Raw genomic sequence first — 288,358 nt, 5'->3', positions numbered from 1 at the left:
AAACAAAATATCACTAGAGATGAGTTTATTCATAATAATGACATTATTACATCATACTTGTCAAATGTTTTGTATGAATTTTATGTATGTTTAAAATTTTACATAACTTATTAAACAAAAATAATAAACATAAAAATTAATTTCTAAAAACTGAATGAAAGGTGTTCTTACCTAGTAAAATATCTTCTAGTGTTAATCACCATGCCCAAGTGGTGCTAATAATTCTGCCATGTTTGTTTGGCTCCATAAGATTGAAAAGATTAAGAGTACAATAAAATTGAGTGAAAAAATTATTAATGTAGCTGTATTAAATTGAAGAGGTAAGATAAAGAGAGTTTGTCACCATCGGATTAAAATATATTATAAATAGTATTAATATATAAAATTAATATTTTTTAACTTTTAGTATTTTTTTAATATTATAATTTTTTTAAATATAAATTTTACTTAAAAATTATTTAAAAATTCACTAATTCTCTCAATTTCTAATCCCAAACCTACTATGAAATTGATAGCCCTACCAAACACTCTATAAGTAAACTCTATAGACTATTAGGTCTTGCTTGAGGTACTCTAAAAAAATCAAAAAGTTAAAAAGTCACTATCCTATTTAAGTTGAGCATTGATAGAGATCCCCTCCAATCACCACCCCCACAACTCTCACACACACGTGGTGGGTGGTGATTGGAGGAGAAAGAAAAAAAAAAACAAAAGAAAAAGTAATCAATCAAAAAAGAGAGAGGGTCAAAGGGGGTGAGGCGAAAGGGGATCTGAAACATTTTTGTATTTAAATTACATCATCTTATTTAAGTTACATCATCTCTTTACCACATCACTTCACATCCAACTCATATTTCATAAAAAATTAAAAAATACACTTATTTAAATCATCCCAAACCACCCCTTAATCTAATCTCCCTCCTCAAATAGCCAAACAAACGTGTCCTCATGCATCAATTTAATTTTAGTAGTTTAAAAAAAAGAGCCATCACTACTTTTTAGAAGACAACCCGCCAAATAACCTCTCCCTTTAAACAATAAGATTTTACAGAATCTCCTTCATAATGGATTTGGCAAGGATGAAGGAATCGTATTCCTAAGTTGAAAAAACCAGTTAGGACCCTGAAATAAAGAGAAATATCCTATTACCATATCCGCATGTCTCACTCTGATTACAAACATTGTACTATTTGTTGCGGTTTTTCAGGTCCTACATATAATATAGACTTGATTAATGCCCTAAAAAAAGATAAATTACACTTACAATTGGTATAAAAACATGCACATGTATAGTCTGGCAAAAATAAATTTTCTTCCAACTGGAGCCTCTGTGTGTGTGTAAAAGATTAACGCATTGTTTAGTTGAAAGATTTTGAAATTTTGAAAAAAAATAAAAATAAATGAAATATAAATAGAAAAATGATTTTCCTCCCCATTTTTACCCCACGAACAGCCCAAAACAGATAGAAGAGAAAGAAGAAAAAATAGAGAGAGGGAATGGAGAGAGAGAGGGCCTACGTAGCACAACTCATATAAATATATTTTATTCATATTTCACTTATATTTTCTTTTTTCCTTTCAAAATCTCATCTCAAATTCTCAAACCAAACAAAACTAAACACAACGTTAGGAAGAAAGGTATAAATACTGACAAAACAGTACAATCTGTACAAATATTGAGAAGGATATAAAAATTAAGAAAACCCCATATAGAAACCTGGAGAAAGAAGATAGCGGTACCAATTAGAATTTGCAAATTTATATACTGGAAACCAACCTAAAAACTAGCAGAAACTAGTGGCATATCTTCATCAACATACAGAGCAAAATACAATCACACTTAATCAGCACATCCTAAATGCGCAATACACAAGTTTGGAACCCAAAAAAGCCTTGCATCATCTGTACTCACATCATCTAAGTTTACGTTTGCCCTTCCGAATCGCAGCCGCTCTTGCTCCGGAGTCATCGCTTTCAGGGGACTCTTCCACAACTGACTGCTCCTGCAGAACCAGGCCACGGTTCCGAGACAATTTTTTAATTGGAGTTGTCGGTCCTGTTGTTTGAGTTCTTTCAAGTATTGGATCTCTTCGAGAATCATATATCGTGTTCTCCGGATTTCTGTGTGGCATCAGCTCTTCCCCAACCCCAATGGAATCCATCATCAACTGTGACATCAATAAGTAACAAATTTTTTAATAAATTATCTAAAACTTTGACAAAACCCAACAATCAAGAATCGACTAATTTCTCTTGAATACATCATGTACAAATACACGTAAACACAAAACAGTAGGTCTGTTTGTACCCGTGCCTTGCAGTTGAGAAGATCATGTGCCAGAAAATTGCTAGGGAAATTGGAAAATCTACAATCACTTAACAGGAATTGTAAAATATATTACATTATTTACTTTCGTTTGTATGTCATTCAAATTTACCCAGCGACTACTGATGATCACAAATTACTGGGTGAAATTGTTGAAGAGCTGAAACCCAGACATGGTTTTGCAGCACCATGCATGTATCATAAGGAACCCAAGTTCTGGGTCCACTCAAATGAAGAATGCTCAAAATAATAACGTATTTTTATTGAGAAATTACACCAGAGAAGAACTTGCAAAAAGTAAGTTGTAATGGACTTTAACTAATTACATTAACGTTCAGATACCTTCCAATCTCTGAAGTCAAATCTGAAAACAAAGTGGCCGTAAGAAACCTTCCCCGAGACAACTTCATTAGCAGCAGGAGCATTCCTTGGTGCTGCCATAAAAAAAAAAGTAACATATTTAGTCCAAATAGATACAGAAGCAGCAAGCACAAATGAAAGCTAGATGAAGATGGATTGCAAGAAAACTTACAAACTATATGCCAGCCTTTACCATTCACAGTTATTTCAGCCCGCCCATCTTTGACTAGAAAGGATAGAGCAAATACATTTTCGACTGTTTGTGCAAAGGAGTTTCTGTTCAACACTAAACTTTCAAGCCTGACCCTTCTATTTTTCCCTAAAATTTTAAACATAGTTGCCATATTCTTATCGGTGTCTGTTTTCTCTTCGGTACCAGTATCCTCAAGCTGCAAAAAGATAGAAGCTTTCATAAATGGTCAAAATTACAGAAATAAATAAACAAGAATGAACGTGATCAGGATCACAGAAACAAGACAAGAAAATAAAATAGGACAGAGTTACAGTTCACCAAATATATTCCAATTCTAATATAGATGATCATGGAGCAACCTCAATTAAAAAATTTAACAAGACATAGCATGACTTCATTTAAATACAAGCAATGGGACCCTTCTCCTTGGGTGAGGAATCCTAGAAAAGGATTGTTAAACCTAATCTCATAGCAAACTGTGGAGACAAACAGACTCTGTAATAACTCTAATTAAAACCAAATAAGACAGAATTATTCAAAGCTAATTTGCACAGGCAGTATATTTCCACAAAATACAAACTTTGGAATTCCCCTCGTCTTTGGAAGCAAAATCAGTGTAAACCACAACTTACTAATGAAGTAAAAAAATGAAAATACAATGTCCCAAAAGATAAAAACCACAGAAATAGGTCCTACTAAGTGCGCATTGATTATTCATCACCCTTTCATATGATTCCTTTTAATTGCATGCCTTTAAAATGAAAAAGAAAAAAAATGTGGCAATCCATTGTCTTGTTCTTTTCCAGTGAGCCAGAAATTGCAAACTTCGGAGCACCACAAGTCCTCTGCCCCATTCATTTTCTACCAAAGTAACAAGGCCTTATGTTTAATCCACTTTCTTACCTATTTGAATAATGCTGAGCATGTTATTTTTAGCAGCATGTTTGTACTAAATATTTCTTCTCATCAAAAAGAAAAGAAAAAAAATGTAGGAACTTTGGTTAAAGCTTGCTTACCTCTTCAGGCCGGGAACTTTCTGTTGGCCTCACACGTTTTTTATGAACAACAACCTTCCGTTGCTTTAGTTCGTTATTCATAGGTCCAAGCCTGTAGAGAATATGCAGAGGAACACATGAAAATCCAAATCTAAAATTGAACATTACAATCACAGAAAATCGAGGATACCACTACACACATACATGGTGCAACATCCAGGAGCCTTCATGAAAACATGAGAAACTGCTAGACCAACATCCTTCCAAGCTATAGAGTTCCTACCATCCTCTGTGCTGGTACTTGCCCCACCTTGTCGTCCAAAATCTCTGAGCAGACAGTTTACAAAGTCTGAAGGGGTAATTCCCTCTTTACTGTGTGCTTTAACAGATGTAACCAACGTGTTCGTGATGTTCAACAGAGCTTCAGCATCTGCAACTTGTTCTCTAGGTTTCTGTACTGAAAACCAAATTCAAGAAAACAATATTGTTTGTAGATTTCAGCCCACCAATAACCAGACTAACACATACACATAATAAATTCAGATGATTAAGCTAGAATCAACTTGCTTGAAGAACAACACCATTTAAGAAATTTAAAAAACCCATAAAGAATATAGGGCAAATTACACCGATGATCCCTATATTTTACCCCTTGTATCATTTTGGTCCCCACACTTCCAATTAACTCAATTTTGACCATTAATTTTAAATTTTGTGTCAATTTAGTCCAATTGATAATATTGGTAGTGCTTTTTAAGAAAAATTATCACTAAATTAATTGAAGTTAACACACTGAGTTTGATAAGTTTATAATATTACCTTTAAAAATATGGCATATGACACTTATGTATATATTTTTTATTAAAAAAAAATACTAAGAGTTGTAACCAATTGGACCAAACTGAGACAAAATCATAAATTCAAGATCAAAATTGATTCAATTAAAATTACATGGACTAAAATGACACAAGGACCATGACACTTATGTGAATATTTTTTTATTAAAAAAATGCTAAGATTTGTAATCAATTAGATCAAACTGAGACAAAATCACAAATTCAAAATCAAAATCAAAATCAAATCAATTAAAATTACAAGGACTAAAATGACACAAGTACCAAAGTACAAGGACTACCATCGTAATTTGCCCAAGAATATAATACCTTTTACCCACATACCAATAATCTACTGTTTAGTTTGATGGCTTTACAAAATGCAGGAAGCAAACACAGCAACATGTTCAATAGAAATCAACTATTTAGTTAAGCAACCCAACTTACCCAACTAACCTAATGCATATAAATAAACACATACAAAACTTCTAAGCACATATTATCTATACTGATTTTAAAATATTAATGTGACTAATTTTGTAAATACCTAATTGATGCAAGCTTTCCACTTCATTGATGATCGAATTGAACTTGTCCGAATCAAACCTTGATATATCATCTCTCTCATCTACAACAAACAACAATCAGAAACACGAAACACAAAACAATAATAATAACCAAATAAAATTAAGAATTTGTTAAGAGGAAAGTTAATTACCAGAAATTAGGGTCTGAACAGCGAGATATCGAGATCGAAGAACTCTGCGTTCGGCGACAAGTTCAGGTTCAGAATCGTTCGAACTTGCTTCAACATCATTCTCTGCTATGTTCCTTCTTTTGCTAGTACTTGGTTCGCCTTTCACTTGGGTTCTCACCATCGTTGGTTTTCGAAAAAAATCTCACAAAACAATCACGAATTCGAATTCATCAATTGAAAACCCTAAAATTCGAATCTAAGATTGAATTGGTAAAAAAACCTCAGAGAGAGAGAGAGAGAGGGAGATTGGAAAATTGTGATTGACAGAAAAATTGGAATTCGAGGGAACAAATACTAAACCTTAGAACCGAAAAAAAATTGGAGCCAAAACCCTAAAAAATTCAAAAAGACCTGAAAATCCAATTTCGAGCGCGCGCGCTTGCGTAGCCCTCTCTCTCTCTCTCCCCAAATTGGGATTCTCACTCTATATATACGTAGCGTTTAGAAAAATTACTTATGGGCCGTTTGTTTGGATTATAGAATTGATATGGCCCGTTTGGGGATTTACCTTTTTAGTTAAAAAGTTAAAAAATTATTTTTTTAGTTAAAAAATTAATAATTTATACTAAAAATTTAAAAATTTTCTTCTCTCTCTATTTTTTGCACATATTTTCGTAATTAGCTAAAAAATTATCCCAAACCTATAAGTTTTTTTTACCTACTTTTTTAGTCAAATAACCAAAAAGTTACTAAATTAGCATGTTCCCAAACGAGGCTTAAGTGTAATTTATTATAGGTGTGTTTGATTGGACGAACTGGATAAGGGGATATAGAATTTATTGGATTTGAATTTTAGGATTGTGAATTTTCTGGACTATTTGGTTGGATTTGATGTGTATCCCGTATTTATTTTTTCATGAGATTAAATTTCTGAAAATGATTATTTTTAGTGAATCCAATGTTCAGTTAGACGGACTGGATAGAATATATGAATAAAAGACTATTTTACCATTTTTCAATTGTTAGCTAATAATAGTAATATTAAACATATCTTTAATATTTTAATTATTTTTAGTCAGATTAAATAATATTTTATTTTATTTTATTTTTTACACAATTAAATAAATTTATTTTTTAAAAATTAAATAAATAAAATATCAATAAAAATATATATTATTTTTTAATTAAAATTTTAAATAAATGTATTTTTAAAAATAATAATAATTAAACAATGAAATTAAATAAAACACCTATTAAAATTTAAATAATGAAATTAAATAAAATATAAACAAAATTTTAAAATAAAAAATCAATAAAATATTTATAAAAAATTATTTAAAAATAAATAAATAAAACATCAATAAAAAAGTTAAACAAAATTATTTAATTTTTACATTGAGACATTTAAATTTTATTAAATTTTACTAAATATAATACATAATTAAGTAGTAGATGGTCAAAATGATCATTTCACATTCTAATCCCAACAGTAAATAGTCCAATAAAAATTGTCTCATTCCTCCCTTAGGATAGTATAATCCTCCATATGAGGGATAAGGAGTCCGGCCGAACTCCATGTCCGACGGACTAAAAAAAAAATTATGTATTATTCCTCTATTTGTGGGACTATGCTATCCCATGGGGGATGAGATAGAAACCATGAGATAACTCATTTCATGGGATTAGCTATTAAAATTATATTTTTTCCCTCTGCCATTTAATTATGTATTATATTTAATAAAATTCAATCAAATTTAAATGTTTCAATTTTAAAATAAAAAAAATTTATTTAATTTTTATTTTTGTTTTATTTATTTAATTTTTTAAAATAATTTTTTATAGATATTTTATTAATGTTTTATTTTAAAATTTTGTTTATATTTTATTTAATTTCATTATTTAAATTTTAATAGATGTTTTATTTTATTTCATTACTTAATTATTATTATTATTTAAAATAAATTTATTTAAAATTTTAATTAAAAAAATAACATATATTTTTATTGATATTTAATTTATTTAATTTTTTTAAAATAAATTTATTTAATTGTGCAAAAATAAATAAATAAATAAATTTTTATTTAATCTAGCTAAAAATAATTAAAATATTAAAGCTATGTTTAATATTGCTATTACTTAGTAAATAATTGAAAATGATAAAATAGTCATTTGAGCATTTATCCTTATCCATAATATCCCAAACAAACATTGGATAATTAAAAATAGTCCAATCCAGACATCTAATCTCATGACTAAACAAACATAGGATACAAATTCAGTCCAACCAAATAATCTGGTGGCAATGTATCACAGGACTAATAGTCCGATAAATTACAATCCCCTTTTATCCAGTCTGTCCAAATAAACGCACCCTATGGGTGTGTTTGATTGGACGGACTGGATAAGGGGGATTAGAATCCATCGGACTTGAGTCCTACGACTGTGAATCCCTCGGACTATTTGGTTGGATTGGATATGTATCCTGTGTTTGTTTTTTCATGGGATTAGATGTCTGGAAAGGACTATTTTTAGTGAATCCAACGTGTGGTTGGACGGACTGGATAGGATAAATGAACAAAAGACTATTTTACCATTTTTTAATTGTTTACTAAGTAATAGCAATATTAAACAAATCTTTAATATTTTAATTATTTTTAGCTAGATTAAACAAAAATTTATTTTATTTTATTTTTTACACAGTTAAATAAATTTATTTTTTAAAAATAAATAAATAAATAAATAAATAAAATATCAATAAAAATTTATATTATTTTTTAATTAAAATTTTAAATAAATTTGTTTTTAAAAATAATAATAATAATAATTAAACAATGAAATTAAATAAAACATCTATTAACATTTAAATAATGAAATAAAATAAAATATAAGCAAAATTTTAAAATAAAACATCAATAAAATATCTATAAAAAATTATTTTTAAAAAAATAAATAAAACATCAATAAAAAGTTAAATAAAATTATTTTATTTTTAAATTGAGACATTTAAATTTTATTGAATTTTGCTAAATATAATACATAATTAAATAGTAGAGAGTCAAAATGGTCATTTCACCACCTAATCCCAACAGTAAATAATCTCCCCAAAATTGTCTCACACCCCCCCTTAGGATAGTACAATCTCCCATATGGGGGATAAGGAGCCCGGCCGGACTCCATGTCCGGCGAACTAAAAAAAAAAGCAAACATCGAATTGGATTTACTGTGTGGATTGTAATCCGCATAGTAAATAATCCCCCCCTTATCCCCCCAATCAAACACACCCTATATGTCATGTTGGTTTTGAGAGATGGGAAAGAGACTCCTAATCCCTTGGTATTATGATAGACCTTGGAAGGGGGGATTGTGATGGAGGAGGTGAGGGTGGTATTAGAATTTTAGTCTGCTAGACCTTTTTTCTTTTTTTTATATTTATTTATTTTGTACATGTTGGGCATTTTTTTTAAATATTAATATATAGTTTTTTGTATTTTTTGTTAAGTAAAAATTATTATTTTATTTGATTTATTGTTTTTGGAAATTTTTTATTATTTATTTATTTTTTACATATTGGGCATTTTTTTAAAACATTAATGTTTAATGTTTTTGTATTTTTTATTTATTTTAACAATTCCTATATCAACAACTTATCAAAACAAACACAATTTTATTTAATTCTCTCACTAACAATCCATTCACTATTAATTTCCTTACTATGAGTCCCCTCTATTCTATCTCTAATAACAAACGAGGCCACGGGGCCATTTGAAAATATGGATTAAAAGTCAAAAGTAAGTTTTTTAACTCATTTTTGGTCATATCACATCTTACATAAAATAATAAAAAAAATTAAAATGTCAAAAAATTAACTTTTAACTATCTTCCCAAAACACCTCATATATAGGCCTAATTTGAAAACTTTTAACCTATTTTGAATCACATCTCTTTATTTTTTTATACATTTTTTTTGAAAAGCAAAAAAAAATTAATTTTTAACCAACTTCTCAAAGCAATCCATAATCGTAGCTTTGATTCCCGTGACTAGAGGAGTAAATTTGCCCGACCCACCATAGCCCGGGCTCGGTGCAACACATGTCGGATCACACAGGTTCCAGTCAAAATTCAGGCCGAGTCGGTTGATGGGTCAGAAAATTAGGTCTAGACCTAGGGGATATTCGGGCCTTGTGCGGACCGGGCCTGTAAGCCTAGGCCTGGGTTCGGGCTTAGGCCAAGTCTAGGCAGGCTTGAATTTTTTTTTATTATTATTATTTTCATTAAAAATTTATTATTTTTCACTAAAAATGATATTGGGTCTCGGGTGGCTTAGGCGAACTAGGCCTCGGGTCAGGCTTTGATTGGGCCTTGAGCGGACTGATGGACCGAGCCATAGGGCGGGTCAAATTTCAAAATGACAGCCCAGACCCAAGTTTAAGGTCCCGGACTGAACTCTAATTCGGACCTAACTAGGTCGAGCCCACCTTGAACTGCGAGCTATTTTTACACCCATACCTGTGACTGAGGTGTAAGAACATTGACGTTGGACTGACTTTTTTAATTTTATTTTGGGAATATAGGCTTGAAATAACTTAGGTAGAAAATATTTTCAAAGGAAAAATATTTTTTAATTAACAAATTTTTTAGAATTCTTTTTTTAATATTTGGTGGTGGTGGTGGTGGTGAAACAAAAGTGGAGTTGGAAGTAGAGGTGGTGGGCGGTGGGGTTGATAGCGATGATAATGGTGATAGTGGTTGTGGCGTGGTGGTGAAGGTGAGAGTAGTAGTGATAGTGTGGTAATATTGGTAAGATTTTAATCCAAAAAATATTTTTTACATTTTAAAAATAAAAAATATTTTCTGTCCAATAGACTTATTTTCTGTTAACCTTGAAAAATGAGCACATAAACCATATATGTTGTCTTTTTATAGGTAAAATTATAAATATATTCAACTTAGTAAGTTAATTTCAACAAAATCAATAATTATTTTTCTTTAAAAATTTTAATCGGCGTTTTTAATCAAATTAAATTGAAAAAATTAAAATTAATAATTAAAATTGAGTTAACTAAAATTAAAATAACTAAAATGACACAAAACAAAATGTATAAATTATCGATGTAATTAAAATAAAATAAAATCACACATACAAACTCTTACTCAAACACAATAACGTGTTGACGTTTTTTGCCCCAATAAAATCCAAACAATATTTCGATTGGTGGCCTTACTTATGTATTGATTAATTTATTATTATTATTATTATTATTATTAGTATTTGTCCTCGTTCAATTTACGACTTTATTTACTTCTATGTCGTATTAAATTTTTATTTTTTTATTTTTGAAACTTTATTAGGCCCCGTTTGTTTGGACGCCATCACAGTCCGGAGTGGATTGTGATGGATGAACAATGCAGGTAGCTCATGTTTATTTTATCTGTGGCCTCTGGATTGGTAGTCTATTTGGATTACGATGGGCTTTGGGTGAGCGGATTGATAGCCCGGGTAAAGAGGTGGTATTACAAAAATAATCCGTCGGCTTAGTGAGTTGTCGGATGTCCGACCGGTCAACCAGTCAACTGATTTTTATTTTTATTTTTTAATTGTTGGGCATTTTTTTAAAACATTAATGTTTAATGTTTTTGTATTTTTTCTTAAGTAAAAATCATAATTTTATTTTTTTTATTATTTTATATAAAAATAATTTAACAATCTCTTCACTATCAATCCCTTTACTAACAAAACAAACACAATTTTATTAATCCCCTCACTATGAAAACAAACACAATTTTATTAATCCTTTCACTATCAATCCCCTCACTAATAATTCTCTTACTATTAATCCATTCACTATTAATCCCCTTCATTCTACCTCTGAAAACAAACGAGGTCTTAAGCTTATCCACAAATAGCATGATTTTGTGTTTGATCAAAAATGGAAATACAAATGTGACGTGACAACTTTACATATTTATCATATTAAAATTGCGAGCTTTTAAATATTTATCCTTTTAAATATGTTTAAAAACAATTGACCCCATCTGAAAAAAAAAAAACAATTGACCCCTTAAAAGATTAAATGAAACAAATTATTTTTAAAAATTATTCTAAAGTGCAATTAAACCTTAAAATTTGAACGAACAATATTATATATTCATAAAGGTACATTTAAGGATCATATTTATTCTGATTATAGCTCACATCACATTAATTTTAAATTTATACTATATATCTCACTTTTAGAATAACTTTTTGAAAAACAAATTATGGTTACATTGATTTTCCAAATTGCATTAAAGTGTTCAATTGCACATTTAAACATTTTTCCAAAATAATAATAAAATAAAATAAAAAAATTAGGGCCTATTGTACTTTTAAACATCTTTATGGGGCAATTGGGAACATATGCACTTTGCAATTTTGTTTGTTAAAAGTATTCCAAATATGCTTTTTAGATTAAACTTTCTCTCTCTAGTTTGAGAGCTTCTCACTCTACACTTTCTTCTCCTAGGGTTTCTGAGGGCTGCGGCAGTCGGGGTGGAGGAAGAGATTTCGGTGGCCTCCGACCTCCTCTTTCCTCCTCCTATCCCCATTTTCTCTTTCCTTTTCTTGTTTAGCTGCCAATAACCTGGGAGCTTTGTACTTCCATCATTTCCTTCCTTTGTGGGGCGTTTTTTCCCTCCACTTCAACTCCAATCGTGGCCTTACCAGATCTGCCGCCATCATCCTCGCCGGATCTGCTGCAGCCGCTGTTGTTGGAAGTTAGTCAGTGTGTGGGTTTAGATTTTTTTTTTGTATTGTGTTTTTGATTTCCTTTGTGCTTTGCTCTGTTTGTTTGTTTAGTTTATTGGGAGTCCATCGGTGAGTGCTTATTAAGCTTACCCACTCTGTGGTTGAGATCTATGATATATCCCAGACATGCTCTATTATCAACTTTTACGATCGATTTTGCTTCGTAGTACGAGCACGTGCATGAGAGGTGCGTTTGAATATTTTCTCAGTTTCTCTCCTTTGTATTTTTTGCAAAATTTTTACTTTATTTGGTGTAAGTTTTGGTTTGGATGGATTCCTGTAAAATGCCACTTTGGCTTTGATTAATGAAATCTTCTACTGATAAAAAAAAAAAAAAAGAAATGAAATACAAATTGCAATTGAACTGCATCATGATATGGAAATAGTGTTCCACTCTTTACAAATTGAATGTGTTTTCCAATTCAAAACCTCACACAAAGATACGTTAATTATAGACGGTTTACCTTAAAAGCAAAAACTTTTACATTTGTCTATGAAAGGAGATGGGTTCAACAAGTAGCAAAGATGCACGCTCTTTGTTCTTGCCTTCCACATCATGGCCATGGCCATCTCCATGCAGGTACATGAATTTTGCAACCCTAGAATGGCTAGTCGCGATCTCCACAAAAATTGGGTAAAAGGGAGAACCCACATGTTTTGCATCATTCAACTTTTCCAAGCCTCACTAATCAAATGTTTGACATGGTCAGGACCATCTTCAGTAGAAGCACTAGTTTCATGCATGTAAATTTGGATCGATTTAGAATTGTCGCCTCTTTTTACCTTATCTTTATCAAGAAATTATTAAAAAAGAAAGAAGAAAATATGGATCATTAGATCTTGTAGTTAAACAAAAGAAATTAACTGCAACTAGTAGACTATAGATAATTCTATACATTGAAACTGTTAGGGAAAATCGATGTGATTCCCCACAAGTAAATCAATCAATGGGAATAAAAACTAATGCGGAAAAAATTAAATCAAAGGCAACACAAGAATTTTTACGTGGTTCCCTCAATGTGAGGTACGTCCACGGGATCGAAATCCGATTCCACTATCAACCAAATAAGTTCCAAACGATTACAAACGAGACACTAATGGTCTCACAAAATCACCCTTAGGTGAATTCCAAATAATCACAAATAAACAAAGAGGAAAGACCTCACCAAATGGATGAACCAAAATCTTCTGAACCAGAGTTGAAGAAGACCCAAAATAACAAACCAAATCAAAACCTCCAATGTAGACCTTCAAAGCAGAACCGAACAGAGTTGCAAAGCAAAGCATAAATTCTTGAATTTGATGGCACCAATTCTTGGTCAAGAATTGACCAAGTCAAACAGGGCAACAATCAATATCAATTAAAGCCCAACAAATTACCAAGCACACTTACCAATCAATGTGTATTCTGGTATTCTAGTGTCGCCGCTTTGATGCCTTGAATGAACATAATATAATGAATCTAGGGTTTTTAATCAAACCTTAGTTGTATCCAAATTGAATTGGATCTCCACAAATATAATATATAAAAATATATTATACCTAAATCAAGTCAAATTGAAACTCTTTTAATAAATCAATTTGGTCCCACACTCCAATAAGGAGGTATACCCAACAATTCTCCCCCTACCGACTTAGGTGGAGATATCAACCATACCCGCCAAAGTTCGACACTTCAAATGTTTGTCCCTCGACAAAGTCTTTGTCAACATATCTGAAATATTATCATCTGTGTGAACCTTTTCGAGTTGCAACAATTTCGAATCTAACACATCACGAATCCAATGGTATCTCACATCAATGTGTTTCGATCTCGAATGAAAAGTAGAATTTTTACTCAAGTGAATAGCACTTTGACTATCACAATAAAGCACATACTTTTCTTGCTTCAAACCCAACTCTTGCAAAAATTTCTTTAACCATAACTCTTCTTTGCAAGCTTCCGTAATGGCAATAAATTCAGCTTCGGTAGTTGAGAGAGCAACACATTTTTGTAATTTAGATTGCCATGCCACAGCTCCCCCTGCAAAAGTCATCAAATACCCCGAAGTAGATTTCCTAGAATCAACATCACCGGCCATGTCAGAATCCGTGTACCCATCAAGCATCGGCTTACCATCCCCAAAACACAAACACACCTTCGAAGTCCCTCGAAGATACCTTAGAATCCATTTTACCGCTGCCCAATGTTCTTTACCCGGATTAGAGAGAAAACGACTCACCACACCAACGGCGTGAGCAATATCCGGCCTTGTACAAACCATGGCATACATCAAAGAACCAACTGCTGAAGCATAAGGAACTTTCAACATCTCTTCTTTGTCTTTCTCACTTGTAGGACATTGATTCAAACTAAGCTTGAAGTGACCCGCAAGTGGACAACCAACCGGCTTCGCTTTATCCATATTGAACCTCTCAAGAACTTTCTCAATGTAGCTTTCTTGAGACAACCAAATCAGCCCCTCTTTGCGATCACGAACAATTTTCATACCAAGAATTTGCTTTGCCGGTCCCAAATCTTTCATAGCAAAAGACTTGCTCAACTCCAATTTCAACCTGTTTATCATGGTAGAATCTTGACCCACAATTAACATGTCATCAACATAAAGTAAAAGAATAATAAATTTACCATCTGGAAAATTTTTCACAAACACACAATGATCCGAAGTGGTTTTAGAAAAACCATTATTCATCATGAAAGAGTCAAATTTTGTGTACCATTGCCGCGGGGCTTGCTTGAGACCATACAAACTTTTCTTCAATTTGCAAACAAATTTCTCTTTCCCTTTTTCCACAAAGCCTTCCGGTTGCTCCATGTAAATTTCTTCTTCAAGATCACCATGCAGAAATGCGGTCTTCACATCAAGTTGCTCAACTTCAAGGTTCATACTTGCAGCCATGCCAAGTACAACTCGAATAAAAGACATCTTCACAACCGGCGAGAAAATCTCGTCAAAGTCAATACCTTTCTTTTGCCCAAAGCCTTTCTCAACAAGACGTGCCTTGTACCTCAGATTCTTGCCATCATTCTTCAATTTGAAGACCCACTTATTTTTCAGAATTTTCCTCCCTTTAGGCAACTTCACTAAATCATAAGTGTGATTTTCAACTAAGGAATTCATCTCCTCTTCCATGGCCTTTTTCCAATCACCTTTCTTTGCATGCTCAATTGCTTCTTGGTAGCTCTCAGGCTCCCCTTGATCAGAAATCAACACAAATTCATTGGGAGGATACTTTCTTGAAGGTTGTCGGTCCCTTGTAGATTTCCTCAACTCAAGTTGTGGTGACGGTACTTGAGTTGGATGCTCTTCCTCAATTTCTGGCTCATCTTCATTAGGATTAGCATCATCCTCCACATCTTCAATGGGTGGCTGCACATCTCCCCCGTTTTCATCATCAACTGAAGATGAAGGAGATAAATCCATGTCAATGAGATCACTAGCTTTTGGCTCCGGTTGATCACCTTTGCCAAAGTCTTCAATTGTTTGGTCTTCAAGAAACACAACATCACGGCTTCGAATGACTTTCTTGTCGACCGGATCCCACAATCTATAACCAAATTCATCACGCCCATAGCCAAGAAAAATGCATTGTCTTGACTTACTATCAAGCTTAGACCTCTCATCCTTTGGAATGTGAACAAAAGCTCGGCAACCAAACACTCTCAAGTGCTCATAAGACACATCTTTACTGGTCCAAACTCTTTCTGGAACATCACCATTCAAAGGATAGGAAGGAGACAAATTGATCACGTCAACCGCTGTCTTCAATGCCTCACCCCAAAAGGATCTTGGCAATTTAGCTTGTGAAAGCAAACACCTTGTTCTTTCCACAATGGTGCGGTTCATCCTCTCGGCAACCCCATTTTGTTGAGGAGTCTTCTTAACTGTCTTTTGGTGCCGAATACCTTGGCTGCGACAATACTCATCAAATGGCCCAATGTATTCACCACCATTGTCTGATCGGATGCACTTCAATTTCTGCCCTGTTTCTCTTTCAACCATAGCCTGAAAATGCTTAAATACTTCTAGAACTTGATCTTTAGTTTTTAGTAAAAAAGCCCAAACTTTCCTTGAATAATCATCAATGAAAGTAACAAAATAAAGTGCACCACCATGTGTTCTAACTTTTAAAGGACCACAAATATCCGAATGAATCAACTCCAAAATATTTTCTTTTCTAGAAGCAACATTTTTATGAAAAGAAACTCTATGTTGTTTACCCGCCAAACAATGAACACAAGTTTTAAGATGTGTACCTTTCAAACCGGGTATAAGCTCTTTCTTGAACAATACTTGCAGCCCCTTTTCACTCATATGGCCAAGCCGCTTGTGCCATAATTCAGTAGAAGTATCATCTTGAAGTGCATTGACAATACCTTTACAAATTTTTCCTTGCATCGAATAAAGTGTATGAGTCTTCTTACACTTAGCCACCACCAAGGAACCCTTTGTGAGCTTCCATATTCCATCACCAAATTTGTTGTTGAAGCCTTCATCATCTAGCTTCCCAGTAGAGATCAAATTGAGGCGAATGTCGGGAACATGCCTCACGTCTTTAAGCAATAACTTGCAGCCCAAATTTGTTTCCAAGCAAATATCACCCATACCTATAATCTTGGACAAACCTTCATTACCCATTCGAACAAAACCATAATCTCCTTCGGTGTAAGTAGTGAAGAAATCAACTCGAGAAGTCACATGAAAAGAAGCACCGGAATCAATCACCCAATTGCTCTCTTGGCCCACAAAATTGATACAATCATCTTCACAAACGACCATGAGATCACCATTGGTAGTAACTGCCGTTGTGTCTTCTTGCTTCTTGTCCACACTTTTGTCACGCCTTTTCTCCTTATTCTTGAGCTTTCGGCATTCTCGCTTCATGTGCCCTTTCTCATGGCAATAATAACACTCAACGTCTTTCTTTGAAAAAGAGCCATCTCTTGACTTGTCACGGCTTTGATCACGACCATGAGGAGTCTTACTCCTCCCCCTTGTTTTGCTTCGGCCTCTCACAACAAATGCTTCCGAATGAGAAGAACCGGCTGATTTTCTTCTAGTTTCTTCATTCAACAGGCTACTAGTGACTTGGCCCATTGTGACAACTCCATCGGGCGCCGAATTACTGACGGTCACAACCAAAGTCTCCCAACTTTCGGGCAAAGAACTAAGTAGCATCAAAGCCTGCAACTCATCATCAAAAACAATTTTCATAGAAGCAAGTTGGTTAACAATACTCTTTATTTCATTCAAATGTTCAGGAATAGGACTGCCCTCTTTATATTTTAAATTAACCAACTTACGAAACAGAAAAGCTTTATTTGTGGCTGATTTCCTATCATAAAGGCCCTCTAATTTTTTCCATAAATCATGTGCTGAAGTTTCAGTAGCAACATGATGAAACACACTGTCATCAATCCATTGACGGATAACACCAACAGCTTTTCGATTAAGCCTATTCCATTCATCATCTTTGATACCCTCGGGTTTGCCAGAATCACCCTCAATGGGTCCATATAAATCTTTACAAAATAATAGGTCCTCCATTTTAGTTTTCCAAGTTACCCAATTACTTCCATTGAAGCTAGACATGCGACCCACATTCCCCTCCATTGATTTACACAAATAAATAAATCCAAATAAACCGTAAGCTCTGATACCAGTTGTTAGGGAAAATCGATGTGATTCCCCACAAGTAAATCAATCAATGGGAATAAAAACTAATGCGGAAAAAATTAAATCAAAGGCAACACAAGAATTTTTACGTGGTTCCCTCAATGTGAGGTACGTCCACGGGATCGAAATCCGATTCCACTATCAACCAAATAAGTTCCAAACGATTACAAACGAGACACTAATGGTCTCACAAAATCACCCTTAGGTGAATTCCAAATAATCACAAATAAACAAAGAGGAAAGACCTCACCAAATGGATGAACCAAAATCTTCTGAACCAGAGTTGAAGAAGACCAAAAATAACAAACCAAATCAAAACCTCCAATGTAGACCTTCAAAGCAGAACCGAACAGAGTTGCAAAGCAAAGCATAAATTCTTGAATTTGATGGCACCAATTCTTGGTCAAGAATTGACCAAGTCAAACAGGGCAACAATCAATATCAATTGAAGCCCAACAAATTACCAAGCACACTTACCAATCAATGTGTATTCTGGTATTCTAGTGCCGCCGCTTTGATGCCTTGAATGAACATAATATAATGAATCTAGGGTTTTTAATCAAACCTTAGTTGTATCCAAATTGAATTGGATCTCCACAAATATAATATATAAAAATATATTATACCTAAATCAAGTCAAATTGAAACTCTTTTAATAAATCAATTTGGTCCCACACTCCAATAAGGAGGTATACCCAACAGAAACCAGCCACATAATTTATAAGAAAAAATATTAGTGTAACAACATGAGCGGAACAATTTCTTCCATTGTTGCGCAATAATGTCTCATGTGTTGGTTTTGTGTCAACATAGTGTTCACTCATGCAATGCAAGTAATTGTTGTATTTTATTTATTTATTTATACATGTGTATGTTTAGAAGGAAAAAAAAATTCAGATTAATGGTAGATTTTACAATTTTTAATTATTAAGGGTATAAATTTGCTATGAGTATGCAACTATTTCAAAAAGGTACAATTGATTTCTAATTTTCTCTATTTATTTTGAGAACAGTTCACCGACTTTCAGGTAATTTTTTTAAAAAAATTACAACTGAAATTGGAAAGAGAAAATTAATTTCAAATTAATGGAAATCACTTATTCAATTTTCAAAGATGTTATCATCATCTTTTTCTTCCTCTTTATTTGTTATTTTCTCATTTATTTATTTATTTTTTAACTACAGACACCTGTTTAGGCGGTCAACAATCACTCCCAGCCTATCTTCAGCCACTAAAAACCCCTCCTCTTCAAATCAATTACAACTATTTATATTTCAATAATTGTTCACATTCAATTTTCTTTTTAACTTGACACTTATTATATTTATTGAGGCAGAAGAATAATAATACATTTGACTGATTAATTTGATTTATTTTAATCTTTACTATCACGTTCAGAATCCCTTTTTAATCATTCAAAAGAAGAAATAAGCTAACTTATTGTTTGGCATGTCCAATGGAACCACATATGAGTGTCAAATATGGTGAGAATGAAAAAAAACTTTAGAACATGATTTAGACCGAAAACGAGAGGTTAGGGATTTTAATTAGGCCCAAAACACTACAACAATTTACACTTTTGGCGACCAAATTTGGCTATTAAAAAGAATTTAGCCACCAAAAGTTCAATTTTTGGGGACTAAAAATTATTTTGGTCGCCGTTGGTTTAGGTTTTTGCTACTATATTATTTTAGTCGGCGTACATTATTTATTGGCGACTAAAAAAAAATTAGTCAGTAAATTTTCCACAATAGGCGACTAAAAAAATTATTAGTCACCGTTATTCTAGTTTTTTAGCTACTAAATTTTATTTTAGTTGTAGTATACAAAATTTTTCTGACTAAAATAAATTTTGTCACCAAATAATAGCCATATTTGCACTGTTACTCTTTGTCGACTAAAAATTTTGTAGTAACCCTCACTTTATCCTAGTCATGCTTACGTACATTTTTGCATGATCCCTGTATTGATTAAGCTTGCATCTTTGCAGATTTTGATTAGTTTCGTTTAAATGTTGCTTGCATGCCTTGTTCCTTGCTTGGGGTGAGTTTGGCTGAGGTCATCTTAAGCCTAGGTTACACCTTTGAACTTCTTACACCTAGGACCATCTTGAAACCACTTTGGTTGACCTCTACCCTCACCCTGACCTGTTGGCCGAGATGTCATTATCTAGGCCGAGGTGTTCATCACCAAGGCCGAGATGTGTATTATTTAGGCCAAGATGTCATACCAAAGTGATCTTGTCCCTAGACTGGTACGACCTAGACCGAGGTGTGGCACATCTAGGCCAAGGTGTGGCACAGCTAGGCCAAGTGTTGTCATTCCTAGCCGAGATCATTGAGACCTTACTTGCCGACGCTTTGTCCTAGCCGAGATCATTACCCGCCGAAGTGCCCATGTCACCTTACTTGTTGTTTACACTTTTGTCATGCTCTTGTCTTATCAATCTATCACCTTTTTTAGGAGATCCAACCAGTCGTTGCCATGTGTCCCAGCAGAGGGTTAAGTCAGCCGGCAGAGTTAGAAATATATCATTTTGTGTCATATCTCTTGCATGGTAGAGAGAGAAGCTCTAGGAAGAGGAGAGGAAGTTAGAGTGAGAGAGCTAGATCCCAAGCTTGATCTTTAGAGTTTGAGCCGTTTAATCCGTGATTTGAGGTTAGAATCTTGATTTACTCTTGTTATTCTTTATGTTGATCCGATTGCATTGCATGATCTAGCATGATTCATGAACTATGCATTGATTTAAAGCTTGCCTTAGAAAGAGAAAATGATGTTCTTATGTTCTTGAGATAAAACCATGTTTTGATCCGAAAGTTTGTAACAAGTTCCATGTTTTTGTGTTTGTTTCCATGAAATCTTCAAGTATGGGTACCCAGGTCCATGTTTTCAAACTCATCTCATGAAAACTCAGATTTCGAATAAAGAAGTTATGAATTTAGCATTCATGCTCTTCATGTTCTTCAAGAAGGAAACCCAGATTTTCCCAGACTTCATTTCCTTGAATGTGGTCGTCGGGAACACACCTCAGCCAAGGGGTGTGGGACCTCGGCCTCGACCTAGTTAGTACCCAGCTTGTTTTCCAAGATGAAAAGGCAGTGTTGTAACTCCCAGCATGTTTTGCTTTGTTTTGACGTGATTTTTGAAAGAAATGCCGAGATCCTTTCCTGTCATGTAAAGCTTTTTTTAAAGATGCATTTCATATCCATCTTTGAGCATCTCACCTTGTCTTATTGAAACGCATTCAATGGGATTTATTATGTACTTGTAGGCCTTGGATCCTTGCTTGTAATTCCTACACCCGAAGAACTACGTGAGTGGTATTTTTAATAAAGCTATGTTATAATGTTTTGATGAAAGTTTTGCTTTGCTTTGTTTTGGAAAAGTATTTGATCAAGGATGAATGATTATTTCTAGTTTTGGTATCAAGTATTATATTTGTTTTGATGACATTTTGGAAAGTCCTTAGTACCAGGGGACTATAATGCAACTGCACCCTTGTTTTGAAAGTCCTTAGTACCAGGGGACTATAATGCAACTGCACCCTTGTTTTGCCACTGACGGTTTTTCGCGTGGGTTTGTTTGTCCGGAATGTCATCCCTTGTATTGTATTGATGCTAGTAAGCATCCCTTGAAGATTTGAAAGACTTGATTGATGGACTTGGTTCATCCCTTGGTTTTGTATAAGTTATGCTATGTATTGTTTAGAAAAGAGATCTTGAATATCATTCATGCAAAACCTTTATTACTGATATCATTCACTAAGTATCCAAGTTCACCCTCTTATATATATATATATATATGTAGGTGATGAGCAAGAAGGTGGCGGCGCCTAGATGATTATTTGCAACTTATTTTGGATTCGCATTTTGTAGCATCTTGAAGATCATGCTTCTTGGCTTGTAGTTTACTCCCTTTTTGTTTATGTCGGCTTGAGAAGCCTTTTGATCAAGATGTATTTTGTACTTTATTTTATTGTGTCCAAGTTGTAAACTATATTAAGATGTATGTCAATTCATTTAATCTATGCACAGCTCTTATGAACTAATTAGATTTAAATTTATTGCTTCCGCACATGTAAGCCCCATATGTATACTCTGATTGTGTGCGAATCTTTATAAGTTGGCCTTTGGTAATCTCGGATTACTGGCCATCACGACACCATTCTACTAGGGGTGGAATGGGGTCGTGACAGATTGGTATCAGAGCACGAGTTCCTTGTAGTACGTTATTCACATACTTTGAGTCCTAAAGAGCATAGGATGTCCCTTAGAATGATGTTAGGATTGCATCATATTGTTTGCTACTTGACAAGGTGTGCATCATCTCGGCATAATCATTTGTTACTTGCATACATGTTTATTTGCTCATTTTGTTTTAAAGTCATATTTTGCATACTCCTAGCATCATGAGAAGGGGTAGACCTCCGGTTGGCCGAGATCATTCTAAGGATAGCTTAGATAGATTAGAAAGGTTGGTCGAAGGTTTGGTCCGTGAGTTGCGATAACCTAGGCCACAGGACACTGGTACTACTTCTACTTAGGCCGAGCAGACAAACGGCCGACATACAGCTCCACCTCCACCTCCTCCAGTGCTGCAAGGGCCTCTACAGCAAGCTTTATATAGGGACGACACGATAACCTTGATCAAAGAGTTCAAGAAGATGAACCCGCCGAGATTCCAAGGGGGTATAGAGCCGATGAAAGCTGAAGTGTGGGTCTTGGAAATGGAGAAGTTGTTCGAGATTTTTCCCAGCACCGACGCTCAGAAGGTGTCATTAGCAGCATTCACGTTGGACGACGACGCACGAAGATGGTGGATGATGGTCCGAGAAGGTAATCTGGGTTTGACTTGGGCCAAATTTTTGGAGTTGTTTTACAACAAGCATTTTCCCCTTAGTGTCCGAGACCGCAAGACCACAGAGTTCCAGACTCTGACACAAGGCAACAAGACAGTGGCGGAATATGACTGTGCTTTTACCGAGTTGGCAAGATATGCGCCTCACATGGTTGACGACGAATACCGAAAGGCTAGGAAGTTCGAAAGTGGGTTGCATGGACCGATACAGGATCGAGTTAACATGCTCAACATGCCGACTTACGCCGGAGTGCTAGACAAGGCCATTCTAGCAGAAGCTAACTTGAACCGATACCAGAGTTCAGCAGAGAGCCAGAGGAAAAGACAGAACTATGAGAATCGCCGAGTTTCGTTTAACGCCAAGAAGAAGACGAATGTGGGCAGCTCCAGCAACTCGAACCAAGAGGGCGATACTAAGCCGATGTGTGCAAATTATGGGAAGCCACATTCCGGGGTCTGTCATTGGGCGTCAGGGGCTTGTTTCGAATGTGGCGAGATGGGTCACCGAGTGAAAGACTATCCGAAGGCAAAGGCTGATGATGGTAAGAAGAATGGGAGTACTTTGGGCTCTGCACAGAGAAGCAACGTCGAAAAGGCACAGATGAGGCAGGGCAGGGTTTTTGCTCTAGTGCCAGGAGACACCCAGAGCGCCGAGACAGTAGTGTCAGGTACCCTCCCAATTTGTTCTCAAGATGCATACATATTAATTGATTCGGGTTCTACGCATTCATTTGTATCTACTAAGTTTGCCGAGAAGTTGAATAAGAAACTAGAACTCCTTGGTTATGTGTTATCTGTATCTGCTCCATCAGGGAGAACTATGATTGTTGTATCCATTTATAGGGCGTGTGATGTTGTGACAGAGGATGTAGAATTGTTAGTTGATTTGATGCCGTTGAGCCTGACTCATTTTGATGTTACATTGGGGATGGATTGGTTAGTAGCAAATCATGCATCCATAAATTGTGTTTCCAAAAGTGTCACATTGAAACTCCCGAACCAAGCCGAGGTTACATTTCAGGGAAAAGGGGTAGTATCTCCACCTTACTTGATCTCATCCATGAGAGCTTACAAGTTGATCAAAAAGGGGTGTCAAGGTTATCTGTGTAGTATACTAAGTGATTCGAATGGAAACGTTGAGTTAGCCGACATCCCAATTGTTAGAGAATTCCCCGACGTCTTTCCAAATGATTTGCCTGGTTACTTGGTCGATAGGGAAATAGAATTTACTATTGACGTTATGTCGGGAACCCAGCCTATCTCTAAAACACCCTATAGAATGGCCCCAGCCGAACTTAGGGAGTTGAAGGTGCAATTACAAGAGTTGTTAGACAAGGGTTTTATTAGGCCGAGCACTTCACCCTGGGGAGCCCCAGTTCTATTTGTTAAGAAAAAGGATGGTGCACTTCGCCTTTGTGTTGACTACCGAGAATTGAACAAGGTAACCATTAAGAACAAGTACCCATTGCCGAGGATCGATGATTTACTTGATCAACCACAAGGAGCACGAGTCTTTTCTAAGATCGATCTCAGGTCGAGCTACCACCAGCTCAAGGTTAAAGCCGAGGATGTTGAGAAGATTGCTTTTCGGACAAGGTATGGCCACTACGAATTTTTGGTTATGCCCTTCGGAGTAACTAATGCTCCTGTAGCATTCATGGACTTGATGAACAGAGTCTTCAAGCCGTACCTAGATGAGTTCATGGTTGTTTTCATCGACGATATATTGATCTATTCCAAGAGTGAAGTTGAGCATGAGAAGCATCTGAGACTTGCCTTACAGATTTTGAGGGACAGGAAATTGTATGCCAAGCTTAGAAAGTGTGAGTTTTGGTTTTCCAGCATTTCATTTTTGGGACACGTGATTAATGAAGAAGGTATTTCAGTTGATCCTAGTAAGATTGAAGCCGTTGTGAATTGGCCGACACCGACAAATGTGTCCAAGGTTCGTAGTTTTCTGGGTTTGGCCGGTTATTACAGAAAGTTTGTGAAGGACTTTTCAAAGATTACAATACCTTTAACACAACTAACTCAGAAAGGAGTGGCGTATGAATGGACCGAGGATAGGGAATCAGCCTTCCAGGAGCTAAAGACGAGGTCAGTCACAACACCAGTTCTTGTACTGCCGACAGGTAATGAGGAATTCCAGATTTATAGTGATGCTTCTTATAAGGGTTTGGGATGTGTGTTAATGCAAGGGGGTAAAGTCATAGCACATGCATCGCGTCAATTGAAACCCCACGAAAAGAATTATCCCACCCATGATCTAGAGTTAGCAACCGTAGTATTTGCTTTAAAGATTTGGCGTCATTACTTGTATGGAGCTTCTTGCCAAGTTTTCACAGATCACAAGAGTTTGAAGTACTTGTTCACCCAGAAGGAATTAAATATGAGGCAGAGAAGATGACTTGAGTTATTGAAAGACTACGATATGCAGATTCAGTACCATCCGGGTAAAGCAAACTCCGTGGCCGATGCTTTGAGCAGGAAGTTAGTTGGGAGTTTGGCATGTTTGGCAACGATTTTTGTAGAGCCAACGATTATTGAGGAAGTAAAGACCAGACAGAGGGAAGATGAATTCTTCAAGAAAGTAATTGATGAGTTTGTTACCAAGCCGAGGTCAGGGTACACCATTGAGAATCAGGTACTTAAGTTTGAAGGAAGGTTGTGCGTGGCCGACGTCCCAGAGTTGAAGAGGAAGATCTTGCAGGAATCCCATGGTTCCAGAATTGCCTTTCATCTAGGAAATACCAAGATGTACCAAGATGTGAAGCAAACTTTTTGGTGGCCGAATATGAAAAGAGAAATAACCGAGTTCGTATCCCAGTGCCTATATTGTCACCAAGTGAAAGCAGAGCATCAATGACCAGTAGGACTACTTCAACCTTTGTCAGTTCCTAAATGGAAATGGGAACATATCTCCATGGATTTTGTGGTTAGTTTGCCGAAGACGCAGAAAGGTATGGACTCGATTTGGGTTATCATTGACAGATTAACTAAGTCAGCACACTTCTTGCCTGTTCAGACTACTTTCAGTGCTGACCGACTTGCTGTACTATATATGAATGAAATTGTTAGACTTCATGGAGTGCCGATGTCCATTGTATCAGACCAAGATCCGAAGTTTGTTTCTAGATTTTGGTAGAGTTTACAAAGGGCCTTGGGAACCGAGTTGAAGTTTAGCACAACTTTCCACCCCCAGATCGATGGACAAACAGAAAGAACGATTCAGACACTCGAAGATATGCTCAGACTATGTGTGTTGAATTTCAAGGGGAGTTGGGAAGTGCATCTACCATTAGTAGAATTCGTTTATAACAACAACTATCAAGCTAGCATTGGCATGGAGCCGTACGAAGCTTTGTATGGGAGGAAGTGCAGATCGCTAATATATTGGACTGAAGTATGAGATAGAGCTTTGATTGGTCCCGAGCTAGTTCAAGTTACAATCGAGAAGATTAAGCTCATTCGACAAAGGATCAAAACTGCTCAGAGTCGACAGAAAAGCTATGCCGACCAGAGAAGAAGAGAGTTGGAATTTGAAGTGGGGGATCATGTATTCTTGAAGGTTTCACCGATGAAAGGAGTTTCAAGATTTGGGAAGAAAGGTAAATTAGCATCTCGTTACATTGGGCCGTTTGAAATTCTTAAAAGAGTTAACCCAGCTGCCCATAGACTTGCTTTGCCACCAGAACTAAGTCAAGTTCACAATGTGTTCCATATTTCGATGTTGAGGAAGTATATTCGGGATCCCTTGCATATGATTGATCATTCTGGGATCGTGGTTAATGAAGATTTAGGCTACGAGGAGAAGCCGACGAGAATTATCGATGGACAAGTGAAACAGTTGAGAAACAAGTCAATACCGATGGTGAAGGTTGAATGGAAGGAGCATTATAGGAAATGGAAGAAGAAATGAAAATCTGACATCCGGAGTTGTTTGTGGGGCAAGGTAACTCAAGTTTGGAGACCAAACTTCTTTAAGGGGGGAAGGATGTAGCAGCCCTCACTTTATCCTAGTCATGCTTACGTACATTTTTGCATGATCCCTGTATTGATTATGTTTGAATCTTTGCAGATTTTGATTAGTTTCGTTTAAATGTTGCTTGTATGCCTTGTTCCTTGCTTGGTGTGAGTTTGGCCGAGGTCATCTTAAGCCTAGGTTACACCTTTGAACTTCTTACACCTAGGAACATCTTGGAACCACTTTGGTTGACATCCACCCTCACCCTAACATGTTGGCCGAGATGTCATTATCTAGGCCGAGGTGTTCATCACCAAGGGCGAGATGTGTATTATCTAGGCCAAGATGTCATACCAAAGTGATCTTGTCCCTGGACTGGTACGACCTAGACCGAGGTGTGGCACATCTAGGCCAGGGTGTGGCACAACTAGGTCAAGTGTTATCCTTCCTAACCGAGATCATTGAGACCTTACTTGCCGAAGCTTTGTCCTAGCTGAGATCATTACCCGCCAAACTGCCCATGTCACCTTACTTGTTACTTACACTTTTGTCATGCTCTTGTCTTATCAATCTATCACCTTTTTGAGGAGATCCAACCAGCCGTTGCCACGTGTCCCAGCAGAGGGTTAAGTCAGCCGACAGAGTTAGAAATATATCATTTTGTGTCATATCTCTTGCATGGTAGAGAGAGAAGCTCTAGGAAGAGGAGAGGAAGTTGGAGCGAGAGAGCTAGATCCCAAGCTTGATCTTTAGAGTTTGAGCCGTTTAATTCGCGCTTTGAGGTTAGAATCTTGATTTACTCTTATTATTCTTTATGTTGATCCGATTGCATTGCATGATCTAGTATGATTCATGAACCATGCATTAATTTAAAGCTTGCGTTAGAAAGAGAAAATGATGTTCTTATGTTCTTGAGATCAAACCATGTTTTGATCCGAAAGTTTGTAACAAGTTCCATGTTTTTGTGTTTGTTTCCATGAAATCTTCAAGTATGGGTACCCAGGTCCATGTTTTCAAACTCATCTCATGAAAACTCAGATTTCGAATAAAGAAGTTATGAATTTAGCATTCATGCTCTTCATGTTCTTCAAGAAAGAAACCTAAATTTTCCCAGACTTCATTTCCTTGAATGTGGTCATTGGGAACACACCTCGGCCAAGGGGTGTGGGACCTCGGCCTCGACCTGGTGTAGACACCCCATTTTTGACCGCCCTTAAGACTTGGACGCGACTTATGGTTTACATGGTGGAGAAAGGTGTGCAGGGGAAAGGTTCAGTTTCTTCGGCAAGGAGAGAGTGAAATCTCAACTTCATACCCCTTTTTGGACCAAAGCAATCTTGATCAAAATATTTTAGACCTTAAAACACTCTCTTTCAAAACGTTTTTGAAATAAATTTTTTACAATGTTCCGAGGCTCGCATTTTGTCAAATGTTACGCTTTTCAGTAAACCGAGCAAGGACAAAGTGGAAATGAATGAAAGAAAGATGAAATCTTTGAAAAATCTTTCAAAACACCTTGTCTAGAGGTTTGGAGTTGAAGAAAAGAGGAGAAGAGGGAGGAAAACTAGTTTGGGAGAAGTTCGGCATGAATCCAGGTAGGACTAAAACTGCGCGGCTTCATTGAAACAGGCATAACTCTTTGCACAGGAGGAATTTTGATGCAAGGTTGGCGCCATTGGAAAGATAACTTCTGGGGCTTCAATGTGGCCACATGGAATACCAGAAAATCAGATGGCCGTCCACTTAGGTGGTCAAAAGTGGTTCGGCATGAATCCGGGAAGGAGAGAAAAAGTCGAGCGGTTCTTGCTAAATCGGGCTTATTCATTTGCATACTTGGAGTTAAGCTATGAGGCCACCATCGTTGGAAAGAAGACTTTTGGGGGTTCATTTTGCACTCAAGAATCTCCTAAGGCTGAGTCCGGATGGGGGAGATATGGTTAGTTGAAGTAGGGTATCAATCCGGTTGGACCGAATCTGCGCAGCTTTACCAAAACTGGCATAACTTTTTGCACAGGAGGAATTTTAATGCAAGGTTTGCGGCATTGGAAAGATAAATTCAAGGGCTTCATGGACGACCAACTTTGGAGCTTGAACCCTCTAACCCCTGGTCAGCCGACCAGGTCAAGTGGTCGGCCAGCTACCCTTTGTTTTGTCTCAATAAGTGTGAGCCAGCTATGCCAGCTGGAAGCCTCAGAATGCATCCTCCATACACGTGTATGGAGGATGTTTAAGCTTGGTTTTAAGCTTCTTGAAGAAGCTTTAGGCCCTCTCTTCTATAAAGGAAAAGTGTCTCTTTCATTGCAAGGGTTCCAAGATTGGTGAAGGCTCATACATACACCTCTCCCTATATCTCTCTATTCCAAGCTTCAAAACACCCTTGTTCTTGCGCTATTGCCCTACACCTCCTAGCACAACACCTCCACCATCACTCTAAGTAACTTGGGGCTAGTTTTCAGAGATTGAAGGTGTGTTATTTTGGTCCAGAAGCTGCTGGTCCCTTTGGCTACAAGGGTAAGTCTCTATTTTTCCCATTTTGACATTGTTTTACTCCATAGTTTAGCCCTATTTGCAAGCATTTTTGGACTTCAACATAAACTAAAAAAAGTCTTTTTTTGAGCTCCTCTTCAAGTTTGTTCAAGGTCATTTTTCTGTTCGGGGTCACCTTCCCCCTTGCATGCTTCATTTCCTCATGTTTTGAGCCAAGTACTAGAACATTTTTGATGGCCTTGGTTTGGCCTTTTAGCCACTGAAATCCAGTGGATTTTCAGTGGCTAAAATGTGTTTTTGAGCCCCAAAATCAGAGAGGGGTGACCCTCTCACCCCTTGTTCTCTTTACTAGCTTTGTTGGCCTTCCAAAGGGGCCCCCATTTGCATGTTTCAAAGTCACATTTCAGGCCCTATTTGGTGAGTTTTAAGGTCTACCTTAGCTCTATCCGGAGCCCTTTTGGCCATATTTTGTGTTCCTTATGCATGTGTAAAGCAATCCTCCATTGCATGCTTCATTGACCCATTTCAGGCCCTTTTCAGTGAGTTTTAGGGCTGTCATAACCTTTTTCCAGAGGTAGTTTTGCCACTTTGTATGTCCATCATGTATGTGTAGAGTAATCCACCTCATGGCCTTCCAAATGAACACTTCATTTTTGCATGCATTGACTGAGTTTCAGTGGTTATTTGGGCATATTTTGGCATGACATACTTTTTTTTTTGGCTGGTTCGGTGAGCCCTCATGTGCTTCACATACTTGTAGTGTAAATCATGGTTCACTAGCTTATTTCGCATGCTTTGTTGACCCTTGATTTTAGCTCTTTTTGGCCATGATTTTGTGCATATTTTGGACTGACCTAGCTCTGTTTTTGGGTCTTGTGGTCGAATGATGTTTGTTTTGCATGCTTGTAGTTCAATACCCATGCTTAATTTTGAGTTTTGAGGCTCATTACATGCATATACTGAGGTGTGTTCATGTTTTGGGTCCATTATATATCATATTTTAGAGCTTGTTTGAATGCCATATTGTCATGTTTTGTACTCTTTAAATGTGTTTGAGAGTCGGACTTGTATGCCTTGTTTTCGGACCATTGAGTGAGGTCCATTTCGTTGCATTCCGAGCCAGCATTTTAGGCCATTTCCCCACTATTTTAGACCTACCTAGGGTCTATTTGGGGTTAGTTTTGCCTTTGGTGCATTGCTTTAGGTACCTCTAGTGTAACGCACTTCACTAGTTTCGGTACCCGGGCCCCTTAGCTTGCATTGTGTGCCATATTTGCATGTTTCGGGACCATATTTTATGCCATTTCAGAGCTGTATCATGTGTCATTTTATGCCATGTTTCATCCTTGACCATGCTTTGGTAGAGTGGTATTTGATGCCTTAGGATCGGTCCCTTGCATCGTGCATATTTGCATGTGTTTCGGTTGTCTCATTTCCATCATATGGCCACTGATGTGGGTGTGGCTGAGGTCCACTCATATTGGTGTAAGTTCATCTTGCATCGAGTATGCCATTTAGTTCATGTTGTTGCATGTTTGGCTTTTGCATTGCGTATGCTAGGTTGTTAGGTGCATTGTGCATGCCATGTTATGTCACGTGCATTGAGTATGCCATGTCATTCCTCGCATTGTGTATGCTAGGTTGTTAGTCGCATTGAGTATGCCATAGTTCATGAGCATTATGCATGCCATGTAGTGTTGTGAGTGTTAGCATTGTATAGGCTAGGTGCATGTTTGCATTTTCATCCCTTGCATGTTTGTGTCATTTAGTAGCATTGTATGTTAGAATTGCATTCATGCATATCATTCATATTGCATTGTGTTTGGAGTAGGGTTTAGTCCAAACACGGAAAACGAGGGACATTTCGTACTCCAAGTGACGAAACGTGCCTCAATTCCCGGTCGCCGACACTCCGGATCACCCATGATGGAGTTGTTGGCTTTACGTGTTCATTTGTGCATTCATTTCATATCGAGTCGTGCAATTCGATTCCTCGGCCATCATGCATCGAGATGGGTGATTGGTGGCACAAGGATCGAGGTCTACACTCCCTAGAGCTTGAGCAATGACAGGGAAAGTAGTCATGCACACATGTTTAGAAAATACATTCCCTTTCCTCTCTCTTGCCTTTGTTGTAGAAAAAACCAGAATCCAGGGGTAGAAAGTGGTCGGCCGACCAGCTTTTCTGGCAGGCCGACCACCCTTTTGGGTTTCTCCCACAAAAGGTGGTCGGTGGGTGGTCTCCCATGCTGATAACTGGTCGGTGGCCTTCCCAAGGTGGAGTTTCAGCCTTCTGGAGCTTTGTGCAAAGTTCTGAGATCAATTGCAAACAAGGGCGAGGCGAGGCGTCGCGATGGAATTTCCCGACAAGGCAACTTGAGCATGCATACATCCTCCATCATTCCAAATAGAGCCAAGGCAGTCCATTGCATGTAGCATAGCATGCTAGCTTACTTTGCTTACGTAGTTCATTTGTTAAGTAATTAGTGTTGTGTAATGATTCGTTATCCATTTTGGTTGTGTATTATTTATTCGAACCCTCTGAGCGATGGCACAACTGTAATAAGTGTGCGTGTGTGTGATGTATGTCTTCCAACCCCACGTCTTTCCCCTTTTTATTTATCAACTTATGATGGTTAGATTAGGGCATGTTTCAATTAGCATACTTATGCTCACATGTTTGCATTCATTCATCTGTCCTACATACACCGGGCTCGGCGCATCATACTAACTGCATTGTATTACAATTCCGAGTTGAATACTTGTTAGTTATAGCATTTTACATGCCATCTTTAGAATAGCCGAGCCTATTGTAGTTGCATTCCTGCATGTGTTGCATTAGGCATTTCAGCATAGTTAGGATCATGCATGGATTTCTAACATAGCTTTTGTTTTGGCGTGGAGTACTCGGTAAGTTTTATGCTTTAGCATCCTTGCATGCGTGTGAGTGACTGCCATGATAGCATGCTTACCATGAGGCTAACTGCTTATGTGATATAATTGCCTGAATGCTTGTGGGTGAAGGTTGGGTTATCTGAATTGGAATAATGCATTAACTGTGAGTTTTAAGCCCACTAGCTAGTGGCAAAACCATCTTTTCTAAGCCACCCGAGGGTGGCAAAATTTGCATTTTAAGCCTACTTGCGAGTAGCAAACCGCTTTAAAAAATAAACATGAAATGTTTTGTTCCAATTCGAGCGATCCAGTCTATACTTGTATGCTGTGCGCATCACATAGTAAATCTAGGCTAATAACCGGAATAAGAATGCATAATGTTTTCAAAACTCGATATCATGGTTAGTATCTTTGATCGGGCGAGCGGGGGTGCTCACTAAGTGACCTTCCCCAATCGTACCCAAGTTCCCGAGCCGAGGCAACTTTGGTGATGACGAACACGTGGCCTTAGGCAAAAGAGTCAGGGTTTCCTCAATTCCCCAAAATAAAATATTTAGGTGGCGACTCTGTATCTGGCAAAGCAGTCCATGTTTGGCACTTCTTTCAAAAAAAAAAATCTGTTTTGAAAAACGATTTGCCGGATTTGGACTCTTTGGTGATTTATCGGTCTTGCATTGCACTCTGCGAGATTAGATATAGGACCGTGACTTTTGAGTCCGAATTGTAGTGAGCCCAAAGGAACATAACGGGATTTCCCCCCCGGGCCGTTCGGGGATGTCTACACTTGGTTAATACCCAGCTTGTTTTCCGAGATGAAAAGGCAGTGTTGTAACTCCCAGCATGTTTTGCTTTGTTTTGACATGATTTTTGAAAGAAATGCCGAGATCCTTTCCTGTCATGTAAAGCTTGTTTTAAGGATGCATTTCATATCCATCTTTGAGCATCTCACCTTGTCTTATTGAAACGCATTCAATGGGATTTATTATGTACTTGTAGGCCTTGGATCCTTGCTTGTAATTCCTACACCCGAAGAACTATGTGAGTGGTATTTTTAATAAAGCTATGTTATAATGTTTTGATGAAAGTTTTGCTTTGCTTTGTTTTGGAAAAATATTTGATCAAGCATGAATGATTATTCCTAGTTTTGGTATCAAGTATTATATTTGTTTTGATGACATTTTGGAAAGTCCTTAGCGCCAGGGGACTATAATGCAACTGCACCCTTGTTTTGAAAGTCTTTAGTGCTAGGGGACTATAATGTAACTGCACCCTTGTTTTGCCACTGACGGTTTTCCGCACGGGTTTGTTTGTCCGGAATGTCATCTCTTGTATTATATTGATGCTAGTAAGCATCCCTTGAAGATTTGAAAGACTTGATTGATGGACTTGGTTCATCCCTTGGTTTTGTATAAGTTATGCTATGTATTGTTTAGAAAAGAGATCTTGAATATCATTCATGCAAAACCTTTATTACTGATATCATTCACTGAGTATCCAAGCTCACCCTCTCTTATATATATATGTAGGTGATGAGCAAGAAGGTGGCGATGCCTACATGATTATTTACAACTTGTTTTGGATTCGCATTTTGTAGCATCTTGAAGATCATGCTTCTTGGCTTGTAGTTTACTCCTTTTTTGTTTATGTCAGCTTGAGAAGCCTTTTGATCAAGATGTATTTTGTACTTTATTTTATTGTATCCAAGTTGTAAACTATATTAAGATGTATGTCAATTCATTTAATCTATGCACAGCTCTTATGGACTAATTAGATTTAAATTTATTGCTTCCGCACATGTAAGCCCTATATGTATACTCTGATTGTGTGCGAATCTTTGCAAGTTGGCCTTTGGTAATCTCGGATTACTGGCCATCACGACACCATTCTACTAGGGGCAGTATGGGGTCGTGACAAATTTAGTCTGCAAATATGCAGTTTTGGCAACTAAAAAATATTTAGTCACGGTATACGCAATATTTTTCGACAAAAGAATAATTAGTCGCCAAATAGTGAACTTACGACGACTAAAAAACATTGTAGTCGCTAAAATGTGGGAAAATATTTTACGCGCCCAGAATTTTTTTTTTTTGAACAGATACACGCCCAAATTTAGGCGCCTATGTATTCACACCCTTTCCTCTGTATCTCTTTCACATAGAGAACCTCAACTCTTCTCCTTTCAAGGAAGTCCTTCACCACTGTTGTTGACGTCCATCGTACATCACCACCGCCGCAAATCACCACCACCACTGCCACCGCCACCATGCAGGCACCCCATTTTTGACTGGCTTTATGAGTGTAAGTGCTCGAAGTCCTCATTGGAATACCACAGCTTTAAGCCTTTCGAACCCTATACCCCTGTTGCCTTTGTTTTGGACCCAAAACCTTGGATTTTCAAGCTTGTAACCTCTGGTGGCCTGCCGGCCACTACTATGGGTTGCCAGCCCTTGCTCTTGGTTGCCGGCCACTGATGTGGCCTGCTGGCCACCAATGTGTTTTGCAGATATTTTGTGATAGTTGTGCTAGTTGTTTGCACAGATGTTTGTATCTACTTCTACGTGTATGGTTAGATGTTTTTGAGGGAGGTTCATGTTTTTCTATATATAGAGGACCTCCTCTCTTGCCATGGGGTTAGAAAAATTTTGGAGCAAATTTTTTCCTCTCTTTCTACAATTCTTTTTCTCTCTTACAAATTTCTTAACCTTTGCTTATACACCCTTCACCTTTGCCTATACACTCTTAACCAAACCTCTTCATCTTTGAGTTGAGGTATCTTTGAGCCTTGTTTGAGCTCTTGAGGGTGTGTTTGCCTTGTTTTGTTGCCTAGAATTGGTTCTTCTCTTCGAGAGGTATAAAAGCTTTGTCTCTCTTCTTGCTTTATTTACTCTTTTTCCTACTATTTTCCAACTATTTTTGGGCTGTAAAAACTCTGTATTTTTGGGCTGAAACTTGGGTTTTAAGGCCAATAAAGGTTAAGGGGTGGTTCGCCATTCTTTACACCTTGCTTTCAAGGCCTTTACCCATGTGTTTCCCACATTTACACTATTTTTTTTGAGCTTTTAAACACTAATTGTCAGAGTTATTTTAGTGGCTAAAATCATGGTTTGAAATCCAAGATTGGAGGGGTTATCCTCCCTTCCTTGTGTTTTGCTTACTAGCTTAACATGATCCATGTTTTAGCTTATTATTCTAGCTCTTTTTGTCTTAATTCCAGCATGCTTTAGAACTTATTTAGGACTGTTTTAAGTGTTCATTGCATTTGAGCCTTGTGATGCATGCTTGTAGTGTAATTGTCCTCATGAGTTTGGTGTTTTAGGCATTAAACACCACCTTATTTGAGTTGATTGCATTTATTTATAACTTTTCTTACTTGTGATCACTCTTAATCATCTCTGCAACCTTCCTCCTTTCTTCGTTTTTCTTTTGCTTTGAAAGTGGTTTTAAACTACTTGTTTGTTTAAACATGGGATTGAGATGTCATGCTTAATGGTTTAATCCCTTTGGGGGTTCATTACCAATGGTATGATGTCTCTTTCATGCCAAAAACAACACTTGGTTTGAGCCCTCTTTCCATTAGAGGACTTAAATTCACCTTTTGGACTCAATTGATTAAAGAACGAATGGTAAATAAAATGGAATAATAAAATTGAGGCTAAAAATATACAAGATAATAATTTGGTTTTGGGTTCAATTAGACGTTAATTGAACCCTTGAGCCTTGAGTCTTGAGACATTTCATACTCATTAGTGATGAAAACAGTTCAAGATTCATTGTCAACTACTTTCCTTGATCTTTTATGATAGGGAGGTGGTTTTGAGAGTCTTGTTTTGTTGCATTCATTGAAATTGCACACTTGGTTCATAAGCCATCATACAATGAAATTGCATCCATTAGTGGTTTGTGAATCAAAACTTACTACTCCTTTGAGCTGTTCAAATGATAATGAGGGGTAAATTGTGCCAACAAACCCTTAAGAATACACTGTCTCTGCTCTATTTGCTCTCTGTTGCAGCAAGGAAGTTCAGTCATCAATGTTTGGCAGGCCATCATTAGTGGACGACTGTAACAGCGCCCGCGTGGGCCTCATGCTACAGTTCGGACTCTTGATTTGTGTCACGGTTCTTAATCTGAACCAAAGAGTCCAAATCTGGCAAATCGTTTTGAGAAACAGATTTTGAAAAAGTAGTGCCAAACATGGACTGCTTTGCCAGATACAGAGTCGCCACCTAAATATTTTTTTAAAATGGGGAAATTTAGGAAACCCTGACTCGGTGCCGAAGGCCACATGTCCGTCATCACCGGAGTTGTCTCGGCTCGGGAGCTTGGGTACGATCGGGGAAGGTCAGCTATGAGCACCCCCTTTCGCCCGGTCCGAAGACCGACCTCTACTAACCTGACATCCAATTTTGAAAGCGTTTTGTGTTCTTATTCCATTTATTAGCCTAGAATTACTATGTTATGCGCGCAGCAAACAAGTATAGACTAGATTGCCTAATTTGGAAAGAAACATTGCATATCCGTTTGTTTTAAAAATGTTTTGAAATTTGCTACTCGCAAGTAGGCTAAAAAATACGGATTTCAACGAGTTTTTCCAACTCAAACAATCCAACCTCCACCCACAGGCATTCAAATAGTTTAACACATAAGCAACTAGCCACATGGTAAACATACTGTTATGGTAGCATTCACACGCATGCGATATGCTAAAACTGGAAAATACTCACATAGTACTCCGTGCCAAAACAAAGAACTCGTTAGCAAACATGCATGATCCAAGTCCATGTTAAGTGCCTAATGCATCGCATACAAAGTGTTGCTAGAATAGGCTCGGCTATCCTAACATGGCATGTGAGAATGCACAACTATCACATATTCAGTTTAGAATTTGAAGTACAAATGCAGTTAGCGTGATGTACCGAGCCTAATGTATGCAATACAAATGCATGAATGCACACATGCATAGCATAAGGTATGCTAAATTAAACGTGCCCTAATCTACCATCATAAGCAGGTAAATAAAAGGGAAGAAAGACGTGAGGTTGGAAGAAATACTGTGGACGTCCCCCGAACGCCCCGGGAGGGTTAGTCCCGTTCTGTTCATTTGGGGTTACCACAGTTCGGACTCGACTTGTGTCACGGTTCTTAATCAGAACCAAAGAGTCCAAATCTGGCAAATCGTTTTGAGAAACAGATTTTTGAAAAAGTAGTGCCAAACATGGACTGCTTTGCCAGATACAGAGTCGCCACCTAAATATTTTAAAATGAGGGAATTTAGGAAACCCTGACTCGGTGCTGAAGGCCACATGTCCGTCATCACCGGAGTTGTCTCGGCTCGGGAGCTTGGGTACGATCGGGGAAGGTCAGCTATGAGCACCCCCTTTCGCCCGGTCCGAAGACCGGCCTCTACTAACCGTGATATCCGTTTTTGAAAACTTTATGCCTTCTTAAACCAATTATTAGCCTAGAATTACTATGTTATGCGCGCAGCAAACAAGTATAGACTAGATTGCCTAATTTGGAAATAAACATTGCATATCTGTTTGTTTTGGAAAATGCTTTGGAATTTGCTACTCGCAAGTAGGCTAAAACACGGATTTTAATGAGTTTTTCCAACTCAAACAATCCAACCTTCACCCACAGGCATTTCAAACAGTTTAACACATAAGCATCTAGCCACATGTTAAGCATGCTGTCATGGCAATATTCACACTCATGTGATATGCTAAAGCGGAAATACTTACATAGTACTCCATGCCAAAACAAAGAACTTGTTAGCAAACATGCATGATCCAAGTCCATGTTAAGTGCCTAATGCATCGCATACAAAATGTTGCTAGAATAGGCTCGGCTATCCTAAACATGTCATGTGAAAATGCACAATTATCACGTATTCAGTTTGGGAATTGAAGTATTGATGCAGTTAGCGTGATGTACCGAGCCTAATGCATGCAATACAAATGCATGGATGCACACATGCATAGCATAGGGTATGCTAAATTAAACGTGCCCTAATACTAACCATTAAAGCGGGTAAGTAAAAGGGAAGAAAGAAGTGAGGTTGGAAGACATACACACCACCCACGCACACTTATTACAGATTTGCCCTTGCTCGGAGGGACCGAATAAATATTACAAATTAATTAACTACACCAGCTAATTAATATTACAAATTGCCTAATTTAATTAACAAATTAAATAGACTAATTAAAACAGGAAAACGCCTCGGGAAGCACGCCGCCATGCGTAAGCTGCCTCTGTTTTCCTTCTTTCACTCCTCTGGAGGCTGTCAAAACCTCAGGGTTGCATCCCTAGGCACTGGGGAGTACCACCGGCTGAGTGGAATCACCACCGGCACTGGTATATGTCCATCGGCACAAAATTGAATCTGTCGGCAGAGAAAAGGTTGCCGGCCGGCACCTTACACTGCCGGTCGGCAAAGAAAGTCTGCTGGACCTGCAACTCACAGCAACAGAGGGCAAAACAAGGCATGGCAGCACAATTCAAGGCATGTATGCATCAACCATATCCCTTATCATTGTAATGACTCAAAGGGGCATGTGCCTCGATTCTCGGACCACCAATCACGCATTTCCATGCATGATGGCCCAAAGAACCAAGTATGCAACTTTGATTTCAAATGTATGCAAACCAAATAAACACACAAGGAGGCCTAACCTCTATCATACTCATCTCAAGAGGCAAGGTGATGCATGCAAGATGCAATGCAACCTAGGCATACAAGCTAAGGATGCAACATGGCATGGCAAGGCACTTATGCAAGCATACAAGCATACATATGGCAATGCAAATGGATGGCAAGATGGACTTATACATGAATTAGGCAACTCTAATAAGGCCTAAAACAGTGGCCATAATGACCAAAACAAGAAGCCAAAACACATGGGCACATACACATGATGGAAGGCCTACACTTAGGCACAATTTAAACAACCCTCAAGCACACTTGAAAGGGATAAACAAGAGCAATTAGTATGCAACATAAGCATTGAAATCATGTCATAAAATGATGCCAAATCATATCAAACAAGACAAGCAAATGCATGCAAGCATGGTCTAAGTACTTGAGGCAAGTCATGAAGCTTTGAAGCATGTTTTATCACAACAAACATGGCATGCATTAGGCAACCTAAAATAGGTTTTTAGCACATAACATAAGGCCCAAAAGACCACTTAGATGGCATCTAGATGGCTCAAAAAACAAAGGCATGCTAAGGCACCAAAACATGAAGCATTGCTACACAAGCTTATGAGGCATTAAAGAGGCATTCAAGGTAATCAAATAAGCATGGAAATGGGACTGAAATGGCATATAGAATGATCCCAAATCACCAAAACAATGCAAAGATGCCATGCTACACATGCACATACTCAAGGCCAACAAGCCCAAATACAAAGGAGCTATATCAAGCATGCCAAGATCAACCCAAACGACTATGGATAGAGCTAAAACATGGCAAGATATGCGCAAAATCTTCACAAGACTAAGCCTAAAACATGCTCCAACAAAGGCTAACAACCTAAAGCACATTAAGGCATAAACAAGGCATTACATGGCAACTATGCTAAGCATGCATGGAGTTCCAAAACCAACTTGAAATCATGTTATATTATGGATATATAAGCATGAAAAACAAACCAAACATGCTCAACACACACTCAAGCATAGGCTTCCTTAAGAGGCCAAAATATGTCCTTTTCAAGGACAACAAGGAGAGGGGGTGGCCCTCTCATTCTTGGGACTTCAAAGCATCATCTTCACCACTAAAATCCCTCAAGATTTCAGTGGTGAAGAGACCTCAACACCAAAATCCCGGAGCTAACACAAAATGGCTCAAAATGAGGCCTTTTGAGGCCTAAGGGTGGTCAACAACCCTCAAACAACAAAACACTCTTAATAAACAATAAAGAGGGCCTAAAAACAGAACTTTTTTATGTTATACAATAATCACAAAAACAGCTCTAAGATAGGTATAAAATCAATGCAAAAATGGGGGAAAAAGGGACTAGAATCTCACCCTTGAAGACCCCTTCACAAATGGTGCTCCAATGGCCTCCTTGAGCTTGAATCCAACACCAAAACTTCAAAACAAACTCTTTAGAACCTCAACTCCAAGAGAAAGGTGAAACACTAGGTGTTTGTGTGCAATAGTAAGACACAAAGCACCTAGTGAACAAAAGAGAGGGAAAGAGAGATAGAGTGTGTATCTAACTCTAACCCTAGAACTCAAACCCTAACAATGGCTGTTCTTGCTCTCAAAATATCCTAAGTCTCTAACCAAGCCTCTCCTTTTTGCCTTAGAGAGATCTTCTCTCTATATTGTCTTGTAAAGCTTACAAGACAAGCTTTGCAAGAGGGAGATCCCTCCATACACGTGTATGGAGGGGAGCAAAAGCAAGACAGCTGTCTAAAAATATCTGCAAAAGCAGATGAACAGCAATCGGCCGGCCAAAAATGCTATCTTGGCCAAAAAGAGTGCCGACCGGCACAAAAAAGTGCTGACCGGCAACAAATAGTGCCGGCCGGCAAACTACATTGCCGGTGGCAGCAAAAACCAGCCGGTGGCATCTAGCCACTGCCGGTGATGGGTGGGGATGGTCTACAAGCCCCACCTTGCCTCTCAAGGGCAAGATGCAAGTGTTTGGTGCAAAACCAGACACTAAACGATCGAGTTCGGGGATCCTGAGGCAAGGCGCGCGAGCCGAGGCCTCCGGGAACTCCAAACGAACACAAACATGGAAGATCACCGTGTGTTCAAACAGTGACGTCCAAGTCTTGAGGACGGTCAAAAATGGGGTGTCTACAGTTGCCCCTCTTTGACAGAACTCGAAAGTCATAACAATGACGGAAGTGAAAGTCAAAGCCCAAAGACGACCCATTTTTGACAAGGCCGAAGACTCAGACAAACATACAAGACAAATAAGATATGCGCCCGAAGGCAGGGGCAAAATGCAAGACAATGCACGGAGCCGAGCATAACTTATGATCATGCAAAGAAAGCTGTAATGAAGCAAACATGCGACAATTTTAAGCTAGCATACCAAACTACACTACAATGCAGAAAGGATGTAAGAGAATTATGGAATTCTCAATACGTCTCACTCGGAGATACAATACCTGTGCGGCCCGTTTGGTTACACCAGCTTCAAATGAACCGTACATACAATATCGTGCCTGCAAAGAAAACAAACTTAACAGGTACAATATTGTTAGCAACATGCATGACAATGCAAATGTGGATGCAAAACGAAATGCAATATATACAAAACAATGTATAAACAATGCAAATGAAGATGCAATGTAATTGAAACAATACAAGCTACATGCAAAGCATTTGAATCGTGATCCAATCACGAGTGGTTCGAAACCACACCTATGTCAAATAGATTGATGGAGGCAACAAGTCTGTCTACCACAGAACGGTCAACTGAACTGTGAGCATTGTAGACAGACACAAGAACAAGTATTGGGTGGAATTGACACAAATGGGGAAACGACCCGCTGGAGAAGGGACAATGATCCTAATGCCGGATGCAAAAATTACACTACAATGTATGGAAATGAGTGCCGCAACCCTCAACCAACATACCAGCGTGGAATCGGCGCGATACACATGCAGAACTGTGTTTTACGTGAAAAGTAAGGGCACATACCAGACCAAGCTCAACATGGAAAGGCGCAAGCCATAGGTGGAAGGCGATGCAATGAATGCATGCAATCTACAATGCAATATCTACAAATATGCAATGGAATGGATATGGATACAATGGATATGGCACGCAAGCCAAACCAAATCTTGCCTAGGAAAGGCATGGACACATACGAGCCATGTGTAACACAGAAAAGGTGCCGCAACCCTCAACCAACATATCAGCGTGGAATCGGCGTGATACACATGCATAACTGTGTTTTAACATGAAAAGTAAGGGCACATACCAGACCAAGCTCAACCTGGAAAGGCGCAAGCCATGGATGGAAGGTGATGCAATGAATGCATGCAATCTACAATGCAATATCTACAAATATGCAATGGAGTGGATATTTACAAAATGCATGACAATGCAATGCAATGCGACCTACTGGGGAAAATGCAATGGATGCATGCGAGCTACAATGGAAATGCATGACAATGAACTATGATGCAATGACTATGATTGCAACTTCCCCTATCTTACCAACAGGGTGACATACTAGGTTGGTTCAGTATCCAGAACTGAGGCGTAGACATGCCGCCTCAACCTATGGGGCTTCCATACAGATTTCAAGCCGAGGGTAAACCTCTGGGTATTTAAACCAGACTTTAGTCTCGGAACTCCCGAACCTTTGCGTTCTAGGCATAAGCTGTTCGAACTCTAGTTTCCACCGTCCCAGTTGGTCTTCTAGGAACTCATCGCAAGCATAGGCAGGTAGCCTTACCAGACCACCGAAAGTCGTTCGGGCACGACGAACACCAAAGGAATTGCACCTTCAGAGGATTTAAGGTCTCCTAGACCGGGATGCAAAATGTATGCATGACTATGCATGTTTTGTTTGTTTTTTGAAATGTAAATGATGCAAGTGATGCACGTTGCATGGAATGCGCGACAACGCGCGGCTTAAGACATGTACAAAGCAATAGTGTGCACACCAATGCATTAAAGGTCTTGCACCTTCCAAGGATTTAAGGTCTCCTAGACCGTGCGTGTTTAAGGTCTCGCCAGACCATGCGCAAAATGTAAGTGTGACACACATGCCACACGGAATGCAAAATGAAACAAATGAGATACGCGTGTCTCATAAGATGCAAAAATGATACAAGTGGACTTACACGCTACGCGAAGCCGGTTTTGAAAGTTGGACTTATACGCTACGCGAAGCCGGTTTTGAAAGTTGGACTTATACGCTACGCGAAGCCGGTTTTGAAAGTTGGACTTATACGCTACGCGAAGCCGGTTTTGAAAGTTGGACTTATACGCTACGCGAAGCCGGTTTTGAAAGTTGGACTTATACGCTACGCGAAGCCGGTTTTGGAAGGTTGGACTTATACGCTACGCGAAGCCGGTTTTGAAAGTTGGACTTATACGCTACGCGAAGCCGGTTTTGAAAGTTGGACTTATACGCTACGCGAAGCCGGTTTTGAAAGTTGGACTTATACGCTACGCGAAGCCGGTTTTGGAAGGTTGGACTTATACGCTACGCGAAGCCGGTTTTGAAAGTTGGACTTATACGCTACGCGAAGCCGGTTTTGAAAGTTGGACTTATACGCTACGCGAAGCCGGTTTTGAAAGTTGGACTTATACGCTACGCGAAGCCAGTTTGCACTCAAAACAATGCAATGTACTAACAAGTACAAGTGAGGTGCGCAAAATAGCGCGAATGTAAACTGCACAAAACAGTGCGATGCGTAAAATAGCGCGAATGTAGCTGTGATGAAGCAATTATGCAAAATAAATGCAACATTTTAAGCGAATGCTATGCCAGCAAGTAGACATGAACCAAACTACATCTCATGCAGAAAGGATGTAAGAGAATTATGCAATTCTCACGAACATGTGCGTTAGATACACAAAAGTGAACGAAGTGTGATAGATACACTAAGTGGACAAGCATGTGTGATAGATACACAAAAGTGAAGAGAGTGTGATGGACATGCTTACACGAATAAAGTGTGATTGATACACTAAGCAAAGCAAAGTGTGATAGATACACAAAGCGAAACAAGTGTGATGGATACACTGAGCAAATATGTGATAGATACACTAAGCAACCGTGTGTGGTGGATGCACAAAGGGAGCGTGTGATGGATACACAAAGTGAACGTGTGATAGATACACAAAGTGAGCATAGTGTGATAGATACATAAAAGGTGAAGCGAGTGTGATGGATACACTATATGAAGCAAAGTGTGAGCGTGTGATAGATACACAAAAGGTGTGCACAAAGTGTGATAGATGCACTAAGTGAACAAGTGTGATGGATACACAAAAGGTGAACACAAAGTGTGATAGACGCACCTAGTGAACAAGTATGATAGATATACTGAAAGCGAACACGAAGTGTGATAGATGCACTTAGTGAGCAAGTATGATAGATATATTGAAAGCGAACACGAAGTGTGATAGATGCACTTAGTGAGCAAGTATGATAGATATACTAAACGGGAACACAAAGTGTGATAGATGCACTATGTGAACAGAGTGTGATTGATACACTAAAAGCGAACACAAAGTGTGATAGATGCACAGTGTGAACAAAGTATGATTGATATACTGAAAATGAACACAAAGTGTGATAGATGCACTTAGTGAACAGAGTGTGATTGATACACTAAAGGTGAACACGAAGTGTGATAGATGCACTTAGTGAACAAGTATGATTGATATACTAAATCAATGAAGTGTGATTGATACACTGAAAGTGTGATACAGAAAAAGAGAATGTGTGTGATAGATACACAAAATGAAAGAAGTGTGATTGATACACTAAGTGAGAGTGCAATAGACACAAAAGCGAATATGTGCGTGATAGATACTCAAAGCGAGAATGTGTGATAGATACACAAAATGAAAGAAATGTGATTGATACACTTAGTTAAGAGAGTGTGATTGATACACTAAATGAGAATGAAGTGTGATTGATACACTAAAGTGAGTGTGTGTGATTGATACACAAAAGTGAATGACCTTAAAACGGAACTTCTTTGAATGAACCGTGCATACAATATCGTGCATGACTGAGGAAGAAACTTGATAGGTATAATGCATTACAATGCAAGTGAAGTGGGTGCATAACAATGTAAGTGGAAGAGTGTATAACCTTGAAGCAGGATTGATCTTGCGCTTGAGGTAGAGGTACAATCATATTTCGGAGCATTGACAAGGCCCTGAAGAGGTACGTCCGGAGTACAATCACGGAATTTTCTGAAGTTGACACAAACTCAGATACTTCGATTTTCGCTCTTTTGTTTTTGCTTTGCAGTTTGGAACCATCATAGCTTCAGATAGGTCCTGGTTTCACCGTTCACACTTATCGGGGGTGGACCCTGCAGTTTTATGGAAAAAAGAATCGTGTTTTGCACAAACGTGAAGGATGGCACAGCACTCTGAGCACAAAACGATTTATTTTTGAAATTGAGAGATGAGTTTTCGACCAGGTATTGAGCCTACGACTGAACACAGCGAGAAAGACTCAACAACGGAAAACAAAAAGTAAACAACCTAAACACGTCGAGACACGCTCGGAACGACTCAAAGCAAGAATCGAGACAAACAAAACAAAAGACACGACACACAGACGTGTACAGGGAGCCTGTTTCACCGGGTATTATTCCCACCCTTTCTTATTTGTGATCCTCACGTCACTCGGCTCTCAAGCTCGGTTTTTCTCAAAAACCCTTTTCCTCACTTTTCTCTCAACTTACACCTCTCTATTCTTCATTCTCTCATTTTTCATCCCTCCCCTGGGTGGTTGATGGATAAGCTGGAAATTGTGGGCTCTTGCCCCTGGTATTTTACCAGACTCTTGTTCACAACAGTGAGTTTCTCCCATAGAGGGGTTGTGCTACAACTGGGTGTGTAGCAAATCTGCAGCTAACATCGGTTGATGATGCCCTGCTGGGGAGTTTGGACGTGGTTAGATCTGTCCAGATGAGGAAGTGGAATATCATGATCCATTCCAGTTCGTGCTTCGTACTTGACTTGATTCCTCGTTGCTTGGAGGATGAGAGAGCTTTTAGCCCTTTGTTGTTGACTTCAGTTGTGCCCTTTTTTGGCAGGTAGAGTGCCCTTCTTGGCAAGTATGTTGAAAACGGGGAAAAGACAGGAAGCCTGACTCAACTGTGCCCCTAGTTCATCATTTTGACCATTTTTTATTTTGGTTTTCCACTAAAACAATTTTGACCAATACGAGAGTTAGATTAACATACTTGTTCGATTTTTGATTTGAAAATCATGCAAGTCAGGCTATGAGCACTGAAAATTTTCCTTTTTTGGGTCCAAGAAATGGTCCAGTTTTTGGAAAAGATGGAACAATTTTCGAGAAAAGTAGTCAGCTTCAGTAAAAATTCTCAAAAACTATTTTTGCACACGACCAATGCTTAACAAGCACGGAACCCACTCTTGAGACGCACAACCTCGGATTTGGAGGAAAATTGCCCCTTGCTTGAAGAGAGCTGCATGGCAACGGAAAGTTGCCCCTTGTTTGCACGGCACCGCAGCGCATTGAATGGCAACGGAAAGTTGCCCCTTGTCTGAATGGCCCCGTAGTGTTTTGTAATCAGTCCTCAGAGCGATGATTGCAACCGAACTCCGGATACAGAAAAGACAAAGATGACTAGAACCATCACATGGACACAGTTAGATTTGGAGTGTTTTATGGCTGGACTTCAGAATGAAGTTGCCTACGTATCCCAAAGATGGGAATCAAGCCTTACGTAGTTCGGGGTTAAGGTACACTCGGGTATTTAACCTCTCCTTTTTAGGCTCTAACTTTTGCCAAGGCGCCCGATGCGGGTTTTCGACCTTGCGAGCTTTGTTTTTCTTTTCTTTTCAATTCTTTTCATTTCATTTCTTTTCATTTCTTTTCATTTCATTTCTTTTTTTTTTGATTTTCTTTTTTGTTCTTTTCTTTGCATTTTTTTTTTCTTTTTTTGTATTTTTCTCTTGCTCTAACTTTTGCCTGGGTCGCCCTTCTGGGTTTTCGGCCCAGCGAGCCTCTCAAAGGGTAAAAGTGTAACAAATCCATACCAAATGGTTTTAGGGTTTTGAAGCCATCCGTATCCAGGAGAGTGGCTGTTGTATTGATTTACTGAAGGATCCATCTTCGGCTCTTCGAGCATATCTGACATTTTTGCCCCTAGTTTGAGGGGGGGCTTCTGATCTAGCTTTACAAGCTTCCTTTGATCTGATCTTCTTGATCTGACTTTGGTGCCTCTTGCTCGAGGGCTGCTTCAAAATGGCCACATAGGCCTCACGTTGTGGTTGACCGTTGAACGTTCTGAACTCAGGTTCAAGGTTTGAAAGTGAGGGGTCGAATCTCGAGGCTGAGAGCGATCCTCGGCTGCACAATCTCAAGGGCGATTCCACACAAGTCTTCACAGGACTGCGCAAAACATTTTTCGAAAGTTTTTTAAGAAAGCGACAAATCGCTCACGCTGAAGACAGTGTGGGACCAATCTGGATCAGGCCAGGATCCTTCTCAGTACTCACATTAACAAACATGATCTCATTCATTAAGGGCTTAGCATGCCTCTCTTTCTCTCAAATGATCAAAGTTTTGCAAATCCCGAGGAATTCCTTCCTCTTCGTTTTCACCGCAGTGTTCAAAAAAAGTTTTGAAAAACTTAGGTCGATACAATGATTTCAAGGCACAGAAAAGGCAGGCGAAGAGCACTGTCATTCCATTCAATACTTCTGGCACAACTGGCACACGGCAGAAGCAAACACAAGAGTGTGAAAATCACTGCTGTTCATTCAAATCTGTTGGCACAACTGGCTCCCTGGCAGAAACAGACTCAAAAGGACAAACACAAAGCAAAATAGTGATATCCGAAGTAACACCCCCGGAATCACCCGACTTTAACAAAACAGGACTGACTCGACACAATAAGACAGACCCGACTGACTCAGTATGAAAAGACTGACTCAATACAAATTGAGAAGACTGACCCAATACCCAAGTCAGAAAACACAAAAACTAGCATTCGTAAAATGCTCGAAACAGTGCGTGCCAAACGCCACATCTGGAGTAAACTGAGTGTCGCCCACAGGTGGTTCATCCCCAGATCACATCACATTATCCCCCACAAGTTCACTGATCCAATGACGATAGACTTTTCTGAGTTGGTGCGACGATGACCTCATTGTCAATCAGATCTTGTATTTCGTGGCGAAGACGGAAACACCTATCAGTGACATGGCCAACTTGCTGATGAAAGGCACAGTACTTGGCCGGATCATGGGAGGAATGAAGTCCATCTGGCAGTGATCGCGGCTCCAGGGGTTTCAGATCTCCCTCTTTAATTAGGACCCTCAAGGCCGCTGATAGAGACATGTATAGTGGTGCAAACACCCTCTGGCCTCGAGGTGGGTGTTTTGAGGTTTGTGGAGTTTTGCTGGATGCACCAGCAAAGGGATTGGCAGACGTTGACTGGGTTTGCTGATCGTTTCCGAGCACGGGATTAGGGCTGAAGGGAACATTCCTGGTACAAAGGCCCTTCTCCCGGCTTGCCCCTTGATTCATAGTGCTCTCATTCTGAATGGCGAAAGTGTCATCCACAGTTTTTGTGACAACCGCGAGGACTTGCTCTTTGTTCAGTCCCTCAGCTTTCAAAGGCTCAATGTCCCACTGAATTTGTTCATGGGGACCAATGCCTGCTCCTGCCTTGTTCTTACCAGTCGCTTCCACTTTGTCAAAAGATTGGCCTTCTTCCAATGCAACCCGTCCCAAAGTTGGGGAGCCTTTAGACATGAACTCCCTGGTACGTGATGTGGTTGATGATGGGGCCAAAACCCCAAAGGCCAGATCTGCCATAGTTCTCTGAAGATCTTCGATCATCCTCATTAGTTCAAATGTAGTAGGCTCGCGAGCCTGGTATAGCTGGGAGGCCCAGACTGGGTGCGCAACAGGCGACCTGGGCGAATGTGGTGCACCACCATCGATCTCGCCCTGCAAACTGATTCCTTGACCTAATGTAGCTGTCATAACCACAGTCTCTTCTGAATTCTGCGCCATCATAAGTCCTGCCTCAGCAAAGGGGAGACACTGGCTATTCTGTATCAACTTCGCGACTCTCTGAACCTTGAAAGGAAAAACAGGCAGCATTTCAGCCCAAAACGGATCAAACACGGGTGTAGCCGAACAACTATACCCTACTGCTGATCACTGTTCCCAAAATACTGAATCTGATACCCGCAGATAACTGATTCTCAATTACTGATCCCCAACAATACCGATTCTGGTGCCCTCGGGCCTGATACTCAAATGTGCAAACTGGTATATGCATTCCTGTAGAGATACACTCTAAAAGCACATAGCAAGTAAAGAGAGCCAAAACACCCCTATGTTGGGGTAGGGTTTCCCTGTCCTATTTTGTCAGGAACTGGGATTTCACTACGCACGCAGCGGTTTCAAACAACCTAACATCGGGTGAGCAACCTGTCCTAGTTTGGAATGGTCACTATGGATTCCGAATATGCACTAGGCCGAATGGTCAAAAGGGTACCCCGGTAAACCGGGGTTTGTGTTCCCATACTGTCAGAGCCCATAGCCGGTCAGCCTTATGGACATGCCTTGACAAGGCAAGCCTCCGGCAAACCGTTCAGGAATGGCAGATGGCAAACACGGTGTCCTAGGCGCACCAATGCACATGCAATGCAAAGAAATACATAAGTGAAATCAAAACAGGATATCACGAGTTCGAGTCAAGCTCTCTAAATTTCCCCAGCAGAGTCGCCAGAAACTGTGGACGTCCCCCGAACGCCCCGGGAGGGTTAGTCCCATTCTGTTCATTTGGGGTTACCACAGTTCGGACTCGACTTGTGTCACGGTTCTTAATCTGAACCAAAGAGTCCAAATCTGGCAAATCGTTTTGAGAAACAGATTTTTGAAAAAGTAGTGCCAAACATGGACTGCTTTGCCAGATACAGAGTCGCCACCTAAATATTTTAAAATGAGGGAATTTAGGAAACCCTGACTCGGTGCCGAAGGCCACATGTCCGTCATCACCGGAGTTGTCTCGGCTCGGGAGCTTGGGTACGATCGGGGAAGGTCAGCTATGAGCACCCCCTTTCGCCCGGTCCGAAGACCGGCCTCTACTAACCGTGATATCCGTTTTTGAAAACTTTATGCCTTCTTAAACCAATTATTAGCCTAGAATTACTATGTTATGCGCGCAGCAAACAAGTATAGACTAGATTGCCTAATTTGGAAATAAACATTGCATATCTGTTTGTTTTGGAAAATGCTTTGGAATTTGCTACTCGCAAGTAGGCTAAAACACGGATTTTAATGAGTTTTTCCAACTCAAACAATCCAACCTTCACCCACAGGCATTTCAAACAGTTTAACACATAAGCATCTAGCCACATGTTAAGCATGCTGTCATGGCAATATTCACACTCATGCGATATGCTAAAGCGGAAATACTTACATAGTACTCCATGCCAAAACAAAGAACTTGTTAGCAAACATGCATGATCCAAGTCCATGTTAAGTGCCTAATGCATCGCATACAAAATGTTGTTAGAATAGGCTCGGCTATCCTAAACATGTCATGTGAAAATGCACAATTATCACGTATTCAGTTTGGGAATTGAAGTATTGATGCAGTTAGCGTGATGTACCGAGCCTAATGCATGCAATACAAATGCATGGATGCACACATGCATAGCATAGGGTATGCTAAATTAAACGTGCCCTAATACTAACCATTAAAGCGGGTAAGTAAAAGGGAAGAAAGAAGTGAGGTTGGAAGACATACACACCACCCATGCACACTTATTACAGATTTGCCCTTGCTCGGAGGGACCGAATAAATATTACAAATTAATTAACTACACCAGCTAATTAATATTACAAATTGCCTAATTTAATTAACAAATTAAATAGACTAATTAAAACAGGAAAACGCCTCGGGAAGCGCGCCGCCATGCGCAAGCTGCCTCTGTTTTCCTTCTTTCACTCCTCTGGAGGCTGTCAAAACCTCAGGGTTGCATCCCTAGGCACTGGGGAGTACCACCGGCTGAGTGGAATCACCACCGGCACTGGTATATGTCCATCGGCACAAAATTGAATCTGTCGGCAGAGAAAAGGTTGCCGGCCGGCACCTTACACTGCCGGTCGGCAAAGAAAGTCTGCTGGACCTGCAACTCACAGCAACAGAGGGCAAAACAAGGCATGGCAGCACAATTCAAGGCATGTATGCATCAACCATATCCCTTATCATTGTAATGACTCAAAGGGGCATGTGCCTCGATTCTCGGACCACCAATCACGCATTTCCATGCATGATGGCCCAAAGAACCAAGTATGCAACTTTGATTTCAAATGTATGCAAACCAAATAAACACACAAGGAGGCCTAACCTCTATCATACTCATCTCAAGAGGCAAGGTGATGCATGCAAGATGCAATGCAACCTAGGCATACAAGCTAAGGATGCAACATGGCATGGCAAGGCACTTATGCAAGCATACAAGCATACATATGGCAATGCAAATGGATGGCAAGATGGACTTATACATGAATTAGGCAACTCTAATAAGGCCTAAAACAGTGGCCATAATGACCAAAACAAGAAGCCAAAACACATGGGCACATACACATGATGGAAGGCCTACACTTAGGCACAATTTAAACAACCCTCAAGCACACTTGAAAGGGATAAACAAGAGCAATTAGTATGCAACATAAGCATTGAAATCATGTCATAAAATGATGCCAAATCATATCAAACAAGACAAGCAAATGCATGCAAGCATGGTCTAAGTACTTGAGGCAAGTCATGAAGCTTTGAAGCATGTTTTATCACAACAAACATGGCATGCATTAGGCAACCTAAAACAGGTTTTTAGCACATAACATAAGGCCCAAAAGACCACTTAGATGGCATCTAGATGGCTCAAAAAACAAAGGCATGCTAAGGCACCAAAACATGAAGCATTGCTACACAAGCTTATGAGGCATTAAAGAGGCATGCAAGGTAATCAAATAAGCATGGAAATGGGACTGAAATGGCATATAGAATGATCCCAAATCACCAAAACAATGCAAAGATGCCATGCTACACATGCACATACTCAAGGCCAACAAGCCCAAATACAAAGGAGCTATATCAAGCATGCCAAGATCAACCCAAACGACTATGGACAGAGCTAAAACATGGCAAGATATGCGCAAAATCTTCACAAGACTAAGCCTAAAACATGCTCCAACAAAGGCTAACAACCTAAAGCACATTAAGGCATAAACAAGGCATTACATGGCAACTATGCTAAGCATGCATGGAGTTCCAAAACCAACTTGAAATCATGTTATATTATGGATATATAAGCATGAAAAACAAACCAAACATGCTCAACACACACTCAAGCATAGGCTTCCTTAAGAGGCCAAAATATGTCCTTTTCAAGGACAACAAGGAGAGGGGGTGGCCCTCTCATTCTTGGGACTTCAAAGCATCATCTTCACCACTAAAATCCCTCAAGATTTCAGTGGTGAAGAGACCTCAACACCAAAATCCCGGAGCTAACACAAAATGGCTCAAAATGAGGCCTTTTGAGGCCTAAGGGTGGTCAACAACCCTCAAACAACAAAACACTCTTAATAAACAATAAAGAGGGCCTAAAAACAGAACTTTTTTATGTTATACAATAATCACAAAAACAGCTCTAAGATAGGTATAAAATCAATGCAAAAATGGGGGAAAAAGGGACTAGAATCTCACCCTTGAAGACCCCTTCACAAATGGTGCTCCAATGGCCTCCTTGAGCTTGAATCCAACACCAAAACTTCAAAACAAACTCTTTAGAACCTCAACTCCAAGAGGAAGGTGAAACACTAGGTGTTTGTGTGAAATAGTAAGACACAAAGCACCTAGTGAACAAAAGAGAGGGAAAGAGAGATAGAGTGTGTATCTAACTCTAACCCTAGAACTCAAACCCTAACAATGGCTGTTCTTGCTCTCAAAATATCCTAAGTCTCTAACCAAGCCTCTCCTTTTTGCCTTAGAGAGATCTTCTCTCTATATTGTCTTGTAAAGCTTACAAGACAAGCTTTGCAAGAGGGAGATCCCTCCATACACGTGTATGGAGGGGAGCAAAAGCAAGACAGCTGTCTAAAAATATCTGCAAAAGCAGATGAACAGCAATCGGCCGGCCAAAAATGCTATCTTGGCCAAAAAGAGTGCCGACCGGCACAAAAAAGTGCTGACCGGCAACAAATAGTGCCGGCCGGCAAACTACATTGCCGGTGGCAGCAAAAACTAGCCGGTGGCATCTAGCCACTGCCGGTGATGGGTGGGGATGGTCTACAAGCCCCACCTTGCCTCTCAAGGGCAAGATGCAAGTGTTTGGTGCAAAACCAGACACTAAACGGTCGAGTTCGGGGATCCTGAGGCAAGGCGCGCGAGCCGAGGCCTCCGGGAACTCCAAACGAACACAAACATGGAAGATCACCGTGTGTTCAAATAGTGACGTCCAAGTCTTGAGGACGGTCAAAAATGGGGTGTCTACACATACACACACTCACGCACACTTATTACATCTTTACCCTCACTCGGAGGGGTCGAATAAATATTACAGATTAATTAACTACGCAAGCTAATTAATATAACAAATTAATTTAATTAACGAATTAAATAAATTAATTAAAACAGAAAAATCGCCTCGAGAAACGCGCCGCCTTGCATAGGCTGCCTCTGTTTTCCTTCATTCACTCCTCTGGAGGCTGTCAAAACCTCAGGATCGCATCCCTGGACACTGGGGAGTACCACCGGCTGAGTGGAATTACCACCGGCAGTGGTATGTGGCCATCGGCACAAAATGAAGCTGTCGGCAGAGAAGTTGTTGCCGGCCGGCACCTTACACTGCCGGTCGGCAGAATGTTCCTGCAGAATCTGCAAATGACAGCAACAGAGGGCAAGGCAAAGCATGACAGCACAATTCAAGGCATATATGCACCAACCATGCCCCTTATCATTGTAATGACTCAAAGGGGCATGTGCCTCGATTCTCGGACCACCAATCACGCATTTCCATGCATGATGGCCCAAAGAACCAAGTATGCAACTTTGATTTCAAATGCAATGCAAACCAATCAAACCAAACAAGGCCCAATTCCTATCATCAAGTCAAGGAACAAGGCATGCATGCAAGATGCAATGCAACCTAAGCATACAAACTAAGGATGCAACATGGCATGGTGACAAGCTTATGCAAGCATACAAGCATACATATGGTAATGCAAACTAATGCTAAGGTGGTCTTATACATGAATTAGGCAGCTCTAATAAGGCCTAAAACAGTGGCCATAATGCTATAATGAAGGACCAAATATACATGCATACATGCACCTAATTGAAGGCCAACACTTAAGCACAAATTGAACAACCCTCAAACACATTTGAAAGGGGGAATCATGGACTAATTAGCATGCAACATAAGCTCTAAAAATGCATGTTAGGATGGTGCCAAACCAAGCAACAAAATCAAGCCAAACATGCAACAAATAGTCCAAATGTTCAAAGCAAATCAAAGGAGCATTGAACTACACTTGACAAGACCAAACATGGCATGAACTCATTGATCAAAAACAGAGTTTTGGGGCATTAATACAAGGCCTAAGGACCACTTAGATGGCATCCAAATGACCCAAAAACCAAGGCATGCACAAATGGTCAAAACATGGAGCATGCAACACATGCTTTCAAAGCATCAACGAGGCATGCAAGGCAATCAAGCAAGCATGAAAATGGGACTGAAATAGCATGTAGGGTGGTCCCAAATCACCAAAACAATGCAAAGGTGCCATGCTATACATGCACATACCTAAGGCCAACAAGCCAAAATACAAAGAGGCTATATGATGCATGCCAAATTCGACCCAAGAAACCTAGGAAAGACCTAGAACATGGCAAAACATGCACAAAATCTTCACAAGACTAAGCCTAAAACATGCTCCAACAAAGGCTAACAACCTAAGACATGTTAAGGCGTAACAAGGCATTACAAGGCAACTATGCTAAGCATGCATGGAGTACCAACACCAACTTAAAATCATGTTATATTATGGATATATAAGCATGAAAAACAGCCTAAACATGCTCAACACACACTCAAGCATAATGCTCTCTCAAGAGGCCAAAACATGCCCTTTTCAAGGACAACAAGGAGAGGGGGTGGCCCTCTCCTTCTTGGGACTTCAAGGCATCATCTTCACCACTGAAATCCCTCAAGATTTCAGTGGTGAAGAGACCCCAACACCAAAATCCCGGAGCTAGCACAAAATGGCCCAAAATGAGGCCTTTCAAGGCCTAAAGGGGGTCAACCACCCTCAAACAACAAAACACTCTTAATAAACAATAAAAAGGGCCTAAAAACAGAACTTTTTTATGTTATACAATAAGCAAAAAAATAGCTCTAAGATAGATAGAAAATCAATGCAAAAATGGGGAAAAAGGAGACTAGGTTCTCACCCTTGAAGACCCCTTCACAAATGGTGCTCCAATGGCCTCCTTTAGCTTGAATCCAATGCCAAAACTTCAAAACCAGTCCTTTAGAACCTCAAGAGCCAAAGGAAGGTGAAACACTAGGTGTTTGTGTGCAATAGTAAGACACAAAACACCTAGTGCACAAAATGAGAGGGAAAGAGAGATAGAAAATGTATCTAACTCAAACCCTAGAACCAGAGCTCAACAATGGCTGTTTTTGCTCTCAAAATATCTAAACTCTCTAACCTAAGTCCTCTCTTCTTGCCTCAAGAGAGAGCCTCCCTCTATATGTCTTGTAAAGCTTACAAGACAAGCTTTACAAGAGGAAGATCCCTCCATACACGTGTATGGAGGGATGCAAAAGCAAGACAGCTGTCTAAAAATATCTGCAAAAGCAGATGAACAGCAATCGGTCGGCCAAGAATGCCATCTTGGCCAAAAAGAGTGCCGGCCGGCACTAAATAGTGCTGACCGGCAACAAATAGTGCCGGCCGGCAATAAACATTGCCGGTGGCAGCAAACACCAGCCGGTGGCCTCTAGCCACTGCCGGTGGTGGGTGGGGATGGTCTACAAGCCCTACCCTGCCCTTCTAAGGCAAAACACAAGTGTTTGGTGCAAAACCAGACACTAAATGGTCGAGTTCGGAGATCCTGAGGCAAGGCACGCGAGCCGAGGCCTCCGGGAACTCCAAACGAACACAAACATGGATGATCACCGAGTGTTCAAACGGTGACGTCCAAGTCTTGAGGACGGTCAAAAATGAGGTGTCTACAACGACAGGCCCTTTACCGGCCACCAGTGCAAAATCAGGCAGTGTCCTTTTGAAGCAAAGCAGAGTTGGTCTGGAGGTGGAAATCAGTGCAAATGTTCTACTATGCAACAGAGGCATTTAGCAATAGAAACAGTGGCTTTTTTAGGTGGAAATCGCATTCATGCATGGGCCTTCCATCGATCCTCGGGATCCGTGTTGTAAATATATTAGTGTTGTGCTTAACATAGTGGCTTTGTAATTAATCAGTTAGAATAGCTAATTCGTCTCATGTTGTAATTATTTTAATTAGCTAGATTAGTTAATTAATTAGTTCATTCGTTAATTCATTCGGTTTGTAATAATTAGTTAGCTAGAATAGTTAATTAATTTGTTGTAATAATTAGTTAAGTAGTTTAACTAATTCATTTGGGTTTGTAAGAGTTACTTAATTAGTTTAGCTTTAATTAGTTAGCTAGTTAGTTCATTTGGACTCTCATTCGTGAGAGCGCAATGTTCTAGCTAGAATAGTTAATTAATTTGTTGTAATAATTAGTTAAGTAGTTTAAGTAATTCATTTGGGTTTGTAATAGTTACTTAATTAGTTTAGCTTTAATTAGTTAGCTAGTTAGTTCATTTGGACTCTCCTTCGTGAGAGCGCAATGTTATCATAATGTGTATGCCTTCTAACCTCACGTCTTTCTCCCTTTTATTTACTAGCTTATGATGGTTAGTTTAGGGCATCATGCTTTGATTAGAATATTTCATGTTTGCATCCACTTGTATTGCATGCACCAAGGCTTGGTCCATCATTCTAACTTGCATTGTTACTTAAACATTCTTTGAGTACGTGCTTAAACCGCATGCTATCAAATTGCTTCATATACTATACTAATAGCCAAGTCTATTTAGACTGCATATCGCCTGCGTTGCATTAGTCATATTGCATAGTTAGGATCGTGGATTTTTCTAACTCATTTCTCTTTTGGCTTGGAGTACTAGGTGAGCCTTTACTCGATTTAGCATATCGCATGTGTGTGATTGTTGCGATGTTTAGCATGCCTGCCATGAGACTAAATGCTTAAGTGATAAATTGCTTGAATGCTTGTGGATGAAGGCTAGTTGCTTGAATTGGAATAATTTGAGTAATGTTCATATGCGATCACTTTTTCAAGTGGTACATATTCAAAACAATTTTCAAAATAAACTTGAATCAAAATGTTCCAATTCTTGCAAGTTAGTCTATACTTATGCGTGTATGCATCACATAGTAATGTTAGCCTAATAAACTGGAACAAGAGCATATAATGTACATAAGATTCATATCATGATTAGTAGAGGCTGATCTTTGATCGGGCGAATGAGGGTGCTCAATTCATGACTTTTCCTTATCGTACCTAATTTCCCGAGCCGAGACAATCTTGGTGATGACGGACACGTGGCCTTTGGCACGAGTCATGGGTTTCCTAGATTTCTCAAAAATATTTAGGTGGCGACTCTGTATCTGGCAAAGTAATCCATTTTTGGCAATTTGATTCAAAATCGATTTTTCAAAAGATTTGCCGAATTGGGACTCTTTGGTGTTTATCTATTTCACATTGCATTTGTAAGATTAGATTCAGAATCACGAGAGTCCGATACTGTAGGGCTTATTCATCTTCCGAAAAGGGGCACGAAAAAGTCGAGCTACACACCACCGCAATACGAACAGGTTCTTTATCCTTCTCCCTTCTCTCTCTCTCATTCTTGCTTGCTCTCTGTCTTTGTCGCTCGCTCTCTGTCTCTCTGTCTTTGTCTCTCTCTCTCTCTCTCTCTCTCTCCCCCCTTCCTTTATTTCCCCTCTTTCTCACTCTTGCTCTAGGGTTTTACATGATTTACCAAGTCTAACTTCATGTTGATTTCTAAAATGGGTTTGGTTTAAGTGGTTTAATTTCTAGGGTTTTATGGGTTTGATGTAGTAAATATGTTTGATTTAAGTGGTTTGATACCTTTTCCCCTATTTTCCTTTCTCTCTCATTAGTCTCAAAGCCTTAATCCGACTCATTGTGTATGTATTTCCATGTATGGTTGTTCATTAGTTTGAAATTGTGTATGTATTTGCATGTATGGTTACTCGTTGATTGTGTATGTATTCTTATGTAATTCTGAGAAGTTCCTCATGCTTTGCATTTCATTGTCCCACTACCACATATTTCCAAAAGATGGAAATTTTTGTTTTCCTTTACCGCTTGTAATTCTTATAATCATAAATGACCTTTTTTGATAGATTTATTATGGAAAGAAAAGAAAGGAATCCTAAAGTGGAGGTTGATGTTGCAACCAAATTTGCAACATTACAATTATTGTTATCATAACAATTATTAATTAATGTGTTTGTTAATTTTTGTTCTGTAGTTGTTCTGTGAATTTTTGTTATCATAACAATTATTAATTAATGTGTTTTTAGTGATAAGAAAAATTGTTATGATATAGATTAGCAATGGTTTGATGTAGTAACTCGAATTGGATATAGATCAACTATGCTAAGGTTTAGAGGAGGCTTAATTTATTGAAAAATCATCTTGCAGGATATATTGATGGTCTTGAAGATGCTGTGGAGTAGGGTCTTGTGAAGGCTATTGGGGTTTCTAACTATAATGGTACATTGTAACATTGCCATTTTTAGTTGCTCCTCGTTATCTAGGTTACACTTACTAAAATATGCTATGGTACCCTAATAATCAATTAGGGATTGCCCTATACATATTGAAAGCCCTTTATGTTGTTTTTGGAGCCTCTAGAGGCCTCTGAATTGAGGGATTCATAATTCTTGTGAAATTTGTTACGCTTTTGACCTTTAGACTTGCAAGAGTAATGGTTTTGCTATTGTTGCAGGTTTGACTGGCAGCAATATTAGTCTGTGGACTATAGGTTTTTAGTTTTATTTTTTTTATATTGTTCATGTATTACAACTTAATTGCTGCATTTTCCTTTACACCTTTTCTAAATAATTTTTGCTAGCATAGCATGGAATGTCTGAATTATTTGAGGTTTGCTGCATCATAGTGATACCAAATGTTACTCTCATTTCGCTGCTCTGCTTTGCTATTCAATCAATCAATTTATGTCTCAAATTTTTATTCACTACTACTATTAATTAATTTTTTTCATTGGTTGACCTCTATATCTATCTCGATTTTCTATTTCTCCTTTTTTTTTTTTTTTTTTTTTTTTTTTTTTTTCTACCAGGGACCAAAGAGTTGAATTGGGTTTGAGAAAAAATGAGTGGTGTTTGATTGACAAAAGGATATTGTTGAAGTTCTTTTGACCTGGTTTGGTTTTAAAAGCCCTCATTTTCTTTCTTTAATAATTATTTGTGTCTTATTCCATAACATTTCAGTTTGATTTGTTTGGTTGCTGGAAGTAATGAGGAACGAATACAAATTGAAATTTGGGTAAAAAATGAGCAAAAAGCATATGCGAACAAACTAATGAGCTCCAAAATATATTGGAACTTGGGTTCTTTATGCCATTATTGTAATGTTGAGGCAACATGTCACCGGCATACTATAAATCTTAAACTACAAACAATTCTACTTTTGGGAGTGGCCTTGTTCAGTGTAGGAAAGTGAACTTGTTAGCTTGTTGCTCAATTTCCGTATCCTGGAATCTATTAAATACTTGTTGTAATATGTATATTTGTAATAGAACACATAACAAACAACTTGTATTGAGCCATATACATATAAGAAGTTTTCTATGATCACATCTATCTACCTTATGATCTATTGGGCTTACAGGGTTGCCATTGGTTCTACTGTTACTCCCTAGGGCCATTGATTATGGTAGCTGACTTACCTACCCAAAATAATGAACTAAAAAGAATATTTTCCTTTTCTGTCTTTTTGTAATAGCAAAATATGAGGAGTAATGTGCAAAATGGAGCACATGTTGTAAAGAGAAAATGAGAATTAAAAAAACTACAGGGAAAGATGATTTTAGCTTATTTTTAAGAGTAATGTACTTCTCTTTGCCGGATCATCCACTTTTTAATTTCTCAACACTTGAGTTGAGCCCAAACAAATATAAATTGAAGATGAGAAGGCCATCCACTCTACTGTACTGTAAGTAGTTGTTTGGAAGGTCATGCACTCTACATGTGCATTTTTTACAAAATAATGAATATTATTCTTAAAGGTACATTAGGTCGATTTTTTATTAGAAGCATTATTCTTCTTAAAACTACTCTTGATGCATTGCCATTACTCTTAATGGTATATTAGGTTGAATTTTAATTTTGTTTCTACTTTTCAGTTTAGTATTTTGGTTCCTAAAACCCAGTTTGATAATATGTTATGGCATGGCCAGTGTATGCTATGAAGTATTTCAGTTATTCTAGTTGATTTTGCTTGGCTACTAAAAACTTAAAAATGCTTATTCAGTTCTATGAATCAAGGATATCTAGGCATGTGTTAATGGATTTCAGGTCAAGTTGTTTTGCAATGTGGGCACTAGGAATCTAACATTTAGTAACTTTAAGACTTGTGTTTTTCAAAAAAATAATAAACTCTCTTCAGTGTTGATAAGGCTTGTAAAGTGGTATTAACAAAATTTCTTGTATGATTAATTTTGTACTAATTTGTCATTTGCTGCAGTAACCAAATGTGTGAAAGAATAAAACTGAATAATTTCCTTCTTTTTGTTTGTTTTTGTTGTTGTGTGTGGTTTATTAAAATGTTTTGTTTGTTGTTTATTTTTTCCTCCATGCATCTAAGTGTCACGACCCAAACCTGTCCCTATAGGTTTAGCATCGTAACCGGTCGGGTAATCCTTGAATTACCAAAGGCCTCTGAATAAAATAACTTATAATTAGGGGCTGTAGAAGCAAATATAGAAACATACATAGTCCATAGAGCTGTGGAGACATATATGGGACATAAATTTTAAACCTTTATACACATATACATGACATCATAATACAATAGTCATGTGTCATATTCATTACAAATATAGCCAAAAGGGACTTAGCCCTAATATACAAATAACAGAAAACTTGTTTATAATTCAAAGAAAGACGAAGCCTTTTATGTTCACAAAACATGACCATAAGACATGCGGAACCTCTTCGGAAGGCACAAAGGCTGGCTGACAAAAACCCTCCAGGCGATCATCACTGAGCTTGGCCACGCGCCTGATCACCTACATATATAATTAAATGATGAGTGAAGCCCAGTGAATAATAACAAGGTAAAGAATTTAATGATTGATGTCCCATATTAGATTTCGAATCAGAAACAGATCCATATTCACATACTTTCCAGAAATCATTAGCAAGTATTTGTGGTACATCCATTTAGCTATCATGACATATCAAATTTCCATAGTCGGTACCGACAACCATTAAGATCCATGTCTTGCGTGCAAGTAGCCATGGTATTGTTACCTCCAGGTAAGGACTACGTGAATATAGGCCTCGGTATTGTTATCCCCGAGGCGAGGGCCACGTGCATATTGACTACGGTATTGTTACCCCCGGGCAAGGGCTACATGCATATTGGCTACGGTATTGTTACCCCCAGCGAGGGCCATGTGAACTTAAGGATGCCACAATACATTTAAAAAAAAATGGACATTCATTCATGATTCATAATATAGCATTTCAGAAAACAGATCGTATCATATCAGTCAGAAAATTACTTATAATTAAACATAGCTTTATAGAGTTATTACTTACAAATGGCTCCAAGCAAACAGATAGAGTAGACAGATTAGGTAACTTGTGGCGCGTGACCTACGCAGATGCAGAACAAATACGTACAAAATTACATAACCGGAATCATTAACTTAGTTTTTCTTATATTGGTGTGTTCTACCTCATTTCCTCATTATTCCATCTTAATTAGGGCTTAAGAATGCCTAGGATGCAATGAGGATGCAAAAATGTATTTGAAAACACTTGGTCAAAAATGCTAGAAACAGGGGTCCCCCTTGAGCGCAACTTCCTTCACTCAAGCTTACATGAAAAACGTGAGTGGTCGCTTGATTTTTTCGCTCGACGCTCGCTCAAGTGCGAGACTCAAGTCCTTGCTCGAGCGCAACTTTTGTTTCTCGAGTAGTTTGCAAAAACATGAAACTTCTGGGAGTTTGCATTTCACACTTGAGTGAACTTCTGGTCGCTCGAGTAGAGATGCAAAAACAAAGGTGGCCGCTCGAGTGCAGGATCTATCGCTCGAATGGAGATGTCGAATTCTGGAATTTCTAGATTCACCTCTAAGCTCCCAAATTCAACTTCAAAGCTACAAAACTCATCTATTTCGGCCAAACAATTGAGAAAATACATTTGAACTTGGAAAACATCAAAAAATTAAGGATCATTTCACAAAATCAAGGCCCAAGAGTAGGGCAATTGGTCAAAATTCAACTTGAAAATTCAAGAACATGACTTGCAAGAAATAATATGAGCTTCAACTTTCCAAAACATGGTTAATAGAGATATTGGCACAAAAACAAGTTGAATTCTTAAACTAAAACCAAAATATGAACATGCATGGGACAAATTCTTAGACATCATGCTCTAATTGCAATGTAATGCATATGCATGTATGTATACTCTTCTTATCTACTCCAATAAGCTTAATTCTTGCCTCAATTCACTTAATTCTTTTGAATATATGTGTTAAGTACCTCAATAACACAACTAAAGGATTGATTTCTTACTCTAGGTGCTCAATTATGGCCTAGATGTGTAGATGTTTTGAGTTCCCAAGTCAAATGCTCTTAGTTCTTCCCAATCCAAACTCCATTTCTCTTGAGCTCAAGCTTTTTACACTTAAGTCTTTCTCTCTCTCCTACAATTTTGATAGCAAAAGGTGATGAAGTGTGTGTATATTGGTGGTATGAGGCAACATATGGCTTATATAGGTACCATTAGTGAGATTAATTGGTTTTTGATTAAATTAAACAATTACACTTGTTTTATTCTAATTATTTGGTTCTGAATCGAATTTCAATTGAACCTACCATAATGTTTTAAAAATTCTAACTAACACATATACCAAGTCAATTTCGCATTCGGTTGCCAATAAGGCCTTCAATTCATAGATCAAAACAGAAACACAAACAGATATTTCTACATTAGACAGATATAAACATAAATTATGCAATGCACAATTAATTAACTCAGGATTTCATCTTAATTAGGTATAAGACTTATTTAATCAGAGGTTGGGGCTGTTAGACTAAGTTTTTCCAAATTGGAAAAAAAAAAAAAGGAAAACAATTAGAGCAGGAGTGATGGTACCAATACTAATATAAGGTAGAAAAGTCGTTACTAGGGGCATTGGTTGTGCTGTTCACTCTCTGTGTATCTACTTCTATTATGATCAAATAAGATTTGGCTTCAAATTAACTTGTTGGATAAAGTTATCTTATGAATATGATAATTGCCAAAACTAGCATTACATCCCAGAAAGTGCTCTCTCTTTGTCTTGTTGTACTTCTCATTCTTCTTTTAGTACTACAACACCTTAAGCTAGTCTTAAATTTTGGAATTTGAAGCACAATATTCTTGATTTCTAACTTTCTAATTTATTTAATGGCAATTTACCAATAGGTCCTACTTTTAGGACTAATTACCAATAGGTTCTACTTTTTGGGACTAATACGATTGATTGGTAAGTGTCCCTTTATTTAATTTCCACTATTTTTCTTCATTCTGCATTTGGTCAAGGTTTTACATGCATAATTCTAACGTCAAAAGATGAATTATCTGTTTTATATCATGCTTTTGGGAGACATGAACATTATTTAAGCACTGCAAATGATTTTCTGCAGCCAACTTTGGTTTTTATAGTTCACTTGTTATAAGGGATTCAGTTACTTCTCAACATGTAGGATAAGGTTTCCATATCCATGGCAATGGGGGACTCCTACTATAAATACTACGGATGCTTTTATAATGTTGGCTGCAGCTATGATTGCTCTTGTTGAGGTTGATTTATTCTAGTGAAATTTTCAAGTCTTTTGATTTTATATATAGCTGGTGTATGGATGTCACCGGCAGCTCGTATCATTATTGGTTTTGTATGAAATTATTATGTTAAGTTGGAATATACTTGGTTTTTATGCAATGTTGACATTAAAAGTTATTCTTTTGTTTTGATGGTTGTAAGTGAAATAGATGCATATTGTGGAATGGGTGATAATATATATGCATTGTTTTGTTTGTATACCTGTTACAGGTTGCATGGGATACATATAGGTTGTGGACAAATTAATTTTTTTTTTAAAAAAAAACATAAAATGATGTTTTTGGCTACTAAACAATTGGTAGCCAAAAATGGAGTAAATATTTTTAGCGACTAAATAGTTAGTAGCTAAAAAAAGATTTAAATGGAAACAAATCTTTTGGTAACTAAATATGTAGTAGCCATAAACAAAAGACTTTAGGCGACTAATGATTTAGTAGCCAAAAAAATAAAAGAAAGAAAAAACATTTTTGGAGACTAAAACTTTAGTATCTAAATAAAAAACTAGACTTTAGGCGACTAAACCATTTAGTAGCTAAATGAAATAAGATGAATGAAAAAAGAAAATTAGTGACTAAAAGTTTGGTCGCCCTAAATGGTTAAGTTTTTGGTGACAAAAAATTTTAGTCGCTTAAAATATAATGTTAAATTTATTATGAAGTTTTGGCGACTTAAAAATTAGTTGCCAATTGAATACTTTCAGTGAATAAATATTTTTTAGTCGCCAATTGAAAACTTTTGGCGATTAAAAAATTAGTAGTCAATTGAAGACTTTCAGTGACTAAATAATTTTAGTCGCCAATACCTTTCCCGACAATCATCTAGTGACCAAAAAATTTAGTCGGGAAAACTTTTTGGTGACTAAAATATGACTTTTGGAGACTAAAAATTAAGTCGCCAAAAGTATAATTTGTTGTAGTGAAACCAAGAAATCCAAAGTGTGAATGGCCAAGATCCAAGACATAACCAGAATAATAAGGATTGAAACAATTGTTGGTGTCCAATTTAAATTGAGGCATTTATTAATAAATCATATTTTCATGATTTATGGACATTATAATATTTTAAATGAAGCATACGCACACATTAGAAAGATGTCTCATTGTCATATTTTAAGAATAACATATTTAACAAAATTTTAATATGACAATAGTATACAAATATCTCGTTATCACATTTTAAGAAAATGACACATTTAGCAAAAGTTTAATTAGAAAATAGTGCAAACATTAAAATGAAGCCACGTTGTCACATTTTAAGAATGACTGATTTGACTAAAGTTTAATAGGACAATAGTGTACAAATAAAGCATATCCACATTTGTGGTCTTCAAAAAATATAGTGAAAGCATCTCATGGTACATATTTTCAAATCAATGAGACTTATTAATCTATAAAAAAATTCATAAGACTTTTCAAAATATATACTTTTTTTGGAATGAGACTTTTGGGTAAATTTCTCAACTTAAATTCACTAGTAAAGGTTGGACACATAGCAATACAAATATCCTTAGAATAGATGTAATTGCAATTGTACCCAAATACTAGAAAGACAACTCAATACAAGAGACATACTAAAAGAGAAGAGTAGGTAAAGATAGTTATTGAACTGCACCAATCCAAATGTTGTCATTCTAGGAGCTGAAAGTTTTTACAATTTATAACCTCACACAAAGATACATTACTAACTTTAAAATTGAAACATTGTTAGATTTGTCTATGGAGGGGAATGGGCTTGATGAGTAGCAAAGATGCATGCTTTTTGTTCTTGCCTGCAACATCATGGCCATGGCCATCTCCATGTTGGTACATGAATTGAGAAACCCTAGCAAGATTAGTTGCAATCTCCACAAAAATCCGATTGAAGTGAGAATCCACAAATCGAGCTTCATTCAACTTCTTCCAGGCCTCACTAATCAAATGTTTAACGTGGTCACGAGCATCTTTTGCAGAGGCACCAGTTTCATGCATGTAAATTTGGATTGATTTTGGATTGTCACCTCGTTCTACCTCATCCTAAGCAAATGATTTTTAAAAAGAAGAAAATGTAGATCATTACACGAACCTAATTTCCTAAAATCAATCTAGAGACATGGAATCAATCATATAATCAATCACAAAAAATAAAAATATAATAATGTGAGTGTAACATTTATTCAAGGTTGCTTAGTACTATCTCGTGTTGATTTTTTTGTCAACATTACGTTTTCATTTTTTCCATTTCTCTTTTTGTGTTTTCTAAAACAAAAATAAGAAACAATTTGAAAATACCCAACATTTTCATTTATGTATATACATTTAAATTTGAAAATAACTTTTAATGCTTCTAAAAAATAGAAAACAAAAAAACACAAGCAAGAGTAAGAAGACAGGCTACCCACCCATGATGTGCCTAAATCATTAGCAAGTCGAACAATCAGTGAAGGCCACTTGATTAAATCATGGTAGTTCTCTAAGGAGTCCAACTTTTCTTGGGTAATGGGATTTACTGAGGGATTTGTGCTTAGAAGATAAGCATGTGTTAGCATCATAGGAGCAACAATAGATGTCCATGCATGGTTCATATACTCCTCCATTGTTGGTATTTCTCCACTGTGGGCCCAATTTACCTCCTTTACATAACAATGAATTAAGTCTTGACACTGCGACATTTACAAATACAATATTAAAACACTACAGGAAATATGGGGTTAGGCGGCGTTTTTTTAACGGCGTTTTTCAAAACGCCATTGTTTCCAATATTTAACGGCGTTTTAGAAACGTCTTGTTTTTCTGTAATTGAAACGACGCCGTTTCAAGAATCAAAGACGTTTTTTAAACGCCTTGGAATGGTTTTTTGTTCGACCCCCTCCTTCTCTCCTGTTTCACCTTTATTTTGAATATGATAAGCAGTATAAGCGAAAATCTCAATCTCACTCTCGCGCTCTCACTCACTCTCACTTTCGCGGTCTCTCTCTCTCCGTCTCTCTCGCCCTCTCTGCACTGTTCGAAGTTCTCGCTCAAAATCGATTCAGATCGGTGATTCATCCGAGCCATTTCGAAGTTCTCTCTCAAAATCGATTCAGATCGGTGATTCATCCGAGCCATTTCGAAGTTCTCTCTCAAAATCGATTCAGATCGGTGAGCTACTCTCTCTCTCTCCCCCTTTCTCTCTCTCGCTCTCTGTGCTGTCTAAACCCTAGTTATCTCTGTCAGTTCAGCTCTGTGATTTAGAGATTCAGCTTTGTAATTTTACTCACAATTCACTTTAATTTGTTGTTGCTTTGATTTTACAAGCTGATTTGTTGTACATTTTGCATGTATAATTTAAATGTTAATGGTTTTGTACAGCCGATCTGGCCTTTTTATCAAATTAGATATGCTTGGTCTAATCAAGTATGTTTTCTACTTTGAAAAATTAGCAGATTGATAATTTAAATGTTAATGGTTTTGTTTATCATACATTCTCAAACGGTGGAGGCTGGCCATCACTTGCTTGTGCTTTGTGTTTTTAATTAGGATTAAGATGTTATTATGTTGGTTTTTGTGAGATACAGAGGCTCTGGCCACTAGGCTAATCACATGCTGCTCAAGAATCCCTGTATTTACTCCAAATTTGAAGGTTGTTTCATTCTTGACTAACCATGCAATTATGTGAAGGTTATTGTAGTTTAGAAGCCTGTAGAAATTAGAGTTTCCATGGCTTGGTTTGATTTACACTATATTTGGTGGCTCTGTATTGCTTGGAGACTAGTCCTTCTTGACCTCGATCATGGATTTATTTGCTGGCCTTTTTCTAGACAATTTGTATCCGTGTACGTGCGCACATGTGGATTTATTTGCTGGCCTCTGTCTCTGTCTCTCTCTGTCTCTCTTTCTCTAGGATGTAGTCATTTTAAAGAGCCTTTTGTTCTTTCTACTTTTGGTTAAGATAACAACAGTAATGTTTTGTCTTTTAAATGCAAACAATGTATTGGGATCTCTTACTTTTAATGTTTTGCGAGTTTTAGTTGCTTCCCTTAATCTCAGAGGTTCTCAAAAGGAAAATGGTAGGTCTATTATTTAATTTTTCAGTTTTTATTAAACAAGGGATTCTTAATAAACACATGTATACATACACATATATATTTTGTTATAATGTGGATATTGTTTTTTGCAGTTATTTTCTTGAGCTTTTGGGCAGAAGTGCACTACAACTCAATATATCCGGAAGGAGGTAAACATCCAAATCTTTCATATTCTAACATTGTTCATTCCATATGCTTATGCTTGTATAGAAGGGGACAAAATTGACTGTAATTTAACTTCCTGCTACATGGTGTTTGTTTCCAAATAACTAACATGATATCATGTTAGGAACAAACTCAAGTGTATCTTTTGGATTATTTAGGATAATATGTTTGCAATGAAGAGTGAAGAAAAGGGTAAAAGAATGTAGATGGAAACCTAGATGAAGAAGAGATGAATGGTATTAGAGAAGGCATGAGATGATTAATTGTTTTTCTGAAACTCCTATTGTAAGAAACCCACTAGATTTAGTAAGAAGTCATTTGGCTTTATAAGAGGAATGAATGTGCAGCTGTTACAAATATGCGAACACTTAAGAAAGCACAGTGAATTTCATTACTACTAGTGAAGTACACTAAATTTTATATTCTTATTTAAATACTGTGTTCCTTATAATAGAAAGAAGTTGATGTACTTTGCCGCCCCTTCTTGGGCTTGGATAGAGTAACTCAGCAAATAAGAAAAGTAGCAAGGGGTGGAAATCTTGTAAAAGTAAAAATCGAAAACAATGTTTGAACGGTATAAATTTTGGATAACCATTGAACATCTAAATTGGAATTTGTCTGCTAATTAATATAATAGTAAAAGATGCTAAAATTGTGCATCATGCCTCAAGAGGACATGCTAACACTAGGCCCACATCTTTCAATCTCCTCACAATGGCAACAGGATTACACCTAAATTCCCCATAGATCCTTGGCACCAATTATTCAAAAAAGTACTTGGGGACCCCTCAAAAGTGCATCTTCATTTTACCTATATACTATATGCTTCTTCAACAGTTTAATAAAGGAGAAATGCTTTGGGTTTTCCAATCTACATGCTGTAAGGAAATGTAATAATGAAACACACAGCTAATTGCTGCTACTAAATATATAAATTCAACATTATTTCATTCTATATTTTATGACACAGATGTGGGAGCAGGTTTCTAAGGATCATAGAATAGAATGGTTCACAGGCATTCCATGTTGGACATAACACATGACCATATAGGTTTCTAAGGATCATAGAATAGAATGAACAGTAAAACATATCCTTATCAGAAAAAATAAAAAAGAAAAATTAATCTTGGATAACACATGACCATATAGGAATAATTAACCCTTTAATTAATTTCTAATTTTATAATGTCATGATAGATTAATTTGAGAGAGTGTATGATACAATTAACTTCATTTGGAGGGTTATTTGACCCAAAATAAATAAATAAATAATCATCTAGCTAGCATGTGAAAGAATTGTCTTGCATGTAACTTTGTCTTGATTTGTAGTATTATATGGTGAAGTTTGGTCTTCAATTCAAACAAGTTTTCTTCGTAGTTATTAACGTGGATGACTATGATTGTGATTGTGATTGTGATTGTGATTCCTCAACTAATATGATTGTGATTGTAATTGTGATTGTGAATGTGATTCCTCATTTGGTGGTTGCTCTTTGATGTTTCTGAATCATCATCATCATCATCATCATTAGAAGTATTCGATCTTTGGTACACTTATTGGTTTGGGTAGTGGGTTTGAACTTCCCACATCCATGAGTTCCTGCCAAAATTATTCCATTATTGATTGATTTGAGAGAGCAATATATTTCTTGAATCTATCATAATCTATCAAGAGCATTGTAGAAACTTTTGGTTTCTTCATTAATATGCTTTATACTAGATATGCTTCTAGTATGTTTGATAGTACTAATTTAGATTGCACCACCGGGATGCAATCATTAATGGTGCATGCATGCATAAATAGCCTTAGACCCGTCCAAGAATCTTCATTAGAGATACCTAGTCATCTTTAATGAAGCTCTTCTTGGATTGTCCAGTTGGACAGTTCAGGAGCACAAGTCTGTATTGTAATTAGTAGTTCTACTGCTTATAGTCCATCTCGTAGAGATTTCGTGTAGCAACTCCTTGTGTTCTCCGAGTGCATACTAGACAAGGTATAACAGTACACCTAGTCTATGTCGTGTATTTGGAGAACCATGGGGAGATGCTGCCGAAATTTAGTTAGAGATGAGCAGAGCGGTATGAGCTGCTTTTTACAATATAGACTGTGCATTCCTGAATGGGAAAGTAGGATGAACCAACATATTAGAGACCAGTTAGAGGTGAATGATGTCATATTGCATGCATTATAAGGTACTTAATTGAGGTTAAGATTAATTAAAACGGAACGGTAATTTTGAACTTTGTTGATTTGGCAGTGGCATTTGTAGTGTAAGAGAGAATCAGATGGATAAAAGTTGGATAAATCAACATAGGTTGCACCCGGAATACATACAAGGGGTTAAGGAATTTATTAAATTTGCATGCGAAAATAAGCCGTTGTTGAATGAAGTCACATGCCCATGTAAACGGTGTCGTAATGTCAAATTGGTGGAGAAAGGCCTGTTAGGGGAACATTTAATGATCAACGGGTTTTTTCCAAGTTACACCAGTTGGATTTTTCATGGGGAGAATTTGTCATCACCTGTGCCACACAATGTGAATGTCGGGCAAACTGATTCGAATGATGGTGATGAAACTTATGAAATGCTATACGAAGGATTTGGACTTCCTCCACCAAGCTTTATTCACGAGGCAGCAAGTTATGGTATTAAACAAGGTCCAGATGAGAAAACCGAAAAATTCTTCAATTTATTGAAAGAGGCCGAAAGAGAGTTGTATCCGGAGTGTCAGAAGTTTCCAACGCTCTCATTTATTGTTCGGTTATTGCACATCAAGTGCCTTAGTGGATGGAGTGACAAGTCTTTCACGATGTTGCTTGAGCTTTTGAAGGATTCGTTCCCAAAGGGTGAAACTTTGCCAAAGTCATTTTATGCAACTAGGAAACTTCTTAGGGACTTGGGCCTCGATTATCATAAGGTACATGCATGCCCAAGGGATTGTTCATTATATTGGAAGGAAACAGCTGGTATGGATGATTGCATAGTTTGTCATATGCCTAGATACAAACAGTTTGAGGGGGAGGAGAATGATGTTAAGAAGAAGCAACAAAGAATTCCACATAAGATTGTTAGATACTTTCCATTGATTCCAAGGCTTCAAAGATTGTTTATGTCATCCAAAACATCTTCTTTAATGAGATGGCATGCAGAGGGCCGAATTGATGACGACAAAATGAGACATCCCGCTGACTCTCCAGTGTGGAAAAATTTTGATAATTTGTATCCCAAGTTTGCGAGTGAGCCGCGCAATGTCAGACTGGGTTTAGCAGCGGATGGATTCAATCCATTCAAGGCAATGAATGTCTCTCATAGCAGTTGGCCAGTTATTATAATGCCATACAATTTGCCACCATGGTTATGCATGAAGCAGCCTCATATGATGATGACATTGCTCATTGATGGTCCTTCTTCACCTGGAAATAATATTGACGTCTACTTACGCCTTGTAGTGGATGAATTGAAAGAACTGTGGGAAAACGGTGTTGACACGTATGACGCGGAAACTAATCAGATGTTCCGAATGCATGCTGTGTTATTGTGGACTATAAATGATTTTCCTGCCTATGCAATTTTGTCTGGATGGAGCACGAAAGGTGCTTTAGCTTGTCCTTGTTGTAACACACATACTCGTTCTCGATATTTGAAGAACGGAAGGAAATTATGTTACATGGGGCATCGTCGCTGGTTGAATGAGGGTCACAAATTTCGGAAAGCTAGTGCGTCTTTTGATGGCACTCATGAATTCGAACCATGTCCAACTCGGTTATCAGGGGCTAATGTGCTACAACAACTAGGCCCTAAGTTCAAATTGAATTCTAAGCGTCAACAATCTAGCAAACGGAATAGAAAGGGGAAAGAAAAAGAGGAAAATGAGGACTCGGGTCATAATTGGAAGAAGAAGAGTATTTTCTTTGAGCTATCATATTGGGAGCATAATTTGATTCGCCACAATCTTGATGTGATGCACATTGAAAAGAACGTGTGTGATAATGTATTGTGGACGATATTAAATGTTGATGGGAAAGGGAAGGACAATTTAAATACTCGTCGAGATTTGCAAGATATGGGAATTCGGAAGGCACTACATCCTCAGAAAAGGGTTGGAAACAAGTATTATTTGCCTCCTGCATGTTTTGCCATGAACAATAGAGAGAAAAGTCTATTCTGCACACTTCTAAAGAATATCAAAGTTCCAGATGGTTACGCATCCAATATTTCTCGTCGGGTTAACCTCAAACAGCGTAGCATATCTGGACTGAAAAGTCATGATAACCATATACTCATGCAACAAATACTTCCAATAGCAGTGAGAAATTTGTTACCGAAGAAAGTGGTTGAACCATTAATTGAGTTAAGCAATTTCTTTAGGCAGTTGTGTTTCAAAACCCTAGAGGTGGATGGTCTAAATCGTCTTCAGTCCCAAATCGCTCTTACACTTTGCCATCTTGAGAGAATTTTTCCTCCATCATTTTTCGATATAATGGAGCACTTACCCATTCACCTAGCAGAGGAAGCGAAGATTGCCGGTCCAGTGCAATATCGATGGATGTACTTTATAGAAAGGTGTGTAATTCTACTCCAATATCCATTTTGTATATATTTGATTGTTTATACTTGGAAGTCATGTATGTATCTTTTGTTTATAGGTACCTTATGACGCTTAAATCATACATGCGTAATCGAAGTCATCCTGAAGGTTCAATTGCACAGGGATACTTGGTCGAAGAATGTATGACATTTTGCTCAAGGTACTTGCATGATGTTGAGTCGAAATTGCATCGACCGTTAAGGAATTGCGATGTTAATGACAATCCTGAGATATTAATGGGGCGGGCTTTAGGAAAAGGAAAAGGTTTTGTTCTTGATAACACAACATGGGTACAGGCTCATCGGTATATGTTATTTAACATTGCTGCGGTTGTCCCATATCGAGAGTAAGATAGATGCAACCTTTGTCTCATTGTGAATGTATTTATACCAACTATAATTATCGTGCATTTTACAAGTAGTTTAATTGTGTAGGGAACATCGTGAATTTATTAAGCGGTCACATCGTCGTCTCAGAGATTATGATGTGGATCGTCGTCACAATGATGAGTTTCCCAAATGGTTCAATTCTCATGTAAGTGCATGTTAAGCACAAGTCTTCTATATTTTTTCAATCCATGTGCTTCTATATTTTTGAAGTTGTTAATTGATGTTTAATATTGATAACTTTCTTTGAAAAATAGGTTGCTGAGCTATTAGCTACTGAAAATGTAGCGTTGTCAGAAGAGATTAAAATTTTGGCTTTGGGACCCAGCCGAAAGGCCACCAGATTTAATGGGTATATAATTAATGGTACTAGGTATCATACTAAGAGTTGTGAGTTGAGAAGAAAAACTCAGAATAGTGGGGTTATGGTGAAGGCAAAGACTTCTAGCTATGCAAGTGCCAAAGACATTAATCCAGTGGAAGGTGATGTAGCGTACTATGGATATGTGACAGATATTATTGAATTGTATTACTCACACGACCATAGATACATGTTATTCATGTGCAACTGGATTGATAACAATAAGGGACTCAAGCAGGATGATTTTGGTTTTACACTTGTTAATTTTAATCACTTGTTATATGCGAAGAAACAAGACAGTGATGAGCCATTCATCCTAGCATCTCAAGCACAACAAGTCTTTTATGTTAATGATTCTGGTGATGACGATTGGAATGTTGTACTCAAGATGAAACCTAGAGACTTGTATGAGGTGTGTGGAGAACAACCAACTATTGATGAAGGACTACATCACAACGAAGTGGAAGGATTTGGTGATCAAGAGTTAGATGTAGCTTCCTTCACTTGTGAGGAGGATATGGATTGGGTTAGGCAGGGTATTGATGGAACAACTGTTGATGAAACTATTGGACCTCTTGAAGCATCGACAGAGGCACAATTTGAAGATGACGAAGAACTGATATGATATTGTAATTGGCAGCATATTCACTTTTACATTTGTGTTTTCTGTATGGATATTCATATTAATAAAATCTTTGCTTTTGTACCTTTGTACCTTTCTTTAAATGGCCATTTTTACCTTTCATGTACTCTTATTTTGTTTTGAATGCAGTAGATATTTATAGATTATCATGTCCTTACTCTTATGTTTGTAGTTTTTTTATAGATATTATCTATGAGTTCTAGCTTCGACCATTCTTCTAGTGAAAGTGAGCAATCAAGCTCTAGTAGTTCTAGTTCAGATGAGACTCAGAACACACTCAAGATGAAAGTCATACCCGATCCACCGGCATCATGGCATCCACCAGGCAGTCTTCCTACCACATCACGTAGCGGTAGTACATCACATGGCTCTGTTTCAGCTGGTATGTATCAACTTTGCTTGATATTTTCTTATGGTGTTTTTGAGTTAGATTTGTAGTCCTATCTATCATACATCATGCATGGTTATCATACATCAACACGGCATTTTTTATGTTGTCCAGTTAAATCATAAATTTTCTCCTTAGCTATTCAGTTATTATGATGCATACTTTTTATGTTGTCCAGTTAAATCATAAATTGTTCTTGAACCAAAAATAACCATGAAACTGTTTTTGTTCTGGTGGTTCATGAAGAAGTTGAACTCTTAATGTAAACAGTTGATTATATCTTGAAGATAACAGTCAGTTTACCGTATAGAATTCCATTGTGGGCGCTCTTTTTAGTGACATGCTTGTAGTTGTGTATGTAGTTGACTATTTGTTTATGGTGCTTCAAGAAAATGATTGACTTCATTGTTTTTATGCAATATTCTGAGTTAAGGCTGAAAGATTTCCTAAATCTTTGTAATACATATTTTCTGCCCTTTCCTTAAAATGCTTCACTTTGGTGTGTGCTTCAGCACCCTAGCATCCACAGTTGTATTGTCATATACGTAGAATGAAATCTTTGCCAAACTAGAATGAAATCTTTGCCAAACTAGCATCCACAGTTGTGGGAATGAAATCTTTGTTTGTTCATCACTGTGTATAAATTGGGAATGAAATCTTTGCCAAACTAGCACCCTAGCATCCACAGTTGTATTATCTCTTTCCCTGTAGGAGATGTGAATCTTTGCCAAACTAGAATGAAATCTTTGTTTGTTCATCACTGTGTATAAATTGTGGGAATAGTGTTAAGTTAATGAGTGTTCTATTTATTATTTTTTACTGGCTTGACATGGCATGTTTTAGTTGTATATATATATATGTATATATATGCTTGTCTGTGGGTATTTGTTGAAGGAGAATTATACCCGTATAGATCTAGGCAGTTTTCATTAGCTACTGCATCACTTGTTCATCCCCCTTTACCATGAAACCTGCTATAGGTGAATTAGCAGTAGCTCAACTTTTGAAGACTATTGATCAAGTTAGCTACCTCCTTAGCAGTCAAAACTATTATTTTTTTTTTAATAATTTAATTTAAAACTATAATTGATTTGTATTACTATTTCCTCGAATACATCAAGCCAACTTGATTTGTATTAGTTATGCAAATGTTCATAAAGCTCCTCCAAGCTTTCCAAGCCATTCTCATATTAACATTACAGTCGAAATATCTTCTTGACTCAACAGAAGATATTAAATAACATAAAAAATTTATCTTAATCTGAATGGGAGGGAATATGTACAGCCATTAATATAGAACAGTTAGAATTGTGATAGCTAAAGCATAAACTGTACATCTATTTGAATTTTGTCTGTCTCTCTAGGAATGAGCGAGGTACATCATGGTGCCGCTGAAAAAATACAAGAGTCTTTTGTGAAGAAGAACCTGAAAGTTCAGCCCCAATTCGCAAAATATAAAACAGTGAAAAGGCCTTATCAAATCTATGCATGAACAGACTACTTTAAATCTAGTGTAACGATGAGTAGTGCAAAAAATATATATTAATATTTGAAAGAGAGATTTAGAATTCATGTTGAACGCTATTATAGAACGAATCTTCAGTGACCAATTGACTGCATCATAAAGAAACTAATATGAAGCTTATTACTATTGTTTTGTAGGTCCTAGCTCAAGTCAAGCCACACAAAAGCAGACAAGGGGTCCCACATATGTGCATGGTCAATGGGGTACTAGTGAAGATGGCATTTTAAAAGTTGTTCCAAACGAGTTGAATCAAGTAGTTGAAGGACACACATCCCTTGCTTCACATTTGGGCGTTTTGGCACGAGATGGGAGTCTTGCACCACTCACTTTTACGACTTGGCATTATGTTCCAAAACAAAACAAAGATAACATATGGAGGGAGATAAAGGTATATATGGATATTTAATATGAAATAAGTTATAATTGTATTCCATATGAAATGCATATTACAAGTGTAGTTGACATTGCATATTACAAGTGTCTATAATTGTAATGCAGGCTCATACGGATGCAGATGAATCCATGAAGAGAACAATAATGGCTTCATTTGGAAAGAAATGGAGAGATTGGAAAAGTCGAGTGAAAACAATGGGATACAAACCCTTCAAGAATGATGCAGAAAGGTTGGCTCATCGACCAGATAGAGTACATGAGGATCAGTGGCGGGCTTTGGTCTACTATTGGGGCACTCAGAGTGCATCGGTAAAATTTTATTTATGTGAAACAATGTTTATATATGATAATTTTTTATAACATCTTAAATAAATTTCATATTGGACAGAAATCAAGCAAGAAGAATAGAAAAATCCGGAAGAAGAAGACATTACATCATAGGACAGGCCGAAAGCCTTTCTCAGTAGTTCGACTGGAGGTATAATTATTCTCTCCATTCATCCTTTTCATTCTTTGTCATCTATAGCTGTCTATATGTGCTAAAAATGTGTCAACAATTTGCACCATAATGAATTTATACCAGTTCTACAAAAACAGATGTTATTTGCTTAGTTGTTTATTTTATTTACACTTGTTCACATATTTAATTGCTTAATTATTTAATTTTCTTATTTATCTTAAGATTTTGGTTGTCTTTCATTTATAGGAGACCAAAAAGAACAATGGGGTTCCTGCTAGTAGGTCACAGGTGTGGATGGCCGCATACATGAAAGATGGGACGTCAAATAGTGATTCAGTTAATGAGGTTATGGTATGTAATACTACTTTATCTTTGGACTTTTAATATGATTTATATTTATATTGGAGGCTAATTATTGAATTCAAACTTGCAGACTCAAATGAATGAGTTAGCAGAGCACATGGAGGGATCTTCTACTGACCCTGCAGCATTACAGGAGCAAATCTTCACACAAATTATGGGCCCAGAGCGACCTGGTCGTGTTCGGACGTTTGGATTGGGACCGTCACCCACTGATGTTTTTGGAGGTGGATATAGGCGGTCACAAGAGCAGAATCGTCTCTTCCAAACTCAAGTTCAAGAACAAGTTCAAGAGCAACTTCAACGGTATCAAATGCAGTTTGAGTCGAAGATGAATGAAGTAATGGAGAAACAAATTCAGGCTATACGCACAGATTTTCAGTCACGAATTCAATTTTTGGCATCTCAATTGCAAGCTGCAGGCGTGCCCGTTGATCCAGTTGTTGCACCATCAAACCCATTACATAGGCAGCAGGTATTTTAATTATTTTTACTAGTTATTACTTTAAATTGCCTAGAGCTAATATACAATTTAAGTCTCTTATTGAATGATAGGTTGTGGATTCACTTAGTAGTCATCCCACTGTTCGGCCAATGTCACATCAACAACAATCTCATGCATTTTCATCCCAAGAGGTGAGCAATCATTTAATCAAAGCTTTTTTGACAAATAACATATCTTATTAATTACAATACTTGCTCTTATTAAATATAGGTTCACCTTTCAAAGAAAGAGAAGAAGAATAAGAAGAAGAAGAAGAACTAACAAGGTAAAAGTACTAATATCACTAGTTCGTGGTTTATGTTCATTTGATTTGTAAGGCATTGTTGGTTCTGAAATTAGGGTTTTGGTTGTTACTGTTGTGACTAGTGACTAAATTTGGGTATGAAAATTTTGGAAACATTCATGACAAGCCTCTTTGGCATGAATTTGGATAGCTAGACATCTCTTTACATGGAAAACAATTTTAATGATCAGATACGCAAGCAGAGAAAATTACAAAAGATATATTAGACTATAAGTACAACAATATGATTAAAGTTCTTGTCTGCTTACCTCGTCATGCCACATTTCAAATGCTTCATCATCATCTTCATAAACACTTACCCATACTCTTTCAGCTGGCAATCCAAACCTGAGCAATTAAAAAATAACTTTCATTCTTCTTGCTCAGGGAAACAATCACAAATTCATAGCTACGACGAGGAAAAAATTTATTCAAAAAAAATTATGAAAAACCCATCCTTTTAGTAAGATCCTCTGTATTGACCAACATCTGGTACTAACATATTGGAACCTACGCCCCCCAAAAAAGGCATTTATGCTTGACTTTAGGGTCTGTTTGGCTGATGTGCACATGGACTTCACACTCTTCACTACTAGTATGGATCCCAAAATATTTACAGTTTTGACTGCTGCTTTTTTCCCATTGCTAACAACAGTGTCATCCCACAACAAACACTGTCCAAGGATGTGCCTTTGAAACTACAACTACTTGCAGCCACTAGAATGGTTACATCTTATATAGTGAATTGATGCTCATAATATTTTACGGTCATAAATAATTCCAGGCATTGATTGTACACATAAAATTGTGGAAATATTATTCAAAAAATACTGCTTGTATGACTTAAAAACCAGTTTTTATCAGAAATTTTATAGGCCTGGTACCTATTGAGAAACATAAAACTTCATAAGAGGTGCCAACTTGAAATAAGGATGTTGAGATTTATGGCATGCCAATGAAGGGAAAAAACAAATTAAAAATAGACATATTCAATCAACAAAAGGAGTGTGAAGACAAGAGAATTATCAGTCTAGACTTTAGTGTCACAATAAAATTACTCATACATACTCCAAGGTAGTAAGCTCCCATGCCCATTTAATTGCTTCCTTCTTGAAGGAATCTCCAAAATTGAAGTTTGTCACTGTGGGTGTTTGTCATTTGGGTTGGAGGCGACCTTGGCTGAGAGGTTGCTGTGGGTGTTTGTCACTGGCTATAGGCTGCTGTACTCCTGCATCACTGTAACTTTGCCATGGGGCTTGGCCGTGTGCATCATCTTCTCTTTCTTGTTTCTGAAATTATTAGTTATTTCAGTCAAACTAAAACATATTATGTCTTGATATTTGCTTGAATTGGCTGCCCTAAAACATCATAAAATTTTCTTCATGCTTTAAGTAATATAGAATCTAATTCATGAATGCAAAAGCTTTACATCTCATCCCTTAATTTTCAGGGATTTGCTTATGGTTCTTGTTTAGATGGGCAAGCCTTGCTTTTGATGGAGGCAGACAAGAGGAGAATTGAAAGAAGGTTAAAATAGTTGGTTCGTTCATATCATATTCTGAGGTAGTGGCAGCTCAAACGTTAGTCTGTACATCAGTTTTTTGACAGTGGTTTCTCAAGTAGTCAAGTTGTTTTCTGATAACATGTGCTGAATTAGTGATTTTGGGGAGAAAATTCTGAAGCGCTAACCTGGTAACCTTCTATAGTTTGGAATGATGGCACTTTTTTCATGTTTTGCTGATTTTGCATGATTTGGAATTTGTACATGTGAATTTTGTGGAAGAGTTATGACGTAAGTGACTTTTTTTTGTAGTGTTTCTACATTGCAACATCATGTTTCTCATATTTGTTTAATGTGATGGTTACTTAGGAGTGACAAATTGCTTGCAATATCAATACCCTTTTTAAGATTGAGCTAACCATTAACACTGTCAGTTTTATTTTTTGTTCTGTTCTGTGTGTTTTCTTTGTTGTTGATACGGGAGACACTTTGCCTTCGTGTAACTGATAGTACACATATTTTACACAGTGAATGCACATATGAAACTGAATTAAAGCTTCATCTGTTACTTGAATGGGAGTTATTATTTTATCTGTTAGTTTTATTACAGGTATTTGAATGGGAGTTAATATTTTGTATATTAGTTTTATTACAGGTGTTTTTTTATTAATTGAATGAGAAACCAAATTTAATATTTTCTTACAGGTATTCTTTTTAATTTAATCAAATAAAACTAGTACAATCTCAAAAAAAAAAAAAAAAAAGGTATAACGGCGTTTCCAGAAACGCCTCCTAAACCTTCAACAGTAACGGTCATATTATTTAAACAGATACGACGGCGTTTCAAAACGTCGCTAAATATCGTTGGTGACGTCAGCTGGTTCATACTGGGACATTTGGCGGCGTTTTTTAAAACGCCTCCTATACTAATATCACGACGTTTTTTAAACGTCGCAAAGATACAGCGACGGCCGCAGCTTCGACGTTTGGTACTGAACGCCACAAAATGAATTAGCGGCGTTTTTGATAGATATAGCGGCGTTTTTAAAACGCCACTAAAAGCCCGATTTCTAGCAGTGAAAGCATGATGATGATGATGATGATGATGATGATGATGAAATACAATCAATGTCCTGCAATTCAAATAAGCTCATGATATGAGCAATTTTTCTGAAAACATAATCTCTGTACATAATTTTTTATTAAAATGATATGAAAGTGATTTAGTATAAGTTTTATATTTGTATATGATTACTCTTTGATTAAATAAGATAAAAATGATAGGTATATATACACACATAAAATTTACAATGCAACTGGAATTCATTTTAAATGTATGAAAAATATACTTTAAATGAATCTAAGTCACGTATTAATTTTTACAAGAAAGTTACAAACTTATAAGAAAGTTACAAACTCAGAATTTATTCCATGAATTTGATTTAGAATCAAAAAGAGTGGTTGTGATTCAACTGATATATTATGGAATCTATGCATAAGATGAATCAAGATCACACATTGAAGATTTTGAATAATTTTTTGGAATTTACAATAATATTGGAATAGGGTCTGTTGGTGGGAGTGGGGTGCAAACCACTGTTGGCGATTCACAATGAGAGGTTTAAAACTCAACCAAACTGAAATTTAAATTCACTCAAAATAATTCTGAGGAAAAAACATACAAACAGAGCACTTTTCCTTTCTTTCTCCCACACTCTGAATTCTTCAACACACATAGCTATATATATAGATAAACTAGCAGTGTGAACATATTTATTGCAAATACAACTATCAGTATGAAAACATTTAATGCGTATACAGCTAGCAACCAACGCATGAATTTCAGCCTCCATTTTTGACAAACAATCAAGATTACTTCACAATATCCCCCCTTAATCTTGATTCTCCATGCGGCTTCATCTCGAGCATTATCTTTATTCTGTTGAACAGATCATTTTTCAATGGCTTCGTGAAAATATCTGCAAGCTGATCTTGAGATTTGCAAGGAAATAATTCCACCTCTTTATTTTTCACATGCTCTCGGATGAAATGATAACGGGTGTCAATATGTTTACTTCTTTCATGATAAACTGGGATTTTTGCTAATGCAATTGCTGAACGATTATCAATATAGATCTCAGTGGGTTTTTCTTGTGGAAATCCCAAATGCTTCAGCATATCTTGTAACCATATTGCATGGCACACAGCTGAGTTGGCTGCAACATACTCAGCTTCGCAAGTCGATAATGTCACAATGACTTGCTTCTTGGACGACCATGTGAAGGCTGTATCTCCTATGAAGAAAGTAAATCCCGTAGTACTTTTCCATTCATCCAAGTCATGTCCCCAGTCGCTATCTGAGTAGCCAACAAAACTGAAATTATCAGTTGGTTTATAGAATAAACTATCATCGACTATACCTTTGATGTAGCGAAGGATTCTCTTTGCTGCATAAAGGTGTGACTGATCCGGTGTTTCCATATATCTGCTAATCAGTCTTACTCCATAGAGTATATCTGGCATAGTGCAAGTAAGATAGCAAAGACTTCCAACTAGGCTCTTGAAATAAGTTGGATCCACATCACCTGCCTTCGTACCTTTTCCAAGCTCCACTCCACTGTCTACAGGAGTGTTCACTGGATTGCAATTCTCCATTCCATATCTCTTGAGAATTTCCTTGGCATAACCACTTTGGGAAATAAAAATTCTATCTTTTCTTTGTGCCACTTCAATGCCGAGAAAATGAGTCATCAATTCAATATCTGTCATTTCAAATTCTTGGACCATGCTTTTTTTAAAGTCTTTGAACACGACTGGATTGTTTCCGGTGAAAATTAGATCATCAACATAAAGACAAGCAAGCAACATGCTTCCATCAGCTTCCTTCTTCAAATATAGTGCGTGCTCATATGGACATTTTTCAAAACCATTGTCATGAAAATACTGATCAATTCTAGTATTCCATGCACGCGGAGCTTACTTCAATCCATAAAGTGCTTTCTTCAATTTGTACACTTTGTCTTCATGTCCATTCTGAACATACCCCGAAGGTTGTTCAATATAGAATTCTTCTTCAAGGAAACCATTAAGAAATGCAGATTTCACATCAAGTTGATAAATCTGCCATTTATGCTGGGTAGCCAAAGAAATCATTAGCCTGATAGTCTCCAACCGGGCAATTGGAGCAAACACCTCTCCATAGTCAATTCCAGCTCTCTACTTGTAACATTTTGCCACTAATCTTGCCCTGTAGCGTTGCACTTTGCCTTGTGCATTCCTCTTTGTCTTGTATATCCATTTCACTCCAATGGGTTTGTGCCCCTCCGGTAGACTAGTAAGCTTCCATGTGTCATTTTTCTCAATGGCATGAATTTCTTTATCCATTACTTTTTTCCATTTATTTTCTTGGATGGCTTTTGAGAAGGTAAGTGGATCATTATCTGCGAGTAGGTAGAACAAATTCAGATCCGCTTCTTCTGTAGCTTCATATATCTCCTGTAAATTTCTCATTGGTCTTGGTTGTTTGAAAAAACTATCATCTGATGATGCTGTTGCTGATGATGATGATGATGATGCAGCACTTCTGTGAGAAACTGGCGATCTAGGTGCAGGTATTCTATGTGGAGGAGTTTGTGGCTCATCTTGAACTTCTCTTGTAATTTCAACTGGAGCTTTTGATGTTTCATTTTCAAGAATGAGTTCTGTATCTTTAACAATTTCATATTGATTCCAGTTCCAAGCTTCTTCTTCTTCTTCTTCTTCAAATATCACATCTCTACTCATGATCACCTTTCTGGTAATGAGATTATACAACTTGTATCCCATTGTTCTATCTCCATATCCGACAAGGATACATTTTTCTCTCTTATTATCGAGCTTGGTTCTTCTTGCTTCTGGAATCGTGGTGTACGCAACACACCCAAATATTCTGAGATGGTTGACACTTGGCTTATGTGAACTCCAAGCTTATTCTGGAGTCATAGAATGAAGGCTCCTGGTTGGGCATCTATTTAGGAGATACACAACACATGATACGGCTTCAGCCCAAAATTGATTGGGCAATCCTTTTCGTTTCAACATGCTTCTTGCCATATCTAAGATTGTGCGATTCTTCCTTTCAGCAACACCATTCAGCTGTGGCGTATAGGATGGTGTTGTTTGATGCTTGATTCCATGCTCTTTACAATAATTCTCGAAAGCATCTGATGTATATTCTCCATCTTGATCTGATCACAAAAGCTTTGAATTCTTTGAAGATACTGAACACCTCCGACTTTCTTTTAAGAAAATACACCCATGTCTTCCGGTTATAATCATCAATGAAGGTGAGAAAATATCTATTCTGTCCATTTGACATTGGCTTCAATGGACCACACTCATCAGTGTGCACTAGCTCTAGTGGCTTTGTTGCTCTCTACTTCACTTCTTTGGCAAAGCTAGTTCTGTGATGCTTGCCAAGAATGCAACTTTCACAAACTTCATTAGTATGAGTAATATGAGGGAGCCCTTTCACTATATTCTTGCTTGACAACAACTTCAAGCTTCCAAAGTTGAGATGTCCAAACCTCAAATGCCATAGCCAGTCTTTGTCTTTGATGATGACTCTTAAACACTTTGCAGCATCATGTTGGATGTTCAACGCAAACATCCGATTCTTGGACATACTCACCCGAGTGATCAAATTACCATGATTGTCTTTGATGGTAAGATAACAATCTTTCATGCTGATGTCGTATCCTTTCTCTTGGAGTTGTCCCATACTCAAAATGTTGTTCTTTATGGCAGGAACATAATAAACATTGGAGATGTAATCATGATCTCTATTCATGAGCTTGATTAGAATATTACCTCTTCATTTCACTGGAGTCTTTGAAGAATCACCAAATGAGACTTGTGCTTGTACAGTCTCGTCAAGCTCAACGAACAACTCTCTTTTACCACACATGTGATTACTGGCTCCCGAATCTAGATACCAAACGTTATTTTGGTTTTCAGTGTGTCCATGGTGGACAAACAGGACTGTAGGTCTAACTTTGTTTGTTTCCTCCTCGGCAAAATTTGCTTGCTAGCCGGCTTCTGTTGTTGCTCTACTTCGGCATTTATTGCTATAATGCCCGAACTTGTGGCACTGGTAGCACTGAACATTACTTTTGTCAAATCTTGGTCGGTTGTTGTAACCACCTCCTCTACCTCTTGCTTTTCTTTTTGGAGCAAAGTGTGGTTGACTTCTTCCTCCTTTGGCTGGACCTTTTCCACCTTTTCCTCGAAAACCAAAACCTCGATTATTGTAACCACGACCTCTTCCTCGGCTTCTTTGTGATGTCCTCCCTTGCTCATTTCTGTCATCTCTGAAAGACAACTTTGATTGAAGAGCTTGCTCTAGAGAACTTGAGAGAGTCTTCTTGTTGATCCTTTGTTCATGAATTTCAAGTGTGCCCATCAACTCATCGGTGGTCACGACATTGAGATCCTTGGACTCTTCTATTGCTACAACCACGTGCTCAAACTTGGGACTGAGTGATCGGAGAATCTTCTCTATCACTTGAAGAGATTCCATCTTCTTTCCATATCTTCTCATCTGATTAACAATGGTCAATGTTTTATTGAAGTACTCAGAAATTGACTCATTCTCATTCATGTGCAACATCTCGAATTCGCCACGTAACACCTGGAGTCGAACTCTGATCGTCTTCTCAATTCCACGGTGTGAATTGCAAAGAATACTCCATGCCTCTTTAGAGGTTGTTGCTGTTGAAATCTTTTCAAAACTTGACTCATCAATGCCTTGATAGAGTAGATACAAGGCATTCTTATCTCTCTTCCTTGAATCTTTTAACGCCGTCTTCTGAGAGTCATTTAAATTTCCTTCATCTTCGAGAGTAGCTGGCTCGTCATATCCTCGATCCACTAACTCCCACAAATCTTGTGAGGCTAGTAGAACTTGCATTTGAATACTCCAATTTTCATAGTTCAGTTTGGTTGAGTTTTAAACCTCTCATTGTGAATCACCAATAGTGGTTTGCACCCCACTCCTACCAACAGTGGTATCAGAGCCGAAGGTAGCTTGAATTTGCAGACATTCTACAAAATTTTTCAAGAATAGAGTGTGTTTTCAAAAATTGCCCAGCAATCAAAGTGGTCGAAATCCATTTTTGATCACATCAGCTTGAAGCTCCCGATGAGACGAGAACAACTGTGAAAACCGCGTCAACAATAGATCTTGGACGACTCCACTGATACTATTCTCACGTGTGCCCACGCGCTCACGCACCGCACGTGCTGCCAGAGGAAGAAGACGCATAATCCCATGCGCAAGCACGCACCACACATGCGCGCACCAGAGACCTGACGTCATCCACTGATGTCATCTGAGCCGCTGACCAGCTTTGACTGAGTCGAGCCTGAGTTGCGCCGCTAACCAAATCGCGTTGACTGCGCCATTGACCGAGCCACTGACATCAGCACGTCGAGGATTAATCCAGTGTGATGCGACTAAGGTGCAGCCGCAGATCTGAATCGTTCAACTTGTTTTGGCTTGATCTGAGCCATTCAGAGTCTATTTCTGGTGATCTAATATTGCTTTCCAACTATTTGGAGTATTCTGGACACATCTATATGGTCAGAATGTGCAAATTCCATCCTAAAAATTTATAGCTTTTTAAAGACAACCAATGGCCAACAGGGTCTAGATCCTATGTAGAGGTTACAAAGAACACTAACACCATGGGAGGGGAAACTATTACAATGAAGGCAGAGGAGATAGGAAACGGCTGGTTATATGATAGTGTGGTGGTGCGCCTTAAACCAACATTTGTCACCATTAACCTTAAAGAAAAAATTCAAGAGAGGGTCATGAAACAGGTATTGGTAAGGAATGGTGGGGGTAGGGATATGTTGATAACTTTTAAGTCCAAGGAGGAAAGGAAAGCCAATTTGGAGACCATAAAGAAGTGGGTTCAGGAGTGGAGTGAGGAAATAGTAGAGTGGGAACCTGAGCTAGTAAGAGTGAAAGAATGTAAGGTATGGTTATGTTGCTATGGTCTACCATGGAATCTATGGAATAGGGCCACACTAAATGGAATTGGTAAACTTTGGAAGGAAGTGATCTGTATTGAAGGAGATTTGTGCAATCCAATATCGTTCAAATGTGTAAAAGTTCAAATAGTAACCAGATGTATGGAGCCAATCAATCAAGCCATTAATCTAGGATGTAAGGGTACTCTTCATTTTATGAGAGTGTGGGAACAACACTCAGGGGTATCAAAAACATTGGTAGGGAGTTGCAAGTGTTCAAAGAGGTATGGTAGATAAGAGAATTATAGTTCAAACATAGGTGCGCAGATTGCAGATAGGAAAAATATTAGTGAGGAGGATGAATATGATGATAATTGGGATGATGAGTCAACCCGGAAAATGGGCCAGCCTCAGGAGGTGTCAAGAAGGGAAGTCACACATGGAAAAAGAAATAGAGATAAGGTGGGTAAGGAGTTATGTGGAAGAATTGAAATAGCGATGGCTGAGTCTGCTAGTAATGAGCTCGAGGGGAGGATAGAAGGTATTATGAAGATAGTTGGGAATATACACAACGACTATGTCTTGGACTGTCAGAAGAGTGATGATCAGGTTGTCACGCTAGGTTTTGTAAGAAGCCTGAGTGGCTCAAGTTTACTAAAACCTGGGGTGGAATTAGAAGTGGAGTTGGGCCCTAGTAAGGAGGTGGGCCTAACAAGTGGGTTGGACCACAGGATGACAGGGGTGGTGGTGTAAGACCAGGGTTTGAAGGATGACTTACAAGGTAGGCCTCAAAGTGTATTAGGGCCTATGTCACTTATTTCATATATGTCGCAGATCCATGAAGGTGGAGTTTGTTCTAGATTAGAGGAACAACAAAGAAAAGGGAAGAAGAAAATAGTAAGAAAATCAAATGGGAAGAAGGTAAAAAAGATGAAGTCGGGTTACCTGGTAAAAAGATATGGCTACAACGGGGCCACATCAAGTAAACTAGGTCCCGAATGGGTACTATGGAGAGCAGCAGCTGCGACTTTTTCAACATCATCTGAAAGTGGAAGGGATAGAGGTAACAATGCACTTAAAGAGGCTTGTGCAGCTTTACAAATGGGGAAACTATTGAGAGTAAAATGCAAAGGTAATGAAGATGAGGTGTTATAAAAAATCCTGGACCTAGAGGCAAAGGATAGAGAAAGAGTGAGAGGGGTACTGATGCTGCAAGTTGAAATACAGATAAAGGAAAGTTGGGTTCAGTGATACTGTTTAATGATGAAGCTACTATCATGGAATGTGAGGGTTTGGGTAGGAAGGAAAAAAAGAGTAAAATTAAAAGCATAATGAAAGCCAGAGGAGTTGACATTGCATTGTTTCAGGAGACAAAGAAAGCTTTTATGTCAAAAAAGGAGGTGATGGAATTATGGGGTAGAGAGAGGATGGATTTCATGACCGTGGATGCTGAAGGAACTGTTAGTGGTCTATTATGTATACGGGATCCAGGAGTGCTCCAAGTCACAGGATATTGCTGCAATAAAAGATTCATTCTGTTATCGGGTACTTTATTCTTTTGTTTTGAATGTGTTATAGTAAATTTATATGCTCTAAATAAAGTGGGACAAAGAGGAAAATTATGGGAGAGTCTGTTCAAGTTAAAGGAGGAGTTCCCTAATCCTTGGTGCTTAGGGGTGATTTCAATTAAATTAGAAGCATTGGTGAGAGAAGAGGGTGCTCTAAAAGGGATAAGGGTATGAATGAGCTGAATGAATTCATTAAAAAAAGTGAAGTGAATGATCTACCCATGCTAGGTAGAAGATATACATGGTGCAACTCCAGGGAAGGGGAAAAATAGAGCATAATTGATAGGGTTTTAGTGGAACCAAAATGGTTGAAATCTTTTAATCTAAAGTTGTAGGGGTTACCTAGAGCATTGTCAGATCATAGCCCTTTACTCTTGATGGAGGATGAGAGAGATTGGGGCCCCAGGCTGTCTAGGTTTTTGAATGCTTGGACTCTTCATCCAAATTTCTTACCTTTTGTGGAAAAGTGGTGGAAGGAGCATGAAGTTCAAGGCTGGACTGGATTCAGATTATTTAAGAAGATGAAGGAGCTCAAGCTAGCTCTGAAACAGTGGAATAGTGAAGTATTTGGCAATATAAATACTAAATTAAAACAAGTAGAAGATGAGTTGCATCAGATTGATCTGGTAGTAGAGGAAAGAGAGCTTAAAGAGAGCTTGAAGAGGCAGAAAAAGCTTGAAGAAGAGAGGTCAATGATAAAGCTAGCAGGTTGTATAGAATGGTGGAGTGGATGTGGCTCAAAAATCAAGACTAAATTGGGACTTGAAGGGAGACAAAAATACAAGATATTTTCATGTGGTAGTCAAAAGTAAGCAGGGGAGAAATGAGATTAACTCATTATCTATTGGAGATGAGGTTTTTGAAGATCCTAATAAAGTAAAGCAGGAGGTTCAAGCATGTTTTCAAAGACAATTTAAAGAGGAGTGGAGTTCAAGACCTATGTTGGAGGGATCATTCAAGTCAGTTAGGAACAACCCATTTTTTGATCAGTTGGAATCAGAATTTTCTGATGTAGAGATAAGGTGTGCTGTCAAGGATTGTGATGGCAATAAGGCTCCAGGCCCAAGTGGGTTCAATTTGGCATGTGTCCAAAAGATGTGGAAGTTTATGAAGAGTGATGTGATCAACTTTATGAGTGAATTCCATAAAAACAACAAGTTGGTTAAAGGGATCAATAGTTCTTTTATCACTTTGGTGCCTAAGAAGGAGAATCCTGTGGGTTTAGCTGATTATCGACCAATCAGTTTGGTTGGCTCATTGTATAAAATTCTATCAAAGGTACTATCCTCTAGGTTGAAGGCAGTGCTCCCTTAAATTATAAGTGAAAATCAGTTAGCATTCCTAGGAGGTAGGAACATATTAGATGGTGTTTTGGTGGCAAATGAAGTGGTGGATGGATGGAAAAAGTCTAGGAAAAGAGGTCTGATCATAAAGCTAGATTTTGAGAAAGCCATATTTTGAGAAAGCCTATGACTCATTAAATTGGGACCTTTTGTTTTCAATGATGATAAATTTTGGATTTTGAGGGAAGTGGATGGAATGGATTAAGGAGTGTATTACCTCTTCTAGACTATATGTGCTTGTTAATGGAGCACCTACTGGTGAATTTAGTCCACAAATAGAGCTCAGACAAGGGGACTCCTTGTCCCCTTTTCTATTCAACATAGTAGCAGAGGGTTTAAGCATATTACTGTCAAGAGCTTTGGATATGGATTTGATAAAATGGGTGAAGATTGGAGCAAGTGAGGTAGTTTTGACCCATTTACAGTTTGCAGATGATTCCATCTTATTATGTGAAGCTGAAGTGTTGGAAGTCAGAAATTTGAAGAGAATATTGAGGTGCTTTGAACTATTGTCAGGTCTGAGGATAAACTATCACAAAAGTGTTGTGAGTGGTGTAGGAGTTCCAGTTGAATCTATGAATGAGTTTGCATCTGTGCTAAATTGCAAAGTGAAAAGATTACCAATTAAGTACCTTGGATTACCATTAGGGGCTAACCCAAGCAGAAAAGCAGCTTGGAGGCCTATTTTGGAGAAAGTTAGAACTAAACTAGCAGGGTGGAAAATGAGATTACTCTCATTTGTAGGGAGATTGACACTGATAAAGTCTGTACTTTCTTCTCTGCCCATGTATTATCTGTCATTGTATAAAATGCCATAAGGGGTTGCAAGTGAGCTAGATAAGCTTTAGGCCTCATTTCTGTGGGGTGGGTCTGAATTAAGAAAGAAGGTTCATCTAGTAAAATGGAAGGAAGTCTCCAAACCTGTTGACCAAGGAGGATTGGGGGTTAAGAGAGTTAATGAGGTCAATGCTTGCCTTTTATTGAAATGGTGGTGGAGGTTTGGAGTTGAGAGCAAAGCACTTTGGAGAAGAGTCATATGCAACAAATACAGGGTAGATGAGGGGAATTGGTGGCCTTCGTCACCTCTAACAGCAGGTGTTCAAAAATTTGGAAGGATATTGTGAAAGGTATTGAACAAAATAGCAGCCTTATGGTGTTTTTTCTAGAAAATTGTCAGCTAAAAGTGGGTAATGGCCATAGGGTGAAGTTTTGGGTGGATAAATGGTGTGAAAATGTAAGTCTTAAAGATGAGTTCCCACACTTATATAAACTGGTTGTAAACAAGGGAGAGTCTTTCTCTGCAATGATGGAAAGGAAGGTGGATACAGGTGAGTGGTTGTTCCAATTCAGAAGGGAGCTATATGATTGGGAAAGTGTGAAGGTTACCAGATTGATAGGATTTTAGAGGTTCGTACTGTCCTTAAGTCATCCTTAGAAGATACACTAGTGTGAGAGGCTTAAAAAACAGGTAGGTTTACAGTTGAATTAGTCTACAAATTTCAGGTAGGTGGTTTTGGCAGCTATAATAGAACAAGAAAAAGGGTATGGGTCAAGTATATTCCTCATAGAGTCCAATTCTTTGGGTGGCTTGCTTGGAAAGGTAAAATTAAAACAATAGACTTTCCTCTTCGGATTGGTGTTCTCAATGCAAATGCATCAACCCTCTGCATTCTATGCAAATCTGTGGATGAGTCACTCAATTATGTCCTATTGTCTTGCCCAATGACTTGGAGAGTGTGGTCAGAAATACTAAATTGGTGGGGAGTACAAGGTGCACTGCTAGATACAGTGGAAGCTATTCTTCACTGGTGGGTAGGGTTTAGGCTCAGCAAAAAAGAGAGAATGATGCGGGAAGCTCTTCCTATTACAGTGTTGTGGCCCGTGTGGAAACATCGTAATGAATTCTTGTTTAGGGATGCTATCCCAAATGTTGAAGGTGTGTGTGATAGGATAAAGTTTAGAATGGCTGTGTGGTTCAAGGAAGTGTTTAACGATCATAAATTCACAGTGCATGATTTTCTCTTTAACTTGAAGCATATTAGATTCTGTTTGGATGGTGGTGCGAGGACAGTGCTATAAGGATGCTTAGTTCTGGGGTGTTTTGCTGCTGGGATATCCCATTTTGTTCAGTGGGGGGCCACACAGTGTGATCTTCAATAGCTGGATGGATTGATGAAATTGGAATCTTGGTGGAGGTTAATTGTTAGTTTTGTTGCTGCTGGTATTGCTATGGTTTTCTAGTCTAGATGTTCTTGGTGAAATTGGGTGAGGCTCTGGAACTCAAAGACTCGTTTTGGGGTGTTTTTGTTGTAGGGCCACGCAGTGTGATCTTCATTGGCTGGGTGGAATGATGAAGTTGGAATTTTGGTGGAGGTTATCATTGTTAGCTCTGTTGTTACTGGTACTGCTATGTTTTTAATTAGGATGTCTTTGGTTATTATAGTAGTGCTTTGGGTGGTTTATTTTGCCTAGGTGTTCTTTGTAAAATTTGGTGATGTGGTTGCATGAGTGGGCGTTTATTTTGGTGGGTTTTTTGTTGGCATCTCTCCAACTTTGACGGCTTGAGCTTGCATATGATTGGGTGGTCTTCTTAGTGCCAATCTAGTTGGGATTTGGAGGTTCACTATGATGCTTGTGCTCTTGCCTTGCTTTATTGATGTATTCATGTGTTTTGCCCTTTGTTTTCATCAATAAAGTTTATTTTTGCCGATCAAAAAAAAGAAAATTGTAATTTTTATATATATATATTTGTGTGATTTTTTTTTATTTTTTTTTCCAAGTATAAGGAAAGTGTGCAACACCTTTCTTTTAAGGAATGAGAGGATGTGAACTCCATGCTCCTTAAGAGTGTCATAAGCCATTTCATTGATCCAATTGTAGTAACCAAGGAAACATATCTTCATATAATTCGGTAAATGTTCTACTGCATTCACATCCCATCTGAGAAACAAAAAATTGTGTCAAATTTTATGTTAAAAATGATAGTTGTGCTTAACTAGGAATGAAATGCTTTAAACCCCTGTATGTAAATTATTAACACTTAGTTTGCCAGAAACTGCACCAACCTGTCCAGGGCATCTGTGAAGAGCTCGAGTTCATTCAAGGTACCGTCAGCATCACAAACATCATCCAAACATGTTGTTAGTATATTGATCCTTGTTTCCATTCTCCTATAGTATTGGAATTGAGGCTCATAAGCCTCTCCCAGAGACCATAAGTAATTCTCCATAACTCTATCCCTCATAAATGGCAACCTTTTCCCCCAACGTGTACTTTCCCACCACCTATATTCAATGAAATCGATGAAGAATGATAAAATTAAGAGAAATTCTAGAGAGAGAAAGCAAAAATAAAAAAATACAACTATATACATAAATTAACTATGATTTTGTAGAGTATGGTTTAATTATTGATGATAGAGTATGTCCCAGTGAATGGATTGGACTGGTCCAAGCTCCTCAAGCCCAGGTCCAAATGATTAAGCCCACCGGATAACTTGCAAACAAGTTCAACGGGGAACGGGGTAGTCCCCTAGTGAACCCTCCGACGAGCAAGTTAAGAAGAGAAGTAGAGTGTAGAGAGAGAGATTAGAGATAGAAAAGCTTAGCCTTCTTCTTGTCTTCAACGTTTGCTTATATCCTTTGGTAATCATTTCGCTGTCTCTTCCGACCTGCCCTCCTCGTCGAAAGTCTATGCTGTAGCTTACCTTGTTCAGGGTAAGGGGGTCCTGTTCCGACGGAGAGGTGTTGTCGTAATAAATGCTGTGATGGGCTGCATTAATGGTGATGTGCAGTGGCAATAACTTTGCAGATCTTTGTCTGCTGATGTGGCTCGTCCTTCACCTGCCGTGTGTCTGAATGTCATTGGTTCTTTATGCCATGTTGGACTCCAGCTATCCTGGACCTCACCAGCTGGGTTATGCATTGGGCTCCAAGTGATGGGCTTGGATTGTTCATAGTGATTCGTGGCCTTTATGGGCTTATACACGTCAGTAGTCCCCCATTCCCGAGTGCAGCTTTAGTCCAACGAAGGGAATATTAATGAAGTAGATGAGGGTGTTAGGGATTGGCAGGATGGAGGTTGACCGGCAGGGGTGATCGAGGGGGTGAACCGACCGGGAGGTGGTCCGACCGTGCAGGGCGACCGAGTGGAAGGGCCGATCACGGGGAGGACTGACCGCAAAGGTTGGCCGAGTGGGAGGGTCGAATACGAGGAGGGCCGACCGCGAGGCGGGCCGACCGCGGAGGTTGGCCGAGTGGGAGGGTCAACCGTGAGGAGGGTCGACCGCGAAGGTTGGCCGAGTGGAAGTGTTGACCACAAGGAGGGCCGACTGCGAGGGAGGCCGACCGCGGAGGTTGGTCGAGTGGGAGGGTCGACCGCGAGGTCGGCCGATCGCGAAGGGTGAGGTGGAGGGGTGTGGGGCTCGAGAGGCGGCGTGTCACGTGGTGATTTGAAGTGGAAAAGACAGGGTGAGGGGAGGAGACAGTGGATCGTGGTCGTACACGTGGCAACATCCCGCCGGGGGGGGGGGGAGATTAGGCGCTAGATTAGAAATGAAACGATAGGTCATTATGGGTGTTGAAAAGGCAGTTTTGGCGGATGATTTGAAAAGTTTTCAAACTGGCAAAAATTAATTGGGATCCTTAGAATACGGGCAAACCGTGGGCTTTTGGCATCATTCGATTCACCTACTTGTTTACAAAAAATCAAAACATTCCAAGTGTTAATTCCTTTGTTGCTCACGATTCACCTCTGCAACACTTTTTCAATTTCTTTGCACCTGCATCCGAAGTGATTCGCAGACATACCATAGAGATAGCCCAACAAGAAACTGCGAATGTCAGGGTGGATCCACTTGGTGATGATGATGCAGTGGAGTTGGCGCAGCAATATAGGATGGAGATGGGAGGGGATTCGGTGCTACGATCCCATGGTTCAACCATGATAGCAGCGCCGAAGCCAATCAACCAGGCAAAGCCAGATCACTGGCATACAAAGGCAGATAGATCAACGGTTAGTGCAATGGATTTGGAGGCTATGCGAGAAAAATACCAAGTGCCTGGTGAAATAGAGTTATTGTTGCCGACGTTGACGGAGAGGCCATCTGACGCCAGGCCAGGGGAGTTTGCCCTTTATGAGGAAGCATTGAAGGGAGGACTGAGGCTGCCCCTGCCGCAAGTGGTGGTAGATGTCCTGAATCGTTTGGAGGTAGCGCCGGGCCAACTAATGCCCAATGCGTGGAAGATCTTACTGGCCTGTGCAAGCGCGTGGCCGAAGGCGAACGAAGGGGCAGCCATGACAGTAGACGAATTCTTCGCATGTTACAAGGCGTCAGGGCAGCAAGAGACTTGGGTCACTCTGCAGGCAGCAGTAGGGAAAGGGCTGGTGGCGGGGCTGCCGTCGTCGATCAAGGGGTGGAGACCACGATGGTTCTATGTGTCTGCCAGCGGAGGGGTTGGCGTGTGCACCATTTGGAAAGTGCCCACGAAGTCTGTGGAGCCAAAGCTAGGAGCAGTAGCAGAGGAGAGGGTGAAGAGGGTAAAGGAATGGAGGGAGAAGGAAGGGGTCAGATGGGACGAGCTCGTTCAGCCGTCGGCTTTGTTTGAGGCAGGGTTGGGTCCACAGCTGAGCGGTGGGGACCTCGACCGAGCGGAGTTGGAGGCTAGGAGGAAGGCTCAAGAGACGGAGGATCAGACCATCCTTGCCAAAGCTAAAAAATTCAAAGAATCTCAGGAAGACCGACCGCCAAGGCCAGTTACAAGGGAGCGGATCCGTCCTCGCCCCAAACCCTTGGGGAAAAAAACTTAGGTGAATTTGTACCACGACCGCCCCCAACAGATCCTTTGAAGGAGAGGTCTTTGAAGGAGATGGAGGTGTTGGGCGTAGTGAAGAAAAACAGGAGAGTAAGGAGGAGTGAAGAAGAAGAGCCTGCCAGAAGAGGAAGAGGGAAGTGAGGGCAGAAGAGGCCAGTATGGTGAAGGGGGCAGAGGGGGGGGGGGAAGTGAAAAAGACCCCAGGAAGAGTAATTGCCCCAGAAGTGGTGGACATTGCCTCAGAGGGTATGGAAGTCGTTCCAGTAGTGGCGGCGATTGCCGCGGGGGTTGCGAGGGTCACCCCTAAAGTGCAAGTAGAAGGTGGGGCGACTGGCCCTGAGCCAAGGGGGGAAGAACAGCCCCAGGGGGCTCCTGCACCCCAAGGAGAGGGAGTCAGTTTGACTACTGCGCTCTACCATGCTCGTGCGGTGGCTGGGCGGCTGGAGGGAGAAGAAGGCCCAGCCAGGGCAGGGGCAGACCGCCTTGTGAGGATCGTAGAAGAGGCAGCCTTGCGCTCAACAGCCAGATTCAACGAGGCTGAACTGCTGAGGGGGTTATGCTCCGTTCAAATGGAGGTAACCACCTTAGCAGAGGCTCTGCTGAGGAAGGCTGGGGCTGCAAAGCTCCAGGCAGATGGGGCCAAGGCTCAACTTGCAAGGTTGAAGAAAGAGAGCGCAAACTGGGAGAGTGCCCACGCTGAGCTGCAAATGGTCAAGGTGGAGCTGAAGAACACACTCCGCCAGGTTGTGTCGCTCGAGTTTCAACCGGCTAGCTAGTAGAAGAGGCTGGATGAGGTTCAAAAAGCCTGCGTGGTCGCAGTCGAACGACATGAAGAGGCGATGAGCAGTAATGAAGAGCTGGTCAGGCAGAAGGATGAGGCAGACGTGAAGATTAGCGATCTGCAGAAGGAGCTAGAGGGCGAGCGTGCAAAGGCACTGGAAGAGAGGGAGAGCCTTCAGAAGGAGTTGGAGGCAGAGAGAGTCAAGGCGACTGCTGAGAGGGAGACCTTGAAGAAGGAGTTGGAGGTAGAGAAGGCCAAGGCAACTGCTGAAAGGGCGTCCCTAAAGAAGGAGTGAGAGGAAGAGAGGGCTAAGGCAGCCTCTGAAATGGCGACCCTACAGAAGGAGCTGGACAAAGAGAGGGTGAAGGCAGCCTCTGAAAGGGCGGCTTACCCCGATCTGTATGTGGCAGTAGTGGATCAATTCAAGAGGTCTGCTGAGTTTCAGATGGCAGTGGATGCCGTAGTCGCCAGCAGCTTGGCGAAGGAGGAGTCTGGGGGGGCTGGCCCATCGAAGACGACCGCTGGGGGCAGAACTGAAGCGAAAGTGATTGAGAGCTTCCAGCAGTCAGACTTCTATAAACACGAAATGGCTGAGTTCTGGGACAGTGGCTGGAAAATGTTCAAACGTAGGGCTGAAGAACTGTTCCCAGACTTAGACCTCAGTAGTGTAACAATTGGTGAAGATGATGTGGCCCAGACCCCCCTGGATGAGGGTATTGAAGAAGAAGACCTTGTCTCCAGTGAGGAGGAATGTGTGAAGTGAAGAAAGTTTGTACTTAAGAGTTTTGTTTTGTTTTTTTTTTTTTTTTTGTGTGTTTGTTTTTGTTTTGAATGGCTGTAATGAACTCGTGTACAAATTTCTGAATAAATAAAATTGCAATTATGTTTTCGTTTGATTGTCTGTGCTTGTGCAGTTGAAATGAATGAGGCGTGGGCGAAGTGGGTGTATAACTCATTGTGAACTGCAAAGTGAAGTTAAACTTGTAATAAGAACTAAATTTAAGAACTCCTCAGTGTAAAGTGAAATTGAACTTGTAATAAAGACTCAATGCAGAGTGAAATTGAACTTGTAATAAAGACTCAATGCAGAGTAAAGTTAAGAACTCCTCAATGCAGAGTGAAATTGAACTTGTAATAAAGACTCAATACAGAGTAAAGTTAAGAACTCCTCAAGGCAGAGTGAAATTGAACTTGTAATAAAAACTCAATGTAGAGTAAAGTTAAGAACTCCTCAAGGCAGAGTGAAATTGAACTTGTAATAAAGACTCAATGTAGAGTAAAGTTAAGAACTCCTCAATGCAGAGCGAAATTTAAAATGTAATAAAATTATAAGTTTGTGTTTGTCACACTGCTGAAGTAGATTAGTGGTTTATTGGAGTGAGGCTTGGCTTGTAAGGAAACATGCTGACTTGTAAGAGTTTGATTGAGAAGAAAATAACCTGACTTGTAAAGAAAGCGTGTAAGAATGTCTTTGGAATTTGACTAAGCAGAGAGTGGTGTAAAGACTTGGACCTGGAATTGTGACTAAGTGTGTCTACTAATTCCACAAGCATGAAGTTTGCATAGATGGCGTTGCCCAAGCCTTGCATGCGTGCTCTGTTGGGGCTAAGCTATGATTCACTGACGTCGTAAGGAACTCAGTCTGAACCTGAAATTGTGGCGCTCGGTCGGGCTGAGACTTGTTATGCTTAGGCTGGCTGAGGCTTGGTCTAGCCGAGCGCTTCATGCTCAGTCTGGCTGAGGCTTTATGATGCTCAGTCTGGCTGAGGCTTTTTGATGCTCAGTCTGGCTGAGGCTTTATGATGCTCATTGTGGCTGAGGCTTTTTGATGCTCAGTCTGGCTGAGACTTTATGATGCTCAGTCTGGCTGAGGCTTTTTAGTGCTCGGTCTGGACGAAGCTTTTTAATGCTCATTCTGGCTGAGGCTTTATGATGCTCAGTCTGGCCGAGGCTTTTCATGAGTGCTGTAATTAAAACGTCATTGAGACACCATATAGATAACTGAGATATATAATTGATGGCAGGGGAAGCGTAACCCAGTTAATTAAAAAGTTACATTGCGTAAGGAGATATCAAGAATGTGTAAATTTGCTGAAACGAAAATACAATAACTGAGAAATACAAAAGTAGGGGCTTATTGAAAGTAACGTTTTAGGTGTTCGGCGTTCCATGGGTGGGGGAGGTCTCGACCGTCCATGTCCTAAAGTCGGTAGGTGCCCGGACGTGGTCTGGCTTTCACAACGTAAGGTCCCTCCCATTTTGCTGCCAGTTTACCCTCAGTCGGATTTTTGGTGGCAAGAGTTGCTTCTCTCAAGACAAGGTCCCCTACAGCGAACTCCCTTGGTCGGACTTTGCGGTTGTAGTGTGTTCTCATTTTCTGTTGGTATGAGGCCAGTCTGACAGCGGTGGTCTCTTTGAGTTCTTCAATTAGGTCCAGGTCTGCCTAACGGAGCTCTTCGGTGAGTGCTAGATCTGGATGTAAAACCCTGGGAGTAGGCAGACCGACTTCTACTGGAATAACCGCCTCATCACCGTATGTTAAGCGGAAAGGGGTTTCCCCAGTGGGAGTCCGAGCTGTAGTTCGGTAAGCCCAGAGTACATTCGGTAATTCCTCAGCCCAAAGTCCCTTAGCAGCTTCTAGCTTAGTTTTGATAATCTTCAGGAGAGAACGGTTGGTGACCTCAACTTGGCCATTGGCTTGGGGATGACCGGGAGAAGAGAAACATGGTTGAATCTGGAGGTCAGCACAGAACTTCCTGTACTTGGCGTTGTCAAATTGTTTGCCATTGTCGGAGACGATGGCCTGAGGAATGCCAAACCTGCAAACAATCGACTGCCAGATGAACTTGGTTGTGTTCCGCTCGGTAATGGTGGCAAGGGGTTCTGTCTCTACCCATTTGGTGAAGTAATCAATGGCGACGATCGCGAACTTGGTCTGACCTCGGCCGGTGGGAAGTGGACCGACTAAGTCGATCCCCCATTTGGTGAACGGATAAGGGCTGCAAAGTGTGATCAACTCTGTAGGAGGAGCATGGGGGATGTTGGCAAAACGTTAACACTTATCACATTTGAGCACGAAATCAGTCGCATCTTGATTGAGAGTTGGCCAGAAATAACCAGTACGGAGTATTTTGTGGGCTGGAGACCTGCCGCCCGAATGATTACCACAAATTCCCTCATGGATTTCACGCATTACATAGGTTGCTTGAGCCGAATTGAGGCATCGCAGGTATGGACGTGAAAAACCACGTTTGTACAAGACGCCACTAACCAGGATGCAATTGGACGACCGGGCCCTGACTTTGGCAACCTGCTATTGGTCATCTAGGAGTTTCCCCGTTGTCAAAAATAGGAAGATGTCAGACGCCCAAGGGATAGGTTCGTTTTGGAGGAACTGCACTTCTTGTAAGTCGGGTGAGATGGCCGGGTGGACTAGGTATTCTAGGCGGATATCGTGGCTGAGGTCGAGCTGGTCTGCAGAGGCCAACTGAGCCATCTCATCTACCTTGGAGTTTTCCGCCCGAGGTATGTGCTTGATGTAAGAGGTATTGAAGAGGCGAACAAGGGGGAGGGCCATATCCCTGTAAGCCTGCATTGTGTCCTCCTTGGCATCGAATTCCCCCGTAATCTGGCCGACGATGAGCTGGGAGTCACTGAACACCCGGATGTGGCTAACTCCAATGTCCTTGGCAAGGCAGAGTCCTGCTATCAGTGCCTCATATTCGGCCTCATTGTTACTGACATTAAACAAGAAACAGAGAGCACATTTGAAATAGCCGCCCTCAGGGGCGGTGAGAATGAGGCCAGCCCCACTACTTTCCCTGCGAGATGATCTATCCACGTTGAGAGTCCATGAATGCGGGTCTTCTGGCTCGGTAGGGGTTGGTGGGGGTGGGGGCGCAGCGGTTGTGGTAGGATTAGTGAATTCCAGGATGAAATTCGCGACAGCCTGTCCCTTGATTGCTGTTCGAGGCCGGTAGGAGATGTCAAACTGACTGAGTTCCACTGACCACTGCATGAGTCTGCCGGAAAGTTCTAGTTGCTGCATGACCTTCTTCAAGGGTTGGTCGGTGAAAACCACTATGGAATGGGCCTGGAAGTATGGACGGAGCCGTCTGGAGGCGGTGACCAAGGCCAAGGACAATTTTTCTAACAGTGGGTAATTCTGCTCTACTCCCCTGAGAGCCCGGCTGATGTAGTAGACCAGCCGTTGGACAGAGTCGTCTTCCCTGATAAGAGCTACACTAACTGCGGTGCTTGAGACAGCTAAATAGAGGAAGAGGGGCTCGTCCGTAATTGCTTGTGAGAGGAGGGGGGATTTGCCATGAACAGCTTTAACTGCTGAAAAGTTTCTTCAGATTCAGTTGTCCATTCAAAAGTTTGCCGAAGAACTTTGAAGAATGGTAGGCATTTATCTGTTGCGCGGGAAATGAAGCGGTTGAGGGCCGCAACTCGGCCAGTGAGCCTTTGAACCTCCTTAACCATTCTAGGTGACTGCATCTCAATCAAGGCCTTGATCTTTTCAAGGTTAGCTTCAATGCCCCGCTAACTAACCATAAAACCCAGAAACTTCCCAGATCCTACTCCGAAGGCGCACTTCTCTAGGTTGAGCTTTATTTGGTACTTGCGTAGGGTGGCGAAGGTCTCTCGCAGGTCAGACAGATGATCAATAGAGAGTTTGCTCTTGACTAGCATGTCGTCGACATAGACTTCCATATTCCGACCTATCTGATGATAGAAAACGGCATTGACCAACCGTTGGTAGGTAGCTCCAGCATTCTTCAGTCTGAATAGCATTACGCGGTAGTGGTAGGTATCTCGGTCAGTAATGATGGATGTATGTTCCCGATCGGACGGGTGCATCAGGATTTGGTTGTACCCAGAGAAAGCATCCATGAAGCTGAGCATTTGATGACTGGCCGTGGCGTCGACCAGCAAATCTATGCGGGGGAGAGGATAGCTGTCTTTGGGACAGGCTCACTTTAGGTCAGAGTAATCGACACAGAGTCACCATTTGCCATTGTTCTTGCGGACTAGGACCACGTTTGACAATCATTTAGGGTAATCCACGTTTTTGATGAATTGGGCCTCAAGGAGCTTGTCAACCTCTGCGGCTATAAGTGTATTGAGCTCTGGATGGAAGATGCGCTGCTTCTGGCTGTAAGGTCGGAAATGGGGTTCGATGCTGAGGCGGTGAGTTATGAAAGAGGGGTCAATGCCCGGTATGTCTGAATGGCTCCAGGCAAATACATCATTGTGCTCGATCAGAAGGGCGGTAAGGTCGGCCTTAGCTTGGAGGGATAGTTGGCTGCCGATCTTGACAGTCTTCATAGGGTTTGTGGAATTGATGGGAACCTCAACGAGCTCCTCAACCGGCTCTCCTCTAACCAGCTCGTCCTTATCTCGGACGCCAAGTCCTTCAATGATCATGGCCTCCTTCAGCTTGACTTCCTTGAGTAAGGCGACATAACATTCCCTGGCTACAGTCTGCTCTCCCCTTACTGTCCCGACGCCCAGGTCGGTAGGGAACTTTATGGCAAGGTGGTAGGTTGAAGTGATAGTTTGAAAAGCGTTGAGGGCGGTGTGGCCAAGGATGATGTTGTAGGCAGAGGGACAGTCGACCACAAGGAAAGTGACCAACTTGGTAGTCTGCCGCGGGTATTCGCCGATGGTGAAGGGGAGATCGATGGAGCCGATGGAGGTCACCCGGTCGCCAGTGAAATCGACCAAAGGGGTTTAGAGGGGAGATAGGCTTTCCTCCCCGATCTTGAGCTGGCGGAAGCAGTTGAGGAATATGATGTTTGAAGAACTACCGTTGTCGATGAGAACCCGTCTGACCTTATAGTTGGAGAAGAGGGCAGAAATGACAAGAGGGTATTCATGAGGATAACGGATGCCTGTATAGTCGGCGTCCGTGAAGGTGATGGGCTCTGTCCACTGCTTGGGCTGTTTGGAGGGTCGGTCTACCGTGGCAACTGCTCTGTCCGAGCCTTGCATTATCTTCCTGAGTTCTGTCCTTTGAGCGGAGCGGGATGACCCGTCACAAGCAAGGCCACCTGAAACGACTCGGATTTCACCAACTAGCGGAGGGGGATTACCTGGCGGCCGAGGCTGTTGTGGGGGGAGATCATGGCCTTGGTTAGGTTCGGCTGGCTGCTGGGGTGGGGTACGCCGGCGGTTGTTTCTGAGGGGCTCGGTTCTTTACCTCTACTGTGGGCGGGTGTCCGTGAACCGGCTGAGACACCCTTGATGAATGAGGGTCTCGACCTGATTCTTGAGGTTGATGCAGTCATCAGTGTTATGGCCATGGTCCTGGTGGAAACGATAATATTTGGACTGGTCTTTCCGGTTGGAAGGGGTCTGTGAGGGTAGGGGCCATTTGAGGGGGTAGTCTCGTTGGATCTAGTGGAGGACTTGTTCCATGGGAGAATTAAGGGGCATGTACCGCTCGAACCGGCCGGACGGTCGGGCTGGTGCCGACCGGTCAGCGCGAGGAGGTTGGACGGTATAGTGGGGTGTTTGGCTGTTATACTGGGTGTTTCTGGGTTCTGAGTCTTTTCTCTTTTCTCTGGGGGTCGGGTTTTTAGATATTGGATCCTGCCGAGCGGCTAGTGAATCTTTGGCATTCATGTATTTCTGGGCTTTGGAGAGTAGGGCGGCCATGGAGGTCGGGGGGTTTTTGGAGAGGGAGAAGAGGAAATCGGACGATTGTAGCCCGGCCATGAAAGCCGTGAGGATGACCTTGTCATCGTTTTCTGCTACTTGCAGGGCTTTGGTATTGAAGCGGGTAACGAAACTGCGCAGCGACTCCCTCTCGGTCTGACAGATGTTGAGGAGTTGGGTAGTAGGGCGGTGTTGGCGCTGGGCTCCAATGAAATGGCTAAGGAAGGAGTCGCTGAGATGTTGGAAAGTGGAGACAAAGTCAGCTGGTAACTGGTTGAACCACAGTCGAGCTGACCCCTTCAGTGTCACAGGGAAAGCCCGACATATGATCTCGTCAGGGAAGGCATGGAGGATCATGAGGGTACGGTAGGTCTCCAGATGGTCGACTAGGTCCGTCGTACCGTCAAAAGAGTCAATGGTGGGCATCTTGAACTTGGCGGGCAGAGGTTTGTCCCAGATGGAGGCAACAAATGGTGAGCTTGCCGTGGTAGAGGGTTTATGCTGAATGTTCTGCATGACCCCTTGGAGCTGGAGCTTCATTGCTCGAAGTTCAGCATCCCAGAGGGGAATGTGGTCACCATGGTCAGTCAATGGGGGTTGGACGCTGCTGGCTTCCCCTTCAGGGGCTGGTGCTACGACCGAAGGGTGTAGGGGTGGAGGTGGTAGATTTATATGCCGGGGGGGGGGGGGGGGGAGGTTGCAAACCTTCCAAGTTGGGTGGATAGGGTTGTAGAACAGTATGGCTCGGGGCTCTTTCTTGGTTGGGTGGGATATCTAGAGGTGGTGGAGGAGGCATCGGAAGGTTTCTTTGGAGTAAAGCATTTATCAGGGCCTAGTTTTGTTCGGCCATGCGATTAATGTTGTTGGTAAGCTCAATGATATACTGTGGTGGGTTGTTTGGATTGGGAGGGTCGGTTTGATGGTCGGCAGCATTATGCTGAGAAGCCATGGATCTAGTCGTGACCATACACTTGGATGGGTAGGAGGAAAAGGTTGTTAGGACAGGGTCTCCGGCGACAATGAGCACAACTGGCGTCCGGATAAGAACTTTCCCACAGACGGCGCCAACTGATGATACAGTTTGTCCCAGTGAATGTATCAAACTGGTCCAAGCTCCTCAAGCCCAGGTCCAAATAATCAAGCCCACCGGATAACCTGCAAACAAGTTCAACGGGGAACGGGGTAGTCCCCCAGTGAACCCTCTGACGAGCAAGTTAGGAAGAGAAGTAGAGTGTAGAGGGAGAGATTAGAGATAGAAAAGCTTAATCTTCTTCTTGTCTTCAATGTTTGCTTATATCCTTTGGTAATCATTTCGCTGTCCCTTCCGACCTGCCCTCCTCGCCGAAAGTCTATGCTGTAACTTACCTTGTTCAGGGTAAGGGGGTCCTGTTCCGACGGAGAGGTGTTGTCGTAATAAATGCTGTGATGGGTTGCATTAATGGTGATGTGCAGTGGCAATAACTTTGCAGATCTTTGTCTGCTGATGTGGCTCGTCCTTCATCTGTCGTATGTCTGAATGTCATTGGTTCTTTATGCCATGTTGGACTCCAGCTGTCCTGGACCTCACCAACTGGGTTATGCATTGGGCTCCAAGTGATGGGCTTAGATTGTTCATAGTGATTCGTGGCCTTTATGGGTTTATACACGTCAATTATGATTCCTTAGGAAAAAATTTCACTAGATGAATTTTATTGATTTGTTTTACCTCCTACGTGGACTACCATTTTCAAACTATGGTGCCTCTATAACAACTCTTTTATTTGAAATGTGAACCATATAAGTTATCTTACCTTGAAACGTGTTTTAGATCTTCTTGACGAATTGCTTGTGCCATGTTGAAATTCAATTTGGCAAACTCAAGCAATGTAGGGTTCATGTCCAATCTCCTCTCATATGCATCAATGAACCACCTAGCTTCCATTCTTGGCATGGTCCAATGTAGTGGAAGCTCCAAAGCATGACTCACTAGCATGGCTAGATTTGGATCTGTGCTCGTCTTGAGGTTTTCTTTGAGATGTTTGGTTGCAAAATCTCTAGCTACTTCCAATATGCTTTCACCCTCCATTAAAAGGTATGATGATTCATATGAGGATAGCAGCCCCTTAATGTCCTCACTCAAGGACTCCTTGAATTGCCCAAACTTGTCCTTAAAATTATTGAAAACTACTGCAAGCAACAAAGTATACCTTTAATTGCTAATTACAAGGGATATGCTCTCATCAATACTTGTATTTCTTTATATTCATTCATGCTTTTCTTATGGGCTCAAATTTGGACTTATATCGATGATTTAAATCGTTTACTTTATAAGTTTCGTAATAAAGGTCATCTATACAAAAAATTAATTCTATCGGACATTTATAAATACAAGAACAATTCACATTTTGTTTTATAAAATGAATAGCAAATATGATTGTAAATTTAAATCATTCATTTTATAAATAAAATATAATTTATTTCTATATTTATAATTGTCTGATAAATTTAATTTTTTGTATGAATAACTTTTATTGTAAAATTTATGAAACAGACGATTTAAATTATCAAAATAAATTCAAATTAAGACCCATAAAAAATATAAATAAATATAGAGAGATGAATTACAATGACTAAGACAAAAAGATATTTATATTCTATAAATAGTGGTAGAGCCACTCTAAGTGCAAGAGAGGTACGGCCTCTCTACTTTATTGTAATGATATTAATGAAGGAAAATGTTTGAGGGCCCGAAATGCCTGGCTCGAATGCCCCGAATGCCCAAAACGACGTCGTTTTGGGCATTCCGTGTTTTTTTTTTCTTTTTTTCTTTTTTTCCGCCATTTTCGACCTCTGCAATGCAGAGGAAGAGGGAGAGAAAGAGAGGGAGAGGGAGAGAAAGAGAGAGAGAGGTCGCGTCGCCTACGCCTCCCGCCGCCGATCGCGTCGCCTCCGCCGATCGCGTCGCCTCCGCCGATCGCGTCGGCCACTGCCGATCGCGTCTGCCTCGCCTCAGCCCCTCCTCCTCCATTTTTTAGGCCCCCTCCAGTCCTTCCTCCCCCTCCCCTCCCCTCCCCTCCCCCTCCTTCCCTTCTTCTTCTTCCTCATTCTTCTCAAATTCGAGCCAAATTTGGCTCGAAACCCTTTCGGGCTCTGTAGTAGAGCTCATTAATGAAATGGGATATCCCGTCTCTTTCCTTGAGATTTCTGAACCTCCCTGGGCTATAATGGATTTTCATTTTTTTTAAAAGGAGATTTGCGTTTTTGAGATATTTCTTCTATGTTATAGAGTCTCATATATCTAGGGTTATTCTTTCTCTTGTTTCAAGATTTGCTTCTACATAGTGGATTGGGTGTTTTTTGGCATTCTCCATTTTTTGTGTGCGAGTTTTTCATAGTGAGAACTACAAATCTACATCGGCTATCCAACTTTGCTATGAAATTTTTCCTTCCCTTTCTAGATTTTTATTTGTGTATGCAAGATCTTGTGGTGGTTCTTATTGATGGGTAAATTTCTGTGTGTTTTTTGGAAATCTTTGATTTGCCATTAAGAGCCTTGAGTGTATGGGCTCCCATGAGACGTTTATATATGTTGGAGATGATATTTTTGTTCCAGCACAGTTGGAATTTTGGCTGACCGATCTTTATGTGTGTCTACCGTTGCTACTGCTGAATTGCTAAGGAGCTACAACAGTGTTGCTGCTAGTTTGTTCAAATCCATGCTGGTTTCGTAATGGGTGGTTCTGTTTAAAACCATGTACTGGTTTGAAAGCCTTAGCTGGTTTTATTATCTTAATAGTATTTTATTTAGAATTTTTTTATTCAACGGTTGTTTGAGATGACTTAAATAAGTGTATTTTTTGTCTTTTTATAAAAAGATGTGCAGAAAAATAGAGAGGTGATGTGATGAAAAAAGATAAAAAGATGAATTATTTTGTGTATGCCAAACTTGGCCTCAATATATTGTACTGTTTTAGTCTAACTCTGGACTTATCTAAATTTATATCATTTGAAAACATATTATTTTAGTAACTTTTTAATTTCTTATAAAAATATTTACAGAAAAATAAAAAGAGTGATATGATAATTTATAATGACTTTTTAACTTTTTGACTAAAATTAAAAGTTGCCAAACGAGACAAGTTGTGAGTTAGTAGCTATGAGTGTTTCCTTTTTTGAAGAGTGTTTTGCCTTTTATACATGTAATGAACTTTATTGTAATATTTAATTTTTTAGTATAAAATATATGACTTACCTACCAAAAAAAAGAAAAAGGGATAGTTTTAAAATTTTAATAATCGATATTCTTAGGCTATGTTTGGTATAGGTTACTTTGGCTATTTTAGTCAGAAAAAAATAAAATAGACAAAAAAGTTAATAAGACAAAATGTCACATCTAAACTATAATTATTTCATTTTTTTTTATAAAAGTCAAAAAGTCTATACCAAACGAGGTTTTTGTAGCCTCAGGCTAAACTAGTCAAAAAGTCAACCCATATTTCAAACGAAGACTTACTAGGTTATCTTGGGAATATGGTTAAAAGCTATTCTTTTGATTTTTTTATTTTTATTTTGATTTTTTTATTTTTTAAGTACATGTAAAAAATGTGAGAGATGATATGATTCAAAATGAATTAAAAGTTAAGAAGTGACTTTTTAACCAATCATTGCATTCCAAATTGATTGAATAAAGCTATATATATATATATATATATCAATTGATATACTAATTGGTGTACTAATAGATAAGTAGAATAATTTTAGAGATTTTGAGTCTTTAATTTGTATAATTGATGAGTCTATAATTTTAAAGTGATAATATCATGAGTAATGCGAGGGACACCAAATTTTCTACCAAACAAATGACCAAATGTCTCACGTGGGTGTGGGGTTCGCAATTTTGTGGGCCCACACCCATGTGAGACATTTGGTCATTTATTTGATAAAAAATTTGAGATCTCTAGTATTTTTCTAATATCATAGTATATATTAATATATTAATTAATATACCAATTAATAGAGATGGCAATACTGCATAAAAGACAAACTTACCCCACATAGCATTATTTATTAGGAAATGACTAGTCACCTTTAGGGACATCATACCGATGTTGCCTCAAACGTCTAAATTCGAGAGCTATAGCATACAAATCTCCTTCGTTGCGCGAATTCATTTTATGATCTGTGCGGGGAGCAAATATTCCGGCGAGCCCGTACTCCTTTCTTCCAAGCTCCATTTATGTCCGATCACCTGCGAGCCAATAAGGGTGAGCTACCCGGCGGTGTGTGGCCGGAAAAACCCTCCGACGATCAAGTTAGCACACACCTTAAGATAGAGAGAGAGAGAGAGAGAGAGGGAGGAGTGTTTGAATGTAAGAATTTCCTTACAATGTGTTCATCTGTCGCGTATGGGGGGCGCAGACATGCTTTTATACCCTCTGTGCCCCATATCTACTCCCAGTCATCTCCTGACACGTGGCTCCGCTTATCCCATCTGTCAGCATAGACCTTGCTGAACATCACCTAATCTCAACTGCCCGCCATCACAGCTGGAGCTCGGCAGCCGAGCTGCTCTATGCGTTGCTGCGCCGTGCCGTGCTTCATACCCAAGCACTTCACTGGCAAAGAGTAAGGAGGACCGGGCTAGGCGGCATCTCGGCAAAGCCTAGCCCGAAGCACCCCCTGTGGTCGGCTTTCCTGCCGGTCAAACGGTAACCTCGGCTGACCGCGCCTTTCCGGGCGCCGGTCACTCGGCTTGTCTGGCTTCGGCTATCCTCGGACAGAGCATCCCGGTCCGACCGAGCACTGCCTTGCCGAGCCGCTTCTTTACGGTCTGGGGCGGGACGTACTCGACCCAAGTTCTGGAAGCCCATCTATGGGCGAATAGTCGATCATCTCGGCCCCATGCGCTGCTGGGCTCTCAACCTGCTCGGTCGCTACCTCAGCCCAACTCCAGATCATAAATTGCCCTCTCAATTGCCCCTTAATTCCGTCCGCGAAAGCGTGACTGGGATTACTCACTTCGACCGAGATAACATTTCTCCGGTCTTCAAGATGCCAAACCTCGACCGGGCTAGTTAACATAACTGTCTGCAAACTTGCCCGGTTATATTCCTCGGCTGACATCCTCTTTGTCGAAAGTAGCTCGGTTGGCTCTTCGTCTTTTCAACCCGTCGCTTCAGTCCTGACGTAGCCATAAATGGGGACACGTGGCGGGCTGCCATTGGTCATCGGGCAGCCAACCCGCCGTTTTTGCCAGAATTTGAATTTGGGCTGACTCCCTCCTGCCTATACATACAAGACCTCCATTATACCATTTCTGCCTATTGCTTCTTCTATTCCTGACGATTCAGAGCTCAAGCTATCTCCTCTCGGATTCGACTGCCATTCTTCGTGCCAGGAAGAACACCTCCAACCCTTCACAGGTAAGATACTCAATCCCTCTCGAGTTGCTATTTTCTTTCAAATTACACACATTAGGGCACAAAAACGTAGCTCTTAGGGCATAGGCCATAGAATCCGTCCCAAACCTTCCATTGTTCTTGGTGTTCTTCTTCTTCCTGAAGAACAGTGAAGTACTGGAGCGAACCGGGCTCCTTGTCTTCTTTTGATCCAAAAAACCAATCTGACCGAGCAAATAACATGTTTGTCTCAACCCCAGCAAAAACCGAGATACTCAAAAGGACTTGGTCGCTCAACCGGGCTAACATCTGGTCTGCTTGGGCGACCGGGCTCCTTAGATAGAATAGACAACCGAGGTGGTTTGGCACTCTTAAGGACCGAGCTAAAATCCAGCTCCTTTTGCGCGACCGCGCTCACACTTAACACTTGCCATCCTTTTCCTGCAGAGTCCAAGGGGACCGCTGTCATTCCTGAGGCTCTCAGGACCGAGCAGCATCCAATAACCAGTGCCAAACCCCTCAGCCGGGATACACTAAGCCGGCCACAAATGGGGAAATTCCGCTTCCTAGTGGATACTCCGGCCGCACTAGCTGCTTTCAGAGAGGATTACGGCATCCCGGCCGATGTTCATCTCGAACTGGCTAAAGAGGAGACCACACCTTGGGGCAGACTTGACCAATGCCCCTTCACCGTGCTCTCCATTGTTGAAGGGGGCCTCCGTTTCCCGCTCAACCCTCTTATCACCGAGTTCCTTCGCCGCACCGGGCTGGCTCCCACACAAGTGTCCACCAACACCTATAGAATTATCAACGGTGTTCACGAATTGAACAATCGGCTAGGCACCAACTTAGGTCTAGCCGAGATATTAAGGCAATACACAATGGGCCACACCGGCGACGGCCTAGCATATTACTTAAAGATAAGACCGGGCAAGAAAAAAATTGTAACCGGCACCCCGGATAAAGATCTGCACGACGACGATTTTTTCTGGGTGTCGGGCAATTACGAAATAGCCGAGGTGCCGGGCTGGTTTATAAACAAGGGCTTCGATTCTTTATGTAAGCCACTCAATTTTGCTCGGTTAGCTTAACTCTTTAATTTGTAACTAACCGGTTTTCCTATTCCTTTTGCAGCAATCCAAGCCTTGCAAGCCAACTATCAATTTCCCAACGTCGAAGCAATTCGGACCGTGCTTCGGTATCCTCACCGAGATTGCAACGAATTACTTGGCTACACACCGACCTACAGGTATTCTGCTCCCCGCCGGAGTAGAGTAACTGACTTCCTCCGCGCTCCTTTGCCTCCTCCAGATCCTTCCCTTCCTGACGTTCCCCTCATTCGCCTGACCGAGGAACAAGAAATGGCCAAGCGCAGCAGAATCAAGAACCTGCTCACCGCCACATCCGCCGAGATGCCGAGCGTAGTAACTCGCTCGACAGCCGCCGGTCAATCCAGTGGCGCTGTGGTCGCCCTTGCCTCTCAATCCGCCGGGCAATCCAGCCGAGAACCCTCCGCCCGACGTGCCGGTAAAAGAGCTCGGGCAGACCCGTCCGCCGAGCTAGTCGCCGAGCTTACCACCGAGCATCCAACTGGCGCCCCCGCCCCAGTGCCGGCCTGGCGCCCACATTTGAAGCACCGGGGTCAAGACATCCCGGCAACGGCTTCGATCAAGGCTGACAAAGAGCATCTGCTCGCCTTCGATCTGTCCAAAGCCCTGCTACTACCGAGCGACATGGTCGGCAGCGACCACGTCCCCGACACCTGGTTGGTCAAATCGTCGGTGAAGTCTATGGCCAGGGTAAGTCTATGTTCCTTTGAAAATTTCACAAGTGTTTGCTCGGTTCCCTTTCTGCTCGGTCCCCTTTCTAATCAACTTTGTTTTTTTTTTTTTTTGCAGGCCATTCAAAAACAACATCTCGTCTTGGAGCGCATCCACAGGCTTCGGCAAAAGGCCAACGACACAGCCAGCCAGGTCGAGAGCCTTCAAGCCGAGCCCGGCTGGGCTAAGGCTTCCCTCGAGATGGCCAATGCTGATAATAACAGACTGCTCGGTCAGCTGAATGCGGCCGAGAAAAAACAAAATGAGCTCCAGACCGAGGTGGACACCCTGAAGAAGTCGGAGAAGAAAGCTTGCCGGGCTGCCAACAACGCCGGTTTTAACGAGGCCGAGCAGAGCTACAAAAAGCAAGTCTTTGTAACACAAGACATCTACTTCAAGGCCAGCTGGAAGTCCGCCTGCGAACACCTCGGCCAGGGATCTGACACCGACGTATTTGCCAACCCTCCTCCAGCTTCGCTACCGGTCTACCTCGTGCCTTATGCAAACGACGTTTTCAGCGCCTTGCAAGCTGAGGCCGAGGAAGGACTTGAAGATGGAGACGGTGAGACAGATTCCGAGGCAAAGGAGGCCGAGGTGCAAGAGCAGCCCGGCAATGCTGAGCCCGGTGCCCAAAACGCAAGTCCAACCATCAACCTCGACGCTGGCGAGGACGAGTTCACCAATCTCTCCCCCCTAGTTTAGTTTTCTTTTTTCTCTTTTTTTTTTTTTTTTTTTTTTTTGTATCTTTGCTTTCAACACTTCTGATGTAACCGGGCTCTGTCCCCATCTTTTGTAATGATTTTCTTGTCAATGAAAAATTCAAATTTTGCCAAGTGCTTGTACGGTAGTCATCAATTCCATCTTCAGCAAAATATCTCGGTATAACTCATTGTCTGAACAGAACACCTCGTCAACCGGAATTCATAACTCGGTTGAAGTGCTTAAGCAGAACAAAACAAATTTATAAAATGAAATAACCAGCCCGGTTTGAACAAACCATCAACACTTCCAACCGGATTAGATCATCTCGGTTGGGAATCCAAAGTTGGACAAAACACCAACACTTCCAACCGGATTAGATCATCTCGGTTGGGAATCCAAAGTTGGACAAAATACCAACTCTTCCAACCGGAGTACATCATCTCGGTTGGGAATCCGAAGTTGGACAAAACACCAACTCTTCCAACCGGAGTACATCATCTCGGTTGGGAATCCGAAGTTGGATAAAACACCAACTCTTCCAACCGGAGTACATCATCTCGGTTGGGAATCCGAAGTTGGATAAAACACCAACTCTTCCAACCGGAGTACATCATCTCGATTGGGAATCCAAAGTTGGACAAAACACCAACACTTCCAACCGGATTAGATCATCTCGGTCTTTTACATTAAAACAACAGTCCAAGTGCTAAGGCAAAATTACTTCTATATATTTGACAAAAAGTATTACATTCTGCAGTGCAAGCCAAAAAAAAAATTTCTTTGCACAAGAAAAGGAAAAAAAAGCTTAAAAATAATACAGTTTCAAGTTGGCCGCATTCCATGGCCGGGGTATTGCTCTTCCCTCTAGATCCTCCAAGTGGTAAGCCCCCTTGCCCGCCAGACCGGTGATCTTGTAGGGTCCTTCCCAATTTGCCCCTAGTTTTCCTTCTCTTAGCACCAGGGTGTTGCCCATAATCTTCCTCAAAACCCAATCACCAACTTTGAACGGTCTGGGGTGCACCGTCTTGTTATACTTCTTTGAGAGCTCTTGTTGGTAGGCGGCCACATGGATGAGGGCCTTCTCCCGACGCTCTTCCACTAGGTCCAGCTCCAAGGCAATAGCCTCGGCGTTCAGCTCAGGCTGAAAACTCTCGCTTCTAAGGGTGGGCATTCCAACTTCCAAAGGTATGACCGCCTCCATGCCGTAAGCCAAAGCAAATGGAGTTTCCCCGGTGATGCTGGGCAATTCCTCAGCCCATTTTCCCTTTGCCTTCTCCAGCCGTTTCTTCAACCCATCCAGTATAGTCTTGTTCGATGCTTCGGCTTGACCATTGGACTGCGGGTAAGCCGGGGTGGAGTTGTAGAATTCTATCTTCAAACTTCACAAAATCCTATAAATAGGCGACCGTCAAACTGGGTGCCGTTGTCAGAGATCAAAATCTTGGGGACGCCAAACCGCGTGACCACGTTCTGCCAGACAAACCGCTGCACGTCTTTCTCTTTGATGGTTGCCAAGGGCTCAGCTTTAACCCATTTCGTGAAGTAATCTGTGGCCGCAATAAAGAATTTCCGGTTGCCCGGTGCTGTTGGCAGTGGCCCCACTATATCTAGCCCCCACATGGCGAAGGGCCAAGGACTGGTGAGGGGAAGAAGTTCCCTAGCAGGCTGATGGATCTGATGGGCGAATTTCTGGCATTTTTCGCACTTGCGGACGTACTTTTGTGCGTCGGCCTGCATGCACGGCCACCAGTATCCCTGCGAAATAGCTCGGTAGGCCAAAGACCTCCCCCCTATGTGGCTGCCACAAATGCCTTCGTGAATTTCGTACAAGAAGGCCTCCACACTATTCGGGTGCACACACTTTAGGTAAGGACTAGTGAAGGACTTCTTATACAACGCGCCAGATGGAGAGAGCCAAAACCGCTCTGACTTCACCCGGATTTTGTGTGCTTCTTTCTTGTCCGTTGGAAGAGTTCGGTCTGTGAGGAACAAGATCAAGGGGTCCATCCAGGAAGGACCTAGCGCGGCGCAGAGTACATCCGTCTGTCCGGCGTTTTCAATGCTCGGCCGCGGAAGAAAGTCAATCAACAGGGGGTTTGGAGACGTACTATCTACCATGGAAGCGAGGCCGGCCAGTTCATCAGCTCGGCTGTTTTCTTCCCGGCTAATCTGTTGGACTCTGATTGCCTCAAACTGCTTGATATGCTCCCTGACCAGAGCTTGGTACTTCGCCATCCTATCGTCCTTTGCTTCATAAATCCCAGACACTTGGTTAACCACAAGCTGGGAATCACTGTACACCAAGAGCTCGGTAGCCTTCATTTGAATTGCGCTCTTGAGCCCGGCGAGAAGTGCCTCGTACTCAGCCTCGTTGTTAGATGCTGGGAAGCCGAGCGTGATAGAATGTTCAATGGTCAGGCCATCCGGCGAGATAAGAACGATACCTAGGCCGGCACCATGGCGGTTGGACGCTCCATCAACGAAAAGCTTCCACATTTCCCTCACAAAAAGCTTCCAGCAATCAGATGGGTCCTGAGAGTTGCGAAGGGCAGTGGGATCACCACTGCTCGGCCGTGCGGTTTCGAGTTCCGTGTTGACCGGTTCCAATTCAGTGCCCCTTGGTGATTCGGCACCGGACTCAGCAAGTCGATCTGTAATGCTCAATTCCGTAGGCGAATCATCAGGTTCGGAGCGGTGTGGTACAATTGCTTCCCCCCTTGGTGATGCGGGACCGGACAGAGTGGATGGGTTGGTGATACACAACTCCGTCATCGCATCACCGGGTGGTATAACCGTGCAAACTGAGGGTGCTTCACAGGTGCGCGCAAACTCCGCGTCGCTACTTCCACCAACTGGTTGTATCTTGGTTGGCCTTGCGTGCATCTCATCATTTGCCTCGGTAATATCGACCGGGCATACCGGATGAATGCCAGGTGAGAACTCGGCGACAAAATCTGCCAAGGTCTGGGCTTTTATAGCAGTGCGCGGCTGGAACTTGACATCAAACTGTCCCAACTCGACCGCCCACTGAAGAATTCGGCCTGAAAAGTCCGCCCGTTCAAACAAGGCCTTGAGGGGAAACTCAGTCAGTACGACAATGGTATGGGCGTGGAAATAGTGCGCCAATTTTCTTGAAGCCATCATCAAGGCTAAAGTAAGCTTCTCCAACGGTAAGTATCTCGACTCTGCCGGTAACAAAGTTTTGCTGATATAAAAAATTGGGAGGTGCTTGATTCCTTCAGCCCGGACCAGCACCGCACTGACTGCGTGCTGGGAGACGGCAAGGTAAAGGTAGAGTTCCTCACCCGGCTCTGGTGTAACCAACAGTGGCGGAGAAGACAGATATTCCTTGAGCTCGGCCAAAGCTCGGTCACATTCGTCGTCCCATGAGAACTTTGATTTCAATGTTTGAAAGAAAGGGCGGCAGCGATCTGAAGACTGACTTATAAATCGATTAAGCGCGGCGGCCATCCCGGCCAGACGCTGCACGTCCTTAGACGAGCTGGGCTGCTTCAACTCTTGCACGGCCCTGATCTGAGTAGGGTCTGCTTCGATACCTCGGTTCGTGACTAAGAATCCCAAAAATTTTCCGGATCCCACGCCAAAGGCACACTTTGAGGCGTTCAAGCGCAGCTTGTGCTTCTTTAGAATGGCAAACATCTCGGCTAAGTCGGACAAATGGTTTGCCTCATGTCGGCTCTTGACCACCATATCATTGATGTAAGCTTCCATTGTCCGGCCAAGCAAAGGAGCAAACATTTTGGTCACCATTCTCTGAAAGGTTGCCCCGGCGTTCTTCAAACCAAAAGGCATGACTCGATAGCAGAAGAGTCCCCTTGGAGTCGTGAAAGATGTGATCTCTCGGTCAGGTCCATGCATGGCAATCTGGTGATAGCCGCGGTACGCATCCAAGAAACTGAGCCGATTGTGTCCAGCCGTCAAATCCACTAGCTGGTCAATGCGCGGCAAAGGAAAGCTGTCTTTGGGACAAGCTCGGTTGACTGTCTTATAGTCGACACAGACTCGCCACTTTCCGTTCTTCTTAGGCACCACTACTGTGTTGGAAATTCACCGAGGATAGTGCACTTCCTGAATTGCTCGTGCCTCAAGCAGGTTCTTTACCTCCTCTACAACTACCTCGGCGTGATGCAGCGCCGATCTCCTTGTTCGCTGGATGACCGACTTTGCTCCAGGGAAGACATTGAGGTGATGGCAGATAAAACTTGGGTCGAGGCCAGGCATATCGTAAGGCGACCATGCAAAGACTTCGATATTCGCCATTAGAAACTCAATCATCTCGATCCTCTCTATGGCCGTGAGACTTGAACCGAGCAAGAAGAACTTGTCCGGCTGCTCTGTATCAATCCGCACCTCAACCAATTCTTCAACAGCCTTATCTTTGGCCTTGGTGCCCACATCATCCAAGACACCCTGGTCCTCCGGTCCCTCAATCATTTGAACGAATCCTTTGGCAGCCCGGCTTCCGTTGACCGCCACGAAGCACTGCTTGGACATGACCTGATCGCCCCAAATCTCCTTGATTGCCCCCATAGCCGAGGGAAATCTCATCACCTGGTGATAAGTCGATGCTACAGCTTGCATGGCGTGTAACCATCCCCTTCCAAGGATAAGGTTGTACGTCGAAGGCACCTGTAGCACCCAAAACTCAACTTGTTTGACAACGGATCTCGCTTTGACCGGCAGGATAATCTTTCCCAAAGGCCACTCTGGTTGCGAGTTGAATCCAACCAGTGGCGAAGTTGTCGGAGCTAAGTCGGTCTCCCGGAGTTTAAGCTGCTTGAATGCATCATAGTACATGATCTCGACCGAGCTTCCCTGATCGATCAAGATCCACTTAACATCAAAGTCCTTGACGCGTAGTGTTACTACTAGGGCATCGTTGTGCGGCGTCTGGATACGCTCTAGATCCCTTGAGGTAAAACTAATCACGTCTTTTTCTTCAGTCTTCCCCCTTTTGATGGCAGGCTGTACCGACAAAACTTCCCTCATATGCTCTGCCTTTTTTATCATGCCCCGGAGTTCGCAAACTCGCTCCGGTTCCACGATACCGTGGATGACATTAACAACTCCTTGTGGTGGTGCGTCTCGGTCATCCTGTCCCCTGGGATCGACCGGAGCCTGATTCGGCTTCACGCCGCCATCAATGTAAAGGTCTAGATGCCCGGCCGCAACCAGCTCTTCCAAGTGTTGCCGCAAAGGCAAACAATCCTCAGTCCGGTGGCCTCTCTCACGGTGGAACGTGCAACGGTACCGCGGATTATAGCCCTTTTGTCCATCGCCCAACTTAGCAGGAAACCGGACATACTCCTCGTCTCGGATTTCACTAAGTATGCGATAGATTGGAATCTTGAAGACCGTGGTTATGCCTGTCCTTGCCTTCATCCTTCTGTTTGCGTCCGCTACATCGTCTCGGGGGTAGTCATCCCGGTCATTCCGACGTCCTCTTCCCCGGTTTTTACGGTTCATGCCACGGTCCGATTCCTCTGCTCGGTCACTTGAGCGGCTGGACTCTCTCCCAACTGCGTGCACTTTGCCCGCCGTCTTCTTGACTGTTGCTACCGGAGTGGCCTTCACGGTAGAAGCTAACGCGTCATCCTCTACTCGAATGTGCTCATTGATGCGCTGCATGAGCTGGCCCATGGAGGTCGGCTGGTGCATGGTAAGCGAGTCCCGCAGTCTATGTCTGACCGGGAGACCACGCTTGTATTGTGTGATTGCAAGGTTGACCGGGCAGTCCAAGATCTCGTTAAAGGTTTCCCAGTACCTTGAGTTGTATACCTTCAGTGTGTCGCTCGGTTCCATCTTGACACTTAGCAGATGATCAACTTCCTTTGGCGTCTTTGTGTTCGTTTTGAAGCGTGTAACGAACGCCTCGGCCAGCTGGTGCCACCTTTGTATGCTCCATTCCGGCAACCTCTCGAACCATTTCAAGCCCAGCTCGCCCAAACTTGACGGGAAGATTAAGCACATAAGTCCGTCATTGCGCCTATGTTCGGCCATAACCTGTCGGAAGTGGCTTACATGCATATATGGATCAGTTTTTCCGTCGTAAAGTGTGAACTTAGGCTGGTGGAAGCCTGCCGGAAGCGGTGTTGTTTCTATATCCAGGGAAAAAGGGGTGGCGTTCAGCCTGGCCAAGTCCGTATCCTCAAAAAGCGGCACTGCTTGGCGGGGTGGAGGCATTCCGACCTCCTCACTGGCGTGAACCCCATAGGATAACCGCTGGAGCGCCGGTATCCTCTGTGCTTCGCGCCGGCGGGCCCGCTCCTTTCAAACTGCTCGCAAATCCTCTGACTGAGCAGAGTAAGAATACCTCGACGTCGTATCCGGACGTGAGGGTTTGTAGGTGCTGTTTTGCGCGCTAGACTTCTCTGCACCCGCGTCGGAATCACCAACCTGGTAACTTCTGGTAATGGATATGGACTGAGTACGTCGCTGACTCTGACCGCCTGAACGGCGGGATGTGGTGCGCTCACTGTGGTCTCCCACTCCAACTACACCCTTCTCTTTGACATGCCTCTTGAGATCCTCCATCTCCGCCGCCATTCGCCGGATGACAACATCTTGATCTCTTAACTTACTTTCCAGTCGCCTGGCGTGTGAGTCTCTCCTCCGCCGGTGACCGTCTGGACTCCGCGAATGACCATGACTTCTTCCGCGCTTATCCCGCGCGTCTACTGACTGTCCTCCAGTGGGCGTCCCTAAGTCCGCCATTGGATGGATGGCGGGAGGACCTTCTCTCCTTCGGGTGAACTCCGGGGTAGCTCCGTCTATGGCAGACAACGGAAACTCGTCGTTGTTCGCCATGGACGGCGATCAGATGAACCTAGAAGACAAGGTTTTGTCTGTCAAGATTCCCACAGACGGCGCCAATTGTGCGGGGAGCAAATATTCCGGCAAGCCCGTACTCCTTTCTTCCAAGCTCCGTTTATGTCCGATCACCTGCGAGCCAATAAGGGTGAGCTACCCGGCGGTGTGTGGCCGGAAAAACCCTCCGACGATCAAGTTAGCACACACCTTAAGATAGAGAGAGAGAGAGGGAGGAGTGTTTGAATGTAAGAATTTCCTTACAATGTGTTCATCTGTCGCGTATGGGGGGCGCAGACATGCTTTTATACCCTCTGTGCCCCATATCTACTCCCAGTCATCTCCTGACACGTGGCTCCGCTTATCCCATCTGTCAGCATAGACTTTGCTGAACATCACCTAATCTCAACTGCCCGCCATCACAGCTAGAGCTCGGCAGCCGAGCTGCTCTATGCGTTGCTGCGCCGTGCCGTGCTTCATACCCAAGCACTTCACTAGAAAAGCGCAAGGAGGACCGGGCTAGGCGGCATCTCGGCAAAGCCTAGCCCGAAGCACCCCCTGTGGTCGGCTTTCTTGCCGGTCAAACGGTAACCTCGGCTGACCGCGCCTTTCCGGGCGCCGATCACTCGGCTTGTCTGGCTTCGGCTATCCTTGGACCGAGCATCCCGGTCCAACCGAGCACTGCCTTGCCGAGCCGCTTCTTTACGGTCTGGGGCGGGACGTACTCGGCCCAAGTTCTGGCAGCCCATCTATGGGCGAATAGTCGATCATCTCGGCCCCATGCGCTGCTGGGCTCTCAACCTGCTCGGTCGCTACCTCGGCCCAACTCCAGATCATAAATCGCCCTCTCATGATCAATATCAGTGTGTATGCTCTCTAAAATTCTCCTTATTTCAGCCTCAAAGTGATAAGATACTCCAAGTCTTTGCAATGAATCTACCAACTCAAGCTTCTCCAATGGCTCCTCCAGCTTCTCTATCATCATTTTCACATCTTTCTTCAACTTAGCTGCCCATTTTTCATATGACTCTCCCTGCACATATATATATATATATATATGTACAATATGTAATATACTATTTTAAATCATCAACATTACGGCCATGTTTGTTTGGGTGGACTAGATTAGCATTCCCATGACTAATAGTCCTAAGATTACGAATTCGTTGGATTATGTATCCTATCTTAACTAATAGTCAAGTTTAAAATAATTAATCTGTACTTCAATTGTTTAACCAAATATCGGATTAATAATTTTATTGGACTATTAGTCTAATCCCAAGCTCATGTCCACCCAAACAAACATGGTGTAACGATGGTATATGTGTGAGAGAGGAATGAGGAAGAAATAAATATGTACACTAATCTTTCATTGTTAAATTAAATTAGATGAGATTATAAGTATGGTAAGATTAACAGATGTAATTATTGTAGATGTAAAATAATTTATATTTATTTGTATACCATGCATGATGAAATTAATTGGTTGTGATTAAATTTATAAAATTACGTAACAACTTTCATTATATAAAAGATGACATTTATTTTTAGAGTAAATTATGCTCGTGGTCTCTCTATGTTGTCCCCTATGCCATCTTGGTCCTTACACTTTTAATTGATTCAATTTTGACCTTAATTTTAAATTTTGTTTTAATTTTTTTTAAGAAAAATTATCACTAAATCAATTAAATGAATTGAGTAAATTTATAATTTTGCCCTTAAAAATATGTTACGTGATACTTATTTGCTTATTTTTCATAAAAAAAATGCTAAGAATAATAAATTGAATCAAATTAAGGCAAAATCATAATTTCTAGACAAAATCAAGTCGATTGAAAGTATATAGACTAAAATGACACAATGAGTAAAATATAGGAACTACCATCATAATTTGCCTTTAAATTAAGAATAATATTATATGTACCAATTGGTATATCAATTAATATACTAATAGATAATGTGGCATAATTTTAGAAGTTTTAGATATATATAATTTGTATAATAGATGGAGTCAATAATAATGTCATAATATACGTTGACACACTAATTGGTATACAAATTAGTGCATGTAATACTACCGCTAAATTTATAAAGTGGAAACAAAACATTTTTTTCACATTAGCAATCAGAAATCTATCCACTTAACACAATACATATGGAAAAATTATTAGATTTGAAGGACAACGTGAAAACTATTAGCCATATTCTCTCACCAATCATCATTTATTATGTCTTTTTATATCACTCAATCACTCAATATAAATAATTAATATTCTTCTCTACTAGTTATAATACCATAGAGCACTACGTGACTGTACTTCCAGACTACCGAATAATCACCTATAGATATGATCCAATAATTTTATTTTATTTTATTTTATTTCAAAAAATTATCCCATCTGACAGTTGTTCTTAAAAAGTTGTCAAGAAAAAATAAAAGATAAAAAAAAAACTTTCAACGACAAAATTTTAAAAATATTACTAATATTGTACTTTTAAGAACAAAATAATTTGGTGTCAAAAAATTTACTTTTTGAGGCAAAAAATCTGGTCCCAAAAAGATAATAATTCATTATAAATATCCAATTCCAACTCTAAAATATAATAATAATACTTTTGACAATTAAAATATTTCTTACTTAAAAGTAATTTTGCTCTTAAATTTTTGTTTCTAAAACCTGAATTTGTTATAACAACTTGTTGATATCAGTTTTTGTTCCCCAAAAATTGTATAATAGTTTTAAAAAAATTATAAAATTTACAAACATAAAAAATAAAATTAATTTCATCTATTTTAAACAAATTTTCCTTCCTTCCTCCCTTCTTCGCCCTTCCTGCCACCACTACTCACTATCTATCAATCGCTATCATTGTAGGTAATCCCACTGCTACCACTGGCCACCACCTCTGGCTTGTCCTCCTCCACCTTCCACCACCCACCGAGGCCACAAGCCATCAATTTTGGCTAATTCTTCTCACCTCCAACCCTCCCCCAACCCAGGTACAAAACCAAGATTTTATCATCGGAGAGGCTAGAAAACGAATAATATTTTTTCACCACATATACAAATAGATATGTATGTATAATACAATATATAAATTATATATGTACACATAAAAAGAAGTTCAAATATCATTAAAACAATCTCTAATAGGATGAAAAAAAAATTTTGATAGAAAATAAAAGAAAATGCAAGATGGAAGAATAATTTTATTTATCAAATACGATATATATTTTAAAAAGTGCTATATATGGCAAACATAATTTTTCACATAGACATGGGAACCATGACTCTCATAATTTTCTCCTAATTCCATTCCTGCCCCAACCCTTCACTTATTTTAAAAAATAAATTTTTAAAACACATCTGTGTACCATATATATGTTATCAAAAACAAATAAATTGTACGTACCACGTAAGTGCTAGTAAGTGACTGTAGATAATCATATTTCCAAACAGGAGGCCTGTAGCTTGCTAATCGCCTAACAATAGTTTGATCACCAGGTTGAGTCTTCTTCTTGGTAACACTGCTACTACTAGTATTACTAGTCATGCAATTGCAGTAGAACCAGAGAGTTTTTGAAACTTGGGTTTTACAGATTGATGGAGATTCCAATGAGAGTTGGCTTCTTTTATGCAATGGAAATCGGGAACTAGTCAAACTACAAACTGGGTTTGGAACAACAAGGTTCAAAGCCATGATTGTTTGATCTTTTTTCTTACTACACCTTGTGTTTGTTTTATCTAAACTGTCTAGTGGCTACTTCATTTATAAGGAATTTGAATTTAATTTTTGGAAAATTGAGTTTTTTATTTTTTGTATTTTTAGTGAACTCTTTTATTATTTTAAATTTTTTTTAAAACTTTTTAGATATACTTAAGCCTCCGTTTGGGAAGTGGGTTGGCTTTTTGGCTTTTTGGCTTTTTTGGCTATTTTAGCCTGGGCTTAAAAGCTTGGTTTGGGAAGGGCTTTTTGGCTTTTTGGCTTTTTTGAGTTTTTTTGTGAGAGAAGAATGTAATGATTATGGGTTGGATGTGATGTTTTGTTTGTTATGGCTAAAATAGCCTATTTTGTTTTTTGTGGCTAAAATAGCCAAAAAAGCCTGCAAACCCACTTGCCAAACACAGGCTTAATATAAATGTAATTAAAAAGTATAATATTTACAAAAAATAGAAATAAAAAATTAACTAAATACTAAAAATATAAAAGTATATGTATACAAATTCAATACATTTTGGTATTCTTTTGTATTTATTAATTTATTAATTTTTTTTTATAAATATTTTACTTTTTCAGTATATCTAGGCTAGGTGCATTAAAAATGTAAAAAAAATTTTTTTTTTAAATATTAAGAAAATCACTAAAAATAAAAAAATAAAAACTCAATTTTTTAGAAAATTGAAATCAAATAAGGTGATTTCTACAAAATATTTATAAATTTATAAAAAAAATTGTAACTTTACTAATTAAAATTAATAAATTTTTCCACTAAAAATGCATAAGTATTATAAATATAGCATTTTATAAGGCCTATTTTGGGAAGTGGGCTACAAGTCACTTCCCACCTTTTAACTCACTTTCCTCTCTCACAAAAAAACTTAAAAAAAATAAAAAAATAACTTTTAACCATCTTTCCTAAACACCCCTAAGTCTCTAAATAACAAAACCCTTAGGGCATGTTTGATTGGAGGGATTAAAGCATGAGATTGGGATTATTAATCCGTGGGGCCAATTATCCTATGTTTGTTTTGACACTTTGGTTTAGGATTATTAATCCAATGGATAATTAATCCAACAAATTTGTAGGATTATTAGTAATGGGGTAGGGGTGGGATAGTTAACACCACACTAATTTGATAGGATTATTAATGCTTCACTAATAGTGAAGTGAATCAAACATGACCTTACATTATTAATTTGAAGAATAGTATTTATTTATTTATTTTGTCCTCCTTTTAATACTCATTCTTTAAGAAGTTATTTGGTGACTCAAGACCCCGCTTGACAATATTTTTTATCAATCACCAAAAACCATATTGCTTGTTGTTTGCTAATGATCCAACATAAAAGTATCAATCTATCTCATCCACCAAGGCATTACGTAACTTATTCTGTGGCATCCCATCATTAATAAAGTCAATTGCAAGACCCACAAAAAAATTATTAATGTACTATATGGACCCAAAAAAAATTATTAATGTATTATTAGAGTAGCAAAGATTGAAATAAGAATAGCTAATATGACGAAAATTGCCAAACAAAAGTGACTTTGCAACGCCATGAGGACATGTTATCAAATGATGTTTTTGCCCCTATAATTGAATAGTTGTTGCTTGCATTTCCATAAAAGAGTATTATCACATCACTTCCTACTATGCTTGGGAATACATTATCATTGTAGGGGCATTTTAGTCATTTATTATTCCAATATCATTTCAAATACATTTTTCAATACAAAAATTATATATAAAAAAAAGCCAACACATTTTTTCAAATACAAAAACTAAAATAACTTATTAAAATTTCATATAGCCAAAAAATCAAAAAAATAGCTATTCCCAAACGGAGCCCATATAAAGTAGTGCTAGAGACTCACAATTTGTATCCCTACTTTGACTCATAATAATGTGGCAAGAGAGATAAGCCCTATACAATTGAGTAATAACAAATTAAAAGTTGACATATATCCTATTATATCACTGTGGGTCTCATTATGAGTTTTTTTTTTTTGTTTTTTTTTATATCAATCTTAAACATTTTTCATGTACTATATGTCCGTTAATTTTCCTTATGCTAATCTATCACTTCCCTCTAAACTTTTATATAAAACTAGAAAAAAATACCCGTGGAAAGCACGGACACTATTGTGTTAAATTTATCTTTCACAAATATAACAATTTTTGTAGTAAATTTAAGGATTGGTTTGGAAAGTGGGTTGGCTTTTTAACTTTTTTTGGCTATTTTAGTCTGCGTTAAAAAGTTTGGTTTGGGAAGAAGGGCTTTTGACTTTTTGGTTTTTTTGACTTTTTTTGTGAGAGAAGAGTGTAATGATTTTGAATTGGATGTGATATTTTATTTTTTGTGGCTAAAATAACCTATTTTTTCTTTTGTAGCTAAAATAGCCAAAAAAGCCCCATATTCTTCTTCCCAAATGGTGCCTAAATTTCACAACTACAATACTTTTAATCTTACACTTAAGATAGTATTTACTTTATTACAAGATTGATAACATCATTTTATAAAATATAAATTTTTAATTTTGTCAATGTAATCTCTATTTTTTTTTCCAATATAAACCATCTGTCTATTTTTGTTAAATAAAATGGAAGGAAAAAATAATATTTTAATTATTAAACTCAATGTACGTGTATAAAAAATATGTAAAATACTATTTTTTATTAGGTTTAATGATTAAAATATTTTTCTTTTTGTCAATTTAGTTAATGAAAATAGATGGATGATTTAGATTAAAAATAAATAAAAAGATTAAGATTTAAGCTGACAAAATTAAAAATCTAAAGTTTATTTTATTATAGGGTTCAAACCCTTTGATTTTTTTGTTTTCATAATTTCCGCTAACAATTATTATATTACATTCCATTTTTATTCTAATAAACTAAACATTACTCAATATTATTTTTTAAAAAATCATATAAATGAAAAAAAATTTATAGACAAAAGATTTATATAGGAAAAAAATGTTTATAATAAAGTGTCAATGACATTTTTTAAATTATGAAGACAATAATAGATTGTATTTTGATTGAAAATGAATTAACCAAAAGAAGTTATATTATTCTATATATAAATTTGTATAAAATTCTTTTGGGAAAATTAGAAAAAATAAAAAAATAAAAAAATTAGGGTTTGAATCATGTAACAAAATAAATTTTTAATTTTTAATTTTATCAATTTAAATTCTAAACTTTTGATTTGTTTTTAATCTAAACCATTTGTCTATTTTTGTTAAATAAAATAGATGAAAAAATTTATATTTAGTCATTAAACTCAATGTAAGTGTGTAGATTGTGATTTTTTTTTCTTTTTTTGTTAGTGTTATAATTGAAGATGTCTTGTTTGGTTATAATTTATATAGTGGTCATTTTAGTTATGAATAGAAATAATTTGATTATGAAAATTTATAATATCAATACCATAAAGTCATAACTTGTATATAATACACCCTTTTTAGAGGTGTACAATAGAATGACCAATTTTAGTAGGTTCCTTGTAATTACAAGAAAAATTTATAACATAGAGATTATTACAATTTTAAGAAGGAATATTATTATAATTTATAGAGAATATATATGATATAATCTATATATAGAGGAGTACTAATATAATTATCAAAATTTTAGAGACATGTGCCCTTAGTCCTACACTGGCTCCGTCTAAGTTCCATTTGGGAAGAGCTAAACCAAACTTTTTTAGCTATTTTAATCACAAAAGACAAAATAGGTTATTTTAGCCACAAAAGAATAAAATAGGTTATTTTAACCACAAAAAACAAAACATCACATCCAACCTATAATCATTGCACATTTCTTTCACAAAAAAAGTCAAAAAATCTTTCTCAAACCAAACCTTTTAACTCATGTTAAAATAGTGAAAAAGCCAAAAAGTCAACCCCTTTCCAAACGACACTTACGTGTGATATGGGTGTTGGTGGGTATAGGGCTCAGAATTTGATTTGTAAGTTTAATACTTACTTTTTTTTTTAATTTTTTTTATTGTTTTTATTTTAAAAAACATAAATTCGTGAAGCAGGATTAGTTATAAGGATGCAAATTACAGTAATAGGAGGATTTATATTTTTTGAATCTCTCTCAATACATCTTTTCTCCTTATACCTTTAATTGAAATTTCTTTGCGGATGATTTAAAAAAAAAAAAAAAGCAGCAACAGATGTCCATCCATGGTTTATGTACTCCTCCATTGTTGTTGCAACACTCACAATACAATTGCATCATGCAAATATATATGTATAGCATTTTTTTTAACCATAAATATATAGTTATACATGCAAAAAAAAGTTATTGCGACCTATATTTACTTATTTAGTGAAAATTACACCAGCAGATCTTATAATTTGTCTCTAATGTTAATTTAATATTTATTCTAATTATATTAAGTTTATTTGTGAATATTTCATACTACGTCAATTTAATATAATTGATAATGTTTTTTTATTTTTATTTTTAAATTTTATAAATTGGGTTTATCCACTTCTCAAAATGATTGAGGGGGATTGGCATTCAATTTGAAATGGTCCATCCATTTTTTAATAGATTATTTTGTCCCTAATTTTTATCCAATTACTTAAATAAACTAAATCCCACATTAAGTTTTCATGCATTTTTTTCTTTTTTTTTTTTTTGCATTTTACCATTCTTTTAAGGTAAGGAAGGATGTGAACCTATGTTCCTTAAGAATGTCATAAGCCATTTCATTAATCCAGTTGTAGTAACCAACATATCTTCGTGTAGTCTGGTAAATATGTTCCACTGCATTCACATCCCATCTGATAAACAAACCCCCCCCCCCCCCCCAACACACACAAAAAAAAAATACTCATGTTTAAAAGAAAAATCACAAAAAAAAAATCTTTAATGTATGGATATATACGCCTTTTTATTTCTTGACTAAAATGCGACTTTTTTTTTATTAAAAATAAAATAAATCGATAGATAGCCTCTAATAATTCGACACAAGTTGTGTGTAACACTGCTAGTTTGACCTAATTGTAACTCTTAAATATTAGTGAACTATATGTTAGACATATTATATTTTTGAGAGTGTAAAAATGAAGTGGTAAAGAAAAATAATAATATTATATGAACAATATTACATTTACTTAAAATCTTACTAAAAACGTCAATGTCCAACTATCATTAGAGGTTTAAATTTTTTTTTTAGCAATCACATTTGACCATTTATATTTTTAATAAAATTTTTAATATGTGTAGAATTATTCATGTCATATTTATTGTCTTTTCATATTACATTTTAAATATTATTTTATGTAGTACAATCACCGACATTAGATATTAATGATGTTCATGTGGGATCCTATATATTAGTGATCAACAATAATAGAGACCACTAATTAGTGCTACCACTAATGATGTGGCAGTGGGTCCCACCATGAATGATTTGATGTTTTGGCCTTGATGTTGTATTTTTTTTTCTTTTTTTATTGAGTGCCATGTCATTAGTGATAATTTTAGAGCTCCAAAATTAGTGGTCTCTATCATTGTTGATTAATGATTATGATGATATTTAAAATATTATATAAAAATATTATAAATATGAGATTATTTAATCTTAATCAGCCATTGTAGGGAATCAATGAAACATTTTTGGATGGAATTGATTCTTTCAACTTTATTTTATTTTTTTTTTTTAATTTTTAGATGGGGTGATTTTTAAACTTTAAAATATGATTTCCTGTGGTCTTTTCAAATCCATATAAAATCTTATTAGATGATAAGTAATAATGAAAAAATTGTCTTACAGAAATAACAACCAATCTCGAGTTCAATTGTATTTACATATTATTAAAAAATCCAAATAAAACATAAATTTTAATTAGTTTAAAATGTTTGAACTCATAATTTTAAGTGAGATTAATATATTTTTCAAATATAAAACTTGTAATTTTAAATCAATCAAATTTTAGATTTGTATTTTGTTTTGGAGTAATACTCATTATAATTCATGTTTCCATATTTGCTCGGTTATCACTTAAAAATTAACATAAAAATAATAAATTTCACTATTCAAATCAATAAAAATTCTCGAGACCACATGGATCATGATTTTTTATTTTTTTTTTTTTTTTTAGGGCAAATTACATATACACCCCTCCAGGTTTGACAAAATTACAGATACCCCCTGAGGTTTGAGAAATTACGAATTCCCCCCTGAATGCTATATTTGCATAAGAAATTAAGGGGTAATTTGTTATAAAATATAAACCTCAGGGGGTAAATTGTTATGAAAATACAAACCTCAGGGGGCGGGATGTAATTTCCGAAACCTCAGGGGGGTATCTGTAATTTTGTCAAACCTGAAGGGGTGTATATGTAATTTGCCCTTTTTTTTTTTTTTACATTGTTCAATCAAATCATCATTAGACAATTTTTGTGGGTCTATATTTTAGAATAAGAGACCATGCTTCTCATATGATTAATTTTATTGTTCACCTTTTTATATTTTTAATGTTATGATAATGAAAGCATATCGATTTCACTAATTATTTAGTCGTTGTTGCCTCTTGTAACCACTTGTCAATGAAAACTTTAACAATGAGATTATTATAGTCTGGTTTGGTAATGTTTATAAATTAATTTATTTGTCTACAATAAATTGTTTAGTAATGATATTTGATTGTAATTGTAAATTATAATGCTTTATTTTTTATTTTTTATTTTATTTTTTTACCTTTTCAGTTTGTGACCAAAAAAAAAAAAAAAACAGATTTTTTGACATTACAATTTATAATTTTTTTTTATAAATTGTCTTAATTATAACTTTTGAGAGCATTCTAAACATTTTTGTGATAAAAAAAAATTTATATGACAACTTATTTAACTGAACATATTCAAATTTTTTCACAGGTAGTGAGAAGTTGCACCTAATTTTTTTTTTTTTTGTCACAACTAAAGAGTAAAAAAATGAACTAAAATATGAAAAATTCCTATTAATAAAAATATAATCAAAACCAGTTTCTATGTTATATACCAAACAAGGTGCTGAATTGTTTTGTAGGGAAAATGGATCTGCTTACCACTCAAATAGAGGTTAAATCGAATCCAAGGTTTTTGTAAGTCCTTTTTCTTTATTTTTTTATTTTATTTTAGTGTTTAGTCGATAGTTTACCCTCCTTCTTCTTCTTCTTCTTCTTCTTCTTCTTCTTCTTAGGTTTTTCATGTATTTCAATGTATGAACTTATAATTTTATAATTACTACAATGTTATATAAATTTATATAGGAATCTTTTGAGTAAAATTGAATTGGCTAGTTGAATTAGTATACTACCTGTTTAATTTTTAATAGTTTGATAGAATCTAGAGTCAAGCCTATTCAACCTCTCTTTTACTAGAGTTTTTTAACCAAGTTATTTTTAACTTATTATTTCCTAAATCTAAAGAACAATGCTTCCATGACCATCCTTTTTTTTTTGGTCTTTAGTGAATTTCTTTTATAATTTTATTTTTAAAATTTTAAATTGTATTCTAATTTTTTTGAAAACTACTTCTGCACAAAAATAAAAACAACAATACTCAAAACATCAAAAATGAAAACAATACCAATCAGGCCTCCCACCATCACAAATGACAAACCACTACATTGATGCTACCGAAACAAGCATTCAAAATCAACATTAAACATTATTTCTACAAAGAAAAAAAAAAAAGGATCAAACTATCCTCAAGGACTACCCATCTTTCACAATCCGTCATAATAACGCTAGCGAAATAGCAACTACAAAAAAGAAGCGAATTATCCTTGTAAATGGGATGCGAACTGAGCTATTCTAGGATGATACAACCAAACAAAAGAGAAAGGGAAACGGGAACACGCAAGATTTATTTCTGCTAATAAAAAATTTCAATAAATGCCACTCGATATTTGTCATCACTACCTCTAGTTGCCTTTAGGAATGTTGAGATCTGCAAATACCGGGCTGTCAACTCCTGCCCGGTATGCACACACACACGTATAGATATGGATATCATGAAAGGTAACTCAATTACACCAAAACACACTATGGGACACCAAATGAAGAACAGTAAAGGGACTTGCCTGCAGAAAGTTCTTTCTGCAATGGGGCATTAGCCATTGAGTAGTCGATCATCATATCAATAAAGCCAATAGCTTTTTGCAGCACGACTTCTTAGTGGACCTATATATAGTTCCAATATGTCTGCACAATGATGCAAGAAGAGAGGATAAAGCCAGTAAGATGTTAAACATGTAGTCCAGCAGATATATAATTGTCTCATTCAATTTTCCGAAGATTGAGAACCCATCAGGCATCTAGAAGACATGATTTGTCCCAAAAAAATAAAAAAACCAAATACAACAAGTGATGATAAAAAAATGTTTCAAACTATTGAACTACTTGAATTCATGGAATCCCAATCAATGGTGAAGTATGAGTGACAGCTAGGTGTCATCCTCGGGGCTTCAATTCCTTTACTGAAATGACAAAATTTACAGATACAAACGATTTGCTTAAACAGAGTATTCGATGGGGCTTTGGATGACAGAAAATTGACTTAAAGCAATAATCAAATTGATCAGCAAAAATGAAAATAATGGATGTTTTCGAAATTTTTTAAATAATTTATTTGCATAACTAATTTATTTGTATACTTGCAGAGATTGTGTTGACTCTGATTTTGTGCTTTCTTCCAGCTTCAAAAGCAAGCACCTTCATCAAGCACAGAAATGAGACAAGCCATCAGAAAACATGAGAAATAAAGGATGCTAAATTTGGTGAGTATGAAAAACTAGAGGGGGGAAAAAAAGGAGAGAGGAGTCCAAAAATACTTTTGTATCACTCTCGAGAGCAACATTTGTTGAGCTCATGCCTCTACCATATCTGCATGTAGAAACGTTTCAATTGACAGCATTCGCTCCTTATGTAATTGGTCAGATGTACTAACGACAGAATTGAGTAAACAAGACAAAATGGAAATGTACCCTGGAATGATCCTTTCAGAAGCAATGTAAGTTAGTGAAATTGATGCACCTCTCATAATCACAAGCCAAACTCAATAGTGCCATGATTTTAAAACAATGAAGAAAAAAGGAAGGCGGGGAAATGGAAGAGAATTGTACCTGGATTCATTATGGGAAGGAAATGCCTGAGTAAAGATATAAATGAATAACTTGAAGTAGAAATTGTTGCAAGATATCCATTTGTTGATGTCTCCGAGAGAGGTTTGCTTACCTGCCCATGGTTTTGAAAGGCAGCAGTCACAGAGCTGCAGCAGAGCAGCAGTAGCGACAGCAGCCGTGCAGCCTCAACAGCAGTCACAGCATGGAAAAGTTAGAGCAGCAGCTTCAGCAGTCACGTGCGAATTAGCAAGGCTAGGTAGTTAGTTTGTTAGAGATTAACTATAGTTTAGTTAGACGATTATGGTTAGGTTAAGTGTATCAATCTTGTATATATACTATCTCGTCAGTGTAATAGATTCATTCAATAAAATCAATAAAGTTGATATCTTCTTGTTTTCTCTTTATGGTATCAAAGCACTAGGCTCTTGCGAGCTTCGATACTTTAGAGAAGTTCATCAATGGCTTCTCCAAACACCATAGCTGCAGCACCATCATTCTTTTCTCCTTCTGCACCATCTTCTTCTTCTTCTATGTCTTCATCTATCACACTGCCATCAAATCTCACATTATTAATCTCAAATCTTAGTGCCTTTGTCACTACAAAGCTTGACTCATCAAATTACATAGTCTGGAAAAGTCAGTTGCAGAATATCTTGCGAGCAACAAAGCTTCTTGGTTATGTGGATGGATCTGAGGTATGTCCTCCATCAGTTATGTTAGATTCAAACAATCTTGAATTCTTGAATGCAAATTACACCTTATTGAGCACCATTGATGCTCACCTCTTGAGCTACATAATTGCAACTCTTTCTCCTTCTATCTACACAACTGTGATTCATTGTCAAACTAGTCAAGAAGTCTGGAGTGTTCTTGCCAAGAGATTTACCTCTCTTTCAACGTCTCACATCTATCAATTGAAGAATAAACTAAATCGAATTGTAAAGAAATGATCCACAATGAAAGAGTATTTGAATCAGTTCAAATTAATCTCAGATCAGCTTGCCTTGGCTTCATCACCTGTTGATGATGAAGATTTAGTCCTCTTAATCTTGAATGGACTACTTGAAGAATACAATGCTTTAAAAACCACCATACGAGCTAGGCCAGAACCTATCTCCATGGATCAACTTAGTTCTTTACTTTGTTCATAATCTATCCATGTTGAATCTACTCTCAAGCATACTCAGAAATTCTAGGTTCCTTTGCCTACACTACTAAAAGGAGTAGTTATTCTCATAGAGAAGGTCCTAGAGGCTCTTATAGGGGAGGTCCTAGAGGCTTCTATAGGGGCAGAGGTGCTTTCAGAGGTAGAGAAGGGGTAGATTTCGCAGTCAGCATAGTCAGTTTCAGAATCAGAATTAGAGAGGTGGAAACACTCAATTTCAGAGAGGCAGAGCTACAACAGGCTATAATACACATACAAACAGTCATAGCTACAATACAAACAGTCCTACTATGATCTGTTAAATTTGAGAAAAAGGAAATCACACTGCTCTAGACTGTTGGTACAGACTAGATGCAACTTTCCAGGCTTCATCTCAAAACCATTACTCTAGTCCTTCATCCTCTACCAGTCATCATAAGGCCTATGTTGTAGCCAACACAGTTCCACAATCTGAAGCTAGCTGGTTTCTTGATTCTGGAGCTACAACTCACATGACACATGATCTGAATAACCTCTCTCTATATCAACCTTTTCATGGCTCAAATCAGGTAATAGTAGGTGATGGAAACACACTTCCTAGTGCTTATACTGGTAAAGGACTCCTTCTATCTCCCCCTTTTTCATTCCAACTTAATAAACTACTTCATGTTCCTACTCTTTCTTCAAATTTACTTTCAGTTCATCAATTGGCCGTGGACAACCATTTTATTGTTACTTTTGATGAAAATTCTTTTATTATCCAGGACAAGAGTACTCAGAGAGTCCTGTATAGAGGCTGCTACTCAAATGGACTATATCCATTCAGTTCATTCTCTGATTCTGCTGCATTCTCTTTTCAAGCTTGCCTCTCCTGCTCCATTACTCCAGCTCCTCCAAGTTGGCATTTTCGTCTTGGTCATCCTTCACACAAGAAGTTTCATCACATCAATTCTCATCATCACTTAGGTTTTACATCTTTATTTTTATCTAATAAAGGCTCTAGTTTGTGTGAACATTGTTGTGTGTCCAAGAGCCATAGGTTACCTTTTTGTATGTCAAATTCTACTGTAAACAAGCCTTTAGTTCTCATCCACACTGATGTTTGGGGCCTCTCGTCTTCCTCTATTTCAGGCTTTAAATACTATGTGTTGTTCATTGATGATTTTAGAAAATTTACTTGCCTCTTTCTTCTTCATTATAAGAGTGAAGTTTTTTTTCCAAATTTCTAGAGTCCAAAGCTTTTGTTGAGACACAATTCTCTACTAAACTTCAAGTTTTAAGGAGTGACAATGGGGGTGAATATCTAAGCACTCAATTTTAGGTTTTTCTTAAACAAAAAAGGATTGAACATCAGGTGACCTGTCCTCACACACCCTCTCAAAATGGTGTGGTTGAGAGGAAACATAGGCATTTCATTAAAACCACAATTACTCTCATGCATCATTCTTCCCTTCTTTTACTCTACTAGTTTGATGTTCTTACTACTGCAGTATTTTTGATTAATGGACATCCTACTCTCAAACTCAACAATCTTACCCCTTATGAGGTTCTGTTCAAGCAAAAACCTGAGTACCAGTTCTTAAGATCTTTTGGATGTAAGTGTTATCCTTGGCTCAAGTCCTATACTACTCATAAACTCCAACCAAGATTCATTCCTTGTGTTTTCATTAGCTATCAACCTTCTATTAAAGGGTATAGATGTCTTGATTCTCAATCAGGCAAAGTTTACATCTCTAGACATGTAGTCTTTGATGAGTTTTGTTTTCCCTTTAAGGCTTCTTCTTCTTCTTCTTCTTCTCCTTCATCTACAGTTTCAATTGGTTAAGTTTTTTTGGCTAGCTTCCCCTACTGCTACATCTCAGTCTCACTCTTCTTATCCATCTTCTCTCTTCCAGCATCCACAACATCTCTCAAATCCTATCATCTCTTCTTCACTAGCTTCCTTACATCAACAAGTTCCATCTTCAGTTGTTGTTCCTTATCTTTCTCCTCTTGTTCCTCATCTTTTTACTGATCATTCTACTCAAATTCCTATCTCTTCAATTTCTATCAATCTTCCTTGTGTTTTATCTACTGCTCATCCCATGATTACCAGGTCTAAATCTAGACAGCTTCCTTCTTCTTCCACTTTTGTCTCTCTTCTTGCTTCTACTGCTCACTTTGAACCTTAAACCTATTCTGAGGCTGCCCCATCTTCTGTTTGGCAGGCTGCTATGCTTGGTGAATATGCAGCTCTTCAAAAGAAAGGTACTTGGACCTTAGTCTCTTTACCACCTGGTAAATAGGCCATTGGCTGCAAATGGGTTTATAAGTTGAAAAAGAATTCAGATGGCACAATAGCTAGACATAAAGCTAGATTAGTTGCCAAGGGCTTTCTCCAAATCGAGGGAGTGGGTTATCATGAGACTTTTAGTCTTGTGGCTAAACAACCAAATATCAGAATTCTTTTGTGCCTTACTCGTCATTTTGATTGGCTAATCAAACAACTTGACATTTCCAATGTTTTCCTTCATGGGGTTCTTGAAGAAGAAGTGTACATGGTCCAACCTTAGAGTTTTGGTCATGCTACTCAACCTCATCTTGTTTGCAAATTAAACAAAGCTCTTTATGGCTTAAAACAAGCCCCTAGAGATTGGTTCTCTACTTTCTCAACTTTTCACCTCTCTCAGAATTTTGTTCCTAGTCAATATGATTCCTCTTTGTTTGTTCAAAAGACTCCTAATTCTATTACCATTCTACTCTTATATGTGGATGATATACTTCTCACTGGCAGTGACCCTCTTTATATTACTTCTTTGATTCAACAAATGCATGCCACCTTTTCTATGAAAGAACTTGGCTTTATTAACTACTTTCTTGGTATTTCTGTCACCAAGTCCTCTGCTAGATATATTCTTTCTCAATAGAAGTATGCTTAAGAGATTCTAGCCAAAGTAGGCATGAGTGATTGCAAGTCTTACTCCTCTCCCATGGCTACTAAAACTTCTGCTCTTTCTTCTGATGCTGACTTACCTTTTATTCAACCCTCTCTTTACAAAAGTTTAGTAGGTACTCTTCAATATCTAAGTATCACTCGACCAGATCTTGCCTTTGTGGTTAATCATGCCTGCCAATTTATGCAAACACCCTTGAATAGTAATTTTACCTTTGTCAAAAGGTTGCTCAGATATCTTAAAGGCACATTGGGCCATGGTCTTCATTTCTCTAGTGGTCCTTTTATTCTTAATGCCTACTCTGACTCAGACTGGACAGGAAATGTGCTTGATAAAAGGTCCACTATTAGGTATTATGTTTACTTTGGTCCCAACTTAATTTGTTGGTCAGCCAAGAAGTAGTCAACTGTGTTTAGGTCTTCCTCAGAGGCTGAGTATAGAGCCTTAGCTCTGACCTTAGCTGAACTTAGTTGGATTGGTATGTTATTGGTAGAGATTCACATTCCTGTGTTTGTTCCCACTCTTTGGTGTGAGAACTTATCTGCTATTGTTATGTCTCATAATCCTGTGTTTCCTGCTTGAACTAAACATATTGAAGTGGATTATCATTTTGTTCGAGAGAAAGTTGCAGCCAAGAAACTTCACATTTGTCACATTCCTACCACTGATCAAATAGCAGACATTTTCACCAAACCTTTGTTTGTGGCTAGTGTGGACTCGTCTTTTTCCGCGCCCCGCCTTTCGGAAAGGGTTTGAAAAGAAAGCCTCACAGTTCGGACTCCCGCGGTTCTGAATCTAATTTTACAAAGTGCAATGTGAAACTGATAATCACTAAAGAGTCCAAATCCAACAAACCTTTTTGGAAAATCGATTTTAAGTCAAATAATGCCAAAATTGGACTGCTTTGCCAGATACAGAGTCGCCACCTAAATATTTTATTTTTGAAAAATCTAGAAAACCCTGACTTGTGCCGAAGGCCACGTGTCCATCATCACCAAAGTTGCCTCAGCTCGGGAACTTGGGTACGAGAGGGGAAGATCCTGAAATGAGCACCCCCGTTCGTTCGATCAAAGGATCGGCCTCTACTAATCATGATATGTTCTTTTATAAACATTATATGTTCTTGTTCCGGTTATTAACCTAACCTTACTATGTGACACATACAAGCAAGTATAGACTAGTTGCAAGGCTTGGAACAATTCAACTTCATGTTTGTTTGTGAAAATAGTTTGAATTTGCCACCCTCAAGTGGGCTTAAAAAAATGCGGATTTGCCACCAAACATAGTGGGCTTAAAACATGATTTGCCACAACAAAGTGGGCTTAAAACGCACATTCGTTGAATCGTTCCAATTCAAACAACAAGCCTTCATCCACAGGAATTCAGACAGTTTAGCATTTAAGCATATAGCCTCATGGCAAGCATGCGAAACATGGCGATATGGAAATCACACTCATGCAAGTCTGCTAAAGAATAATAACTTACCGAGTACTACGAGCCAAAATAGAAACTAGTTAGAAAGATGCATGATCCTAACTATACAAGATGCCTCTTGTAACACATGCAATGATGTAACTAAATAGGCTCGGCTACTTAATCATGGTATTTGCAACACCTTGATAGCATGCTTTGAAACACGTGTTCAAAGAAGTATTGAAATAACAATGCAGCTTGAATGATGCGCAGAGCCCCAGTGCATGCAAGACAAATGAATGGATGCAAACATGCAAGCATAAGGCATGCTAATTGAAATTGTCCCTAATCTAACCATCAAAAGCGATTAAATAAAAGGGAGAAAGACGTGGGGTTGTAAAACATACACACACGCACGCACACTTATTATAACATTATGCCCTTGCGAAGGAGGGTTCAAATGAATAATTTAGCTAATCTAAGCTAAGCTAATTAATGCAAAACAAAATAAAGAAATAGCTAAGCTAAGCTACTTAATTATTACAAAAATCAATTAACTAATCTAAGCTAATCAGCTACATATTGCGCTAATTAATTAAAACTAAATTAATTAGGTACAAAACCAGCTCAAAAATAACAATAAGCACACTGTTCTGATTAATTAAACTTGAGACGCATCAAATGCACATGCGCGCGCTTGTTTTCCACCCGGAATGTCATTGCTTTGCTGCTGGCTGCCTCTGTTTGCACAGTTGAATTTTGGTATGCTGGAAGGGCATTGTTCTGAGAGTACATCAGTGGCTGGCCGGCCACTAATGGAGGTTGCCGGCCATGTGCCTACTGCAAAAGGGCATTGCCGGCCATCTGTGAAAGGTTGCCGGCCATCAGTGTATGGCCTGCCGGCGACTGATGAACAACCTTATTCTGCTGCAACAAAGAACAACATAGAGCAGGAAAGAAGTAGTTTCACAGGTTGTATGTATTGTGTTCCATTCCTTATTATCAAAACATCTCCAATGAGTGGTACTCTTGGCTCCAAAACCACCAACCAAACATTTTCAATGCATGATGGCCAAAGAACCAAGGAATATAACTTCATTAGATGCAAAAAAACAAGACTCAAGACCATCACCCTATCATGTGTGATCAAGGGCAATGGAGGCCAAAGAGATTGGCTCATTTCATCACTTTGAGTATGAAATGCTCCAATCTTCCTTGTGTTCAATATAACGTCTGATTGAACACATGCAATGCAACACAAAATGCTTATCTTGCTCAAGTTTTACTTATCACCTTTGTTTACTCATTTTAAATTACCAACTCATTCTTTAATTGGTTTAGTCCATTGGTGAGAGTCCTCTAAAGAGAAAAAAGTGTCAACCAAGGGATGATGTAAGGCAAAAGAGAGTTCATGCCGTTGATAATGAACCCTCAAAGAGGATTAAACCATTAAGCATAAACTCTATCTCAAGCTTAAAGAACCCCAAACTTGAAACAATCTTCAAAAGCAATTGAAAGAGTGAAACAAATGAGGATATGACAGAGCTATATATGCTGAAATCATATACATGCAAAATGACACCATAACATGCAACCAACTCATGACCAAAGGTTCAAAACACTAAGTTAGTGAAGGAAATTGTACCACAACTATGCCAAACAAAGCTCAAATGACCCAAATAGCTTAAGATAGAGCTAAAGTAGGTCAAAATAGAGCCCAAAATAAGCTGGACTTAAGCTACAAATTGCTAGAAAAACATGTTAACATATGAAGCTATCTAGACATGCAAACAAGACACAAGGCGGGGAGGCTAACCCCTCCAATTTTAGACTTCAAAACATGGTTTTTACCATTGAAAAACTTCTGAAATGCAGTGGTTAAAAGGCCAAAAAAAGTTGATCTAAAAGCTTTGAAAAAAAGGCACAAAAGCTTAAGAAAATCAAGTAACAAAAGGGTGAACCACCCATAACTCAAAAAAGGCCTTAAACCACCATTTTTAAACCATAAAAATAGAGATTTTTAGAGGTCAAAACCAGCTCAAAAATAGTATGTAAAGATGGCATAATAAGTATTTAGAACAAGAGTAAAATACAAGTGTTGTACCTCTTGAAGACAAGATACAATTTAAGCAACAAAACAAGCCAAATCAAGCCAAAATCCTCTTCTAGAACTCAAACAAAACCCCAAGATACCTCAGCTCCAAGGTGGTCAAATTTGATCAAGGATTCATTTGCAAAAGTGTAGAGAAACTAGACTTTAAGGTACAAAATAACAAGAGAGAGAGAGAGAGAGAGAGAGAGAGAGAAAGAGAGAGAGAGAGAGAGAGAGAATTTTTGTATTCAAATTTTTCTAAACCACCCCACATGCAAGAGAGGGGTAATATATATAGAAGATGCAAATTCCCTTTACAAAGATCCAGCCACACACGTGTTAGAAGATGCATGAACCTGTGTATACAGCTGGCACAAAATATCACAAAATATTTGCTGGAAACACTAATGGCCGGCCGGCGATTAGTGATGGCCGACAAGGCTTCATTGATGGCCGGCAAGCCAAAAGCCACGGCCGACAGTATAGCGATCCCGGTTGTCCCTTTACTGTTCTGTTGTATTCCGGACTCAGTTCCGTGAAATTGGTAGTTGTATCTATCTTGTTGTCATCCTTTAATTCCGTTTGTTTGAGTTATAGGATGTGTTGGGCTTGTTTCGAACAGGTGGGTTAAACCTTGGTTTGAAATCTTGTTGCCAGGTTTTTGGTCGTTCCGCTCGAGCGGGTCTTTTTGCACTCGAGCGGATATTGCACACTCCCAGTTTTTTTGTGTCCCTGCAAAACTTCTGCAGGTGTGATTTTTACGCTCGAGCGGGTTTCTTTACGCTCGAGCGGGTACTCTGGCGCTCGAGCGGGTAGTACCTTCTTGGTGTAAGTTCTGGGAGGGGGAAATCTACGCTCGAACGGATGTGCTTTATTCTTGTGTCTTGGCGCTCAAGCGGGTTTTCTTGCGCTCGAGCGTACCTAGTTTTTTGTTCTTGACGCTCGAGCGTTGTGTTCTCCGCTCGAGCGGGAATGTCGTATATCAGTTGGCAGCTGGGCGTTTTAAATTCACTTTTTACATTCTCTCTCTCTCTCTCTCTTACTTTCTAAAAAGCCATTTGAGAGCTTCTCTCTTTAGAACCTTGCTTTCTCTCTAGGTATTGATCTAGTAAGAGTTGTTTCCTCACCTTTGGCCTTCACAAAAAAGTTATTGATTGTCGAGGGCTATCTTTTGATCCGAGAAACTCGTGGTTTGGAGCAACTTCGTTTTCGCCATCTTCTTCGTTGGGTGTCATCTTTTGAGGTAGGGATTCCTACTCACACTATGGACATTGACCTAGATATTTGGGTATTTGTATAAACGGTTGATTTTGGGAAGTTAGGGTTTGAAAATATTGAAAGGGACTTTTTTTATTTTGATTCAAAAATATGTATTTTGGGTTTCAAAATAATGATATTGTTGTTGGTTATTGATATATAGGCCATTGGGTCAATATTGGGAAATGGGGTAGAAAACCCTAATTTGTTGTATAAATTAATTGGTATAATTAATTTGGAAAAATTATAAACTTATGGAATTGGGTTGGAAATAATAAAATTGGCTCATTATGTTGTGAAATGGTGGAGTTGGATTTATAAATCGCTCACTTTTGAAAACATTGATATTTTATCTGTTGGAGCTTTTATTATCTGCTTAGAAATAATTGCTTGGACTACCGGTGGAGGGTAGTTTTGATTGTTGTAGACAATGCATGATGATTAGGCAAACTAAAACTAATCAGTTGGATATGTCATAGAGTATGATAGTTGATAGAATACATTAACGTTATGTATTGTTTGATTGTGTATATGACCTTTGTGTATATACGTTGTGTGTGGGGGGGAGGAGATAGAGGATGTACTCCACAGTTTAGGGGAAGATAGGGGATGAACCTCTAAACCGGATGTTGTTTGGGAGGAGATAGGGGATGGACTCCACTGATACAGCTCATATGCTTGTCAGATAATGTGTTGATATAGCTCATATGCTTATCTTTGGAAGTGTTGATACAACTCATATGCTTATCATTGGAAGTGTTGATATAGCTAATATGCATATCTGTTGAAATGTGGATACAACTTGTATGCTTATCTGTTGAGATGTTGATACAACTTGTATGTTTATCTATGGTAAAATGGGAAATGTTTAATATGAGTCACTGTCTCATATAAGTGGTTGGCCAGGTTCTGAGCCGTTGATGTAAATTGTGAAATTGATAAGAATGGAAATTGAAATGAAACATGAATATAATGGTCATGAAATGGAAACGAGTTATGAATTGGTTTATGAAAATTGAACATTTATCAATTGCTAATGTCTTAGTTATTGCTCATATTGTGTTTAGCATATCTCTACTGGGCGTTGGCTCACCCTTTATGGGACATTATTTTCAGGTACAGGTAGTATGCCACCTCCAAGGACATAGCTTGGGTGAGGGTGGGAGTTGAAGACTCTTTTTTTTTTTGTTTATTTTGATGTATTACTTGTAAATTCAAGCCAAGGGCTTAATATGTATTGAGTTAGCACTCTTCTTTTTGTAACCAAGTGTTAACTTGGAAAGTTGTAAGCCCATAGGGCATTTGCTTTTGTTGTTAACATGTAATACAGTTGTAAGAATTACTCTGATGAATAGCAATGGTTGGTTTCTTTTATATCAATGCATGTTTAAGGTAATGGGTTTTAAGTATTTTTGGAGGGTGTTACAACTTGGTATCAGAGCCTACCGGGTTCGAATACTTTGGGTACGTGGGAAGTGATTAGGATCACAATGGGTTTGTCTCGCTTGATAGAGACTTAGGTGTAGTGTCATATGCTATGTGCTTAATTGATAACATGCTTATGTGACTATGTGGGTGTGGGATTTAATTTCTAGGATGTTGATTGGATCCTTGGGTTTCTGTGAGTCTTGTTGGAAAAGCACTTGATCAATGCTGTTTCTAACCGGAGCTCTAGTAACGCCTCCGGACTATCATTATTCGAAAATGAAATTCGTAAGTGCTTATGTGTTTATGTGCTTACGTGGAGTGAATTACTGTTATCCATGTATTAGGACGCGAGTGTTTAGTTCTGGCACATTTATGAATGTGCTGACATTCTTCGTTACCTTTATTAGGATGTCAGGACGAGGACGTGGTAGACGAGGCAGACGTGGTAGGCAGGAGATGCCTTTATCGGATGATATTCCGGCACAGCAAGAGGGGGTTGGCCAGGCCAATGTGGCCAAGTCAGTAGGTCAGGAGGCTATGGGCGCTTTAGCCCGAGGGATAGCCGATGCTTTGAGGGAGTCTGTGGGTATTTTTCGAGCTGAGAATCCAGTTCAGGCTCCAGTTCAGGCCCAGGTTGTTGAGGCAGGGCCTTCCTTCTTGAAGAGGGAATTCTTCCGGTCCAATCCGGACGAGTTTGTTGGGGATCCGAAGGAGCCACTTAAGGCTGACGAGTGGTTAAAACAGATGGAAAAGACGTTCGAGATGCTTGGCATCGAGGACGGGGCTTTGAAGGTGACCTTGGCATCCTTCCAGCTGAAGGGAGATGCGGGTCAATGGCGGAAGTATGAGAAGGGTAGTGTTGGTGGTTCATGGGAGGCATTTGTGAATACGTTCCAGGAGAAGTTTTTGTCTTCAGCTGCTAGGGAGAAGCTGAGGGAGCAGTTTTGCCAGCTTAAACAGTAGGGCTTGTCAGTGGCCGAGTTTGAGGCTACTTTTACTAGTCTGTCCAGGTTTGCACCTGAACTGGTGGCGTCCGAGGAACGCCGTTGTCTTGAGTTTGAGTGGAAGTTAAAGCGTGGACTCAAGTTGAGAGTTGGAGGGTCCTTTATCCGAGAGTACAGACGTTTGGTTGATGCTGCTGCTCATATGGAGATTATGATGCAGGAGGAAGATGAGGGGCAGAGAGGCTCCAAGAGGAGCCAAGATGGTCAGGGTGATGGCAGGAGACAGAGGGGCTCTAACCCTCAGCATTCTCAGGGCGGTTTGGCTAGATCGACCTTTCCAGTGTCGAGTGTGGGCTCTGGGAGAGGTAGTCAGGGAGGCTTGACTTGTTTTGCGTGTGGCCAGCTGGGTCACAAGTCTTCGGTTTACCCGCAGAAGGGAGGGGGTCAGCGAGCTGTTTCTTCTTCAGCTAGACCTCAGGGCCAGAGTCAGGGTAGGGGCCAGCCTTTGTCTTGCTATCAGTGTGGTCAGCCTGGGCACCTGAAGAGGTATTGCCCACAGTTGAGTGCTACTTCAGGAGCGTCTGGTTCTAGGCAGACGCAGAGTTATCAGCCAGCTCAGTCTGTGCAGGCCTCGAGGGCCAATCCGGGAGCTTCGTCATCCCAGTCAGTGCAGCAGTCTTTTGCTCCTAGAGGTGAGCAGGTGGATCAGGGGCCTACAGGGCGCGTGTATGCTGTTACCGTGCAGGATCTAGTACCGGCTCCATCAGTTGTGAGAGGTACCTTCTTGTTTTGCAACTCGGTTGCTAGTGTTTTGATTGATACGGGTGCATCTCATTCTTTTGTGTCTGCTACATTTGCATCTGTTTTGGAATTGGAGTTGGCACAGTTAGCATCTCCTATATGTGTAGTATCGCCTGTTGGTGGTGAGTTGATCTTAAAACAAGGTGTTAGAGGTTGTGATATAGAGGTCGCCGACCATAGGCTTTCTTTTCCTTTTGTTGTCATGCCCATGAAGGATTTTGATGTTATTTTGGGTATGGACTGGCTATCGTCATATCGGGCTGTTATTGATTGCTACCGCCAGAGGGTCACGGTTTGTATCTTGAGCGGGGAGTGTTTCCATTTCTTGGGGGATCGGGTTGGTAGTGTGTTGCCACCGATGTATGATCCGCGAGGATGGAATAAGCTTAGTGGTCTACTTGCTAGCTTTATGAGTAGTGAGTGTGATGAGACTCAGATTATATTGCCAAGGGTGGTTTGTGAGTATTCGGATGTTTTTCCTGAGGATCTCGTTAGTTTACCACCTCACCGAGAGATAGAGTTCTCTATTGATCTAGTGCCCGGCACAGCGCCGATTTCTATGGCACCTTATCGTTTTGCCCCAGCCGAGTTGAGTGAGTTGAAGATTCAGCTCCAGGAATTGCTAGATAAGGGTTTTGTCCGCCCTAGTGTTTCGCCGTGGGGAGCACCGGCCCTCTTTGCTAAAAAGAAAGATGGTGCCTTGAGATTGTGTATAGACTACCGGAAGTTAAATCGGGCTACGGTCAAGAATAAGTACCCTATGCCCCGTATAGATGATCTGTTTGACTAGTTGAAGGGTTCCCGTTGTTTCTCTAAGATAGACTTGAGATCGGGTTACCACCAGCTGAGGGTCAGGGAGGAGGATATTCCGAAGACGGCATTTCGTACGCGGTATGGCCATTATGAGTTTCTGGTGATGCCATTTGGGCTTACCAATGCACTGGCAGTCTTTATGGACTTGATAAACCGGATCTTTCGGGAATTCTTGGATTGATTTGTAGTCGTTTTCGTGGACGACGTCCTTATCTATTCGCCTTCTGAGGAGGAGCACGAGGAACACTTGAGAATGGTGCTTGAGTTGCTTAAAGCCCATAGGCTGTATGCCAAATTTGGGAAGTGTGAGTTCTGGCTAGGAGAGGTCAAATTTTTAGGCCATGTGGTATCCGGGGAAGGGGTGTCTGTTGATACATCCAAGGTAGAGGCAGTGCAAGATTGGGCACAGCCTAAGAGTGTGTTTGAGATCTGTAGTTTTCTGGGATTAGCTGGGTATTACCGTCGGTTTGTGAAAGATTTCTCCAGGCTAGCTTCGCCGTTGACTAGATTGACGCGGAAAGGGGTCAAGTTTGTGTGGAGTGAGACTTGCGAAAATTCGTTCCAAGAGTTGAAGGTTAGATTGACCACTGCTCCGGTCTTGATTATTCCAGAGAGAGGGTTGGGTTATGCAGTCAATTGTGATGCCTCACGAGAGGGTTTGGGTTGTGTGTTGATGCAAGAGGGGAAAGTGGTAGCTTATGGCTCACGTCAGTTGAAAATACATGAGAAGAATTACCCTACACACGACCTAAAGTTAGCAGCAGTGATCTTTGCCTTGAAGATTTGGAGGCACTACCTTTATGGTGAGAGGTTCGAGGTGTTCTCGGACCACAAGAGTTTGAAATATCTGTTACACAGAGGGACTTGAATTTGAGGCAGAGGAGATGGATGGAGTTCATTGAGGACTATGATTTTGAGTTGCACTATCACCCGGGAAAGGCCAATGTTGTGGCCGATGCCCTTAGTAGGAAATCCATTAGTGATGTAGCTTGTATAGCCATCCGAGAATGGGAAATGTTGGGCACACTTGGTGAGTTTGATTTGTTTTTGGGCGAATCTGTTGAGGCTGCGGCCTTGTTTTCTGTTGTTGCGCAGCCTACACTTGTGACTCGAGTGTTAGAGGCACAGAGAGGTGACCTTGAGGTAGAGTCCTTCCGGGAGAAGATCTCCAGTGGGAAAGTTGAGAAGGGTTTGACGGTGTATCCCGACCTGAGTGTGAGATATCGAGATCGTTTGTTTGTGCCGGAGTCTTACCGAGAGGAAGTACTCCGAGAGTTCCATCATTCACATCTTGCGGTGCATCCGGGAGGCACTAAGATGTATCGGGATTTGGGTCGCCAGTTTTGGTGGCAGGGTATGAAGAGATATGTGGCTGTTTTCGTGTCTAAGTGCCTTACTTGCCAGTAAGTGAAGGCCGAGCATTAGAGGCCAGCGGGTTTGTTGCAACCCTTGCCTATTGCCGAGTGAAAGTGGGAGCACGTCACTATGGACTTCGTTGTAGGTCTTCCGAGGACTCAGCGGGGTAGTGATGCCATTTGGGTGGTTGTAGACCGGTTGACTAAGTCGGCGCACTTCATTCCTATGCGCGTGAGAGATTCGGTAGATCATCTCGTCGACTTGTATATTCGGGACATAGTGAGATTGCACGGGGTCCCAGTGACGATCCTCTCAGATAGAGATCCTCGTTTTACTGCTAGGTTATGGCAGAGTTTGCAGAGTGCCTTGGGCACTAGGTTGACCTTTAGTACGGCTTATCACCCTCAGACTGACGGGCAGTCCGAGCGTACTATTCAGATCCTTGAGGATATGCTTCGAGGTTCTGTCCTTGACTTTAGTGGGGCGTGGGAGAGGCACTTTCCCTTGGTGGAGTTTGCCTACAACAACAGTTTTCAGTCTAGCATCGGTATGGCACCGTTTGAGGCCTTGTATGGCCCACCGTGTAGGTCTCCAGTGTGTTGGGCGGAGGTGGGTGATGCACCTTTGTTGGGTCCGGAGTTGGTTAGGGAGACGACGGAGAAAGTTGAGCTTATCCGTAGGAGGCTTGTTACAGCCCAGAGTCGCCAAAAGAGTTATGCCGACCGTAGGAGGAGGCCTTTGGCGTTTGAGGTAGGTGATCATGTCTTCTTGAAAATATCACCTAGGCGAGGTTTGATGAGGTTCGGGAAGAGTGGGAAGCTATCCCCTCGGTTTATTGGTCCCTTCGAGATCCTTGAGAGGGTAGGCGAGTGTAGACACCCCATTTTTGACCGACCTTAAGACTCAGACGTCACCGATTGAGCACTCGGTGATATTGCATATTGTGCTCATTCAGAAGTTTCAGAGTCTCGGCTACGAGCCTTGCCTCCGGACTTCCGGGCTCTTTCGTGTCTTGCCTCGGTTTGCAAACCAGGCTCCCTTTTCTCTGTTTTCTCTTCCCGAAGGGAGGGAGAGGTCTCGTAGATCATCTCTCAGTGGCCGTAGGCTACATTTCGTGGTCGTAGGCCGTTTTTCCCGTTTCGGAGCCCGGTTCCCGGTTTTCGGAACCGTCGGCCGTGTGCCTCGGTTCGGGACCGCTTAACCACCTCCGTTTGCTCCGGTTTTTGGTATACACCCCACCACCATCCATTCCAATGACTTGGAGCTATTTTTCAGAGCTTAGGAGCACCATTTCTCAGACCAAGAGCTGCTGGTCCATCGGTTTTCAAGGGTAAGCTTCTTTTCCTCTTTTTTGTTCCTATCTTGCTCTATATCTAAGCCTTGCTTGCAAGAATTTTTGGGCTCCGACCCAAATTGTAAATAGTCATATTTTGAGCTCTTTTTCATGTTTGATTAAGGACCTTTTGCTGTTTGAGGTCTCCTACTATCACTTGCCTCTTTAACTCTCTTTTAGGCCTATTTTTGCATGGTATTTTAGGCTTATTTGTGAGCTGTTTCGTGGCTTGATGTAAACTGTAAAGTGTCTTTTTTTGAGCCCCTCTTCAACTTTGTTGAAGGGCTCTCTTCAATTTGAGGCCAGCAGCTATCACTTGCCTCTTTATCTCTCTTTTAGGTCTATTTTTGGGGGGAAATTTGAATTGATTTTCCCCCCCATTTCCCCCCCCATTTTCCCCCCCTTTTCCTCCATTCCTCCCTCTATAAAACCAGCAGCTCCAGTTGCATTTGGGTTAGAAAAATATTTTGTTTAAGCCTCCTACATTTAATTTCTCTCTCTCTATATTCCAAGCATCAAAACCCTTTTGTTTTTTTTGGCCCCTTTCTACACCACCACATAGCACCACCTCCCCACCATCCTTTCCAACACTTGGAGCTGGTTTTCCAGAGGCAAGGAGCACCTTTTCTCAAGCCAAGAGTTGTTGAAGCATTGGTCTTCAAGGATAAGTCCTCTATCCCTCTCTTTGGCCCTATTTTTGCTCAATATATTAGCTCCTCTTGCTTGCATATTTGGGCTCCGACCCTAACTGAAAATAGCATTATTTTGAGCTTCTTTTCATGTTTGTTTAAGGGCCTCTCCCTATTTGAGGCTTCCTTTTTACACTTGCTTCTTTACCTCTCTTGTATGCCTCTTTCTTGCATAGTATTTTAGGCTCATTTTCAAATTGTTTCGAGCTTGGTTATAAACTTCAAAGTGGCTCATTTTGAGCCCTTATTCGACATTGTTGAAGGGATCTTCACTGTTTGAGGCTTCCTTTTGTCACTTGCCTCTTTATCCCTCTTTTGGCCTTATTTTTGCATTGTTTGTTAGCCCCTTGTGCTTGTATTTTTGGGCTCCGATCCGAACTGAAAATAGTCATATTTTAACCCCCTCTTCATGTTTGATCAAGGGTATTTTGCTTTTTGAGGCTCCATTTTTACACTTTGTGTTTAAACCATCTTTTAGGCCTATTTCTTGCATAGTATTTTAAGCTTACTTGTGCACTGTTTTGGGCTTGTCCATAAACTGAAAAATACCTTGTTTTGAGCCACTCTTCAACTTTGTTGAAGGGCTCTTCATTTTTTGGGGCCATCACCTTCTACTTGCTTCTTTATCTCTCTTTTGGGGCCATTTTTGCATGTTAACTTAGCCCTATTTGTGTTCACTTTTTGGCCTTTCTTAAAACTTGAAATATGCATTTTTTGGGACTTCCTTGATTCTGTCTTTATGCTTCATATTCAAATAATGCATGCTTTGTATAGCTATAAGTCATTCCATGCGCCTAGTTTCGAGTTTCGGGTCTCATTTCATGCATCGGGTGCCATGTTTCCATGTTTCGGGGCTGTTTTGCATCATATTTTGGTACTGAAATTTGTATGTTTGCATATCATGTTTCATACCTTGCCATGCTTTGTTAGAGTGGCATTTGTGCCTCAGGATCAGTCCTCGGTTTGCGTGCATGCGTGCACGCATCTCGAGTGTCTCATTTTCATCTAATGGCTACTAATGTGAGTGTGGCTGAGGTCCACTCATGTTGGTGTAAGTCCATTGTGCATTGAGTATGCCATTTCATTTTATAGCATTGCGTATGCATTGTTATATCGTGCATTGTGTATGCCATCTCATAGCATTGTGCATGCTAGGTTGTATATTAGTTGCATTCATGCATGTCATGCATATTGCATTGTGCTTGGGATAGGAGTTAGCCCGAGCATGGAAAACGAGGGACGTTTCGTACTTCGAGTGACGGAACGTGTCTCAATTCCCAGTCACCGACACTCCGGATTATCCATGATGGAGTTTAGGTTTTGTTGTGTCCATATGTGCATTCATTTCATATTGAGTCATGCAAATCGACTCCTCGGCCATCATGCATCGAGATGCGTGATTGGTGACACGAGGATCGAGGACTACACTTCCTGAAGAGTAGTCATGCATACATATGTGAAAATACTTTGCCATGCCCCTTTGTTGCTCTCTGTTGCAGCAAATCAGAAATCAGCAGCCTTCCGAAGCCTGGCACGCATCCCGAGAACAATTGCAAACAGAGGCAAACTGGAGCATTGCGAGGGATTCTCCGCACAAGGCAACCCGAGCATGCATCATTCATCATCCGGAGCAGATTTGAGGCAGTCCCTGGCTTGCATGCCAATTTATTGCTTTCCTAATTCAATTCGTTAATTAATTAGGATTTTGTACATATTCGGACTGTAATTATTTGGGACTGTATATTATTTATTCGGACCCTCTGCGCGAGGGCACAACTGTAATAAGTGTGCGTGTGTGTGATGTATGTCTTCCAACCCCACGTCTTTCTCCCTTTTATTTACCCACTTATGATGGTTAGATTAGGGCATGTTTCAATTAGTATACAGTATGATAGCATGTTTGCATTCATTCATCTGTTTTGCATGCACCAGGCTCGGCACATCATACTAACTGCATTGTATTTTCAATTCCAAGTTGAATACATATTAGCTGTAGCATTTCATATGCCATGTTTAGAATAGCCGAGCCTGCTATAGTTACATTTTTGCATGTGTTGCATTAGGCATTTCTGTATAGTTAGGATCATGCATGGATTTCTAACCTAGCTTCTGTTTTGGCTTAGAGTACTCGGTAAGTTTTTATGCTTTAGCATCCTTGTATGCGTGTGAGTGATTGCCATGATAGCATGCTTACCATGAGGCTAATTGCTTATGTGATATATCTGCCTGAATGCCTGTAGGTGAAGGTTGGGTTATTTGGATCGGAACAAATCATCAAATGTGTGTTTTGAGCCTACTAGATAGTGGCAAAATCATGTTTTCTAAGCCCACCCGAGGGTGGCAAATCCACATCTTAGCCTACTTACGGGTAGCACCATCAAACCATTTTCAAACAAACAAACATGAAATGTTTTGTTTCAATTCAGGCGATCCAGTCTATATTTGTATGCTGTGCATATCACATAGTAAATCTAGGCTAATAACCGGAATAAGAACACACAATGTTTTTCAAAAATAGATATCATGGTTAGTAGAGGCCGATCTTTGATCAGGCGAACGGGGGTGCTCACAAAGTGACCTTCCCTAATCGTACCCAAGTTCCCGAGCCGAGGCAACTTTGGTGATGACGGACACGTGGCCTTAGGCAATGAGTCAGGGTTTCCTAAATTCTCCCCAAAATAAAATATTTAGGTGGCGACTCTGTATCTGGCAAAGCAGTCCATGTTTGGAACTTCTTTCAAAATCTGTTTTCTCAAAACGATTTGCCGGATTTGGACTCTTTGGTTCAGATTTAGAACCGTGACAATTTGAGTCCGAACTGTAGTGAGCCCAAATGCACAGAACGGGGGGGGGGACTCGTTTCTCCCGGGGCGTTCGGGGACGTCTACAGTTTCTGGCGACTCTGCTGGAGATTTAGAGAACTTGACTCGAACTCATGATATCTTGTTTTGATTACACTTATGTGTTTCTTTGCATTGCATTTGCATTGGTGCGCCTAGGACACCGTGTTTGCCATCTGTTATTCTTGAACGGTTTGCCGGAGGCTTGTCTTGTCAAGGCATGACCATAAGGCTGACCGGTTGTGGGCTCTGCCAGTATGGGAACATAAACCCCGGTTTTACGGGGGCACCCTTTTGACCATTCGACCTAGTGCATATTCAGAATCCGTAGTGACCATTCCAAGCTAGGACATGTTGTTTACCCGATCGTAGGTTGTTTGAAACCGCTGCGTGCGTAGTGAAACCCTAGCTCCTGACAAAATAGGACAGGGAAACCCTATCCCAACATAGGGGTGTTTTGGCTCTCACTTGTCTACTATGTGCTTTTAGAGTGCGTCTCTATAGGAATGCATGTATCAGTCTACAAGTTTGGGCATCAGGCCTGCGGGCACCAGTTCAGTACTTTGGGATTCAGTTCACCTGAGGGTATCAGTTTACGGGCAGAATTTTGGGCAGAATTCTGTAGGAGGCACAATCATTCAACTCTGCTCATATGGGTTATCGTGAGATCAGGCTGAGATGCTCTTTGTTTTTCCTTTTTGCTAGGGTAGTCCTAGAACCATAGCTTCAGAAGGCTCCGATATCCCCCGGGTACATTGGATCTGTGTTGATAGACTTTGTCAGGTCAGAAATTCAGTTCAAGGGAAAATCAGTGTTCCTTCGCTGAGGTAAGGCAAAGGAGGGCTAGACAGGGTTCATTTGTTCATCTGATCTGACAGTCACCAGTCACATCATCAGCAGACCGGTGATGGCACAGGGTTCGGAAGAATTTGTGGCCATGATAGCAGTGTTAAATCAGGGAACTGCAATGCAGGATAAGACCAGTGCTGAAACGCCACGCCCATCTAGGGCATCTGTTTCGTATCTAGCTTCGGGACCCCAGCCAAACTTTGACCCACTTCTACCAGCTGAAGATTTGCAGGGTCCAAATCCCCGAGAAAGGTTGACTCAAGCTCGAGTTTCCACAACCCTGGTGCAGCCTATTGAGAGGCTTCGTCTCTCTGATGTTAATGAATTCAATCCGACTGCAGTGAAAATTGTGAACCTTGAGAAGCAATTCAAAAGGGCACAGGGCCTTAACTCCATTCACGATGTTGAGGATGGGTCCACCGAGGTTGCCGTAAGGCTCCTAGTCGAAAGTACCAATGCTGGCGGTAGCACTATTTCCAAACCTGCTAAAGTCAACACAGTCGCCATAGCCGACCCTTTTGCCAAGTCCAGCCTACAAATAGCCAGCCCAGCCCGAGCTCAGGGTAGATTTTTCACCCCCCTCCATATGAGCCTAACCAGCGCATTCAAAGTTCTGATGGAAAGAGGGCATCCCAAACCCCTTAATCCTCAACCTTTGCCAAATCCATTCCCTGCCAGACATAACCCTAGCAAATACTGTGTATATCATCAACAGCGCGGCCATGGCACCGATGGTTGCTACCGCCTTCGTCATGAGATCCAGAATCTCATTGACAACCGGACAATAGTTCTACCTCAAAACCCCAAGGACCAAGTACCTTATCCACATCTCAACCTCAGCCATACACTGCCACCCACCTACAACCCCAGTATATACACCCCGACCCATATACTCAAACCCGAGATGTTTATCCCGGAAAGCATGGGCTTAAGCACGATGGATGCACTTGAACCCCAATCATCTCAAACCCGTGAACCCACTACTTCTGAGCTGGGGAGCGTCATTGAAAATCTTCAGAGAATAGTGGCAAATTCAACCTTTGGAATTTTGGCGCCATCATCAACCACATCGCCTACCAGGGAGTTCATGTCAAAAGGCTCCCCAATCTTGGGACGGGCTGCATTTGAGGAAGGCCAATCCCTTGGCAAAGTGGAGTCGAGTGGAAAGAACAAGGTAGGGGAGGGCATGGATCCCCATGAACATCTCCTGTTCGCTGTTAAGGCTTTGAAAGTCGAGGGACTGAACAAAGAGCAAGTCCTCGCAGTTGTTGCAAAAGCTGTGGATGACACTTTCGCTACTCAAGTTGGAGGCAGTCTGAATCAAAGAGAACATCGGGAGAAGGGCTGTCATACCAGAGACGATCTTGTTATCTCTAATCCTCCACTCGGAAGGGATCGGCAAACCAGGCCAGCACCTGCCAATCCCTTTGCTGGTGTGCCTAGTAAAAATCCACAAGCCTTGAAGTACCAACCCCGAGGTCGGAGGGTCTTCCATGCCCTCTATATGCCTTTGTCCAAAGCTCTCCAAATCCTTGTTGGACAAGGCCATCTCAAACCCCTTGAGCCTCGGCCTCTCCCGAACCCTCTTCCGGCTACACATGATGATACCCAGTACTACGCGTACCATCAACAAACTGGCCATACTACTGACGACTGCTTCCGTCTTCGCCATGAAGTACAGGATCTATTTGACAATAGGGTCATCCTCCCGCCGAGCTCAGCAAAGTCTATCGGCACTGGATCGGTGAATTTGGGGGGATAATGTTGTGTGATCGGGGGATGAACCACCTGCAGACAGCGCTTGATTAACTCCAGACGTGGGAATGGCATGCACTGTTCTGAGCAATATGCAAATACCATTTTTTGTGCTTTCTGACTTGGGTATTGGGTCAGTCTTGTTGTGTCGTACAAAGTCAGTCTTTTCTTACTGAGTCAGTTGGGTCTGTCTTGTTGTACCGAGTCAGTCTTGTTTTGTTAGAGTCAGGTGATTCTGGGGGTGTTACCTCGGGCATCACTGTTTTGTTTTGTGTTTGTCGTTTTGCTTTCTTTTGAGTCTGTTTCTGTCTTGGAGCCAGTAATGCCAACAGATTTGAATGAACAGCAGTGATTTTCACATTCTTGTGTTCGCTTCTGCCTTGTGCCAGTTGTGGCAGAAGTTCTGAATGAAACGACAGTGCTTTTCACCTTCTTTTCTGTGCTTTGAAGATCATTGCATTGACCTAAGTTTTTCAAAACCTTTTGAACATTGTGATGAAAACAAAGAGGAAGGAATTCCTCGGGATTTGCAAAACTTTGATCAAATTGAGAGAAAGAGAGGCATGCTAAGCCCTTAATGATTGAGATTATGCTTGTTAGTGTGAGTATTGGGAAGGATCCTAGCTTGATCCAGATTGGTTCTACACTGTCTTCAGTGCGAGCGACTGGTCGCTTTCTTAAAAGATTTCAAAAAATGTTTTGCGCGATCCTGCGAAGACCTGTGTGGAATCGCTCTTGAGATTGTGCAGCTTAGGATCGCTCTCAGCCTCGAGACTCGACCCCTCTGCTTTCAAAACCTTGAACTTGAATTCAGAACGTTCAACGGTCAACTACAATGTGAGGCCTGAGTGGCCAGAGTCGAAGCAGCCCATGAATTAGCGGCAGGGAAGTCAGATCAAGAAGATCAGATGTCGTCAAAAGAAGCTTGCAAAGCTAGATCAGAAGCACCACTCGAACTAGGGGCGAAAAATGCCAGATTGTGCTTGAAGAGCCGAAGACGGATCGTTCCACAAATCAACGAAGATCGACAAGAATGCCAAACCCCAGAAGGGAGGAAAGAAGAAGACATTGCTGAAGGACAACCAAGTTCCTATCCACAACACTAGGGGCAAATTCAGCCCCCGTTGGATGGACTCCTACATCGTCAGCAAACAGTAGCCACTCTCTTGGATTCAGACGGATTCGAGATCTCAGAACCATTTGACATGGACCAAGTTACACTTTTACCCTTGAGAGGCTCGCTGGGCCGAAAACCCGGAAGGGCGACCCAGGCAAAAGTTAGAGCAAGAAAAAGAAGAAAAAGAACAAAAAAAAAGAAAAATGCAAAGAACAAAAAAAAAGTGAAAAAAAAAATGAAAAGAAATGAAAAGAAAAACAAAGCTCGCAAGGTTGAAAACCCGGAAGGACGGCCTTGGCAAAAGTTAGAGCGCAAAAGGAGAGGTTAATACCCGAGTGTACCTTAACCCCCGAACTACGTAAGGCTTGATTCCCATCTTTGGGATACGTAGGCAACTTCATTCTGAAGTCCAGCCGTAAAACAATCCAAATCGACTGTGTCCATGTAATGGTTTTGATCATCTTTGCCTTCTCTATATCCGAGGGTTCAGTTATGATCGTCACTCTGAGGACTGATTACAATGCGCTGCGGCATCATCCAAACAGGGGGTAACTTTCTGTTGCCATTCAGTATGCTGCGGCGTCATTCAAACAAGGGGCAACTTTCCGTTGCCATGTAGTGTCCTTCAGGCAAGGGGCAATTTTCCTTCGGATATGAGGTTGTGCATCTCAAGAGTAGGTTCCGTGCTCGTTGAGCAGTGGCCGTTTGCAAAAATAGTTTTTGAAAATTTTTACTGAGGTTAACTAATTTCTTGAAAATTATTTCATTTTCCCAAACTAGACCATTTCTTGGACCCAAAAAAGGAAAATTTTCAGTGCTCATAACCTGACTTGCATGATTTCAAATCAAAAATCGAACAAGTGTGTTAATCTAACTCTCATGTTGGTCAAAATTGTTTTAGCAGAACGTCAAAAACAAAAAATGGTCAAAATAATGAACTAGGGGCACAGTTGAGTCAGGCTTCTTGTCTTTCCCCCCCGTTGTCAGTGCATTTGCCAGAAAGGGCACCATACTGGCCAAGAAGGGCACTCTCCCTGCCAGAAAAGGGCACAGCTGAAACTGTCAACAAAGGAACTGAAAGCTCTCTCATCCTCCAAGCAACGAGGTATCAAGCCGAGTGCGAAGCATGAACTGGAATGGATCAAGATATCCCACTCCCTCATTTGGGCAAATCTAACCACATCCAAACTCCCCGGCAGAGCATCGACAGCCGATGTTAGCTGCAGATTTGCTACACACCCAGTTGTAGCGCAATTCCTCTATGGGAGGAATTCACTAGCTGTGCGCAGAAGAAAGAGAATCTAGCAGAATGCTAGGGGCAAGAGCCCGCAACTTCTTGTTTATCCATCAACCACCCAGGGGAGGGATAAAAAATGAGATATTAAAGAATAGAGAGATGTGCGATGAGAGAAAAAGTGAGGAAAAGGGTTTTGTGAGAAAAGCCGAGCCTGAGGGCCGAGTGATGTGAGAATCACAAATAAGAAAGGGTGGGAAACAATACCCGGAGAAACTGGCTCCTCGCGAACTGAGAGGTCTCTCGTCTTGGTAACACGTCTGTGTGTCGTGTCTTTTGTTTTGTTTGTCTCAATTCTTGCTTTGAGTCGTTCCGAGTGTGTCTCGATGTGATTAGGTTGTTTACCTTTTGTTTTTCGTTGTTCAGTCTTTTTGGCTGTGGTCAGTTGTAGGCTCAATACTCGGTTAAGAATTCATTTCTCAATTTCAAAATGAATCGTTTTGTGCTTAGGAGTGCCGTGTCGTTCTCTACATTTGTGCAAAACAAGATTTTGTTCTTTCAAAAAAAAAAAAAAAAAAAAAAAAAAAAAAAAAAAAAACGCAGGGTTCTACCCAGGTCATGTGAGAACAGTAAAACCAGGACCTATCTGAAGCTATATGGGTTCCAGACTGCAAAGCAAAAGAAAAGAGGGAAAATTTAGAGCATCCAAGTTTGTTTCAACTTCTACAGGTTCTGTTTTTACATCCCGTCTTTTCAGATCGGACTGTCTATTCAGACTGAGCTGTGTGCCGAGTAAACCGAATACTGTGTTATGAGCTGAGTGTTCAGAATGAGCAGTATGCCGATACGAGCTGTGTGTTCAAATTGAACAGAATACTGTGTTGATTGTTTCACTGTTTCAAGCCAGAATGGCGATCAAAAGTGCTCTCCCTGAGTACCGTTCCCCGTCAGAGTAAAGCGGTTTACTGCCACTCACTCCATAAGGTGCTTTCTAGAGTGCCGCTTTGACTATTCATTGCATTCCCTAAACATCATGCTCTACATTGCTTGTAACATGTATTGTATCATCGCACTTGTTGCGTTTATTTGCATCTTGTGTTATCTTATATCCTTTTGCGCCGTGCTGCGTTTAGAATTGTTGTCCTCCGGGACTTTCTCAGGTTGCGTTGTGTGCGCACCTGGGCGGTTGTTGTTTGGACCTCCTCTCACGATTTCAGCGTGGTTTGAGTGTTCCATTCCTTATGCGTTTTCAACGTGTTTGGAATTCATCTCAGGTTGCGTTGTGTATGCACCTGGGCGGTTGTTTCGGACCTCTTCTCACGATTTTAGCGTGGTTTGAGTGTCCCCTTCCTCACACGATTTCAGCGTGTTTGGATTTTATCTCAGGATGCGTTGTGCGCGCACCTGGGCGGTTGTTGTTTGGGCCTCTTCTCACGGTTTCAGCGTGGTTTGAGTGTCCCCTTCCTCACACGATTTCAGCATGTTTGGATTTTATCTCAGGTTGCGTTGTGCGCGCACCTGGGTGGTTGTTGTTTGGGCCTCCTCTCACGATTTCAGCGTGGTTTGAGTGTCCCGTTCCTTACGCGATTTCAGCGTGTTTGGAATTTATCTCAGGTTGCGTTGTGTGCGCACCTGGGCGGTTGTTGTTTGGACCTCCTCTCACGATTTCAGCGTGGTTTGAGTGTTCCATTCTTTACGCGTTTTCAGCGTGTTTGGAATTTATCTCAGGTTGCGTTGTGTGCGCACCTGGGCGGTTGTTGTTTGGACCTCCTCTCACGATTTCAGCGTGGTTTGAGTGTTCCATTCCTTACGCGTTTTCAGCGTGTTTGGAATTCATCTCAGGTTACGTTGTGTATGCACCTGGGCGGTTTTTTTCGGACCTCTTCTCACGATTTTAGCGTGGTTTGAGTGTCCCATTCCTCACACGATTTCCGCGTGTTTGGATTTTATCTCAGGTTGCGTTGTGCGCGCACCTGGGCGGTTGTTGTTTGGGCCTCTTCTCACGGTTTTAGCGTGGTTTGAGTGTCCCCTTCCTCACACGATTTCAGTGTGTTTGGATTTTATCTCAGGTTGCGTTGTGCGCGCACCTGGGCGGTTGTTGTTTGGGCCTCCTCTCATGATTTCAGCGTGGTTTGAGTGTCCCGTTCCTTACGCGATTTCAGCGTGTTTGAAATTTATCTCTGGTTGCGTTGTGTGCGCACCTGGGCGGTTGTTGTTTGGACCTTCTCTCACGATTTCAGCGTGGTTTGAGTGTTCCATTCCTTACGCGTTTTCAGCGTGTTTGGAATTCATCTCAGGTTGCGTTGTGTATGCACCTGGGCGGTTGTTTTCGGACCTCTTCTCACGATTTCAGCGTGGTTTGAGTGTCCCCTTCCTCACACGATTTCAGCGTGTTTAGATTTTATCTCAGGTTGCGCTGTGTGAGCAGTTGAGCGGTTTTTCGGACCTCTTCTCACGATTTCAGCGTGGTTTGAGTGTCCCCTTCCTTACACGATTTCAGCGTGTTTAGAATTTATCCCAGGTTGCGTTGTAGACGCGCTGGGCTGTTTGTGTTTGGACCTCCTCTCACGATTTCAGCATGGTTTCAGTGTCCCGTTCCTCACACGATTTCAGCGTGTTTGGATTTTATCTCTGGTTGCGTTGTGTGCACACTTGAGCAATTGTTTTCGGACCTCTTCTCACTATTTCAGCGTGGTTAGAGTGTTCTTTTCTCTCACACGATTTCAGCGTGTTTGGAATTTATCTTAGGGTGCATGGAACGCGCTCCTGATTTGATTTTCTTTGTTCTTCCTCCACTCACGAGTCCAGCGTGGTTGGCGTGTGTTCACCCTTTGCATATATTGCACCACATCTATTACATCGTATCTATTTTACTGTCTGGCCTAGGAGACCTTAAATCCTCCGGTCTAAGGAGACCTTAAATCTTGCATCTTTATTCGCACTGTCTTGTGCACTCCCCGGTCTAGGAGACCTTAAATCCTCTAAAGGTGTAATTCCTTTGGTGTTTGTCGTGCCCGAACGACTTTCGATGGTCTGGTATAGCCACATGCCTGTGTTAGTAGTGAGTTCCTAGGAGACCAACTGAGACGGTGGAAACTAGAGTTCGAATGGCTCATGCCTAGAACACAAAGGTTCGGGATTTCCGAGACTAAAGTCTGGTTTAAATACCCAGGGGCATATCCTTGGCTTGAAATCTGTATGGCAGCCCCATAGATTGAGATAGCATGTGTATGCGCCTCAATTCTGGATACTGAACCAACCTAGTCTGTCACCCTGTTGGAGAATAGGGAAAACTGCGACCATAGTCAGGGAGAAAAGTAGTACCTGCGGTTCAACCAAGGAGAAGCGAAAGATTCCCAGCAGCATGAGTTAAGTCATTGCCAATTGCCCCTGTAAGGTACCTTTACCTCTTAGCTATTACATTGCATTTTAGCCACTACATTACAGTGCATTGCATGAATCCTCAATTTTCAAACCGGCTTCGCGTAGCGTATAAGTCCAATTATCAAACCGGCTTCGCGTAGCGTATAAGTCCAATTTTCAAACCGGCTTCGCGTAGCGTATAAGTCCAATTATCAAAATCTTCCTGCATATCATTTTGCATCTTGCCCCCTGCCTGCGGGCATACCTGCGGGCACATCTTTGTTATCTTGCCTGTTTGTCTAAGTCTTTGGCCTTGTCAAAAATGAGTCGTCTCTGGGCTTTAACATTCACTCCCGTCACGTGTGACTTTCGAGTTCTGTCAAAGAGGGGCAACTGTAGACACACCATTTTTGACCGACCTTAAGACTCAGACGTCACCGATTGAGCGCTCGGTGATATTGCATATTGTGCTCATTCAGAAGTTTCAGAGTCTCGGCTGCAAGTCTTGCCTTCGGACTTCCGGGCTCTTTCGTGTCTTGCCTCGGTTTGCGAACCAGGCTCCCTTTTCTCTATTTTCTCTTCCCGAAGGGAGGGAGAGGTCTCGTAGATCATCTCTCAGTGGCCGTAGGCTACGTTTCGTGGTCGTAGGCCGTTTTTCCCGTTTCAGAGCCCGGTTCTCGGTTTTCGGAACCGTCGACCGTGTGCCTCGGTTCGGGACCGCTTAACCACAGCCGTTTGCTCCGGTTTTTGGTATACACCCCACCACCATCCATTCCAATGACTTGGAGCTGTTTTTCAGAGCTTAGGAGCACCATTTCTCAGACCAAGAGCTGCTGGTCCATTGGTCTTCAAGGGTAAGCTTCTTTTCCTCTTTTTTGTTCCTATCTTGCTCTATATCTAAGCCTTGCTTGGAAGAATTTTTAGGCTCCGACCCAAACTGTAAATAGTCATATTTTGAGCTCCTTTTCATGTTTGATTAAGGATCTTTTGCTGTTTGAGATCTCCTACTATCACTTGCCTCTTTAACTCTCTTTTAGGCCTATTTTTGCATGGTATTTTAGGCTTATTTGTGAGCTGTTTCGTGGCTTGATGTAAATTGTAAAGTGTCTTTTTTTGAGCCCCTCTTCAACTTTGTTGAAGGGCTCTCTTCGGTTTGAGGCCAGCAGCTACCACTTGCCTCTTTATCTCTCTTTTAGGCCTATTTTTGGGGGGAAATTTGAATTAATTTTCCCCCCCTTTTCCTCCATTCCTCCCTCTATAAAACCAGCAGCTCCAGCTGCATTTGGGTTAGAAAAATATTTTGTTTAAGCCTCCTACATTTAATTTCTCTATCTCTATATTCCAAGTATCAAAACCCTTTTGGTTTTTTTGGCTCCTTTCTACACCACCACATAGCACCACCTCCCCACCATCCTTTCCAACACTTGGAGCTGGTTTTCCAGAGGCAAAGAGCACCTTTTCTCAAGCCAAGAGTTGTTGAAGCATTGGTCTTCAAGGGTAAGTCCTCTATCCCTCTCTTTGGCCCTATTTTTGCTCAATATATTAGCTCCTCTTGCTTGCATATTTGGGCTCCGACCCTAACTGAAAATAGCATTATTTTGAGCTTCTTTTCATGTTTGTTTAAGGGCCTCTCCCTGTTTGAGGCTTCCTTTTTACACTTTCTTCTTTACCTCTCTTGTATGCCTCTTTCTTGCATAGTATTTTAGGCTCATTTTTAAATTGTTTCGAGCTTGGTTATAAACTTCAAAGTGGCTTATTTTTAGCCCTTCTTCAACACTTTTGATGGGATCTTCACTGTTTGAAGCTTCCTTTTGTCACTTGCCTCTTTATCCCTCTTTTGGCCTTATTTTTGCATGTTTTGTTAGCCCCTTGTGCTTGTATTTTTGGGCTCCGACACGAACTTAAAATAATCATATTTTGACCCCCTATTCATGTTTGATCAAGCGTCTTTTGCTGTTTGAGGCTACCTTTTTACACTTTGTGTTTAAACCGTCTTTTAGGCCTATTTCTTGCATAGTATTTTAAGCTTACTTGTGCACTGTTTTGGGCTCGGCCATAAACTGTAAAATACATTTTTTTTGAGCCTATCTTAAACTTTGTTGAAGGGCTCCTCATTGTTTGGGGCCAGAAGCTTCTACTTGCTTCTTTATCTTTCTTTTGGGGCCATTTTTGCATGTTAACTTAGCCCTATTTGTGTTCACTTTTTGGCCTTGCTTAAAACTGGAAATATGCATTTTTTGGGACTGCCTTGATTCTGTCTTTATGCTTCATATTCAAATAATGCATGCTTTGTATAGCTATCAGTCATTCTATGCGCCTAGTTTCGAGTTTCGGGTCTCATTTCATGCATCGGGTGCCATGTTTTCATGTTTCGGGGCTGTTTTGCATCATATTTTGGTACTGAAATTTGTATGTTTGCATATCATGTTTCATACCTTGCCATGCTTTGTTAGAGTGGCATTTGTGCCTTAGGATCGGTCCTCGGTTTGCGTGCATGCGTGCACGCATCTCGAGTGTCTCATTTTCATTTAATGGCTACTAATGTGAGTGTGGCTGAGGTCCACTCATGTTGGTGTAAGTCCATTGTGCATTGAGTATGCCATTTCATTTTATAGCATTGCGTATGCTAGGTTGTATGTTAGAGCATTGCGTATGCATTGTTACATCGTGCATTGTGTATGCCATCTCATAGCATTGTGCATGCTAGGTTGTATATTAGTTGCATTCATGCATGCCATGCATATTGCATTGTGCTTGGGATAGGAGTTAGCCCGAGCACGAAAAACGAGGGACGTTTCGTACTTCGAGTGACGGAACGGGTCTCAATTCCCAGTCACCGACACTCCGGATTATCCATGATGGAGTTTAGGTTTTGTTGTGTCCATATGTGCATTCATTTCATATTGAGTCATGCAAATCGACTCCTCGGCCATCATGCATCGAGATGCGTGATTGGTGGCCCGAGAATCGAGGACTACACTCCCTGAAGAGTAGTCATGCATATATATGTGAAAATACTTTGCCATGCCCCTTTGTTGCTCTCTGTTGCAGCAAATCAGAAATCAGCAGCCTTCCGAAGCCTGGCACGCATCCCGAGAACAATTACAAATAGAGGCAAACCGGGGCTTCGCGAGGGATTCTCCGCACAAGGCAACCCGAGCATGCATCATTCATCATCCGGAGCAGATTTGAGGCAGTCCCTGGCTTGCATGCCAATTTATTGCTTTCCTACTTCAATTCGTTAATTAATTAGGGTTTTGTACATATTCGGACTGTAATTATTTGGGACTGTATATTATTTATTCGGACCCTCTGCGCGAGGGCACAACTGTAATAAGTGTGCGTGTTTGTAATGTATGTCTTCCAACCCCACGTCTTTCTCCCTTTTATTTACCCACTTATGATGGTTAGATTAGGGCATGTTTCAATTAGTATACAGTATGATAGCATGTTTGCAATCATTCATCTGTTTTGCATGCACCGGGCTCGGCACATCATACTAACTGCATTGTATTTTCAATTCCAAGTTGAATACATATTAGCTGTAGCATTTCATATGCCATGTTTAGAATAGCCGAGCCTGCTATAGTTGCATTTTTGCATGTGTTGCATTAGGCATTTCTGTATAGTTAGGATCATGCATGGATTTCTAACCTAGCTTCTGTTTTGACTTGGAGTACTCGGTAAGTTTTTATGCTTTAGCATCCTTGCATGCGTGTGAGTGACTGTCATGATAGCATGCTTACCATGAGGATAATTGCTTATGTGATATATCTGCCTGAATGCCTGTGGGTGAAGGTTGGGTTATTTGGATCGGAACAAATCATCAAATGTGTGTTTTAAGCCCACTAGATAGTGGCAAAATCATGTTTTCTAAGCCCACCCGAGGGTGGCAAATCCACATCTTAGCCTACTTACGAGTAGCACCATCAAACCATTTTCAAACAAACAAACATGAAATGTTTTGTTCCAATTCAGGTGATCTAGTCTATACTTGTATGTTGTGCGCATCACATAGTAAATCTAGGCTAATAACCGGAATAAGAACACACAATGTTTTTCAAAAATAGATATCATGGTTAGTAGAGGCCGATCTTTGATCGGGCGAGCGGGGGTGCTCACAAAGTGACCTTCCCCAATCGTACCCAAGTTCCCGAGCCGAGGCAGCTTTGGTGATGACGGACACGTGGCCTTAGGCAACGAGTCAGGGTTTCCTAAATTCCCCCCAAAATAAAATATTTAGGTGGCGACTCTGTATCTGGCAAAGCAGTCCATGTTTAGCACTTTTTTCAAAATCTGTTTTCTCAAAACAATTTGTCGGATTTGGACTCTTTGGTTCAGATTTAGAACCGTGACAATTTGAGTCCGAACTGTAGTGAGCCCAAATAAACAGAACGGGGGGGACTCGTTCCTCCCGGGGCGTTCGGGGACGTCTACAGCGAGGTTGCTTATCGTTTAGCTTTACCGCCGCAGTTGTCCGGAGTGCATGACATGCTTCATGTGAGTATGCTTCGGAAGTATGAGCCGGATTCATCCCACGTGTTAGATTGGACCGACTTGGAGGTAAATGAGGATGCCTATTATGAGGAGAGACCGGTTCGGGTCTTGGATAGGCGGGATCAAGTCCTGCGTGGCAAGACCATTCCTTTGGTGAAGGTTTTGTGGAAACATCACGGAGTGGAGGAAGCCACTTGGGAACGTGAGTTGGAAGTCCGCGAGAAATATCCGAACTTGTTTGTTGATGTGTAACCATATATTGGTAATTTTGTAATATCGTTGAACTTTAAGAACATCATATGTGTCTTAAGTTGTAAAACATTGTGAATGTTTTGGTTAATGGAAATTTGTTATAACATTGCATATGTTCAATGTCTTGGGGAAATGCAGGCATGTTGTTAATGTTGCATGTATTATGGAATTGTGGAAAATGAGTTGAAATTGGTAAATTTCAAAAGAATGCATGTTGATAATGCAGGTTGTTTTGAATAATGTGTTATGCCTCTTGAAAAGAGATGGGATTGACCGGTAATGGGTCGGGCTGTTTAATATTATGTTGTAATATTGTTGAAAATGGAGAAAACCTGTTTTTGAAAAACTTGTGTTTAATTTCGGGGACGAAATTCTTTAAGGGGGGAGGTTATAGAGATCCCGGTTGTCTATTTACTGTTCTGTTGTATTCCAGACTCGGTTCCGTGAAATTGGTAGTCGTATCTATCTTGTTGTCATCCTTTAATTCCGTTTGTTTGAGTTATAGGATATGTTGGGCTTGTTTCGAACAGGTGGGTTGAACCTTCGTCTGAAATCTTGTTGCCAAGTTTTTGGTCGTTCCGCTTGAGCGGGTCTTTTTGCGCTCGAGCGGATATTACACACTCCCAGTTTTTTTTGTGTCCCTGCAAAACTTCTGCAAGTGTGATTTTTACGCTCGAGCGGGTTTCTTTACGCTCGAGCGGGTACTCTGGCGCTCGAGCGGGTAGTACCTTTTGGTATAAGTTCTGGGAGGGGGAAATCTACGCTCAAGCGGACTGGTTTTCGCGCTCAAGCGGATGTGCTTTATTCTTGTGTCTTGGCGCTCGAGTGGGTCTTCTTGCGCTCGAGCGTACCTAGTTTTTTGTTCTTGACGCTCGAGCGTTGTGTTCTCCGCTTGAGCGGGAATGTCGTATATCAGTTGGCAGCTGGGCGTTTTAAATTCACTTTTTACATTCTCTCTCTCTCTCTCTTACTTTCTAAAAAGCCATTTGAGAGCTTCTCTCTTTAGAACCTTGCCTTCTCTCTAGGTATTGATCTAGTAAGAGTTGTTTCCTCACCTTTGGCCTTCACAAAAAAGTTGTTGATTGTCAAGGGCTATCTTTTGATCCGAGAAACTCGTGGTTTGGAGCAACTTCGTTTTCGCCATCTTCTTCGTTGGGTGTCATCTTTTGAGGTAGGGATTCCTACTCACTACTATGGGCATTGACCTAGATATTTGGGTATTTGTATAAATGGTTGATTTTGGGAAGTTAGGGTTTGAAAATATTGAAAGGGAGTTTTTTTATTTTGATTCAAAAATATGTATTTTGGGTTTCAAAATAATGATATTGTTGTTGGTTATTGATATATAGGCCATTGGGTCAATATTGGAAAATGGGGTAGAAAACCCTAATTTGTTGTATAAATTAATTGGTATAATTAATTTGGAAAAATTATAGAGTTATGAAATTGGGTTGGAAATAATAAAATTGGCTCATTATGTTGTGAAATGGTGGAGTTGGATTTATAAATCGCTCACTTTTGAAAACATTGATATTTTATCTGTTGGAGCTTTTATTATCTGTTTAGAAATAATTGCTTGGACTACCGGTGGAGGGTAGTTTTGATTGTTGTAGACAATGCATGATGATTAGGCAAACTAAAACTAATCAGTTGGATATGTCATAGAGTATGACGGTTGATAGAATACATTAACGTTATGTATTGTTTGATTGTGTATATGACCTTTGTGTATATACGTTGTGTGTGTGGGGGAGGAGATAGAGGATGTACTCCACGGTTTAGGGAAAGATAGGGGATGGACCTCTAAACCGGATGTTGTTTGGGAGGAGATAGGGGATGGACGCCACTGATACAGCTCATATGCTTGTCAGATAATGTGTTGATATAGCTCATATGCTTATCTTTGGAAGTGTTGATACAGCTCATATGCTTATCATTGGAAGTGTTGATATAGCTAATATGCACATCTGTTGAAATGTGGATACAACTTGTATGCTTATCTGTTGAGATGTTGATACAACTTGTATGTTTATCTATGGTAAAATGGGAAATGTTTAATATGAGTCACTGTCTCATATAAGTGGTTGGCCAGGTTCTGAGCCGTTGATGTAAATTGTGAAATTGATAAGAAATGGAAATTGAAATGAAACATGAACATAGTGGTCATGAAATGGAAACGGGTTATGAATTGGTTTATGGAAATTGAACATTTAGGTGCTGTTTGGTAACACTTACGTTTTCAGTTTTCTGTTTATATTTACAAAAATTTTGAAAACTCAAATAAAAACTTGTTTGGTAAAATTTTTGATTTATAAATCAGTGGTCTCAATTTATAAATTTGGCCAAAAAATGAAAACACAAAAAATGTGTTTCCGTTTTGAGTTTTCAGTTTTTTTTTTTTTTTTTACCACTCAACACTAGCCACCACCCGCTACCATTTTCCACCATCGTCTTTCGCCACCACCACCCACCACCCACCTCTCACCACCACCTGCCACCACCACTCGCCACCCACCTGCCACCACTACCCACCAGCCACCACTACCCACCAGCCACCTGCCACCCACTCGCCACCCACCCCTTGCCACCACCACCACCACCACCACTACCACCACCCACCAGCCATCCACCCGCTACTACCATCCACCGTCCGCCACCACCACCTGCCACCTACTTGCCACCATCACTCACCACCCACCTGCCACCACCATCAACCACCTGTCACCACCAGCCACCTACCACCACCACCCACCTGCAACCCACCCGCAACCCACCCGCCACCACCACCACCCACCTGCCCTCACCACCCACCACCACCACCACCACCCACTCGCTACCACCCGCCACCGTCACCCACCCACCCACCATCACCACCGCCGGCCAGCTACCCGCCACCACGCACCACCACCCGCCATCCGCCTGCCACCACCACCCACTCGCTACCACCCACCACCGTCACCCACCCGCCACCACCTACCATCCGTCATCCGTCACCCACCTGCCACCACCACCCACCACCACCCGCCACCACTATCCACTCGCTACCACCCACCACCCGCCACCGTCACCCACCTACCCACTATCACCACCCGCTACCTACCTGCCACCACCAGCCACCCGCCACCACCCACCACTACCCGCCATCCGCCACCCACCTACCACCGCCACCCGCCGCCGCCGCCACCACCACTCGCTACCACCCACCACCCGTCACCGTCACCCACCCACCCACCCGCCACAACCACCCACCCACCACCCACCGTCACCACTTTCCAACATTGTCTTCCGCCGCCACTTGCCACCACTTGTCATTTCTTACTCTTTTTTATATTTTTAAATTTTTTAAAACATTTTGTCAATTACCAAACGCGTTTGTAATTTATGTTTTTTTAAAAATAAACAAAAATCAGTTTATAAAATTTTTGTAAATATAAACTGAAAACGTAAACGTTACCAAACACGCCCTTATCAATTGCTAATGTCTTAGTTATTGCTCATATTGTGTTTAGCATATCTCTACTGGGCGTTGGCTCACTCTTTATGGGACATTATTTTCAGGTACAGGTAGTATGCCACCTCCAAGGACATAGCTTGGGTGAGGGTGGGAGTTGAAGACTCTTTTTTTTGTTTATTTTGATGTATTACTTGTAAATTCAAGCCAAGGGCTTAATATGTATTGAGTTAGCACTCTTCTTTTTGTAACCAAGTGTTAACTTGGAAAGTTGTAAGCCCATAGGGCATTTTCTTTTATTGTTAACATGTAATACAATTGTAAGAATTACTCTGATGAATAGCAATGGTTGGTTTCTTTTATATCAATGCATGTTTAAGGTAATGGATTTTAAGTATTTTTGGAGGGCGTTACAGGCAACCTTCAAGGATGGCTGACAGGCCATCAACGTCCTCATGTTAAAAAGACCTAAGCATGGTCCAAAAATGAAGCAAGAAGGATGAAGGGTTTGAAAAACTCAAACCTGTGGCGTCTTCCCGCAGACTTCGAGCGTTCGGTGAGCAATCAGACTCGCCATTGGGTGTACCTGCAAGAACATCCAAGTCTTAAAGGGCCGTCAAAAATAGGGTGTCTACAGTTGCCCCTTTTTGACAGAACTCGGAGTTATGAAATGACGTGAGTGAATGTCAAAGACCAAAGATGACCCATTTTGACAAGGCCTTTAGACTTGGATAGACGATCAAGATAGCAATAAAATGTTGTGCCCGCAGGCTGCCGGGGTAAGATGCAAATAATATGCATGATGCAAGAACATAACTTATGATCATGCAATGAGGCTGTAATGAAACATCTAAATGCAAATTCTATGCAAAGAAATGCTACAACAATCTCATACACAAAAGAATTAAATAAACATGAACCAAACCACATTTCATGTAGAAAGGATGTAAGAAAATTATGCAAACTTAACTATGTATCATGCAGAAAAGGCAAAGAACAACACAACCATCGAGTGCACCCGAGGTGTCAAACAAAATCCTAACGCGTTGCATACGCGAGGAGAAAGATGGTGTGAACACAGGGACACACCCGAATGTTTTTTAAACTGGAGCGTCCTAATGTGCCGCATGCGAGAGGAGAAAAAGAAATGAACACCGGGATGCACTCGCATATTCGAAACCAAAGTGTCCCAACGCATCGCACGTGAGAGGAGAAAAAGATAATGAGAACACTGGGATGCACCCAAATGTCTCTAAACAAAGCGTCCTAATGCGTCGCATGCGAGAGGAGAAAATGGTGGTGTAAACACCAGGCGTACCCAAATGTTTCTAACTGAAAATGTCCTAACGTGTCACACGCGAGAGGAGAAAAAGATAACGAGAACACTGGGACACACCTAGATGTCTCTAAACAAAGCGTCCTAACGCGTCGCATACCCGAATGTTTCTAACCGAAAGCGTCCTAATGTGTCGCATGCGAGAGGACAAAATGGTGGTGTAAACACTGGGCGTACCCGAATGTTTCTAACTGAAAGGGTCCTAACGCGTCACACGCGAGAGGAGAAAAGGGTGGTGTAAACATCGGGTGTACCCAAATGTTTCTACCCAAAAGTGTCCTAACGCGTCGCACGCGAGAGGAGAAAATAGTGGTGTAAACACTGGGCGTACCCGAATGTTTCTAACTGAAATAGGGTACATCAAAGGACATGAATGATCTCACCTGGATCTCCTCTGAATGAACCGCACACACAATATCGTACCTGCATAAGAAAGAAACTCAACAAGCATAACATAGTAAGAGTGCATGTTCTATGCAAGAGAAGGATGCATGTTCTATGCAAGAGATGAGCATATTCTATGCAAATATGGCAACATGTTCTACGCAATAATATAAGTGGAATGCACATTCTATACGGAGAAAAAGAAACACATATTCTATGTGATAACAAAAACGAACTCATTAAGATCAAATCAAGAACAGCTCCCGATATACCTCTCGAAAAAGTTGTAACATGTTAAAAAGATACACTTCACTTATGTCGATGAGCAATGAATATCGAACCCTGGAAACACGATCCTGAGCCCTCACAAAGACATTCTGAACCAAACACTGAACACTCTCTTCACTTCTTGCAATCCAAGAACACAAAGACACCTGCCGGCCACCAGAGGGAACCGCCGGCCACCTCTTGGCCACTGGTGTACCTTATCGACCACCAGTATGCCTTGTTGGCCATCGATGGTGCCCTGCCAGCCATCGATGGCAGACCGAGGGTTTTTTGGTCAAATTGGTGCGAATCTTCAAGTATACAACTCCAAGCTTCATTTCCTCACAAACCATTGCTCGAAAATCACCTCCCTCTCTCTCTAGGTGCTCATTCGCTCTAGATCCGCGCTTTCTACGCGTTTTCCAACACCCCACACAAACTTTATTTGCTAAACCCTCCTAGTTCTCTTTACTTTGAAACGATTGGAATTTGATTTTGACGCTTCATTTCTCACTTCCACCATTCTAAGCTCATTCTCCTCGAGTTTTTCTCGAGTTTTGTGCATTTTTTTCGAGCTTTGACTTTTTCTTCCCATTTTCTCTCTCTTAGGGTTGACTTTAGTTGACTTTTGGCATTCCCTACCAATTTTCCTCATTTTCGTCCATTTTCTCACCTCCTTTCTAGATGGTGGATGATCTTCCTCATGATGGGGTTCCTCCGGAGCTTCCTCCAGTAGATTTCGAGGCGGACTTTGAGGCCGAGCCTAAGGTCGAGCCAGAGCCATTACTGCTAAGTATACGCCCTTTCGATTCAGTGAGGTATCATCCAGAGACACATAGTGCCCACTGTAGGAGGCATTAGATGTTTTACTAACTTTGTCGAGGACGTGCCAGAGGACCTCCTGCTGAGGGCCAGCGTCTCACTTATTGGCCATTGCCGTTGAGGTACGGAAACTGTTCCATGCATTACAGTCCTTATCTGTTTGCATTTCTCGTAATACCTTCATCTATACTTTGCCTCATACACTGTATCGATCTGATTGCACTTCATGAATTGCCACAGCGTGGGTCTCGCGCCTTTAGGGGCTATGGTATGACGACTGCTCGAGATTGGTATGGTGAGCTCCCAGCTAGGGCTCGTGACATCATTAATGAGGTAGGCTTCAGTCTTTTCTACTCCAGCTTGACTTAGGTTGTCGCAACCCGCCCTCTCTTCTGTTCCTATCTTAAGTTCATTGCCATTGGACTCATCCTCTGTACTCTGTTCTGCCTCAACAGACAAGTCAGTCTGTTCCTCTGTGGTTTCATCATCTTGCAGTTGTAGGTCGAAGAAAATCTCAAAGCCGGGCAAACGTCGCTTCTCAAAGTTCAACCATGGCTCAGGAAAGCCGCAAAATGAGAAGTCCTCCCTCTCCCGGACAAAGTGGCTGTTCAGAGTTCCCTGAATTGGTCTATGTACAAGCTCATAGTGCTTTCCACTTTGCTTTGCTTTGGCTCTTCTTGCCATTTCCTTCCCATTTCTCACCCAGTCCTCTTTGGTAGGCGTGTAGCCTAAGCCAAAGGCGTGAGGGTTATGTGGCACTTCGGCTAGTGTGGTAACGCCCTTCGGGCCGCTCTTTCCTAATCCCATCCCGGGTATATGCTGTAGTTTATTCATGAGGTAGACTGATTGAACACTAACATACAACCCCTCATCAATAGCTAAGATACCTTGCACCATCCAGGCCTTAGCCAAGGTAAAACCAGACAAGAAAACATCCTCGTCACCGTGTACAATCTCCAGTACTGGTGTAGTGACCTCCGGCGGAGGATGTATGGAAGAATTCCCAAAAATAATGGCTACCCCTTTTCCAAGAGGGTACTTCAGCATCTGATGCAAGGTGGAAGAAATAGCTTTTACTTGGTGCAGCCAAGGTCACCCAAGTAACAAGTTGAAGGTAGCCGGAACATCCAGGACGTGAAACTCAATGTCCTGTTGGGCTGGCCCGACTTGTGCACTGATCTGAACTGTTCCCATCACCTCTCTACTTGTGTTATCGTAAGCCCGGATCACCTGGGCTGTTGGTATAAAGTCTGCTGGCTTCAAGCCAATAGCATAGGCCGTGCACTACGGACAAACATTGATCGTAGACCCTGTGTCAACCAATACAACCGGCACCCACTTCTCTCTGCATTCAACTAAGATGTATAGCGGTTTGTTATGCTTAGAGCCCTCAAGTGGCAATTCCTTATCAGAAAAGGTCAAAGATGGCACAACACCTCCCGAGAAGACAAGTCCCACCAGTTGCTCTGGAGTCAACTTCCCAGTGCATGCGTGAAGCCATGAGCAACCCCCATATAGATATGTCCATTTGAATTTCTTCAGCTGCTTTAGTATAGCTTCTTCTTCTAATAGTTTCTCCCTCTGTTTTTCAGCTTCCTTATCCTTTCCAGATGCTTCTGGTTGGTCCGAGTGTGGGAGCTCGAAATACCACCTACTCCTAGTCATGTGATCCACCTCCTCAGAGTACCAATTGTCGTCTGGCAGGTCCTGACCCCAATCCTCATCAGTGTGGGCAAGATGCAGATAATCATCTTCCCACCATATTCCTCCGGCAACTGGCAGGCAATTGTCCAGTTTCGCTGTAAGTACTCCCTCGTCAACATCACAATCATTCCCTGCAGGGCCTTGGGCTTTTCCAGCCTTTTGATCATTCTCGTCCCTTTCCTGTTCGAACCGCTTGAGTGCGGCCTCTTGCTCTGTATCAGCTGTACTAACACTACTCAATTCTTGAGAAAAATTCTTAGTACCGGTGCTCTCCGACAACTTTCCCTTGTCCTCAGCCTTTCCGGCCATTGTAGCAGTTCCTGCTTTTGGCTGTTCCAACTTTGGTTGAAGTCCTTCATCCACATCAGGCTCATCACTGAGCCACCCAGAGTTATCTGCTGACCTATTCAAATCAAACTAATCAATCTATACATTTTGCAGATCTTGCTTATCGTAGAACTGTAGATTGCTGATGTCCTCCTCGACGTCGGCTAAGTTATCCAATCCTTGGCTTGGTCCATCCTCCTAGACTACACTGACGTCCATTTCTATTGGCAGCCCCAGCTCTGGTTTGGCTTGATTGGTTGGCACAATGTAGTAGCATGGGCTATATTCCTCTCCAGTTAAGTCCACGGATCCCTCAGGCATTGAATTGACATTCCCACTCTTCTCCAAGGCTACTATGCCTTCTTTTACCACAATCACCACCACAGGTTTTGTTCTGGATATGAATGCGCTCATCATGCACAAATCTATGCTTTTCGGGGTGAACAACGCTGGCTTAGGTAGGTGAGAGGGGGTGATGTATATACTGGGGTTGTAAGGGACAGCCAATGTATGGATAAGGTTTACTTGCGTAGGTGAAGGGGCTTGGTTATGTGGTGGGAGAGGATTTGAGTGACATCGGGTTTTTCGGGAGGCACTATCACTTTGTTGCCAATGAGATCCTGAATCTCATGATGACTGGTCGGTGTCATGACCATGCTGTTGGTGGAAGGTGTAGTATTTGGTCGGGTTGTGTGTAAGAGGGAGAAGATTGGGCAATGGGTGTTGTTCTAATGGCTTCAGGTGCCCTTTTCTGATCAAGACTCTTAGGGTTGCGGATAGAGACATGTAGAGTGGGGTAAAAACCCTCTGGCCTCGAGGTTAGTGCTTCGAGGTTTGTGAGGTGGTATCAGATGTACCGGCAAGAGGGTTGGCAGTTTTCGGTGTGGTGGTGACCATACCCACATCAGAAGGCCTTGCAGCTGCATTACCACTCGTAATTGCATTAGAACTGCGTGTGGAAGATCTTTTCGGCTGCTCTTTCTCGTGGTCTATCAGACCTTGCTTCATTACATCCTTTATCTGCACCCCTATTTCATAGAGGTCAGCAAAAGTAGACAGAGGTATGACTATCATTTTCTGTAATAGCCTCGGTTACAGGTTACGGACGACCATTCTAAACTGGTCCTTTTCAGCTTGCCGGACAGTCATCATAGAGGCCTTGGCCCTCCACTAAGTCACAAAATCAAAGAAGCCCTCCTTCAACTCTTGGCGAGTTGCTTGGAGGTCACGAGTGGTGACCTTGATTTAAGTATTGTAGGAGTAGTGTGCTATGAAGGCCTCAACCATTTCCTCCGAGTTTCTCTTCATCGAGTCTTCAAGTTTGGCATACCAAATGGCCGCGATACTCGATAGGGTCCGGTTAAAAAAGGATAACTTCTGCAGTCTAGTCAGGCCCATCGACCACAGAATGTCTAAAAATAGTCGCAAGTGGACCATGAGATCACCAGGGCCATCAAAGCGGTCTATATGCGGCATCTTAAACCTTTCTGGCAATGTCACCACCGCATCAGTATAGCTGTCCTCTATATCCGGGATCAAATTGGCACCCAGTGTCCTTTTGAAGAGCTTCTCAAGCTTGCTCATTTTTAGCGCAGTAGGGTCGACCTCAAACTCAAAGGGGGCCTCCGTTTGGTACATCGGTGCTTTGGAGGTTTGGGGCGAAATCAGATCCACTGGGATGTCTGCATTTTCCTGGACATTAGCTGTGGGAGCAGGAGCTCCGGGTACTGGAATGTTTGCAGGAGGTGGATGGGATGCAGAGGCTGCTACCTACTGTGGCTGTTATTGTTGTAGCCTGGCGATCAACTCAGCCTGCTAGGTTGTAATTTTCGCTTAGCGGGCGGTGACTTCTGCTTGGCTGGCAGCATCCAGCTGCATATTCTAAATAGTTTGTTGAAGTTGGTGGAGCATTTCTTCTATGTTGACTAAGGGGTGCTGATCTATTTGACCTGGTGTGTACTCTCTTTCTAAAATGGAAGCAAAACACTGAACTTCGCTGAATGAAGGTAATTGTCGAACCGGTGAGTTATGCCTGACTCTCCCCTGTCTTGTAACCGAGGGTAGTGAAGCAAAACCTGGTTGTCCTCTTACAAGATCCCCAGATCAGCAAAGTCACCTTACTCAAGTCCAGAGTGCTTGGGGGGTAATTGCCTCCTCTGAAGCAATGGTGAAAAACTACCTTGCAAAAAGAAAATAAAGCAAAAGAAATAAAAATCAGAAACCGTATAGCACCTCAGCTTAGACAGAAACAACACACAGTCGCAATCTTAAGCTGGATACCTGTACTCAAACACTAACTTCTGTCCCAAATTTCTGCCTCAAAACTGATACCCTCAAACTGATACCCAGACTTGCGACTGATACATACATTCTTGTAGAGTTTCACTCTAAAGCACATATCAAGCAAGTGAGAACCTAAACACCCCTATGGTGGGGTAGGATTTCCCTGTCCTAATTTTGTCAAGAGCTAGGGGTTCACTACGCAAACAAGCGGTTTCAAACAAATCCTGCATTCGGGTGAGCAACCTGTCCTAGTTTGGAATGGTCTCTATGGCTTCCGATATGCAACTAGGTTGATTGGTCAAAAAAAGGGTACCTCAGCAAGACTACTTAATATAACTCTCATACCTAACACCGAGAAGTGAAAGGAGGATCAAACGGTACAGTGGTAATCCAGATCCAAGGCTTGTGTTCCCATCGTGGCAGAGCCCGCAACCGGTCAGCCTTTTGGCAAGCTTTTCCAAGCAAGCCTCTGGCAAACTGTTCAGGAATAGCAGATGGCAAACACTGTGACTTAAGCGCACCAATGCAAATACAAATGCAAAGAAACACATAAGTGTAAATAAAACAACATATCATTAGTTCGAGTCAAGTTCTCTAAGTCCCCAGCAGAGTCACCAGAAACTGTGGACTTGCCTTTTTCTGCGCCCCGCCTTTCGGAAAGGGTTTGAAAAGAAGGCTTCATAGTTCGGACTCCAGCGATTCTGAATCTAATCTCACAAAGTGCAATATGAAACTGATAATCACCAAAGAGGCCAAATCTGGGAAACCATTTTGGAAAATTGATTTTAAGTCAAATAATGCCAAAATTGAACTGCTTTGCCAGATATAGAGTCGCCACCTAAATATTTTATTTTTGAGAAATTTAGGAAACCCTGACTCGTGCCAAAGGCCATGTGTCCATCATCACCAAAGTTGCCTCGGCTCGGGAACTTGGGTACGAGAGGGGAAGGTCCTGAAATGAGCACCCCCGCTTGCCCTATCAAAAGATCGACCTCTACTAATCATGATATGTTTTTTTATAAACATTTTGTGTTCTTATTTCGGTTATTAACCTAACCTTATTATGTGACACACACAAGCAAGTATAAACTAGTCGCAAGGCTTGGAACAATTCAACTTCATGTTTGTTTGCGAAAATGGTTTGAATTTGCCACCCTCAAGTGGGCTTAAAAAAATACGGATTTGTCACCAAACATAGTGGGCTTAAAACATGATTTGCCACAATAAAGTGGGCTTAAAACGCGCATTCATTGAATCACTCCAATTCAAATAACAAGCTTTCATCCACAGGCATTCAGGTAATTTCTTCAGTTTTCTTGTATTCCGGTCATCACATTTCCATTGATACACTGAAACTGACATTTTAACTGAAAATTTTCTCACGGTGCACTGATGCATTGCATCTGAACCACACTGCACTGGTACATTGTATCTGATACACATACTGTGGCTAACGTATACCAACTGCCTTTTCAGGTTCCCACCTCCATCGACAGCACCAGCGGTGGCAGAAGCAGGACCATCAGCAACCCTTCCAGTAGCGGGGAGAGAGAGACAGGTTCTTGCACGCGGCCGGGGCCGAGCTAGGAGTGCCTGAGCTGAGAGTGGCCCTTCAGAGCCTATTTTGAACGTGGTTGACACGGAGAACAGCGAGGTTGAGGAGACAGTGAGTCAGGATACTGATTCATCTGAGAGTACAGACGATGATGCTGCTAGTAGTGATGCTAATGCCGAGAAGGGCTCCGAGGCAGAGGGCGGCAATGACTCCAGTTTCGATTCTAATTCAGCATCAAGTTCAAACAGTGGAGCCGATGGAGACAGTGCCGCAGAGTCCGCTCCACCGAGGAAGAGGACGAAGAGGGCCTCTCGAGTCTGAGATTATTGGCACTGATTTATACGTTTTTGCTTAGTTTCTTTTTTACTAGTAGCGTTTAGCACCTTGTACAACTTTAGACAAGTTTTATTTTGCTTTTTTTTTGTTTCTTTAAAAAAAAAAAAACTTTTACTCCACTTTTGTAAAAGCTACCATGATCGGAATGAAAATAGCCTTTTAATGGAAAAGTGTTGTATTTTTTTGCATTCTGGGCACCGCACAAGCACTACAACGCATAAAAACGAGATTGAACTTGATTGAAAACTGCACATTGTATTGGCATTCTCTTAATCAGGTAATGAACCGACCAACACTTAACAAACATAACAAAACAACTCGATGAACATCTAGTAATAACAACTCGATAAACAACACAACAACTTGACAAACAACTCAACACAAATACAACTCGATAAGCAAAACAAAGTGAATTCAACCTAACGAACCTGCTTAAGCCGAAAATAGACTCAAAACAAGACCTTGGAACACACAAATAACAGAATAAAACTACTGCACATAATTGAATCTTCACAAAGGAGGGCAGTAGACACAAAATGAAGGCTGTCGGCCATCCATTCCTCTGCTAATCGTAAATGACCCCCTGCTGGCCATCAATGAGCCTCTGCCGGCCATTAATGTGCAGAACCTCCAAAATGTTGACACCTGGCCTCCACTTACTGCCTTATCTTCTACAAAAGTTGTAGCTTCGTGATTTCTTCATTCCAACTCAGTTTTTGCCACAAATGGAGCCATTTTTCATCGAAATACTCTCAAATTGGCTTGCAACTTTAGAGGGCTCGGAAAAAGTGAATTTTCGGGGTTTCGGGATGAATGCACTATTCCCGTTAAGTCATACCTCATTGTGTTTTCCATTCCTACATGTCGCGGCTAGATGTTGGAACCTGGTTAGAAGTGTTTTCAGCTTTGGGGGGTAAAAGCTATGCCCAACAATTGAAGAATTTCGAGTTTTGATGGAATCCCGGCATGACGAAGAAATTTTTTCCCAATCCCGTTTCGGCCACATCCAAGCTTTGGGAAGGATGTGAGGGCTCGCTTTAAATGAAGCTCGATCCTTTGTTCACAACGGGGAACTGGATATTCCTAGTCTTATTCATCATTTTTCTGACGTCGGCGATCGTGGCGACCATCTTTGGTAGAGTTTTCGGTAGCATGCCCTTTGTTTGTGCATGTTGCCTCATTTCCTGCTTGCTCCTGGTTTCGGAGGGTCTAGCATTCGCTTGATCGAAGTGGCCCAAGGCTTGAAAGAGGGCAAGAGCTGCATTGGCTTGACACTAGCTAAAACTTTGACGGGCTTGGATGCTTTCCATCGGCGAGAGACAAACAAATTCGCAAGAAGTCCACTACTCTTGCAGGTAATGTTTCCCACCCTATCTCACATGTGTTTCTCACATTACTCGACACTCAGGCTCTGTTTTTCTCTCAAAACCCTTCCTCACTTTTTCTCTCCACATATACCTTTCTATTCTTTAATCTCTTTTTTCTTTCATCCCTCCCTAGATATGGCTCATGGACAGGTTGAAGGTAGTGGACTCTTGCCCTACATATTCAGCACGAGGCTATTTCTTTCGCCAACAGCTAGTTGATTTTCCGAACGAGGGATGGTGGTACCATTGGATGTGTAATAGGTCTGCTGTTGACATTACTTGGTGTTGCCCATGGTTGGATCTGCCCGAGATGAGCTACAGCATGTCTCGACAACTTGGCATTCAGCTGATTGGCCTGACACATTGTGTCTTCTACTTTCCATTCCGGTTCAGACGTTAGTTCGGACATGACCAGACTTGCCTAGAAGAAGGGGTAGAGTACCCGACTTCATTTCCAATCCGAGGCTCACAACTCGATATCCCACTGCTTGGAGGACAAGAGAATTTCGGGCTCCCGCTCCGAATTTCAGTTGCGCCCTATCTGGCGAATACATAGCTTGGCTTGAAGATGAGGTGCAAGCCGAGCCTACTTTAGCATCTAAGGCTTCCACAAGCTCAGGGAGGGGATGCAGGAACACCTGACTCATCTGTGCCCCAAGTTTATTGCTTTGATCTGTACTTTCAAGGTTTCATTTTGAATGTAATAAAAACAACTTTGATTTGTATCAAGAGGTAGAGAACTCTGTATTGAAATCAATGAAATTGGAGTTGTGGGTATTGAAAATTTTCCTTTTGGTTCAAAAATGGTCTAAGTTGTAAAAAGATTAATTTGAACAAAATCAAATTTTATTAAAACTTTTCAAAACTATTTTCGATAAGGATCACAACTGGACACACATGGAATCTATCCTTGAGATGTACAACGCCAAATTCAGCAAATGGAAAGTTGCCCATTGTTTGAATAACACCGCACTGTACTGTAACCAGCTCTTCTCTCAGGGTAAGGATCATAACTGAACTTTCAGATAATGAATAGACAAAGATGCCTTGATTAAACAACATGGACACAGTCGATTTGGAAGTGTTTATGGCTGGACTTCAGAATGAAGTTGCCTACGTATCCTAAAGATGGGAATCAAGCCTTATGTAGTTCGGTTCAGGTTCACTCGGATATTAACACTCTTTTTTTACGCTCTAACTTTTGCCAAGGTGTAGACATCCCATTTTTTACCGACCTTAAGACTCAGACGTCATCGATTGAGCGCTCGGTGATGACACATGTTGTGCTCATTCTAAGGTTACAGAGTCTCGGCTGAGAGCCTTGCCTCCGGACCTCGGGACTCTTTTGTGCTTTGCCTCGGTTTGCAAACCAAGTTCTGCTTTCTCTTCCCAAAGGGAGGGAGAGGTCTCGTAGACCATCTCTTAGTGGCCGTGGGCTACTTTCATGGTCGTAGACCACTGTTCCCGTTTGGAGACCAGTTTCCGGTTTTCGGAGCTATCGGCCGTGCGCCTCGGTTCGGGACTGCTTAACTTTCTCCGTTTGGCACGATTTTTGGAGAGCTTGAACATTTTGAACTTTCGTTTTAGCTTCTTGAGGAAGCTTGACATTTTAAACCTTCGTTTTAGTTTCTTGAGGAAGCTTGAACCTTTTGAACCCTTATTTTAGCTTCTTGAGGAAGCTTGAACCTTTTGAACCTTTGTTTTAGCTTCTTAAGGAAGCTTGAACCTTTTGAACCCTTTTTTTAGCTTCTCCAAGAAGCTTGAACCTTTTTTAGTTTCTCCAAGAAACTTGAACCTTTTTTAGTTTCTCCAAGAAACTTGAACCTTGTTTTAGCTTCTCCAAGAAGCTTGAACCTTTTTTGGCTTCTCCAAGAAGCTTGAACCTTTTTTAGCTTCTCCAAGAAGCTCGAACCCTCTTGTTTTTCTATAAGAGAGGCCCTCCCTCTCCTTTAGAGAGGTTCAAAAAAATTTGGTTAAGGCGTATACATACACCCCTCTCTATCTCTCTATTTCAAGCTCCAAAGTCCCTTGTTCTTGGCCCATTGCATACCACCTCCTATCCTAACCCCTCCACCATCACTCTAAGCATCTTGGAGGCCATTTTCAGAGGTTGAAGGTTTGCATTTTTGGTCCAGAAGCTGCTGGAGTTCTTGGCTTCAAGGGTAACACTTCTTCCTCTCTTTTAAGCATTGTTTTGCTTCATCTTTTAGCTATATTTGCAAGCATATTTGGGATTTTTCATAAACTTGAAAAAGTCTTATTTTGAGGTCCTTAACATGTTTGTTTTATATCATTTTTCTATTGGGGGTCATCTACCCCCTTGCATGCTTCATTTCACCTTGTTTTGAGCCATGCATTAGGGCCTTTGTGTTGAGCTTTGTTGGCCCTTTTGACCACTAAAATCCAGCTGATTTTTAGTGGTTATTATGTGTGTTTGAGAGCCAAAATCAGAGAGGGGTGACCCTCTCACCCCTTGTCTTGTTTCATAGCATATTTGGCCTAACAAGGGAGCCTATGTGTGCATGCTTCCAAGCCATGTTTCAGGCCATTTTTGGTGCGTTTTAGGACCTGCATGAGCTCTGTCCAGAGCTATTTTTGCCATATTAGGTGTCCCTCTTGCATGTGTAGAATAACCCTCTTCATAGCATATCAAAGGAGCCTATACTTGCATGCTTCCTAGCCTCATTTCAGGCCCTTTTCAATGAGTTTTAGGGCCTACATAACCTCTGTCCAGAGGTGGTTTTGTCATATTGGGTGTCCATCTTGCATGTGTAGAACAACCCTCTTCATGGCCCATCAAAGAAGCATCTCATTCTTGCATGCATAGACCATGTTTCAGTGAGTTTTTGGGCTTTATTTGGCATGTCATACCTCTGACTTTTGCTGGTTTAGTGGCCTCTTGAATGCTTAATATAATTGTAGTGTAAACCCTCTTCACTAGCTTGTATTGCATGTTGTTTTGGCCCTTGATTCTAGCACTTTTTGACCATGCCTTAACCTGATTTTGTGCATGTTTTGGACTACCTTAGCTCTGTTTTTGTGCCTCATGGTCGAATGATGCATGCTATGCATGGTTGTAGTTCAATATCCATGCCTAGCCTTGAGTTTTGTAGCCTCTTGCATGTTTGAATAGAGGTGTTTGCATGTCTTGGCATCATTATGCATGTTATTTCAGACCTCATACTTGTGCCATGTTCCCATGTTTTCCACTCCTTAAGTGCATTTAAGAGTTGTGCTTGTTTGCCTCATTTTTGGACCATTGCATGAGCTTCATTTCCATGCCTTTTGAGCCACCATTTTAGTCCATATTTGCTACTGTTTTGGTCTGCATAGGGACTATTTGGGGGCGGTTTGGTCATTTGAGCATCGCTTTGTATACCTCTTGTGTAATCCACTTCACTAGTTTCGGTGTTTGGGCCACCTAGCAAGCATTGTGTGAGGTGTTTGCATGATTCGGGACCCTTTCGTATGTCATTTCAGAGCTGGAAAATGTGTTGTTGTATGCTATATTACATGCTTGCCATGCCTTGGTAGAGTTGCACTTGGTGCCTTAGTTTTGGTCTCTTGCATTTGGGCATGTTTGCATGAGTGTTGTTGCTTCATTTCATCTTGTTTGGCCACTGATTTGAGTGTGGCTGAGGTCCACTCATATTGGTTTAAGTCCATATTGCATTGTGTATGTCATATTATGTCATGTGCATTGAGTATGCCATTGATAGTTCATAGCATTGTGCATGCTAGTTGCACTTTTGCATATCACTCCTTGCATGTTTGCATGTCTTAGTTGCATTTCGTTTAGGATTGCATGCTAGTTGTTGCATTGTGTTTGCATGCCATGCCATTCTAGTTGTTGCATAGTGTTTGGAGTAGGGTTTAGCCCAAACACGGGAAACGGGGGACGTTTCGTACTCAAAGTGACGAAACGTGCTTCAATTCCCGGTCGCCGACACTCTTGACTATCCATGATAGAGTTGTTGGCTTTAGGTGTCCATTTGTGCATTCATTTCACATTGATTCGTGCAATTCGACTCCTCGGCTACCATGCATCGAGATGCGTGATTTGTGGCACGAGGATCGAGGACTATACTCCCTAGAGCTCGTGCAATGACGAGGAGAGTGGTTGTGCATACATATGTTGAAAATACTTTGCCATGCCCCTTTCTTGCTCTCTGTTACAGCAAACCGGAAGCCACCAGCAAAAACTGGTCAGCAGTATCCCTACAAGTTCCCATGGAGTTGTGTACAGTGTTCCGGGGTCAATTGTAAACAGAGGCAAATCGGGGCATCGTGATGGATTTCCCGAGAAAGCGACTTGAGCATGTATGCATCTTTCATCATTCCGAACAGAGCTGAGGCAGTCTACTTCATGTAGCATTGCATGCTAGTTTACTCGCTTTTTTAGTTAATTTGTTAATTAACTAGTGTTGTGTAATAATTAGTTATTCATTTTGGTTGTGTAATATTTATTCGGACCCTCCGAGGAGGGTAATGTTGTAATAAGTGTGCGTGTGTGTGATGTATGTCTTCCAACCCCACGTCTTTCTCCCTTTTATTTACCAGCTTATGATGGTTAGTTTTAGGGCATGTTTCAATTAGCATCTATATGCTCGCATGTTTGCATCCATTCATCTGTCTTGCATGCTCCGGGCTCGGCGCATCATACTAACTGCATTGTATTTCAATTCCAAGTTGAATACATGTTATCTATTGCATTTCATATGCTATGTTTAGAATTACCGAGCCTATCTGAGTTGCATTTTGCATGTGTTGCATTAGCCATCTTAACATGAACTAGGATCATGCATTGATTACTAACTAGTTTCTGTTTTGGCTTGGAGTACTCGGTGAGTGTTTATGCTTTAGCATCCTTGCATGCGTGTGAGTGACTGCCATGATAGCATGCTTACCATGAGGCTATTTGCTTATGTGATATAACTGCCTGAATGCCTGTGGGTGGAGGTTGGGTTATTTGAATCGGAACAATGCATTGAATGAGAGTTTTAAACCCACTTGAGAGTGGCAAAATCATGTTTTCTAAGCCCACCCGAGGGTGGCAAAATCCACGTCTTAGCCTACTTGCGAGTAACACCTTCAAACTGTTTTTCAAAACGAACATGAGATGTTTTGTTCCAATTCAGGCGATCCAGTCTATACTTGTATACTGTGCGCATCACATAGTAATTCTAGGCTAATAACCGGAATAAGAGCACATATGTTTTCAAAACTCGATATCATGCTTAGTAGTGGCCGATCTTTGATTAGGCGAGCGGGGGTGCTCATAGCTGACCTTCCCCAATCGTACCCAAGTTTCCAAGCCGAGGCAACTTTGGTGTTGACGAACACGTGGCCTTAGGCAACGAGTCAGGGTTTCCTAAATTCTTCCCAAATAAATACTTAGGTGGTGACTCTGTATCTGGCAAAGCAGTCCATGTTTGGTACTTCTTTCTAAAAATCAGTTTTTCAAAAATGATTTGTCGGATTTAGACTCTTTGATGATTCATCGGTCTTGCATTGCACTCTGCGAGATTAGATACAGGACCGTGACATTGAGTCCTGAACTGTAGTAAGCCCAAATGAACAAAATAGAATTTTTCCCGGGAAGTTCAGGGACGTCTACACAAGGCCGCCCTTTCTGGGTTTTCAACTTTGCGAGCTCAGTTTTTCTTTTTTCTAATTTTTGTGCTCTAAGTTTTGCCTAGGTTGCCCTTCTGGGTTTTCGGCCTAGCGAGCCTCTCAAGGATAATATTTCTTCAACTTGTCCATGTTGATTGGTTGGGAGAATTCCAGGCCATCTAGGTCCATAAGAATGACAGCTTCACCCGACCAAATAGATTTGATGATATAAGGACCAGTCCAATTAGGTCTGAACTTGCCCCTAGGGTCATGGATGGGAGCTCGGTTGTCCTTGAGCACCAAATCCCCTTCCTTCAGATTTCTGGACTTAACTTTCTTGTTGAAAGCCCTGGCAATTCTGCATTGATAACCTTGGACGTGGTACAATGCTTTCAGCGTCCTCTCGTTGAACAGCATTAGTTCCTCGAACTTGCTCTGCTGCCAATCCGCTTCTGTTATCTGGCACTCAGCCATAACTCGCAGTGATGGAACCTCAACTTCAATCGGCATAACAACTTCTATCCCATAAACCAGAGAATACAAAGTTGCCCCAGTAGATGCTCGAATTGAAGTCCTATAGCCCCAGAGAGAAAATGGCAACTTGTCTGGCCAGTCCTTATAAGTCTCAACCATTTTCTACAAAATGTGCTTAATGTTCTTGTTGGAGGTCTCAACAGCTCCGTTGGTTTGCGGTCAATATGTGGATGACTTATGAAAAGCCACGTTGTACTTCTCCAACAAGTCGATCACTTCTTTCTTAAAATGGGAGCCATTGCCTGAAATGATCTCGTTCAGACCCCATAACGACAAATAATGTTATTCTTGATGAACTTGGCTACATGTGATGCTTTCAGCACTGCATAGGATTGGGCCTCGACCCACTTTGTAAAATAGTCTATTTCCACGAGGATATACTCATGCCCATTCGAGCCTTTTCGCATAACTACCCCAATAACATCAATTTCCTAGACTGAAAAAGGCCATGGTGAAGTTATGTTGTACAATTTCGACGGCGAAATATTCATGTGATTTGCATGAATTAGGCATTTGTGGCATCGCCGAACAAAACCAATACAATCCTCTTCCATGGTTGACCAGTGATAACCCTGCTTGAGAATCTTCTGGGCTAACATTACTCCGCTCATGTGCGATCCGGACTCTCCTCCGTCGATGGCCTCTATTAGGCGCTTCGACTTTTCTATATCAACACAAAGCTTGTGCATTCCCAAATGACCCTGTTTGTACAACTTACCCCCGTAGATGATAAATTGAGCAGCCATTCGCCGTATTGCCTTTTTATCTTTGACATTTGCCCCTAGTGGATAAACCTCATTTTCCAAGAAGTTCCAAATATCATGATACTAGGGATTCTGATCTTGCACTTCATCTATCGCGGCGATCAACTCGTAGGCCGGCACATACCTTTGTTCAATAATGATCGGACGCATGCGGACTCCCAAATGGATGTCTATCATGGAAGATATAGTTGATAAGGCGTCAGCAAACCTGTTGTTCTCTTTTAACAGATACGCGAAGGTTAGCTTCTCAAACCTAGGAATTAGAACGTCTAGGGTTTAGCGATAGATATTCATCCTTTCTTCCTTAACCTTCTAGTCTCTTTTTGCCTGAGACATAACCAAGTTTGAGTCCCTAATGACGTCCAACCTTTTTGCCCCTAGTTCCAGGGCGGCTTCCAGTCCAGCGATACATGCCTCATATTCTGCTTCGTTATTAGATACCTTGAACCGGAGTTTGAAGGCTAAAGGTATATGGGAATTTTCGGGTGCTATCAGCAACACCCTTATCCCATAATTGTACTGGTTAGATGCTCCGTCAAAGTACATGGTCCAAATCTCTTCCTCGACTTGCAGAATAGCCTTATCTGGGAATAGGTACTCTACTGCTTCATCCCTTTCCACTGGGTGATCGGCTAGGAACTCCGCTATAGCCCTCCCATTCATAGACTTGCGAGTCACATATTTCAGATCAAATTCAGAGAAAAGAAGCAACGAATGGGCTAGCCTATCCGTAAGCGCTGGTTTCTCGAAGAGATATTTGATGGGATCTAATCTCAAAACCAGAATTATGGAGTGAGCTAACAGGTAGTGCCTCAATTTCCTAGTAGCCCATACCAAGGCCAAACAAGCCTTCTCCAGTGGAGTGTAACGGGTCTCATATTCTAGCATCTTCTTGCTTAGGCAATAGATGGCTTTCTCCACTCTATCCTTAGATTTCTGTGCAAGAATGCAACCCATAGTCGTGTCGGTTACTGACAGATACAAAATCAACGACTTCCCCGACTCTAGTGGTGACAACACAGGCCGGTTCTGAAGGTACTGTTTGATCTACTCAAAAGCAAACTGGCATCGGTCATCCCATTAGAATTTCTTTCCTTTCTTCAAGAGACCAAAAAGTGGTTCACAAGTCAAGGTTAATTTTGCAATAAACTGTCTTATGAATTGCACTTTATCCAGAAATCTGCGCACCTCCTTTTCAGTCCTTGGTGGTGGCATTTCTAGGATGGCCTTGATTTTGGAAGGATCAACTTTAATGCCCCTTTGTATAATCAAGAACCCCATCATTTTCCCTATTGTGACACCAAAAGTGCATTTCTGTGGATTCAGTCACAACCAATATTCCCTACTCCGTTGGAAGAATTTTCAAGGCAGTGTCATGGCCTCCTTTTCCTTGGACTTGACAATCATGTCGTCTACGTACATCTCAACCTCTTTGTGGATCATATCATGCAAGATAGTGGTTGTAGCCCGTTGATAAGTAGTCCCAGCATTTTTTCAAATCGAACGACATCACCCTGTAGCAGTAGGTTCCCCACGGCGTGGTGAAGGCAGTTTTCTCTCTATCCTTGGGTGCTATCAAGATCTAGTTATACTCGAAAAACCCATCCATAAAGGAGAGCAACGCATGGCCTGCGGTGAAGTTCACCAATTCATCGATGTGCGATAGAGGAAAGTCGTCATTCGGACTAACTTTGTTCAGATACCCAAATTCTGCCATCTTTCTTCGGCACCGGAACAATGTTGGCCAACCAAGTCAGATACTCAGATACTAGCAAAAACCCTGCATCTATCTGCTTGGTGACCTCTTCCTTAATTTTCAAAGCCCAATCCGGGCGTATTCTCCGAAGCCGCTGCTTGATGGGGTTGGGCCTCGGGGTCAAGAGGGATCCGGTGTTGTACAATCTCAGGATCGATTTCAGGCATGCATTCGTAGGACCACACGAAAACATCTTTGAAATCTTTTAATAAAGTGACTAAGCGCTCGCGTTCCTCCGAAGACAACGTGGACCCGATCTGGACCAGACGCGGATCCTTTTCAGTACCCACATTAATTGGAGTGATTTCATCAACAAGGGGTTTTACAAACCTCTCCTCCTCTCGATCAATCAAATGTTTCAAAACTAGAAGAATTCCTTCCTCGTTGTTTTTATCAAAATTTTGAAAGTCATGATCAATGCAATATACAAGTGGCACAGAGAAGTACTCAGACACAACGATGGTATCATTCTCATTCAACGCTTTTGTAGACACCTCATTTTTGACCGACCTCAAGACTTAGATGTCATCGTTTGTGCACTTGATGATTGTGCATGTTTGTGTTCGTTTTGAGTGCCCGAAGTTCTCGGCGGAACGCCTTGTCTCTAGGCCTCTAAACTCTCTTTATTTTGTGCCTGTTTTTAGACCAAACCTTGTTGCATCTTGCCTGGAGGGGGGAAGGGCCTTGTCGGCCACTTTTGGCCATTGTCGGCCAATTTTCCTCCTTGTCGGCCACTTGAAGTGGTCGGTCGGCCACCTAAAGTGGCTGACGACCATTTTTCTCCTTTTCAGATATTTTCTTTGCCAGCTGTGCCAGCTGTTGATCATTGATTGCCATCTCCATACACGTGTATAGAAGGATGAAAGCAAGCCTTTGGCTTGTATTTCTATATAAGGGGAGGTCTTTCCCCCATTTGAGGGGTTAGAAAATTTTGTGAGCAAAATTTCCTCTCTCTCTCTCTCTCTCCCTATTTTGTGCTTGAAAGTGAGAATTCTATACACTCTTGCAAAGAGACCCTTGACCAAACACCTTCACCTTGGAGCTGAGGTTCTTTGAGGCTTGGTTTAAGGTCATAAGCTTGGTTTTGGTTCAGAATTTTGGCTGTTTTAGTGTTGTGCTTCAAAGGTAAAGACTTACCTCTTTTAAGCTTTGTTTTAATGGATTGCTTGGCCATCTTTTTATACTATTTTGACTTGGTTTTTCAACCATAAAAAAAAATGTTTTTAAGGTTTTAAAATGATGGTTTAAGTTTTGTTGAGTTAGGGGGGTTGTCTCCTCTTTTGCTCTTTGGCTTGTGAAGCCTCTTGTGCTATCTTTTAAAGCCTTTTGAAACAACTTTTTTTGGCCTTTTAACCACTGAATTCATGGGGAATTTCAGTGGCAAAAAGTATGTTTTGAGGTCTAAAATAAGAGGGGGTGGTCCCCCCCTCCTTGTGTCTTGTTTGCAAGTGTAAATAGCCTAGCATGTGTGCTTGTTTTTCTACCTCTTTGTAACTTGATCTCAACATGTTTTTGCTACTGATTTAGCATGCATTAGCTCTGTTTTGAGCTATTTTGGTCATATGAGCCTTGTCTTACATGGTTGTAGTGCAAAGGCCTTCACTAGCTTTATGTCTTAAGGCCTCTAACATGTTTTGCTTGAGATGACTGCATGCCATAACATCATTTAACATGTGATTTCAGTGCATATATCTCTGTCACACTCGCACTTATTCCACTCTTTCATTGCTTTTGAGAGTTGTGCTTTGAGCCTTGTTTGTGAGCCAACACATGAGCATGCTTTTCTTGCCTTTTATGCTTTAATCTCAGCATGATTTAGCCACTATTTTGGCATATTGTAGCTCTGTTGTGAGCTGGTTTGGTCATTTGAGCTTGGTATTGCATGCCTCTGGTGTAATGCTCTTCACTAGCTTTATCGATTTTGGCTTTTGAACATGTTTTGCATGCATTGCTAGCATGATTTACTGTCTTTTGCATGCCATTTCAGCACTAAAAGTCTGCAACGTCCCTCATTTCTTCATTTTTCCATTTGTTTTGAGGGTTGGTTAACCTTATGATTGTGTTTAAGCTTGAGATAGAGCTTGTGCTCAATGGCTTTAACTCTCTTTTGGGGGTTCCTCCTAGCCAAATGCATGATCTCTCTCATGTCTTAAATCATCCTTTGGTTGACCCCTCTCTCATTAGAGGACAATCACATTGGACTTAATCGGTTAAAGGATTAATCGGTAATCTAAAATGTGTAAACAAAATGAACCAAGTAAAACTTGAGCAAGATAAACATATGTGTGTTGCATTGCATGTGTTTGGATCAAATGTTAATCCAAACACAAGAAATGTGGGACGTTTCATACTCAAAGTGATGAAACATGTCACGTTTCTTGGTCGCCGTCACCCTTGATCATGCATGATAGGGTGGTGGCCATTTGAGTCTTATTTGTGCATTCATTAAGCTTGTACAAGCTTGGTTCTTTGGCCATCATGCATGAAAATGCTTGATTGGTGGTTGTAGACGCGCTCCCGGGAACCCCCCGACATCTGCGCACCTGCGACGTGGAGGCGGCGCGAATCTCGTTTTGTTAAGCTACTACAGTTCGGACTCAAATGTCACGGTTATGAATCTAATCTTACAATGTGCGATGGAAGATCGATAAATCACCAAAGGGTCCAAATCCGGCAAATCGTTTTGAAAAACTGATTTTTTAGAAAGAAGTGCCAAACATGGACTGCTTTGCCAGATACAGAGTCGCCACCTAAATATTTTATTTTGGGGGAACTTAGGAAACCCTGAATCGTGCCTAAGGCTACGCGTCCGTTATCACCAAAGTTGCCTCGGCTCGGGAACTTGGGTACGAGAGGGGAAGGTCATGTAATGAGCACCCTCGTTCGCCCGATCAAAGATCAGCCTGTACTAAACATGATATTTTGTTTTTGAAAACACATGTGTTCTTATTCCGATTAATTAGCTAGAATTACTATGTGATGCGCACAACATACAAGTATAGACTAGATCGCCTAATTTGGAACAAAACATTGCATATCCGTTCGTTTAAAAATGGTTTGAAGTTTGCTACTCGCAAGTAGGCTAAATCGAGGATTTCAATGAATTATACCAATTCAAGTAATCCAACCTTCACCCATAGGCATTCAGGCAGTTATAGCAAATAAGCAATTAGCCTCATGGCAAGCATGCTTTCATGGTAATCGATAACACACATGCAGTATGCTAAAGCGTAAACACTCACAGTGTACTCCGAGCTAAAACAAGGAACTAGTTAGAAATCATGCATGATCCTAGTTCATGTTAAGATGGCTAATGCAACGTATGCAACAATGCAACTAAAATAGGCTCGGCTATCTAGAATGTCATGTGAAATGCAACTTGGTACATGTATTCAAATAAATGTTTTGAAAATATAATGCAATTAGTATGATGCGTCGAGCCCGGTGCATGCAATACAGATGAATGGATGCGCGCATGCAAGCATAAGGTATGCTAAATGAAATATGCCCTAAAACTAACCATCGTAAGCGGTTAAGTAAAAGGGAGAAAGAAACGGGGGATGGAAGACATGTATCACACACACGCACGCTTATTACAACGTTACGCCCTCTCGAAGGAGGGACCGAATAAGAAGCTAACTAGCTAATCTAAGCTAATTATTACAAAATAAATTAATTAACTAATCCTAGTTAACTAATTATTACAAAACAAATTGAAATATCTAAACGCATTCACTATTAAAGGTACATAACAAAGCAAAAGCTAGCTATCTAAGTATGACAGCTAAGGAAAGCAATAAATCAGGAGCCTCAGAGGGAGAGGAATGCATGCAATCCCGGTCGCCTCGTTTGGAAATCCAATGTGATGCCCCGATTTGCCTCTGTTTTCATTTGTTCTTAGAACACTGCACCAAGCTCCAGAAAGCTGAAACTTCACCTTGGGAGTCCTGTGGGGGGGTGGCCGACCACTTTTGGTCTCTCCAGCCACCTGCCGACCACTTTCTTTGTTGAAAGCCAGAAAAAGTGGTTGGCCAGCTAGTTTTTCTGGCTGGCCGACCAGCTGTTGTTGCTGAATTCCAGTTTGCTACAACAGAGAGCAAGAAAGGGCATGGCAATGTATTTGCAAGATATGTGTGCACAACCACGCTCCCTATCATGTAATGAACTCAAGGGAGTGTAGTTCTCGACCCTCAGGCCATCAATCGTACATTTCAATGCATGATGGCCGAGAGGCAAAGTTGCACAATTCAATGTAAAATGAATGCACAAGTAAACACATAAAGCCTAGAACTCTATCATGTATGATCAAGACCGTCGGCGACCGGGAATTAAGGCACGTTTCATCACTTCAAGTATGAAACGTCCCTCTTTTCCCGTGTTTGGACTAACACCTATTCCAAACACAATGCAACACAAGCATGGCATGCACAATGCGACTCAACCATGCAACTTAATGCAATACAACTTAAGCATGCAAACATGTAATTAGCATACTAGCATACACAATGCTATGAACTACATGGCATGCACAATGCTCATGACAACTAGCGTACGCAATGCAAATGGTAGCTAGTATACACAATGCATTGATCATGGCATACACAATGCGAAATTAGTCATGCAAACAACATGGTATACTCAATGCTATGGACTACATGGCATACACAATGCACAATGGACTTAAACCAAAAAGGGTAGACCTTAGTCATGCCCAAATTAGCGGCCATAAGGATGAAATTAAGTCACATAAAGCATATACGAGCATGCATAATGCAATGGCCTATCAACAAGGCCTAAGAACACAACTCTCAAGAGTGCTCAAAGAGTGACAAAAGTGCAAGTGTGACAACACTAAGTGCACTGAAACTAGACAAGAAATGATGCCAAATCACTTAAACAATGCAAGTAAAGCATGCTAGGGTCCTAAAGCATGAAAGCTAATAAAGAGGACTACAAAGGAGGCATGCAATACATGGAAAATAAGCATGAACTAAGCATGGACAGAGCTCAAGTAGGTCAAAACAAAGACCTAAACATGCTGAGATGAGGACTCAAAGACCTAGGCAAGATGGCATACACATTAAGCCATAAACTACGCAACAATGCACAACACTCAAAGACACTTGAAGAGTGAATGAAGTGGGAATATGGAAATGCTAAAAGCTCTGAAATGTCATGTTAGATGATGCCAAATCATGTACACAACACAAATGAAGCATGCAATGGTGCTCAAAGCTTGAAGCAAGCAAGAGCATTTGTACTACAAGTATGCAAAACATGGAGCATGTGATCAAGGCAACCCAAAACAGTCCTAGGACATGTTAAAATAAGTCTAAAACATGCATGGAAGGAAGCCAAAATAAGCTAGCATGAAAGGCATAAGGCATGATGCATACAAGGCACATAAGGTGGATTACACCGCACCTATTAAGACCAAGCATGGGATGACTTAACCAACAAAATTCAGAGTTATATCATGGCATAGTAACCCAAAAAACTCATTGAAATGATGGCTCGCAAGCTATGGCATAAAGGCATACACAATGACTTATGTTAAGACATAAAGAGGGAAACCTTCCAACGCATTGAATGAGTGACAAATGCAAGTCCAAGACCATGAAATATGGACATAAATCACATAATAAATGATGCCAAATCATTCAAATAGTTCAAGTAAAGCATGCTAGTGGACTTGACACACAAAGCTAACAAGCTAGATTGAACCATAGCTATACAAACCAAGTCATGTATGGCCAAAACAACCAAAATCAGAGCTAAAGCATGCTAAAACATGGACAAAAGCTTCATGAAGTTAAGCCAAAAGCATACTAGAATGACATGTTAAAACATGATGGATGTTAGGCTATTTCAAGGAAATACACTACAAGTGCATGGAGCATGTAAAGGGTGACCAAACCAAACCCTAACAAAGGTATGACATGGAAAAACATCACCAAAAACATGCTGAAATGGACTCAACATAAGCTAGAATGACATGCTACTTCATGAAGCATACAAAGCTAGTGTGTGTGATTTACACTACAAGTGTATTGTGCATGCATGGAGTGACAAAACCAAGCAAAAACAATGGCATGCCACAGAAAAATAATCACAAATACAAGCTAAGATATGGCCAACATAAGCTTAACAAACATGCTCACACACGAGGCTAATGAAGACAATGAAATTCCTCTAAGTTTCAGTGGTGAGAAGGCCAAAACAAGGTGGTCCTAAAGGCTCACAAAGAAGGCACAAAAGCAAGGCCAAACAAGACCTAAGAGGGGGTAAACAATCCCAAACACAAAAGTGACCTTAAACAAACTTTTAAAGCACACAAAAACATAACTTTTTTCAGTAGGAAGCTAAGCTCAAAATAGCATGCAAAAGGGCTCAAAAGCTTAAGAAAAAATGGGGGTTTTAAGGGTTAAAGACTCACCCTTACAACTCCAGCAGGTTTTTCAAGCTCAAACCAACTCAAGAACACCAAAACCAGCTCCTAAGCACCTCAGTAGGAAAAGGATGATGTTTGTGTGTGTGTTTGTGTGTTAAAGTAAGACAAAATGACACTTTTGAACACAAAACAAGAGCAAAATGAAGACATATAGATACAAAACTATATGTATCACTCTAGCCCTTTTTTTTTTGAAGCTAGAGGAGGGTGGAGATGGTTCTCTCTTATAGAGAACCAAAAGCAAAGCTTCTTGGAGAAGCTAAGGTTCAAGGCAATCCCTCCATACATGTGTATGGAGGATAGCTTCAGTGCCCTTCGGCTGTGCCAGCTGGAGGAAAATATCTCCAAAAAGGTGGCAAAAAGCAGCTGACCACTTGAAGTGGTCGGCCAGCTACTTCAAGTGGTCGGCCAACCACCACAAGTGGTCTCCCAAGACAACAAGTGGTCGGCCATGGTGGGAGATGACCAGCACATTGAAAACAAGCCAGGGGTGGGGTGGTCAACCAGAAAAGATGGCTCAAAGACCTAGGGGACCAGTTGTCAGATCAGAAAATTGGCTGGCGGGAAGAAAAGTGGTCTCCAAGGAAAAAAACTGGTCTCCCACCCTTGTACCACCTTTCAAACAAGGAAAATAAGGTTTTTACCAAAAACAAACCAAAACGGATGCAAGACGAAAGTTCGGGAGGCAAAGCGTGCAGCCGGGAACCTCAAAAACTAGCTGACAAGCACCAAAAGTGGTTTAGGACCACAAAAGTGATCTCCCAAACCACAGTGGCCCTCTAGGCCAAGAAAACAAGGTGTGGTTCAAAAATCACGCCAAACGGAGAACGTTAAGCAGTCTCGAGACAAGGCGCGCGGCCGAAGGCTTCGAAAACCAAAAACTAGTCTCTAAACGGAAAAAGTGGTCTACGACCACAAAGAGATGGTCTATAAGACCTCTCCCTCCCTCAGGGAAGAGAAACAAGGCCTGGTCCGCAAACCGAGCCGAAGCACAAAGAGTTAAGAGGCCCGGGGGCAAGGCACTTGGCCGAAACTCCGAAAACTCGAAACGAGCACAACATGCACTATCACCGAATGCTCAATCGATGACGTCTAAATCTTAAGGTCGGTTAAAAATGGGGTGTCTACAGTGGTTTGAGAGCCAAGTGCCATATTCCTTTGAGCTTGAGACATGATAAGGAGGGTGGCAGTACACACATTCTTTGAAAAATACATTGCTTTGCCTCTTTTGCTCTCTGTTACAACAAAAGTAGGAGTCTGGAAAAAGCAGTGGCCGGCCGGCCACATGAAGTAGCCGACCGGCCAATTAAGGTGGCCGACAGCCACCTTCTGTGGCCGATCTGCCACCAGTCCATTTTTGTGCAAAGTTTTCCTATTTTGGAGCAGAGGCAGTCTGGAATATTGGTTTAGTGTTCAGAGATCAAGGCGAGTGAAAACAGAGGCAACCGGTGGCAAGGCGATGGATTTTTGAGAGGAAGCAACCGAGCATGCATGTGTCCCTCGCCCGCGTGGCCACTTTATTGTTTTAATAGCTAGTTGTAGCTGATTAATACATATGTTGTAATTAATTAGTTTAATCCATTTTGTAATATTTTAATTAGCTTACCATAGCTAGTTATTCAATTCTGTTTGTAATAATTAATTAGGTAGAATAGTTAATTAATTTCGTTTTGTAATAATTAGCTTAGCTTAGCGTAGCTTAGCTTATTTATTCAGACCCTCCTTCGTGAGGGCATAATGTTGTAATTATTTGAATACGTGTTTCAAAACATGTTATCAAATTGTTGCATTCATATGCCATCTTAGTAGCCGAGCCTATATAGTTGTATTATTGCATGTGTTGCATTAGGCATTTTGCATAGTTAGGATCGTGCATATTTCTAACTAGCTTTTGTTTTGGCTTGGAGTATACTGTAAGTCTTTACGCTTTAGCATGCTTGCATGAGTGTGAGTGTTGTCATGATAGCATGCTTGCCATGAGGCTATTTGCTTAAATGATTAACTGCATGAATGCCTGTGGATGAAGGCTTTGTTGCTTGAATTGGAACAATTTGACGAATGCATGTTTTAAGTCCACTTTGCGAAGTGGCAAATCATCATGTTTTAAGCCCACTTGAGGGTGGCATTTTCAAACCATTTTCGAAAACAAACATGAGTCGAAATGTTCCAATTCTTGTGATTTAGTCTATACCTGTGTGTGCGTCACATAGTAAAATTAGCTAATAACCGGAATAAGAACACGTGTGTTTATAAAAACAACATATCATGCTTAGTAAAGGCCGATCTTTGATCGGACGAGCGGGGGTGCTCATGTCATGACCTTCCCCTCTCGTACCAAAGTTCTCGAGCTGAGGCAACTTCGATGTTGACGGACACGTGGCCTTTGGCACAAGTCAGGGTTTCTTAAATTTTCTAAAAATAAAACATTTAGGTGGCGACTCTGTAATCTGGCAAAACAGTCTAGTTTTGGCATTATTTGATTCAAAATCGATTTTCCAAAATTATTTGCCAGATTGGACTCTTTGGTGTTTGTCAGTTTCAAATTGCACTTTGTGAGAGTAGATTCAGAACAGTGATAGGAGTCCGAATTGTAGGACCAATTCGAGCTCTTCGAAAGGGGGCGCGAAGAAAGTCGAGTCTACAGCTTCCAGCTCATCTAATTCCTCGTTTACAACCGACTCAAAAGAAAAGGAAAAAGACGACCTGGACAAAACAACGGCATCCGAGTTATCAACCCCAGGAATACCGAACTTCGACTCAGAAGAATTGGAATCTGATTCCGACTTCACAGACTTTGTGGAATCAGACTCCGGCTCACTACCTAATTCAGAACTGCCGGACAGGAAGCCCTCCTCTAGCTGCCAAGTGAGAGAGGGTGCGATAGATGCATTCAGAATACCACCGGAAAGGTCCACACTTGATTGATCTCCGATCATGGAAACAATGCCTGAGCTCTCCGGTTTGATCTAAGGATCCGAAAGAAGACAAGCCAGCACTGCTCTTATCTCAAGTTCACTGCCATTAGACTCATCCTTTGTACTCTGTTCTGCCTCAACAGGCAAGTCAGTCTGTTCCTCTGTGGCTTCATCCTCTTGCAGCTGTAGGTCAAAGAAAATCTCAAAGCCGGGCAAACGCCGCTTCTCAGAGTTCAACCATAGCTCAGGAAAGCCACAAAATGGGAAGTCCTCTCCCTCCTGGACAAATCAACCGTTCAGAGTTCCCTGAATTGGTCTATGTACAAGCTCATAATGCTTCCCACTTTGCTTTGCTTTGGCTCTTCCTGCCATTTCCTTTCCTTTTCTTACCTAGTCCTCTTTGGTAGGTGTGTAGCCCAAGCAAAAGGCATGAGGGTTATGTGGCACTTCGGCCAGTGCGGTAACGCCCTTCCGGCCGCTTTTTTCTAATCCCATCTCGGGTATATGCTATAGCTTATTCATGAGGTAGACTGATTGAGCACCAACATACAACCCCTCATCAATAGCTAAGATATCTTACACCATCCAGGCCTCAGCCAAGGTAAAACCAGACAAGAAAACATCCTCATCACTGTGTACAATCTCCAGTACTGGTGTAGTGACCTCCGGCGGAGGATGTATGGAAGAATTCCCAAAAACAATGGCTACCCCTTTTCCAAGAGGGCACTTCAGCATCTGATGCAAGGTGACAGAAACAACTTTTACTTGGTGCAGCCAAGGTCACCCAAGTAACAAGTTGAAGGTAGTCGGAACATCCAGGATGTGAAACTTAATGTCCTGTTGGGTCGGCCCGACCTGTGTTTTGATCTGAACTGTTCCTATCACCTTTCTACTTGTGTTGTCTTAAGCCTGGATCACCTAGGCCGTTGGTACAAAGTCTGCTAGCTTCAAGCCAATAGCATAGGTCGTGTACGACGGACAAACATTGATTGCAGATCCTGTGTCAACCAATACAATTGGCACCAACTTCTCTCTGTATTCAACTGAGATGTATAGTGGTTTGTTATGCTCAGAGCCCTTAGGTGGCAATTCCTTATCAAAAAAGGTCAAAGACGGCGTAGCACCTCCCGGGAAGACAAGTCTCACCAGTTGCTCTGGAGTTGTGTCGATAGATAGCTTGGCCTTATCCATTGCAGACAATACAGCTTGCCAGTGCACGCATGAAGCCATGAGCAACCCCCAGATAGATATGTCCACCTGAATCTTCTTCAGCTGCTTCAGTACAGCTTCTTCTTCTAATAGTTTCTCCCTCTGTTTTCAGCTTCCTTATCATTTCCAGATGCTTCTGGTTGGTCCAGGTGTGGGGGCTTGAAATACCACCTGCTCCTAGTCATGTGATCCATTTCCTCAGAGTACCAAGTGTCGTTTGGCAGGTCCTGACCCCAATCCTCATCAATGTGGGCAAGATGCAGATCATCATCTTCCCATCATATTCCTCCGGCAATCGACAGCCAATTGTCTGGTTCCATTGTAAGTACTCCTACGTCAACATCACAATCATTCCCCGTAGGGCCTTGGGCTTTTCCAGCCTTTTGATCATTCTCATCCATTTCATATTCGAATCGTTTGAGTGCGGCCTCTTGCTCTGTATCAACTATACTAACACTACTCAATTCCTGAGCAAAATTCTTAGTACCGGTGCTCTTCGGTAACTTTTCCTTGTCCTCGGCCGTTCCGGCCATTGTAGCAGTTCCTGCTTTTGGCTGTTCCAGCTTTGGTTGAAGTCCCTCATCCACATCAGGTTTACCACTGAGCCACCCAGAGTTGTCTGCTGCCCCATTCAAATCAAACTAATCAATTTGTACATTTCCCAGATCTTGATCATCATAGAACTGCAAATTGCTGATGTCCTCCCCGAGGTTGGCTAAGTCATCCAATCCCTGGCTTGGTCCATACTCCTGGACTACACTGACGTCCATTCCTATCGGCAACTCCAGCTCTGGTTTGGCCTGATTGGTTGGCACAATGTAGTAGCATGGGTTATATTCCTCTCCAGCTAAGTCCATGGATCCCTCATGCACTGAACTGACATTCCCACTTTTCTCCAAGGCTATCTTGCCTTCTTCTACCATAGTCACCACCACAGGTTTGGTTCGGGATATAGACGTGCTCATCATGCACAAATCTATGCTTTCTAGGATGAACAACACGGGCTTAGGTAGGTGGGATGGGGTGATGTATATACTGGGGGTGATGTATATACTGGGGTCATAAGGGACGACCAGTGTATGGATAAGGTTTACTTGCCTGGGTGGAGGGGCTTGGTTATGTAGTGGGAGAGGATTTGTAGTGACATTGGGTTTTTCAGGAGGCGCTATCACTTTGTTGTCAATGAGATCCTGAATCTCATGACGTAATCTGAAGCACTGGTCGGTGTCATGACCATGCTATTGGTGGAAAGCGCAGTATTTGGCCGGGTTGCATGTAGGAGGGAGATGATTGGGCAATGGGCATTGTTCTAACTGCTTCAGGTGCCCTTTTCTGATCAGGACTCTCAAGGCTGCGGATAGAGACATGTAAAGTGGGGTGAAAACCCTCTAGCCTCGGGGTTAGTGCTTCGAGGTTTGTGAGATGGTATTAGATGTACCGGCAAATGGGTTGGCGATTTTCGGTGTGGTGATGACCATACCCACATCAGAAGGCCTTGCAGTTGCACTACCACTCGTAGTCGCATTAGAACTGCATGTGAAAGATCTCTTCGGCTGCTCTTTCTCGTGGTCTATCAGACCCTACTTCATTGCATCCTCTATACCCTATTTCATGGAGGTCAGCAAAAGTAGGCAGAGGTATGACTATCATTTTCTATAACAACCTCGGTTGCAGGTTACGAACGACCATTCTGATTTGGTCCTTTTCAGCCGGCCGAACAGTCATCATAGAGGCCTTGCCCCTCCACCGACTGACAAAATCGGAGAAACCCTCCATCGGCTCTTGGCGAGTTACTTCAAGGTCATGAGTGGTGACCTCAATTTGAGTATTGTAGGAGTACTGTGCTATGAAGGCCTCATCCATTTCCTTCCAGTTCCTCTTCATCGAGTCTTCAAGTTTGGCATACCAAATGGTCGCGATACCCGACAGAGTCCGACCGAAGAGGGATAACTTCTGTTGTCTAGTCAGGCCCATCGGCCGCAGAATATCTGAAAATGGCAGCAAGTGGACCATGGGATTACCAGAGCCATCAAAGCGGTCTATATGCAACATCTTAAACCTTTCTGGCAATGTCACTGTTGCATCAGTATAGCCGTCCTGTATATCCGGGATCGAATTGGTGCCATGTGTCCTTTCGAAGACCTTTTCAAGCTTGCTCACTTTTAGCGCAGTAGGGTCAACCTCAAACTCAAAGGGGGCCTCCGTTTGGTACATCGGTGCTTTGGAGGTCTGGGGCTGAATTAGATCCACTGGAATGCTCGCATTTTCTTGGACATTAGTTGTGGGAGCAGGAGCTCCGGGTACTGGAATGTTTATAGGAGGTGGATGGGATGCAGAGGCTGCTGCTTGCTATGGCTGTTGTTGCTGTAGCTTGGCGATCAATTCAGTCTGCCAGGTTGCAATTTTTGCTTGGCTGGTGGTGACTTCCTTTTGGCGGGCAACATTCTGTTCCATATTCTCAATAGTTTGTTGAAGTTGGAGGAGCATTTCTTCCATCTTGACTAAGGGGTGCTGATCTATCAGAGCTGGTGTGTACTCTCTTTTCGAAGTGGAAGTAGAAAACTAGACTTCGCTGAATGAAGGTAACTGTCAAACTGGTGAGTTATGCTTGACTCTCCTCCGTCTTGTACCCGGGGGTAGCGACACAAACACTGGTTGTCCCCTTACTCGAGTCCAGGATGCTTGGGGGGTAATTGCCTCATTTGAAGCAATGGTGAAAAACTACCTTGCAAAAAGAAAATAAAGCAAAAGGAATAAAAATCAGAAACCACACAGCTCCTCGGCTCAGACAGAAACAACACACAGTCGCAATCTTAAGCTGGATAACTGTACTCAAACACTGACTTCTGCCCCAAATTTTGCCTCAAAACTAATACCCTCAAACTGATACCCAGACTTGCGACTGATATATACATTCCTGCAGAGTTTCACTCTAAAGCACGTATCAAGCAAGTGAGAATCAAAACACCCCTATGGTGGGGTAGGGTTTCCTTGTCCTAATTTTTCCAGGAGCTAGGGGTTCACTATGCAAACAAGTGATTTCAAACAAATCCTGCATTCGGGTGAGCAACCTGTCCTAATTTGGAATGGTCTCTATGGCTTCCGATATGCAACTAGGTCAATTGGTAAAAAAAAAGGTACCTCAGCAAGACTACCTAATAAACCTCTTGCACCTAACACTGGGAAGTGAAAGGAGGATCAAACGGCATAGCGGTAGTCCAGATCCAAGGCTTATGTTCCCATCGTAGCAGAACCAGTAACCGATCAGCCTTTTGGCAAGCCTCCGGCAAACCGTTCAGGAATAGCAGATGGCAAACACTATGACTTAAGCGCACCGATGCAAATGCAAAGAAACGCATAAGTATAAATAAAATAACATATCATGAGTTCGAGTCAAGTTCTCTAAGTTCCCAGCAGAGTTGCTAGAAACTGTAGACTCGCCTTTTTCCGCGCCCCGCCTTTCGGAAAGGGTTTGAAAAGAAGGCCTCACAGTTCGGACTCCCGTGGTTCTGAATCTAATCTCACAAAGTGCAATGTGAAACTAATAATCACCAAAGAGTCCAAATTCGGCAAACCCTTTCGAAAAATCGATTTTAAGTCAAATAATGCCAAAGTTAGACTGCTTTGCCAAATATAGAGTTGCCACCTAAATATTTTATTTTTGAAAAATTTAGAAAACTCTGACTCGTGCTAAAGGTCATGTGTCTGTCATCACCAAAGTTGCCTCAGCTCGGGAACTTGTGTATGAAAGGAGAATGTCTTGAAATGAGCACCCCCGCTCTCTCGATCAAAGGATCGGCCTCTACTAATCATTATATGTTCTTTTATAAACATTATGTGTTCTTGTTCTGGTTATTAACGTAACCTTGCTATGTGACGCACACAAGCCAGTATAGACTAGTCGCAAGGCTTGGAACAATTCAATTTCTTGTTTGTTTGCGAAAATGGTTTGAATTTACCACCCTTAAGTGGGCTTAAAAAAATGCAGATTTGCCACCAAACATAGTGGGCTTAAAATGCGTATTCGTTGAATCGTTCCAATTCAAACAACAAGCCTTCATCCACAGGCATTCATACAGTTTAGCATTTAAGCATATAGCCTCATGGCAAGCATGTGAAACCTGGCGATATGGCAATCACACTCATACAAGTATGCTAAAGTAAAAAACTTACCGAGTACTTCGATCCAAAACAGAAACCAGTTAGAAAGATGCATGATCCTAACTATACAAGATGCCTAATGCAACACATGCAATAATGTAACTAAATAGGCTCAGCTACTTAATCATGGTATTTGCAACACCTTGACAGCATGCTTTGAAACACGTATTCAAAGAAGCATTGAAATAACAATGCAGTTTGAATGATGTGCTGAGCCCCGGTGCATGCAAGACAAATGAATGGATGCAAACATGCAAGCATAAGGCATGCTAATTGAAAATGTCCCTAATCTAACCATCAAAAGCGATTAAATAATAGGGAGAAAAACGTGGGGTTGTAAAACATACCCATACGCACGTACACTTATTATAACATTATGCCCTTGCGAATGAGGGTTCGAATGAATAATTTAGCTAATCTAAGCTAAGCTAATTAATGCAAAACAAAATAAAGAAATAGTTAAGCTAAGCTACTTAATTATTACAACAATCAATTAACTAATCTAAGCTAATCAGCAACATATTGTGCTAATTAATTAAAACTAAATTAATTAGGTACAAAACCAGCTCAAAAATAACAATAGGCACACTGTTCTAATTAATTAAACTTGAGACGCATCAAATGCACATGCGCGCGCTTGTTTTCCATCTAGAATGTCACTACTTTGCTGTTGACTTCCTCTGTTTGCATAGTTGAATTCTGGTATGCTAGAAGGGCACTGTTCTGAGAGTACATCAGTGGCTGGCCGGCCACTAATGGAGGCTGCCGGCCATGTGCCTGCTGCAAAAGGGAATTGTTGGCCATCAGTGAAAGGCTGCCGGCCATCAATGTATGGCTTGTCAGCCACTGATGAACAACCTCATTTTATTACAACAGAGCACAACACAGAGCATGAAAGAAGTAGTTTCACTGGTTGTATGTATTATGCACCACTCCTTATCATCAAAACATCTCCAAGGAGTGGTTACTCTTGGCTCCAAAACCACCAACCAAACATTTTCAATGCATGATGGCCAAAGAACCAAGGAATATAACTTCATTGTATGCAAAAAAACAAGACTCAAGACCATCACCCTATCGTGTGTGATTAAGGGATATGGAGACCAAAGAGATTGGCTCATTTCATCACTTTGAGTGTGAAATGCTCCAATCTTCCTTGTGTTCAATATAACGTCCGATTGAACACATGCAATGTAACACAACATGCTTATCTTTCTCAAGTTTTACTTATCACCTTTGTTTACTCATTTTAAATTACCAACTCATTCTTTAATTGGTTTAGTCCATTGGTGAGAGTCCTCTAAAGAGAAACAAGTGTCAACCAAGGGATGATGTAAGGCAAAAGAGAGTTCATGTCGTTGATAATGAGCCCTCAAAGAGGATTAAACCATTAAGCATAAACTCAATCTCAAGCTTAAAGAATCCCAAACTTGAAACAACCCTCAAAAGCAATTGAAAGAGTGAAACAAATGAGGATATGACAAAGCTATATATGGTGAAATCACATGCAAAATGACACCACTACATGCAACCAACTCAAGCAACTCATGACCAAAGCTTCAAAACACTAAGTTAGTGAAGGAAATTGCACCACAACTATACAAAACAAAGCTCAAATGACCCCAACAGCTTAAAACAGAGCTAAAGCAGGTCAAAACAGAGGGCAAAACAAGTTGGACTTAAGCTACAAATTGCTAGGAAAACATGCTAACATATGAAGCTATCTAGGCATGCAAACAAGACACAAGGAGGGGAGGCTAACCTCTCCAATTTTGGACTTCAAAACATGGTTTTTACAACTGAAAAACTTCTAAAATTTAGTGGTTAAAAGGCCAAAAAAAGTTGATTTAAAAGCTTTGAAAAAAAAGGCACAAAAGCTTAAGAGAATCAGGTAACAAAAGGGTGAACCACCCCTAACTCAAAAGGGGCCTTAAACCACTATTTTTAAACCACAAAAATAGAGATTTTTAGAGGTCAAAACCAGCTCAAAAACAGTATGTAAAGATGGTAAAACAAGTATTTAGAACAAGAGTAAAATACAAGTGTTCTACCTCTTGAAGACAAGATACAATTTGAGCAACAAAACAAGCCAAATCAAGCCAAAATCCTCTTCTAGAACTCAAACAAAACCCCAAGATACCTCAGCTCCAAGGTGGTCAAATTTGATCAAGGGTTCATGTGCAAAAGTGTAGAGAAACTAGACTTTAAGGCACAAAATAACAAGAGAGAGTGAGAGAATTCTAGAGAGAGAGAGAGAATTTTTGTCTCCAAATTTTTCTACCCCCCCCCCTCCCTTCCACATGCAAGAGAGGGGTCATATATATAGAAGATGCAAATTCCCTTCACAAAGATCTAGCCACACACGTGTTAGAAGATGCATGAACCTGTGCATACAGTTGGCATAAAATATCTGCTGGAAACACTGATGGCCAACAAGGCTTCATTGATGGCCGGCAAGCTAAAAGCCATGGCTAGCAGCCTTCAAGGATGCCCGGCAGGCCATCAACATCCTCATGCTGAAAAGACGTAAGCATGGTCCAAAGATGAAGTAAGAAGGATGCAGGGTTTGGAAAACTCAAACCTATGGTGTCCTGCTGCGGACTTCAAATGTTCAGTGAGCAATCAGAATCGCCATCGAGTGTACCTGCAAGAACATCGAAGTCTTAAAGGGCCATAAAAAATGGGGTGTCTGCAGCTTGGTTTCAGTACCTTCAAAGAAAACTCTTAGTTTTTCCCAGTCCTATGACTTTGAGGGGGAATGAAAGGCATTAATCACAGAGTTGCAGCAGAGCAGCAGTAGCCACAACAATGGAGCAACCTCAACAGCAGTCATTGCATGGCAAAGTTAGAGCAACAGCTTCAGCGGTCACGTGTGAATTACCAAGGTTAGTCATTAGTTTGTTAGAGATTTACTATAGTTTAGTTAGACAGTTATGGTTAGGTTAAGTGTATTAATCTTGTATAGATACTATCCCCTCAGTCTAATAGATTCATTCAGTAAAATCAATAAAGTTGACATCTTCTTGTTTTCTCTTTAGGTTTGGCATCATTTTAATACCATGGAGAGGGTAAAACAGCATCACCTAAAGGAAACAAGGAAGTGAGAGATAACTTTAAAAAATGACAAAAAAATTACAAATACTTTAACTTTGGTCCATTGGCAAGCGAGTGCACAAGGATGTCAATTCTTCCACAGTCCTGTTTAACAGATTCAACAACTTCCTGCAAAGATATTTCAACTAATCAATTAACAGTAGAGATTCCTTAATTTATCTATTTGGTCTGCTTGATTGCTTGATACATTTCAAGGTCCACAAGTGTAGTCAAGAAGCTCAATATCCAAACACAAATACATATGCCAAGATTCACAATGCATAGTGCACGGTTCTTAAGTGAGTTTTGATAAGTGATTGTGCTCGTGAATTTATTGAAAGTAATAAAATGGCTTAATTGAATAGCATGAAGATTAAGAGAAATGATACCTTAATAGTCCAGTTTGAGGACTGACCATGTTGTCACATTTGGAAAAAGTACACTAAGGAGTTTTTATTTTTTTGGAGTAAAAGTTTTGGAGTGTCATATCATATCCACAACATTGTCACATTTAGGAAAAGTACACTAAGGAGTTTTCAATTTTTTTGGAGTGGCACATTAATACTTGCCACATTGTAATATCACATCACACCTGTCACATTAATAAAAGGATATAGCTGTCCACCAAAACACTACCAAAATCAAAAATTGAACAACACGGAAAGAAACTCTCCACTAATAGGACTTAACAGATCAATAGAAAAAACTTGGAACTAATTGGAGTACTTATTTGTGAGATGAGATTTATTGGTAAATATCCCTAAAAAGAATTGAACCCCATCTATAAAAAAAATAAAAATAAAATACAATTGACCCCTTAAAAGATTAAATGAAACAAATTGTTTTTAAAAATTATTCTAAAGTGCAATTAAACCTTAAAATTTGTACGAACAATATTATATATTCATAAAGGTGCATTTATAGATCATATTTATTCTGTTTATAGCTCACATCACATTAATTTTAAATTTATACTATATATCTCACTTTTAGAATAACTTTTTCAATAAAAATTATGGTTACATCGATTTTTCCCAATTGCATTCAAGTGGCCAATTGCACATTTGGACAATCTTCCCAAAAAAAATAAAATAAAAATAAATAAAAATTAGAGGAAATATCATTTTCCTCCCTAAACTATTATGCGTTTTTCACGTTGAGCCCCATACTTTGATTTATTTCAATTTAGTACTTGAACTTTCCACAAATTGATCAATTAGACCCCTACCGTCACCTTCTGTCCACAATTGGACGGAATGTGATGAGCTATCCCCCTGAACTATCTTTTGGGGCAAATATAAGAAGGTTTCCTTACAAAATAAGGTGGTGTGATAGACAGTTCAACTACGGCTTCATTGGGATCAAAATCAGTTTTAGGGTTTTGAAATTCCTTATTCGAAATCGAAATCAAAATCAAAGTTCATCATTGAGCGAAGGGCACAAACTAACATTGAATCATAGGTTAGGTTCGAAAGCAAAGTAATCGACTAATTGTTTATGGTATTTACTTTTAATATTTGTTTAATTTTGAAGCTAATGATTATGAAAAATCAATTTATGATATAATACTATTTTGATTTGGCATTTTTTAGAATACATCTTTGTCTGTTTTTCTTTCAAAAGGATTTGTTTAATCGTAATTGTTTTACTTGAATAGTGTAATACTTGATTAGCTTTAGTTTAATCAGTCATTAAAAGAAACTCATGTATTATGTAATCCTTATTAAAAATCAATTTACCAAGATTATAGACAACATAGTTTTTTTTTTTTTTTTTTTTTTTTTATAAATGTATTCATACATGGATTTCTTCAATTGGAACTGTCTTATGGTAATAGTAGTTTAATACTATTTTTATTTATTTATTAGTATAATTAGTCGATAATAGCATATTTTTTCATTTAAAAATGAGAAGAAAGGATCTTGTTATTTCACAATCAAAATGCATCATAGGGGTTTGGTTAGTTATAATCCTTAGAGGGTTTATAGTGGTGGATTTATCAACTATTTTGACTTTTGTAATTCTGATGAGATATCACTTGTGGAGTTGGACAATATGGCCAAGGAAGTAGGTTGCACTGGATGTGACATCTATTACTATAAGGTTAATTATTGTGTTGGGTTAGAGTTAATTAACATTGATCAAGATGTAATGAGGATGGAGACACTTGTGGATGGAAACAGAGTAGTAGAGGTTTATGTATGTTGTTTAGGAATAGATGGTGTTATAGATGCCCAAGTTAATCAAGTACGGTTAAGTGCAAAAAGAATTCAGAGAAAGGGAGTACTTGTAGACATACAAGTAGCAGAAGAGGAAGATAGTGCTGACTATGATCCTAATCCCTCAGACTCTTTCTCATTTGATGAGTCTGAGAAATATGATGATAGTGACTATGGATTTTCTGATGATGTGCATTGTATGAGGCTAATGTTGACAAAGATCTAGAGTTTGCTATTATAGAAAGTAGTAAGAATGCAATGACTGAGGCAGTTGATGACCTACAAAGCCTTGGAAGCTCCTCTGATGAGCTAAGAAGTATTGACAGCTCATCTGATGAAGGAGGTACTTCTCATAGGAGGCAATACCTTGTTTTTAATGTTGACTCTGATATGCACAACCCTCAATTCAAACTTGGTATGGAGTTCAAGAGTCATGATATGTTTAGGGATGCTGTGAATGAGTATGCAATTAAGTGGAGAAAACATATAACATTTACCAAGAATGACAAACAAAAGGTGAGGGCAAAGTGTAAAGTTGGTTGTCCTTGGGTTTGTTATGCTTCATATGTAAAACATGATGGGTTGTATAGGATCAAAACACTTGATGATCACACTTGTAATAGGTCTTTTGATGTGGCATATGTGAGTTCCAAATGGATTGTCAAGAGGTACTTTGAAAGAATTAGGTTAAATCCTACATGGCCAATTCAGTTATTGTCAGACACTATTTCAAGTGAGCACAATGTGAAGGTTGACTTACAAAAAGAGAGAAGGGCAAGAAACAAGGTGCTGACACAAGTAGAGGGTACTGCAGCTGAGCAGTTTGCAATGTTATGGAGTTACATTAAGGAGATTAGGAATACCATTCCTAAGACAACAATCTGCATAAAGGTGAAACAGATTCCAAAGGTTAATGAATGGACTAATCCAAGGGTTAGTGATGGGATCGACATAGAGTCAAAGTTTAAAAGGTTGTATTTCTGTTGGGGTCCATTGAAGAAAGCTTTTATGAATGTTTACAAGCTAGTTATAGGAGTTGATGGATGCCATTTGAAAGGGTCACATGGTGGTATTCTCTTGACTGCTGGTGGGATAGATGCAAAAAATTGCATATTTCCATTTGCCTATGTAATTGTTGAGAAAAAGAAGAAGAAAACATGGTTGTGGTTTCTAGAGTTGTTAGAACATGATCTGAATATTGTAAACTCTCATTGTTATACCTTCATGAGTGATAAACAAAAGGGTTTGATTGATGCAGTGGCAAAGTTATTCCCAAATGCTTCACACAGGTTTTGTGTGAGGCATTTGTACAACAATTTTAAGGGTGAACACAAGGGGTTGGTTCTAAAAGATCTGTTGTGGAAGACTGCAAGGGTAACAACTATTCCTTCATTTACCAAAGTGATGGCAGAGATTAAAGAAGTTGATTGTAAGGCATATAATTGGTTAGTTGAAAGACCACCAATTCATTGGAGTAGGAGCCACTTCAACACTTTTCCAAAGTGTGACCTTTTGCTAAACAATCTATGTGAGTGCTTCAATTCAAGCATCTTGGAAGCTAGGAGTAAACCTGTGGTTACAATGTTAGAGAAGATTAGGTTTGTCATGACCCGAACCTGCCCCTAAAAGTTTAGGCCATGACCGGCCTGTACCTAGGCCTCAAAGACAAAATTTTTAAAATATTTAAATGACATCGGGGCCTAAAGCGGAAGCCAATCAGATGGTAATGTCCATTGAGCTTGTGCATACATGATAACTAAAATAATTAAAACAATGTAAACACACTAATATACATATACTTATATATGTATCTCACACTCATATACATAAAACTTGGGTAAATACAAAATTCTAACAATACAGGATTAAAACCTCAACACAGAGGTGCACTTGATGGCTTGACTTAACAGGTTCACAAAAGAATTCCTGAGACTGACCCAAGGATGGTCTCCAGATTGATCACCTGCATACAGATAAAATACGGAGTAAGCGAAGCTCAATGAGTAATAATAAAGTGAAATGAATCAGGTAAATAATCTAGATTCAAAAGTAGCATAACACCATACTCTTCCTCACTTACATCCTTCACAACATTATTCATGATTATATTTACCAAACGGCCTCAGGCCCACCATATAACAAAACGGCCTTGGGCCCAATCACATATCAGAACGGCCTCGGGCCCAATTATATATCAAAACAGCCTCAGGCCCAATCATATATCAAAATGGCCTCGAGCCCAATCATATATCAAAACAGCCTCAGGCCCAATCATATATCAAAACGGCTTCGGGCCCAACACATCAATAGCTGTTTGAAACATTAGAGGGTAAATAGAACATCGACATGTCTCCACCTCCCTTGGCTTTCGGCCATGAGTTATAAACAATTCATATCATTATAGGGTAAATAGAACATCGACATGTCTCTATCTCCCTCGACCTTAGAGCCACGAATCATAAATCATAACGGTTTTAGGCTTATCATTATTAATAGAACAAAACGACCTTAGGTCCATGTCAATGCCATTGTTTAATCATTTCCATCAAAATATAATTCACATAACGTATACCATTGTAATAAACACAATTCGTATCCAGGAAAAATACATGAATCCTGGCATTACTCATCCCAAACATGCCAATCACAATCCTAATATGTAACCCGTAGCATAATGATTCCAACATACCAAGTGAAATCAAGATATATGAATTAATAATTCATAAGCAGAAATACAAGAATAAACATAGCATTACATTATTATTACTCACAGTGGTCTAGGCGAGCAGTGGTCTCCTTCCGTCGGTGACCTACACATAGCACATGTATACAACGGGTAAATAACGCATTCTTCTATTTGTTTATTATCTCTTTAGTTTCTTTACTCACTTGTTCAATTCGTTTACTTTCTATTCATTTTTAAGCATTTTAAAGGGATTAAATAGACACATTAACAGTTTCAGAGGGTCAAACAGAACAAAAGGAGGTTGTAGAATTTCTTAACTTTGGCCATACGCGCGGAAGTCCCTGCCACACTTGCGGGCAGGTGCGCCGCACGTGCCTTTTTAGTAGTGTGATTCCATTCCTCTCCCCTGTCTTCTCCACGTGCGGCTGTGAACCCCGCACGTGTGGTTATGCCTCCCACGCGTGTGGCCATGGGCCCCGCACGTGTGGTCGTTTGCCCTGTTTTCTGCAGTTCGAACATCACCAAAAAGCCAACTTTCCAAAGACATTTCTAAGGCAAATATGAGCAATATCTCTCCAATATCATATTATGTGAACGTGATACGCATGAATTTATACATAAATAGGTCTTAATTTACCAAAGTAACTTATACAACTTGTTAATCACATTCCTTTTCATCCTCCCATGGTTAACAAAATAGATACAAATATATGTGCGTCTATAGAAGTTTAATACATGCAAAGATTAAAGATTAGAGGATAGATTTTCTTAGGTTAACACAAGAATCATCTCTTAACTAGATCAAAACAATGGATCTTGATGTTTTCCATACGTATTTACCAACCAAAGTGAGTGGTTCAAAACCCCAAGTTAGATAAGTGGAGAACATCATTCTCAAGTTGATACCAAACAATTAGAGTGAGATTTAGGGTATCATAGTTAGGTTTCACATACCTTGTTCCCTATTCTTTAAATCTCCTAGCAAAAATCCTCAATCTCTAAGCCCTAGTTGCTCTTCTCTTCTTCTCTCTCTTTTCTCTTCACATTTTTGTCTCTCATCTCTTTTCTTTTCATTTTGTTGAGTTAAGCAAGGCTCATATACTTATATATATATATATATATACGTAAGCTTATCACAATTAGGGAGCCAAATGCACCCTTACGAATCGCACGAAACCAAATTTCAATTAAACTTCCCAGATGACTCTAAAAATTATATTGATCATAACCATGTACTCTGTTCTGGTTTCTAAAGCCTCCAAGGCCTTTAATTTGCAGTGCAAAGTCAACCACCCAAACGCACCTTAATGAATCAGACGAAATAAATTCCCAATTAACTTTCCCAAATAGCTCTAAAAATTCCCAATAGCATATCCATGTACTCAATTTTGATTTCTAAACCCATAAGGGTCGGCAATTTTAGTTTCAAGGTCATAACTCAACAGATAATTCCTCAATTCAAACAGGTATAGGTAAATTAAAGCACATTAAACCATAATTAAATAAAGATAATTTCTTATACTCATTTTGGGGTCGTTACAAGGTTGTTGTTGAAGGAAATAGTTCAAAAAAGAAGAGATGCAATGCAAAGACACAATGGTCCTATATGTCCTAAGATTCAAAATCATTTGGAGAAAATGAAAGTGGATGCAGCTGGATGGATTCCTAGATGGAATGGCAATGAGCAATTTGAGGTTGTAGGGCCATATGGTGAGTAATACAAGCTAGACTTGCAAGCTTGGATTTGTGGCTGTAGGAAGTGGGATTTATCAGGCATTCGATGTGCCCATGTTGTGGCTACTACAAATTTATTAGTTCAAGAACCAGAAAAATATGTTCATCAATACTAAAAGATGGAGACTTATCTGAAGATCTATGACAATATGTTGAGTCCTATTAATGGTAGAGAAATGTGGCTAAGAACTGAGTATGCAAAGGTGCTGCCACCTAATGTGAAGAAAAGAGCTGGGAGGCCTAAACAAAATAAAAGAAAGGAGAGTGAGGCACCAATTCAAGGCACAAAGCTAGGAAGGCAGGGCATTAAAATCACTTGTAATAATTGTGGGAAGGTGTGACACAACAGGAGAAGTTGCAAGGTCAATGGCAAATTCTACTTCATGCAAGAAAGCCAACCTGAGGGGAGCCAAACTAAACCAAGCCAACCTCTGGGGAGCCAAACTAAACCAAGCCAAACTCAAAGTCAATTAACTGTAGAAGCACCTGAGGTCAAGAGACACATGAGACAGAAGAAACCAGCTATCAATGTTATTTCTTTTTTTTTTTTATAAAAAAAATAGTAACTTAACTGTCCTATATTTGATTGTGTTTAATTGTGGATAATTCAATCTTATTACCAGTTAAAAGGAGAGTGGTACAAGAAAGTCAGTCAACTCCATCTCCAATGATTTCAACTAGCACACCAAAGGAGGGTCAAATGATGTGGAGAGGCAAGCTAGTGTACAAAGCTAGTGGCCTTAAAACATCATCCACTGGATAGAAAAATGGAGCACTTGGAGATTGGAAGTAGGATGCATCCATTGCACAGAAGATTGAAATTTTTTTTTTTTTTTTTTTTTTTTGGATAGAAGAATGAAACATCTACATGACTTTCTCATTGGGGCTTTTTTTTATATGTAATGACTTTTTGTTTGGAATGGTTTTCCTGAACTTGTTAACTATGTAAAGGTAGTATTTTGGTTGTCACAAACAATTGTGTGTTTTGAAAAATTGAATGACAAATTTATGAATGTTGCTTTTGTGCATGATGCTCTATTTTAATGGATGGTACTCCTCATTTCTATGTAAATGTAGCTTGTGTTGGTTTTGGTTGCCATAAGATGGATGGATTCCAATTGTGTGTTTTGAATGAATATCGCTGATAGGTTTTTTATTCATTGAGTGAATGCCATTTGATGGATGGATGCCAGTGATAGGTATTTTTTTCATTGGTTGACAAGGGGCCATTCAAAGAGGCCACAAATTAGTTTTTTTGATGAATGAATAACAAATAGTTAAATTAATACACAATGCCACTGTTTTGTATATTTTTTATTATTTTATATTAAATGATAGTGTTCTGTTTTTGTAAGGGTGAACACAAATTGTTTTTTAAGGAACAAACAAATGCTGTGATGCTTTGTTTTTTTTTAAGAGTAAAACCTTAACACAAAATTTGAAATTTTCATTCAAAATACTTCCCTCATTACATTTCATTCATAATATTTCCCCCCATTACATTCATTCATTCATAATAGTTTCCCCCATTACATTCTTTCTTACACTACATTACAAACCACATTGATAAAATGATGCACCATGAGGCAGGCAAGCATATCCATAGTTTTCTCTCTCTCATATTCCTTGTCTGTAATCTTGCTTCTAGCTTATTAACATTCTTCAATAGCCTAGGGATGATTTGCACTGCGTGTGAGCACATAGGTGGGTCTACCTAGGTGAACTGATTACAACCATTAGTGGGACAATTGAGGAACCTCCTACCACGATTTGCATCAGTCCATGATGTTTGTATCAACCTTTGTCTTCCATAAAAAATGCATCTCAGGTCTTCCATGCCATTTGAACTCCATCTTTCTTCAATTGAGCTCGATCTTCCCTGATTTCTTAGCCCTATATTTCTCATCCTCTTTCACCACCGAAAAGATGCTCTGTTTTTTTGTTTTTGTTTTTGGAACTTGCCTCTTTTATATAGTAAAAGGGAGAGGTTATATTCCCCCCAAAATATAGTTCAGGGGGACAACTCATCACATTCTGTCTAATTGTGGACGAAAGGTGACGGCAGGGGTCTAATTGATTAATTTGTGGAAAGTTTAGGTACTAAATTGAAATAAATCAACGTGAAAAACGTGTGATAGTTTGGAGGGGAAAATGATATTTCCTCAAAAAATTAGGGCCTATTGTAAACATCTTTATGGGGTAATTGCATTTAAGTGTGCCCCCTTTCGGAAGGTTCGAAAGAAGCCCTACAGTTCGGACTCCTACGGTTCTGAATTTAATCTCACAAGTGCAAAATGTGAAATTGATAAACACCAAAGAGTCCAAATCCAGTACATCTTTTGGAAAATCGATTTTGAATAAAAAATGTCAAAATTGAGTCCAAATCCAGCAAATCTTTTGAAAAATCAATTTTGAATAAAAAATGCCAAAATTGGACGGTTTTGCCAGATACAGAGTCGCCACCTAAATATTTATTTTGGAAAAATTTAGGAAACCCATGACTTGTGTCAAAGGCCATGTGTCCGTCATCATCAAAGTTGCCTCGGCTCAGGAACTTAGGTACGAGAGGGAAAGGTCATGAATTGAGCACCCTCGCTCGCCCGATCAAAGATGTGCCTCTACTAATCATCATATGATTTTTATTAACATTATATGCTCTTGTTCCAGTTGTTAGGCTAGCTTACTATGTGATGCGCACAAGCAAATATAGACTAGTTTGCTCTAATTAGAATAACTCAATTTCATGTTTGTTTTTGCAAAATTGTTTGATTTTGCCACCTCGAGTGGGCTTAAACTTTGCGAATTTTCCACTCAACAGAGTGGGCTTAAACGTACATTCATTGAATTATTCCAATTCAAGCAACAAGCCTTTATCTAGAGGCACTCAAACAGTTTAACAAGTAAGCATTTAGCCTTATGGCAAGCATGCTAGTCATGGCAATCACTCACACTCATGCAAGTATGCTAAAGCACTAAAAACTCACCTAGTACTCTAAGCTAAATAAGAAACTAATTAGAAAAATGCATGTTCTTAGCTATGCCAAATGACTAATGCAACACATGCGAAAATGCAACTAATAGGCTCGGCTACTAATATAGCATATGGATCGATTTTGATAACATGTGGTCTAAGCACGTATTCAAAGAAGTATTGAAATGACAACGCAGTTTGAATGATACGCTGAGCCTTGGTGCATGCAATACAAGATGAATGGATGCAAGCATAAGATATGCTAATTCAAACATGTCCCTAATCTAAACACCAAAAGCAGTTAAATAAAAGGGAGAAAGACGTGGAGTTGGAAGACATACACATTATTACATTACACTCTCACGAAGGAGAGCCCAAATAAATAAGCTAGCTAAGCTAATTAAGCTAAGCTATTTAAACTAATTATTACAAAACTTGAACAAATAATTAACTAACTATCTAAGCTAATTAAATATTACAGCACAAGCTAATTTAATTAATCTAAACTACTTAAATAAGTAAACCAATTAGCTACAACTAATTAAGCTAATGTAAATATTATAACACAAACTAATTAGTTACAACTAATTAATTTACAACAAATAAATAATTAAATACTAATTTAAACTAATTAACTAGCTCACTAGTCCCAGGAAGGAAGGAGGCCCATGCATGCTCGGTTTTCACCTAAAGAACATCCGTTGTTTGCTCTCGGAAGCCTCTGTTGCACAACCCTTGCATTGATTTCCTCTTCCAGATCAACTCTGCTATGCTTCACAAACATTCTGCTCAAAATTCATTGGTGGCCGGCAGGCCAAAAGTGGTGGCTGGCCGGCCACCAATAGGGGGTTGCCGTCCAACATTGGTGGCCTACCGGCCAGTAATAGTGGCCGGCCGACCACTAATGACACACCATTTCTCTTGCTGCAACAGAGAGCATACAGGGCAAAGAGAGGGAATTCTCATAGGTTGTTTGTATTGTGTATCCCTCCTTATCATCGAAACATCTCAAAGGAGTGATACACTTGGTCCTCAAACCATCAATCAAGAATTTCATTGGATGATAGCTAAGGAACCAATGTGTACAAGTTAATAAATGCACAAACAAGACCCAAAAGACCACCACCCTATCATGCATGATCAAGGGCAATGGAGGCCTTGAAAATTTGGCACATTTTATCACTTTGAGTATGAAATGTCTCAATTTTCCTTGTGTTTAATTAACGTCGATTGAACACATCAAAACACAACCAATTTCTTATCTTGCACACTTTTAGTTTCAAATTTTTAGTTATGCATTTTAACTTGCCAACCCATTATTTAACCAATTAAGTCCATTGGTGAGAAGTCTTCTAAAGGGAAGGAAGTGTCAAACAAGGGGTGGTTCAAAGCAAGAGAGAGATGTCATGCCATTGGTAATGAATCCCTAAAAAAGGATTAAACCATTAAGCAATGAACCTTAATCTCAAGCTTAAACTATCCTAAGGTTGAAATAACCCTCAAAGCAAATAAAGATTGAAGAAATGAGGGAGATTACAGAGATTAATGAGTGCTAAAAATAGGTGAGAAAAGCACTAAAACATGCAATCAACTCAAACAAGTGGTACCTAAAGGCCTAAAACACCAAGCTTGTGAGGACTATTACACTAGAGGCATACAAAACAAGACTTAAATGCAATAACCAACCAAAAAAAGAGTGGAAACAGTTTAAAATAGAGCCGAAAACATGCTGAAATTAAATTATAAAAGGCTAGAAAATTAAGCTAACACATAGAGCTAACTAGGTTAGCAAACAAGACACAAGGAGGGGAGGCTAACCCCTCCAAATTTGGAATTCAAAACATGATTTTAGCCACTGAAAAAGCTCTAAAAATTAGTGTTTAAAAGCTCAAAAACATATAGTAAAAGGGTGGAAAACACATGGGTAAATGCCTCCAAAATAAGATACAAAGAAGGATGAACCACTCCTCAACCTTTAATGGCCTTAAAACCTAAGTTTCAGCCCAAAAATGTAGAGTTTTTACAGTCCAAAAATTGTACAAAAAATGTGCTGGAATGAAAACAAAAGTAGCTAAAACAATGAGCAATTTATGTTAGTAAACAAGCCAATGAAGAGGTGGCTAATCCCTCCATTTTTGGGACTTTAAAATCACTTTTTTAGCGTCTGGAAACCTCTGAAAATCAATGGTAAAAAACTCAAAAAAACTTGATGAAAGAATGGGAAACACAAGTGGAAAGGCTTAGAAAAAAAGGTTCAAAGAAGGGTGGTTAACCCCTCTACCTTTAATAACCTTAAATCACAAGCTTCAGCCATAACTCAAAATCAGCAAGAAAATATAGAAAAGAAGTAGTGCAAAGATGGTACAAAGGCAAGAGAAGGTATACCTCTTAAAGAGGAATGAACCCTTGAGTCAAAAAAATACCAATTTCACACTCTCAAGTGCTTCAAGAGCTCAATTGCAAGCTCAAATAACTTCATCAAGAAGTTCTCTAGGTTTGGTTTAGAGTGTTTGGGCAAAGGCTATGCAAGTTGAAAGAAAGAGAGAATTATAGAGAGAAAATTGTAGAGAGAGAGGATTTTTTTGCTCCCAAAGTTTTCTCTAACTTTGAAACCAAGAGAAAAGGTCCTCTATATATAGAAAATAAGAGCCTCATGTCGAAATATCTATATAGAGACAGGTGGAGCTTTGTGGAAACAACTAAAGGAAAATATCTGCAAAAAAATCTGTTTTTTGACACTTGTGGCCGGCAGGGCACTAATGATGGACAACAAAACACATTAGTGGACGGCACCCTCCCAAAAGTGGGTAAATCTACTCAAAAAAAGGCCAAAAATTTCACTACTGGCCGACAGGCCACTATTTGTGGCCGGCCACAAAAACCTATTTCCCAGGCCTGACTTCAAACAGGCATATCTCCTTCATCTGGTCATTCTTGAGTCTAAATTGAAGCCCCAGAAGTCTACTTTTCAATGGTGGCAACCTCACATCTAAATTCTAAGTTTTCGAAGAGATATTCCTATTTTAGTGAAGGCTTCTCAGTTTTGTCCTAACGGATTGATACCTAACTTTTCCCCCAACTAGTTTTCTTCCCTCCCCTCCAATTTTCTTCAACTCCAAACCTTTAAATAAGATGTTTTAAAGATTTTTTTCAAAGATTTCACCTCCCTTTCATTTATTTCCACTTTTTCATTACTCGGTTTACCGAAAAGTACAATTTTTAATGAAATGCAAGCCTTAGAATATCGTAGAAATATTTGGGAAAAATATTTTGAAAGAGAGGGTTTTAAGGTCTAAAATAGTTTTGGTCAAAATAGTTTTTGGTCCAAAATGGGGTGTAAAGTTGGGATTTAGAAGCTCTTCTTGCTGAAGAAATCGAACATTTGCGTAGCACAACTTTCATCATTGAGTGATCAATCAATGGCGCCTAACTCTTAAGGCTGGTAAAAAATGGGGCGTCTACAAAGTGGCCAATTGCACATTTGAACATTTTTCCAAAAAAAATAAAATAAAATTAGGGCCTATTGTACTTTTAAACATCTTTATAGGACAATTGCGAACATATGTACTTTGCAATTTTGTTTCTCATTTAACAATAAAAATATTCCAAATATACTTTTTAGTTAAACTTCACAATGAAATGAAATACAAATTGCAATTCAACTACATCATGATATGGAAATAGTGTTCCATTCCTTCCAAAATTGCACATGCATCCCAATATTGTCACTCTCTACAAATTGGATGTGTTTTCCAATTTAAAACCTCACACAAAGATACATTATAGACGGTTTAACTTAAAAACAAAAACTTTTACATTTGTCTGTGAAAGGAGAATGGGTTCAACAAGTAGCAAAGATGCACACTCTTTGTTCTTGCCTCCCACACATCATGGCCATGGCAGTCTCTGTGTAGGTACATGAATTTCGCGGCCCTAGGAAGGTTAGTCACGATCTCCACAAAAATTGGGTTGAAGGGAGAACCCACAAGTTATGCTTCATTCAACTTCTTCGAAACCTCACTAATCAAATGTTTGACATGGTCAGGAGCATCTTTAGCAGAAGCAACAGTTTCATACATGTAAATTTGGACCAATTTGGAATTGTAACCTCTTTTTACCTTATCTTGATCAAGAAATTATTAAAAAAGAAAGAAGAAAATATGGATCATTAGATCTTATAGTTAAACAAAAAAAATTAAATGCAACTAGTAGGCTATAAATAATTCTATAGGCTGAAACCAACCACATAATCAATAAGAAAAAATATTAGTGTAACAACATGAGCGGAACAATTTCTTCCGTTGTTGCCCAATAATGTCTAATGTGTTCGTTTTGTGTCAGCATAGTGTTCGCTCAAGCAAATGCAAGTAATTGTTGTATTTTATTTATTTATTTATTTATTTATTTATACATGTGTATGTTTAGAAGATTTTTTTTTTCCAGATTAATGGTAGATTTTACAATTTTTAATTATTAAGGGTATAAATTTTTCTATGAGTATGCAACTATTTCAAAAAGGTACAATTGATTTCTAATTTTCTCTATTTATTTTGAGAACGGTTCACTGACTTTCGGGGTAATTTAAAAAAAAAAATTACAACTGAAATTGGAAAGGGAAAATTAATTTCAAATCAATAGAAATCACTTATTCAATTTTCAAAAATGTTATCATCATCATCTTCTTCTTCTTTTTATTTGTTATTTTCTCATTTTTTTTAACTACAAACACTTGTTTAGTTTGTCAACGATCACTCCTAGCCTATCTTTTGCCACTCAAAACCCCGCCTCTTCAAATCAATTATAACTATTTCTATTTCAATAATTGCTCACATTCAATTTTCTTTTTAACTTGACACTTAATATATTTATTGAGGCAAAAGAATAATAGATACATTTGTCTGATTAATTTGATTTATTTTAATCTTTACTATCACGTTCAAAATCCCTTTTTTATCATTCAAAAGAAGAAATAAACTAACTTATTGTTTGGCATGTCCAATGGAACCACATATGAGTGCCAAATATGGTGAGAATGAAAAAAACTTTAGAACATGATTTAGACCGAAACGAGAGGTTAGGGCTTTTAATTAGGCCCAAAACCAAGAAATCCAAAGTGTGAATGGCCAAGATCCAAGACTTAAGCAGAATCATAAGGATTGAAACAATTGTTGGTGTCTAATTTAAATTGGAGCATTTATTAATAAATCATATTTTCATGATTTATGGACATTAAAATATTTTAAATGAAATATACTCACATTTAGAAACGTAATAAAACAATAGTACACACATTAAAAAGATGTCTCATTGTCATATTTTAAGAGTAACACATTTAACAAAATTTTAATAAGACAATAGTATACAAATACCTCATTATCATATTTTAAGAAAAATAACACATTTGGCAAAAGTTTAATTAGACAATAGTGCACACATTAGAATGATGCCACGTTGTCACATTTTAAAAATGACAAATCTGGCAAAAATTTAATAAAACAACAGTGTACAAATAAAGCATACCCACATTTGTTGTCTTCAAAAAATATAGTGAAAGCATTTCACGGTATATATTTTCAAATAAATGGGACTTATTAATCTATAAGAAAATTCATAAGAATTTTCGATATATAATTTTTTTTCGAATGGGACATTCGGATAAATACTACAAGAAAAAACACTTTCCGTGACTAACATTTTGGTCGCGAAAAGTACCATATTTGGTCGCTAAAACCTTTTCGCGACCAAAATATGTTGGTCGCGAGTTGGTCGCTAAAGCCTCGTCACAGATAGTTTTCTGCGACCAAAAAAGCCTTTGGTCGCTAAAAGTGACCATTCGCGACCAACTTTTTTGGTCGCAGAAAATCCAATTCATATTAGCCAAAAGTAAACTTTTAGTGACCAAAGATAAGTTGGTCGCCAAAAGTCAGCGCCTTGACCCAAAAAAGATAATTCTTTTGTGCTGCCTGGGACCCAAACTCCTGACCAAGGAGCCACCATGCACCCAATCCACTCTGCCAATAACATGCTTCTTGTTCATATTTGGCAAACAATATATATAACGCATAAAAATTGGGTTATGTATTATTTTATAAAACTTTTAATGCCTAAACAGAAAAATAGCATGTAATTACAGTAATATCATTTTTTTTTAAATTTATCCCGCCGTAACTTTCCGCGACCAACTTTTTTTTTTGGTCGCCAAAAGGTAATCTTCCGCGACCAAAAAAGCCTTTGGTCGCCAATAGTATACTTTCCGTGACCAATTTTTTTTTTTGGTCGCCAAAAGGTGATCTTCTGCGACCAAAAAAGCCTTTGGTCACCAATAGTATACTTTCCGCGACCAACTTTTTTTTTTGGTCGCCAAAGGGTAATCTTCTGCGACCAAAAAAGCCTTTGGTTGCCAATAGTATACTTTCCGCGACCAACTTTTCTTTTCGGTCGCCAAAAGGTGATCTTCTGCGACCAAAAAAGCCTTTGGTCACCAATAGTATACTTTCCTCGACCAACTTTTATTTTTGGTCGCCAAAGGGTAATCTTTTGCGACCAAAAAAGCCTTTGGTCGCCAATAGTATACTTTCCGCGATCAACTTTTTTTTTTTTGTCGCCAAAGGATATACTTTCTGTGACCAACTTTTTTTTTGGTCACCAAAAGGTGATCTTCCGCGACCAAAAAAGCCTTTGGTCGCCAATAGATATACTTTTTGCTACCAACTTTTTTTTTTGTCGCCAAAAGGTGATTTTCCGCGACCAAAAAATTGTGGTCGCCAAAAGTTAAATTTTGGTCGCAGAAAATGGACTATTTGCGACAAAAAAAAAAAAGTGGTCGCCAAAAGTGTTTTTTCTTGTAGTGAAATTTGTCAATTTAAATTCACTAGTAAAGGCTAGACACATAGCAATACAAATATCCCTAGAATAGATGTAATTGCAATTGGACCCAAATACGAGAAAGACAACTCAATACGAGAGACATACTAAAAGAGAAGAGTAGGTGGAGGTAGTTATTAAATTGCACCAATCCAAACATTGTCATTCTAGGAGCTGAAAGTTTTTACAATTTATAACCTCACACAAAGATACATTATTGTTCAACTTTAAAATTGAAACAGCGTTAGATTTGTCTATGGGAAGGGAATGGGCTCGACGAGTAGCAAAGACGCACGCTCTTTGTTCTTGCCTCCAACGTCATGGCCATGGCCATCTCCATGCTGGTAGATGAATTGAGAAACCCTAGCAAGATTAGTTGCAATCTCCACAAAAATCCGGTTGAAGGGAGAATCCACAAGTTGAGCTTCATTCAATTTTTTCCAGGCCTCACTAATCAAATGTTTAACGTGGTCACGAGCATCTTCTGCAGAGGCACCAGTTTCATGCATGTAAATTTGGATCGATTTTGGATTGTCACCTCGTTCTACCTCATCCTGAGCAAATGATTTTTAAAAAGAAGAAAATGTAGATCATTACACGAACCTAATTTTCTAAAATCATTCTAGAGACATGGAATCGATCATATAATCAATCACAAAAAATATAAATAATGTGAGTGTAACATTTAATCAAGGTTGCCTAGTACTATGTCGTGTTGATTTTCTGGCACCATTATGTTTTCATTTTTTTCATTGCGCTTTTAATGTTTTCTAAAACAAAAATAAGAAACAGTTTGAAAATACCCATCATTTTCATTTATATGTTTACATTTAAATTTCAAAATAACTTTTTAATGCTTCCAAAAAATAGAAAACAAATATAAAATTATATGCTGGCCTCAATCTCTCTAAAAACCTCTCTCTCTCTCTCTAAAAACCTCCACCCCCAGGCGTCACTTTTGGCCGGCCGACCACCGTCTTTGGCTATGGCGGTCGGCTGGCCGAGCTCTCTCTTGTGTTTGTGTGCTGGCTTTTGCTTTTAATAAACTTGATTTCCACAATGTCTTCCCACTTAGTTGTGTTTTGTGTGCTGCTGATCTTAAACTTTTTGGTGTTTGTTGCCCCCTTTTTTTGGTTGATGCATTGGGGTTGTATGTTTTGTTTTAACTGGGGCTACTTGGAATAAGGATTAAAACAGAGTAGAAGGAGGTCGATTTTGGACCGGAATAGAGGATGTTCAGATCTGGTTTGGATCTTCATTCAGGCATTCCTTTGCGAGTGGAAGTTTGAGGGATGAGCTTTGGTTCGGATCTATGGAGTTGCTTCGGTGCTTTGTTTGGGGGAAACATGGGTGTTGAAGTTAATCTAGATCTATCTAAGATTTCATTCGAGTGCTCCTATTCGAGTGGGTGTTTGAGAGGTGAACTTCATCTAGATGTATAGAGGTGTCTCGGCGGTTGTTCGATGTTTTGGGTTGTCAACATCGGAGCTTCTACAGTGGGTGTGTTCGCAGTTTGGATCGGAAAAGATGTGTTCGACCGTGGAAGTGGAGATGGCAGTGGGTCTTGTTCCGCTGTAGTCGTGAGTTTTGATTGTCCTTGGGTGTGCTCGGTTGCAATGAGTGCTTGGAGTTTTGAATCAGAAAAGAAGTGTTCCGACCATGGAAGTGGAGCTGGGTGTGGAGTTTTTTTCCAGCCATGGAGCTATTGGCTATGGAGTTTTCCGGCCATGGAACGGTCTCGATCGGATTAGCGGAGTGTGCGGAATGCTTTTGATGCTATGGTTGAGCGTTGTCAGGTGTGGGTCTCGGCTTTGGTGGCGTGGGTCTTGGCTTTGGTGGGCTATTGAGAAGATTTTAGTTTGGGTGGTGTGGGCATTGGGAGTGCAGCAGCATGGGTGAATAAAATATTCGAGTTGAATAGTAGTGTGTGGTTTGTTGATAAGAGGAGTGCAGCTGCTTGGGTGTTGAAAAAGAAAATTTTAGTTTGTTGAAAAGAGGAATGCAGGAGCAGTTTGAGTATTTTGGTGTTGGTTTTTAATTTTTGGGTGTGTGGGTTGATTTTGTGAGGATTCGTGTATTTTATTTTCTGGTTAAGTCCTTCTTAACTTTTTTGTTTAAAAAAAAATCGTGAGGCCAAGGGGTTGGTTGTATGGCTGCGAGTAGCAGTAGTAGGGGTAATTTGTACTTTCCAAATCTCTTTCGATGCATGTCATCTTCCTATACTTTTAATTTCATGCTGTTAATGAAATTTTTCTTTGCTGATCAAAAAAAAAAAAAAAAACAAAACAAAAAAACACAAGCAGGGGGAAGAAGACAGGCTACCCACCCATGATGTGCCCAAATCATCAGAAAGTCGAACAATCAATGAAGGCCACTTGATTAAATCATGGTAGTCCTCTAAGGAGTCCAACTCTTCTTGGGTAATGGGATTTGAGAAGGGATTTGTGCTTAGAAGATAAGCATGTGTTAGCATCACAGGAGCAGCAACAGATGTCCATGCATGGTTCACATACTCCTCCATTGTTGGTATTTCTCCACTGTGGGCCCAATTTACCTCCTTTAGATAACAGTGAATTAAGTCTTGCCACTGCAACATTTACCAATACAATATTAATAGCATGATGATGATGATGAAATACAATCAATCTTCTGCAATTCAAATAAGCTCACAAGGTATGGGCAATGTTTTTGAAAACATATTCTCTATACATAATTTTTTATTGAAATGATATGAAAGTGATTTAGTATAAGTTTTATATTTGTATATGATTACTCTATGATTAAATAAGATAAAAATGATAGGTATATATCCACACATAAAATTTAATGCAACTGAAATTCATTATTTTAAATTAATCTAAGTCATGTATTAATTTTTATAAGAAAGTTACAAACTCAGAATTTATGCCATGAATTTTATTTAGAATCAGAAAGAGTGGTTGTGATTCAACTGATGTATTGTGAAATTTATGCATAAGATGAATTTGGATCGCATACTGAAAATTTTGAAAAATTTTTTAGAATTTATAGTATTAATTAGCTTGTTTGGTTCTAATTTTCAAAAAATTCTACTTTTTTATTTTCCGTATTTTAATGTTTTCACTGATTTTTTTTATTATTTTAAGCAATTTTGTTTTTCATTTTTAGACACACCTAACATAAATACGTTTAAAAAGTAAAATATTTGTGAAAAAAATCTTTAAAAAATACACTAAATACCAAAAAAACAAAACAAAAAAAAAATTAATACATTTTTCGTATTTTGTGTATTTATTAATTTTTTTAAATATTTTTTCATAAATATTTTATTATTTGGATATATCTAAGTAAGGTGCATCTAAAAAAATAAAAAAATTACTTAAAATTTAAAAAATATTCACTAAAAACAGAAAACACGAAAAAACAAAAGACTCAGTTTTTAGAAAACTAAATTCAAAAGGCTGAAACCAAACAAATTGATTGTAATTTTTACAGTTTCTATTTTGTTTTTGTCAAGTGTAAGGAAAGTGTGCAACACCTTTCTTTTAAGGTATGGGAGGATGTGAATTCCATGCTCCTTAAGAGTGTCATAAGCCATTTCATTAATCCAATTGTAGTAACCAAGGAAACATATCTTCATATAATCCGGTAAATGTTCTACTGCATTCACATCCCATCTGAGAAACAAAAAAATTGTGTCAAATTTTATGTTAAAAATGATAGTTGTGCTTAACTGGAAATGAAATGTTCTTAATTTCTGCATGTAAATTATTAACACTTAGCTTGTCAGAAACTGCACCAACCTGTCAACGGCATCTGTGAAGAGCTCGAGTTCATCCAAGGTACCGTAAGCATCATAAACATCATCCAAACATGTTGTTAGTATATTGATCCTTGTTTCCATTCTCCTATAATGTTGGAATTGAGGCTCGTATGCCTCTCCTAGAGACCATAAGTAATTCTCCATCACCCTATCCCTCATAAATGGCAACCTTTCCCTCCAACGTGTACTTTCCCACCACCTATATTCAATGAAACCGATGAAGAATGATAAATATAAGAGAAATTCTAGAGACAAAAAGCAAAAATAAAAAAAATAATACAACTAAATACATAAATTAACTATGATTTTGTTGAGTATGGTTTAATTAGGATTCCTTAGGAAGAAATTTCACTAGATAAATTTTATTGATTTGTTTCACCTCCAATGTGGACTACAATTTTCAAACTATGGTGCATTTGACATGTCCATAGGATGTTATGTGAATGCGCATAGCAGGTGAAATAAAAGTTAGAACCGTATAACAACCCTTTTACTTGAAATGTGAACCATATAAGTTATCTTACCTTGACACGTGTTTTAGATCTTCTTGATGAATTGCTTGTACCATGTTGAAATCCAATTTGGCAAACTCAAGCAATGTAGGGTTCATGTCCGATCTCCTCTCATAAGCATCAATGAACCACCTAGCTTCCATTCTTGGCATGGTCCAATGTAGTGGAAGCTCCAAAGCATGACTCACTAGCATGGCTAGATTTGGATCTGTCCTCTTCTTGAGGTATTCTTTGAGATGTTTAGTTGCAAAATCTCTAGCCTCTTCCAATATGCTTTCACCCTCCATTAAAAGGTATGATGATTCATACAAGGATAGTAGCCCCTTGATGTCCTCACTCAAGGACTCCTTGAATTGCCCAAACTTGTCCTTGAAATTACTGAAAACTTCTACAAGCAACAAAGTATACTTTTAATTGCGAATTACAAGGGATGAGCTTCTGTTTACATTTGCATCTATTTATACTCATTCATACTCTTCTTATAGGCCCAAATTCGGACTCACATCAATAATCTGAACCGTTTAATTTGTAAATTTCGTAATAAAGGTCATCTATTTAAAAAATCAATTTCATCAAACATCTATATATATATATAAGAACAAATCACATTTTGTTTTATAAAATGAATAGTAAATATGATTGTAAACTTAAACCATTTATTTTATAAAACAAAATTTTATTTGTTTATCTATTTATATTTTTTCGATAAATTTAATTTTTTGTATGAATAACTTGTACTGTAAAACTTATGAAATAGACAGTTTGAATGAACCGAATGGGGGTCATTATTGTGCTGTTGTGCCTCAATTTGAGGTGCATGATGGACTTATTTTTATGATTCAAACCGTCATTTTGTAGAGTTTGTTGAGTACTTCATGCCTACCAAAAATCATATTAATCTGATATCAATAACTATATGATCGGTAATCAAAAAAATAAACAATAAGTTTTTCTTTTGAGAAATAACATAAAAAATACGTAATTCGATTATATATTTATTGGTACCCGATTAATATGGTTTTTGGTAGACATGAAGTATTCAACAAATCTTAAAAAATGTACGGTTCGGATCATAAAAATAAGCTCATAATATACCTCAAATTGAGGCACAACAATCACTCCTATGCCTTTAGCACAGTAATAATCCCAATTCTTTAAATGATCAAAGTGAGTCCAAATTAAAACTCATAAAAATAGTATGGACAGATATAGAAAGATGAATTACAATGACTAAGATAAAAAGATATTTATATTCTGTAAGTGGTGGTGGAGCCACCATAAGTGCAAGAGAGGTACGACCTCTCTACTTTGTTGTAATGATATCAATGAAATATGGATGGATATAAATTCCCATCTTCTTCCTTGACATTTCTAATGCCTCCCCTGGGTTATATTGGATTTTTATTTTTTTTAAAGGGGGGTTTGTGTTTTTGAGATATCTTGGGTTATCCTTTCTCTTGCTTCAAGATTTGACTCTACATAGTGGATGAGGTGTTATGTGGTGTTCTCCATTTTTTGTGTGCAAGTTTTCATGGTAAAAACTAAGAACCCACTTCGACTATCCAAATTTGCTATGAAATTTTTCCTTCCCTTTCTAGACTCTTATTTGTGTATGCAAGATCTTGTGATGGTTCTTATTGATGGGTAAATTTCTGTATTTTTCTGAAAATCTTTGATTTTCCATTAAGGGCCTTGAACTTGTGGGCTCCCATGAGATGTTTATATATGTTGGAGATGGTATATTTGTTCCAATATGGCCGGAGTTTTGGCTAACCGATCTTTATGTGTGCCTTAAAGAAGATTCAAGAAATGAAGAAGAGTCAAAATAGATTTGTTTATTCATAAACCATTTCAATCAATTGCACATCTATCTAGATCATGTACAGTATTTATAAACTAATATACTCTACCTAACTATAGTTACAATTAACTATAGTTCTAACAACTTTACAACTGCTATAGTTAATACTAACTAGTGCTGACTAATCTAACTGACTTCAGATGAGGTGGAGTTGGTTTGGTCATGCTGGTGCAATTGCTTCGGCAATATTGAAGTTGAAGTCTGCAACTGAGGTTGTTTAACATTCCCCGTCAAGCTGACAGAAGAAGAATGAGCCAGAAGCTTGTGTTGAAGAAAGTTAAACCGAGAAATTGAAAGGGGTTTGGTGAGGATATCAGCAATCTGGTCAGCAGTAGCAAGATGTTTGATTAGCAACTGTTTGGAAGCAACACGCTCACGGACAAAATGATAGTCCACTTCAATATGTTTAGACCGAGCATGAAAAACCGGATTACTAGACAGGGCAATGGCAGAGAGATTGTCACACCATAAAGTAGGTGGGGCAAGAGGAATGTGAAGATCCCGAAGAAGCATGCCAAGCCAGCTGAGCTTGGCCGAAGTCTGAGCAAGAGCGCGATATTCAGCTTCAGTGGAGGAGCGAGAAATAGTAGGTTGTTTCTTCGCAGACCAAGAAAACAAGTTAGGACCCAGAAAAATACAAAATTCAGTAGTGGACTTGCGGCCAATGGCGTTCCCAGCCCAGTCGGAATCCGAATAGGCAGTGAGAACAAGAGGGCCTGGCTGAAACTGAAGTCCCTTATCAAGAGTTCCTTTCAAATAACGCAATAAGCGTTTGACAGCATGAAAATGACTAACCAAAGGAGCGTGCATATGTTGACAGGCAGAGTTGACTGCAAAAGCAATGTCAGGGCGAGTAATGGTCAGATATTGAAAAGCCCCAACAATACTGCGATACAAAGCAGGCTGAGCAAAAAGAAGATCAGAGTTGGGGAAGCTGGAGGATTTAGTAGCCATGGGAGAGGCATAGGGCTTGCAGTGGGACATCCCAGCTTTGGCTAATATCTCAGTGGCATACTTAGATTGGTGCAAAAAGAAACCAGTAGCAGAAGTGTGAACAGAGATGCCCAAGAAATAATTCAGAAAACCCAACTCTTTCATGGAAAAAACTTTATGCATTTGAACAAGCAACGAGGTAATATAAGAAACATCACTCCCAGTTAGCAAAATATCATCAACATATATAAGTAGAATGGTGATGGCAGATGCAGTCTTCTTAATAAACAAAGGAGAGTCACAATGACTAGCAATGAAACCTTGGGACAAGAGAAAAGTGGAGAATGTAGAAAACCATGCCCGAGGAGCTTGCTTAAGCCCATACAAGGCTTTATGCAGTTTACACACCTTATGAGGATGAGAAGAATCAATAAAACCTGAGAGTTGAGTCATATAAACCTCATCATGAAAGACACCATGCAAAAAAGCATTAGATACATCCAATTGTTTGATAGACCAACCAAAATAAAGGGCAAGACACAATAAAATGCAAATAGTGGGCTGCTTTGCAACAGGACTAAAGGTGTCAATACCCTCCTCTTGGAGATAACCTTTAGCCACTAACCGGGCTTTATAACGAGCAATGGAACCATCAGAGTTCTTTTTCAATCGATAAGCCCACTTACACCCAATGACATTCTTGTTAGGAGGAAGGTCAACTAAGGACCAAGTGTGTTGAAGTTGAAGAGCATGAAATTCTTCATGCATAGCCTGAGTCCAATCTGGAGATTGAGACGCTTCCTTATAGGAAGAAGGTTCAGTGGGAACTTGGGCCAAATGAGCAGTAGGAGAAAGATAAGTAGATTTGGACCAAGTGACCATAGAATGAGTGTTGGAGCTGAGATGAGGAGAAATATGAGTAGAAACTGGAGCAGAGAGAGATAAATCAATAGAAATTGAAGATATAGGAATAGGATGAGAGGAGGAAGGAACTGTAGAACTAGGAATAGACAGAGGAAGATCAGTAGAAGAAATAGGGTGATTAGCAGAACTAGGAACAGGAAGAGGAACAATTAGAGGTGTTGAAGAGGAAGGAGAAACAGAAGAAAGAGAGCTGAAAGAAGAAGAAACAGAAGAAGAAGTGGAGGGCCAGAAAAAGGAATGTAATTGAGTGATTGATGGAACTGGTGAAAAAGAAGAACAAGATGAAAAAGGAAAACAAGTTTCATCAAACACAACATGCCTAGAAAGATAGATATGACCTGTAGAGGGATCAAGACAGCGATACCCTTTCACTGACGGATGATAACCAATGAAAACACATGGAATGGACTTAGATTGAAGCTTGTGGTTAGTGTAGGGCTGTAACCAAGGATAACACCTGCAACCAAAAATTCTTAGAAAAGAATAATCTAGAGGTTTATTAAACAGCATTTCAAAAGGAGTAAGATTGTGAAGCTTAGCAGTAGGTAATCTATTAATAAGCAAGACAGCTGTAGCTAGTGCCTCAAACCAAAGATTTAAAGGCAAAGAGGCATGATGCATTAGAGCAATAGTTGTTTCAATTAGATGTCTGTGCTTTCGCTCAACCACTCCATTTTGAGAAGAAGTGTGAGGACAAGTAAGATGATGTAGAATACCTTTTTGTTTAAGCAAATTTTGAAATTCAGTAGATAAGTATTTACCACCATTGTCACTGCGAAGAATTTTAAGAGATGTAGAAAATTGAGTTTCAACTAAAGCTTTGAATTCAAGAAATTTAGAAAATACTTCACTCTTGTAATGAAGCGGAAACAACCAAGTAAATTTGCTAAAATCATCAATGAAAACAACATAATGCTTGTAGCCTGGTACAGAGGCAGAAAATGGGCCCCAAACATCTGAATGAATGAGAGCTAAAGGTTTATTAACAGTTGAATTGGACAAACTAAAAGGAAGCCTATGTGTCTTAGAGACACAACAATGAGGACATAAACCAGAGGAAGTGTGAGAAGGCAAATGAAAAGTGTTAATGATGTGATGAAGCTTGGTGGATGAAGGATGTCCAAGTCTGAGATGCCAATTTGGAGCAGAAGTAGCAGTTGAAGAAGCAGCAGTGGGAGAATTGGTACTCACTACAAGAAAAAACACTTTCCGTGACCAACATTTTGGTTGCGAAAAGTACCATATTTGGTCGCTAAAACCTTTTCGCGACCAAAATATGTTGGTCGCGAGTTGGTCACTAAAGCCTCATCACAGATAGTTTTCTGCGACCAAAAAAGCCTTTGGTCGCTAAAAGTGACCATTCGCGACCAACTTTTTTGGTCGCGGAAAGTCCAATTCATATTAGCCAAAAGTGAACTTTTAGCGACCAAAAATAAGTTGGTCGCCAAAAGTCAGCGCCTTGACCCAAAAAAAAAATAATTCTTTTGTGCTCCATAGGACTTGAACTCCTGACCAAGGAGTCACCATGCACCCAATCCACTCTGCCAATAACATACTTCTTGTTCATATTTGGCAAAAAAAATATATAACCCATAAAAATTGGGTTATATATTATTTTATAAAACTTTTAATGCCTAAATAGAAAAATAGCATGTAATTACTGTAGTATCATTTTTTTTTAAATTTATCCCGCCATAACTTTCCGCGACCAACTTTTTTTTTTGGTCGCCAAAGGGTAATCTTCCGCGACAAAAAAAGCCTCTGGTCGCCAATAGTATACTTTCCGCGACCAACTTTTTTTTTTGGTCGCCAAAAGGTGATCTTCCGCGATCAAAAAAGCATTTGGCCGCCAATAGCATACTTTCCGCGACCAACTTTTTTTTTTGGTCGCCAAAGGGTAATCTTCCGCTACCAAAAAAGCCTTTGGTCGCCAAAAGGTGATCTTCCGCGACCAAAAAAGCATTTGGTCGCCAATAGTATACTTTCCGCGACCAACTTTTTTTTTTGGTCGCCAAAAGGTGATTTTCTGCGACCAAAAAATTGTGGTCGCCAAAAGTTAAATTTTAGTCGCAAAAAGTGGACTATTTGCGACCAAAAAAAATAGGTGGTCGCCAAAAGTGTTTTTTCTTGTAGTGACTCTTGAAACAAGCCTGTGGAGAAGATGAAGAGAACATGGAAACTGATTGAGGAGCATGATAAAGACCCTGAGAATTAAGGCCTTTATACAGAATGCTCTTGGTATCCTTGTCCTGAACAACAAACTTATCAGCATCAAAGATAACAGAATCTTCATTTCTTGAATCTTCTTTATGCCTATCGTTGCCGCTGCTGAATTGCTAAGGAGCTGCTACATTGTTGTTGAGAATATGCTATTTTAATAATTTTTTGACATTTTATAAAAAATTATATAGAAAAATAAAAAAAATAATGTGATAATTTGACTTTTGACTTTTTTATTAAAATTAAAAATTGTCAAACGAAACAAGTTGTGAATTAGTAGCTATGAGTGTTTCCCTTTCTAAAGGGTGTATTGCCTTTTTATGTATGTAATTAATTTCTTTGTAACATTTAATGTTTTAGTGTGAAATATATGACTTACCTATCAAAAAAAAAAAAAAATGGGATAGTTTTGAAATATTAATAATTGATATTCTTACTAAAATCATATCAAACTAACAATTGTATCCCAAATTGATTGAATAAAACTATATGCATTAATTGATATATTAATTAGTATATTAACGGATGATGTGATATAAATTTAATGATTTTGAGTCTTTATAATTTGTGTAATGGATGAGTTTATAATTTTAAAATAATAAAATCATAACATATGTTAATATATTAATTGATATACTAATTAATAGAGATAGCACTACTGCATAAAAGTCAAACTTTCCACGCATAGGATTGTTGACTAGGAAATGACTAGTTACCTTTAGGGACATTATACCGATGTTGCCTCAAAAGTCTAAATTCAAGAGCTATAGCATACAAATCTCCTTTGTTGCGCCAATTCATTTTGTGATCAATATCAATGTGTATGCTCTCCAAAATTCTCTTTATTTCAGCCTCAAAGTGATGAGATACTCCAAGTCTTTGCAATGAATCTACCATCTCAAGTTTCTCCAATGGCTCCTCCAGCTTCTCTATCATCATTTTCACATCTTCCTTCAACTTAGCAGCCCATTTTTCATACGACTCTCCCTGCAGATATATATATATATATATATATAATATACTATTTTAAATTATCAACATTACAAGTGTAACCATAGTATATGTGTGAGAGAGGAATGTGGAAGAAATAAATATGTATATTAATCTTTCATTGGTGAATTAAGTTAAATGAAATTATAAGTATGGTGAGATTGACGGATGTAATTACTAGTGTAAAGTATTAGGTTACAGATGTAAAATAAATTATATTTATTTGTATACTATGTGTGATGATATTAATTAGTTGTGATTAAATTATAAAATTATGTAAAAACCTTTATTATATAAAAGATGATTGTTATCTTTAGGGTAAATTATACTGGTGGTCCTTATATTTTACCCCTTATGTCATTTTGGTCCCTATACTTTTAATTCGCTCAATTTTATTTTTAGTTTTATTATTTATTTATTTATTTTTTTGAGACGACAGAAACATATTATAGAAACAAGAAACATAATACAACTGGGAGTCGTTAGATCCTATTGGAGGCAAGCTTAGTAGCTACATGTGCTACTTCCACTGCCTTCCTAGAAGCCTTAGAAATACAAATACCAGGCCTTAGAAATACAAATACCAAACTTGTTGCAAAGAGCCCTAATATCGGATAATATATGCATTGTTTCCCAATCCTCCGTATTGTTCTGTCGGATAACATGTCATAGTGTATTGGTTTAATTTTGACTCTTAATTTTAAATTTTGTTTTAATTTGGTTTAATTAATAATATCATTAATGTTTTTTAAGGAAAAGTATCCCTAAATTGGTTGAGGTTAACTAAATGAGTTGAGTAAGTTTAAAATTTTGCTCTTAAAAATATGGCACGTGACACTTATGTACATATTTTTCATTAAAAAAACCAAATTTAGATAAAATTATAAATTTCTAGTCAAAATCGAGCCAATTGATAGTACATGGATTAAAATGACAAAAAGGTAAAGTACAAAGACTACCATCATAATTTACATTTATTTTTATAAAGTGAAAACAAAATAGTCTTTTCACATTAGCAATCAAAAATCTATCTACCTAACCCAATACATATGGGAAAATTATTAGGTACTCCCGGAGTACCACGTAATCATATATACTTTCTTATCAATCGTCATTTGTTATGCCCTCTCATATTCCTTAATTACCCGACACAAATAATTAATACCTCACCTTCTCCACCAATTATATTACCATAAAGCACTACATGATCGTACTCGAACTACCGAATAATCACCGATAGATATGATGTATTAAATTTTTTTTAAAAAAAAAAATTATACCGTCTGATAGTTTATTTATTTATTTATTTATTCAACGGCAAAATTTTAAAAATATTGCTAATAATATACTTTTAGGAATAAAATAATTTGGTGTCAAAAAATTTACTTTTTGAGGCAAAAAATCTAATCCCAAAGAGATATTAACTCATTATTAAGGGTGTGTTTGGTAACGTTTACGTTTTCAGTTTATATTTACAAAAATTTTATAAACTGGTTTTTGTTTACTTTTTGTTTATTTTTAGAAAAACATAAACTACAAACGCGTTTGGTTATTGACAAAATGTTTAAAAAAATTAAAAAATATAAAAAAGAATGAGAAATGACAAGTGGTGGCAAGTGGCGGCAGAAGACGGTGGTGGAAAGTGGTGACGGTGGGTGGTGGGTAGCTGGTGGCGGTAGGTGGTGGCAGGTGGGCAGTGGTGGGTGGGTGGGTGACTGTGGCGAGTGGTGGGTGGTAGCGAGTGGGTGGTAGTGGTGGGTGGTGGTGGCAGGTGGATGGTGGATGGCGGGTGGTGGTGGTGGGTGGGTGACGGTGGCGGGTGGTGGGTGGAAGCGAGTGAGTGGTGGTGGCGGGTGGTGGTGGCAGGTGGGTGGCGAATGGCAGGTGATGATGGGTGGTGGCGAGTGGGTGGTGATGGTGGACAGGTGGGTGGTGGGTAGTGATGGTGGATGGGTGGGTGACGGTGGCGGGTGGCGGGTAGTAGCGAGTGGGTGGTCGTAGTGGTGATGGCAGGTGGTGGGTGGCGGATGGCAGGTGGTGATGGGTGGTGGCGGGTGGGTGGTGATGGTGGGTGGGTGGGTGGTGGGTGGTGATGGTGGGTGGGTGGGTGACGGTGGCGGGTAGTAGCGAGTGGGTGGTCGTGGTGGTGGTGGTGGCAGGTGGGTGGTGGATGGCGGGTGGTGGTAGGTGGGTAGCAGATGAGGGGTGGTGGTGGTGGTGGTGGTGGGTGGGTGGGTGGGTGACGGTGGCAGGTGGTAAGTGGTAGTAAGTGGTAGTAAGTGGGTAGTGGTGGGTGGTGGCAAGTAAGTGGTGGGTGGTGGCAAGTAAGTAGTGGGTGGTGGTGGTGGTGGTGGTGGTGGTGGGTGGGTGGGTGAGTGACGGGTGGTAAGTGGTAGCAAGTGGGTGGTGGTGGTGGATGGTGGTGGTAGGTAGGTGGCGGATGGGTGGTGGGTGGCTGGTGGTGACAGGTGGTGGATGGTGGTGGCTGGTGGGTGGTGAGTGGTGGTGGCAAGTAGGTGGCGGGTGGTGGTGGTGGCGTGCGGTGGATGGTAGTGGCGGGTGGTGGGTGGTAGCGAGTGGATGGCAGGTAGGTGGTGGTGGTAAGTGGGTGGTGAGTGGTGGTGGTGGTGGCAGGTGGGTGGTGGTGGTAGGTGGGTGGTGAGTGGTGGTGGTGGTGGCAGGTGGTGGTAGGGGGTGGGTGGTAGGTGGTGGTGGCGGAAGACGGTGGTAGAAAATGGTGGCGGGTAGTGGCTAGTGTTGGGTGATAAAAAAAAAACTGAAAACTCAAAATGGAAACACATTTTTTGTGTTTTCATTTTTTGGCCAAATTTATAAACTGAGACCACTGATTTATAAATCAAAAATTTTACCAAACAAGTTTTTATTTGAGTTTTTAAAATTTTTGTAAATATAAACAGAAAACTGAAAACGTAAGTGTTACCAAACGACATCTAAATATCCAATTTCATCGCTGATGTAGAATAATAATCAATATGTTTAGTTTCAGTTTTCTGAATTTAATTTTTTAAAAATTGAGTTTTTATTTTCGTTTTTTTTTTGTTTTTAGTAAATATTTTTAAAATTTTAAATATTTTTTTTTTATTTTTTTAGATGTACCTTACTTAGATATATTTAACAAGTAAATATTTGTGAAAAACAATATTTTTAAAAATTAATAAATACATAAAAATACAAAAAATATACTGAATTTTCATATTTTTTTTGCTTTTTTGGTATTTAGTGAATTTTTTAAACATTTTTTCACGAAAATTATATTTTTTAAGTATATTTATGTTAGGTGTGTCTAAAAATTAAAAAAATTGCTTAACATACTAAAAAAATCGGTAAAAACAAAAAAAATATAGAAAATAAGAAAGTAGAATTTTTTCAAAAGTGTTTTCAAAAAACTGGAAACCAACACTGTGATTTTTGACAACTAAAATATTTCATACTTAAAAAGTAATTTTATCCTTAATTTTTTGTTTCTAAAACCTGAATTTGTTGTAATAACTTGTTGATATCAGTTTTTGTTTCCCAAAAAATGTAAAACACTTTAAAAATATTATTAAATTCTATAAACCTTAAAAAAAAAATTAATTTCATTTATTTTAAACAAAATTTCCTTCCTTCGTCGCCCTTCCAGCCACCACCACCCACTATCTATCGCTATTGCCGCAGCTAATCCCACTGCCGCCACTGGCCACCACATCCGGCTTGTCCTCTGCCACCTTCCACCACCCATCCAGGCCACAAGCCATCAACTCTGGCTAATTCCCTTCACCTCCAACCCTTCACTTATTTTAAAAAATAAAATTTTGAAGCACATTTATGAACCATATATATATTATCAAAAACAAATAAATTGTACGTACCGCGTAAGTGCTAGTGAGTGACTGTAGATAATCATATTTCCAAACAGGAGGCTTGTAGTTTGCTGATCGCCTAACAATAGTTTGATCACCAGGTTGAGTCTTCTTCTTGGTAACACTACTATTACTAGTATTACTAGTCATGCAATTGCAGTAGAACCAGAGAGTTTTTGAAACTAGCGTTTTACAGATTGATGGAGATTCCAATGAGAGTTGGCTTCTTTTATGCAATGGAAATCGGGAACTAGTCAAACTACAAACTGGGTTTGGAACAACAAGGTTCAAAGCCATGATTGTTTGATCTTTTTTCTTACTACACCTTGTGTTTGTTTGACCTAAACTGCCTAGTGGCTCTTCTTTATTTATAGGGAAAATTTTGAATTCAATTTTTTTTAAATTGCGTTATTTTTTTCTTTTTGTTTTTGTTTTTTTTCGTATTTTTGTATTTACAATGATTTTTTTACTATTTTATTTTTTTTACTTTTTAAATACACTTAATATAAATACAATTAAAAATATAATAAATACAAAAACTCAATATATTTTTGTATTCTTATGCATTTATTGATTTTTTAAACTATTTTTTTTATAAATATTTTACTTGTTAGGTACATTTAGGTTATGTGCATCTAAAAAGCAAAAAAAAATTGTTTAAAATATAAAAACAAATCACTAAAAATATGAAAAATAAAAAGCTTAATTTAAAAAAAAAAATTATGAAAATTGGAACCAAACAAGGTGGTATTTCTACAAAACATTTATAAATTTATATAAAAAATTATAATTTTAATTATTAAAATTGATAAACTATTTCACTGATTTTTAAAATTATTGAAAAACTTACACTGAAATACAAATTTTCCTTATTTATAGCATTAGTTAAGTAGTTAAAATAATCACAGTGTGGTTGGCCTAGTAGGTGATGACTAGAGTTTGGAAGTTTGCTCCCTTCCAGGGCTCAGGTTCGAATCCACTACAACCAACAAACGCAAACCTTGGGGCCACGGTCCGTAGGGCAAGAGTCCTATTTCAAAAAGCTTGGTCGGACTGTAAAGACTTAGTCTCGTACTCGTAACCTAACCCAAAATACCCTACATAACCACAACAACAACAAAACAAAAAAAAGTAGCTTAAAGTGATTTTTGCTTTTGAAATATGTAAAACATGCATAAGTATTATAAATATTTTACTAGCATTTTATAAGTCTGAATAACAGAGCGCTTACATTATTGATTTGAAGAATAATTTTTATTTATTTATTTTGTCCTCTTTGTTGCACTCATTGTATAAATAGTAATTTGACAATCCAGCAACATCACTATTTTTTTTTTTTTTTTTTTTATCGCCAAAGAAAACTTTATTAATGAAGCACGTACATGGTACAATGGGAAACATCAATAAAGAGGAGCTAAGAGTTAAATGAAGCTCAAACCTCCAGAAAAAAAGGAAAACAAACAACAAAAGCAAGGGACAAAACTGCAGCAGAAACAGGGCACTACTATCACCAACTGCAAAACCGCCACCCAGGGCATTTCCAAAACACTATGCCAAGCATACCATCCCAGTCTCAACCTTTACACAGCAATCATCTAGCAGACCCAGTACCCACAGAAATGCACTGCAGCACCACAGATAGAGCCTAGTGCATCAAGCAAACCAGCAACAGATAAGTCCTAGTGCAGACCAGCAACACACCAGATAGAGCCTATTCAAGGGCAAAACCAACCGCAAGCAATCAAGCAAACCAGCAAGAGCCTTTCCAGCATCAGGCAAACCAGCAAAGCAGACCTGAGCAGCATAAAGAACAGCAACCGCGCACTAGGCAGTGCAGACCCCAAGACTGAGCAGGACCCCGTAGGACTGTTGCATTGAGGCACTACTGCTGCAGACCATAGAATAGAATACGTTTTATCAATCACCAAATTACCATACTCTTTGTTATTTTCTAATGACCTAATACAAAAGTATCAACACCTTATCCATCAATCATAACACTTCTAAGGCATTATATGACCATATTTCAAAACCACCAAATAACTTATTCTTTGTGGCATCCCATCATTAATAAAGTCGATAGCAAGACCTACTAAAAAATCATTAATGTACTATAAAGTAGTATTAGAGAATCATAATTTATATATTTAATTTGATTCACAACAATGTGATAAGAGAGATAAGTTCTATACAATCGAGATAAGTGCTATTATATCATTATGGGTCATATTATAATTTTCTTTTATGAGTTTCAAACATTTTTATGTACCATATGTCTATTTATTTTCTTCATGCTAATCAATCACTTCCCTCTAAACTTTTATATAAAATAAAGAGTATTAGATTTGGTGTAAATGTTACAATACCCATAAAAGTGATTACAAGAACATTATGTCGTTATATCTATTGATTGGTTTCTTGGAGAGCTCAACTGATTGGTTTCTGCTTATATCTGTTGACGTTCTGCTGTGGAGATTATGCTAGCATAATGAGCATAAGGACTTCAAAATGAGGTCTTATTCTGCTGGTCTGATATGCTTAGGTGATAGCAATGGTTTTAGCTTCTGTATTTTGAACTGAACTGGTGCTCTCTGATGTGCCCTGCATCAGATGCTGTAGTCTATTTTTATGGCCTGTCTGCTGCTATGCTGAGGAGATAGCATTCGTTGTTTGGCTGGTCTGCTATGCTTAGGTGATAGCAATGGTTAGTTGGCTGGTTTGTCTCAGTTGATGGGCTGTATGCCTGGTCTGTTCTTTTTTTGTTGGTCCCTCATCAACTGTGGGATGCTAGCAAATGATATGATGAGTTTTGTGGTGCCAACCTAGTTGGGATCATTTAACTCATTGTGATGCTTCTGCACTTCCTTTTTCTTTATTGATGCAATTTGCCTTGTACCTTGTACTTGTTTATTCCATCAATGAAATTTCTTTTTTGCCGATCAAAAAAAAAAAAAAAAAAAGAACATTATGCCGTTATTTATTTATATTTTTGGATTAAAAAATTAACTTTCCAAAACATAACTTTAAATTATTTATCATAACAAAAATTGAAATTGCATTTATAAGATTTCAAAAGCGCCATTTCATAAAACATGATGAGTTTAAGAAATAATTCAAAACTACTTTAAATTTGAGAAACTAATCTAAACCTCAGAATTTATAAAAAAAAAAAAAAAAAATCATTTAATAAACCTCATAATTTTTATTACTACTATGTCAGTAGATGGCCTTATCCAGGGCCAACCCTAGACTAAGAGCATCCGCATCAGTCACAGTAAATTTTGAATTAAATTATAACCCAAAATTTACTTTTGTATTTTAGCTAACCTCTTTTTTATGTACACACTCCATCAAATTCTCTATTTTAAAATTCTATTTCATTAAAATATTATTTTTTTATTCTTTTATCTTTTTCAATTTAAATATATGATGGATTAGCACCGCAAATTATAGCAACACAAAATTTGGGGAAAAACAATTTTGGCCAAGGATTCATAAAAAGAAAAAAAAAATGGAAAAGTTTGACATACAATATATTCTTTCAATTAATTTGGATGATGAACAATTGAGTTATTATTTAAAATATTGCTGAAAATATTTCCCAAAAAAAAAAAAAATACACAACAAAAAATCATGCCCACTGCAATCAATTGTCATATACATATATACACGGGCAAAAAAACAAAAAGAAAAGGAGATTCAATATAAGATAGAGAGAGAGAGAGAGAGAGAGAGAGAGAGAGAGATGAAACTGATGGAGTAGGTGACGAGAAAGCCAGAATGGAAGTGATGGAGGAGGAAAGAGGGGGCGTTGTAGTCGAAGCGAGGGATGCTTATCACTGCTGAATACTACTCCCATGGCTTCATGCTCACTCTCTCTCCTTCTCCTCTTTCTCATCCTCTTCCTCCTCATTCTTGCACTTTCATTTCCATTTCTTTAGCCATGTTTGTATTGTTTGCACTTGCACTTTTCACAGAGCACTCACAGCCCGCCCTCACAAGCAAATTGCAGCAACACAATCACACAGGGCGGTCGACCGACCGGACGACTGGGCAGTCGATCGACCACATCAATTTTGGGCATTTTCCTTCTTTTTTATAGGGCATTCATGAGACATTTGGGAGGACATCCAAAGGGACATCCGGGTGGACAACCGGCCATGGCTTTTTAGCCCAGTTTTGCTCCAGAAAATATAATAAAAAATATATTACCGTATGAACAGAACCTCAACAAATCAGGTGAGAAACTATAACAAATATAAAATGAATGGTTGGTACAAAGAGTCTGATAGAGCACGTATTTATAGCTTTTGCTCTCTACAATAGCTTCAAAGCCATTGTAGAGAGCCTGATGTGGATGCTCTAAGGCCACTAAGACCTGGGCGTAAGGTCCCCAAATTTTGACCTAAAATAAGGCTCCAAATTATTAGTTTTATATTATATTAAAAGGTCAAAACTTAATCTTTGTTTATTATTTGAGGCTAGTCTAAGGGGCTATTTGGAAGTAAGATTTTAGCCTACTTTAAGCTAAAATCTACAAAAAGACAAAATAAACTAAAATAGTTAAATATGACAAAATGTCACATCAAACTCATAATCATTTCACATTTTCTCTTACAAACATCACATCCAACTACAAAAAATTCAATCATCTTCCAAAATACAAAAATTTTACCTTACTAAAATAGCTAAAAAAATAGCAACTTCCCAAACACTGACTAAAAGGCCCCACAAAAAAAAATAAATAAATAAAAATAAAAAATTGTTGGGCTCAATTAAAAGTTTGTATAATTAGTCCAAAAAATATGTATGATATAATGAGTCCAAATAGAGCTTAATGTCAATATTTTAATAGAATAAATAACTTTATCTTTATTTTTTTATTCTCTCTCTTTATCATATTTTAATTGAATAATTTTACTATAATTTCTTTTCCTTAATTTTGTTTGCCCTAATTTTTTTCCCCTCTCTTTATCATAATTTAATTGAATAATTTTGCTTTAGTTTTTTCTTCTAAAATTTTTCCAATAATTTGAGTTTTGTTATCAAATAATTAGTGGATTGTGATTTGTGTGGATTATGATTATATTATCAGATATCATATTACAATAATATAATAATTTCGTTATCAGATATTAGTGGATTATGTTATTTGTGTTAATTATTTCTAATTAAATTATAAAACAATTAGACTCTATTTTATCTTTTTTAAGTCTTTGTAATAATTTTTTCGCATCTTAATATATGAAAATAAATTTTAATAATTATATGTGTAAAGAAACTTTTTATAACTATTAAATAATAAAAAAAAATATTGATAACTTATTATTTTATCCGCAATACTTTTATTAAAAAATATATGTAGAAAGGCTCCATTTTCGAAGCATGTTTAAGGTCCCATAAATCTGAGGAACAACTGTGGCGTTATCAAATACATTAGATCATCTCCAATGGTTCATCAGATTCATCACCAAATTTGAATTTGGTGAAAAAAGGCACCATTTTTTATCTCCAATAGTTTCATCAAAATGATATCAAATTGGGAACGGGCCAAAACTTTCACCAAACTGAGAAGCTGGATCAGATTTCACCAATGTACTGTGTATTTACGTTGAAAGTGGATTCTACTGAACAACCGACCAGACATCCGGTCGATTATCCCACTGGTCGTTTGGTTTGTACAAAAAATGCAAAGCTGCAGTGTTTGGCGTACAAACAGCTTGAAAAGTTGGTTGAACAGGCTAATTTAGTAACTTTTTGGCTATTTGGCTAAAAAGGTAGGTAAAAAAAACTTGTATGTTTGGAATGGCTTTTTGGCTAATTACGAAAAGATGTGCAAAAGTAGAGAGAAAAGAGAATCTTTGACTTTTTGGTATAGGTTGTTGGCTCGTTTGGGAACAGGCTAATTTAGTAACTTTTTGGCTATTTGGCTAAAAAGGTAGGTAAAAAAAACTTGTATGTTTGGGATGACTTTTTGGCTAATTACGAAAAGATGTGCAAAAAGTAGAGAGAAAAGAGAATCTTTGACTTTTTGGTATGGGTTGTTGGCTTTTTGGCTAATTTAGTAACTTTTTGGCTAATTAGCTAAAATAGCCTCTTGCCAAACGAGTTAGTAACTTTTTGGCTAATTGGCTAAAATAGCTTCTTGCCAAACGAGGCCTAAGAATTGAACCTACCTGTCTCGACTAGGAAATAATTGAAATTTAGCATAATCAAGTGGTGAATCAGAGTCCATTTCAGCCTCCATCTCAACCAACTTATCTATCAAGCACAACAACCCAAAGGGGGAATAAAAAATAAAATAAAATAAATCAATCTAACTGCTTCACTGGAACTCAAAACCACACAGAGATCTATATTATATAAATACAGAATTTTGGGGTTCATCTAAAACGAATCACCGTTGAAGATTACTCTGAATTAGGCTAAAAAAGCAAGAAAAACACAACTAAAAAAGATTGAAGTGAAGTGTCAGTGGGAAAAGAAAGAGAAAGAAAGAAAGAAAGAAAATTAGTTGGAACACCAAATAGAACACCAACCGTTGAAGATCAGATCTAGGCAAAGCAAAGCCCTATTTTACGAAATTAGAGTGATAATGTGAACTGACAGAATATCCATTGAAGATTACTCTGTTGGAATCTCAAGCACTCTGTTTCAATGTTCACGTGAATTACATATTTCAATGTGGTGTCAATCACCGAATGCAAATCCAGAGAGAGAGGAGAGAAGTGGTTGATGGATTACCACTGATAGAGAGAGAGAGTGAGAGAGAGAGAGTGAAGGACGACCAAAAAATTCATTTTCCTTGTCTAGTCGACCGGCCGGTCGTTCCCTCGAAGGTCCACTATCTTTTGATGAAATTTACAGTGCATCGTTAGAGTGGCTAATATCAGATTGAAGAACTCGTTCTTTTTTTATTTAGATTTGATGAAAAAAAATAGTAAACCGTTAGAGATGCTCTTATTATAGGCAGAGGCCATACTTTTTCTTCGCTTTCATTATTGAATCAAGTACATCACGTGATTAATTTTGTGGATTTATTTTACAATAAATTTAGAGAAAATAATTGTACAGTAATGTAGCAAATATATATATATATATATATACAAAAATAAAAAAATATGAAAAAGTATAATATTTTAATTATTAAAATATATACATTTTTTTCATGTTTGTGTGGTTTTTTTGCTACACTCACTGTACAATTATTTCCCTATAAGTTTACCATTTGTTACAAATAATTAATTTTAAATTTCACAATAAAAAATACAAATTGCAACTTAACCATAATATGGAAACACGACTGTTTAACTTCAAATTTAAAACATAAGAAGGGAGAATGGGCTCGACGCTCTTTGTTCTTGCCTCTAACATCATGGCCATGCCATCTCCATGCCGGTACATGAATTGAGAAACCCTAGCAATGTTAGTAGCAATCTCCACATAAATCGGGTTGAAAGGGCAATCCATGAGTCGAGCTTCATTCAACTTCTTTCAGATCTCACTAACCAAATGTTCGATGTGGTCACGAGCATCTTTTGCAGAGGCACTAGTTTCATGCATGTAAATCTGAATCTATTTTGAATTGTCACATCTTTCTACCTCATGCTAAACAAATTATTGACAAAAAAGAAGAAGAATAAGAAGATCATTTGATGTTATAGTGAATCAACCAAAATACTTGGAACCAGAGACGGAATTAGGAGAACATTATGGGAGGTCATGACCCCCTATTTCTATCAATATTATTGTTTGTCATAGAATTTTAAATATATATATATATATATCATTTTATTTATAAAATGGCCCCCCAGTATAAAAAAATATATATATAATTCTTCTTCCATCTTGAGTTCTCTTTCTATTTTACATGGAAAAAAAAAAACTTATTTATCATATTAGAAATTGCTTCTATGGTATTTAATTTTTTTTATGTATATATAATTTATATTTATATATCATATATATGTGTGTGTGTGTGTGTTTTGTATATATGGTGGAAAAAAATTATTTTTCTTTTGATCCATTCGATAATGAAATCCTGATTCTGTCCCTGCTTGGAACTAATTTGCTACAATAGTTCTACTATGATAGCAGTAATCACAAAATTAGCAATAAAAAATACAGATTTAGCAACGTGAGTGGAATAATTTCTTCAATGGCTGACCCATGGGTATGGCCCAATATATATATATATATATATTAAAATTTCGTGTAAGCATTGTGTTTTCATTTTCTTCATTTTCATTTTTTTCATTTTTGTTTTCCTTTACCGTGTTTCTTGCAACAAAAGCAAGGAAAATTGAAAGACACCCATTGTTTTCATTTTTTAGCTTGTTTTTTTTTTCAAAAAATAAAAATTACTTTTCAAGTTTAAAAAAATGAATTGTTCAATAATTTTCGAAAATAATTTACCAAATAAATCTTAATTCTTAGAAATAAAAAATAAAAACACAAGCAAGAGTAAGAATAGAGGTGGAAACCACCCATGATGCGCCGAAATCATCAGCCAGTCTTATAATCAATGATGACCACTTGATTAAATCATGGTAGTTCTCTAGCCATTCCAATTCTTGTTTGGTAATGGGATTAACAAAGGGATTTGAGCTTAGAAAATAAGCATGGGCTACTATTCATAAATGGATTTTGGGCAGTGTGTTTGGGGACAGGCGTGGGAGATCAGCGCGAGAATTGTTTCAGTGTGGATGGGTGTTGGTGGATGTGGGGCTTAGAGTTTGATTTGTAGGTTTAATCTTTTTATTTTATTTGTTTTTTATTTTAAAAAATATAAAACCATGAGACAAAAGGGTTGATTGTAAGGATACAAGGCCCCGTTTGTTTGAGGTTATAGAGAGGAGATGGGGATGGGGATGGGGATGGGGATGGGGATGGGGATGGAGATGAGAATTGGGATTGATAGTGAGGTGAGACTAACTATCTTTGTGTTTATTTTGGGAGATAGAGAAAGGATTCGTAAACCCCTCTGAATTATGAATCTCCTTAGAGAGGGAATTCAGATGGGCTTCTAGCACTTGGAATTCAGATGGGCTTCTAGCACATGTTGAGCATTTTTTTTTGAACATTAATTTTTAATGTTTTTGTATTTTTTTTTTATTTTTTTATTTTATATAAAAATAATTTAACAGTTCCTACACCAACAACTATTATAAAAACAAACACAATTTTACTTAATCTTCTCACTATAAATCCCCTTATTAACAATCCCCTCACTATTAATTCTCTTACTATAAACCCCCTTATTAACAATCCCCTCACTATTAATTCTCTCACTATAAACCCCCTTATTAACAATCCCCTCACTATTAATTCTCTCATTATAAATTACCTTTACTATAAAGAGTTTTTTTTTTTTTTTTTTGAACAGTCACTATAAAGAGTTTGAGCTTTTTAATCTCCTTCAATATATCTTTTAATGTAAGGAAGGATGTGCACCGATGTTCCTTAACACTATGTTTGGATTGAGTGATTTGGAGAGAAAAGAAAAGAAATTAAGAGATATGTATTTCTCTTACTTGTTTGGATAACCTAAGTGGAAAGAAATGAAAAGAAAGGGAGAGAAACTCATTTCTCTTATAAGCCTCATGTTCAATCTTGCCAAAAGTGGAGAGATTGGGAGAGAAAATAAACCACAATTTTCATAATACCAATTTTGTCCCTATAAAAATAAAAGAAATAAAATGATTTAAAATATAAAAAAGGTTATTTTGGTAATATAACATAAAATAATTTCTTTTCTTTTCTGTTCATGAAATCTAACCAAACAAGAATGAGAGAAATCACAATCATTTCTTTTCTTTTATTTCTTCCTTATCCAAACAAAAAGAAGAGAAATTACAATAATTATTTTTCTTTTCTTTTCTCTTATAACTTAAATAATTTTTTCTTTTCTTTTCTCTCCAGAATTTCCAAACATAGTGTGAGAGTGTCCCAAGTCATTTCATTTCATAAATTCATCATATCTTCATGTAGTCTGGTAAATGTTCCACTGCATTCAATATATCTTTTAATGTAAGGAAGGACGTGCACCGATGTTCCTTAAGAGTGTCCCAGTCATTTCATTTCATAAATTCAACATATCTTCATGTAGTCTGGTAAATGTTCCACTGCATTCACATCCCATTTAAGAAACCAAAAAAAAAAAAAAAAAGGTCAAATTTACTAAAATTTTGTCAGACAACTTTTAATTTTAATTAAAAAATTAAAAAATTATTATAAATTATTATATCACTTTCTACTTTTTCATACATTTTTTCATAAAAAATTAAAAAATTATTAAAATAACATATTCTCACTCAAGATTTTAAAAAATAAAAGCTCAATTATTTTTTTCCCTCTCCTCTCTCTCTCTCTCCCTTTCTTTCTCTGGGCATCATTAATTAGTTGTATATTAAATATGCAGGACCTGGTAAATCACAAAAAAATCTTCTTATGTTTAAAAGCAAAATCACAAAAAAATTCTTTAATGTAGGGATATGTCTCTTTATTTCTTGACTAAACTGAGAATTGTTTCAAAAATAAAATAAATCGATAGATAGAGTGCAATAATTCGACACAAGTTGTGTGTAGCACTACCAATTTGACATAATTATAACTCTCAAATATTAGTGAACTATATGTGAGATATATTATATTTTTGAGAGTGTAAAAATGGGGTGGTAAAGAAAAATAATAATGTTATATGATCAATACTACATCTACATTAGAATCTTACTAAAAGTGTTTATGTCAAAATATTATTGGAAATTTAAATATATATATATATATATAATTTTTTCTTACAACCAATCACATTTGACCATTTATATTTTTAGTATGCATAGAATTAGTCATGTTATATTTATTATCTTTTCATATTACATTTTAAAAACTACTTTATGTAGTACAATCACCCATATTAAATATTGGATTGTTTTGGGAAATAGATTAAAAGTTAATTTTTTAACTTTTTTTTTTTTGAAAAAAATTTATAAAAAAAAATAAAGAGGTGATGTAATAAAAAAAAATTAAAAAACTAAAAAGTTGACTTTTAGTCAAATTCTCAAAACAGGCCATTAATGATGTTGATGCAGGACTCTATATATTAACGATTATGATCATATTTAAAACATGATTTTAAAAAAATTATAAATATTAAATTATTTAATCTTAGTCGGTCATTGTGGGGAAGCAATGAAACATTATTGAATTGTAATTGATTCTTTCAACTTTTTTTTATTATTATTATTATTATTATTATTATTATTATTTTATAGATGGGGTGATTCTTTAATCTTTAAAATATGATTTTCTATGGTCCATAGAAAATCTAATTACATGATGGAGAATTCTATCATTGATTATTTTTTTTTAAATCCTAATGATTCTTTCAACTTTACTTTATTTTATTTTTTTGTTTTTGTCCGGGATGATTCTTTAAACTTTAAAATATGATTTCTTATGATATTTTCAAATCCATATAAAATCTTATTACATGATGAGAATTCTATCCTACACACTTTTTATCATATATATATTTTTAATTATATTACTATTTTTAGTTATGATCAATTTTTTTCTTTAGTTACGACAATATTTTGAGATATTTGATTATGTCTCATTTGTGTTTGGTTATGATTATTTTTTTTTAGTTATAACTCAAATAGTATGGGATTATACCATTTTCTTTTTTAATTATAAAATGTGTATGGTACACATAGGGATAAAACTCGAAGAACTATCAAGGGCTCCCAGCATAAAAAAATAGATTCTTTTTCCATCATGCATTTTCATTGTGTTTTGCACCAAAAAAACCAAAAAACTTTTTCTTCATGTTAGAGAATTTTTTTTTTTTAATCAGATTAGAGATTACTTTCATGGTAACTTTTTCATCTACTTCCTGGTGTTTGATTTTTTTTGTATTTGTATAATTTATATATCATATTGTGTGTGTGTGTGTTTTTTTTTTTTTGTATATATAGTGAAAAAAATATATTTGTCTTTTGACCCATTCGGTGATGAAATCCTAGTTCCGTTACACACTCTTTAAAGATTGTGTATCATAATCTTTTCCTTAGATGACAAGTAACAGTGAAATAACTGTCTTACAGAAATAACAACCAATCTCAAGTTCAATTCTATTCACATGTTATCAAAATATGTGAATGAAACATAAGTTTTAATTGGTTTAAAATGTTAGAACTTATAATTTTAAGTGAAATTAATATATTTTTAGATGGGTAAATACAGTCTCCGACAGACTTCTACGACCACTGGAAGTCAGCCACGTATACATTGTTGCTGTAAACGTCCGGATTCCCAATGCCTTCCGGAGGTTGTAGTTGAATAGGCATTGTATCTTGTATACCCCCTGATTGCCGGTCTGGACAGGTCTACTGCTTTGAACCACATCGGGTTCTTCAAAGTATCGTAAAAGACCCCTGACAGCGTCTTCTCTCTCCAATGTATGTGGTTCGACACATCCATTCGTATGGAATATCGAACAGCCGCATTGGAAGTGGAATATCTTCCTGCGTTGGGCCTTCTTCTTGGCATTACGATGCCTCTTCTTGACTGGTTCTGGCGAACAGGGGCTCTTTGACTGTATAGAATTCTGCGTTTCGGATCGTCCACGCTTTGAGCCCGGCATGTTTATGTTTTTCCAAAAACTCTTTGTAACTGGAGTCAGCTCCGGGGTTGCATAATATAATACCTGGAATCCCGCTCGTTATTTTCTTTGGGCGGGCATATTTACAATTTGAAAAAAAATCCCGTTGCGCTCCAATAAACTCGCGCCAATGTTTCAAAAATTGTGGGGCCACATCATCGATTATGTTGTAGAAAGCGTCGTTCTTGTGGTCCCTCAAGTCGATGTGGCCAGAATATTAATTTTGTGGTCCCAAAGACCGGGCCCAACATGTTTTCCCAATTCTAGATGGGCCTTCAATTATAATGCTCTTGGGCCTATGCGGTCTTTGGGCTTCGTCTCTTATATTGTCTGCAACCCATTGCTGTATTGCTGCTGGAACGACCCATACTGTGTTTGTAAATGGATGAACATACGGCAATGGTGGATTAAATGAAATCCGGTCATAATTTGATGACAATTTGTCATAATTTAACCAGAAACATTTTGGGTCGCCATTTCGTACCACTGCTAGTGCTTCGTCCTTGGTGCCGGCTGCAAGTGCATCCCGATATATATTGTCCTTGTTATTCTGGTTAGCGCAGCGGCTCCTCTCACGGAATTCACCCCATTCCGTGTAATCCCCGTGCTTGGAGATGTATTCCAGCACATTCTGTTGGTTGTAGGCCCCCTGTACATTCGGATGGAAATGGCGACTGGTTCGATCGTGTGTAACGTCGAAGAACCGTTCATTCTGCGTCTGAAAACGGTATAGGAATTGCACAAGGGCATGGAGGTGTGGTTGCCCATCCTCGTGTAATTCATGTGCGACTCTCACATAATTTGGTGGCCTGGTTGTGAACAGCTCTCTAATTTTCTCTAACAATCTCTCTTTAGGTATAGAACATCGGGCATATGTGAGGAAGATGTTCTTGTTTTGGACTCTAAAACGACGTCGCATTGATGCCATAACTCACTCTCAAATGACGTCACTTACTCTCTCGGATGACGCAAGTCACTCTCTGGAAAATTATACTGGTGGAAGAGAGTTAGGGAGTGAGTTATATAGGTGCCCCGGAGCGTCCCACTAATATTACCTGGGACGCTCCCCCCCGCGCCACGTGTCGTCTCCCGATTGGTGCTCCCTTCCGCAATTCGCGGCATGTTGTCGTCTAGGGCTTCCGCTCCGCGCCCAGATCTGCGGCCAGGATTAAAAATCTAAAAAGGCAAGCGCCGCTCCCCGATCTGCGGCCAGGATTAAAAATCTAAAAAGGCAAGCTGTAGACACCCCATTTTTGACCGACCTTGAGACTTAGACGTCACCAGTTGAGCACTTGGTGATATTGCGTAATGTGCTTGTTCAGAAGTTTCAGAGTCACGGCCGTGAGCCCTACCTTCGGACTTCCGAACCCTCTTCTGTGCCTTGTCTCGGTTTGCGAACCAGACTCGGTTTTCTCTGTTTCTTTTCCTAAGGGAAGGGAGAGGTCCCGTAGACCATCTCTCAATGTCCGTAGGCTACATTTGGTGGCCGTAGGCCATTTCGCCCATTTCGGAGTCCGGTTCCCGATTTTCGGAGCCGTCAGGCCGTGTGCCTCGGTTCGGGACCGCTTAATCATCTCCTATTGTTCCGGTTTTTGGCATACTTTCTATTTGCTCCCTTTCGAGGGACACTGGGGTCTGAGAAACCCACTTCGTGGCCGAACGCCACTTTCGGTGCTTAACAGCCCATTTTCGGGATCCCGAACTGCGTGTTTTGGCTCCCGAACATTCGTTTTGCAACGGTTTTCGTTCATTTTTGGCAGGTACCTCTGTTTTATCACGGGGAAGGTCACTGAAGGGTGGGAGGCCATCGATTGTTGCAGCAACCAGTTATCTCTCCTCCGGAGCCTCCCGGCGCCCGTTTTTCAAACTTCCGGGCTAATGTTGAACATCTTGGAGTTAGTGTTGCCAACTTTCAACCACATATCTGTGATCTACACACATGAGAGGCCCCTAAAAGTTCATGGCCGGCCATTAAAGTTACCTGACCCTTTTGACCCCTTTCTTCCGGGCTAATGTTGAACCCCTTGGACCTTTTTTCTTGAACTTTCAACCACATATCTGTGATCTACACACATGGGAGGCTCCTAAAAGTTCATGGCCGGCCAGTAATTCAACTTGACCCTTTTGACCCCCTCTTTCCGAGCCAATGTTGAACCCCTTGGACCCACTTTCTTGGAATTTCAACCACATGGTTGTGTTGTACACACATAGGAGTACCTTCCCAGTAGCTGGCCGGCCAGAAAATCTCATTGAACCTTTTGACCCCTAGCCGGCCGGCTAGGGGGTGTGGCCGGCCGGCCACCTCCAACAAAAGTGATAGGCCGGCCGTGTTCCTTGCACTGTGCACTTTACAGCTGTGGGGCAATATCCCCCAGATATTATCTGTATCCGGGGGATATTTTGTGGGGGAGTTTTGCTCTCCTTCTCCCCCACCTTTACACCCCCTTTTGAACCCTTATAACCAGCTGATGGCCTCCTTTGTTGGGGTTAGAAAAACTCTCCTTGAAGCTTCCATAGCCAACTCCATCTTCATCCTTCTCAATTCTTCAAAAAACCCTAAGTCCCTAACCATCATTCCTTCTACATCACCAAGCTCTACCACCACCATCTCATTTCCAGCAACAAAGAAGGATTCTTGAAGGCTAAAGAAGCTGCAAATTCATCCAAGAAGCAACAAAAGTTTGAGTCTTCAAGGGTAAGTAATACTTTTACCCTTTTGACCATTTTTCTTGATCTATTTGCAAGACCCACTTCCTTTTGGTTTCAAGCTCCGGCCCTAACTGAAAAGGGCCATCTTTTGAGCTCATCTTCACTTTCCATTAAGGCCTCAACCCTGTTTGAGCCCTCCATGACACACTTGCTTCATTAATCCTCTTGTATGTCATAGTTTTGCATGCTTTTTTTGACCCATGAGAAATTTATTTTCGAGCATGTTGTAAACTAACATTAGGCTTATTTTGAGCCCCTCTTCAACATTGGAGAAGGGCTCAACATTGTTTGGTACCTCCATGTGTCACTTGTAGTTGTATCCCTTATTTGCCCCCATTTTTGCATAAATTGGCAGCCCCATTTTCTTCTGTTTTTGGACCTTGGTCCGAACTTAAAGTGGCCTTATTTTGGCCTATACTTCATGTCTCATTCACACTTTTTTTCTGTTTGGTGATTATTTTGTATACTTCATGTTATAGCACCTTTTGAGCCTCATTTTGCATCACATTTTTAGCATATTTGTATACTGATTTTGAGGCTGCCATATACTGTAAATGTTCATATTTTTTGTCCCTCTTCAGTGTTGTAGAAGGAAAATTTTCAGTTTGGGTTTTTCTTATACCACTTGCTTCATTACCCCTCTTTTGGCCCCTATTCTTGCATACTATTTTTCCCCTACCTATGCTTGCTGTTTGACCATGCTTATAACTGTGAAAGTGCATTTTTTGGGACTGTCTAGCTTCTGCCTTTGCATTGCATGTCCATATTGTACATGTTTGGCATAGCTATAGGTCATTTCGGGTGCCTAAATTCGCATTTCGGGACATTTCCTTGCATTTCATGTCATTTCGCTTCATTTCGGGACTGTTTTCCCCCATATTTTAATGCTGAAATTCCATTAATATGCTTGCATATCATGTTTCCATGTCATTTCATCATATTTTGTCATCGCCTCGGTTTGCGTGCCCGTGTGCACGCATTTCGAGGCACTCCATTTTTTACCCGTCGGCATCTTATGTGAGTGCGGCTGAGGCTCTCTCATGTTAGTATAAATCCATATTGCATTCTGTATGTCATTTGCATTGCGTATGCATCGCCTCGGTTTGCGTGCCCGTGTGCACGCATTTCGAGGCACCTCATTTTCTGCCATCGGCCTCTTATGTGAGTGTAGCTGAGGCTCTCTCATGTTAGTATAAGTCCATGTTGCATTCTATATGCCATTTCCATGCCATTGCATTCCGCCATTGCCTCGGTTTGCGTACCCGTGTGCACGCATTTCGAGGCACTTCATTTTCATCAACCGGCATCCTATGTGAGTGTGGCTGAGGCTCACTCATGTTGGTATAAGCCCATTTATCATGTTTCCACATCATTTCATTGCATTCCGCCATTGCCTCGGTTTGCGTGCCCGTGTGCACGCATTTCGAGGCACTTCATTTTTATCAACCGGCATCCTATGTGAGTGTGGCTGAGGCTCACTCATGTTGGTATAAGCCCATTTATCATGTTTCCACATCATTTCATTGCATTCCGCCACCGCCTCGATTTGCGTGCCTGTGTGCACGCATTTCGAGGCACTCATTTTTATCCGCCGGCATCCTATGTGAGTGTGGCTGAGGCTCACTCATGTTGGTATAAGCCCATTTATCATGTTTCCACATCTTTTCATTGCATTCCGCCATCGCCTCGGTTTGCGTGCCTGTGTGCACGCATTTCGAGGCACTCATTTTTATCCGCCGGCATCCTATGTGAGTGTGGCTGAGGCTCACTCATGTTGGTATAAGCCCATATCATGTTTCCATATCATTTCATTGCATTCCGCCATCGCCTCGGTTTGTGTGCCCGTGTGCACGTATTTCGAGGCATTCTATTTTTATCCGCCGGCATCCTATGTGAGTGTGGCTGAGGCTCACTCATGTTGGTATAAGCCCATTTGTCATTTCCATGTCATTTCATCATATCATGTCATCGCCTCGGTTTGCGTGCCCGCGTGCACGTATTTCGAGACACATATCATCGCCTCGGTTTGCGTGCCCGCGTGCACGTATTTCGAGACATGTCATTTTCTCGGTTTGCGTACCCGCGTGCACGTATTTCGAGGCACCTCATTTTCATAGCATTCTGCCATTTTCTCGGTTTGCGCGCCTGTGTGCACGTGTTTCGAGGCGTGTCATTCCATAGCATTGTGTATGTTAGGATTGTATCTTAGTTGCATTTCATGCATGTCATGCATATTGCATCATGTCCGGAATAGGAGTTAGCCCGGGCACGGGAAACGAGGTACATTTCGTACTCCGAGTGACGGAATGTGTCTCAATTCCCCAGTCACCGACACTCCGGATTATCCATGATGGAGTTAGGTTTTAGCTGTAGTTTCATGTGCATTCATCCTATATTGAGTTGTGCATTTCGACTCCTCGACCATCATGTCTCGGTATGCGTGATTGGTGGCACGAGGATCGAGACATGCATATATCTGTGCAAATACATTGCTATGCCCCTTTCCTGCTCTCTGTTGCAGCAAAACCAGGAATCAGCAACCTTTTGGGGCTTGGCACGCATTTCAAGAACAGGTGTAAACAGAGGCTAATTGGGGCATTCCGGTGAATTTCCGCGCAAGACAATCCGGACATGCATCATCCATCAGAAGCAAGGCAGTCCCTGGCTTGCACGCCAGTTTTATTTGCTTTCTTACTTAATTCATTAATTAATTAGGAATTTGTATATTTTTCGGACTGTAATATTCGGACTGTAATATTCTTTTATTTGGGACTGTATTATTTATTCGGACCCACTGTATTATTTATTCGGACCCTCTGCGCGAGGGCACAACTGTAATAAGTGTGCGTGAGTGTGTTGTATGTCTTCCAACCCCACGTCTTTCTCCTTTTTATTTATCCGCTTTTGATGGTTAGATTAGGGCATGTTTAAATTAGCATACAGTATGACAGCATGTTTGCATCATTCATCTGTATTGCATGCACCGGGCTCGGCGCATCATACTAACTGCATTGTACTTTCAATTCCAAATTGAATACATGATAGTTGTAGCATTTCATATGCCATCTTAGAATAGCCGAGCCTGCTATAGTTGCATTTTGCATGTGTTGCATTAGGCATTTTTGTATACTTAGGATCATGCATGATTTCTAATAAATTCCTATTTTGGCTTGGAGTACTCGGTAAGTTTTATGCTTTAGCATCCTTGCATGCGTGTGAGTGATTGCCATGATAGCATACTTACCATGAGGCTATGTGTTTATGTGATATAACTGCCTGAATGCCTGTGGGTGAAGGTCGGGTTGTTTAAATTAGAACAAATCATTGACTGTGAGTTTTAAGCCCACTAGATAGTGGCAAAATCATATTTTTTTCTAAGCCCACCTGAGGGTGGCAAATCCACTTCTTAGCCTACTTGCGAGTAGCATCATCAAACCATTTTCAAATAAACAAGCATGAAATGTTTTGTTCCAATTCGGGCGACCCGGTCTATACTTATATGCTGTGTGCATCATATAGTAACCTAGGCTAATAACCGGAATAAGAACATACAATGTTTTCAAAAATAGATATCATGGTTAGTAGAGGCCGGTCTATGACCGGGCGAGCGGGGGTGCTCACGAAGTGACCTTCCCTAATCGTACCCAAGTTCCCGAGCCGAGGCAACTTTGGTGATGACGGACATGTGGCCTTTTGGCACTGAGTCAGGGTTTCCTAAATTTCCCAAAATAAAATATTTAGGTGGCGACTCTGTATCTGGCAAAGCAGTCCATGTTTGGCACTTCTTTCAAAAATCTGTTTTCTTAAAACGATTTGCCGGATTTGGACTCTTTGGTTCAGATTTAGAACCGTGACTACAAAGTCGAGTCCGAGCTGTAGCGAGGTCCCCCGCGGGCTTGTTACAGTTTCTGGCGACTCTGCTGGGGATTTAGAGAACTTGACTTGAACTCTTGATATCTGTTTTTGACTACGCTTGTGTGTTTCTTTGCATTGCATTTGCATTGGTGCGCCTAGGACACCGTGTTTGCCATCTGCTATTCCTGAACGGTTTGCCGGAGGCTTGTCTTGTCAAGGCATGACCATAAGGCTGACCGGTTGTGGGCTCTGCCAGTATGGGAACACAAACCCCGGTTTTACCGGGGCACCCTCTTTGACCATTCGACCTAGTGCATATTCGGATCCATAGTGACCATTCCAAATTAGGACAGGTTGCTTACCCGTTTATAGGTTGTTTGAAGCCGCTGTGTGCGTAATGAAACCCTAGCTCCTGACAAAATAGGACAGGGAAACCCTACCCCAACATAGGGGTGTTTTGGCTCTCACTTATCTGTTATGTGCTTTAGAGTGCGTCTCTACAGGAATGCATGTATCAGTATATGAGTTTGGGCATCAGGCCTGCGGGCACTAGTTTGCGAATTTGGGCATCAGGCCTGCGGGCATTACTATCAGTATTTGGGAGTCAGCTTTACCTGTGGGTATCAGACTCAGATTTGGGGCAGAATTCAGTAGAGAGCACACTCATTCAAATAGGCTCATATCTATTCAGATGGAATCAGGCTGAGATGCTGTCTGTTTTCGCTTTTGCAAGGTAGTCTGGGAACCATAGCTTCAGAAGGCTCCGATATCCCCTGAGGTTCATCGAACTTGTGCTGATTAGACTTTGTTAGGGCAGAAATTCAATTCAAGGGCAACCAGTGTTCTTTCGCTGCGGCAAGGTAAAGAAAAGCCGGTCAAGGCTCATCTGTTCATCTAATCCGTCAGTCGCCAGTCACATCACCTTTGTTCGGACTCAGCAGACCGTGATGGCACAAGGTTCGGAAGAATTTGCAGCCGTGACAGCAGCGCTAAATCGGGGAACTGCCATGCAAGCTGAGACCAGTATTGAAACGCAACGCCCATCTGGGGCATCTGCCTCACATCCAGCTTTGGGACCCCAGCCGAACTTTGACCCAATTCTGCCAGTTGAAGATTTGCAGTGTCTGAATCCTCAAGAAGGGTTGGCTCAAGCTCAGGTGCTCAAACCCCTGGTGCAGCCTAATGAGAGAACTCAACCCTTTCATGTTCATGAGTTCAATCTGACTGCAGTGAAAATTACAAACCTTGAGAAGCAATTCAAAAAGGCACAAGTCCTTAACTCCATTCCTGGCATTGAGGATGGGCACACCGGGGCTTCCATCCGGCTCCCAGACAGATTCAAAATGCCATATATCGACCGTTTCGACGGGTCTGGAGATCCAATGGTACATATCCGAGTTTTCTTAGATGTCCTGAAGCCGATGGGTCTGACTAAGCCACCAAATTATGTGAGAGTCGCACATGAATTACACGAGGATGGGCAACCACACCTCCATGCCCTTGTGCAATTCTCATACCGTTTTCAGACGCAGAATGAACGGTTCTTCGACATTACACACAATCGAACCAGTCGCCATTTCCATTCGAATGTACAGGGGGCCTACAACCAACAGAATGTGCTGGAATACATCTCCAAGCACGGGGATTACACGGAATGGGGTGAATTCCGTGAGAGGAGCCGCTGCGCTAACCAGAATAACAAGGACAATATATATCGGGATGCACTTGCAGCCGGCACCAAGGACGAAGCACTAGCAGTGGTACGAAATGGCGACCCAAAATGTTTCTGGTTAAATTATGACAAATTGTCATCAAATTATGACCGGATTTCATTTAATCCACCATTGCCGTATGTTCATCCATTTACAAACACAGTATGGGTTGTTCCAACAGCAATACAGCAATGGGTTACAGACAATATAAGAGACGAAGCCCAAAGACCGCATAGGCCCAAGAGCATTATAATTGAAGGCCCATCTAGAATTGGGAAAACATGTTAGACCCGGTCTTTGGGACTACATAATTATTATTCTGGCCACATCGACCTGAGAGACCACAAGAACGACGCTTTCTACAACATAATCGATGATGTGGCCCCACAATTTTTGAAACATTGGCGCGAGTTTATTGGAGCGCAACGGGATTTTTTTTCAAATTGTAAATATGCCCGCCCAAAGAAAATAACGGGCGGGATTCCAAGGTTTATATTATGCAACCCCAGAGCCGACTCCAGTTACAAAGAGTTTTTGGAAAAACATGAACACGCCGGGCTCAAAGCGTGGACGATCCGAAACGCAGAATTCTATACAATCAAAGAGCCCCTGTTCGCCAGAACCAGTCAAGAAGAGGCATCATAATGCCAAGAAGAAGGCCCAACGCAGGAAGATATTCCACTTCCAATGCGGTTGTTCGATATTCCATACGAACGGATGTGTCGAACCACATACATTGGAGAGAGAAGACGCTGTCAAAGGTCTTTTATGATACTTTGAAGAACCCGATGTGGTTCAAAGCAGTAGACCTGTCCAGACCGAGCAATCAGGGGGTATACAAGATACAATGCCTATTCAACTACAACCTCCGGAAGGCATTGGGAATCCGGACGTTTACAGCAACAATGTATACGTGGCTGACTTCCAGTGGTCGCAGAAGCCTGTCGGAGACTGTATTTACCCAGCTTATTGCACGCAGGATGACGAACAAATTATCCAGCTTTGGGATTATTAGCCCTGTAAATTATTGTCTCGCACTGACCATTGTACTCGACGAACTTTCATATTATGTAAAAGATTGGCGATGGGAAAATATTTATGTAAATTTTTATGATTAAATAAAAATGCAGTTTTATTGAATTTATGTGTCTTAATAAATTCGATTTCTGAGCATGTTTAAGCTGGATAAATGGGCTGTAATTGGTAAACAGACTAACGGCCCAATTACAACAATGAGGCCCATTTAATGTTTATTAGTTATTTTAAAATAGGCCCAGACATATGGTACATCAGCCCATTAAAGATAGGCCCATCAGTAAGCGGCCCATCCAAACTATGAAAGAAGTGGACACTGAAGAGAAGGCCCAAATTTTATTGCAATTAAAACAGTTACAAAATAATAATTTACATTTTATTTTTATGATCCGAACATCCACAACCAGAACGCACAGGCTGATTTTCTGAAGGGGCGGTGATGTAGCAGACATCAGCGGCAGAACACCTATCTGCACGTTGCTCCATCGTCTGCATACTTGCCTTCGTCGCCGGGGTTTCTGTTTCGGAAACCGCTTTCAGACCGGCGAATAGAGCATCTTCTTGCCACTGTAAGGCGTTGATGAGCCGGATTAAATTTTCGGCGTTGTTTTCGCCGACGACCAACAAGGACCAATGCAGCAGTAATAGATCCGGCTTGTATTTTAAAATCAACCGCCGAAATTGGCCTAGATCTCCGCGATCCATTTGCAAAATAATTCAAACTCCCCCAATTATTTTGGCTTATATAATTTCCCGCTTGCGCTTGCCTTTTTAGATTTTTAATCCTGGCCGCAGATCGGGGAGCGGCGCTTGCCTTTTTAGATTTTTAATCCTGGCAGCAGATCTGGGTGCGGAGTGGAAGCCCTAGACGACAACACGCCGCGAATTGCGGAAGGGAGCACCAATCAGGGGACGACACGTGGCGCGGGGAGAGCGTCCCAGGTAATATTAATGGGACGCTCCGGGGCACCTATATTAACGATTATGATCATATTTAAAACATGATTTTAAAAAAATTATAAATATTAAATTATTTAATCTTAGTCGGTCATTGTGGGGAAGCAATGAAATATTGTTGAATTGTAATTGATTCTTTCAACTTTTTTATTATTATTATTATTATTATTATTATTATTTTATAGATGGGGTGATTCTTTAATCTTTAAAATATGATTTTCTATGGTCTTCTAAAACCCATAGAAAATCTAATTACATGATGGAGAATTCTATCATTGATTATTTTTTTGGATCCTAATGATTCTTTCAACTTTACTTTATTTTATTTTTTTGTTTTTGTCCTTTTATAGATGGGATGATTCTTTAAACTTTAAAATATGATTTCTTATGGTCTTTTCAAATCCACATAAAATCTTATTACATGATGAGAATTCTATCCTACACACTTTTTATCATATATATTTTTAATTATATTATTATTTTTAGTTATGATTAATTTTTTTCTTTAGTTACGACAATATTTTGAGATATTTGATTATGTCTCATTTGTGTTTGGTTATGATTATTTTTTTTAAGTTATAACTCAAATAGTATGGGATTATACCATTTTCTTTTTTAATTATAAAGTGTGTATAGTACACATAGGGATAAAACTAGAAGAACTATCAAGGGCTCCCAGCATAAAAAAATAGATTCTTTTTCCATCATGCATTTTCATTGTGTTTTGCACCAAAAAAACAAAAAAAAAAAAAAAACCAAAAAACTTTTTCTTCATGTTAGAGAATTTTTTTTTTAATCATATTAGAGATTACTTTCATGGTAACTTTTTCATCATATTAGAGAAAAAAAACTTTTTCATCTACTTCGTGGTGTTTGATTTTTTTTGTATTTGTATAATTTATATATCATATTGTGTGTGTGTGTTTTTTTTTTTTGTATATATAGTGAAAAAAATATATTTGTCTTTTGACCCATTCGGTGATGAAATCCTAGTTCCGTTACACACTCTTTAAAGATTGTGTATCATAATCTTTTCCTTAGATGACAAGTAACAGTGAAATAACTGTCTTACAGAAATAACAACCAATCTCAAGTTCAATTCTATTCACATGTTATCAAAATATGTGAATGAAACATAAGTTTTAATTGGTTTAAAATGTTAGAACTTATAATTTTAAGTGAAATTAATATATTTTTAAAATATAAAACTTATAATTTTAAATAAATCAAATTTTAGTTATTTGTTTTGTATTGGAGTAATACTCCTCATAATTCATGTTCCAATATTTGTTCAGTTGTTACTTAAAAATTTGCATAAAAGTAATGAATTTTATTGTTCAAATGATAAAAATTTCGAGCCACATGCAAGTAATTTTTATAATTTTTCTTTTTAATCATTGCATTGTTCAATCAAATCATCATCAGACAATTAATTTTGTGGGTCTATATTTTAGAACAAGATAACCATATGTTTCATATGATTAATTTTATTGTTCACCTTTTTATATTTCTAATGTTTATGATAATGAAAGCATATCTATTCCACTAATTATTTAGTTGCGTCTTTGTTGCTCTTGGAACAACTTGTCAACGAAAACTTTACCAATGATATTATTATAGTCTGGTTTGGTAATGTTTATGAATTAATTTATTTGGTTACAATAAAAGGTTTATTAATGATATTTGATTGTAATTGTAAATTATAATTACTTATTTATTTTTACTTTTTCATGTGACAAAAAAAAAGTGAGATTTTTTATTTATTCATAATTAAATAAAGAATATTACTCACAAAAAGACTATTTATAATCTATTGTCACTTTTTAACATAAACGAAAATCGTAAAAATGTATCTTAAAGTAAATATCATTTTCTAATTATTAAAAACTCCAAGTTAATCATCACACTTTAGCAAAAGTTAAGAAAATTGTTCAGTGTGTTTGGTTTAAATTTTTTGAATTTAATTTTTTGAAAACTGGTTTTTTTATTTTTCGTATTTTTTTTTTGTTTTTAGTGAATATTTTTTAAATTTTAAGCAATTTTTATTTTTACTTTTTTAGATGCACCTTACTTAGATGTATCTAAATAGTAAAATATTTGTGAAAAAATATTTTAAAAAATTAACAAATACACAAAAATATGAAAAATATACTGATTTTTTTTTTTTTGTATTTAGTGTATTTTTTAAAGATTTTTTCACAAATATTATACTTTTTAAGTATATTTATGTTAGGTGTGCCTAACAATTAAAAAATTTCTTAAAATATTAAAAAAAATTATTGAAAACATTAAAATACGAAAAATAAAAAAGTAAATTTTTTGAAAATTATTTTTAGAAAACCGAAACCAAACAAAGTGGTTAATTCTCACTTCATTTATATACATTTAAAAATTAATTTTTAATATTCAAAATTATAAGTAACATTATTTCAAATAAAAAGCAAGAAAGCAATGCTTAAAGTATATTTATAAAAATAAAATAAAATAAATTACATAAACAAATATGGAGGGATTGTCAGAAAAAAGATCTCCAAAATCTTCACAGATTGCTGCAGCTGCAGGCTTTGTGTGAAGTGTCACATTATATCTGTTACGTTATTATGTTTAAGAAAAATATATTACGGAGTTTTTATTTTTTTGAAGTGTCACATCATACTTATTATTGCCACATTTGAAAAAGTACACTAAAGAGGAATTATTTTTTTTAAGTAAAAGTTTTGGAGTATCACATCATACTCGTCACGTTGTCACATTTAGAAAAAGCACACTAAGGAGTTTTTAATTTTTTTAGACTGTCACATTGCTGGAGTGTGATATTAATACATGTGACATTGGAGTGTCACATCATACCTGTCACATTAATAAAATGGTATAACTATCTACCAAAATACTACCAAAATCAAAAATAGGACCATATGAAAAGAAACTCTCCACTAATAGAACTTAACAGATCAATAAAAAAAATTTAAAACTAATTAGAGTACTTATTTGTGATATGAAATTTATTGATAAATAAGCTTATCGACAAATAGCCTGATTTTGTGTTTGATAAAAAATGAAAACACGAATGTGACATGACAACTTTACATATTTATCATATTATAGTTGTGGGTTTTGTTTAAGTGTGCAACCCCCTTAAGGTTGTACACCATACTCACCCTAAGTATTAACCCTTGGCTTAGAAAGAAATGATTAGGACCATTGAATTATTTAATTGTGGAAAATGGAAACCTGGGCAACCGGTTAACCCTTTCGACTCTCTCTCTCTCTTCCCTCAGCAACTCTTTTTTTCTTCTCTCGCTTTTCTTCTATTCCTCTCTATTGCTATTGCCATTGCCATTTGTGTAATGTCACTGTGTAACACTTGATTTCCAGCAACAACTACTAGCCTCTGTTGGGTTCCATTGTTGAATCTCTACACTACCCTCGATTTCTAGCGACAAGATATTAAGGCATTCTCTCCAACCAGATATCACGTATGGAGCCCTCTCTCTCTCTCTCTCTCTATATATATATATATATATATATATTCGCCCTCTCCACTTCACTGATTTTCCCTAAACCCTTATTCTAACTTCAACCCCTCTACGATTTCCTAAACCCAAAACCCCTCCATCTACAACAATAACGTCTATCCCTTTTTCAATCGATTTCTGGATTAATTAGTTTTTTGTTGGGAAGATATAAAAAAGAAGATAAATTTTGGCCTGATTTCTAGACTAAAGAAATAGGCGTTAGTAAAAGTTTTTTGTTGAAAAAAAAAAAAGGTAAAATTTGGACTAATTAGTTAAATTAGAAAATAGATAAATTTTTTTGAATCTCTCATCATAATCTTAAATCAATCCAAATATGGGATAGAATACACAATTTTAATAGCATAGTTTTAATACTATCTATTGCATGGTTTATTGAATTGTTTATGTTTTAAAACATTAGATGAAATGAATCAAAGATATTGAGCAACCAACTTCTAGTTAAGTGTTAGCTGTAAATTATGCTTCCTTGTTATTTCTAGCTTTGATTCACATTTTCATTGCTAAGTGTTAAGAACTTAAACTTGTGAAGTCTTGCAAATCATGGGTTTGATAGTTTTGATTTATTTTTATTTTTATTTTTTTATTGTCAATTGTTAGGAACATCCTTTTATCTATGGTCTAATTCAACAAATTTATTGAACAATTTTGAAGGAGCTTACAACCATATTCAGACTAGAAGCCTCAATACACTCAATCTTTCCATGGAGTAAACTAATTTAAACAATGAATTAAATCCTGATATGGCATACACAAATTTAGGAAACTAATGTGTCCCTATTCCAATTATTTCTTTTCCCTTGCAAGTATAATTTACCATTTTTTATTTTTTTACTCTCTCTCTCTCTCTCTCTATATATATATATATATATGTATATAAAGTAGCTCTCGACGTCTTTGTGTTTGTGTACATGTGTTTTTTGCTTCTTTCTCATTTTTTGAGAATTGATTATGTCAGTTTATTTTCTTATTAAAGTAGACACATGTTTGTGCTTTATTTTGCTTTATTTTGCTTGCTTTTGCCATGATTTTAACTTTTTCATAATGCAAAAATCATCCATATTGTGATAAGTTTGGAAGAAATAATAGAGGAATCTAGAAGGGAAACCGAAAAACAAGAGCAAACATGTGCCCCTATGCTAAATGTATTAGGGCACTAATTTAATATTTGTTTTTAAAAAAAACTTCAAGTTAACATGGGAATTGGCGTTATTATTGCATTGTTTATAATGTGTATGATATGTGGGCTTAACTTGTGATTTGAGAGAGCTGACACTGGCTTCCAACTTTGCAAATTATTGATCTGAAGTTTTTTCATTTTCCATAGCTTGTATAGGGACATCTGTTTACAAGGGACATCTGTTTATGTTTCCCATTTTACCATTTGTTACTATGTTTTTGCATGATATAGTGCTTTTGGTCCATGGTGCTTTTAGGTTTTGCTGACTATAATATTCCCCTTTTGTAGTCATAGGATTAGATGAAAACTATCTGTAAATTTGATATCAGTATCAAACAACATTCTATGTTTTTTAATTGGTCCATTTGAGAACCATTTCTAATTTTGAGGCCACTAGTGTGTAATATTGTTTGTTTTAGTGTTTTTCTAGGTCACTTGTGAAATTATATGAGTTTAATACAAAATGGATAGTGTTTAAATAATTGTAATGGACATTCTTAGCTGTTCTCTGAGGTTTAAGGTCCCATAAGATCACATTGTGAATTCTTTCAATCCTTAGTTGCACTTGGTTGGGCCAGAGTTTCAGTCTGCCTTCTACCGAATATAAAAAACATTATAGTGTCTTAACTTGCTGACGTACCAGCGAAGATAGTTAGAGTTTGTGTCACATCTTCGAATTTGAGAGGGGCTTTCTTGTTTTTGCTTAAATTATGGGTGTGGCTCAACTTTTTGTGCCGCCTTTCGGAAAACGAATAAGTGCTACAGTATCAGACTCTCGCGGTTCTGAATCTGATCTCGCAAGTGCAATGTGAAATAGATAATCACCAAAGAGTCCTAATCCAGCAAATCTTTTGAAAAATCAATTTTGAATCAAATTGCTAAAAATAGACTACTTTACCAGATACAGAGTCGCCACCTAAATATTTTTTGGAAAATTTAGGAAACCCATGACTCGTGCCAAAGGCCATGTGTCCGTCATCACCAAGATTGTCTCTGCTCGAGAACTTGTGTACAAGAGGGGAAGGTCATGAATTGAGCACCCCCGCTCGCCCGATCAAAGATCGGTCTCTACTAATCATGATAAGAATCTTATCTACATTATATGCTCTTGTTTCGGTTTATTAAGCTAGCATTACTATGTGATGCGCACACACACAAGTATAGACTAATTTGCAAAAATTAGAACATTTCAATTCATGTTTGTTCTGAAAATTGTTTCGAATATATACCACTGGAAAAAGTGATCGCATATAAACATTACTCAAATTATTCCAATTCAAGCAACCTTCATCCACAAGTATTCAAGCAATTTATCATTTAAGCACTTAGCCTCATGGCAAGCATGCTAGACATAGCAACAATCACACACATCCAATATGCTAAAGCGAGTAAAGGCTTGCCTAATATTCCAAGCCAAAAGAGAAACTAGTTAGAAAGATGCATGATTCTTAACTATGCAATATGACTAATGTGACACATGTGATATACAATCTAAATAGGCTCGGCTACTAGCATGGCAAATGAATCAATTTGATAGCATGCGGTCTAAAAGCGTTTTCAAAGAAGCATTATACTAACAATACAAGTTAGAATGATGAACTGAGCTCAATGCATGCAAGACGATGGATGCAAACATGATGTATGCTAAACAAAACATGATGCCCTAAACTAACCATCATAAGCTAGTAAATAAAAGAGAGAAAGATGTAGGGTTGGAAGACATACACATTATTACAACATTGCGCCCTCACACAGGAGGGTCCGAATGAACTAACTAATTAACTAATTAAAGCTAAACTGATTAATTAACTATTACAAAACGAAATGAATAAATAACTAAACTACTTAACTAATTATTACAAACCGAATTAATTAACTATTCTAACTAACTAAAGTAATTACAACACGTAACGAATTAGCTATTTTAACTAATTAATTTACAAAGCTACTATGTTAAGCACAATATTAATATTGTTACAACACGAATCCTAAGGCTCAATGGAAGGCTCATGCATGGTTGCGATTTCCACTCGAAAAAATCACTGTTTCTGTTGCTGAATACCTCTATTGCACAGTAAAACACATGCACTGATTTCTAACTCCAGACCAACTCTATTCTGCTGGGGAGTATACTGCTGCATTTTGCAATGGTGGCTGGCAGAGGGCCTGTCGTTCACTGATGATGGCCTGCTGGCCACCAATAGTGACCTGTCGGCCACTGGTGCCTGGACTTCCCTACTGCAACAGAGGGCAAATAGTGCAGATACAGTGTATTCTCAAAGGTTTGTTTGCACAATTTACCCCTTCTTATCATAAACAAATCAAAGGAGTGGTAAGTTTGGTTCACAAACCATCAATGGAAGCAACTTCATTACATGATGGCCTATGAACCAAAGGTACAAATTCAATAAATGTAACAAAATAAAACTCTGAAAACCACCTTCCTACCATGAAAGATCAAGGGCAGTAGTTGACAATGAATCTTGAACCATTTTCATCACTAATGAGTATGAAACGACTTAAGAATCTAGGGTTCAATTAACGTCCGATTGAACCCTAACAAGTTATTATCTTGTATCAATTTTAATCACAAATTTTATTACTCTATTTTAGTTACTTTTCAATTCTTTAATCAATTAAGTCCAAAAGTGAGTTTAAGTCCTTTAAAGGAGAGAAATGTCAAACTAAGAGTTAGCTTAAGGCATGAGAGATATATCATGCAGTTGATAATGAACCCCTATAAGGGATTAAACCATTAAGCATGACAACCACAATCTCAAGCTTAAAATAACAATAGTTTTGAAACAACTCTCAAAGCAAAGCAAAAGCTAAGAAGGGTGGGAGGTTGCAGAGGTGATTAAGGGTGATCACAAGTAAGGAAAGCATAAAATAAATGCTATCAACTTAAATAGGATGGTGGTTAAGGCCTAAACCACCAAACTTATGAGGACAATTACACTACAAGCATACAATACAAAGCTCAAATGCAACAAAAAGCTAAGAATAGTTCTAAAATAGGTCTAAAACAATCCTAAAACATGCAGGAATTGAGCTAACAATAGCTAGAAAAATAAGCTAACACATGGAGCATGTTAAGCTAGTAAACAAAGCATAAGGAGGGGAGGCTACCCCTCCATTTTTGGACTTCAAAACATGATTTTAGCCATTGAAATAACTCTGAAATTTAGCATTAAAAAGCTCAAAAAGAGTTAACAACAAAGTGGGAAACACAAGGCCAAAAGCCTTAGAAGTAAGGTGTAAAGAAGGGCTATCAACCCCTCAACCTGTAATGGCCTTAAACCACAAGTTTCAGCCCAAAAATATAAGTTTTAAAGGGCTTAAAAATAGCAAGAAAAGATGGAAAAACAAGTGGTGTAGAGATGGTACAAAAGCAAGAGATGGTATACCTCTTGAAGATGAATGCTTCTTTGAGTTATGAACCACTAATTTCACACTCTCAAGTGTTTTCAATAGCTCAAATTCAAGCTCAAATCACCTCAGCATGAAGCTCTCTAGGTTTGGTTTAGAGTGTTTAAGCAAATCCTATGCAAGTAGAAATGGAGAGAGAGAATTGTAGAGAGAGTGGAATTTTTCAAAATTATTTCCTCACTCCTAAATGTTTCTAACCTTTTAACAATGAGGGAATGTCATCTATATATAGAAATAGATGAGCCTCAGTCGAAAATATCAAAAAAGGAACAGCTGGAGTTTTATGGAAACAGCTGGCAAAAATATCTGGGTTTTACATTAGTGGCCGGCAGGCCAAAAATGGTGGCTTGCCATCCAAAAATGGTGGCTGGCGGCCACCTGCCGGCCACAAAAATTCTACTTCCAGGTCCGACTTCAAATGGGCATATCTCTCTCATCCGGACTGGGTTTTAGGTTATTCTTGAGTTTAAATTGAAGCCCCAGAAGTCTAGTTTCCAATGGAGGTGGCCTTACATCTAAATTCTAAGTGTGCAAAGAGATATGCCTATTTTAGTGAAGGTTTCTCATTTCTATCTTAATCGGATTGATGCCTAACTTTAAACAGCCATATCTCCCTCATTCGAACTTGGCTTTAGGAGATTATTGAGTCTAAAATGAAGCCTCAGAAGTCCAATTTCCAATGGTGGTGGCCTCACAACTAAAGTCTAAGTGTACAAAGAGATAGGCCTGATTTAGTGAAGGCTGCTTAATTATCTCTTAACAGTTTCATGCCCAACTTCTCTCCCAACTAGTTTTCTTCCCTCTCTAATTTTCTTCAACTCTAAACCTATAAATAAGAGGTTTAAAATATTTTTCAAAAATTTCACTTCTCTTCCATTTATTTCTACTTTGTCCTTGCTCAGTTTATCGAAAAGTGCAACTTTTAACGAAATGCGAGCCTCGAAACATTGTAGAAACATTTTCAAAACTATTTTGAAAGAGAGGGTTTCAAGGTCTAAAATAGTTTTGGTCCAAAATAGGGTGTAAAGTTAGGATTTAGAAGCTCTTCTTGCTGAAGAAATCAAACATTTGCATAGCATAACTTTCATCATCGAGTGATCAATTAGTGGCGCTCAAGTTTTAAGGGCGGTCAAAAATTGGGTGTTTACAGTTGCCTCTCTTTGGCAGAACTCGAAGTCATGAAATGACGTGAGTGAATGTCAAAGCCCGAAGACGACCTATTTTGACAAGGCCATAAGACTTGGGCAAACAAACAAAATGCAGATGCAATTGGTTGAACCCGAGGGTTGCCTACATATCCCTTTGCAAGGAATCAAACCAGCGTAATTCAGGGGCATAATGAAAATGATGTACAATGTAACAAAACAATGTAAATACAATGTAACGAAATAATCAAACCACAGTCAGTGCAAAACCACACAAATACCACGAAGGAATGGAAATGCAAAATCAAACTACATTTTATATATAAAAGAAGTGGGCACAACCAAACGACGCCTAACACAAGCTAAGTGCCTATATCCTTAATACTGGCCTCAGCGTAGCATGGATGCTTACACATAACAGAACCATGTTTTAACGTGAAAAGGGTGCGAGCACATGCAAAACTATGTTTTTCGTAGAAACAGAAAGAGTGCAAGTAATTGGGTGGTATGATATAAGTAAGGAATTATCTGCTGGGGCTGAATGTAACAAAACAAAGTACAATGCAATGGATGTAGTGAATAAGGCATAGGTCGAACCACATCTTACTTAGAAAAGGTATGGACACAAAACAGACCATGCCTAACACAGAAAAGGTGTTGACACCCTCAATACTGGCCTCAGCACAGCATGGGTAGTTACACATGACAAATCCATGTTTTAACAAAGGAAAGGTATGAGCACATACCAAACTAAGCTTAACATGGAAAAGATGCAGGTGATAAAATGGATAATGTAGTAAATGCATGCGATAGATGCTATATGCAATGTAATAGACAGTTAGCTGGGAAGTAAAAGTACCTTTACAGGGGCAGTTGGTGATGACTCACCTCATGCTGCTGGGGATTTTCCTCTTCTCAGTTTTAAGACTATCTCCTTCATCTTGCACGAATCACGGGTACTACTTTTCTTCCTGGCTATGTTTGCAACTTTCCCTATTCTCCAACAAGGTGATAGACTAGGTTGGTTCACTATCCAGAATTGAGGTGTATACAAGCTACCTCAGCCTATGGGGTTGCCATATAGATTTCAAGCCGAGGATACACCCTGGGTATTTAAACCAAACTTTAGTCTCAGAAATTCTGAACCTTTGCGTTCTAGGCCTCACCATTCAAACTCTAGTTTCCATCGTCTCAATTGATCTCTTAGGAACTCACTACAAACACAGCTAGGTGGCTATACGAGACCACCTAAAGCCGTTCGGGCACGACAAACACCAAAAGAATTGCACCTTTAGAGGATTTAAGGTCTCCTAAACCTAGTGAGTGCACAAGATAGTGTGGGGGGAGTGCACAAGACAGTGCTATTTAGGTACACAAGACAGTGCGATACAAGTTGCACAAGACAGTGCGATATGGGTGAATGAGTAAGATAGCACAATGCAGGTGCACAAGACAGTGTGAGTGAGGGTACACAAGATAGTGCGATATAAGTGCACAAGACAATGCGATGCAAGGTGCACAAAATAGTGCGATGCAAGTGAATGCATGAGATAGTGCTATGGAAGGTGCAATATGGGTTAAATGCACAAAATAGTGCGATGCAAGTTTGCACAAGATAGTGCGATACAAGGTGAAATGCACAAGATAGTGCGATGCAAGGGGCACAAAACAGTGCGATATAGGGTAGAATGCACAAGATAGTGCGATATAAAGTGCACAGGACAATGTGATACAAGGTGAAATGCACAAGATAGTGCGATACAAAATGCACAAGACAGTGTGATATAGGGTGCACAAAACAGTGCGATGCAAGTTTGAATGGTATGTAGAGGAAAATGAGCAGTACATAAAGTAATGCATTATGTATATCATGAAATAAGTGCAGGGCAACTTGTCACAACTCATTGAAATAAACACAAAAAATAGGTAACTCCACAAAGCTTTGTTAAGTGCAGAACAAAGTCAAGAGCAAGAGCAACTAATCACGCAGTTTAACTCAACCAGAGTATTGAAACATGTAGGCATAATACAAAACACATGTATTAATCAAAGGGAAGATGACAATCCCAAGAGAGTTTTGAAATGGTCAAAGACAACTTTCGAAAGCTGAATCATATCTGAATCAACATGGGGGTAAACTACCCTAATCCAAGGAAAAGTACCCAACAAATGGCACTGAGTGGATGGGGAGAAAGGTAGGTTCATGCCCCTTGTTTAAATGATGACTTGATCAGATACACTAAAAATTAGCCCTAGTGTCCAGTCATTGGCCACTGGTTGGGTTCATACCCCTTGTTCGATGGATGGCCCAATCAGATGTATTGAAAATTGCCCCTAGTGTCCAGCCACTGGCTACTGTTTTCAACATTATGCAAGCACATGTAATGGGGATCATCAGATCCTGGAACAGTTGTCAACCAATCAAACTCATGCTTCTCTTCTGACATATTGAGAACTTACTCCAGTCCCCTCCGAAGCAGGGACAGATTCCTCGTATACACTTTGCAATGATCATGAACATGATGCCACTTGTATGGGCACTCTCAGGTCGTTTATGAATTCCACACATGGACTTGTTTTCGAGTTTGGAGCAAACATTCGTGTATGGAATTTAGGCAATGCCACTCTGTTGAACTTTGAGCGACAAACACACTATGGTGACTCAATGACGAGTGTTGATTGAGACAAACACGTTATGGTGACTCAATGAAGAGCACATACTGAAACAAATACTAGGCATGATATAACAGAACTCACAACTGACCAAAAGCATAAAAAAGACCTAAGGTAGCTGATCATTCATAGTGCCCCTAGTATTACTTATGATCCCTTTAAAACTCAATTTTAATTTCTGTTTTGCTCAAGATAGAGATTCTACTGACAAGTTCAAGTATCGAAAATTGCTCCACTTGTTGATTCAAGTTAATTCTTTCTTACTCAGCGCAAGTAAATGATATGCACGGCAGTCGGTGTAGCTCATGGATTGATGCGAAGCTGACGACGTGAATTGGGCAAGATGACTGAGTTGAGATAGATGAGATAAATATGATTAAGACCGAACTTCAGGATGAAGTTTCCTACATATCGACATAGAGGATGGGTGCGATGGCCGCAAGCGAGGAAAGCACAAGCTCATTCTCAATGGTGTTGCTGTCATCAATGTTGGGGTTGGCCATTGTCTGAGCCATTGTCACCCGCCTCGACAACGATTTCGATGGGTATGGGTGTGGGTGTGTGTAGACACCCCATTTTTGACCGACCTTAAGAATCAGACGTCACCGATTGAGCGCTTGGTGATGTTGCATATCGTGCTCGTTCAAAGGTTTCGAAGTCTTGGCCGCGAGCTTTGCCTCAGGACTTCCGGACTCTTTCATGTTTTGCCTCGGTTTGCGAACCAGGCTCTGTTTTCTCTGTTTTCTCTTCGCGAAGAGAGGGAGAGGTCTCGTAGACCATCTCTCAGTGGCCGTAGGCTACGTTTCATGGTCGTAGGCCATTTTGCTCGTTTGGAGTCCGGTTTTCGGTTTTTCGGAATCGTTGGCCGTGTGCCTCGGTTCGGGACCGCATAACTACCTCCGTTTGCCCCGATTTTCGGCATACATCTTATTTGCTCCATTTTGAGGGACACTGTGGTCCGAGAGACCGGCTTCGTGGTCAAACACCACTCCCGGTGCCTAACAGCCAGTTTTCGGGGCCTCGGGCTGCGCGTTTCGGCCCCCGAACCTTCATTTTGCATCGGTTTGGGCTCATTTTTGGTGGAGACCTTATTTTCACTGTTAGAAAGCTTGTAGGAGGTGGGAGGCCATAAATATTTCTGAAAAGCCAACTTATTTTTGGTCCAAAATGGTTTAGCATGAATCCGGGAAGGAGAAAAATCTGCGCGGCTTCACCGAAACGGGCGTAACTCTTTGCACAAGAGGAATTAAGATATGAGGCCACCACCATTGGAAAGATTACTTCTGGGGCTTCATTTTGCACTCAAGAATCTCCCAAGTCCAAGTCCGGGGCGGGGGATATGTGGTTGGTTGAAGTCCAGTTGGACCGAATCTGCGCAGCTTCACGGGAAAGGGCATAACTTTTTCTACAGGAGGAATTTTAATGCAAGGTTTGTGCCATTGGAAAGCTAACTTCTGGGGCTTCATCCTAGGGGGTGGCCGGCCACTTTTTCCCTTTGACCTAGCCGGCCGGCCACTTTTTCTGGCCGGCCGGCCACTTAGCTGGTGGATGACTTTTTTTCCCCTTTTAAACTGGCCGGCCATTTTTGCCCCTCTGAGTGCATTCCAGCCATATATTTGTTTTTACACTTCACCCATGTCCGAGGGTTTGGCACTTTTGGAGGGAAACTTGACTCATTTTTCTCTCCATTTCCCCCCCCCCTTTTTCCCCCTCCTTGGCTTATATATCAGCAGCTCCAGCTGCTGGTTTAGGGTTGGAAAATTTTGCCTCAAACCCTTGCCTTGTCTCTCTCTTTCTCCATACTTCCAAGCTCCAATCCTTCAAACCTTACACCATTTTACACTACACCACCTAGCACCACCCTTCCATCCTTCATTCCAGCAGCTGGAGGTCATTCTTCAAGGCCTAAGAGTGCTGCAACTCAAGCCAAAAGGGTGCCAAAGTCAAGTCTTCAAGGGTAAGCTCCATTTCCCCCCTTTTTGGTCCATATTTTGTTCAATACATAAGTCATATTTTCTTGCGGTTTTGGGCTCTGACCCTAACTTTAGTTAAGCTTATTTTGAGCCATTTTTCATGTTTCATTAAGGGCCTGTCACTGTTTGAGGCCTCCTTGGTGCACTTACTTCATTATCCCTCTTATATGCCATTTTCTTGTGTAATATTTTTGGCCTGTGTATAAATTGTTTTGAGCTCTATCATGAACTGAAAAGTTGCTTATTTTGAGCCTTTCTTCAACATTGTTGAAGGGCTCATTGCTGTTTGAGGCCTCCATTTATCACTTGCCATTATATCTCTATTTTGGCTCCATTTTTGCATGATCTGCTAGCCTATTGTGATTCTATTTTTGGGCTCTTTTCAGAACTGAAAACAGTCTTATTTTGACCCCCTCTTCATGTTTCATTAAGGTTCTTTCATGGTTTGAGGCATATTTTATATACTTTGTGTTATATCTCTCTTTTTGGCCTCATTTACATAGCATTTTGAACATATTTTCGTACTGTTTTGGGTCCGGCCATCAACTGTAAAATGCATTATTTTTGGCCCCTCTTCAATGTTGTTGAAGGGCCCCTTTGTGTTTAAGGCCAGAAACCTTCACTTGCTTCTTTGCCCACCTTTTGGCCCATTTCTTGCATGAGAGCTTAGCCATACTTGTGTTTGTTTTTGGGCTCTTTTCAGAACTGTACGTAGTCATATTTTTGGTCCCTCTTCAGTGTTGTAGAAGAGTCTTTTTCTGTTTGGGCTTTGCATCTACCACTTGCTTCATTGCCTCCCTTGCGGAGCCATTTTTGTATGTTAATTTAGTCCCAATTTTGCTTACTGTTTGGCCATGCTTTGAACTGTAAAAATGCTTATTTTTGGGCTTCCTTTCTTCTGTATTTTCATTCGATGTACCAATTATGCATGCTTTGTATAGCTGTAAGCCATTTCATGTACCTAGTTTTGCATTTCGAGAGAAATTCCATGCATCGGGTGTCATTTCGCCTTGTTTCGGGTCTGTTTTGCCCCTCATTTTGCTACTGATTTTTGCATGTTTGTATATCATATTCCATGTCTTTGCCATGTCTCATTAGAGTGGCATTTCGGTGCCTGAGGGTCGGTCCTCGGTTTGCGTGCATGCGTGTACGCATCTCGAGTTGTCTCATTTTCATCTAATGGCCTCCTATGTGAGTGTGGCTGAGGCTCTCTCATGTTGGTGTAAGCCCATTATTGCATTGCGTATGCCATTTCATCCATAGAATTGTGTATGCTTGGTTGTGTATTACCTCGTGCAGCGTGTATGCCATGCCATAACATTGTGTATGTTAGGATTGTATCTTAGTTGCATTTCATGCATGTCATGCATATTGCATCGTGTTCGGGATAGGAGTTAGCCCGGGCACGGGAAACGAGGTGCATTTCGTACTCCGAGTGACGGAACGTGCCTCAATTCCCAGTCACCGACACTCCAGATTATCCATGATGGAGTTAGGTTTTAGTTGAGTTTTCATGTGCATTTATTTCATATTAAATTGTGCAATTCGACTCCTCGGCCATCATGCACCGAGATGCGTGATTGGTGGCATGAGGATCGAGGCATGCATACATTTGTGAAAATACATTGCTATGCCCCTTTCCTGCTCTCTGTTGCAGCAAATCAAGAATCAGCGGTCTTCCGAGGCTCGGTACGCATTTCAAGAATAGGCGCAAACAGAGGCTAATTGGGGCATCGTCATGGATTTCCGCGCAAGGCAGCCCAAGCATACATCATTCATCAGAATCAAGGCAGTCCTTGGCTTGCATGCCAGTTTATAGTTTTCCTAGATTAATTTGTAAATTAATTAGGATTTTTGTATTTATTTGGGACTGTATATTTATTTGGACCCTCTGTGCGAGGGCAATGTTGTAATAAGTGTGCGTGTGTGTGATGTATGTCTTCCAACCCCACGTCTTTATTCCCTTTTATTTACCAGCTTATGATGGTTAGATTAGGGCATGTTTTAATTAGCATACAGTATGATAGTATATTTGCATTCATTCATCTGTTTTGCATGCACCGGGCTTGGCGCATCATACTAACTGCATTGTATTTTCAATTTCAAGTTGAATACATGTTAGCTGTAGCATTTCATATGCCATGTTTAGAATAGCCGAGCCTGCTATAGTTGCATTTTTGCATGTGTTGCATTAGGCATTTCTGTATAGTTAGGATCATGCATGGATTTCTAACATAGCTTTTGTTTTGGCTTGGAGTACTCGGTAAGTGTTTATGCTTTAACATCCTTGCATGCGTGTGAGTGACTGCCATGATAGCATGCTTACCATGAGGCTAATTGCTTATGTGATATAACTGCCTGAATGCCTGTGGGTGAAGGTTGGGTTATTTGGATTGGAACAAATCATTGACTGTGAGTTTTAAGCCCACTAGATAGTGGCAAAACCATCTTTTCTAAGCCCACCAGAGGGTGGCAAAATCTGCATTTTAAGCTTACTTGCGAGCAGCAAACCACCTTTCAAAAAAATAAACATGAAATGTTTTGTTCCAATTCAGGCAACCCAGTCTATACTTGTATGCTGTGCGCATCACATAGTAATCTAGGCTAATAACCGGAATAAGAACACATAATGTTTTCAAAAATAGATATCATGGTTAGTAGAGGCCGATCTTTGATCGGGCGAGCGGGGGTGCTCACGAAGTGACCTTCCCCAATCGTACCCAAGTTCCCGAGCCGAGGCAACTTTGGTGATGACGGACACGTGGCCTTAGGCAACGAGTCAGGGTTTCCTAAATTTCCCAAAATAAAATATTTAGGTGGCGACTCTGTATCTGGCAAAGTAGTCCATGTTTGGCACTTCTTTCAAAAATCTGTTTTCTCAAAACGATGTGCCGGATTTGGACTCTTTGGTTCAGACTTAGAACCGTGACATTTGAGAGTCGTGAGCTGTAGTGACCCCAAATGAACAGAACGGGAATCACCCTCCCGGGGCGTTCGGGGATGTCTACAGTGTGGGTGTGGGTGTGGGTGAGGTGGGGGAGAGAAAGAGAGAGAGGAGAGAGTGGGTGTGATATATGAGTGTGGGTGAGGGACCTTAGGCTATAAAAAAATGATATTGTAGATCTCTTTCATTACTAAAAGTTTGAGAGGGCTGCTAGATTAAATATCCTTCATTTTTTTCTTATAATTATTCTTTTACAGATATATGATGGAGATGGGCTCATGGAACAAGATATATTTTGATATAGATTATTGAATAGTAATCTGTAATCAAACTGTATTTTGACATTTATATTTTGTTTGAATAATTGGGTTGAATTTTTTTAAATTTTTTTAGATATTTAGATATGTTTTGTTGAATGGATTAGAAATTGGTCTTGTTGAATGTAATTGGTTTTATTTCTTAATTAAATTTGAGGTTGAATTAATGTGATTTGAATTTTGCATAGGTGAATTTGTAACAAATATTAGTGTCGCTAAAAGTGGGAAGCTGGCATATATTTTTGAATATTATATTAGATAAAAACTTAAAATACTTTATTTTAGAATTGCATTCCTTGCTTCATCCCAATTATGCTATAACTAAAATTGTATAATTAGACCAATGTTATATACGTAGGGTTATGGTGTATGCTGTGAGGAAATTGCCAATGAAAAGTTTGTTTTTGTTACAAATGAGGTACCTGCTTCTTATTTATTTAAACATTTTGTTTATAGTAATTGTTATCTATTTAAATGTTCTTCCATTGAAATTAACTAAATTGATGTAAAATTATTGCAGGAGTGGTGTCAATTATAGAGGATTTTGTTCAAACTCTTCTAGTAGTTGGCTTTGGGAGATTCAACTCTATCTTAAGATCATTATGCTTGGAAGCATTCCTTATTTTCCTTTTTGTGGAAAATTCTATAAATCATATTTTTTTTTGTGTGTAAATCTCTATGTCAGTCTCCTTTGATTTCTAGTAATTTACATGTGAGGTTCCTATAGTAAGGAGAAATGAACACTAATGGTTGAGCCCCCAAACATAAAATTTGACATTTTTTTTAAACAATTAGACTAATGCACGATTTAAAATTGGTTTCTAAATAATATTTGGTTCATGTAATTTGGATGGTTTTTATGTGTGGATGAATGTACACTTGGATGATTTCTATTTGAATTATGTAAATTTTATTTTGCTAATATGTTTATGTACAATTTGATATATGTCCAAATTATAAATTAATTTTGGATGCCAATCTATGTATATGATATTTGGGTATCAACTCTATATGTCTAGCTTGATGATATTTGCATGTCAATCCAAATTGATTCAAGTGCAAAAGAATATATGATGTGATACGTGCAAGTCAAGCTATTGAAAAATAATCTTTGCATGTGAAATTGTGAAGTACTTATCAGATTCATTCTCATTCAATTGTGAAAAATCTAGAAATCCGCTAGATATTGATTTGTGATTATGTATCAATTTATAGCCATAAAACAATCCCAATCAAACAATCAAGATAAATCGACACAACAATTTTAACGTGGAAAAACCACAATTGAAGCACCTCCAATTGTGATAAAAAATAACGGGCAACAGCCACAAAACAATCCACTAAGAAGAAATAAAGGAATTACACAGGTATACTCTCAATTACCTAGCGAATCCACGCCCGAATTGAACCAACCCCTATGTGCCTCTTCCAGCCCCGTCTTCACCTCAGAATTGTCTTGACGATGAGGCACTCCAGAATTCACCAAAGCTTCAGGCTCAAATTCTTCAGAATCCACCGAAGAACAACTCTTTCTTTTGTATAGAGCGAACAAACAAACCTTTGATGTATTCTTCTTAACCCATGAGTTGAATACTCAATTAAACATCAAAGAAAACTAGCAAAATATCTCCAGATATAAACCTTAATATCCAAAAAGAAGATTTGAAGAAGTAATCCTAAAATCTGACAGAAACACGTACTTGTAGAAATCTGGGACTGCGAATCTCGCTTGAGCGAGGAACCAAAAACTCGTGTTTTCCATAAGTGGCTTCGCTCGAGCCAAACAACCTGCGCTCAAGCGTAAAATCATTCTTCTCATGTTTTTTACAGACGCAGCCTTCGCTCGAGCGAGGACTCCTTCGCTCGAGCGAGCAAGGGCGGACAAGCAACTTCGAATGCAATTTGGCATTTTGCTTCAGGGGCGCTGCCCCTCGACCCCACCTGGGCGCTACCCCGGACTCGCCAAGGGGCGCTACCCCCTGGACCCTTGCGAGCTGACCAGGCAGCTCGATCCCCGTCATAGTCAGCGAAGAGGCAATCTTGAAAAAATTAACATCACAAACTTCTCTGCACGGCACAATTCGAGTTGGATTAGCATCTAAGAAACTTATAGCCTCGCTGAAATAAAAGTGCGAAAACAAGTACAATCGAAAGGAGTTTTGTCAAACGGGATTGCCAAGAATAAAAACCTAACAAATTGCATAATTGACTGGTGATCAAATGACTTATAATTTTACTTTCAATCGATTGGTTATGAAATTTTCAATTACTTGTATTGATTTTCATTCAATTGCACAATTGATTGGTGATCAAATGTTTTACAATTTCACTCTTAATCGTATGGTAATGAAATTGTCAAGTACCTATCAAATTTTTTTATTTTTTTATTTTTATTATTATTTTAAACTCCTGAGTACCTATCAGATTAATTCTCATTTAATTGCACAATTGATTGGTAAGCAAATGTTCTTATAATTTCACTCCCAATCGATTGCAAAATTAATTGATTACAAAAGAATTCATATTACAAGATTATAGGCCAATCAATTGTACAATGGATCATGGATCAATATCAACCAAATTCAAATCATACATATTTAGCCGCAATATATTGTCAAATTATAATATACATCAAATGCTTAACAAATTCATTTTGAATCAATTACACAATCAATTTTAAAATAACATCCAACCAAATCGTTCGAGTATGCCAATTAGTTAAGCACAAAAGACCACCCAAATTGCAAATGTAGATTAATCAATTGTGGACCTTCATCCAATATCATCCATGCCAATCCATACCCACAAAATCTATCTTCTTCTTCAAAATAAAAATAAAAATAAAAATAAAAATAAGAAAATGATTGGCAAACCATCAAAAATATTAAATCACATGAACACCAAAATAGTGATCATAGTTACACTACAATCCATTTACATGTTGACACACACACAACATGAAAATGGCAAGTCCAGTTGTCACGCCCCGTATTTTATTACTCGGATAACCTTACCAATATTCATTAATTAAGTCCATTTACAAATAACATTTCATCCTTAGATGAAATGATGAATAATTAAAACAAATATTCCCTCTCGTTATACAACAATGATATTTACATACAAATAAAAGAAATTCCCTGGGGTTTACAATAAAAGAGAGGACACTACTCTTTACAAAAAAAAATAGCACTCAGCCAAACAACAAATGAAGTAGTACAATCCATCACTACATTACACTTATGACATGGTAAAACTCATTGCTTGATCTTCAAATCAAAAAAGCATTCCGTGTACACATGTATAGGTAGGGGGTGAGCAACCACTAGCTCACCAAGCAATCTCATATTAAAACATTAGAAGATATGCGGGTACCAAAATACTCATACATATACGTGAAATGATATCATATCAAAACCATATGATTTTATTATGTAATCTCTTAAATCCAATTTATTTAATTAACCACAACAAGTTAACTTAAATAAATAAACATGTTTCAATAGCAACAGGACATCATTTTCAATTCATTCAATTATCTCATTATCAATTGAATCAAATTATTAAACAATTCATCAAATCCATTTTGTACAGTCTTATGAGATGAATGCATATGCCATGTCATGCAAAAAATATTTTTCTCATCTTTTGAAATTCTTACGCACAATGCCATTTTGAAAACACACTAATCCAACAATTTCAATAAAATTCCAAGATGGTAAATACGACTTAGGTAATCCCTAGGCTGGTGTCTGTAAGTAGACTATATAAGTACTACCAATTTGTCATTTTTACCAGTATTAACTGGAAGGCTCGACACCTATCTGCGCGGTTTTCTGGTCTTTCACCAAAGACATATAGGCTAACTTAATCAAATTCATCTACACCACCTTTCAAAACTTATCACTGTATTTACCAAAAACAAAACAATAGATATTGTTTCATAAAACAATTTCTCTTTTAAAACTATAACCTTCCAATGCAAGATTAAAAATCAATTTCAATAGTGGTTCGATAAAATGATAATGCAAAATGTACAATCCTTCATATGATTCCATTTCCAATTTCCTTCACACAATTCTCCATTGTGATCAATTCCATATCCCTATCGATGTAATATCATGATACAATCCCAAGAGATAATATAACAATGCCAATGTTCATGTATTTACCATATGTAAATCAACAACTTCTAACTTTGTCTTTTCAAGACAATTCAACAATATTCCATATATAAAACAAACTTCCAAAGTCAAACATTTTCTTACCTTTCCAAAAATCTCCTTATTTAAATACCAACATGGCAATCCCTACCAGTTATCAAAACTAAAACTTCTAAGCAATAGGTTTATCAATAGAAATAACATATGACACCAAAGTGGGTTCAAGTTTTCATTGATTTCTAACTCACATACTTATCAATGAAATGTAATTACAATCTTTTCAAAACTCATCCCCATTCCAAACATTAAATAGAATCAAATTCTCATTTTTCTCGTGCAAGTGAAATCTCGAGATCTTCAAGTTCAATCATAATTCTTAATAAGCATAAGTGACTATTCTAACATTTAATCAATTATATCAAAATCTTCTCTTGACTATAAATATAAAACATAACGTGAGTGTTCACTTTCCGATTATCAACATTAACCGCATCAAATTAAACCAATGAAAAATAAATAAATAAATAAAAGTTTTGATAACTCATTCTTGTTTTAATCCAATTCATCCATTTGCTCCAAACGAGCTAAAATCATATTCTTTTTTTTTATTGTCAAAATCTGCCAAAACAATTCGAATATCTCATATATGAATTTTAAGTATTATTAATGATAATATAACTCAACTAGTAAAACTATGGACCAAATACCATATCACATCAACTTAATCTCGCTTATTTCCCAAATCTCATTCTTGGTCAACATCATCACTTTTAATCTCATAATATTAAAAGTTTGGAATTTAAACCCAATAACACCCCTTTAATTACGAAAGATTTTAAATATTAACCAAACTAATTTAACTCATCAAATTAGTAAATCCATTAAGTTCACCATCTTTCAAATTAATAACACCAAACATAAATTCACATGACTCATCACTCAAAATACCCCCACATTTCATGCCTAGCCAATTTTCCCAAATCTCTACAAGCCATAATTTCACAACTTTTCTAAAATTAATAAATTAACATTTACAAAACATCATGAATATCACACTTTTAGAATCTTAAATCCCAAAATCATTCTATAATCTCAACTTAACAATTCACACCATATTCATCAATATCAATTTATTTTTTCTTCTCAAAAATAAATTTCAAAACTCAAAGATGAGATAAATATTTCAACATTATTTTCCTAAAATAAATTATCTAACCATAATATGAGATAAATACAACTCATACAACTATTTATTTTATTTTATTTTCAGATTTTTAACAAGTATTTCCAACACAAGATGATTTTTCCAAATCAGTTTCAAAATAACAATATTCTTAACATTTCAACATAATTTCTCTTTCAAAAATTACCAAACAAAAATCTAAATATATATATATATATGGAATGCCTCCTATGAATATATATTTTCTCAAAATAACCCTAACATATTTTAAATGTAATAATATGAAGAAAAGCAATCCAAAAATGCAAACATCACCCGATCATGAATCCATGAACACCATTGCGAAGATCACGATAAGCTCTCCAACTTTCATTTACAACACTTTTGTAAAATCTCACTCTAAAGACTCTCATTTGAAACTCAAAGCTTAAGCAAAAATAGAGGAAAGAGAAAGGGAGAGAGAGACGGACAGAGAGTGAGAGAGAGGCCAAAGATGGGTTGTCCCCTGTGTGTGTGTGTGTGTTTTTTTTAGCTCAGCTCCAAAACTGCCGAGAGAGTGGCTAGCTATGTTCTTTTTTGGGTGTGTGTATCTTTTTTTTTTATTTTTTATTTATTTTTATGGCCCCCTCCATGTTCTCTCCCCACTCTTATTTTTATTCCCTCATTCCCCCATGCTCTCCTCCCTTATTTTATTCACTCCACTCACTCCTTTTGAAACTGCTTTTGCCGAAAGTTTCACCCAATACTCTCTCCATTACCTACAAAAAACAGAGCCAACTCTAGAGAAAGATCAGCCACACTTGAATTTGTAAACAACAATTTTTTTATTAACCACCAAGCCAAGTCAGATTGTACAGATCACCCACAAGAGAGGAGAGAAAGATGTTGTGTTGTCTATCTTTTCTTTTTGTAATCATAGATTATAGCCCCACAAGCCCACCCTTTTTTTTTTTACCATCTTTTCTTTATTTTACCCAAAACATCATCATCCTTCTCTTCTTCTTCTTCTTCTTTTTTTTTCTTCTTCTTTTTTAATTATTATTATTATTATTTTTTTGTATTTTGTTTTTATTATTTTTTATTTCTAAAAAAATACAAAACTGAACTATTTTCGCACAGAATTTACACAGCACTCAAATTCGAAAATTTACTCAATTAAATTATACACTGGCTATTTAAATTCTTTTTTTTGGGGGGGGGGGTCATTACAGCAGTAGTGGACTACATTGAACTTGCTGCGTCACTCATTCTACCTTGAAGGCCACTATTGTATTGGAAGTGTTAGGTTACCTATTGTCCCCAAAACTTAAAATTGTTAGGAAACGGATCTAACAATGTATATCAAGCTATTCAACAGCCTCCCTCACATGCAACCTTATCTTTCTTGCACATGGGGATGCAAACAAAGAATCATAGAGAGTTTTCAATGCAAGCGAGAGAAGAAAGAATGCAAATAGGGACCCAAGACATTTACCAAAATTGAGCTCTGATACCATGCTAACTTACTAACTGTCCCGAATATTTAAGCTACTAGGAAATGGCGCAACGATATATATCAAACTATTCAACAACAAGATCTAGCCTTTTGTAGTCATTTTTCCAAATGTTATAGCATGTGATTTTAGTCACATTACAAGTGCTACTTACATATTGCTGCTCTTCTAGAAGACTATCTTGATCTCCATTTCCAGATGCATTAGAGAGCTCCATTTCATTACTCATTAGAGATCTGGTAAATATCTCTGAAGCAACACCTTCCTCGTTATTAGAAACCTTATTATAATATTGTAGCCTTTTAACTCACTGTATATTTTTTACTCTAAAAAACTAATAGGTAGCTTCTTAAACTAACAAGGAGCTTCTGTTGTAATTAAAAATTGTGAGAGAAAGTGTTTAGGCTTACTAAAGCTTTCCCCAGCAAAGTTGTACTTATACGTTCAAGTTATATGATGTCCAAAAATTCTAGAGCATTAGTGGTGTCACCAAGTTTAAGAATTCCATTTCTAACAGATTTGAATTAAATAATGAGGCACAGACAAGCAAAAACATTGTCCTCCCATGGAACAAGCAACGCTAGGTTATATATCTAAATGACAAAGATCACATTTCAAAAGGTATATAAAGTTTCATAGACAAACCTTAATGGCATAAGCCCACCATCCTTGAAGAAGTTATAATCGTGACATCGTTTTCTTCTCTCTCAACCTAGGAGACAGAAGGTAATAAATTTTAAATAACAACAATAGGAATCATGATAAAATAAATAACAACACAAGACAGCAGAAGCAGCCACATAAACTATCATAATCTTAAGGAAAAATACCTTAGCTTTCCCTATTGGGAGGCAAAAACTGGAATCAAGAACTTCTGCCAAAATAGGGAAAGACTCACCATATCTGAAGCACAAAAGTCACATTGGATAATAATAATGATGATATATACAGATAAGGTTGATATATTACAACTTAGTGCTGCACTGAGTACTCACAACAACTCATTTTCAAGGAAAACAACAAGATCGGGGTCTCTAATGGCAGCTTTTAGCAGTCCAAGAGCATCTTTTGATGAGTATGGGGCAAGCACTTTCAAACCAGGGCAGACGCCATACCATGCTGCGAAACACTACATGACATTCCATATATGGCATCAATGGTTATGTATGTCGCTGATTTAGAATTTTATCATTGAAAACATATTTGAGATTAGTAATGAAGAAACTCAACATGTTCACAACAAGAAACGATACTGTGTAAATCAAATATTACTCAAACCTTAAACCTAATAAATACCTAGTGAAAATGAAGAAAGAAAAAAGCAATCTGACATTCTCCCTATTGATAATAGGTAGGTTGAAACTTATTGATACAACTGTTTGCAACCATCCAAATTGGACACTAATTTAATACTCTTCAATTATCATTTATACACAATGCTTTAGAGATATGTAGTTACTATATATCTCTCATATTACCTTAAGGCTGAAGGCAATGATGCTTAATAATGTGTCATTTATTTAGAAAACAACCAAGCGAGTACAGAACCATCACTTGCAAAAGAAGCTTGAGAAACCATACCTGGGAGTGTTGGGCGTCTACACCAGCAGCAGCACCATTTGGTCCTCTAAAAACAATAGGTACATTTATCTGGCCAGTAGACATGTATTTCGATTTTGCTACAGAATTAATGATGTAGTCAATTGCCTACAACAAAATGAAGATTGAGATCCCTTGGAGACATTAACTGCGAAAGAAAGGAGCCTAACAAATTATAAAGAGAAACTCATATGCAACAAGAGCTGAGATACAAGATTTAAAATTAATTAGCTATTAGCACTGAATGTTGCAAATAATCTATAACAGCCTGCTGCATGAAATAATTAGCTGAGATACAAGAGTTGACATTCTCCCTCAACAACCTGTAGCATGAAACCATAACTTAACAAGGTTGCAAATAATCTACCAAGGACATCATGCAGTATAGCACTGAATGTTAGGAAAATAACACAGACATTCGAGAACCATGTTTATGTGTTGTCTCCCTCATTTTAGATTGAAAAGCATAATTGTCTATTTTGTAAAAACCAACAAATGAAAAATGTAAAAACCAGCAAATGAAAAATGTAAAAACCAGATCATCTCAAGTATTCATAAGATTCTCATAAAGCCTAATACACGTGATTTTAATTCTGAACTTGTTTTCATTGTGATATGCATTATGACCAGTCTTAGCAATTTTGACTACAACAAACAATTCCTGAAATTCTTGAGGATGGATACTTCTCGCACGATTATGAGGCGGATGTTGAGCAGAGTGCCGAGCGTGAGGAAGCATGTGAAGGCAAAGGGCTTGGGCAATGTATTCTATGAATCAATAGAGCGAGCACTATAGAAATATGAGAATTTCAAGAGAAAGGTAACTGTCATTCAAGACTTGCGTGAAATGGCAGGCGAGGTTCTCCATTTCTACAAAGGAGATTTTCTTGATGAATTTTCTGGGCTTGTTGACTTTACTGCATTTCTGCAGCTCAGCCCCAGACAGAAGCGTGAAGTTGAAGAACTGAAGAACTTAGTTAGGAAGTTCAAAACCAGCTCGGACTGGATTGTGTGCTGGAAGTTTTGTTTTGTTTTGTTTTGTTTTGTTTTTTTTTTTTTTTTTTTTGATGAGACTTTAGTGTTTTTTGAGCAAAATGGATGGGAAATAGTTTCCACGTGAAGACAGATTTCTTATTGAAGCATATTGTCTTCTTTTTCATTTTAAAATCTTATTATGTGAATAGTGAACCTTATAATTTTGAAACTAAGGTTTCTTCTCCTCTCTATGATGGTATATTTTATTCCAATTTTATCCCCTCTCTCACATAAAAATATGAATAAAAATGTTATTAAAAAAAATTAATTTTTTTTACATAAGAATATTATATTGAACAAAATCATAGGCCTAAGATTCATCATCATCTGTTGTCTTATACTTTGAAAGATATGAGTTTGCTATGGTATGTACCTAAAAACATTTTACCCACAATTCCAATTTTATAGAGCTAAAAATTTGAAGGAAAGACTTGAATAACAAACCATTGGATAGGTTTAAAAGAGCATAAAGGAAAACAAAAGGCAACAAACAATTATGCTAAAAAAACTCTGGATAAATTTAATATATTTGAATTTCCATTTAATTCATTCATTTGATGTGTAATTTGAAGCTCTCAGTCAATAGTTTCGTTGAGCGTGTCAATGTAATTCTTGTGTCTCTATGCTAACCCAAACATGCCCATTGTACCTCCGGTGTGAAGCATCGCCACTTTTTCACTGCCTTTTGACTCACTCTGGATAAGTTATGTTGCTAATTCCTAAGTGGCTAACGTGTATATTGGATCGACTATAACACCAGTTTGCTGTGCAATTTGTTGGCACATCTCTATTTCTCCAGTCGACACATTGCCGAATCTGAAAAGCAAAAATAAAAATAAAAATATTTCTCAATTAAGAGTGGTTATTCAAATTCAAACTAGAAACAAGTCTTCAACTTCCTCAGTTTGCTGGTACATTATTGCCCTGAATTGGATTCACATTCTTTGCCTCAATTTCATGTGTCATCACAACTAACCCTCAACAATTTGATTTTCATGCAACTTGAATCAAAATATAACTTTTCAACATTTCATAGAACACTGAGATATGAATTTCTCAACATAAATAAAAGCATATAACCATCAATTTGGGGAAATGGGAAAAGAGAGAGAGAGAAACCTGTGATTTGCGACAATGGTGGTGCTAATTTGCGGCGGTGGCAATCGCGATGTGCGACGGTGGCGAGCGACGATGCTAAGTAATGGCAGCAAGTGACGGTTGGGTGGTGAGAGGGGGTGAGGTTTGGTGGTGACTGTTCTATGTGTGTGTGAGAGAGAACAACGAAGAAAGTGTTTGTGTGAAACAGGGAAGAGGGACGCGATAGTAAAATTTTTCACCCTTTAGCGACTAAATTATTATTTTTCGGCAAATATTAATCAATAATGACTAATTTTTTGTAGCCAAAAGTATTTTGCTACTAATTTTTTTTGTCGTTGGCAAAAATTGAACATACAATGATTAAATTTTTTTAGTCACCAAAAGTTTATATTTGCCGACAAAATTATTTGATCAACAAAGACTACCCGAAAAATAAACCTGTTATTTGGTGACTTAACTTCCTTTTGTTGGCAAATAATTGTATACGACGACTAAAATAAGAATTAGTAGCCTAAAATCTAGACTTAACGCCAACTAAATTTTTTCTAGTTGCCTATTTACATCATATGTAATGACTAAATTCTTTTTTAGTCGCCAATAAATAATATATATTGACTAAAATAATATAGAAGCTAAACCTTGAACTAACACCGACTAATAGTTTTTTTAGTTGCCAAAAATGTAACTTTTAAGTGTAATTTGTTGTGGTGGCTTGCACATTTTTCTGTTGTTAAAAAATTTGAGAAACAAACTTACGCATCATTTTGTGTAAACTACCTTGAGTTTTGTGACACAACTTATGTGACTTTGTGAAAATTACGTAATTTTGTAAAATAAAAATGTTCTCCAAATTATGTATTTTTTGAAAAAATCAATTACGTAAGTTGTGAAATGATTTACGCCTTTTTTGAAAACTTACTCTCTTTGTGAATACTTACGCATTTTGTGAAAACTTACCCCTTTTGTAAAATAACTTTGTGAAAAATTCACACCATTTCTGAAAACTTACACGTTTTGTAAAATACTCTCTTTGTGAAAATTTACACATTTTGTTAAAACTTACACCTTTTGGGAAAACTTACACCTTTTTGTAAAAAAACTTACACATTTTCTAAAAAGCTATACATTCTGAGAAATACTTTCTTTCCTACAATTTACACCTTCATTAAAACTTACACCTTTGTGAAAATTTACACCTTTTTGGGAAATAACTTACACATTTTCTGAAAAGTTACACCTTTTGTGAAATACTTTTTTTCTTAAAATTTTCACCTTTGTTAAAACTTACACCTTTGTGACATCTTACACCTTTTATGAAAAAACTTACACCTTTTTCTGAAAAGTTACACCTTTTGTGAAATACTTTCTTTCCTAAAATTTACACCTTTGTTAAAACTTGCACCTTTGTGAAAACTTACACATTTTCTAAAAAAACTTACACATTTTTTGAAAAATTACACCTATTGTGAAATATTTTCTTTCCTAAAATTTACACCTTTGTGAAAACTTACAGCTTTTGTAAAAAAAAACTTACACCGTTTTGTAAAAAAAATTACACATTTTCTGAAAAATTTTACCTTTTGTGAAATATTTTCTATCCTACAATTTACACCTTTGTTAAAGGTTACACATTTGTCAAAACTTATACATTTTCTGAAAACTTACACCTTTTTGTGAAAAAACTTACACTTTTTCTGAAAAGTTACACCTTTTGTAAAATACTTTATTTCCTAAAATTTACACCTTTGTTAAAACTTATACCTTTTTTCTAGAAACTTACACCTTTTTGTGAAAAAACTTACACTTTTTCTGAAAAGTTACACCTTTTGTGAAATACTTTATTTCCTAAAATTTACACCTTTGTTAAAACTTATACATTTGTGAAAACTTACACTTTTAGTGAAAACTTACACCTTTTTGTGAAAAAACTTACACCTTTTGTGAAAAGTTACACATTTTGTGAAATACTTTCTTCCTAAAATTTACACCTCATTAAAACTTACACATTTGTGAAAACTTATACCTTTTGTGAAAACTTATACATTTTCTGAAAAATTACACCTTTTGTGAAATACTTTCTTTCCTATTATTTATACCTTTGTTAAAACTTACACCTTTGTGAAAACTTACACCTTTTTCTGAAAAAACTTACACCTTTTCTGAAAAATTACACCTTTTGTGAAATACTTTCTTTCCTAAAATTTACACCTTTGTTAAAACTTGCACCTTTGTGAAAACTTACACCT

General features: G+C 39.2%; 6 protein-coding genes, 1 long non-coding RNA gene and 1 pseudogene across 8 annotated transcripts; 4 read left to right on the top strand and 4 right to left on the bottom strand.

Annotated features, from left to right (window-relative positions):
• Positions 1 to 1,626: 1,626 nt before the first annotated feature.
• On the bottom strand, positions 1,627 to 5,935 carry LOC114266069 (Nse4, component of Smc5/6 DNA repair complex). The gene is made up of 7 exons (XM_028206971.2): positions 5,426 to 5,935; positions 5,255 to 5,335; positions 4,079 to 4,331; positions 3,896 to 3,986; positions 2,859 to 3,075; positions 2,669 to 2,760; positions 1,627 to 2,168 (listed from the first exon to the last, which is right to left on the bottom strand). The coding sequence occupies exons 1-7, from the start codon at positions 5,583 to 5,585 to the stop codon at positions 1,914 to 1,916; spliced, it is 1,149 nt and encodes a 382-aa protein (XP_028062772.2). The 5' UTR covers positions 5,586 to 5,935; the 3' UTR covers positions 1,627 to 1,913.
• Positions 5,936 to 65,632: 59,697 nt separating this feature from the next.
• On the bottom strand, positions 65,633 to 122,199 carry LOC114266094 ((-)-alpha-terpineol synthase-like). Its single transcript, XM_082890789.1, has 9 exons — positions 121,958 to 122,199; positions 119,417 to 119,576; positions 117,563 to 117,607; positions 107,882 to 107,947; positions 104,607 to 104,982; positions 92,625 to 92,843; positions 92,361 to 92,499; positions 66,410 to 66,670; positions 65,633 to 66,044 (listed from the first exon to the last, which is right to left on the bottom strand). The coding sequence occupies exons 1-9, from the start codon at positions 122,096 to 122,098 to the stop codon at positions 65,736 to 65,738; spliced, it is 1,716 nt and encodes a 571-aa protein (XP_082746915.1). The 5' UTR covers positions 122,099 to 122,199; the 3' UTR covers positions 65,633 to 65,735.
• Positions 66,929 to 80,025, top strand: LOC114295133 (uncharacterized). 2 transcript variants are annotated; one of them, XM_082890788.1, is made up of 13 exons: positions 66,929 to 67,097; positions 72,610 to 72,804; positions 72,888 to 73,175; positions 73,264 to 73,363; positions 74,403 to 74,601; positions 76,270 to 76,520; positions 76,631 to 76,834; positions 76,914 to 77,003; positions 77,232 to 77,336; positions 77,419 to 77,820; positions 77,901 to 77,981; positions 78,061 to 78,115; positions 79,584 to 80,025. In XM_082890788.1, the coding sequence occupies exons 2-12, from the start codon at positions 72,722 to 72,724 to the stop codon at positions 78,109 to 78,111; spliced, it is 1,854 nt and encodes a 617-aa protein (XP_082746914.1). In that variant the 5' UTR covers positions 66,929 to 67,097; positions 72,610 to 72,721; the 3' UTR covers positions 78,112 to 78,115; positions 79,584 to 80,025. The 2 variants fall into 2 exon arrangements, with proteins under 2 accessions (XP_082746914.1, XP_082746913.1); XM_082890787.1 differs by lacking the exon at positions 79,584 to 80,025 and having other exon boundaries at positions 66,929 to 67,148; positions 78,061 to 78,176.
• An 8,120-nt stretch (positions 122,200 to 130,319) lies between the features above and the next one.
• LOC114266095 (enoyl-[acyl-carrier-protein] reductase [NADH] 1, chloroplastic-like) lies at positions 130,320 to 204,410 on the bottom strand (annotated as a pseudogene).
• Positions 204,411 to 206,313: 1,903 nt separating this feature from the next.
• On the top strand, positions 206,314 to 210,459 carry LOC114272787 (uncharacterized). The gene is made up of 2 exons (XM_028214494.2): positions 206,314 to 207,653; positions 210,285 to 210,459. The coding sequence occupies exons 1-2, from the start codon at positions 206,314 to 206,316 to the stop codon at positions 210,457 to 210,459; spliced, it is 1,515 nt and encodes a 504-aa protein (XP_028070295.2).
• Positions 210,460 to 220,418: 9,959 nt separating this feature from the next.
• Positions 220,419 to 232,060, bottom strand: LOC114263296 ((-)-alpha-terpineol synthase-like). Its single transcript, XM_082890786.1, has 6 exons — positions 231,279 to 232,060; positions 224,637 to 225,012; positions 224,093 to 224,311; positions 223,828 to 223,966; positions 222,637 to 222,897; positions 220,419 to 220,864 (listed from the first exon to the last, which is right to left on the bottom strand). Exons 1-6 carry the CDS (start codon positions 231,499 to 231,501, stop codon positions 220,565 to 220,567), a joined length of 1,518 nt encoding a protein of 505 aa, XP_082746912.1. The 5' UTR covers positions 231,502 to 232,060; the 3' UTR covers positions 220,419 to 220,564.
• Positions 232,061 to 256,064: 24,004 nt separating this feature from the next.
• On the top strand, positions 256,065 to 256,643 carry LOC145800103 (uncharacterized). Its single transcript, XM_082889747.1, has one exon. The coding sequence runs from the start codon at positions 256,065 to 256,067 to the stop codon at positions 256,641 to 256,643; it is 579 nt and encodes a 192-aa protein (XP_082745873.1).
• Positions 256,644 to 261,541: 4,898 nt separating this feature from the next.
• On the top strand, positions 261,542 to 276,386 carry LOC145800949 (uncharacterized). The gene is made up of 2 exons (XR_014341580.1): positions 261,542 to 261,823; positions 276,062 to 276,386. It is a non-coding gene; the product is annotated as an uncharacterized LOC145800949 (long non-coding RNA).
• Positions 276,387 to 288,358: the final 11,972 nt, after the last annotated feature.

This window comes from Camellia sinensis, chromosome 10, assembly GCF_055761805.1.
Source record: "Camellia sinensis isolate YWXY chromosome 10, ASM5576180v1, whole genome shotgun sequence".
Taxonomy (NCBI): domain Eukaryota; kingdom Viridiplantae; phylum Streptophyta; class Magnoliopsida; order Ericales; family Theaceae; genus Camellia; species Camellia sinensis.
This window is presented reverse-complemented; position numbering and strand designations above follow the sequence as displayed.

Bases quoted from the DNA above. Each gene is read 5' to 3' on its own strand.
- LOC114266069 (XM_028206971.2), bottom strand. From the start codon at position 5,585: ATGGTGAGAACCCAAGTGAAAGGCGAACCAAGTACTAGCAAAAGAAGG. The intron at 3,076-3,895 runs GTAAGCAAGCTT...ATCTTTTTGCAG, and splicing joins AAAGTTCCCGGCCTGAAGAG to CTTGAGGATACTGGTACCGA. The intron at 2,761-2,858 runs GTAAGTTTTCTT...TTTTTATGGCAG, and splicing joins TAAAGGCTGGCATATAGTTT to CACCAAGGAATGCTCCTGCT.
- LOC114295133 (XM_082890788.1), top strand. From the start codon at position 72,722: ATGGAGCACTTACCCATTCACCTAGCAGAGGAAGCGAAGATTGCCGGT. The intron at 73,176-73,263 runs GTAAGATAGATG...TTAATTGTGTAG, and splicing joins GCGGTTGTCCCATATCGAGA to GGAACATCGTGAATTTATTA. The intron at 77,337-77,418 runs GTATGTAATACT...TCAAACTTGCAG, and splicing joins ATTCAGTTAATGAGGTTATG to ACTCAAATGAATGAGTTAGC.
- LOC114266094 (XM_082890789.1), bottom strand. From the start codon at position 122,098: ATGACTAGTAATACTAGTAGTAGCAGTGTTACCAAGAAGAAGACTCAA. The intron at 119,577-121,957 runs GTACGTACAATT...ATATATGTGCAG, and splicing joins CACTTACTAGCACTTACGTG to GGAGAGTCATATGAAAAATG. The intron at 66,045-66,409 runs GTGGGTAGCCTG...TCATTTGCTTAG, and splicing joins ATGATTTAGGCACATCATGG to GATGAGGTAGAACGAGGTGA.
- LOC114272787 (XM_028214494.2), top strand. From the start codon at position 206,314: ATGACTGAGGCAGTTGATGACCTACAAAGCCTTGGAAGCTCCTCTGAT. The intron at 207,654-210,284 runs GTTTGTCATGAC...GGTCGTTACAAG, and splicing joins ACAATGTTAGAGAAGATTAG to GTTGTTGTTGAAGGAAATAG.
- LOC114263296 (XM_082890786.1), bottom strand. From the start codon at position 231,501: ATGATGATAGAGAAGCTGGAGGAGCCATTGGAGAAACTTGAGATGGTA. The intron at 225,013-231,278 runs GTAACTAGTCAT...TGTTGCTTGTAG, and splicing joins TCGGTATAATGTCCCTAAAG to AAGTTTTCAGTAATTTCAAG. The intron at 220,865-222,636 runs GTGGGTAGCCTG...TCATTTGCTCAG, and splicing joins ATGATTTGGGCACATCATGG to GATGAGGTAGAACGAGGTGA.
- LOC145800103 (XM_082889747.1), top strand. From the start codon at position 256,065: ATGGGTCTGACTAAGCCACCAAATTATGTGAGAGTCGCACATGAATTA.